This window comes from Nyctereutes procyonoides, unplaced genomic scaffold (assembly GCF_905146905.1).
Source record: "Nyctereutes procyonoides isolate TBG_1078 unplaced genomic scaffold, NYPRO_anot_genome, whole genome shotgun sequence".
Classification (NCBI taxonomy): Eukaryota; Metazoa; Chordata; class Mammalia; order Carnivora; family Canidae; genus Nyctereutes; species Nyctereutes procyonoides.
Window position 1 is genome coordinate 60641928 of NW_026575020.1, and position 277173 is coordinate 60919100.

General features: G+C 58.1%; 6 protein-coding genes and 1 long non-coding RNA gene across 13 annotated transcripts in view; 3 read left to right on the forward strand and 4 right to left on the reverse strand.

Moving 5' to 3' along the window:
* Window positions 1-16486: 16486 nt before the first annotated feature.
* WDR45B (WD repeat domain 45B) lies at window positions 16487-40989 on the reverse strand. Its single transcript, XM_055322691.1, has 10 exons — window positions 40771-40989; window positions 34330-34404; window positions 28244-28345; window positions 24963-25050; window positions 23715-23809; window positions 20307-20497; window positions 19647-19732; window positions 18832-18933; window positions 18119-18240; window positions 16487-17765 (listed from the first exon to the last, which is right to left on the reverse strand). Exons 1-10 carry the CDS (start codon window positions 40835-40837, stop codon window positions 17659-17661), a joined length of 1035 nt encoding a protein of 344 aa, XP_055178666.1. The 5' UTR covers window positions 40838-40989; the 3' UTR covers window positions 16487-17658.
* A 5276-nt stretch (window positions 40990-46265) lies between these two features.
* Window positions 46266-66528, reverse strand: RAB40B (RAB40B, member RAS oncogene family). The gene is made up of 6 exons (XM_055315515.1): window positions 66307-66528; window positions 50935-50995; window positions 49724-49784; window positions 49131-49208; window positions 48417-48639; window positions 46266-47267 (listed from the first exon to the last, which is right to left on the reverse strand). The coding sequence occupies exons 1-6, from the start codon at window positions 66473-66475 to the stop codon at window positions 46996-46998; spliced, it is 864 nt and encodes a 287-aa protein (XP_055171490.1). The 5' UTR covers window positions 66476-66528; the 3' UTR covers window positions 46266-46995.
* A 9877-nt stretch (window positions 66529-76405) lies between these two features.
* FN3KRP (fructosamine 3 kinase related protein) lies at window positions 76406-82073 on the forward strand. Of its 2 annotated transcripts, none has more exons than XM_055337926.1 (6): window positions 76406-76586; window positions 78628-78779; window positions 79147-79238; window positions 79813-79895; window positions 80734-80856; window positions 81061-82073. In XM_055337926.1, exons 1-6 carry the CDS (start codon window positions 76446-76448, stop codon window positions 81397-81399), a joined length of 930 nt encoding a protein of 309 aa, XP_055193901.1. In that variant the 5' UTR covers window positions 76406-76445; the 3' UTR covers window positions 81400-82073. The 2 variants fall into 2 exon arrangements, with proteins under 2 accessions (XP_055193901.1, XP_055193911.1); XM_055337936.1 differs by having other exon boundaries at window positions 76477-76586; window positions 78633-78779.
* A 2467-nt stretch (window positions 82074-84540) lies between these two features.
* Window positions 84541-93293, forward strand: FN3K (fructosamine 3 kinase). The gene is made up of 6 exons (XM_055316294.1): window positions 84541-84828; window positions 86482-86633; window positions 87638-87729; window positions 88181-88257; window positions 91656-91778; window positions 92866-93293. Exons 1-6 carry the CDS (start codon window positions 84688-84690, stop codon window positions 93202-93204), a joined length of 924 nt encoding a protein of 307 aa, XP_055172269.1. The 5' UTR covers window positions 84541-84687; the 3' UTR covers window positions 93205-93293.
* A 1227-nt stretch (window positions 93294-94520) lies between these two features.
* Window positions 94521-206007, forward strand: TBCD (tubulin folding cofactor D). Of its 4 annotated transcripts, none has more exons than XM_055322159.1 (19): window positions 94522-94825; window positions 95201-95251; window positions 99753-99850; window positions 102959-103060; window positions 104643-104789; window positions 107966-108021; window positions 111521-111653; window positions 121339-121384; window positions 122026-122158; window positions 126624-126766; window positions 128003-128063; window positions 128919-128993; window positions 132148-132242; window positions 176290-176446; window positions 186101-186158; window positions 192496-192525; window positions 194853-194938; window positions 200665-200745; window positions 205938-206007. In XM_055322159.1, the coding sequence occupies exons 1-19, from the start codon at window positions 94642-94644 to the stop codon at window positions 205993-205995; spliced, it is 1794 nt and encodes a 597-aa protein (XP_055178134.1). In that variant the 5' UTR covers window positions 94522-94641; the 3' UTR covers window positions 205996-206007. The 4 variants fall into 4 exon arrangements, with proteins under 4 accessions (XP_055178160.1, XP_055178134.1, XP_055178141.1 ...); XM_055322166.1 differs by lacking the exon at window positions 205938-206007 and adding an exon at window positions 203818-203845; XM_055322174.1 differs by lacking the exons at window positions 200665-200745; window positions 205938-206007 and adding an exon at window positions 199257-200629.
* ZNF750 (zinc finger protein 750) lies at window positions 138761-147531 on the reverse strand. The gene is made up of 3 exons (XM_055322148.1): window positions 147475-147531; window positions 140387-142005; window positions 138761-140241 (listed from the first exon to the last, which is right to left on the reverse strand). Exons 2-3 carry the CDS (start codon window positions 141823-141825, stop codon window positions 139521-139523), a joined length of 2160 nt encoding a protein of 719 aa, XP_055178123.1. The 5' UTR covers window positions 141826-142005; window positions 147475-147531; the 3' UTR covers window positions 138761-139520.
* A 70065-nt stretch (window positions 206008-276072) lies between the features above and the next one.
* LOC129510444 (uncharacterized) overlaps window positions 276073-277173 on the reverse strand; it is a 2270-nt gene continuing 1169 nt past the window's right edge. For all 3 annotated transcript variants that reach the window (XR_008664597.1, XR_008664598.1, XR_008664596.1), the window contains one exon: window positions 276073-276543. This is a non-coding gene — a long non-coding RNA (uncharacterized LOC129510444). The remainder of the gene's footprint in view (window positions 276544-277173) is intronic.

Below are 277173 nucleotides of genomic sequence, written 5' to 3' on the forward strand. Positions count from 1 at the left end.
GCAGAGGCATCGTATGTCCTCCTGGAGATGTGTCTACACGGCTGTGTACCTGTCACCATCCAGAGAGACGGGTAGATTCTCCCGAAGTAAGCCCGCTCTGTCAGTTGGTTATTTCTGAGCCTAAAACACAGACACTTTGTGAGTCTGGAGGGATTTCTTCTGGGATTGTAGATTAACAAAAGCATCCAGTTCTCAACATTTAAAGGAGAGAGGAGGCTGTTTTTTTGCTGTAAGGTAGCTGGTGTGGGCCTTTTTCAGAGGGCCTGGGGGCCTTTTCTTGTTGCCTTGTTCAGCTGGCTGATTGATTGGCACGTGGAAAGGTAAGAATATCGAGGAGAAGGTAGAAAAAAACCTTGGATTTGCAAACAGCCATATCTCAGAGGCACTTAAAAAATGTTCAGTTTAGTGCTGAATTTCCAAGAGCCCTCAAAACTCCCAGGGTCGCTGAGCTTGTGTCCCTTCCACCCTGCTTGATGCCTGGGGCCCGCCCCATCAGCAGACATGTGGCACTGAACTCTCAGCTGTTCACTGGCAGTTCCCAAATGTCTGATTTCAGGAGGTTTCTGCTTTGATCTTTGCCAAACTTCTGAGTCCCCCAAGGGACTAGAAACTCCGTTTGAATAGTTTTGCCCTGAACCAAACAAAAACAGGAGAGAAACTCACATGTTAGCCACAGAACAGGTGTGTTCTCAGGAGTCTGGGCATGATTTTGGATCCATCTTACTCTGGCATCGTTAGTCTCCACGTGAACAGTTGAGCTCCTTAAAGACCCCACCCCCTTTGCCATCCTCCCTAGAACAGCACAGACCTTGAGTCATGGTCAGAAGGGGTGGGTGGGGCGGGGCCAGGACTTGGGATCTCTGTGCTGTGTGACACAAGGAGATAAGTGACAATCTTTAAGTCCTAACTTCCACAACCCTAGAAAGTATAGTGGTGATTTGTGTGCAAAGATTTGAAATTTTAAAATTACCAAGTTCCTGAAATTCAATAAAATATTTTTACTAATTTTAATTGAATACAGAGTATCATTGTCATTGTTATTTTGATAAACTAAAGCAAGCATTTTTTAAAAAAAAATTTTGTAGCTCATCTTCTGAGCATACCAAAGGCCTAGGGCACTGGAGCAAATGTGTAAAGGAGCCGCTCACACTGACCATGGTGTCGGCTCAGCCACTAGGAAGGGGTGTTACGTGACTGCATGAGGAACAGGCAAGGGGTCACAGGCAGTAGTTAACGGGGTTTGCTGATGTTTATCTGCAACACTGCAGTTTTAAAACCTATTTGAGGTTGTTTCTATCTTCTCTTCTAAGTCTTGCCCTTCAACCTAAGAAGATCACTGCAAACAACTTGAGATTTATCCTCCCACGAGATGCAAGTCTCACCTGAAGAGGCACGTGGCTGTGCAAGCTCCACACTCAGCTCCCAGAAAGCCCGTGATGTGGGCTGGTGTCCGGGAGCGTGCTGGTAGCCCTGGGCCACAGTGGCAGCGGGTACCGAGCATGGCGCCGAGCCCCCGTGGGAGCGCAGCGAAGCAGCGCTGCAAGACTCCTGGGGGCACTTCATTCCTCCACCGACAGAAGGAAGCCTCATTGTTGGCTTGCTTAGATCTGCCCACGTTGTACCGATAGCTGCTCTCAGAGGCTTGCAGCCTCATCCCCCTTCTCTCAGGAAGCATCACTCCAGTAATTAAGTTCACCCTGAAGTTACACTGTGGAAGCAGAGGTGACAGCTGTCCTAGAGGATAAGCTACTTCATCCAAGAAAAAAACGTTGAAGAAAAGAGCCTTTGGAGAAAGGAAACCATTCACTAACTGATAGATCTTTCCAGGTAGCAAAAAGCACTGCTAATTACAGGTAGGCCTGGCCCCTGTGTAGGGCCATGTCCCGTCTGCAGTGAAGACACCAGGGCACACTGTGCACCTACCTGCAGTCGCCAGATAATACGTTCTGGCGTAAACAGGGAGGCGTGAGATCCACGGTTCCAGGTGACTAATGCCGTGGGCCCCTGGCCAGCACTCTGGTTCCTGTGAAATGCTGCACCACCTCCGCATTATGAACCCAGCAACAGCAAGCTGGGTAAACCTGTGAGCACAAATTCCCCAAGCCTGGAAAAGCCTCTTGGGTCCCCGTGATGTAAGCACGCTCTACCCTGTGTCTTCCCAGTGGTTACAACTAGCAACCCTTAACAGGATAAAGTGATCATCCTGGGTCTCTGGAAAATAAATTGTAGCAGGGAGATGGGGGCTGAGGGATTGAAAGTGCAGGTGCGTCTGATATGCTGCTATTTTCCCAGCTCTTCCCCTCTCGTATCTCCTGGGCAGCCCGGATGCCAGAACTGCACATCAGAAGCAGATAGTACCCAAGGGACATGTCCCTGTCCACTGGGAAGGGCCTGTGGACACGGGAAACGATGAAGCTATACACCTGTCGGCAGCACCCCTGACAGTGCTTGGGCAGGACGGACCAGGAGAGGGGTCCCCGTGTGCCACGGGGGGGTGTGGAGCGGACAAGCCCTGTGATGGTGGTCTTCCCTCGCTGGGGCCTCCACGTCGGCCCCATGCTGGACCCAGTCAGTGTGCAGCACCACAGGGAGGCAAAACCTGAACTTCTTTAGCCAAAGGATGAAGAGGAGGGGTATCTGAGATGGAACTATGAGAAGATCCTCTAAAGTCCCTCTGACACCCTGGGTTCCCTGAGCTGCATGCATGTGCCTGGACCTGCGCCAAGGAAGTAGGAGCTGTTATTACCTGAACTGCTACATAACTGACTCCCGGTTCACGCAGGTGCAGACCCAAGTGGGACCACCTGGGCCTGAAAACCAGTCGGCACCAGAACCAAAGCCCACCCCGGGCAGATCAGCACGTCTGAACATAGATGGATTGCTTGCTCCAAGAAAAAAAAAATCAGTATTGTCTACAGGATTTTAATAAGATTCAGAGTGTCTCAGTCAAAGTGTCCACAATACAATCCAAAATTACTCACCATATGGAGAGCCAGGAAAATCTTTTAAGGGGAAAAGAAGGTTAACATATGTCAACTTAAATGTGTTGGAATACTCAGAAAAAGAGCTTTTATATAAATATCTTTTATTGTAACCATACTCCACGAAAGAAGGGTACATGCTCTTGAAATAAGTCATAAACTTTAAAGTGAAAAATACAGTGGATAAAAACATTTGGAAGCAAACGAACTCTTGGGGACTTGTGGGAAAATATAAAATGATCTACGGTGTATGGTAATTGAATTTCCAGCAAAAGGAGACAGACATTGGTGTAAAAAAATTTTTTTACAAAATGGTTGAAAATATTCCATATTTGACAGAAGACAAATATAAGATTCACAAAGCTCAGTAAACCCCAAAAGTTAAACTCCAGGAAAACCATGTTAAAATACCAGTGACTAGTGAAACTTAAGATTTAGTCTTGAGGGATGCCCAGGGGACTCAGTGATTGAGCACCTGCCTTCAGCCCAGGGTGTGACCCCAGGGTCCTGGGATCGAGTCCCACGTCGGGCTCCCCCCAGGGAGCCTGCTCCCCCCCTCTGTCTGGGTCTCTGCCTCTCTCTGTGTCTCTCAGGAATAAATAAAATCTTAAAAAAAAAAAACTTTGAATATTGTAATAACTAACACAAAGTTAAAAGGTAAATTAAAATGGAATGCTAAAAATGTTTCAAATACAAAAGGAAGCAGGGAACATAAAACAAGGGAAAACCATGAACTAAGCAAACAATAACGAAATCAACAGTTACGTTCAATATAAACAGTCTCAGCGTAAAAAAGCTTGTCAGAAGTTCAAACAGTCCCGTTTTCAAATGCATCAGAGAGCAGACTACGTGGGCACCTGCATAGCTCACTCAGGTAAGCATCTGCCTTCGGCTCAGGTCGTGACTGCAGGCTCCTGGGCTCGAGCCCCACGTGGGGCCCCCCAGCAGGGACCCTCCTGCCCTCCCACTCGTGCTCTCACAAATAAAAATCATTAAAAAAACCACCCACCTAGGACTAAATGTAACCAAGGAGGTAAAAGACCTGTACTCTGGAAACTAAAACATTGATGGAGAAGATTGAGGATGATAAATTAAGTCGAAAGACATTCCATGGTCGTGGATTGGAAGAACCAATGTTGTGGAAATGTTTGCTTTGCTGCCTAAAGCCGCCTACAGATTTATTGCGGTCCCTATCAAAACACAAACAGCATTTTTCACAGAACCAGAACAAAATCCTAAAATTTGTACTACCAGAGACCACAATAGCCAAAGCAACCTCAAGAAAAAACGAAACTGGAGGTATCACAATCCCAGATCTCAAGATCTTCTATAAAGCTATAATAAAATAGTATGGAACTGGCACAAAAAGAGACACAGAGATCAATGGAACAGAACAGAGAGCCCAGAAATAAACCCAGTTAATCCATGACAAAGGCAAAAGTATACAGTGGGGAAAGGACAAATGGTGCTGGGGAAACTGGACCACTTTCTTGTACCATCCACAGAAATAAACTCAAAATAGATTTAAGACCTAAATGTGAAATCCTAAAACTCCTAGAAGAATAAAGGCAGTAATATCTTGGATGTCAGCCACAGCAACATATTTATGAGTATGTCTCCTCAGACAAGAAAAACTAAACTCTTGGGACCGCACCCAAAGGAAAGCTCCGCAAAGGAAACCATCAACAGAACAAAAAGGAACCTACGACCCCAGAGAGCTCATTTGCAAATGATTTATCTGATAGAGATACACAACCTAACACCAAAAAATAACCCGATTAAACTATGGCCCAAGAACCCAAATAGACATTCCTCCAAAGAGGACCTACAGATAGATGGCCAGCGGCGGCCGGCGGATGGCCAACGTACAGGACTTCTTTGCCTTTAGTGCCCACGGTTCTTGGTCACGCTGCGTGGAAGAATAAGAGTCGTGGGCAGCAGTGGTTACTGAGCGATAGTACAGAGCTCCGAAGAGGGGGGGCTCGGAGAACACGCCCACCAGAGTTTCTGAGTCGGGTTTTTTTTTTTAATTTTAACTTATTTATTCCTAAGAGACACACACACACAGAGAGAGAGAGAGAGAGACAAAGAGAGGAGGAGGGAGGCGGGCAGAGACCCAGGCAGAGGGAGAAGCAGGCTCCTTGTGGGGAACCCGAGGCAGGACCCGATCCCCGGACTCAAGGATCACGTCCCAGGCCGAAGGCAGCTCGACCGCTGAGCCCCGGTACTCAGGGCGTCCCTGAGTCTGGGGTTTTTTTATCTGATTAAACCTTCGTGGCCTGTAACCCAGTCAGGTTTTTGTCCATTCACGGGGGGAAAGGGTAGAGGGCTCCTTCCGGGGGGGGGGTTTGCAGTCCTTTCCACAGTGCTTTCCTTCCAAACACTGCTCCTCGTCACCAGTCATCAGGGAAGTGCAAGTCAGAACTCTGACGGAGATGGCCTCACACCTGTCAGAATGGCTATTATCAAAGACCAGGGGGATCCCTGGGTGGCGCAGCAGTTTGGCGCCTGCCTTTGGCCCAGGGTGCGATCCTGGAGACCCGGGATCGAATCCCACGTCGGGCTCCCGGTGCATGGAGCCTGCTTCTCCCTCTGCCTGTGTCTCTGCCCCTCTCTCTCTCTCTCTCTCTGTGTGACTATCATAAATAAATAAAAATTAAAAAAAAAAAAAAGACAAGGACTGACCAGTGCTGGTGAGGACGTGGAAAACAGGGAACTTTCTGCACTGTTGCTGGGAGTATGAAGTGGTGCAACCGCTGTGGAAAACAGTATGGAGGTTCCTCAAAAAATTAAAAATAGAACTACCCTGTGGTCCAGTAATTCCACTAACGGGTATTTACCCAAAGAAAATAAAAATACTGACTTGAAAAGGTACACACACCCTTAGTTTACTGCGGCACTATTACAGCAGCCAAGTGTCCATGGATCAATGCATGGATGAAGATGGGGGGGGTGCACACCCCCACATGCACTGCAGGTACTACCCAGCCATGAAAAGGGATGAGATCTTGCCATTTGCGACACAGATGGGCCTGGACGGTGTCCTATCAAATGAAGCAAGACAGACATACCATGTGACCTCACTCATACGTGGAATCTAAAAAAGAAAACAAATGAACAAAGCAGAAACAGACCCATAAATACAGAGAACTGGTGGCTGCCAGAGGGTTGGGGTCAGGGACGGGGATGAAGAGGTACAAACTTCCAGGTAGGACGTCCGGCACGAGGGTGACGGAGCACAGCGAACAGTCGCTGATACCGTACGGACGTCGGGGACAGTGGGGCCTATGCTTGAGGTGCGGAGCGCCAGGCGACGTGCAGAACTGCCGATCGCTGTGCTGTTCGCCTGAACGACCAGACGTCGTGTATCCGCTATACTTCAAAACTAAATTTTTCAAATAAAAAAGAGATTGTCAGACTGGATCAAAAATAAGGCCCAACTTAACTGTAAGTGATGAGGACAGGTGAAAAGTAAAAGGCCGGGAAAGACGTATTGTGCAAACATCAAAAAAACAACAGGAGCGGCTGTGCTGACGTCAAAGGTCGCAGGGGGGAGTTACTGGGAGGGAACGAGGACGTCCCATAGGGCCTACGCCCCTCCTCGCAGGGACGTGAAGGAAGCCAGGGCCCTGGTTTTACTTTCTGAGTGTAAGGTGCTTGGAAGTGGCCCTGGGTCCCGACTCCCCGCCAAGCTCCACAAGAGCGAGCACCTTCCTTGGGTGCGCGGGCGGGGAGGCCCAGGCAGGAAGCACCTCGGGGACCCGGCGGGAGGGGGGAAACTGTACCTGGGGTTGACAGACCTCCGGGGGCTCCACCGAGGGAGCCGGAAAGACGACAGCTGTTCCGGACTCCCCCAGGGACCCCCTCGGGACACCAGCGGGAGGCCCGAGCTGAGCCCGCGTGCAGCCCTTCCTCACGCACAGCGGCTCTGCGGGCCGGAAGACACCACCGGTCGTAACTCAAGGGAAAAAGACAATCTGGAGAGAGCCTCCGACCCAGCAGGGCAGGGATGGCGTGACCAGGCCGCGGAGGTACAGCAACCGTGATGACCTAGTGGGGCACCGACGGCACGTGGGCGACGTACGGACACACGGAATCCTAACAACTTAAAAGGAAGGTTGGGGGTTAAAAACACAACACTAACCAAAACGAGGGTCTCCGATGGGCTTAGCACGCTGGGCATAGGGAAGCCGGCTCTGCGCTTCAGGAAACGTCAACAGGAACCTCCAAAGTGAAATGAGAACAAGGGTGGAAATCACGTCAAGCAGAGCAGACTCTGGGCTGGGGGGCGGGCCGCGCCCATGGGCTTACAGGGGCAGCAGGGGGAAACCGGGCTCTTCAGGGACGCAGGTGATGTTTGAAGCAACGCTGATGGATAATTTCCCCCAAATCAGTGTCAGACATGAAACCACAGGTCCAGGAGTTCAGGGAACAAGATTAATGCCCAAAAGACACTATTACTAAACAGATCATCCCTTAAAATATCTTATTTATTTGAGACAGAGTGAGAGCGAGCAAGCATGAGCAGGGTGAGGGGCAGAGGGAGAAACAGACTCTTGCTGAGCAGGGAGCCCAATGTGGGGCTTGATCACGGGACCCTGGGATCATAACCTGAGCCACCCAGGCACCCCCAGGATTATCATTTTCAAAGTAGGAGGGCAACAGAGAAAACAGCAACGACTGTGGTGGCCAGTAGTCCAACTGTACCAGTAATCACTTTGAACATCCGTGGTTTAAATGCACCAAGTATGGGATCCCTGGTGGCGCAGCGGTTTGGCACCTGCCTTTGGCCCACGGCGCAATCCTGGAGACCCGGGATCGAGTCCCATGTCAGGCTCCCAGTGCATGGAACCTGCTTCTCCCTCTGCCTGTGTCTCTGCCTCTTTCTCTCTCTTTTTTTTGGGGGGGGGGGGACTCTTTCTCTGTGACTATCATAAATAAAATTTTAAAAAAAATTAAAAAAAATAAATGCACCAAGTAAAAGATTGTCAAAGTGAATCCAAAACCAAGATCCTGGGGGCAGCCCCGTTGGCTCAGCGGTTTAGCACCGCCTTTGGCCCAGGGCGTGATCCTGAAGACCTGGGATTGAGTCCCACTTCGGGTCCCTGCATGGGGCCTGCTCCTCCCTATGCCTGTGTCTCTGCCCTCCCTCCCTCCCTCTCTTCCTCCCTCCCTCCTCCCTCCCTCCCTCCCTCCCTCCCTCCCTCCCTCTCTCTCTCCCCCTGTGTGTGTCGCTCATGAATAAATAAATAAAATCAATAAAATCTTAAGAAAAACCCACCAAGACCCTACTACATGTTGTCAACAAGAAACCACTGTAAATATGAAGACACGAGGATTAAAAGGAATGGCTGGAAAAAAAAAAAAAAAAAAGGAATGGCTGGAGAAAAAGATGTCGTGCCAAGGCTGATCAAAAGAGAGGAAGAGGAGTTCCAGTCTTTCCAGACAGAGCTGGCTTGAAACCAGGAAAGTTAGCACAGATCAGGGCAACAAGTAACGATAAAGGGGTCACTTCTCACACTAAATAAATGAAGCAAAACCCAAGAGAACTAAACAAAACAGACAAGTCCACATTACATGTAGATACATCAGCACTGGGGCTGCCCGGCCGCTCCATTAGAGCTTGCAACTCTAGATCTCAGGGTTGTGTGAGCCCCACGTTGGGTGTAGAGATGACTTAAAAATAGAACTAAACAGGGAAGCCTGGGGGCTCAGTCAGTTAAGGATCCAACTCTTAATTCAGCTCAGGTCATGATGTCAGGGTCATGAGATTGACTCTCACATCAGGCTCTGCAATGAGTGTGGAGCCTGATTAAATTCTCTCTCTCCCTCTGCCTACCCACCCCCATCACGCTCATGCACTCTCTCTCTCTCGGGGGAAAAAAAAGATACATCAACACTTATCTCTGGAAAATCAATAAAAACAAGCAGAAAGTCAGCAAGGACGCAGAATCTCTGAGCAGCAGCATCAACAAACTTGGCCTCATGGTTAGTGAAGGGCTCTCCTGGCAGCAGGACACGTTCCTTCCGTGTGCGTGGAACAGTCACCAGTACAGACACATCCTGGGTCGCAAACACTATGAACTTGAAAGAATTAAAATCAGGGGCAGTATGTTCTCGGATGGGTAAATAAACTACAAATCAATAGCAAATGCAAGTTTTAAAACCTCACATGTTTGGAAAGGAGACAATGTATTTTGGAATAACCCATGCTGTAAAGAGGAAGTCTCAAGAGGAAGTAGAAAATTAAAAAACCTAAGAACTTGTAACAATGAACGTGAAAATATATCAAATTTGTGAGATGCAAGGCACCCGGGTGGCTCAATGATTGAGTGTCTGCCTTCAGCTTAGGGCATGATTCTGAAGTTCTGGGATCTAATCCTGTATCGGGCTCCCTACAGGGAGCCTGCTTCTCCCTCTCTCTGTGTGTGTCTCATGAATGAATAAATAAAATCTTTTTTAAAAATTGTGAAAATGCAGGGCAGCCCGGGGGGCTCAGCAGTTTAGCGCCACTTTCAGCCCAGGGCCTGATCCTGGGGACCTGGGATCGAGTCCCATGTCGGGCTCCCTGCATGGAGCCTGCTTCTCCCTCTGCCTCTGTCTCCGTCTGTCTCTCATGAATAAATAAATATTTTTTTTAAAATTGTGAAATGCAGCTGAAATAGCGTTTCTGTGTTTTAAGGAGGCTCCCACCCAGTGTGGTGTAGGCCCAATGTGGGGCTTCTGATCTCATGACCCTGAGATCAAGATCTGAGCTGAGGTCAAGACTTGGACGTTTAACCAACTAAGCACCCCAGGTGCCCCCGAAATAGTATTAGGTTGTGATTTTGGGGTCATGAGATCAAACCCCACATCAGTGCTTAGGGTGGAGTCTGCTTGAGGTCTTCTCTCTCTCTCTCCCTCTTCCCCCTCACTATGTGCACACTCTCTCTCTCAAGTAAATGAATATATCTTTTAAAACAATTTTTTTGAAGTTTTTATTCATAAGAGACACAGAGAGAGGCAGAGACCCAGGCAGAGGGAGAAGCAGGCTCCCCGTGGGGAGCCCCATGCGGGACTCAATCCCGGGCCCCCGGGGTCACACCCTGGGCTGAAGGCAGACGCTCAAGCACTGAGCCACCCAGGTGTCCCTGCTTTATAGAAATCTTATTGGATCCCGGAACTTAAGGAAACCTCGGACATAACATCAGGTGAACACAAGCTAAAGGAGCAGACCTCAGTGCCCAAACAAGACAAGAGATACAGTCTTTGTGAAAGCAGCTGGAGAAGTGACCGAGCCTATGGACCCCTACAGCCTTCATCGAGCAGCAGCGGTCCCGTGGGGCCGGCGGGAGAGGATCCGATTTCCAGGGCGACCGTGCCGCAACAGCCAGGATGTGCAGTCGTCCACAAAAAATTACAAAGCACAAAAAGGAACGGGAAGCGGTGGGCCATTCACAGGAGAAAAAATGGACAAACCATCTGTGAGGAAGCCCAGAAAGTAGACTTACTAGACCAGAGACTTTACTGAGTTGTCTTAATATGCTCCAGGAGCTGGTGGAAACCAGCTAAGTCGGAACAGTGTAGGAACAGGTAGGGAAATCAGAAAAGACAAATTATAAAAATAGAAATTCTGGAGCTGAAAAGTACAATAGCTGGAATAAAAATTCCGTGTTAGGTGTTTAAAAGCAGATTTGGGCAGGCAGCAGCAAGAATCTGTGAACTTGAAGAAGGGCAGTTAAAACGACCTGGGGGTGGGGAAGGCAGCCGCGGGACACGGTCCAGCACACGCGTCCGTACTGTTAGGATCCTGGAGGAGAACTAAAGAGGAAAGGGCAGGAAAGTAGATGAAGAAACGGAGGTTGAACACTCCCGTCTGATGGACAATGAGCGAGAAGCCGGCGAAGTTCAAGCAGGAAAATCTCAGAGATCCGCAGCCTACATCAGACTCCATGGGAGCAGACTGAAAGCTTTTCCTATAGGATCAGGGAGACAGAACACCTGCTGTCGCCTCTGCTGTTCCGCAGTGCTCTGGAGGGCCTGGCCGGGTAAGTTAGGCGAGAAAAAGAAAAGGTATCTAAATTGGAAAGGGGGGGCACCCGGGTGGCTCAGCAGTTGGGCGTCTGCCTTCAGCTCAGGGCGTGACCCCACGGTCCCAGGATCAAGTCCCACATCGGGGTCCCGGCAGGGAGCCTGCTTCTCCCTCTGCTTGGGTCTCTGCCTGCCTTTCTCTCTGTCTCTCATGAATAAATAAAATGTTTTAAGAAAATAAATATAAATTGGAAAGGAAGAAGGGACACTATCTCTATTGGCAGATGATGTGATCGTACAGATGGAAAATCCCACAGAATCCACACACAAGAAGCTACTGGAGCAAAGATGCAAATGCCGGCAGGAGGCAGTGCACAAGGCCAAGGCACAAAGGCCGGTTGTATTTCTCTGCACCAGCAACGAACAATCCAAAAAGAAATGAAAACAATGCCATTTATCAGAGCATTAAAAGAATAAAACCCCCAGGAGTAAATTTAACCAACGTGGAAGATTTGTAGATTCAGGATGACAAACCACTGCTGAAGGCAATTACAAAGGCCTGAACAATGGAAAGTTCCTCCTGTGTTGCCAGGAAGGATGATGGCCATCCTCCCCAAGCAACACATAGATTCAGCACTGTCCCTCCCGTACGCCCAGTGGCCTTGTGCAGAAATAGAAAAGCCAATCCTTTTTTGTTTTTTTTAAAGATTTTATTTATTCATGAGACACAGAGAGAGAGAGAGGCAGAGACACAGGCAGAGGGAGAAGCAGGCCCCATGCAGGAAGCCTGACTTGGGACTTGATGCCGGGACTCCAGGATCACGCCCTGGGCCGAAGGCAGACGCTCAACCACTGAGCTGCCCGGGCGTCCCAGAAAAGCCGATCCTTAAATCCATGAGGCTATCAGGGGCTTTAAGTAGCTAAAGAGCCTTCAAGAAGCTGGAGGACTGACACTTCTTAGTTTCAAAATTTCCTACAAAGGTACAGGAATCAAAACTGTGGTTTTAGCTTGAAGAGTAAACACATGGGCCAATGGGATACAACAGAGTCCAGAAATCAGCCCAAGCATCAATGGCCAATGGATTTCCAACAAGGGAGCCAAGAACATTCAAGAAGAGAGAATAGTTGGGATCCCTGGGTGACGCAGCGGTTTGGCGCCTGCCTTTGGCCCAGGGCGCGATCCTGGAGACCCGGGATCGAATCCCACGTCGGGCTCCCGGTGCATGGAGCCTGCTTCTCCCTCTGCCTGTGTCTCTGCCTCTCTCTCTCTCTCTCTCTGTGACTATCATAAGTTAAAAAAAAATAAAAAAAAAAGAAGAGAGAATAGCATCTTCAACAGATGAATAACCACATGCAAAACAAGGAAGCTGGAACCTAACCCCATTTCATATACAAAAGTTAATTCAAAATAGATCAATGAGGGGCGCTTGGGTGGCTCAGGCGGTTAAGGGACCGACTCTTGGTTTCAGCTCAGGTCATGATCTCCTGGTGGTGGGATCAGTGTGGAGTCTGCTTCAGATCCTCCCTCCCCCCTACACACTCTCTCTCTCTCTCTCAAATAAGTAAAATTTTCTTAAAAAAAAATGAATCAATGACCTAAACTATCAGAACTATAACTGTAAAGAGAAAATATAGAAATAAACATTCATGACCTCAGAATTGGCAACAGATTCTTAGGTTTGACACCAGAAGTATGAGCAACAAAAGAAAATGTCAATTAAAATTGACCCATAAAAAACTGAAATTCATACATCAAAGGATATTATCAAGAACGAAGAGGCAGCCTACAGAATGGGAGGAAATATTTATAAATCGTGGATCCCATAGAGGTCTAGAACTCAGAATACATTTAGAGCCCTTAACGACTCCACAAAAAGTCAACCCAATTTAAAACCACACAGATGCAGCCCGGGCACCTCTCCACGTGGACGGACCCGGACACGAAAGGACGGAGAGCGGGTGACTCCGCACGGAGGTCCGGGGCGGGGGGGAGAAGAGCCCCCGAGGCGGCAGGTGACACAAGCTCCGGGGGCCCAGGGGGCGGAGAAACGGGAACGTCTTGCTTAATGGGCACAGTTCTCGTTTGTGACAATGAAAAGTTTAACCCAAAGGTGGTTAAAGTGGTGAATCTTGCGTGTGTTTTACCAGAAAAAAAAAGCGCGAAGGACTAGGACAGACGTTTCTTCAAGGCTACAAACGCCCGGCACGCGGCGGGCAGCTGCTGCTCAGGGACCGGCTCGGAGCCGCCGACCCACCGCACGGCGCCCACTGGCACGGCTCCCGGGAGGGGCTCCGAGCCTCGGGAACACGGAAGGCCGCGCGGGGTCCCGGCGTGGGAACAAGGCCCATGTGCCGGGGGTGAACGGACCAGCGGACACGGTCCCTCATGGGCCGTGGCCTCACAAACCCCAAACAGGTGCGGACGCCATCGGGTTAGGGGGAGGCCAGGGGTCCTCGGGACGGAGCGGGGGCAGAGGGGACGGGGGACCGGGGACGCATCTCCCGGTGGCAACCCACCAGTGGGCCCGGCTGAGCAGGGCCGGCCCCGGGGGACGCAGGGGGACCGCGGCGCACGGGCCAGGGCCGAGGGAGCAGCCTGCGGGCACCGATTCCGACTCGCGGCCCTCGATACTGTAGCAGAGTAACTTCCGCGGTCTTGTCACTCTGCTTGTGGCCATTTGTCCCCGCGGCCACAGGAAATCCTGTCGTAAGGTTTCTGAAAAAGCCAGAAGTCCGCGGTGGCCGGAGCTGGCGTGGAGGTGGTGGGAAGGGACGCCGGGGCCTCTGTCCAAACCCACGCACGCCGCGCACCCCCGGCGAGGACTGGGCCAACTGGTAACTAGATGGAAAAGCTAAAACCTTGAGTTACTGGTTAGTGAAGGCGCGTGTCCTGGTGGCAGTGCCTGCGCGGCTCCACCCGAGCCTGGACCTGGTGCCGCAGAGGCTGCGGTCGGCCTGGAGGGCGACGGGCACGGGGACGGGGACGGGCTCCCTCGTCCCACTGCCCCTCCTTCCCTTGCAGGTCCTGCGGGACAACAAAGGGCAAGGCTTACAACGTGGATGAACCAGAAACACTCCGCTGGGGGCCCCCGGGGGGCTCCGTGGCTGAGCATCTGCCTTTGGCTCAGGGCGTGACACCAGGGTCCTGGGATCGAGTCCCGCGCCGGGTCCCTGCAGGGAGCCTGCTTCTCTCTCTGCCCGTCTCTGCCTCTCTGTGGGTCTCCCATGAATAAATAAATTTTTTTTAATTTATTTATTTATGATAGTCACAGAGAGAGAGAGAGAGAGGCAGAGACACAGGCAGAGGGAGAAGCAGGCTCCTTGCAGGGAGCCCGACGTGAGATTCGATCCCGGGTCTCCAGGATCGTGCCCTGAGCCAAAGGCAGGCGCCAAACCGCTGCGCCACCCAGGGATCCCTCCCATGAATAAATAAATAAAATCTTAAAAAAAAAAAAAAATCCCACCCCACGCGCTGTTGCCTCCTGCCCGTCAGGCGCACTCTGGCTTTGGCTGGTACCGGTGCACGTGTGTGTTTCCGTGGCTGTTGCATAAAGCAAATGGTTTTAAAATTAATGCCCAAACCACAAAATTTCTAACCTGAAACCCACAGTATCAGCACGGGGGAGGGACAATGTAATGAAAACTGCAGGTACAAGGAGCTCTCGGACACGCGGTCGGTTTTTACCACGAGCAAGCAGCGTTCAGCAGCGCCACGGAGTAACAGGGGTGGCGGGATCACACGCCTCGGCCGAGTCGAGGTTGGCCTCCCGACCGCGCACTCGGCCGACCCGTCAGAAACCAACGTGAGGCACATGAGCAGAATAAAGGACAACGTGAGCACTTGAACAGATGCAGAAAAACTACACGACAAAATCGTGCCCCCAGCCCCACAGCTGTGAACCCGGTGAGAGCCCAGGGCGCCCCGCGGCCCTCCACCCGCCACCTGCCATGGGGGGCGGAGCGAGAACAGCTTCAGCGGGATTAGATGCTTAAAACAAAACAAAAAAATATCTGTGATCCTCAGAGACACAGAACACACGGTATCTGCCGGGTGGGTATGCGACGCCCAGGTCACGACCAGAAAGTGCTGCACGCGAGTGCGACTGCTGCTCAGAAGAAAGACAAACAGATGTTAGAATTGCAGATGTCCACAGCTGCGCCCTGAACATGCACGACGACGTAACAAAGACTGCTCAAAGGACCGGGAACATTTGCTAAGGATCGGATACTAATTTTAGAACAAATAGTATCTGAAATAAGAAAGACGTGGTTAAAAGAAAAAAATACGTGGTCACAGGCTTTAAAGCAGAATGGGCAGTGATAGGGCATCAGTGGTGAGTCAGTGCTGGATGAAAATTAACCTATTTTTCTTAAAAAAAAAAGGGGGGGGAAAATATTTAAAAATCATATAAACAGGCGCAGTGACCGGTGACCAGGACAGACTGGCTCCCAGGAGACGAGAGCAGAACTGGATGAGGAGATAATGGCCCAAAGTTCAACAAATTCGATCAAAGTCCTAAATTTACAGATTCAAGAAGTCCAACAGGCCCCATGATGATAGATGTATAAGGCACACAGAGAAACACCCATTTCCCAAGTCTAAGTTTGTGAAAGAGTCTTCACTTTGAAACCAAACGGGACCCACGAAACACCAGAGAAAAGCTCAGAGCTTCCTCCCGCGCAAGTCAGTTTGCCGCCACTTACAGACGAGCGGGTCTGAGGCCGCTGAGACGCTAGCACCTGCGTGTCGGGGACACGGTGACAGGGTCCCGACACGCTTGGTCCCTCGGCATGGGACATTTTTGTATTTCGGTAATTGCACCGAGATGCTCTTCTCTGAGACTATTACCCCAGATACTTTCAAGCCCGTTTGGAAGGAAAAGCGGCAGATGCAGCCGGACAGACGGACCGACGGCGTGCCACGGCTCCGGGTCCCTAAGGGGCCAGCAACAAACACATTAGCACCTGGGGGCAACTCGAGGTCGTCGGGCAGGCCCGTGAGTCCAGGCGCACCTCCCCGCCCCGACCCCGCGCGCCTCCTCCGGGCCCTTGTGAGGGTCGAGATTCCAGGCCCAGCTCCCGAGGTGCCAAGGTCGACCCGAGGCCGTGCAGAGGGTGACGCCGCCGGGGCGGGGGGCCCCCGGGAGGGACACAGCCTGCCGGGCGGCCTTCCCCCGGGGTCAGCAGTTGGGGCAGCTGCGCTCCGCCCCGTGGGAGCCGCTCGGGTCACGGCCATGGCACGCATCTGCCTCAGCCTCCCAGGCCCCACGCGGGCCCGCGGCGACAGCTGTGCCGTGTCCACGCGCGGGACGTGTTTGGGGACACACAAACCAGGACCGTGTGAACGAGGAGCCCTGGGCCGCAGCACCCGCCCCAGCCCCGACCGGCGCCGACGGAGCCCCGCTCCCCGCGCAGTGCCGCGGCCCAGGGCGGCCGATCCCAAAACTAGGGTTTGGTTTTGTGAGACACAATTGTTTCCCTCGACAGATACGGACTACAACAAAATTAGTCACTTTTATTTAAAAGGGACATTACAAATAAGTGCAAAATTAAATTTCATGATTAAATACACACGAAAGGAACATGCAGACTTTACACTGAAATCCACGTACAAAGTGAGTTGGTTACATGACAGTAAAAGAACTGGCAGGACGACAGCTGCGGCCCCAGACTTTCAACGTTCACAACCGGAAACCAGAACCGTGAAACTAGGTTTCTTTAAAAGGAATTTAAGAAAATCAAATACATACCTCCGGGAGCACTAACACCACAGAGCCCACGACCGGCCTCAGCCCCAAATGCCAGGAAGGGTCCTGGCGGGCCTCGCGCCCCAGCACTGCCCGCGGCCGAGGCCTGTGCGCCCGATGCCCGGCCGCCCTCCGTCCCGGCCAGGTGCCGCCCTCCTGGGGGCTGGTCTGAGAGCTACGCGCTGCTCTGCTCCCCACGCACGACGGAAACCCGGGCCCGGGGGCGAGCCCACAGAGCGCCGGGCCTCTGCCCCGATTCCAGCAGCTCCGACAGGACGGTGCCCCGTGGACACGCAGCTGCTGCGAGGCTGGCGACAGGCTCGGGGACGGCGGGGTCGCGGCGCAGGGAGCGCCACCCCGGGCTCCCCAGCACGGCGGGGTTGTTGCTCACGTCCAGATGGAGAAGGAACCCCTCCCTCCTGTCCTAAGGCTGCTGGTACCGTGGCCCCGCGTGGAGACCCAGGGCCGTCAGGACGAACACGGACACGCGTGCTCACCCCCCGTGACAGACTCAGGGAAAATGATGGAATCTGCGGCCAAAACAAAATTTAATGCGTCCATCGCTGTGTCAGCGCAGTCCGCGTGCGGAGCGCCCAGGGCACGGGGCGCAGGCGGGGGCGGCGGAAGCACGGAAGCGAGCGTCACAGCTGGACTACGGGTGACAGGCCAGCAGTCGGGCCCGGCTGCTCAGAGCCTCGGGAGCGTCTACACTGCCGGGAGGATGATCCTTCTTTAATACTGGAAACGGGAAGCCCTGCTCGGGAAAACAGACAACCGCAGGATGGCTTCAGGAGCGCGGTCCCGGGGGGTCCTCCGGCCGTGAGCACGAGGCCCGCGGGCACCGCAGCGCCACAGAGTCTGACGGGCACACTCAGCGCCTTGGGGTGGCCGGCCGTGGGCGCTGCTCGCACCCGGCGGAGTCACAGCTTGTCATCGGTCATTTCTAGAAACTGCGCGTAGACGTCCCGGATGCACTCCCCCTTGGGGTTGAATAGGAACTTGTAGTAGCTGCCGTCTGCGCAAATGGCTGAGACAGAAGGACACCGTTTCACTCCCGTTTCTCCGCGCGAGGTCAACGGCAGACCGCGCCGCGCTCACCCGGAAATGGCCTTGCCCCAGGTGGCCACCCAGAGTGAGTGTGGCTGATGGGGGACCCCCGCCCCGCCCTGCGCCCACGGCGGCCGGGAGCCCCGACCGTTCTGGGGGTGCCCATGTTCGACTGACACGTGGGGAAGCCCCGTGGGGTCATCAGTCCAAGCACCCACAAGCTGCTGGGGCGCCCCGGGCCAGGGCTGGTGTCTCCCCTGCGGCTGCACAGGCCCCACGCGGGACCCCGCCCGGGAGCGCGAGCACGCGGCGGCCACCGTGGGCCCCACTTACCGATGACGGCATTTGGCTCCGTTCCAAAGGCACAGATGCACGGAGAGCCTGAGGGCACCTGAAACTTGGAGAAACTCCACTTGGAGCTGAAGTACTTTGGAAGGAAGCTGGCGGAGGCCAGACTAGGGGAGGGAGAGAAGGCGGTTACGGCCGAGTCTCGGGGAGGGCCCGGTCCCTCGCAGCCCGAGCCGGGCCGCAGTCTGTCCTTTTAATTGGTCTCGTCACGTGGAAAACCAAAGTGCTCACGCGGGCTCATGGGAACCGGGCAAGTGCGGCACGAGGGGTGCGGCCCCGGCCCAGGTCCGCGATTGGGGCGGGGACCGGACCCTCGTCAGGCGGCAAGGAGGCCCAGCGTGCCCGTTCCCGCGCCGCGCACTGTGGCCGCTGACCAGGAGCGGCTGAGGGACACCCACGCGTGCAGCTGAAATTCCCTGCGTCACTACCGACTCCCCACATTTCCCTCAGACCCTCCTGTCGGCCAGTAACAAACGGTCAACTCCCGTCTCTTCTGCACGTAACACGGACCACGCGTCCGTGTCCTTGTAATAAAGCTACAGGTAGCACGTACCGTGGCCCGCGGCCTCCGCAGCTGGGCTGCCCGAGGGTCGCCGCCCTCGCTGTCACACAGCCAAGCGTGCACTGAGACCCGACTGTGACTCCACGCCCAGTGTGCCCGAAGGAGGGGCGAGCCCTGTTAACTCCGGGAAACCCACCTAGACTGTTTATTCCTTTTTGGATCTTCGGCAGCAAAAATGTGCACGGTGCCGTGGTCACTGGACACGCAGATGAGGGAAGCGTCCGGATTGAAGTTGATGCTGCGGGGACACGAGACGGAGCTGTGCTTCCGTGCGGACAGAGGAGCCGCCCACCCGCAGCAGCGGCCTGCGAGCCGGCCCCTGACCTTGGCCTCCTCGCATTCCTAGGACCCCGAGCACCACCGCCCCCATTCGCCAGCCCACGCAGGCCCCCCTCCAGTAGACTGGGTGCCAGGGAGAGGGAGGGGCTCCCTGCGGACCCCCCCGGAGGCCCCGGGGCCCTGAGGGCAGACACCGGAGACCCCACAGGGCTCCACAGGCACAGTCCCTACAGTCACGTATTAATCACGTTTATCACGCGGACCCAAATGCTGCTCAGCACCGGCCAAGGCCACGGGTGCGAAGGACGAAACCCCACGGGCCGCGGTGTCTCACAGGGCACCCAACTGATTACAGATGAGCTAACGAGTTCTGTGGTGTCTGCCTGATTCTCCTGTCTTCCCAGGAGAATCAGGTGGAGGCCAGTGGAGGAGGAGGAAGACGGCAAGTACGGACAAGCACGAGGCAGGGCGATGGGTCAACGGCAGGTAATCATATTCCTTCTCCTTGTGGACATAGTCCCACAGTAACAATTTAAAATTAGTCCTAATAAAACAAGCTCACACCTGACCCCCCACAGCAGGTGGGGACCTGGACGCGCCCTCCGTCGCATGCGCCCTGCCCACGCGGCCCACCCAAAGCCATGGCCCCGGGGGTACGGTGGGCTCTCTTACCAATAGATGTTGGCGGCTTGAGACCCTCTTCGTAATTCCTGGATTAAATGCCCTGATGAAGTATCAAATATTCTTATAAGGGTCCCCTTTGAAAAACAGTGAAGTGTTTTATTATCATTCACAATTTTTTAGTTTTTTTAAATGAATATCACACTCACAAACCCATTAGCCCGTACAACCCCTTCCCAAACTCACCCACATCATCTAACGCTCAACTTTTCCCTCCGCTGTCCCCGAGAAGCAGGTAGGTGGCTCTTCAGCCCAACAGCACCCGGCAGGAGCCAGAGCGCTGGGCGCCAGCCCCCCACTGACCCCACGCCTCTACGGCCGGGCAGATGCCGAGGAGGACCCCGCAGCCCGGGGGGACGTTCCTGCGGGGCTGTCAGCCCTGTCTAGAGAAATGCCATCTTTGCTCTAACTCCCACGGCCGGTTACAAAAAGAACAGTGATTCTGCTGCCAAAAACAGGAGCTTTCACCAAGTAACGGGACTTTTCCACAGTCTAGTCAACTCTGACTTGATCCCAAGAGAAGGTGGGAACCCGTAAGAGTCAGAACCCACAAGGAAGGGCTGCCTTTCTGCGGGGCCCACACGGTACGTCCCCGGGAGCAAGGGCGGCGGGGGCAGGTGCACGGCTCTGTCAACGGAGGGACACGCTCACTTTCTCAGATGCGGTTGCGATTCTTGTTCCCTGCAGGTTAAGAGCAATGCAGCTGAGGACGCCCTCGTGGGCTGGAATGTCCACGGGCGGCTTCTCGGTGCTGGCCAGGTCCACGAGCTGCACGTGGCCCGTGTGCGTGCCCGGGAAGGCCAGGAGGGAGTTGTTACTGTTGGGGCACAGGACGCAGAGGCCTGCTCGGAGACAGAGAAAAAAACCCATCAAGGACTCACGACTGTGTACAAGCCTCTGCCCTCTACCTCACAAAAGAATAAAATAAAAAAATAAGACTTACGCATGGGTTTTCCTTTTTTTTTTAAAAAGATTTTATTTTTCCTAGAGAGAGAGCATGTGCACACGTGCCCAAGCAGACAGGGGGCAGAGGAGAGGAGGAGAGAGAGAAGCTAGAGAGACTCCCTGCTGAGGGTGGAGCCCGATGTGGGGCTCGATGCCCTGACCCTGAGACCACAACCTTAGCCAAAACCAAGAGTTGGACGCGTAACTGACTGAGCCACCCAGGCGCCCCCAAGGGTTTTCATTTATATCGGACGCACACAATTTTTTCATTGTAAAAGGCACGAGAGGGCCAACCCAAGCTAACTCCAGGGGTGCCCGGGGGGCTCAGTGGTTTAGCGCCACCTTTGGCCCAGGGGGTGATCCTGGAGACCCGGGATCGAGTCCTGCATCGGGCTCTCTGCCTGGAGCCTGCTTCTCTCTCTGCCTGTGTCCCTCCTGAATAAATAAATAAAATCTTAAAAAAACAAAACAACAAAAAAAGAAACAAAGCTAACTCCAGTGAGACAGCCTCATAGTTGGAAACATCTGCTGAACTTATTTTTCTAAGATTTTATTTCTTTATTCCTGAGAGACACAGAGAGAGGCAGAGACACAGGCGGAGGGATAAACAAGCTCCCTGCAGGGAGCCCGACGTGGGACTGGATTCCGGGATCCCGGGGTCACACCCTGGGCTGAAGGCAACGCTGAACCGCTAAGCCCCCCGGGCTGCCCTGCTGAACTTATCCTATTTTTTTTTCTTTTTTTTAAAGATTTTACCATTCATTCATGAGAGACACAGAGAGAGGCAGAGACACAGGCGGAGGGAGAAGCAGGGTCCACGCAGCGAGCCCGACGTGGGACTCGATCCCGGGACTCCAGGATCACGCCCTGAGCCAAAGGCAGGTGCTCAACCACTGAGGCACCCAGGCGTCCCTGAACTTATTCTTGAATGAATTTTGTCAAATGTCTGTCTTCCACAGTGCCAGCCAGTGAGAATACAGAATTGTGAAATCTAAAAACTCCGTTAACAATTACATAAAAAGTCAAAATACTTAGGAATAAATATAACAGCATCTGTATAAGACACTGTAACACAATGTACAAAAAGGAAACCAAAGATCTGACAGATGGAGGAGTGACCCGATCGGATCTACTACGGTCACGGCTAGAATCTTCATCCGCCCGCAGGGTCTGTGTGGTCACGATTCAAGTCTCTGCAGCCTTTCTGAAGAAACAGACGAGTTGACACTAGAAGTTATAAGGAAAGGTGAAGTCCTAGAATGGCTAAAATTTTTTTGTGAAATAAAAAGATCGGAAGACTTACACAGCCTAATGTTAAGAATTATTTTAAAGCTCCAGATACCAAAGCAATATGGTACTGGCATAAGGACATACCACTGGAACAGAATAAAAAGTCCAGAAAAATCTTATATTCACCTGATCAGAAAAAAAGGTACCAAGATAATTCAATGCAGAAAAAGTAGTCTTAACAAATGGCACTAGAAACTGGATATTTATAAAGAAAAATACAAATCTGGGCCTTTGCTCATGCCACACACACACACACACACACACACACACACACACAGGATTAAACACCTAAGTGAAGATCTAAAGCTTCTAGAAGAAAATATCTTTTTTGCAAAAAACCACAGACCAACTGAAAATCTCTGCAAAACTAATAAGACCAGGGCCTTATCTAGAACATACACAGAAGTCTCACAACTGAGAAGATAAACAATGTTAAAATGGGAGAAGATGTGAAAACACCTCGTAAGAGACGTTTGAATGGCAACAAGCACATGACCAGACGCTCGTCGGTGCCAGTCCTCAGAGACATACGCAAACTCAAGCCCAGCCGCGTACTATTCCCGCGGCCACGGCAGCGGCCACGGCAACAGAGTGACACCAAGTGCTGGGCAGGGACCTGCCGCGATCCAGCTCTCCTAGATCCCCGAGGGGGGTTCAAGAAGACACGGCCCCTTCAGAAAACATTTTGTAGGTATTTTATAAACGTGGACACGTCATCACAGTATGACCCAGCACACGAACGATCTCGTCAGCACTCACCCCAGAGAAATCAAACGGCACCTCCACGCACAGGCGTGTCTGTGAACACTCGCGGCAACTTCTGTTCCTAAGAGTCAAGCCACCGCAGTGGATGAACAGTCCGCTCTCTCCATACCACGCACGATTACTTCGCAATAAAAACGAGGAAAAGAATAATACACGACAGGATCCCTGGGTGGCGCAGCGGTTTGGCGCCTGCCTTTGGCCCAGGGCGCGATCCTGGAGACCCGGGATCGAATCCCACGTCGGGCTCCCGGTGCATGGAGCTTGCTTCTCCCTCTGCCTATGTCTTTGCCTCTCTCTCTCTCTCTCTCTCTCTCTCTCTGTGACTATCATAAATAAATAAAAAATTTAAAAAAAAAAAAGAATAATACACGACACACGGAGGAATCTAAGAAATAGTCAGCTAGGAGAAAGGCCCTGAACAGAACCGAAAAGGCCAAACTTGAGGGCCAGCTGCGGAAGGGGCCGCCTGGACTCGGCTCCACCGAGGCGGAGGTTACACAGCTGCTTACAGCATTTACCAGGACTTCGGGTTATCAATCCGTAAACTTAAAATGAGTGAGTTTTATGCATATTACAGCTCAATAAAGCTAGAAGAAAAACACTAAAAATCTTAAAAAGAAATTAAGATGCTACAATGGGGAACAGTGTCACATACAATCCTGGCTCCGGAAGAAAAAGGAAAGGAAACCCCTAAAGAACTCAGTGAAAACACCCAACCGTAAGGTCCCCCAAGGGGCTCCTGAATAGCCGCCGCCCGGGGTGGGGGACGGGGACGTCCCTACACCCGGCCCCCGAAGGTGGTGGGAGGGGAGGGCGCAGCCCCTGCCTGGCAGGCCAGGTGCCGGCGGGCCGAGCTCCCCAGGAGGTGGCGGCGGGCACCGAGGGAAGCGCGTGCGCGGGAAACGTAGAAGCCGGTCTCCGTCAGGGGCCCCACGCGCCTCAGGACCCGTGTCACCACCGTCTCACCACCGCAGGCCACTCGCAGACCCGCCGCAGCAGAGGGCACCCCGCACACGTCCCCACGAGCCAGTCCCGTCGTTCCTCCTCTGAGTGTCTTACCTTTAGGATTATAGCAGGTTTCGAACACATGCAATTGATGGGGGTTATGTGTGAATGTAAACACCTTAATCATTGAGTCCAAAACAACCACAATTCTGGAAAGAAAAAAAAAAACACAATCAGAATTCCTATTCCCCAAAGCGAAACTCTAGACTTTTGTGATTTTTGTTCTTGTTCTTATAATTTTGAAACTTAGAGAGTCCAAACAGCACAGACAGGATCATTCTCGAACCAGAGCCCTGTGCCGGCGACGTCTCTGGAGCAGGTCACCCGTGAGCCCCGGGGTGTGGCGGGCGCTGGTGGACGAGGGCCTCTCCCCTGGGCCCCTGGGCGCAGGCTGCCTAACAGATCTCTCTGAGGTTTAAGGACATTTTCATCAAATATTTCACCCAGACTAAGAACCAAACAGAATATACGGGGCAGGAGTTATTTATCCACCGGAGGCACGTCTGGATACTTTAGAAACGCTGGGAATGGGCACCGCCTGAACTCCTTGGACATGGCCCCCGCCTCCGCATTGTTGGGAGCCCTACCAAGGACATTACTGCAAGTCACAAGCTACCCAAGAAGGCAGGTGTGACAGTCCCCTGTTCACAGGCACCCTGTTCGGCTCCGCCCCTCCCGCAGCAGAGTGTCGATATGCATCACACCAAACTAAAATCCAATTTAATGAAACTATCTTGCTCCACCTACTAGGAAAAACTTCTGTGTCCTCCTCAACACCATGACGGTGGTGGCTGCAAGAGGCCTGTACTCTCAGCAGGTGACAGCAAAGCCACCGTCTCCGCGAGGAGTCTCCAAATCTTCATCTTCCAACTTGTAACAGTTTGGGGTTTTTTTGGTGCAAAATGGTGGTTTTATTAAAGTGTTGGGACAGGACCCGTGAGCAGAAAGAGCTGCTGCCCCACAGGTAACAGTTTTTGAGGCAGCGTGTGGAAACGCTGGACCGAGGGGCGGCTCAGCCCTGCGTCCTCAGTGGGAGCCTGTGGGACGGGGACCGTCCTGGGAAGGACTGAGCACCCCCGGGCCGCGGCCAGGCACAGCCACTGCTTCCCAGCCATCCGTGGAAGCCCCTAGAATTCAGGCCTCCTCTGCAGCAACACAGAGAACCCCACGCCCTTTGGCTCATTACTACAATCATCACATTTGAAGACATGATTTTCCCAAACATGTTTTTTCCTCAAGTATTTCAGCCGTCTTGAGAGAAAGAGACTACTCCCACTTTCAAAACGGAGACAGCAAACCTACCGATCTCGCCGCAGCTTGACTGCCTTGACTTCCGTAGAAAACTCTATTTCAATAACAGTCTTCTTCTTCAGGTCATCCCAGATCATCACTGAAATTTCAGAGAGAACTCATGGGCGGGGTGGCCTTGCGGAACGGCCCGACCTCCGTGGAGCTGTGGCTCTCCCGGCGCCCAGGCTCAGAGTGGGGGGGGGGGGGGGAGGGGCACTGCACCCCGCCCAACGCGGTGGCTGGCAGCGGGGTGCTCACCTGCTCCCTCCCACCACCCCGACCCGGTCCACACCACCCCGGCTGACGCTCTCCCCTCCCCCCACCCCGCAACCCACACGCACACGCACCTCCTCGCTGCCCACCTTGCCTAGTTTCCAGGCGAACTTCTCCCCAGCCCCCTTTCCTGGCTTCCACCCGCCTGAACCCAAAGCAAGCTGGAGACACCCCTGGACCCAGAGAAGAGAGGCTTCAGTTTCCGTGGATAAAAAACCAGGGCTGGGGGTTTCTCTCGACCCCCGCCCGGCGGTCCTCACTCTTCTCAGTCGCATTCTGCTGCGCACACTCATGTGGTCCACGAAGCATCAGTAGTTTGCATCCCAAGGGCTGAGAACATTACAGATGACCCCCGAGGATGAGGAGGGCAGGAGCGCGCAGGGGGAAGAGGCACGGGCCGTCTGGACCCCGACCCTTGCCACTCTCCGCAGCCTCGTCTCGCAGAGCTGTCCGGGAAGAGCGTGAGGGAGGGACACTGCCTCCGTCGTGGGCCAGGCAGCACACGGTCCCCAGGGGTCCCGGCCCCATGACCAACAGGAGTCCTGGCGGTGGGATTCGGGGCAAGTTCTGCCAGAATGGACTCCGGGACCTCAATTTTAAATCAAGAGATCACAGTACCTAGGAGAACTACCAAACTTTTATAAAATTTACTACTGAGAAGGTAAACATTTATAACCATTCAAATATGGAGCAGAGGCTTCTGTTCTTACCCCTTCAAAACACCGTCCCTGTTTGCTAAGTCTCTTCATTCACAAATCCCCAAAGTGGGCTCCCCTGGGGGTGGGGGCGCAGGGGGTGGGGGGGCAGTCCGCCCGCAGCCCCCTCGCTGAGATCACCACCTCGCAGGCAGAGGATTCGCACACAGCTCCCAAGTACACTGCCCCGGCCCCACAACCTAACGCCAAGTCTGCAATTCAAGCAAAGGTAAACTGGCCCAATCCAGCCAGGGTCCCAAAGATGAGCCACGTAGAGTGTCACAAATACGAGTAAACTCTTTTTAGAAACTTCTGGAAACAGCATGATGGATCCCCAGAGCCAGCAGCACAAAATTTCACTCACAAAAGGAAAGTGACCAGATGCAATGCCCCAGGCAGTGAGAAAAATCCACGGACCTGGGGTCACCGTCGGCCTCCCGCGGCCCCCGTGGCTGGAGGTTCTGTGTACTGCCCGGGATTTGGCAGGTCTGCCTTTTAACAGTTCCTGACAGCAGGTGCATCCCCTAGTTCTGGAACTCTCCGTCCTGTGCCCTCTAAGCTCCTGCCTGAATCAGGAGGCCTCTCGGCTCTGAGCAGCCGGTCTGCTCGCCTGCTCGCACGGCGACCACCCATCTCCCGTCTCATTTTAACTCTTCCATAAACCAAACACCAGCTTCTTCACGTGTCAACAATGTGGATCTTATTATCTACAATTACTAAAGTATTCAACAATTTTGATATTGAAAAAAACCTTAATCTCATAAAAGCTTAAACAAACCAAGCCGATTTTTAAAACTGCCTTTAGTACTCTTTTACAAGAAATAAATTTAGGTTTTACTCAAAATTTGTTAGAAAACGGCTTTCATCTAAGTCTGTAAATTTTCTGAGACGTTAACTTCTTGGGTTTTTTTGTAACAGAGAACAAAGGTGACAGGTGAAGGAGACCCCAGGGTGGCCCACCCCCCGGTGCCACGGGAGGGCCGGGCTCCGCGCTCTCGTTCCTCCTCCGTGAGCAGTAACACGCTTCACAGCAAGGCAAGGTCGGTGTTTGACCCAGCAGGTGCCAGGGGGAGGAATTCTGAGGCGGCTCCATGCCGGGCTTGAACCCACAACTCTGAGGTCAAGAGCTGAACGTCCAGCCCCCCAGATGCCCCTAAAGTAACCTTTATTCCACAGTGACCCCTCCATGCACCCCGAGTACACTGGCTTCCATGTCACGTCGGGATGGCCTTTCTCAGGACTCCCAAGCCACAGGCTCTGCTCTCCCGGGCTCACCCGTGAGCAGCTCTGCTCCCCGACCCCACTCACGCCCTCCACGGGGCTCCCCTGACAGCTCTGAGCCGGGGCCGCAGAGCCTGCCACGGTCGTGCACCCCACGGGGTCTCCAGGAGACCTCCAGCTCACGCTCACACCCACGGCACCTCCCGGAACCTTCTCCTCCTGCCGAAGCTGGAAAGAGAGCACTCCACCCCCTCCCACCTGCTCAGGAACCATCAGCAGTGGGCTCGACCCCACAGTCCTCCAGGGCCACCAGGTCACCAGCACTTGCCACTCACTTCTCTCCCTACCCCTTCCTGTGAGTTAGGGCGGCCGTGTCCACCACACTGCTTCTAGATGGGAACATTCCTAAGCCAGGACGGGGCTGCTTTCCTGATTCCACCTCCTCTGTACCCGAGGTCCTCACCCACCGCCCCAATCCCCCTGCCACCCCTTCCGCTGTCCTGCCCTCCTCTCTTTCTCTTCCCCCGAGAGATTCCTGGGTCTACAGGCAGGAAGGACACAACTATGGTGGGTAAAGTTTCTGTTTCTCCCCTACTTTAAAAGCCAGACCTCTTATATCGCAATCTCTGAACACACACAGACCTACACGCACATACCAAAGTACTCTTAAACCTAGAGCCAATGTGGTTTTGTTCTATGTGGCAATCAAAGCGATGCTCCTGCAACTCAGCGCCTCTTTGTAGGAAGAACCACCTTCCCATACCTCGCTTTAAAACGAACCCCTTAACATTTATGATACCAACCCACAGTTGAATACTCAGAACAAAACCAGGTCCACAGGCACGGCATGCCCCCTATTTGGCCAACATTCACCGAAAAGCACGTGCTTTACGTCAATAGAAGCAAGTGACCCTTGCCATACATACTCCCGGGAACAGCAGAATCAAGCCTCTCTCTCCAGATGCCTCCAGTTGGTGACTAGTCCTTCACACTCCACAGGGCTACCAGGGAAGAGCAAATGGAGCCACAAACCCCAAGATGCTCTAAAAAGTTCCAGACATTACAACACATGAGGCATGATCATTAAGCACACTGTCACTTTACCTTTGTTGGGGGGGTATTTCGGCTTTTTCCCACCACCGACTAAAGCTAAATAGTTGCAGCGAAATAACATTTCAACATGGCCAACTCCTCCTTCCAGAAATTCTGAAATGATATTGAAAAAAAAAGTTAGCATGTATATTTTACAATTCAAATACAGGAAAAAATGGGAAACGTAACACTCAGCATTTGACTTTATCAGCCATCTATACCTGACTACCATCAGCAAGGACACTGCTGGGTGGCCGGGCAAGAGAAAGAGCTGTGGGCTTGCACTTCCCTTAGCAGCCCATCCTCATGAGCCGTGTTTCCAGGTATAAATGCGAAGCCCACAGCACCCTAAGAAGCCAATGGACCAGGGCAGCCCGGGTGGCTCAGCGGTTTAGCGCCGCCTGCACCCCGGGGTGTGATCCTGTAGTCCCGGGATCAAGTACCGCGTCGGGCTCCCTGCATGGAGCCTGCTTCTCCCTCTGCCTGTGTCTCTGCCTCTCTGTCTCTCTCATAAATAAATAAATAAATTATTTTTTAAAAAATGCTTCAATGTAAAAGTGGGGTTTATAACTTTTTTTTTTTTTTAGTTTATCATTTAAAACACCTTTCACTGGTCTGAAATGCTCAAAAAGTATTCATGAATTACGTTAAGAAGAAAACATCGGCAGATTTTCAGATGTCCTCCACGACAAAAGGAAGACCAACAACCCTTGCTCAGGGAAGGCAACAGGAACCTGGTGAGAAGTTTAGGGTTCAGAGAGACAAACCCCACTCTGGAAGGTTTCTGTGGCAGAGGAGGACCAGCCCACCCTGCTCTCCCCAGCTCTGGGGAGAAATGACCAGAGCTCCTGGCACAGGGAGGGCACGGCAAAGGGCAAGAGAGGAAGCAAAACCTCTGAAAGTCAGAAATTAACAGATCAGTCACGATTATTCGAGATGATTCCAAAGTTCATCAGCTCACTCAGTGAGAAATGCAAAATTCACGGCCTAGTAGAAACGCTAGAAAGGACTGATAATCCACTTGACCCTGAGTGACACGGGAGTGAACTGCACAGGTCAAATTATATGCAGATTTTTTTTGAATAAACACAGTTTGATACTGTAAATGTGTTTTCTCTTATGATTTTAATACTGTTTCCTTCTCCTGAGCTTACTTCATTGTATGAATATGGTATATAATACGTATAAAAAACAAAACACATGTTAACTGACTGCTACTGATAAAAAGCTTCTGGTCGACAGTATACCATAAGCAGTTAAGTTTTGGGGGACCCAAAAGTCATACATGGGGGCGCCTGGGGGGCTCAGTAGTTGGGCATCTGGCTTCGGCTCAGGTCATGATCTTGGGGTCCTGGGATCAAGTCCCATGTCAGGCTCCCTGCTTAGCAGAGTCTGCTTCTCTGGCTCCATCTCTCCCGCCCCCTGCTCATGCATGTGCTCTCTCTCCAGCTCTCTCTCTCTCAGAAATAAATCTTTAAAAAAAAAAAAAAAAAGTCACACATGGATTTTCTTTCTTTTTTTTTTTTTTAAAGATTTTATTTAGGGATCCCTGGGTGGCGCAGCAGTTTGGCGCCTGCCTTTGGCCCGGGGCGCGATCCTGGAGACCCGGGATCGAATCCCACATCGGGCTCCCGGTGCATGGAGCCTGCTTCTCCCTCTGCCTGTGTTTCTGCCTCTCTCTCTCTCACTGTGTGCCTGTCATAAATAAAGTAAAAAAAAAAAATAAAAATAAATAAAGATTTTATTTATTTATCTCTGAGAATACACAGAGAGGAGAGAGAAACAGAGACACAAGCAGAGGGAGAAGCAGGCGCCATGCAAGGAGCCTGACGTGGGACTCGATTCCGGGTCTCCAGGATCAGGCCCTGGGCCGAAGGCAGCGCTAAACTGCTTGAGCCACCCGGGCTCCCCCATACATGGATTTTCGACTGTAGAGTGGGGAGAGCGGAGTATGACTGCCCCTAATTCCTGTGTTGTTCGGGATCAACAATAATATCTTTATTTATTTTTTTTTGAAATTTTATTTATTTATGATAGTCACACACAGAGAGAGAGAGGCAGAGACACAGGCAGAGGGAGAAGCAGGCTCCATGCACCGGGAGCCCGATGTGGGATTCGATCCTGGGTCTCCAGGAAAGCGCCCTGGGCCAAAGGCAGGCGCCAAACCGCTGCGCCACCCAGGGATCCCAACAATAATATCTTTATGCAAACATCTAGTAACTTCCAATTTTTTCTCTCAGATAAAATCCTTTGGGTATAATTGATGAATCCAACAGTACGTGTGTCTGTAGTGAAACACATTTTGCCAAATCACCCTACAAAAAGATTCTACCAACTTGAACTGTACCACTGAGGCCACGAAACACGGGGTGCCCGGGGACTCAACGCTGGAGTGGCCGCCTTGGGCCCAGGTCGTGACCCCGGGGCCCGGGACGAGTCCCGCATCGGGCTCCGTGCAGGGAACCTGCCTCTCCCTCTGCCTGGGTCCCTGACTCTGTCTCTCATAAATAAATAAAATCTTTAAAAAATTAAAAATAAAAAAGGCCGTGAAACAGGCCATGCCATGGTCTGCTTCTCTGCAGCCTCCGCACGGCTGCACGCTGACGCGCTACCGCCACCCTTCACGACAGCTCACGCCCCACCCCCACCCCACCAGGCTTCTCTCACGCCCACCCCCACCAGAAGCAGGCTTCTCTCATCGCTCTCTGGTCCCTTCATCTCGGACACGCCGGGTGAGCGCACGAGCACGAAGTCCAGGTGAACCTCTGGGACGTCAGACAAATGAGGCTTAAGGCCCCAGCACATGGTCACCTCAGGTAGGCTGCTGGACTGGATGACGTCAGGAATTGTGCACGACAGGTCACCTCTTATTTCTAGATACTTGGGTGTGTCACCAAGGACCCTGCCCATCTTATTCGTCACTGTCCTCTGCCCCAGGGCAGCACTCGACATGGGAAGGCACAGGAACGCGGGCTCAGGAACAGGCGGGCCTCACCTGCGCACCGCCTGTCACATGCTGTGCTTTCTAGCGGTGTCCTCGCTACTTCCCCACATATGGCTGCCAACAGCCCATGGTGAGCACGGGTCACATGGAGGGACAAGTGAGGGACTCCGAAAACGGGAGCCCCTCCGAACCCCTCTGCCCGCCTTGCAGGCTGTGTACGCTGAGCGTAGGCTACGCAGGCTCTAATCACCTGTGCACCACAAAAGAGCTGTTTCTAAATGAAAAAGTGAAATTAACTTTTAACGAGTACTCCTTATTGGGGATCCCTGGGTGGCTCAGCGGTTCAGCGCCTGCCTTTGGCCCAGGGCGTGATCCTGTAGTCCCGGGATCGAGTCCCACGTCGGGCTCCCTGCATGGAGCCTGCTTCTCCCTCTGCCTGTGTCTCTGCCTTGCTGTCTCTCTAACATGAATGAATAAATGAAATCTTTAAAAAAAAAAAAAAAAAAATACTCCTTAACTTCTATAATCACTGGGTATTATTCTATCCAAATGCATCATTCCTGAACCTTCCGTCTTGTGTATGCTCAGATGTGAATCCGAGTCCTACACTCGGGGCCCACAGCATCACCGTGAACACCAGGCAGTCCTCCCTGGGCCTCCACGGCTTTCCTGGAGCGGAGCAGAGCTGCAACCGCTTCAGGTGTGAATAAGACCCAGGACCCTCAATGCTTAGGAGGGTCCAACAGCTCCAACAGCTCCCAGTCCCTGCCAGCGGCGGGCACAACTGCAAGAGGCAGTTCACGGCCAATCACATCTACTCAGTGCCACAGTCACACTGGAGATAACAGGGCCGACAGCCCAGATCTGGGGGTGACTGCTGAAATGCAGGCACACTTCCTTCCTCCTCATTTAGGAAACACAAAGCGCCGAGATAAAACAGGAACAAGGTCCAGGTCCAGCCTGTTTTGCGTCTAGTTGTAACTTGCCAGAAATGTAACAGCAGACCAAGTACAGTGCATAGGCATGGACTTCTCCAAATACACCATCAAAAAGCACAGCGTGGCCCCACCAGGATCCTTTTCAAACTCACTCCAAGCTAAGCTGAGGGAAAGCCTGCTCCAGACACAGACACAGTTCAGCTGAGCAGCAGGAGGACAGTACTTGCCCTCAGGGTGACAATGGCAAACCTTTCTGGAACTCTTTTTTTTTTTTTTATGATTTTTTAAATTTATTCATGAGAAAGGCAGAGACACAGGCAGAGGGAGAAGCAGGCTCCATGCACCGGGAGCCCGACGTGGGACTCCATCCCGGGTCTCCAGCATCACGCCCTGGGCTGAAGGTGGCGCTAAACCGCTGAGCCACCTGGGCTGCCCTGGAACTCAGACTTTTAAAGCTTCTTAACTAATATATTTTCAGAAAAAATCCTGAATTTGTTAGAAACATTTCAGTAATTAGGAAATAGCTGTCAATATACTGCTAATGATTCAACCTAAAACTAAGCCTGTAACTCCTAAACTTCTAGAGCACTTTAAGTAAAAAGTATCCTGGAATTTACAAGTCAAATTGTTTCAAAGTATTTTGTAACTATTTATCTATATAAAGCAGAGTTGTCTTAATTCACTAAGCAACCAAAAAATGAAAGTCAGATACTTAGAAGACTGATAGGAGACTCCCACCATGACCCGTGCCCTGTAAGAGTGCAGGGCCGCTGACAGAGCAGGAAGGCACGAGCTTACACAGCACCTAAGAGCGTGCCAGGCACCAATCTACGTGTTTTGAGCATCCTAATTCATTGATCGTCACACTAATCTTGGGAGGTAGACAGTTATCGCCTTCATTTCCCACAAGGCGGGGCCCAGGGGAGGTGAGGAACTGGCCTCCCCAGGTCACACAGCAGCCTGGTGAGGGATAGAGCCAGATTCCGCTCAACACTGTGGGCCTAGAACCTGAGCCCTGAACTAGTCCCTGCGCCGTCTTTCTCTGATAATGGAAGTCGTACAGCTGAGCCCACAAAGTCAAGTCCTAGGTGGAAAGCACCACTGTTTTACAAGCCACGGCCACGGCCAGAAAGATTTCTGAAAATCCCTGAAGCTGGATTATTAGTTGTGATAATGAAAGGGGGCTGTTTAGTGGATGCAGTGACTACCTCCTACAGACAAGAGACAGTTCCACTCAGAAAATATAACTTGTGCACTGAATTAAAACGAAAACCACAACTGTAGGAAGAAAAAGGATGTTTCTCATTTTCTTTGATTGATCTGAGATTTGTTCATCTGTTGACAGAGCTTGATTCTCCAATCAAGTAAAGCGTAGGAGACACCAAAAGCTTAAGAAAAATATATTAGGAGAAAAATGAATTGGAAAAATTCTACCTGTAAAATTTACCACTTTTTGCTGTCAAATGGCAAAAAAGTCCACCATTATATTAGTATACAGAAGTCCTGACTCCACCTAAGAAGCTTTTGAAAACTTGTATTCCACAAAAACATAACTTAAAACACTGAAATATGTAAACAGAAGCCACTATAATTTATGGCTACAGGGCAGCCCGGGTGGCTCAGCGGTTGAGCATCTGCCTTCGGCACAGGGCGTGACCCCAGGGTCCTGGGATCAAGTCCTGTATCGGGCTTCCTGCAAGGAGCCTGCTTCTCCCTCTGCCTGTGTCTCTGCCTCTCTGTGTGTGTGTGTGTGTCTCATGAATAAACAAATAAAATATTTAAAAGAAAATTTAAAAACACTTACGGTTACAAATAATATTTTCTAAGCAGTCATTTATCAAGGGTCAAGAGTCCCATATACTCTATTAAACCCATTACTTGAGTTCTCTACGCCCTCCTGTTCAGCAGGGAGAGAGAGAATGGCCCGCAACAACTACACCGTGTTCTCCCACTGCAACCAGCGAGACCTGAAGACGGGGCAAACACACACGACGCTTCAAAGTTCACACCCACCAGAGCAATCAGAGTTGGGCCGTGCCATCTGGACCACCCCTGCACCCCCACCCCGTCCAGGGGGGCAGAGGGCCATGAACCTCCTATTTAATTCTCAAAACCAGCACCCCACCCACCCCTCCGCTCTGCCAAACATGAGATAAAATGCAGATTCTCTGAGGGCTGCAAAAAGGGAGAGACCATGAAATGTCACCTACTCTTACCTTGTTTCTCTTTTTCTTTAAGCGGATCGGTGTTATAGACTCGGAATCCGTTTTCCATCCCACATGCAAAGCATCCTAAAGTGAGGGAGAGACACGTTAATCACTGCAGTGAGATCTCAGCTAAGGACCCCAGGCCCGAAATGTCAAAAACAAGGGGACTGGAGAAAGCTGCCTTTCCTAAGCCCCTTGCAGATGCTCTGACCACACGGACGTGGTCTGCTCTCGCCACAACTAGCCTCCCAGGGCTGCTATCACATGACGTGCATAACCTAGCACAACACTTTCGGTCATCTAACTTGAAAAAGAGCCTTTGGAATCACTCCAGCTTCCTCCTGCAGGGTCGTTCTCTGGCATTGCTGAAGACCAGCTCTGCCCAAACCCTAATTCCAGGAGGGGCTCACCAGCTACCTCCACAAGCCCTTCCGCCGCCACACGCTTCCCTTAACACCTGCCTCCAGCTAACACTCACCACTGGCTTTCCCACTCCGAACATGTCTCTCCAGTGCTGTGTGTCATACACCAAGATCTGGAAAGGCAATGACAGAACAGGAAAGCCCAGGCCTCCCAGAGGACAGCTGCGAGCCAGCAATCCCAGCACGTGTGGACACAGCAAACCGGGGCAGGGGAGGAAAGGGCTGCTGCAGTACGGCCTTTCAGAGGTGGCCTGAGGCCTCCCACGACCTCCTCCCACCTGTCAACAAGCCTAAGCTTTAAATCCGTCACAGTCACACACCAGGTTGTTAATGGTCCAATTAACGTCCACCCACAAGGCCAAGATGGTGAACATGACAAATATACAGCACATTTAGAGGCCTGGGACCTCTCAACCCGCTGGTGGACTGCAAACCACTACCACCGCTCTGGGACACTGTGTGCGCGAGGTACTACAGCGGTCAGCTCCACCCCTACGTGCATATGCCCTGCAGAAGTGACGAGGCACGTTCGTCCAAGGCGTGCATAAGAATGTTCACAGCTGCACTAGTACGTCCTAATAGCCAAAAACTGGGAACCCACCCAAATGCCCCCTCACCCTACAACGGTAGATTGATCTACAATGATCCTCAGCAGTATGGAAAATGTGTCGCAGATGTGATGTTGAAGAAAAGTCAGAAACAAGAACAGAGACAAGCAAAACTAACGCACACCACTGTGAGACGGCGGCGGGGCGGTGACTGGACGGAGCACAGGATGGCCAGGTGGGTTCGGTTCCTTAACCTGACTGCCGCTGGAAGGTGATTTCAGGTTGGCAGACTCGCCAAGCTCAACACTTAGGGCATGTGTGCTGTCAAGAATGGCCTACTCCCATAAAAGGTAGAAGGAAAGGTATCACAAACACCCAAGGTTGGCGACCGCCCTCTAGAGAGGCTCGGCATCATCCTTGCTGTCTTCACCCAACTTTTTCCCACAGAGGAAGCCCCGCCCAAAGCTGGGGACCCCACGGAGCCCTGGGTTAGCCGGAATCACGGCAGCGCTTGCCCCACAGACAGGCACACCTTGTGTCATTCTGCTTCCCAGATCCCTGGCGTCTTCCTAACTGAAGGTTTGGCAGCGCTGCCTCCCCTACGTCTATCAGCACCCTCGCCCACAGCAGCTGCTCGCTCAGGTCTCTGTGTCGCGTTCTGGTAACTCTAGTAAGATGGCAAACTTTTCCGTTATTAGCTCTGTTACGATGACTGGTGATCAGTGATTACGATGGAGACGCAGATGATGGCTAGTATTCTTCTAGCGATGAAATAGTTTTAAGACCCTACCTGCTCATCTGACAGAGGGAGAGACAGAGCACAGCAGGGGGAGCAGCAGGGAGAGGGAGGGAGGAGCAGGCTCCCCGAGCAGGGCGCCCGATGCAGGGCTCGATCCCAGGACCCTGAGACCATGACCTGAGCCCAAGGCAGGTGCTCAACTGGCTGAGCCACCAGGTGCGCCAGCAATGAAGTATTTTTAATTAAGTTATGTGCAGGGGTTGGGTCACCCAGCATCTGCAACCCCCAGCATCTGCCTTCAGCTCAGATCATGATCCTGGCATCCCAGTATCAGGGTCCTGGGATAGAGCCAGAGCCCCAGCCCCACATCGAGTCAAGCTTCTTGCTCAGGGGGGATCGGCTTCTCCCTCTCCTTCTGCCGCTCCCCCTGCTTGTGATCTCTCCTTCAAACAAATAAAATCTTTCTTATTTTTAAAGATTTATTCATCCGTGAGAGACACGGAGAGGCAGAGACACAGGCAGAGGAAGAAGCAGGCTCCATGCAGGCTCCCTCCAATGTGGGACTCGATCCTGGGACCCCAGGGTCACGCCCTGAACCAAAGGCAGATGCTCCACCACTGAGCCCCCCAGGTGTCCCAAATAAATAAAATCTTTAAAAACTAAGGTATAGGGATCCCTGGGTGGTGCAGCGGTTTGGCGCCTGCCTTTGGCCTAGGGCACGATCCTGGAGACCCGGGATCGAGTCCCACGTCGGGCTCCCGGTGCATGGAGCCTGCTTCTCCCTCTGCCTGTGTCTCTGCCTCTATCTCTCTCTCTCTGTGGCTATCATAAGTAAATAAAAAAAAAAAAACTAAGGTATATATACATTTTTCTTTTACTTTTTTAAGATTTTATTTATTTATCCATGAGAGACACAGAGAGAGAGAGAGGCAGAGACACAGGCAGAGGGAGAAGCAGGCTCCCTGCAGGGAGCCAGACGTGGGACCCGATCCCAGGTCTCCAGGATCCCGCCCTGGGCTGAAGGCGGTGCTAAACCGCTGAGCCACCCGGGCTGCCCTACATTTTTCTCTACACGTAATGCCACTGCCCACTTAACAGACTATGGCATAGTGTAAACGTAACTTGTACATGCACTGGGAAATCAAGATATTCATCTGACTTTCCTGTGATAGCCCCTTACTGCAGTGGTCTGGAAGCAAACCTGCAGTATCTCTGAGGTGTGCCTGTCGGGCTCCTCACATAGAGCCCACATGCAAATACACCACGAGTACAGCACCCCCTGCCCCAGCCCCCACCGCCCCCTCCCAGGAACTACAGTGAAGCAGGCCAAGGATAGCAATCCGTGGCCTCAGGTCTTGATCCAGGGACGATAAGCAAGTATATGGAGAAAGGGTACACACTCAAATTTGAGTTTCCCAAGGGACTAGAAAGAACATTGGGAGCCAAATTATAGAAATGTACGTGTCAATACTTATGAGAGTCTTGAAGACCATCACGCAAATTTTCTCTAGAAGATAAAAGTTTAAATGTTAAAAATTATGAGCCAGTTTTTTCAAAAATGAAATCCTGTATGCCTGAAATGAATGTAATGCTATGTGTCAACTATATCCCAACTAAAAAACTCTTAAAAAGCAGTAACTTCAAGCCAAAAGTTGCAATGAGCATTAAAAATGCTGAGTAGAGGGGTGCCTGGGTGGCTCAGTCGGTTAAGCATCTGACTCCTGGTTTCAGCTTAGGTCATGGTCTCAAGGTTATGAGATCAAGCTCCCTGTCCACAGGGATCCCTGCTCAGCAGGGAGTTGGCTTGGGGTTCTCCCTCGCCCGCCCTCTGTGGCCCCCTCCTGGTGTGCACACGCACACACTCTCTCACACACACTTTCTCAAATCTAAAAAATGCGGAGTAGAAATTAAAAGTCGTATGTATAAAAACAAAATAGAATAAATTCAACTGTCTAGCATAAATCGAATAGAGAATTGACCCAAGGGTAACCAGAAGGTTAAGTATAAAAGCATATTTTTTTCCTTCAAAAACATTAACTTTACAATTTGTTACAATGAAAGGAGCTAGGCTTACAGAAAGGTATTTTTCAGACCATGGAAATATAGCCTTTTAAGAGCCACAGCTGTATTTTATTTATTTTCTGAGAGAGAAGGAGAATTCCAAGCAGGCCTCAGTGGATCTCACGACCCAAGACCCCTACATGAGCCCAAGCCAAGAGTCACAGGCCGGACCGACCAAGCCGCCCAGGCGCCCCACACAGCTGTATTTTAAAAACAACCTTTGATGAACCTTTGTAGAAATACTGTAAACTTCACTGGTTTCTTAATCCACATCATTACAAGCCTTCAGTACTATACTGAAATTTAATTTGAAGATTCCCCCTCAGGATCAAGGCAGGTCTAAGAATGATTGTCTTGCATTCAATGACTTCAAGTCACTGAACTTTTTTTTTTTTTTTTAGATTTTATTTATTTATTCCTGAGAGAGGGAGAGACGCAGGCAGAGGGAGAAGCAGGCTCCCTGCGGGGAGCCCGACGCGGGACTCGATCCCGGGTCCCCGGGGTCACGCCTGAGCTGGAGGCAGACGCTCCACCCACCCGAGCCCCCCCCCCCCCGGGGGCCCAGGTGTTCACTTTTGTAAACACAAAAGGTACCACCAGCTTTTATAGTCACTTCTCTCCTTTGCTACTTGGCTGCCGTCTCTTTCCCTTTCTTTTTTTTTTTAAGATGTCATTCATCCACGAGAGGTGTGGGGCGGAGGCAGAGGCAGACTCCCCACCGAGCAGGGCGCCAGGTGCCTGACTCAATCCCAGGGCCGTGGGGTCGTGCCCTGAGCTGGAGCTGGAGGCAGACACTTGACCGACTGGGCCCCCGGCCCCTGCACACCTACTTTTTAGGGATCTGTTCCGCCGCCGCCGTGGACTCCCTGAAGGGATCTCTTACTGCGCGGCCCTTACAGGACCCACCGGGCCTCCTCTGCGGATCAGACCCCGACGCGTGCAGCCACGTCACTGCCCGACGGCCGGCATCTGGCCCCAACCCCTACTGCCCTGGTAAGGACGAGTCCCCGCGGTCCCCGCGGTCCCCGCGGCCCGCCCCGGCCCCGCCAGAACTGCCGACGTGGTGCGGTGAGGTCCGCCCCGCCCCGCCCCGCCCGCCCGCCCGCCCGCCACCTCCCCACCCCCAGCCCCGCGCGGCCCCGCGATCAGCGCCCGGAGGCAGGTCTGGCCGCCCCCGCAGCAGCCCGCGACGCCGTTCGCCGTCAGCTCCGCAAACGCCCCGCGGGCCTTCCGCGTACATCGCCCGGGGAGCTCGGCGGCTGCGAGCCCTTCCCCGAGGAGCCCTCGACGGGGCGGCCCTTGGCGCCGCCGACTCCGCGGAGCGAGAGAAGCAACGCAGGCGGGCTCGGGGCGCTCAGGACGCCGCCAGCGCCGGGGCTACCGCGGCCGGGCCGCCTCGGGCCGTGTCCGACGCGGTGGAGCCGAGCCCGCGAGAGCGCAGCCTCCCGGCCGACCCGGCACACGCGGCGGGGGGCGAGCCGAGGGCCGGGCTGCCCCCGAGGGTGCGGCTCCCGGAAGGAGCGCGGGCCCGCCCGGGGTGGGGGCGGCGCCGGGGGGCCGGGAGGAGGGACGGCCGGGTCGGGGGCGTCGGGGGAGGGGGTGTCTGGGTCGGGGGCGTCCGAGGAGCTGCCGGAGCGGTTCGGGGGCGTCGGGGGCGGGCCCGGCCGGGGTCGGGGGAGGACTCGGGTCGGGTCGGGTCGGGGGGGCGTCGGGGGAGGACTCGGGCCGGGGTCGGGGGCGTCCGGGTCGGGTTGGGGGCGGGCCCGGCCGGGGTCGGGGGCGCCCGGGGTGCGGCCGGGTCGGGTCGGGGGCGTCGGGGGAGGACTCGGGTCGGGTCGGGGGCGTCGGGGGAGGACTCGGGTCGGGTCGGGGTGGTCGGGGGAGGGGCCGGTCGGGGGAGGACTCCGGTCGGGTCGGGGGGCGTCGGGGGAGGACTCGGGCCGGGGTCGGGGGGCGTCGGGGGAGGACTCGGGTCGGGTCGGGGGCGTCGGGGGAGGACTCGGGCCGGGGTCGGGGGGCGTCGGGGGAGGACTCGGGTCGGGTCGGGGGCGTCGGGGGAGGACTCGGGCCGGGGTCGGGGGGCGTCGGGGGAGGACTCGGGTCGGGTCGGGGGCGTCGGGGGAGGACTCGGGCCGGGGTCGGGGGCGTCGGGGGAGGACTCGGGTCGGGTCGGGGGCGTCGGGGGAGGACTCGGGCCGGGTCGGGCGTCGGGGGAGGACTCGGGCCGGGGTCGGGGGCGTCGGGGGAGGACTCGGGTCGGGTCGGGGGGCGTCGGGGGAGGACTCGGGCGGGTCGGGGGAGGACTCGGCGGGTCGGGGCGTCGGGGAGGACTCGGGCGGGTCGGGGGCGTCGGGGAGGACTCGGGCCGGGGTCGGGGGAGGACTCGGGCCGGGGTCGGGGGCGTCGGGGGACTCGGGCGGGTCGGGGGGATCGGGGTCGGGGGCGTCGGGGGAGGACTCGGGCCGGGGTCGGGGGAGGACTCGGGCCGGGGTCGGGGGCGTCGGGGGAGGACTCGGGCCGGGGTCGGGGGCGTCCGGGGAGCGGCCGGGTCGGGGTCCGGGGCGTCGGGGGCGGGCCCGGCCGGGGTCGGGGGGCACCGAGGGAGCGGCCGGGCCGGGCGGGGGCTGAGGCTCCGGAAGAGCCCGGGTCGGGGCTCGGGCGCGCGCAGGGGCGCCCTCACCGTGGTCCTGGTTGAAGCCGGCGTAGAGCAGCCCGTTGCCGTGCGGGTTACACGGCAGGAGGTTCATGGCGCCGCCGCGGAGGGTCCGCCGCCCCTCAGCGCCGCATGCCCTCGGGGAGGCCGGGCGCCCGGTCCCGTCTGTCCGGCGGAGGCCGCCGCGCCGGAAGCGAGGGGCGGACGTGCGTGCGCGCGCAGCCAGGAAGCCGCGGAGCGCCGAGCGCATCCACCTGGGCCCGGCCAGGGCGGCGGGGGAGCGCCGAGAATGTCACGTGCGCGGGGCGGGGCCTGCGCGGAGGGGCGGGGCCTGGGGCGGCGGGGGGGGGGGTCCCGAGGGCAGCCCACGCGGGACGGCGGTGCGGCTCCCAGCGGCGCCCGCGCCCCACCGCGCCCCTCGCGAGCAGCCGGGCCCAGAGCCCCAAACGCAGGGAGAGGCTCCTCCCCGGGAACTTGTAAATTAAGTGTAAGAGACTAATTATTGGTTGAAAACAGTGAAAATGATAACAATACAGGGCAGCCCGGGTGGCGCAGCGGTTCAGCGCCGCCTGCAGCCCAGGGCGTGACCCCGGGGTCCCGGGATCGAGTCCCGCGTCGGGCTCCCGGTGCATGGAGCCTGCTGCTCCCTCTGCCTGTGTCTCTGCCTCTCTCTCTTTCTCTCTCTGGGTCTCTTATGGGTGAATAAACAAAACTTTAAAAATAACGATAATACATTATACAGTTTTGCGATAAACAGCAGTAAAACGTACCCAAAGATAGAGACGGGGGGGGGGGGGAGTGGAAGTAGGTGGAAGATAGAGGCCCCTACAGAAACCCCGCGGACCGAGCCCCTGGCCACAGCCCCTCCCGGAGCACAGACGCCCCTCAAGGGACCCTGTGGGCCTGCAGGGAGCAGGGGACCCTCCGCTGCCCCCACGGTCAGTGCCTCATTCCCTGGGAGTGGGGCCTGTCATTAGGGCCCCGGGCAGGGTCTCACTCACCTCGCTCGGCCCGGCCCGCAGCCCCAGACTCAACCCTGCTGCCAGAGGCCGCCCGGCTGGCTGTGGCTGCTCCAGGCAGGCACTCGCAGAGACCCTGCCCTTCCCTTGGGCTGGGGCCCCCTGCGGTCCACACCTCCCTCCGTGTCCTTCTGTGACCGGCAGCAGGCGGCTGGGCAGGGGGCTGGTGGCCGTGCCCCTCACCGCAGCCTCTGTGACTTAACCCCGGGCGCTCAAAGCTGTACCTCCCTCTGGCATAGGTTGAATGGTGGCCCCCAGACACACTCCCGCCCAGAACCTGTAACTGTGACCCTGTTTGGAGATTCTTTGCAGGTGTAATTAAGGATCCCAAGATGAGATCACCCTGGATTTAGGGTGGGCCTGAAGTCCATGACGAGTGTTGTCCTTGGTGGAGAAGAAAAGGCGAGATGGTAGAGGGGATGGCCACCTGAGGGGAAGGCTGACGCTGCTGCCCTGCAGCCACAGCCAGCACATGCTGAGCACGGCCGTCGCCCCCAGGAGCTGGAGGGGGTTCCCCTCGGGGCCCCCAGGCTGTGGGGACACGGGTGTCCCTTGTTGAGCCATCTGCTTGCGGCAACCCCAGGACACCAGCACGGCCCACTGGTAGCTCACAAGCCTTCAGGCCAAGATGGGAGCAGCGGCTCGAAATGAGGGCCAGGCTCCTCACTGACTCCCTCTCCTAATGGGGCGGGGGAACGTTCTTACCTCTGGGACGCACACCGGGGCTGGACGGAGATGGAGGACATAGGGAAGAGGTGTGTTGCTTCCCAAAGCCCAGCTCTCTGTCTCTGGGAGGAAAATGACATCTAATGTTTTAACAACACAGGCCACAGAAATGCTTCACGGAGCCTCAGGATACCCTGTGTGTCCCTGTGAGCCGAGGAGGGTCTCCATGGTGGGGGGGAGGGTACTCTGCGAGGTGTCTGGGGCTATGATGGGTTATCAAGGGTTTTCCAAAATGGGTGGAAATGCTGCGCAAAGCCGCCTGTGGGGAAGCAAGCGCGTGCCACCCACAGCACGCGGTGGTGCAGGGGCACGAATGGGACCGACTGAGCCACTAGTGTCTGGGTGATGAGTCTCCAAACAACGTTGAGCATCAGACCCAGGTTGCAGAAGCGCACCTCTGGTGTGAAGCGGTTTACACGAAGCTCAAAACGGCGAACGGGGCACGGCTGTTCGGGGGCAGGTATGCACGGGGATGGTCGCAGAAAGAGGGCAAAGGGTGTGGTGTACACAGAATCGGGGATGGCGGCGCTCCTGGGGGCAAGACCCGGATCGGCCGCAGCCGGGGGCACATGCGGTCGGCTGAGTGATGACGATGTCCGCATCCCCACCCCTGTACCCTGTAAATGTGGCTCCTTCCGGGGCAGAAGAGACTGTCCTGGATTGTCCAGGTGGGCCCTGAAGGTAACGACATTTTAAGGAGTGTCACGGTCACCGCAGAGGCAGAGATTGGGGACAGCCAGGAGCCAGGGAGCTGGAGCAGCCCTGAACTGTCCCCAGGAGCTTCCAGAAGGAACCAGGCCTGGCTGGCGGGCAGCACAGGTGCCTCAGCAGAGCAGCCGTGGGAGACACGCAGCGTGCGGACGGCTTCGGAGGCAAGGTTCTAAGGCGGCTTCACATGATTTATCTCGCGAGTAAAATGGTTAGAGAGCCTCCCAAAAAGCCGCCACGCATCATCCCCATTTCGGAAGCGGAGTGTGAAGCAGTGGCCCAATTTCGGGGCGGCATCAAGCCCGCAGAGCACGCGGCGGGCGGCCCCGTGAGGCGCTCCCCACAGAGTCGGAGCGGGAAGGCTGCCCGAGAGGCTGGCACTCGGGCCCACACCCACGCCTGACCGCGGCCCCGGAGGGGAGAGCCCGTGGGCCGGGAAGCGGGCAGTGCCCGGGTCGGCCCGTCCTGCGCCGATGCCACCTTGACCTGGGCCCGTTCTCCCACCTTCCAAACACGCGCTCGTCCACAGGCTGCTCATAATCGCCCGGGGTCTGGGGAGCTGAGGGCGCCCCTGCTCCCGGGCTCGGCTCCCTTCCCGCCTTCCCCCTCCTGCCCCAGACACTCGGGTGGCGCGCCGGGCCGCTGCTCGGGTGGGATGGGGCGGGAGGGAGCCGCAGCGAGGAGCACGGTGGGAAGCCGGCCTCGCACGCTCAGCTCAGCGGCCCAGCAGAGCGGGAGCGCCTGAGCAGACCCAGCAGACCCCGCCGCGGGTCGGGCCCCGGAGGAGGGTCGGGGGCGAGGACGCGAGCCCTGCCTAGGACGCGGCTCAGCCCCCGCTCCAGCCGCCCTGGTGCCACCGCGGGTCCGTCCCTGGCAGCCGTGTGCCGCCGTCCCCACCATGTCCCTCCATCTGGCCAACAGCCTCCGGTAGCTCAGGGCAGCGAGCACACCCCCGGCCGGGCGCCAGCCCTCCTGGCTGGGCCCTCCTGTGTCTGCCTCCTGTGTCTGTCCATCTGTCTGTCCATGGGGATCTCCTGCGGCTGGACCGCCTCCCTTGCCCCCCAGCACTTGCCTCGATGAGGAGGCTCTCCGGAGAGGGCAGCTGCTCCACCTGTCACTCCTGGGCAGGCCGATGCCACGGAGCCTCACGTGACCCTTTCCCCCGGGTCAGCGTCCGCTTGCGCAGCCCCTCACCGACCTGAGTTCTCTGTCCCGGAGGCTGCTGCGTGGGGCCGTGACCTTCACAGGGCGACGGAAGATGCACTTGTCCGTGATGTTTTGAATCTAGATGCTTAAAAAGAGAATTACAAACATCTGGGGCACAATCAGATATTCCTGATTCCACTCTGGGTGGGTTTGCCAGCGGGGTGGGCCGGGGAAGACACAGTGTGGGGGGTGGTTTTTCCAGGGTTCACTTTACATATTTCAGTACATTCACCACCAAAACACGCTCGCTTTACTTCCATACCTTCCGTTTGCTAAGAGCACTTTATACTGTGAAGTATGACTTGCAGGAGCATCCTCGGGCCATCCTGGGGCCATCCCGGGCCATCTTGGGGCCATCCTGGCCCATCCCGGGCCATCCTCAGGCCATCCCGGGGCCATCCTGGGGCCATCCTTGGGGCCATCCTGGCCCATCCTGGGCCATCCCGGGGCCATCCTCAGGCCATCCCAGGGCCATCCCGGGGCCATCCTCAGGCCATCCGGGGCCATCCTGGGGCCATCCTCTGGGCCATCCTGTGGGCCATCCTGGACCATCCTGGGGCCATCCTCTGGGCCATCCCGGACTATCCCAGGGCCTTCCTGGGGCCATCCTTGGAGCCATCCCGGGGCCATCCTTGGGGCCATCCCGGGGCCATCCTTGGGGCCATCCTGGGGCCATCCTTGGGGCCATCCCGGGGCCATTCTCAGGGCCATCCCGGGGCCATCCTCAGGCCATCCTCGGGCCATCCTCAGGGCTATCCCAGGGCCATCCCAGGGCCATCCTGGACCATCCCAGGGCCATCCTGGACCATCCCAGGGCCATCCTCGGGCCATCCCACAGCCATCCCGGGGCCATCCTCGGGGCCATCCTCAGGGCTATCCTGGGGCTATCCCAGGCCATCCCGGGGCCATCCTGGGGCCATCCCGGACCATCCCGGGGCCATCCTGGGCCATCCCGGCCCATCCCAGGGCCATCCCGGGGCCAACCTGGGCCATCTTGGGGCCATCCTGGGCCATCCCGGGGCCACGATTACAAAGTGCCCCACCTTGGGAGTGCCGAGCATGGTAGAAATGTACCCTTATCCCTGGGGGCAGGAGCCTGAGATCCAGGTGTGGGCAGAGCCCTGGAGGCTCCTCACTGGCTCGGCCAGCTTCTGGTGTCCCCCTGGGGACCAGTGTGCTCCAGAAACACCGGAAGAGCTCCAGGTCACAGGGGCTTGGGGAACTATAGGATATTCCTTCTAGAACATTACCAGTCATCTTAAGGAGTGGCCTGGAGCCTGGCCCTAGGCCCTCAGCGGCAACCAGCGCTGGCCGGGCTCATTTCTCCTCTCTGGGCCTCACCTGCCCATCTCCAGATAGAGCTGTTGCTTCCAATTCTCAGGCCCCTTAAATATCTAAAAATCTGTATATTGTGTATAGAAACTGAGAACACCTGGGCATCTTCTCATTGATAGTTTTTCTTTTTTTCTTTTTTCTTTTTTTTTTTTTTTTTTTTTTTGATTCCCTGTAGTAACCTCCCGCTGCTGCAGGGAGATAGGGAGATGTCGGGCAGGTACCCCCAGGAAGCTGAGACCCTGCCCGGGTGATCAGTAATATGATCAGAATCAGAAAGGACCAGCTGAGGGATCCCTGGGTGGCGCAGCAGTTTGGCGCCTGCCTTTGGCTCAGGGCGCGATCCTGGAGACCCGGGATCGAATCCCATATCAGGCTCCCGGTGCATGGAGCCTGCTTCTCCTCTGCCTATGTCTCTGCCTCTCTCTCTCTCTCTCTCTGTGACTATCATAAATAAATAAATTTAAAAAAAATTTAAAAAAAAAAAGAAAGGACCAGCTGACGGCCCTACCAAGAAACAGGTACGCATTTTATTGTCGAGAAACATTTTCTTCACTAACAGGGCGCACTGCATTCCTTACCGAAACGGCCCAAACGGTAGTTTCCTTGCCGATCTGGATGCATTGTGACTACGTGTGGCTGCTCGACGCAACTAGAGATATCTTTGGCATTTTCTTCCCTTAGCTTCATAACCTATGGAACGTCTTGTACAAAAAAATGTAGATTTACAGAAAAATATGCATATAAATCACTTATTGATCCCCAAACATGGTAAATAACATAGCAAAAACTGTATCAAATCCGTGTCAGACCCAAGCTGGACAGAACGGCCGAGCGTGATCTCCGACTCCCACCTCGCCCGTCAACAAGCACGTGGGTGCGAACTGCAGGTTCATAAAGGGCCCTCGTGAGGTCGTTGGGTCGAGGGTCATCTCTCTCTCCCGCTGCTTTCCACAGTCGCTGCACCTCACAGTCACTGCGTGAGCCGCCGCACCCCCAAAGCAGGTCTACGAGGGAGGCCACGCCGGTGTCGTCGAGAGCCAAGCCCCCGGACAAACACGCGTGGCAAACGAGAGCTTCGTGCTCGTCCGCGGAGAAGCATCGGAGTCAAGCTGTGTCCTCAGCGCTCGGAGCGGCTGGGTCGCAGGAGCGATCGGCAGGTGCGTTCCCGGCCCTGGAGCGGGCTCCCGCCACCCTGTCCCTGTCCCTGTCCCTCGCGGGACTGCCCAGCCTCTCCTGGAGGCCCGTCCGTGCTCCTGCTTCAGGAGACCTTACAGCTGTTCCTGGGGCAGCGCTTGGGCGGGCTCTGCGGCGGCCGGGCGGCCTTCACCTTGCGGAGGCCGTTCCTCTTGTGCGTGGAGCTGGCGGTGAGGGAGTAGGAGCGGCCGTGCATCATCCTGGCGTTGAGGCCGCTGGCCATGGAGAAGGATTTGAGGTGGCCCCTCAGGGCCATGGGCAGTGGGAGCTTGTCTACCAGGTGCACAGGTGTGCAGGACACCACCGCTCGGCAGCACAGGTCCTGCAGGCTCAGCACTTGGGGAAGGAAAGGAAACCGAGTTTAGTTCACGTGCCCGACACAGAGTGACGCCAGGGCGGACCCACCACCTCACGGCCTCCCTGCTGCACGCCTCGGGCCAGACTCTCTGCTCGCTGTGCCCGCTCCTGGCCCTCGGGACACGGCCACCGGCCACACGGCCACCGGGCCTCAGTCGCCTTGGACTGGAGACCCGGCTGCCCTCCCTCCAGGCCCCAAGGTGGGCAGACCCGGAGGGGAGACGGCGGCCGCTGAGGTCCTCCCCCAGGACTCGCCTGACCGCGGCGTGGGGTGAGAGATCCAGGGTGTCAGGGGTGACCGCCCTCCCACGTGTGACCAGCTGTACAGGGGCGGGTTTGAGAGCACGCCTTGGAGCCAATGCTTGGCTCTCATCTCCACCATTCCTCGTGGGTCAGGCCCCCCGGGATGGGGATGGGGGGCCTCCTGGCACAGCCGCCACCTCCTAGACCCGAAGGTCAGGCCCGGGGGGCCCAGCAGGAGCTCTCTCGGCACCGTGGCTCTCAGCTGGGGGTGGTTTCGACTCCGCGGGACACTGGGTGTCCATCCACAGCTGGAGGCGAGGTGCACATACTGACGCCCCGGGAAACCTCCCGTCCAAGCTGGAGGCAGGGCTGCGGCCGAGAATCCCTGATTAAAAGAATCGGATTTTGCTCCCTCAACCCCGTGCTGCCCCACTCCACGACTAGATTGTCTTTCCTTCCTGTGACAGCCGCCTGCTGACGGGGGCGTCAGAGGAAATCCGCGGCGGCTGTCCCAGCGGGGTCCCCGCAAGGTGGACGGAGTCGGCACAGGCGTTCGGGTGGATTGACACCGAGGCTCTGAGCAGTTTCCGGCCTCAGGTTAGAGACTGCCAACAGCGCTCGATGCTCCTCTCAAGCTCCCTCCCCTCTTTGCAAACAAAATGAGTTAAAGTGAGTCATTCCCGACGCGGTGCTCTTCCCAGAACCGTGGGCGCAGGGCGCCTGCCCAGCGCCTGTGCACACGCGCCTCTGCCTCTGCACCCACACAGAAATGCCTCTCCTGAACTTTCCGACAGAAACGTTCTAGTGATTTCTCTCAGATTAAATGCATTTACTCCGAGGGTGGATGCGGGTGGGAGGCGGCCCGGGGCGGGAGGAGGTGCCTACCCTTGCTGGGCCTCCAGAGCCGGTCCATCCCGTGCCGCAGCAGCACGGTCCTGGCCAGCTCCGTAAACGACTCCGTGATGTTGAAGTTGCACAGGGGGCTGACCTCGAAGAACGTGACGCCCAGGCGCTCCGCATAGGCCTGGGCCTGCTCCGTGGGGACCTGCCGCTTGAAGGCCAGGTGCAGCCGGTTCCCCACCAGGATTTTAGGGACCCCGGGGGCATGCTGCAGGGCGAGAGAGAGGCAAGCGGGTTACCTGCACCAGATCTGGTGCTGGCTGGCACCGCTGGGCGCACAGGCAAATGCACAGTCCCGGACTCGTGCCCACCCAGAACCGTGGACCGTGTCCTAGCAGAGGCTGCAGGGGGCGGGAAGGACCCTCCCCTGGGGCCTTGGGAGGGAGCCGGCCCTGCCGACGCTGGATTTTGGACTTCTGGCCTCCAAACTGCGAGACAATAGATTCCTGTTGTTTCCGGCAATGTGTGTGGGCAGGCGGCGGGACAGCCGTGCCACGAGGCGGTTCTGACCCCTCCGTGTCCACACTGGCCATCCGGCGGTCCGGGGAGCGTCCGCACTGTGGGCCGGGTGGGTCCCCACATGAGGGCCCATGCTGTTCTGGGAGGTGACTGCCTGCATGCTGCCGGAGCCTCGTGTCTGGGCCACGTACCCGCCCCCCACGCGCCCATGCGGACGGCACCTGCCACACCGGGTCCTACCTCGTCGATCTCCTTGATCCACCGGTCGATGCCGTCAAAGGACCAGCGGTTGGCGATGTCATAGACCAGGATCACACCCTGCAGGGAGAGGCACCGGGCTCACCTGTGGGACAGGCGGGCACAGCTCGGGGCCGCGCCAGCCGGGCAGCAGGCAACTCGGTCACGGGCTCACAACCAGCTCAACTACCAGTTATTTTAACAGAAAACCTATTATTCTTACTTATCTACCAAGTAGAGCAGCTAAATAGTTATTCCTGGTGGTATTTCAGGAGCTCATCAATGAACCCCCAAATGTCCAGGTGAGGTGGGCACGGGCACCGCATCCCCCACATCCAGCAGCCGCTCTAGGGACGCGGCATGTGGGGGACTGCAGGGCCACCCCCTGGACGGAGCGCTCCCCTGAGCGTGCACACGCGCCCACGCACGGCCGCAGGACACGCAGGCACCACCGCGCGCCTCTGGGCTGAAGAAGGGCCTCTTGCAGCCCTTGCACCTGTCCCCAGGCCAGCGCCGCCCTGCCCTCCAGGCGCCCACTAGAGAGCCGCGCGGGGTCATTACACGGTGAGGCCGACCTCCCAGCTCGGGGGTGTTACCTGTGCGCCCCGGGAGTAGGAGCGGAATATGGTACAAAATCTTCCTTGCCCGGAGGTGTCCCTGCAAAAGACGGTGGAGGCCAGTGAGAGGAAATCACGGCTGCCCCGGAGCCGAGCAAACGTGCTGCACGGGGACGCGGGGACGAGGGTGGGCTGCGGCTCCAGGCGTATCCTCAGTATGAACGGCTCCCCCCACCCCCGCCCCGGCAGTGGTGACCCGGGCCTGCCTTCTGAGTCCTCGAGGAACCGAGGGAGGGGGGGCTGGGCCCGGGGTTCTGCAGGGCCCGCACCGGAGGAGCTCCGGGGGTGAGGAGCCATCGAGGGCAAGGAGGCAGGCCTGGGACGCCAACCACTGGCTTTGCAGGGAGACCGGGGCTCTCGCCAGGTGGGAACACCCACCGCACATGAGGGTGAACCCGGGGGGCCGGAGCAGCCGAGGGGGCGCACATGCCGCCGTTGACCGAGAGGGTGGGCCCTGCTAGGACACGCCGCTCACGCGAGACAGGGAGTCTGTAGGAAGGTCTAGTGGGCGCTTGGGGGTGGCGTGCGGGAGGGACGGGCTGAGAGTGGGGCCTGATGGTCTCCCGGGAGAGAGAAGCCCTGGCCCCGCAGGCCTCAGGCCTGGACGGGGGTGGCGGGTGGCGGACACAGCAGGCAGGGGTCGGGCGACAAGAGGCGAGGGCAGGACACCTGGACCTTGTAGACCCACGGCAGCGGGGAGCCCAGAGGACACCAGGCAGGGCTGTACCCACAACCCCGAACATCCTGGGGGACTGGGCAGCAGGAAGGGGCCGGGTGCTGATCCCCCCAGGCAGGGGCACCTGCAGATGGCAGCAGAGGGGCGTCCAGCTCATGGGGCTTGGGCATGTCCAGGCACAGAAAGCCATGCAGGTGGGCAAGGGGCAGGGGTAACATGGGGACAGTCGTCAGGCAGGTTGCAGGGGGTTGGCCAACCCAGTGGTCCGTCAAAGCAGGAAAGCCCGATTCTCCCCCCAACCCGGAGCTGGAGGGGCAGAGGCCGGGGGTGACCCAGACCTCAGAGCCGGGGCTGCCAGGGGGGCGGGGGGTGGAGATAGAGGCCAGTCCAGACCCGGGCGAGGGCGACTTACTCCCAACCTCCTACACCTGCCGAGGTCTGTCCCTGTCACATGCATGGCCCCTCCTGGTACCGGGGAGGCCTGGGTCTGCCGGGACCGGGGGCCTCGACTCACCAGAGCTGCAGCTTCACCCTCCGGCCGTCCAGCAGGATGGTGGTGGTCTTGTAGTCGATGCCTGTGGGGGGGCGGGGCAGCTTAGTGCAGCTGGCCTCGAGGTCACTCTCAAGCCCATGCACCGGAGAAGAGAACCCTCCTGGGGGACAGAAAGGACTTCCCACCCGGCACAGTCAGTTTTCGAGGTGGATCAGTTTTCTTGGGTCTCCTGGACTCGCTCGGCCCTGCCCCCCCGCCCCCTCTGTGGGGCCTCCGGCCTTCCCGTCCCTCGCGGCCCGACCCGCTGCCCGATGCATGCGCAGCACAGCCAGGGGACCGGGTCGGGGACTCTGGTCCAGAACCGATCGGCCCCGGGTGGGGGGGGTGCTGACTCGCCCCTGGCCTCCGTGACCCCACCTCCCGTCCTGGGGCTACTCCCCTAAGCTGCACTCCCAGGCTAAACCCAGATCGCGTCCCCAGGTTATAACGTGTCGTGTGGGAAATGAGATACGAAGAGTTACTGCAACTGTGTAAAGAGAAACCCCACGTGTATTTGTGCGTGTGCGTGCAGGGGGGCGGGGGGGGGGCGGGAGGCGGGCGACACCAAGGAGCAGCCCACGTCCACCCGGAAGTTTCTGGCGTGTGTTTATGTTTGTTTACCCCAATCTTTCCCTGTTGCCAAGTTTCTTCAAGGAGCATGTGTTTTTCTTCTAAAATGAGAAAAAGCAGGATGCCTGGCCCAGGGCGTGATCCTCGACACGCTTCGGCGCCCCCACAAAGCCCCAAGAAAGAACAGCACATCCATGAACCGTCCTGTGTTTCAAGTAGGTTGAGCGCAGGACACGGGGTGGGGGTCTCAGCCTCCGGCCCAGGGCGAGACCCCGGGGTCCCGGGATCGAGTCCTGAGTCCGGCTCCCCACAGGGAGCCTGCTGCTCCCTCTGCCTGTGTCTCTGCCTCTCTCTGTGTCTCTCAGGAATAAATAAATAAAATATTTTTTTAAAATAACAAAGGCTGAGCACATCCCTGGGTGTGCATGGTGGAAGGTGACACGGGGCTGGCTTTGCATCCTGAGGGGGCAGTGCCCAGAGTCGGGGCGGAGCACGGACATCCCGGGCTGGCAGCTTCAGGCTCCGAGAGATGACCCTTTGGAGCGACACCAAGGTCCACAGCCCCTCAAGGTCCCGCCGAGGCATCCGAGGGGCAACCGCCAACGCCCGCCGTCTTGCTTTCGCAGTGTTGGCGCTGTGCACACGTGACGGACGTGCGGCACACATGTAAGCGAGCACGAGGCGCTCGCCTGTCATAGGGTCCGCGCACACGCAGGCATTAAGCAGACCGTGTGCTAAAGAGAGGGTACGGCCGCATGATACACACACAGGAAGCGCCCATCGAACGTGTAGAAGCAGTCAAAAACCCACCCGGAGACCAACTTCAGAGTGAATTTTGGAAATGTTTCCTTCCCGCCCCGGAATGCCCACGGCCGTGCCCCCGCGTGCAGCAGCGAGCAGGCGCCCACGGAGCCGGGCTTTGGCGGGGGGCTCTTGGCGCTCACGGGCTGCAGAGCCGCTCCGTCTTTGACCTGGGAGGTGCACCCACTGTTTGGATTGGGTTGGCTCCTTTGACTCACAAAACGTCCTCATGTACTTATTTTTTAGGTCCACAATAAAAAAAATAAGTTTTCAAAAATTTAAAAGAATTTTAAAGGGTTAGGCTTTTTTCCCCCATTTTGTTTTGTTTTATGTTAAGTAATCTCTCCACCCAACATGGAGCTTGAACTCACCACCCTTAGATCAAGAGTTGCATGCACAACCAACCGAGCCAGCCAGGCCGTCCCAAGCACCCTTGTGTTTTTAAAACTGTTCCTTTTTTTTAAATATTTTATTTATTTATTCATGAGAGACACTGAGAGAGGCAGAGACACAGGCAGAGGGAGGAGCAGGCTCTGTGCAGGGAGCCCGCCACGGGACTCGATCCCGGGTCTCCGGGATCATGCCCTGGGCTGAAGGCGGCGCTAAACCACCGAGCCACCCAGGGATCCCCCTGTGCTTGGTTTTTGGTTACAGCCGTCATAGATGCACATGGGATCAAGTGTCAGAGACTTAACGTGGAAAACGACAGGTCCCGGTCCACAGTCCACCACTTTTCTGTATTTCTTCTGCTATGTATCTCCAAATTTGCAAACAACATACTTGCATTCCTACTTCCTGACTTTTCAGGTTTAGGCGTTAATCCAATTCCCACGGTGGAAGGTGAAGATGTAGGTCTCTTTCATTGACTTACTCCACATACTTCTCTCTCCCTTACACACACACACACACATGCAGTATAGTTATTTGCATTTTAGCTAGATCAATGTCCAATTTTACATCAATATGACCAAGTAAACAGTATCTGTGGCTGGACCACGTGGTATCCTGTGTTCATATGTCCTTCACATACAACTTTTTGTTTTTACTAGAATTATAAATTGCCTTTTTGTTTACTTGCTTAGTTTTCTCTGCATTTAGCACTAATGCATCCCTAAAAGTTCTTCCAGTTTTCTTTAAAAAAAAAAAAAAGATTTTACTTATTCGTGAGAGACACACACACAGAGAGAGGCAGAGACACAGGCAGAGGAAGAAGCAGGCTCCATGCAGGGAGCCCAATGTGGGACTCGATCCCCGGTCTCCAGGATCACATCCTGAGCTGAAGGTAGATGCTTAACCACTGAGCCACCCAGGTGTCCCGCTGGGGTTTTGTTAATAAGATGTTGGGCCGGGATCCCTGGGTGGCGCAGCGGTTTGGCGCCTGCCTTTGGCCCGGGGTGCAATCCTGGAGACCCGGGATCGAATCCCACGTCGGGCTCCCGGTGCATGGAGCCTGCTTCTCCCTCTGCCTGTGTCTCTGCATCTCTCTCTCTCTCTCTGTAACTATCATAAATAAATAAAAAAAAATAAAAAAAAAAATAAAAAAAATAAGATGTTGGGCCTCCTGAACCTACTCCACGATTTTCTTAGTTGTCTCTTATTTTGCTTCTCTCTCTTTTTTTCAACATTCTGGAAAATGGTCTCAATGTTCTCTTTTATCCTTCCTCTGAAATTTTTATTCCTTCCATTACATTTTCAATTTCCAAGATCTTTATTGTTTTTGGATTGCTCCCTTTTGAGGTTCTGCTTCTGGCCATGGCTGCACAGCTCCTACCAGACTGCCTTCTGCAGACAACAACTCTCAATGATAGGACGATATATAGAAACCAGTGACTGACCCTAGAACACCAAAGAGGGACCGGCTTTCACCACTTTCCCCACTTTGGTGTCATATCTTGCAGCAATCATACAGTTCAGGGCTCACCAGGTGGAAGATGAGCCGGGAAGTAAGATAACACAGATGGGGAGAGAGCAGTAGAGCATCCTGAAAGGCTCAGGCACCAGGACCCAGCCTAGCCTCAAAGGAGGCCTGCCCTTCAGCTACCAGGCAGGCCAGGCCATAAACTCCTCTTCACTTAAGCTGCTTGGAGCTGACTTTTTTTTTTTTTTAATTCAAGTTAGTACATACAGCATAGTATTGGTTTCAGAAATAGAATTCAGTGATTCCACAAGTGACTCCACCCAGTGACCCCATCCTCCCACCGCCCCCCCTCTAGCAACCCTCCGTTTGTTCTCTATAGTTAAGAATCTCTTATGGTTTGCCTCTCTCTCTGTTTTTATCTTTTTTTTTTTTCCTTCCCTTCCCTGATGTTTATCTGTTTTGTTTCTTAAATTCCACATGAGTGAGATCATAGGAATTTGTCTTTCTCTGACTTACTCAGTCAGCATAATACCCTTCAGTTCCATCCACGTTGTTGCAAATGACAAGATTTCATTCTTTTGATGGCTGAGTAATACTCCATTGTATACACACCAATCTTCTTTATCCATTCATCTGTGGATGAACATCTGGGCTCTTTCCATAATTTAGCTATTGTTGATAATGCTGCCATAAACATTGGGGTGCGTGTGCCCCTTCAAATAACTATTTTTGTATCTTTTGGGATAAATCCCCAGTAGTGCAATCACTGGGTCGTAGGGTAGCCCTATTTTTTAACTTCCTGAACCTTCCACACTGTTTTCCAGAGCGGCTGCACCAGTTCACGTTCCCACCAACAGGGCAAGAGGGCTCCCCCTTCTCCGCATCCTCGCCAACATCTCTGGTTTCCTGACTTGTTCATTTTTGCCATTCTGACTGCTGTGAGGTGGGATCTCGTTGTGGTTTTGATTTGTACTTCCCCGATGCCGAGTGACGCTGAGCATTTTTTCAAGTGTCCGTTGGCCGTTTGTATGGACGTTTCTTTGGAGAAATATCTGTTCATGTTTTCTGCCCATTTTTAACTGGATTATTTATTTTGGGGTGTTAATTTTGATGAATTCTTTTTTTTAATTTTTTTGAATTATTTATTTATTTATGATAGTCACACAGAGAGAGAGAGAGAGAGAGAGAAGAGAGAGGCAGAGACACAGGCAGAGGGAGAAGCAGGCTCCATGCACCGGGAGCCCGACGTGGGATTCGATCCCGGGTCTCCAGGATCGCGCCCTGGGCCAAAGGCAGGCGCCAAACCGCTGCGCCACCCAGGGATCCCTGATGAATTCTTTATAGATTCTGGATACTAGTCCTTTATCCGATATGTTGCAAACATCTTCTCCCATTCTGTAGGGTATCTTTTAGTTTTGTTGATTGTTTCCTTCACTGTGCAGAAGCTTTTTATTTTGATGAAGTCCTAATAGTTCATGTTTGCTTTTGCTTCCCTTGCCCCTGGAGACGCGTCTAGCAAGTTGTTGTGGCCGAGGTCAGGGAGGCGGCTGCCTGTGTTCTCCTCTAGGATTTGGATGGTTTCCTGCCTCACATTTAGGTCTTTAATTATCATTTTGAATTTGTTTTTGTGTCTGGTGCAAGAAAGTGGCCAGTTTTGTTCTCCTGCATATGATTATCCAATTTTCCCAACACCATCTGTTGCAGAGACTGTCTTTTTTCCAGTGAATATTCTTTCCTTTGTCGAAGATGAGTTGACTGTAGAGTTGAGGGTCCTTTTCTGGGTTCTCTGCCCTGTTCCATCGATCGGGGTGTCTGTTTTTGTGCCAGGACCGTACTGTCTTGTGGAGCTGACTTTTTGTTTGCACCAAAAATGTCCAGTCCGATAGAAAACCCACAAAGCACAGTGAGTGGAGAGAGGAACAGAAAATGTCCGACATACAAATCCTGGAAAAAGCTATAAAAGATAATGGGTTGGGATCCCTGGGTGGTGCAGCAGTTTGGCGCCTGCCTTTGGCCCAGGGCGCGATCCTGGAGACCCGGGATCGAATCCCATGTTGGGCTCCCGGTGCATGGGGCCTGCTTCTCCCTCTGCCTGTGTCTCTGCCTCTCTCTCTCTCTCTCTCTGTGACTATCATGAATAAATAAATAAAATCTTAAAAAAAAAAAGATAATGGGTTAACATCTTCCCAGAACAACGTACGCTGACCCGTGTCTCAGACTTTCACTAGCAGTGAACAAGAACTTAAAAGGGAACCCAGCTCCACATTAGCCCATGTGACTGACCCTGAACTCAGTGACTCAGGTGCCAGCTCCCAACAGAACGGCCCTGCTGAATAACCTGCCCCTCTGCTAGGCTCACCCTCACCCCTGACCCCGGCCCCTGACCCCAGGAACACTGACCTAGTGGTTTTCTCTGGAGCCACGAGTCCCCACCTTCTCCAGGTCTCTCTGCCAGGCTGCACGGCGCGCCCCACAGGCAGCACCTCCCAGAGTGGAGACTTGGGGATGGGGTGGGTGGCACAAGAGGGGTGGGAGATACAGCTTGAGAAAGCGCTGCTTCCCCCTGTGATGTGTGCCTTGGTTTCTCCCGATGGGGAAGGTGGGAGTGGAGACGGCCACGGCTGCTGGGCCACGTAGGTTCCCAGCTGCAAACGCCCCACACGGAGGAGCTCAGTGGGGCCGGGGATCAAATCCCAGTCCTGACAGGCAGCGGTTTGCTGGTGCTCCCCCGTGCCTCAGTTTCCCCTACCACCTGCTAGAGCGCACGTGCCACGGCTACATTACAGCCTGCGTGCCTACCCCGGCAGCGGCCTCACCTCAGCCAAAGCTTCACCCTTCCCGAAGGTCCGGGTCTCCGCCGCCAACCCCCCTCCGTGGCCAGAGTCTCCTGCCCCCACAAGCTCGCATCCTGGACCTTTCCCTTTCATCCCTGCCCTGGGTCCTGTTCTCTCTGACTTCCGTGTTCGCTCTCCTCCTACTTCTCCTAGCTCCCCCTCCCCGACTGTGGCTGCCTCCACACCTGGACATTGGCATTGTCACGGAGGGGATCGGGACTCATGTTCGCCGCACTCCACGGGTTCCCTGAAAACTCTGTCCATCAGAATGAAATAAAAACACGCAAAACCTTCTAGAACAAAGCCTGTTGGAACGCTCATTGAGTGAGTCAGAATAACGCAGAGGAGAGATATAATTTTAGCCTTCTTTAAAAAAAAAAAAAAAAAAGGAAGCGTCAAATGCCAAGCCATTCACTCCACTTTTAGCTCCGCATGATGAATAAATAATTTAGTTCAGCTCATGCACCACCTGCTTACTTCTATTTTAGTGAGTGAGCAGGCGTTAAATGTGTGCCGTCACGTAGCAGAATTCTCTTCTGGTGTAAATATTGGTTAAATATCACTTACAAACATGTTCATCTTTGAGTAGCTGACTCTGGAGACGTGTGTCTGATGCTGAATGAAAACATCAGAAAGCAGAGCAGGGCCTGCCGGAGGCGGGGAGGGGGCTTCCCTGGGGGGGGGGCACGCACTCTGGGGCGGGGGTGGCTGCGCCAGGCTGTGGGCGAGCCAAGCGCCACTTGCTCGCTCACTTTAAGATCGTTCCCTTTGGGGCCCGGCCTGGCTCAGCCAGAGGAGCGGCCGACCCTTGATCTCGGGGTCGTGAGTTTGAGCCCCGCTTTGGTCGTAGACGTCACTTAAAAATCTTGAAACAGGGGATCCCTGGGTGGCGCAGCGGTTTAGCACCTCCTTTGGCCCAGGGCGCGATCCTGGGGACCCGGGATCGAATCCCACGTCGGGCTCCCGGTGCATGGAGCCTGCTTCTCCCTCTGCCTGTGTCTCTGCCTCTCTCTCTCTCTCTCTCTCTGTGTGTGTGTGTGTGTGACTATCATACATAAATAAAAATTTTAAAAAAATTAAAAAAATTCTTGAAACACTGAAAATAAATAAAAATACAATTATATGATGTGACCCCCGCCTCAAAGAAGACAAATGCTCACGGTCCTTCCCTGAGCTGGCCGCGCTTGGCTCTTGGGGTCGGAGGGACCTTCTGGAGGGGAAGCCGAGGGCGGGGAGGGTGCGGGGCGGCCCCGAGCACCCGGATGGCTCTGAGAGCAAGTCACATTCTAGTCGGGGACTCGAGGTGCGATCATCGCGTTCACGCAGCAGCAGAGACTGGAGCGAAGGGCCGTCATCTCTCCGCAGATCTCCTTGGGGAAGTACATTCCCTGAATGTTTCTCCTTCCTCGTTTTCCTCTTTGACACAACAAAGCGGTGGCTTCAGCTGCTCCCGGAAGAGGGACGGTCCAGGGGCCTCCGGTCACTCGTCCACACATCTCCCGCCCCTCACGGCCCGGAGCCACTCGCTCCCCACTCGGGAGCTAGGTTTTCCCGCGTGCCCGGCCGGGGTCAGATGCCCGTCACGCTACCGTGGCCCCGGGCGTCCGGTGCTCGGCGCTGGCCAGCTGCATTGGGAGCCCCGGATTCTCACAGCGTGGGGCCCGGCACCCCACGCGCCCCACCACCAGCGACACCCGGAGTAGCCAAGAACGCCTCTGAACCTTTCCTCGGGTGTGGCCAGGAAACAGCCTCTGTCTCCAGAGTCGCAACACGTCCAATTCACAGGGCTGCCCTCACTGTGGCTCGGGGCCGCCCCTCAGCTTGGGGTCCCGGGGGACCTGCACTCAGACCACCGACGGGGCGTGGCAGGCCAGCCCTGCCGGGCCATCCTCCCTGTTCCCTCCCTACTTTGCACGGCCGGGAAGTCTTCACCATCGTCCAGGAAAGAAATGAGGGCAGCAGCATCTTTGATGTTAAAGTGCCCGGTTCTTGACGGTATTGGCCCGTTTGCAGAAAGCCCACGTCAGCCAGGGGCTGCCCTCCCGGCCCGGGGGGCACTGTGCGCCCAGGGCCCCAACGCCTCCTGTCCGGGGCAGTCGGGCCACTTGGTCAGCCGGCAGTGCTGTGCCCTGGCCTGTTCCCACGCACGGGGGCTGCACATGTCTTCAGAAGGAGCCCCGACCTCTGGAGTTGCAGAAGCTGGGGTGACATGACACCTGGGGGGAGATGCCCTCGTCCCTGGGCATGGCCATGCCCGCAGAGTGAGTGGCCCAAAGGCGGACAGTAAACCCGCTCACCTGCCTGCGCTCCTGAGGACGGTTTAGGATGAACCACCCCGCACTCCCCTTCCTCGCTCATGGGGAAGACGTGGGGCCTTACTTCATGGTCAGTCACTGTGGTCCCAGGCACTAAGCATCAGAGGGCGAGGGGCGCCTGTTTGTCACCATGGATAGAGGGAGGGGGTGAGGCGCCCGCCAGGGAGGTGCTGGGCAGTCAACACCGCAGACGACCAGGCACAAGCACACGGGCTGCCCGGGAAAGCCCACCGGAGACGTCTGCGTGGGCGGCGGCAGGGGCCCCTGTCGGGGCGGAGGCTGGCGGAGGCCGGTGGGTCTGCTGAGCAGAGCGCCCAGGGCCCGGAGCAGCCTCCCAGGCTCATGCGGCCGGGTCCTCACAGCCCAGGGGAGCGCTGGGCGCCACAGCAAGCCCCGGTCGCCCCCAGGCTCTCCACACCCACGGGCACATCCTTTGGGCCACGTGTGCCGAAGCCAGGTCGGCGTGGGAAGGAAGGAGGGAGTCCCCGTGCCAGCTCCCGGCAGGCCCCAGCCCGCTGGCCCACCTGCCAGGGGAGGGCCGAGGCGGGGCGCGCGTGGCAGGACACGGAGGCCTTGCAAGGCCTTCCCTCCCTCGTTCAAAGTGCAGGGCGGCAGGCAAGCAGCAGCCGCCGAGGGTTCCAGGAGGGATTCTATTCTCCCTGCAGCCTTGGGGCGGGGGGGCTGCCCACGCCGTGACGTCAGAGGCCTGGCCTCCGGAGGGGATAAGCACCCTCTGCCGTCAGGCCCCCGCCTGTGGTCGTTGGCAGCGGTGGCCCCGGGAGATGGACAGGCGTCCAGCCTGGCCCCACACAGGCGCTCAGGGCCCGGCGCAGACGCCCAGGCTCACGGGGCGGATCCCAGGCCTGGGGGCTCGGGCTTTGCGTCTCCCGACGTCAGGCCAGCACGACGCTACTTAGACCCACACGGCAATGGTCCACCTTCCGGACCGCGCTTCACTCTAGACCTGAAGAAACAGACTTTGCTTCCAAACGAATTTTCTTAGCCGGGAGGTGAATTCAACGTTCTCCACACTCACCACTTTCTTTTCCTCGTTAGGGTTACACCTTTCGGCCTTCTGGATTGGGGTCCACTCGAATTTAATACAGATATTTACGATTCTGGCTCCGTAGATTTTTGTGAGAAACAGAGAAGAGAGAGAGAGAGAGAGAGAGAGAGGCAGAGACCCAGGCAGAGAAGCCTCCCCTGCAGGGAGGTCGATGTGGGATTCGATCCCGGGACCCGGGGTCACGCCCTTGGCTGGAGGCAGACGCTCCACCACTGAGCCTCCCAGGGATCCCTAAATAAATAAAATCTGAAAAAAAAAATCTCTTAGTGGGAGGTAAGTGCACAGCGTGCAATGCCAACGGTGGGCTCCGTGGCCTCCGACACAGCTCGCTGCTTCTCTTCGCCCCAAGGGGCCGGGCGAGGGGTTCGCGGGTGTGAGCAGCAGGCCCAAGGCAGGAGCACGTGGCTGTCACCACACAGCCCCCGTGGCGCCGCAGCCGGGCCACTCCCCGTCCTCCGGAGTCGGTGTCACCCTGGTCTGAGCACAGTCCCCGCTGCAGGGAGGAGGCGCCGCAGGACGCGGGGAGGCGGGGCTGGATGACGGCTTCTAAGGAGCAAATCTGACCCAATGCAGCTTCAACAGCTTCGGACACGCGTTGGCAATCGCGACAGGCGTCAAAGGGCGGCCACGCGGAGGCCATGCCGGTGCGGGTGGCCCGCGGGAGGCAGAGGCAGGAGCTGGCCCGTCCTGAGGAGCGCGCCACACACCACAGAGGATGAGGAATAGAGGCTTCGAGTGTCCTCAGACTCGGAAGTGAAGGCCTTATACATCGTGTTTCGAATCTGGAAGGGGCCGCCCAGGGAAACCGGCAGAGTCGCCGTGAGGTCTGCACACCTGCGTGCGTGCGTCTCCGGGCAGAGCCTGGGCAAAGGCCAAGAGAAGGGCGAAGGCCCCGTGACGAGGTTGCCGAGTGAAAGCAGCCGCGGTCCTCACGGGAGAGAAGCCACTTCTCTGGGCCGCTTCTGAACCACAGGGCCCAGCCTCAGCAGCCACCGCCCGCGCTCACGGCGCTGTGCGATCTGGGCCCGTGACTCGCCCTCTCGGGGCCTAACGCCGTGACCTACCTCGGGATGATCCCTGTCCCGTCTGGGCCAGGGGAGGGCGCGCGGCAGTATTATTAGCTGTTAGCAGGAACCGAACAGAGACAGAAAGATGGGATTTTCCTGCTGGCAGAAGGAAGCTGGCGGAGCGGCGGGAGAAAGTCGTCAGAAAACACCCAGTTTCCATGGGAAAAAGGCTGGGAGGAAAGAGGGTGTAGAATTTACTGTCCGTTCCAGCTCCTTCCTTCTCCCAACGTAGAGACTCGGCAGTCAGAGAAGGGAAGGCAACGCGGTGCTGGAAGCAGGGCCGGCTGGAGCCCAGGGGCCTCACTGCCCGTGAGACCAGCCCGGTGGGGCCGCGACCTCACGGTGACTTCACTGTCCCCACGGGGCTGGGCCGTGCAGGCCTCTCCCCCAGCACCTCCACCCAGAGAAGGCGCTGGCCGGGCACCCATCCTGCGGGCCCCCGCGCAGGGGCTCGGGCCTCGGCTACTCTGGGGGTACCACACTGCAGCAGGTCTTCACAGGAAAGACAGACCCGGAGGGCCCAGCGTAGAAGGAGACGGACCCAAGGAACAAAGGACAGTCACCCCGATTACTTCATGCGGTGGAACAATGCAGCAGAAACCGTAAGCCGGTAAAATAAGAGATTTTTAAATGAAATTAATCATTTAAATAAAAACAATTTATTTAAAGATTTTATTTATTTATTCATGAGAGACACAGGGAGAGAGGCAGAGTCACAGGCAGAGGGAGAAGCAGGCTCCCTGTGGGGAGCCCGAAGCGGGACTCGATCCCGGAACCCTGAGGTCACGCCCCGGGCTGAAGGCGGCGCTAAACCACTGAGCCACCCGGGCTGCCCAAAAAATTTAAATGAAAATTGTGCAAGTAAGGAAAAAAAACTGCAGACCGAAACGACCGCACCACTAAACTAATAAAAAAAAAAGTTAGAAACGTCTAGAAACAGTTTACTAAAGTGAAAGTTACCAACCAATAGGAAAGGCTTGAGATGCCCACAGAGATCCAGAAGGGAGAGGCAGAAGGTCCGGGCCTCAGAGGGAAGCGGAGGCATGTGGAACGCGACTGAAACCCAGCCGGAGGGTAGCGGGTGGAGCAGGTGGCCTCACCGCCCGGGGGGTACCCACGCTGTGACCCTCACAAGCCGCGGGTCCCCGGGGCTACACGGCCAAGGAGGAACCATGTGTGCTGACCCGGTGACCGTCACCCACGGAGGTCGTCCTGCACTGTCACGAGGGCGCCTAACAGCAGAGGAGGGAGACCGAGGCAGGTTGGATGGTACAGCGCGGGCACACACTGCCGCTGCAGCAGTGGGAAGGGGCCCAGAGCCGGGGAGTGCAGGAAGGTTCTAGAAGCTGGGCAAGCAAGCAGACTCACGGCTGGCACCTCCAGGAAGGACACAGCCCCAGGCCAGGGACACTCAGATAGTAAATCTGTGTGGGGGCCATTCAGCAGCCTTAAGAGACCTGAAGCACGAACACCAGTCAATGTAACAGTGTTTTAGGGCCACAAAGTCCACTTCCCTGGAGTTAAATATGAAATCCGCAAATTCAGAGAGTGCACAGCGTGCCAGAGGCCCAACACCCAGCGTCCGCCGCTGACACACGCTGACCTCGCCGCTGCGGCTCACCTGGGGCCGAGGGTGGGGAAAGACAGCGAAGGACAGACACGGTGGCCTGAGGACACCTTCCACCCTCTGACCCCACCCGCATACTCTCCACGGACCAACACAGCAGACGGATCTCCTCAAACATGACAATGCTCAGGAAATACGCCCCTTTCCTGGAAAATGGCTGGAAATGAAATGTAGCTAATTAGAGGGAGAGCAAAACGCAGAGGTCCCAGACCCCGCGGCGGGAAAGGATTCCTATCGCTCGCTCGGAAGCCCCCGAAACACCTGATGCCCAGGGCCTGCGGCAGGTAGGCCCAGAATGGGACCAGGGGGAGTGAGAGCCATGGGGGTGGGCGGGGGCGGGCGGGGGATGGAAGCGCAGGGTGCAAACGTCCTCCCCCTCCCCAAGCCCTCAGCACTGATGCAAAGTAGAACGTGTCCATAATAATAATAATAATAATACTGGGAAAGATTCCAACTTCTTAAAATTTCCTGGAAAGTGTCTTTTTTAACCTAAGTCCTCCCTCAGGGTGGAAGAAAGACCTTTGGGGGAAAGTGCTAATTCGTTGCTTTTACAAACGCTCAGTCTGCAAATAACAAGAAAGAAGGTAATGCAGCAGAGCCACCCAAGCTCTGTTCAAACCACCAGGACACCCACTCTGTCCACACTCCTCCCACCGGCCCACATCGCTCACCCACTAGGGCTCGTGCCCCCAGCCACGCAGTTTTAGGAGCGCCGAGCTCTATGTGCCCGATGTGTCTTCCTTCACCTCTACGAGCTCCTGCACCCACTGAGCCCCAGGCCCTGCGGAGGAAACTGCAGACACAACCCGCTGCCCTCCTGGCCAGCAGGGCCCTGCCACACGGTCACAGGCCAGGGGCCGCTGTTGAGCACTTGACCCGCGATTCATAGGAACCTTTACTTGTGTTTCATTGTAACTACTTTATTTTTTTTTTAAGATTTATTTATGATAGACACACAGAGAGAGAGAGAGGCAGAGACACAGGAGGAGGGAGAAGCAGGCTCCATGCACCGGGAGCCCGACGCGGGACTCGATCCCAGGACTCCAGGATCGCGCCCTGGGCCAAAGGCAGGCGCCAAACCGCTGAGCCACCCAGGGATCCCCCTACTTTAAATTTAAAAATCACATGTGGCTGATGGCACCACCTTGGATGACACAGATCTGGAATTAGAGACGGAATCTGTATTTTCACAAGTGCCCAGGTTGACTCTCACACCCTCAGCCTCAGGAATAGTCCAGGTTCTTGGCATCGGTTCTCCAGAACCTTCCCAACCTCATCCCAACTTTCTCCCCGGCCCAACACCTCCAATCCCACAGGCCCGCCCCAGGCCATTCCACCCGAGCCTCTCCTCCCTGCTCAGAAGCCCCAGGCTCCCCTCTCTGCCAGCTCTGCTGACCACTGTTTCCCTTCATGTCCCTCACCACGCAAGCTTTGCCCTGCACCCCTGCCCCTCTTGCCTCAACTCAAGTTCATTTGCTGCTGAGGTCCTCTGGACCCAGGACGTCCTCCTCTGGACCGTCGCCTCAATTCTACCCTGGTCAGGGCAGGAAGCACACCTCCTGGCTTGAACATCAACAGACCCCTTGCTGGGCCGCCCTCCTCTGCTCCTGGAGACCCCGACTGCAAGCCCAGGAGACAGAGGGTGCAAGACCCATGTTGGAGGTGCGCCTGGAGCCTCTGACACAAGGGCTGACAGGTGATGGAAGGCAGGTGCCCTCTGCAGCCACCCACACCGTCACAGCGGCCTGCCCGGGTGAAGACCTGACTCGGCCCCTGCCCGCTGGTCCAGCTGGATGCCCACCTCACCGGCCTCCCCTCGCCGTCTCTCCCTCCTAAGCCGCACACCGCCTTGGGGCCTCTGACCCTCAGACCCCCAGACCCCAGCTTTGAGGATCCTGCGCCCCCTGTCCTCCCTGAGCCCCGTGGCTTCTCCTCCGCCTGAACCCTCACTCCTTCCCTTTCCGTGGTGCTTCCCTTCCCGCCCTCAGGCCGCATTCCCCAGGGTCATTTGGGCTTCTTGCCCTCCGGGGCCTGTTTGCAGAGGAGGAGCCTCTCCAGGCTGGTTAGTTCTCTTGCTTCCTCTCCCCTGGGCTTCCATCCCTCCCACGCGCAGAGCCTCCACCTGGGAGCCTCGGCCCCGTCCCCTCCCGCCGGCTCCGTTACCCCCACGCATCCTCTGCAAACGGGCTCGCGGCCTCCCGGCGGGGCGCACGCAGCAGCCCCGCTACCTCCTCCCCAAAGCCCACCTGCGTGGTCCGCCCGCCTCCGCCGGGGCGAGGTACCCCAGAGCCCTGCCCGGCCGCTGGCTGCGCGGGGAAGCGGACCTTGGGGAGACGGTAGACCGACGTGCCGCGCTCCCCACGCGCGGACCTGGGGTGCAGCCCGGCCTCCTGCGGAGCGCGCGCCCGACTCAGGCCGAGGGCCGAGAGCCCCGCGCGCCTGGATCCCGGCCCTTCGCGCGCTCCACCGCCTGGCTCTGCGCCCCTGCGCGAGGGCCTCCCCCCGCCGCTGCGCCCCCAGCTCCTCGGCGCGCTCCCCCGTGCCCGGCCCGGCTCCCCGCGCCCGCCGCGCGCTGCCCCGGCCCCTTGCGCTCCGCGGCTCCACGCCCCCCGGCCCCCCGCGCGCTCTCTGGGCCCCGCGGGCTCCCCGCCCGGCCCCGCCCGGCCCCTCCCAGCCCCTCCCAGCCCCTCCCAGCCCGCCGCCAGGACCCCAGCCCCCCCCCCCCGTGCGCTCCCGGTCCCCCCCGTGCGCTCCCGGCAACCCCACCGCGAGCTCCCGGCCCCCCTCGCCCCACCCCGTGCGCTCCCGGCCCCCCTCCGTGCGCTCCCGGCCCCCCTCGCCCCCCCGTGCGCTCCCGGACCCCTCCCTCCCGGCCCCCTCGCCCCCCGGTGCGCTCCCGGACCCTCTCGCCCCCCCCCCCCGTGCGCTGCCGGCCCCCCTCCCTCCCGGCCCCCCCTCCGTGCACTCCCGGCCCCTCTCGCCCCCCTCCGTGCGCTCCCGGCCCCCCCCCCCGTGCGCTCCCGGACCCCCTCCCTCCCGGCCCCCCGGCCGTGCGCTCCCGGCCCTCTCGCCCCCCGGTGCGCTCCCGGACCCCTCCCTCCCGGCCCCCCACGTGCCCTCCCGCCCCGTGCGCTCCCGGTCCCCCATCGCGAGCTCCCCGCCCCCCCCACCGCGATCCCCCCGGGCTCTGCTCCCGGGTCCCGGCCCCGCGCTCACCCGCCGGGTGGCCGTAGGGGGACTCGGCCGCGCCATCCTGCAGGCTCGCCAGGATCTCGCCTTTGCCCACGTCGCTGTCGCCCACCAGCAAGAACTTGAGCAGGAAGTCGTAGGCGCGGACCGGGCTGCCCAGGGCGTTCATCGTGCGGCCGCCGCCGCCTGCGCCCATGCCCGGCCCGCGGGAGGCACCGAGGCCCCGCGGCCCCGCCGTCCGCCGCTGACAGCCCGGAGCCCCGCCCCGCCCGCCCCGCCCGCCCCGCCATTGGCCAGCCGCAGTTGCTAGGGCGGCTGCGCAAGCTCATTGGCTGCGCTGCCCGTCCATCTCCCCTCGTCTCCGCCCTTCCCGGGAGGCTCTGGTCTTCACCGCCTCTGCCGGCCGGGGGCGGGGCCGGGGCGAAGCGGGGCGGGGCGAGACGCCGGCTGTGACGGCCCCAGCCAATGAGGTCCGGAGGTGGGCGGGGCCGGGGCGGGGCCTGGCCGCCGGGCTGCCGCGCGCGCCCTCCAGGCGCGGCCACCTGCAGACTTGGCGGGGCCGGTTGGGTTGGCGGACGTGCAGCCGGGAGGCCAGGACCAGGTCGCCCGGCGTCCGGGGTCCCTGTCCCGCGTGGGCCTGGGCCCGCGGTGTCCCCCAGGACTTCCCGGGGCCTCGTCTTTGTCCCCGAGCGCGTGGGCGCGAGTGCCCGTGTGTGTGCGTGCGCCTGTGCACGTGTGCACGTGTTCGTGTTTGTGCATCGCTGCGCCCTGCTTGTGCATGGGTGTGCGCACGTGAGCCTGTGCGCGTGTTTGTGGGGGAGCTGAGGGACCCGCAAGGTGGGGACCCTCCAGGCCTCAGACTTCTCCCCGCATCTAGGGAGTCATGGGCGCTGGACTGAGATTGGTCCGCTTTGCTCTCAGATCCAATCCCCAGATTCCCTGCGGGGATCACCCTGATGGGAATCCATGCCCCCTTCTGGACCAATAGACGGGTCCTGTAGCAGAGCCTCTGGCAGCACCCCACGGGGAAGATCTCCACATCCTTGGCAGCCCTGTGTCCATCTTAGAATGTCCTCTGAATATGCATAATCAAGGTCCCCGGCAGACGACCTCGGGGCTCTAATTACCTTCCAAAGGCCACATCTCCAGGTATTATCACACTGGGATTTAGGGGTTCAATATATGGATGGGAGCATATTCAGTCCACAGCAGGCATCATGGTGGGGACCGGGGCAGGCCTACCCCGAGCAGGAATGAGCTCTGGGGTGAGGAGCTTTGCCCGCTGAGAGCCAGGGCTGGGAGGTTTGTGCTCACCAATCCCTCAGTCGGCCTTTCCCGGGGCCCTCGGACAGTCTCGAGGTCCAGTGTGGGATGTTTGAACCAGCCCCAGGGGTCTGGATTGTTCTTTGTGGTGGTTGTTCTGCATTGCTGGACAGAGCAGCATCCCTGACCCCTGTCCGTTAGATACCAGGGCACTCCTCTCCCAGCTGTAACCACTAAAAACGTCTCCAGAAAAAAAAAAATAAAAAATAAAAAAAAATAGAACGTCTCCAGAATTGCACATCGCCATTCCTCACCTTGAGATGAAAACAGGTCGCTCCCAGCAGTGCCTGTGAACACCTCTTGGCTGACGGTGGCATTAGGTGGTAAGGGCAGGTCACGTGTGACCCCGGGGAAGGGGGAGGAGAATCTTCCCACACTGTCCTTGGGGCTAGGGGCAGGGGTGTACAGTACTCCAGGCCTGTGGTGAGAGCCCCAGGACGTCTGTGCTGACCCTCTCATGGCAACCCTGGGGGGTGGGCTTGTGATCCCTCCTGCACTGAGGAAAGGAGGGCCCAGAGAAACCAGGACGACCAGAGGCCCTGACCACAGCTCCCAACATTGGAGCTGGTCGGTACAGCAACACAGCCCCAGTTTTACTTTCTTTTGATTTTTAAATTCTGGTAAAATATATATAACAATTTACCATTTTACCCATGTTTGAGTGTGCAGCTCAGTGGCATTAAGCACAGTTGCACTGTTGTGCAACCAACACCACCATCCCTCTGCAGAGCGTTTTCATCTTCCTCAAGCTGAAACCTTGTCCCCATTCTACACGAACTCCCCACCCGCCGCTCCAGCCCCTGGAAACCACCATTCTACTTTCTAGGAATGTGACGGCTCCAGGAACCTCGTATAAAAAGAATCAGGCAATATTCATCCTTTTGTGACTGGGTTATTTCCCTGCGCATGTCTGCACTGTTCACCCACGTTGCGGCAGGTGTCAGAATTTCCTTCCTTTTTAAAGCTGAACAATACTCCATTGTGTGGAGGGACCACATTTTGCTTATTAATCTGTGGATGGACATTTGGGTTGTTTCCACGCTTTGGCTCTGAGAATGGAGTTGCTTTGAACATATGTGTACAGGTTTCTGCGTGGATGTATAAGCTTTTCTGTCTCTGGTGTCGGCCTGGAGTCACAGGGTCCTGTGGGGACTGTTTAATCGTGGGCCGGCCATGCACCTGTCCTGTGTCTGCAGCACAGAGCTCGTCCCACACAGTGGGCGGCCGCGTCACACTGCGCAGAGCTCCATCCAGGGGCCTTACGACGGGAGGTGGAGGAGAGAACGGATACCTGCCATCTCTGGATGAGATGCAGAATCTCTACATATTTTTATCCCACTTGACAATGGAAACGCGTTTCTTAGGTTTCTTTCTCTGATGCTTAGGTAAAAATAGACCGAGGACCTAAAAAGGGACTGACCGTATTTTCTCCAGAGCCAGGCACTTGCACACACCAATTAACTCTTCTCATTTCTCTCCCCTGCTGACAAGAAGTAAATAGCAACCAGCAGCTGAGCAGAGCTTCACACCGACTGCGTGCTTGCTGGTGACTCACCAAGAATTCACAGCCAAGGTGCCAGTTGTTCTTCCGCCATAGAAAGAAAACCTATTTTAGGCAAAACCGTAACCTCATGGATGCTCCAGAAAGTGCAAGAGTCGCTCGACAGAATCCATCCATTTGATGCAGGTGTCCAGGTGCATTTGCTCCGCCGAGACCCCGCCCACCTCCAAACCCCGCCCACAGGCCCCGTTCAGACTCCGCCCGCTCACCGCCCCACCCTCCTCCCAGACCCCGCCCACTGCCCCGCCCACCTCCAAACCCCGCCCATAAGCCCCGTTCAGACTCCGCCCCTCATTGCCCCACCCCTCTCCCCAGACCCCGCCCACTGCCCCACCCGCCGCCAAACCCCGCCCACGGATCCCGTTCAGACCCCGCCCAGTGCCCACCCCCTCCTCCCAGACCCCGCCCACCCGCGACCCAGACTCCGCCCACTGCCCCGCCCACCCCCAAACCCCGCCCGGGCCCCGTTCCTATTCCGCCCGCCCACTGCCCCACCCCCTCCTCCCAGACCCCGCCCAGTGCCCCGCCCGCTCTCAAACCCCGCCCCCCGCGGGCAGCCCTGCTCCCCACCCCCCGCCCGCCCTCCCGACCCACGAGAGCCCCCCACCAGGTCCTGCTCAGCTGGGAGCCTGCTTTGCTCTCGCTGTCTCTATTGCGCTCTCTTCCTCTCAGATAAATAAATACAGTCCTAAAAAAAACAATAACCCTAAAGTGAACAGTCAGGTTATAACTCACCCCAGGTCAGGAAATGCAACACGTCCAGGCGCCTCCCCAGTGCGACAGCGTCCCTACTACGTGGCCAACCACTGCCCTGGGGTGGCCTCCCCCAGAAGCAGGTGTAAGGCCCTTACCCGGGCATGACCCGGGGAGCCCCACAGGGTGGGGAGGTGACGGGAGTGCACCCCCCCGGGGGGACCCCTCAGGGTCCCAGGAGCTGGAGAAGCTCAGGCTGGCCGCGGGGGTCCGTGGCGGCTGAGGTCACAGTCAAGGCACCAACGGCATCTGGCTCCGCCACCACCTCTGGGAACTGTGTCCACCGCTCCCCATCCACGGTCCCAGCCTAATCCGCCCTGTGCCGCCTTTGGAGCTGGGCTTCCGGTGGGCAATGCGGTCACCCAGGGGGCAGTCACCCCAGGGGTGGCCCCCCGGGGGCAGCCCGGGCCAGAGAGGCCACAGCGCTTGGCAGGTGACAGGTGCGCAGTACGCGGGTCACACAGGGGGGTCCGCGAGCCCCGAGGCCAGGCCCACCAGGAGCCAACCCCGACGACAGCTCGACCTCAGGCTTCTGGCTCAGAACTGGACGAAACTAACTTTGTTGTTAACCCGGTGCAGGGCACTGCTAAACGGCAGCGCTGGAAACCGGGTAGGACCCCTGGCTGGCTTCACTTTATCTTACCACCCAGATGTGAATTCCTAAATTACAGAGTTGTGACTTTATAAAAAATGGAATCTGTGTCTGTTATTTCATGTTTTTCCTTTTTGGTAAAGGGCGTGTGCAGCTGCCGAATACAACTGCAGGTTTTGTAGGTTATTGCTGGGTTGTATTCCGTTGATGAACAAACTGAATTTTATTCATCCCTTCTTCGGTTAATGAGATCAACATGAACGTGCCTAGAGATCTAGCAGGGTAAGCCATGCCCACCTACGTCACGGTTTCCACGGCTCACGGCGTGACCGGGTCTCCTGCTCGGGGATTTGCACACCTGCCAAGTGTTGGGAGAGCTGGATTCTCACCTGGAGGCTCGATGGGAAGAATCTGCTTCCCAGGACACTGTTGGCTTCAGAATTTGTTCTCTTCTGGCTGTCAGCCCGGGACCCCCGGCCTTTTACCAACTGCTGACTGGACCCACGTTCACGTCCCAGAAGCTAGGTGCCTGCTCCACATTTCAGACCCAGCCTTTTCCTTCTGCAAGGACACCAGGAAAATCTCTCGCTCGGGTCTGCTCATACAGAGTCACATAATATAACGTGATCACAAGAGTGACATCCCACGACCTTAGCCATATTCCCCTGGTCAGAAGCACGTCACAGGCTCTGTCTGCGCTCAGGGGAGGGGAGTAAACAGGTCATGACTCCCGAGGGTCCTTGTAGATGTGTTCACCCCAGGCGATTTATGTTTTGCGCTATTATAAGTCATTCTACTCTAAACATCCTTTTGGTGCACATATCCAGGAATTTCTTTCTTTAAAAAAAAAAAAAAAAGATTTTAGGGATCCCTGGGTGGCGCAGCGGTTTGGCGCCTGCCTTTGGCCCAGGGCGCGATCCTGGAGATCCGGGATCGAATCCCACGTCGGGCTCCCTGCATGGAGCCTGCTTCTCCCTCTGCCTCTGTCTCTGCGCCTCTCTCTCTCTTTCTGTGACTATCATAAATAAATAAATTAAAAAATTAAAAAAAAAAGATTTTATTTGTTTATTCATGAGAGAGGCAGAGACACAGGCAGAGGGAGAAGCAGGCTCCCTGCGGGGAGCCCGACATGGGACTGGATCCCCAGGACCCCAGGGTCACACCGTAAGCTGAAGGCAGATACTCTACTGCTGAACTACCCAGGCACCCCATATCCAGGAATTTCTATTGGGTTTATCCTGAGACACCCAGGCATCCCCGTAGAAGGTTTTTACATTTTAGGGATTAAAAAATAGAGATTCTAATTCTTTGTGAGTATGTGTATTGAAAGTACCCTTTCCTACTTTGTGGTTTGTGTTTTCATTCTCTTATCTTTTGGTGAGAAAATAGTCTTCATTCTAATGACTTTGATGTAGTTTATGGCTAAGGCTTTGTGTCTTGCTTAAGACATCCTTCTCTTAGTTTTTTTTTTTTCTTTTTTCCTGAAAGAGTTATAGTTTTGTCTTTCATTTTAGGGAGAGGCACCAAACATTGTTATGCAGATTGTGCGCTGCCCAGCTCACAGGGTGAGGCTATATCCGTATTTAAAATGTTTTTCTTTTTTTTTTTTAATCTTTTTTTTAAATTTTTATTTATTTATGATAGTCACAGAGAGAGAGAGAGAGGCAGAGACATAGGCAGAGGGAGAAGCAGGCTCCATGCACCGGGAGCCCGACATGGGATTTGATCCTGGGTCTCCAGGATTGTGCCCTGGGCCAAAGGCAGGCGCCAAACCGCTGCGCCACCCAGGGATCCCTTAAAATGTTTTTCTGGGCAGCCCCGGTGGCACAGCGGTTTGGCGCCACCTGCAGCCCGGGGTGTGATCCTGGAGACCCAGGATCGAGTCCTGTGTTGGGCTTCCTGCATGGAGCCTGTTTCTCCCTCTGCCTGTGTCTCTGCCTCTCTCTCGCTCTCTCTAAATAAATAAATAAATCTTTAAAAAAATGTTTTTCCTTCTCTGTGTTAAACCTTCCATCATTATGAAATGACCACCTTTGTCACTAATAATGCATTTTCCCAGTCCAGCGAGTTGCACCCCTGCAGGGAGTTTATATCATGGTCCATGAAGCTGACACCCCTGGAACTGTGTGATGTGGAGCTGTGCTTGCCTTAAAATCTATGTGTCTGATATCAATGTAGTTATATTTATAACTTTCGCTTACCTAGTATGGTACTTCATCTGACTTTTCTTGTTTTTAATAAGTTTATTATCATTATTTTTAGTAATCTCTACAACCAATGTGGGGCTTGAACTTATGATCCTGAGATCAAGGGTCAGGTGCTCCTCCAACTGAACCAGCCAGGTGGTGGTTTGACTCTTTTTAAAATTTTTAAAAAGATTTTATTTATTTATTCACGAGAGACATAGAGAGAGAGAAAGGCAGAGAGAGAAGCAGGCTCCATGCAGGGAGCCCGATGTGGGACTCAGTCCTGGGTCTCCAGGATCATGCCCTGGGCTGAAAGCAGCGCTAAACCGCTGAGCCACCTGGGCTGCCCATTTACTTTTCACTCTTACACAGAACATATAACCAGTTGTGTTTTACTTTTTTCAAGTGTCATATTTTTAGTTTCTCAACTGGGTTATTTTGTTCACTTATACTTAATGTAATTGTCAATATATTTGGCTTAAATCTACCCTCTTGGGGCACCTGGGCTTCTCAGTCAGTTAAGTGTTTGTCTTCAGCTCAGGTCATGATCCCAGGGTCCTGAGATCAAGACCCACATCAGGCTCCCTGCTCAGCGGGAAGACTGCTTGTCCCTTCCCCACTGCTTGTTCTCTCTCTCTCTCTCTCTCTCTCTCTCTCTCTGTCTCAAATAAATAAATAAAATCTTTAAAAAATTAAAAGTCAATTGCTTTTCAAATTCTCTTTTTATCGTACATGGCTCACTGCTATTTTGTATGATCTATTTAATTAGAGTTTCTCATTTATGTACAACTCTCTTTGTTCTTTGCTCCTTCTTGCGTTACAGCTTTACAACCTGTGATTACTTTTCTTTTGGCTGAAAAGCATCTTTTTTTTTTTTTAACTTTCCTTTGGCAGCGTCTGCTGGTAGAAAATTGCACCACTAGAAATAAAAGCAAATGGCCTTCAGTCTGAGTAATGTCTTAAAGTTTCAAGTGTTAAGCCCTACAGACTGTATGAACTTGTGCAATTATGTCCCTCTGGTTTCCATGCAGGCTTCCCGTGCCCAGGGTGACTGGCGTGAGGTTCTGGCCCTCTCCCTTCCCAGCACCTGCATCCCTCCCTGCCCAGGACGGTCCCTCCATCTGCTCGGCTGCCTACCGCATCTCTGCTCTTCCTACCCTCGGCTCTGTGGCCTCTTCCCTCCGTGTAGCTGTGGAGAGTCTGCTCTGCCAGTCTTGAGGTCATTTTCTAGGTTGTTTACACTGATGTGGGTGTCCTACTGCACCATCTTCCTGAAGAATGTCTTTATTTCATTTTCACTCTTGAAAAGGTATTTCTCCGGGGCAGTCATATTCCTTCGGTGACAATCATTCCACTACCTTTGGCCTCCAGTATTAACGTCGGGAAACTTACTTTAGATCTTTTCAAGCAATCTGACTTTCCTTGCTGGTACATTAGGGATTTCCTGTGCCCTTGGTGGCTTGCAATTTCACTGTTATTGCCTACATATAAAATTTTAGTCTATGTAGCTTAAGATTTGGGGGGAACTTGCATCTGAGGGTTGGTGTATTTTGTCAGTTCTAGAACATTCTCAGTCATTTTCTGTTCAAGTGTAGCCTCTTCCTTTCCCCTTTTCTGGAACTGCAGCTAGATATCTACTGTTTTCCATGTTTCCTAGCTTGCTTGCAATTTCCCTCTTTGTCTCCTTGTGCCACATTCTTAATTACTTCTTAAAAATTAAAAAAAAAAGATTTTATTTATTCCTTTTAGATAGAGGGCACGAACAAGGGGCAGAGGGAGAGGGAGAAGCAGACCCCGCGCTGAGCTGGGAGCCCCACGAAGGCTCGACCCCAGGACCCCGGGATCATGACCTGAGCTGAAGGCAGACGTTTCACCAATTCAGCCAGCCAGGCGCCGCTCTTCGTGACTTCTGACATCTTCCGACATCTTCTCTCATCCAAGCTGTTAAATCCGCCCAGTAGGCTCTACATTTTAATTTTAATGTAGGTGATGTAATTACTTAATTAGTGTTTTTAATTTGTAAAACCTCTTTTGGTTCTTTATAGAATCTGCTTAGTTGGGATCCCTGGGTGGCGCAGCGGTTTGGCGCCTGCCTTTGGCCCAGGGCGCGATTCTGGAGACCCCGGATCGAATCCCACGTCGGGCTCCAGGTGCATGGAGCCTGCTTCTCCCTCTGCCTGTGTCTCTGCCTCTCTCTCTCTCTCATAAATAAATAAAAATTTAAAAAAAAAAAAGAATCTGCTTAGTTAACCTTTCATAGTGAGCTGTGAAAAATAATCAAGGCAAGTCTCACCAAAATGGAGTCAGGCGACCGGCAGGGGCCGCTGGGTGCCCAGCACCGTTACCACTTACAGACCCACGGGGAGATGCAGAGAGACTCCTCGCAGGTGGTACTACTTTAGCAACCAGGTGCGGGACGGAAGGTTAGCCTGCTGCCCTGGCAACAGCCCAGCTAATAGGAGACAGCCGTGGCTCAGCCAATGGAAGGCGGCCACAGCCCAGCCAATGGGAGGTGGCCACAGCCCAGCCAATGGGAGGCGGCAATAGCTCAGCCAATGGGAGACAGCCAGTCCCCACTCTCCACTAATTGTTTTATTACGGGCGCGAACTCTGAATGCACGAGTCACAGATACTATTGTTCGTGTACATCAACTGAATTGATCCGCATCAATTGAATTGAGCTGATCAACGCACAACCCTCCCCCTGAAATGCTTAGCGTGCCCGTCTGCAGCGGAAGGGGGCGCGCAGCTGACAGCCCCGTGACCCCGGCGAACCCCCGGGTCCCGCTGTCCGCGCGGCCTGCACGAGGCTCTCCGCGATGTGGATCGTCGGGCTCTCCGGGCGCCCCCGGGCGTGGACCGGCCGCCCTCCCCGTGCTCCGGTCCTGCCTCGGGCCCTGGGCTGGTCCTCCGCTCTCCCAGAATATCCCAATTCCCGGTCCCTGCCCTGCCATCCCCTCCGTGGGACGACCCCATGCCGGGAGCAAAGGGCTCAAGTCACCGGTGTAGTCGCGAGACGGAAGCCAGTTGAGAATCACGTGCATAAAAACCAAAGCAGGGATCCCCGGGTGGCGCAGCGGTTTGGCGCCTGCCTTTGGCCCAGGGCGCGATCCTGGGGACCCGGGATCGAGTCCCACGTCGGGCTCCTGGTGCATGGAGCCTGCTTCTCCCTCTGCCTGTGTCTCTGCCTCTCTCTCTCTCTCTCTCTGTGACTATCATAAATAAATAAAAATTAAAAAAAAAACAACAAAAAAAAAAACCGAAGCAAACCTCCCTTAAGATGCGGCAGAGGCCAGAAGGGGGCGCTCTGTCACCCGGGCCCAGGGTGCGACAGCCAGGACCCGGCCCGGCACCTGCGGCGCCTCACCCAATCCCGGGGCGTCCTGGCGGCCCCTCAGCGTCTCAGCCAATTCTAGGGCGTCCTGGCTGTCAACGTCTCACCCAGTCTCAGGGTGTTTTGGCGGGTCGGTCCCGCCTCTCAGCGTCTCAGCCAATCCCAGGGCGTCCTGGCTCGGTCCCGCCTCTCAGCGCCCCATCCAATCCCAGGGCGACTTGGAGACCCGGCCTCTTAATCCTCGGCACCTCGCCCAATCCCAGGCTGCTCTAGCGGGCCGGTCCCGCCTCTCAGCGTCTCAGCCAATCCCAGGGCGTCCTGGCTCGGTCCCGCCCCTCAGCGCCTCACCCAATCACGGTGCGCCCCCGCTGGCGGCGTCTCCCGGGCCCGGCGGTCGGCGGCCGCTCCCCGCGCACCATGGAGGCTCTGCTGAGGCGGGAGCTGGGCTGCGACTTCGTCAGGGCGACGGGTCACTCGGGGGGCGGGTGCATCAGCCAGGGCCAGAGTTACGACACGGACAGGGGACGCGTGTTTGTGAAAGTGAACTCCAAGGCGGAGGTCAGGGCGGCCGTAGGCGGGGCGTGGGGGGTCCGGGGTCGGGACCTGGGGTCAAGGTCAGGGCCCGGGGTCGCGGCCGCGGTGTGGCCGGGGTGGGGGTGAAGCCGCCGCCATCCTCGTGGCCGGGACCCCGCGCGCAGTCCTGCCCGGTGGGCCGTGCCCCAGGCCGCCCTCCCTCCGGCAGCGCCCTGGCCCTTGTCCCGCCTGTTGCCCCCGACGGTCCCCCAACCTGCTCAGCACCCCCCCTTGGTCCCGGTCACGTGGCCGCGCCCTGGTCTGACTCCCACCGGCCGGGGTCGGGGGCCTCGGGCGACCGCCGCGCTGGCGCTTGCTTGTCCTTTTGTCAGCAGAATCCATTGTCTTTTTCTCTTTTACTGGGATTTGGTCTTTGAGTCACTCCCCACGCGGGGGCTGGAGCACAGGACCCCAAGGCCACCCCCACCCCCCACCCCCGCCCTTGGCGCCCCTCAGAGCCGGTCCCTGGCAGAAAATGTCGCCCACGAGGGGACCTCGACCCCCCAGCGAGGCCCTCTGGCCCTGCCCTCCCCTCCCCTGCCCTCGCCCAAGCTGCTTGCATCTCCCGCCCCCCCCCCCAGCAGTGGTTTCTGAGGCTTCACCTGTGCTGGGCTCCCGGGTCCTCCCCCCTGTCCCGGGAGCTACCCCTGACTCTCCTTCCCGACCCTGCTCTGGGACGAGGTGTGGCCGCGTCGCTGTCTTCCCCCATCCCGGACCCTGGAGTCTTCAGGGCGCGGCCCTTATCTCGGCCCTGGGGAGGGTAGCGCCGGGGCTGCTGAGCGCCCGGTAGGAGGTAGGAGGTAGGAGGTAGGAGGTAGGAGGTAGGAGGTAGCAGGCCCACGGTGTCAACTGCGGCTCAGTTGCTCGTGAGGCGAGCCCATGAGGTCGGTGCTGTCACCCCCTGTGCTGGCGCAGGGCCTGGGTGACTTGCTGCAGGCCCTGGAGTCCGTCCTGACAGCAGGCGGGCAGCTGGAGGGGCAGCTGGAGGGGCAGCTGGAGGGGCAGCTGGAGGGGCAGCTGGAGGGGCAGCTGGAGGAGCAGCTGGAGGGGCAGCTGGAGGGGCAGCTGGAGGGGCAGCTGGAGGAGCAGCTGGAGGGGCAGCTGGAGGAGCAGCTGGAGGGGCAGCTGGAGGGGCAGCTGGAGGAGCAGCTGGAGGGGCAGCTGGAGGGGCAGCTGGAGGAGCAGCTGGAGGAGCAGCTGGAGGGGCAGCTGGAGGGGCAGCTGGACGTTGCAGGGGAGGGGGCAGCAGGTCCGCGAAGCTGGGCTGCGGCCCCTGTGCTCGGCCGAGGTCCGCGGGGACCCAGGTGCAGCCCACGGCCTGTGCCGATTCCGCTCACGTTCCGGTAGCGTTTTGAGTGAAAAACAAAAAGCAAAAAACCTCCTTTGGCGGGAGCAGGTGCTTGGGGGTGGGGAGGTGGGGGGCACTTGAGAAGTCGGAATGAATTTCGTTGAAATTTCAAGCACAAGGAGGAAGGACCTGACTTGGCAAAGGTGGGGTCGGGGCTGCAGGCAGGGGTGCCCCCCCAGGAGCAGGGCGGGGCTGCAGGCGGCGGGGCTGCAGGCAGGGGGCCTCTGCGCCCGCAGGCGTGTGCACACTGAGGCAGCCGTTGCAGTGACCGGGTAGGGGCCGTCACACAGGTTGCGAGCTCAGGGTGTGTTCCAGGCTGGGACTTGCCCTGGGGAAGTGTCCTGCGGGGTGGGCACAGCGACAAGGGGAAGGCCGGTCGCTGCGGCCTGGGGGAGCCAGGACTGGGGAGAGGACGGGGTGGGCCACTGGACCGCTCTCCCCTGCGAGGGAGGAGTGGTGGCGGCGGGCACCGGACGTAGGGTGGCACGTTCGAGGCCTTGGACTGCCCCCGAGTGCAGAGCAGGGTCCCGGACAGCGTGCCACCCTCTGGCTCCCACCCTGCTGGGAAGCGGGCAGGGCGGCCTTGGTTTGACGTCGCCGCGCTTGAGAGGACACCGCAGACCGTTTCCAGGAGTGACCTTGCTCCCCTCGCCTTCCCCTCCGTTGTTTTTCGGAAAGGCCAGAAGAATGTTTGAAGGTGAGATGGCAAGTCTGACCGCCATCCTGAGGACGGACACGGTCCGGGTGCCCAAGCCCATCAAGGTCCTTGATGTCCCGGGCGGCGGCAGCGCGCTGGTGATGGAGCACGTGGACATGCGGGCTCTGGACAGGTCTGTGCGCCCCCCCCCCCCGGGTTGGCTTTGCTCCTCCTCTGGGTGGTCCCTTCACCCTGAACACCTGCACCGGGGGTGTCGTTTCAAGGAGCTCGAGCTCGTGGCCCCACGTGTTGTGGGTGCTGCGGGCTGAGGGACATGTGCTCAGCAGCCCAGGGCAGATGCGGTCCCCGAGGTCGGTTGCCGACAAGGGGACCCGGCTGCCGGCAGAGGCCGGGACGGAGCATCAGAGCCCCGGGGCCCGTGTCCCCCCGCCCGCCGACGCCCACTCTGTGTCCCCGGACCTGCCGCACGAGCCCGAGAGCGAGCAGGAGGTGTGAGCATGGTCACGTCCATGCGCCTGGCGACGCTGTTTGCTTCACAGCCACGCCGCCAGGCTGGGAACCCAGCTCGCCGACCTGCATCTGGAGAACAAGAGGCTTGGGGAGACGCTCCGGAAGGAGGCCAGCACCGTGGGTACGTGGCCGTGTCGGGGCGAGGCCAGGTCTGCGCTCGGGACCCGGGCTGGGGCTCGGGGACACCCCGTGCAGTGATGCTGCGTTAGGAAGGCGAGTGTTTCCAAGACTCGACCCCCGACCCCCGTCCTGATGTGGCCCCTGTACCCCTCCTTCCCCGGAGTTGCCTGGCTGCCCCCACGGCTCCTTCTCCCTGAGAATGGCCCGCGCGGGGCTGGGCCTCAGCCTCGGGCCTTAGCCTGCCGTTGGCATCCACAGAACCTTCCAGGCTCTTCCTCTTGGACGTTTGCTAACCCGTGTGTGGCCCCGGGGCCAGTGTGTGGGCGGACAGCTGACCCACCAGGGACAGATGGCCGCGGATCCGCTGCCCCGTCCGGCCTCACGTCGTGCAGGCCTCGGCACGTGCTCGGGTGCGGGGGAGCCACAGGGGATGCAGAGGAGGCTCCGTACCTCGTACCTCCGGGCGCGGACGTGGGTGAAGGGCGCAGCAGGCACAGACCTGGAGCCCTCCGAGCCCGGGGCCGCCTGGGCAGCGTGGGCGCCAGTTGTCTCTCTTTGTTGCTTTTGCCCCCAAGGGAAAGGAGGCGGGCAGGTGGACCGGGCCTTCGTGGACAAGTTCGGGTTTGACGTGGTGACGTGCTGTGGATACCTCCCCCAGGTGAGTGGCACCAGCGCTGGCCTCCCTCCCACCGCCTGCCAGGTGGGCCGCTGGGGCCCGGACAAGCCCGGCCTCTACGGAACTTAGCTCAGGTCTTTGCCCCCTTCGTCTTTCCTAATTTCTGAGAGTCTGACGCGAGGCCTGCCCACATCACCCATGGGTGAGCTCAGAGACGTGGGACCAGGTCAGGATGCAGGTTCTCCAGGTGGCGGGGTGCGAGGAACTTGCACGTTCCAGTGGTAGGATTTTGTGGCTGGCTGCCCGCGAGCATCCCCCCACTCTTCCCAGTGCCTAGCACACGCTGAGCGGGGGGCCAGGTGGCTTCACGAGGGGCTCCCTGGGTGAGCTGGGAGCCTCCTGGGGTCCGCAGGGGGACGCCAGCAGGTTGGCAGTGAGAAGGTGCGCGGTGGGGGCAGGGCTCCCAGGGGCCCTCGGCCAGTCCTGCCCCCTCCCCCCCTGCCTGCAGCTCGCCCCGCGTGCGTGCGGACACCTGGCTGGCAGGTGGGCCCTCCTGCCGGTCAGCGTCTCCAGCGTCTCCTCGGAGCGTCTCCTCCCACGACTCCTCGTGCTGGTGCTCGGGTGGGCAGTCCTGGGGGGCTGCGAGGGGCCGGGGCTGTGCTCCACCTGAGCGTGGGCTGCCCGGAGCACCTGGAGCTCCTCCAACCGGCCTCTGTGCTCTGCCCCGGGAGGGTCCCGCTCCTGGGACGGGGTCTGGGTCCCAGCCTGGCCCAAGACACCCCACCTGCTGGCCGCACACCCCCGCGGCCCAGCCCTGCAGCGGTGCCCCTCCGCTCTGGGCCCGCTCCTTCGGCCCTGGCATTGCCCTCTGTCCACGCAGGTGAACGACTGGCAGGACGACTGGGTGACCTTCTATGCCCGGCAGCGCATTCAGCCCCAGATGGACATGGTGGAGAAGGGGTCTGGGGACAGGGAGGCCCGGGAGCTCTGGTCTGCTCTGCAGGTGAGGGGAGGCCTGAGGCAGGGCCTGCGGGCGGGTCTGCACAGGAGGAGGCCTGGGCCGGCGGTGGGGGCGGTGGGGGCTCGGTGGGGGCTCGTGGTCCCTGCGCCCCGCCTGGGCGTCTGCGTGCCACGCCCTGCAGAAAAGCATCCGTGTCCCTCCCACACGTGTCGCTCACTTTGCTGAGGACGCCCGTCGTCCCTGCAGCTGAAGATCCCTGACCTGTTTCGTGACCTGGACATCGTCCCGGCCCTGCTCCACGGGGACCTCTGGGCCGGAAACGTCGCAGAGGACTCCTCCGGGCCCGTCATCTTCGATCCGGCTTCCTTCTACGGCCACGCGGAGTACGAGCTGGCGATAGCCGGCATGTTCGGAGGCTTCGGCCGTTCCTTCTACTCCGCCTACCACGGCGCCATCCCCAAGGCCCCGGGCTTCGAGGCTCGCCTGCAGCTCTATCAGCTCTTCCACTACTTGAACCACTGGAATCACTTTGGATCGGGGTACAGAGGGTCGTCCCTGAACATCATGAGGAACCTCGTCAGATGAGCTCCCTGGCCCGGAGGTGCAGGTGCACCAGGTCTGCACCTCCCGCCCCCGGCTCCCCCCAGCTCCCCCAATTCTTCACACTGACTTCCCAGCCCTGTAAGTACCAGGAGGAGAGGCTCCGTCCTCCCGAGGCCGCACGTTTTGTTAGACCCATAGCTGGATCGAGCCTCACTGGAAGTGCAGTGCCCGCAGGGACCAGGGCGTGTGGGTCCCACTGAAGCAGCTGCCCGAGGCTGAGGGGGACGCGGCCCGCGAGCCAGGTGCTGGGCACTCGCGCCTCGGCTCCTCCCGTCTCATCTCCAGGAGCGACTCCAATGTCCGGGGTTAGACGTGGTGTAGACATGAATCCAGAGCCGATGGTGGCTCCGAATCACCAATTTCAACCGAGCACATTCCCTTTCCTTCTGTGCCGCAGGCCGACGGGTCTGGACGCTGATTCTGGGAGCGACCAAACTGCTAGTCTTGGGTAAATTTAGGAGCCGCTGAATCCCCTGTTAGCACCCGTCCCGATGCTGTTTTAAAGCTTGCGAGTTACTTACTCCCTTGCATAAACAATGGTGAACCAGTGGCCCTCCCTTCGTCCTGGTCCTCGCAGCGATGTGCCCCTCAATGGCATTGATGCTGAGAAAGTCTTTTGCATAAAAATTTGAATAAACTTTGAGTGATTTGAGTGATGACAAGACTGTGTATTTCCTTCATTTGCGTTGTAATTCAACATTTATCTTTCCTGTTCGCAAAACCTTTGTGACCATAAACAGATACGGCCTCGTTTCTTTTTTCTTTTTTTAAAAAAATTTTATTTATTCATGAGAGGCACACAGAGAGGCAGAGACACAGGCAGAGGGAGAAGCAGGCTCCGTGCCGGGAGCCCGGTGCAGGATTCAATCCCTGGACCCCGGGGTCACGCCCTGGGCCAAAGGCAGACACTCCACTGCCGGGTCCCCCAGGCCCCACGACTGTTTCTTTTTCTTTTTTTTTTTTTTTTTCCCGTGACTGTTTCTTAAGAGCAGTTTTTTTTCTTGAGTGTTCAGTAAGAGAAGAGCACAGACCCCGGGTCAGGACGGGGCAGCCTGAGGCCTGTGAGCGTGGCCAGGAGAGCGGTCCCGGGAGGCAGGGTGTGTGTGCAGGGCGCACACGCAGGACGCCCCATCGCCCAGATGCCGCGTCTCCTGGCTTTGGTGCTGCTGCGGGACTTGTCAGCTTTTGAAACTTGGCAGTGTGTCCCCGTCGCTCATTCTAAAGTATCTACGTATGTACCCAATTTTGTACCCATTATTTTTTATGCGTGTACGTATTCTTATATAAAGAGTTGTCAGGGGATCCCTGGGTGGCGCAGCGGTTTGGCGCCTGCCTTTGGCCCGGGGCGCGATCCTGGAGACCCGGGATCGAGTCCCACGTCGGGCTCCCGGTGCATGGAGCCTGCTTCTCCCTCTGCCTGTGTCTCTGCCTCTCTCTCTCTCTCTCTCTCTCTCTCTCTCTCTCTGTGACTATCATAAATAAATAAATAAATAAAAAAGAGTTGTCAGCATTGTGTGACCCGCAGGCCGGCACACCCAGGAGCCCGCCCAGGGGACCAGCTGTGGGGGAGGGGGACTCAGCCCAGGGGCCGCTTGGAGGTACCCGAGTCACATCTCCCAGTTGAGCTTGTGGCCACACCCAGACTCAGATGCAAAGTCACAGTGCTCTCTTCGGCTCGCACCTTCACGCACCTTCACGCCGAGGACTGGGGAGCTGGGAGGCCTAGGAGGGGACCCCAAGGGCCTGGGTTTCGGGACCAGTAAGACGGTGTGCCACCTGCCACGTTCAGACTCCACTGGGCCAGCCCTTGCCCGGGGCCCAGAACGAGGCTCAGCGAGGGCCAGGGTGTCCCGCAGGCCGCGCAGGGGCTCAGGGTGCCTAATCTCGCCGCTCCGGACCCACCTTGGAGCACATATTTGTAATTCTGAAGGAGGGAACAGAGAAAGCAGGAAGGAATTCCTAGAGAGCTGAAGACAAGTTCCCTGGTAGAAGGACCAAGTTCCCTCCTGAACCAGCTCCCCGACCTGCCGGGTGGCAGGAAAGTCGCCGCAGCCCCCTGCCCAGGGAATTGTCAGGCACCCATGGCACAGGAGGCCCTACAAGCCTCCCGAGAGAGGACAGTTTCCACACAAAGAGGAAGAGTCAGCGCAGCTTCAAACGTCTCAACACCAAATGACCTGGGAAGTCACGGAGCAGGACCCTCTGTTTGTGAGAGAACAGGACCTCATATCCACCCCGGGAGGCCGACCCCCCGCAGCGTCAACAGAGCAGCGACCTCCGCGGACAGACTGCAAGAGCCCGAGCCTACCTTCAGGGGTCCCTCCTCCGGGCTTCACCAGGCTGGGGGGCTGGTCTAGGAGGAGGAAGGCACGGACGGGCGGACGGCCTCTCCACGGATGCCAGTCTCCTCTGTCCCACCTGCCTTGCTGCCGTGAGCTTGTGCAAGCGTGTGCACAGGGGTGTGCGTGTCTGCACGCCTGTGTGCACATGGGCTTGTGTGCTCTAAGATTCTATTTATCTGACACCCATACACGGGGGGGGGAGGGGCAGAGGGAGAAGCAGGCTCCCTTCTGAGCAGGGAGCCCGATGGGGGCTCGGTCCCAGGCCCCGGGATCAGGCCCTGAGCCAAGGCAGGCGCTCACTGACTGAGCCCGCGGGTGCCCTGGCAGGTGTGGCTTGAAGTTCCCGTTGTGGGCAGCAGGTCTCTTATCGGGGGCCCCGTTCTGGGCGCCGTTGGCCACGTGCTCTCAGAAGCGCCCCGGCAGCCCGTTATCTCTGGAGGCCACCGAGTGGCCTGAGGAACAAGCCCAACAGCAGCCGCGGGGGTCCCCGGGCCGAGCCAGGGCCTCCAGCCTTGTGCGACCCTGTGGGACCCAGCTAGGCCGCAACCGAGGTCGACGGGCTCCACCCCGGATTGTGCGCGCGGAGTCCCGTGGGGCCCTGGGCCGGGGTCCAGCAAGGCTGTGGGCGCCCTGACCCTGCGGGCACCGGCGGAGGCGCCGCCCGACTCTGTCCCCCAATGGAAAGCCTTGGCCCGCCCCGCCCCTGTCGCCGTCCCTGTCCCCGCCCTCCAGCTGGTGCCAGCGGTGGCGGCGGGCGGCGCAGGAGGCGGACCGCGGCATCAGGACCCATCAGTGGGGGGACAGCCTGCGGGCGCGCTTCCCTGCGGACCAGGCCTGGACCTCGGCCCGGACAGCGCCCCCGTGCACCCCCCGGCCTGGACAGCGCCACCCCACCCCCCCCACCCCCCCCCGACCCCGCGAGCCCCCCATGGAGCACCTGCTGCGCGCTGAGCTGCGCACCGCGACCCTGCGGCCCTTCGGGAGCCCCGGGGCGGGCTGCATCAGCGAGGGGCGCGCCTACGACACGGACGCGGGCCCCGTGTTCGTCAAGGTCAACCGCAGGACACAGGTGCGGTCCCCGCCCCCAGGCCCCTCCACAGGAGCCGCAGGCCCGAGGCTGCAGAGGGGGTGACAGCTCCGGGCAGGCGGGGACGGGCCTGAGCGTTCCCTGCGGGCGGCCTCCTGTTCCCCGCGAGGGTCCGTGTCCGTGGGAAGAGGCGGGAGGGGCCGGGACAGGCTTGGGCTGGGACCTGGTCTCTCTGCCCCATGGGGCCCACGACTGAGCTGTGCGTGGAGGACACGGAGGCTCCGCGGATGCGGCCTGGGGGCCCCAGGGAGTTGCCTCCTTCCCCCAGCACCTGCCACCTGGCGCAGGGAATTGTCCGGAACCTCAGGTCCGAGCCAGAACCCCTCAACATGAGCCACACTCCGGGCAGGCAGTGGGGCGGGCTCGTGCAGGCCCTGGAACCCTCCCCTGAGCCCCCCCTGGGCCCCCACCTTCCCTCGAGGCCCTGGGCGCTGGCTCAGGCTGTCTGCAGCCCGTGTGTTGGGGACCCGCCTGCCCCGGAGCATGGGGGGGGGTGCTGGGGTTTAGGGCCGGCCCCCACTGATGCTAACCACCCCGGCCTCGCAGCTGCACGGTGTGTTGCCAGTCCGGAGGACCCCTCGCCTCGTTTTCCCCTTGGGTGCTTTGGGTTAAGGCACGGGGTTCCTTGCCCGCGGGGAAGCAGATGCTTCGGCCTCGTGAGGGTAGTTCCACGGCTGGAGGTGCTCGCAAGGCTACGCGCAGGCTCGCTGGGAACCCACTGACCTGTACCTGGGCCGGGGGGCCACCTGGGTCAAATCGGGGTATCTGCGGGAAGTGTTTTAGAAATAGGACGGCTCCTGGGTCCTGGTCCTGGTGGGGGCTGTGGTCTTCCTGGGTGGGGTGTGTGCCCCCCCCCCCGCCCGGGCCAGGCCCTGCTGACCTCCCCCTGCTTTCCCTTGGCCCAGATGTGTGTCCCGGTCACTCTGGCATGCCCCCCTGTCGCCCCTGCCACCCCAGCTCCCCCAGCACCCCCTGCTGCCCCCAGCCCCCCCTGCCACCCCCCTGCCGCCCCCTGCCTCCCCCTACCACCCCCTGCCTCCCTATGCTGCTGCTGCTCTTTCACTATCATTGCTTGAGGCCGTGAGGTGGGCAGGTAACCGGACGCAGGGGTCCAGCACAGACCCTCCACTAACCCACGTTCTGAGCACCGCACAGTACTTCCTGGCACCCCTGGCACTCCCACAGCCCCAGAGCACCATCCAGAACCCCTGCAGCACCCTAAGATACCTCCAGGACCCCCACAGCCCCCCGAGGAACTTCACAACCTCTATGGCACCCCATGGGCACCCCTGGGATCTCCACCAGCACCCCCTGGCACCCTGCAGTACCTCCATTGTACCCCCAGCACCCTCCCGGAACTATGGCACTTCCAGCGCCCCAATGTACCCCCAGCACCCCCTGAAGCTCCCCTGCACCGGCGCTTCCTCACCTCTCAGAGCAAGCACCCCAAGTCCCAGGCACAGCCCCATCCTGGCCGCCCCTTCCTGTCTGAAAGCAGCCACTTTGCACCCCAGCCTCTGAGGAGCCAGTGGCCTACTCTCCAGCTAGTTTTCGGGACCTGGAGGTTCTGGGTGCTCCTGGGCAATCCCGGGTGGTGGCTCCTGTCCGTGAGCTCACGGCTTACTCTGGATGCAGGCCCGGCAGATGTTTGAGGGAGAGCTGGCCAGCCTGGAGGCTCTCCGGGCCACCGGCCTGGTGCGGGTGCCTCGGCCCGTCAAGGTGATTGACCTGCCCGGAGGGGGGGCCGCCTTTGTGATGGAGCATCTGAAGATGAGGAGCTTGAGCAGGTGAGTGTGCCGGAGTGTGTATGGGGGGGAGGGAATGAGGGGGGAGGGGGAGAAAGGGGGAGAGAGGGAGGGTGTGGGGAGGGAGGGGGAGGGAGGGGAGGGAGGGAGGGAATGAGGGGGGAGGGGGAGAAAGGGGGAGAGAGGGAGGGTGTGGGGAGGGAGGGGGAGGGAGGGGAGGGAGGGGGAGGCCCAGAGAGGAGGGAGCAGGCTCTCTCCCATTGCCTGGGACCCTCCCGTCCCATGGTCCCCCGCCCCCCCATTGTCGGATTGTCCACCGAGCAGGTGGTCTTGCTTCCCCGTGGTTCTGGGCTAGTTTGGCTCCCAGGACGCGGTGTCCAGGAAGCGTGTTAGGCCCCGCGGCCTCGGCCTTGTGCTTTGCGATGAACTGGCCCAGTGAGGTCCCCCTAGGGGGTAGCTGCAGTCCTTAGGATTTTTTCTAACTGTTAAAGATATGTGTGTAATATTCAAGGCCTTAAAAGGTGGAAACCACAGATTGACGTGCAGCGGCCACCTGTGGTTCCCTCACCAAAGGCCACACTGACCTCTTGGTGCCTGAAGATCATCACAGTTTTTTTAAATATGTGATTTACATTTGTGGTTACAGAACTTTGGGGCTGGTTTTTCTTTCTTTCTTTTTTTTTAAGATTTTTATTTCTTTATTCCTGAGAGACACAGAGAGAGGCAGAGACCCAGGCCTAGGAAGAAGCAGTCTCTCTGCAGGGAGCCTCACGCAGGACTTGATCCTGGGGGTCACGCCCTGAGCTGGGGGGGGCCTGCTTTTTCTTCCCGTGACGTTTTAAGCCTGTGCCAAGGCTTCCGCTGAGGCCACCAGCCGGTCGCCGCTTGGTGATTCTGTTTTTCAGAAAGGGTCATGGTCTGCAGTTCACTTTTCACTTTTTCAAGGAACGGAGAGTAGTTTTTAAGGGATTTGGAGCACCTGCCGCGGCGGAGCGTTGGCGCTGGGCGCTGGGGTTTCCCGCGTGAAGGGCCGTCCTCTTCCCCAGTCAGGCGTCCAGGCTCGGAGAGCAGATGGCAGAGCTGCACCTCCACAACCAGAGGCTGAGGGACAGGTGCCGGGAGGAGGAGAGCACGCTGGGTACGTACCTGGGGTTCCTGCCGCCCGCGGGCTGCCCTCCTGGAGGCGGCGTCCACGTCCGCTGTCCTCCTCATCGGGTGGGGAGGGCCGGCTCACGCCCCGCTTATGCTCAGCCCCACTGGTGCCCGAGGCCGCAGGAGCACGCCTGGGTGCTCGGGTGCTTGGGTGCCCGGCTGCTCAGGTCCCCGGGTGCTCCAGTGCTTGGGTCTCTGGGTGCTCGGGTGCTCAGGTCCCCAGGTGCTCGGGTCCCTGGGTGGTCACGTGCTCAGGTCCCCAGGTGCCCAGGTGCTTGGGTCCCCGGGTGCTCGGGTCCCTGGGTGGTCGTGTGCTCAGGTGCCTGGGTGCTCGGGTGCTCAGGTCCCCGGGTGCCTGGGTGCTTGGGTGCCCGGGTGGCCGGGTGCTTGGCCGGGCACCGCGTTTACAGCAAGACAGCAGCCCTCTCCGTCCACAGGCCGCAGGGCTGAGGGGGCCACGTACGTGAGCAGGTTTGGCTTCCACACAGTGATCTGCTGTGGCTTCATCCCTCAGGTGAGTGCCGGGCGCCCATGTCCTCCCCGGGGCCCCAGAGCAGGTCGCCTCGCCCCTTGGAGGACCCCCTGCGCCCCAGGAAGGCGCTTGCAGCTGTGACACGGGGACGGGGGTAGGCGCAGGGGGTCGCTGAGCTGAGCCCGGGCTGTGGGGCGTGTGGAAGGGCAGCCAGGCAGAGGGAACAGCAGGTGCAGGGCCCGGTGATGACTGCCGGGGCTCCAGGCGGGTGGAGGGGCAGGGGCAAGTCCTGGTCACCCGCCCCGGGGCTTTGTAATCCTGTGGCACAAACCCCATTACTTCGGAGTGTACAGGGGCGCCTGGCTGGCTCAGTGGCTTAGACACCTGCCTCCTGGTCGTGAGTGAGGCCTCGATCGCAGGGTCGTGCGTCCAAGCACCGAATCGGGCTCCCCGCTGGGCACGGAGCCTCCTTACAAACCCCCGGTGTCTGCCCCTTGGTTCTCCACACGTCCGTGCTGTGCAGCCGTCAGTGCTGCCTCGTCGCGGGACATTGTCATCACCTCCAAGAGAAATCCCCTATCAGTTCGCGGGCGGCCCTCATTCCCTGGCCCGCGGGCGCCTAACCACTCGCCGTGGGCGGAGGGCGAGTGTCCCCCGTGGACAGCACCGGCGAGGGCCTGATGAAGCCCGAGCCAGGCTTAGGGCCCAACCCCGGGGCAGCCCTCCCGTCCGGGGTCCCTCGACGCTACCCGCACAGCGGGCTCCCGGCCCGTTAGGACCGGCAATGCCTGCGGAAGCTGCCCCCCGGGCTGCGCCGCCCGGAGCCGGGGCTCGGCTGAATGCGGCCCCGAGAGGTTGGGTTTAAGCGCAGCGGGCTCTCCAAGGACTCGGTGGGCCTCGGACCGGGACTCCCCAAGAACAGGGAAGTGAAATCGTACACGGAGCCCCACTGTGTGACGTCGGTGAGAGTGGGGCTGGACCATTAGGGACACAGGCAGCCCCTCTGCCCCTTTAGACTCCACGATCAGGGAACCCATTCAACTCAGCGGCAACTGGCCGGGAAGGGGAGAGGGGCCCGGCAGGCAGGACGCTCAGTCTACCCCGAGCTGGGACAGATGGTCCCGGGTGGGGTGCCCTGCACCAGCCCGGAGCTGCGGGAGGGTCTGCTCCCCGGGCAGGATGAGTGGGGCGACCCTGAGTGGTGGCAGCGGGCTTCTCTCGGACACCTCGTGCACCAAGCCCCCTGGGACCACTGGCTTGGTCGCCCAGCTGGTGTGTTTTGTACGCGGCCACTCCCCGGGCACGTGCCTAAGTGCTTGATCCCACACCGGTCACCGGCTGCCCTAGCGACCTGAGGAGGCTGGTGATGTCATGTGAGTCCTCTTACAGATGAGGAACGGGTGTGCCGAGAGCCCAGCGGTGCCCTGAGGCCCTGGGCCGGTGAGCGGAGGGCCAGGAGGGGACCCACGCCTGCTTCAGAGCGTGGGCCCGAAGCCCCGTGGCCTTGGGCCTCTGTCACAGAGAGAGTCCCGCCAGCCAGTGGTGTGCTCAGGTGGCCGGCCTCCGGCAGCTCAGGGTAAAGCCCTGTCTCTTCATGGCGGGGGGGGGGGGATCACCATCCCTCTGTCCAGGAGGGGGGACTGGACCAGCCAGTGCTGGTGTCCAGCTCTCGATACTCCATCTGTGCCTTTCACGACGTGGTCGCCCAGAAGGAAGACGGAGCCTTGGGCCCTGGGAGCCTGTGCAGGCAGATGGGGAAGGAGGGCGGCCACCCACGTGCCCCAGGCTGTTTGGGGACAGGGCCTCCCACCAGCACCAAGGGGGTGACCCCGGGCTGAGCGGCCACAGCACCCGGCACAGGGCGCGTCCACGCTGACAGCACCGGCCGGGGACATGTGTCTGCAGGTCAGCATGACGATGCAGGCTCTCTGGAGAGTCCCTCCCCTGGGGGGCTTCCCAAAGTAACCCTTTGTATGATGTAAACTTTGCATCTTTTTTTTAAAAAAAACCTCTATTAAGGTTTAATTGACATAAAAAATACTTCACATCGAAGTGTACAATTTGGTAAGTTTTGACACGTGTAGATACTCGTGAACCGGTCACCGTGGTTGGGACGAGTATATCCATCGCCCCCAAGGGTCCTCCTGCCCTTCGTTGCCCCTGGCAACCACCGTCAGTACAGATAATTTGTATTTCATAGCATTTAACGTAAATGGCATCACACGATACGTGCCTTTCTCTGGGTTTTTCCACCCAGCTTCATCACTTCATGATACTCGTGTATGTTGTTGCATGTGCGCAAAGTCTGTTCCTTTGTAGGATGAGCCACAGTCTGTCATTCACCTGCTGACCGGCACCTATTTCCAGGTTTTGCTTTCGCAAATAAAGCTGCTCTGAATCTTTGTGTACAAGGGCGTGTAGACAAGTGCTTCCACTTGTCTTGAGTAAATACCTAGGAGGGAAACGGCCGGGTCACATAGTAGGTTTGTATTTAACTTAAAAATAAAAAAGGAAGAGAGATTTATTTATTTATTTATTCATTTTTAAGGACTTTATTTATTCGTGAGAGACACACAGAGAGAGGCAGAGTTGCAGGCAGAGGGAGAAGCAGGCTCCCTGCAGGGAGACCAGTGCAGGACTCGATCCCAGGGCCCCGGGGTCACACCCCGAGCCGAAGGCAGACTCTCAACTGCTGAGCCCCCCGGGTGTCCCTATTAGAGTGAGAGAGAGCAGGTGGGAGCAGGGGCACAGAATCCCAAGCTGACTCCCCGCTGAGCGCGGAACCCAACGGGGGACTCAATCCCGTGACCCTGAGATATGACCTGAGCCGAAACCAAGGGTCGGACGCTCCACCGACTGAGCCACCCAGTCACCCCTAACTTCTAAGAAACCGCGGAAATGTTTCCCCAGGTGTTCGTCCGTCTGGCATCCCCCACAGCAGTGGAGGAGGGCGCGGGTACCTTAGAGTTCCCGCGTCCGGGTGGGCGAGCGGTGGTGGGTATCCCAGTGGGGCCCCATTTCCGCTGCTGGCCAGCGATGGGCCCTGTGCCGAGGATCAGTGGCGCAGATATTTAGGATCATTCCGTCCTATTCATCAGCCGGCCCGGCCCGCCTTCCTCTGAGACGACTGTGTCCGTGATATTCTGGCCCCTGAAATCTGCTGCCAGCGCAGCCACTGCAGCTTCCTTCTGGCAGGTGTCGGCAGGCGCGTCTTCTCCGTCCCCGTGGCCTGCTTCTGCCTTCCGATGCGCGCAGCTTGGACTCGAGGCTTTTCACTGGGGTCCTTGGCCCCTTTGCACGTAACGTGCTTATGGACGTGGCTGGGGCCGAATCTGTCATCCTGCTGTCTGTTTTCTGTCCTGTTGTCTCCCTTTGTCCTGCCCGTCGGCCCTCTTCTGGGCTGTCTTTAATGGCTTCAGCCTCGTCCCTCCGTTGCCCAGGTGAACGAGTGGCAGGATGACTGGCCCACCTTCTTTGCCCGGCACCGTCTCCAAGCGCAGCTGGACCTCATTGAAAAGGACTATGCTGATCGAGAGGCCCGAGAACTCTGGTCACAGCTACAGGTGGGTGCAGAGGTCACTTCCTGGGATGGGGGCTGTCCTATTAGGAGCCCACCACACCTGGGCGGGGGGCCTCCGGTACACGGAGCCCCCGAGCAGAGGTGGTCAAGTGCGGACACAGAAGTGCCTGGCTATTGGCTGACGGGGAACCTGGGAAGGGGATGGTGTCTGGGGACGTACTTGGCCCCGGTGCCATCTCACCGGCTAGGTCACCAAGTACTCGACCTCGAGCGCGGCTCTCGTGACACGTGCGCCCCTGTCTCATCAATGGTGGCATTTACCATTGCTTCCTCATGCTCTCTTGCCCTGTTCCTCTTCCTTTTCCAAGGCATGAACGTCTGATGTGGGCAGCAGATGCCCTAGAGTGACTAGTTTGGAACTAGAACTCTCAAAATGTTAAAAGCAGAACTTGTGTGTCCATCCAGGGTGATCCTGCAGAAGAAACTTTATTTAACTCACTGATGAAGTAGCCAGGAATATATGGAAGAGGCGCAGGGATGTATGTGCTGAAAAATAACAGAATAGTGGAGAAGGGATCCCTGGTGGCGCAGCGGTTTAGCGCCTGCCTTTGGCCCAGGGCACGATCCTGGAGACCCGGGATCAAATCCCACGTCGGGCTCCCGGTGTATGGAGCCTGCTTCTCCCTCTGCCTGTGTCTCTGCCCCTCTCTCTCTCTCTCTCTCACTGTGTGCCTATCATAAATAAATAAAACAAAAAAATTAATAAAAATTCAAAAAAAATTTTTAAAAGAACGGTGGAGAAGATTTGCCAAGTTACTTAAAAAAAAAAAAACAAGCCCTTCCACTCATGTTATTTGGTTCCTATTCTACGGGACCACCTCCACTGAGGTCTCTACTGTGTGGAGGTCATTAGTGCCATGGGGGGTGCAGACTAAATTGGTGATAGTAAGACAGTGTTGCCTCCTCCTGGACCCCAGGATCCTCCTCTCTGGGCTTCACAGACCAGGTTGTCGTTGGGCCCTGAACAAACGCGAGGTCATCGTTGCCTTATTTCCAAGTGTCGGATGAGGCGGCGGTGGCTCAGAGTCCCCACGGTAACTCCGTGTGCAATAAATTATTTTTTCTTTTAGGTGAAGATCCCGGATCTGTTTTGTGGCCTAGAGATCGTCCCTGCCCTGCTTCATGGGGATCTCTGGTCCGGGAACGTCGCCGAGGACGACGTGGGACCCATTATTTACGACCCAGCTTCCTTCTACGGACATTCTGAGTTTGAGCTGGCCATTGCGTTGATGTTTGGGGGGTTCCCCAGATCCTTCTTCACTGCCTACCACCGCAAGATCCCCAAGGCTCCGGGGTTCGACAAGCGGCTGCTGCTGTACCAGCTCTTTAACTACCTGAACCACTGGAACCACTTCGGGCAGGGGTACAGGAGCCCCTCCCTGGGCACCATGAGGAAGCTTCTCAAGTAGCAGCTGCCCTGCATCGGCCACCCCCTGCTTCACCAACAGGCCGGGCGAGCAGCGCCAGTGATCAATAAAGTCGGGGGCTCCCGGACCCAATGGCCGTCAGCTGCCTGTGTCTCCACGCTCCTGTGGTTGGGCCCGGGGCACCCGGCAGGTTCCAGCAGGCTCATTACGTATCGTGGTCTGGGGGGGGGGGGATCTGGATGTTTTCAGGATAATTGGCATAGAGATCACACAGACCTGGGATTTGCGTGGATGGGGGTGGGAATCACACCTGTCCCCTGGACCCAGGCAGAGGTGGGGACCGGGAGGTGGGTCTCCCCTGTCCCGCGGCATCTCCGGGGAGTGGGGCTCGGAGTCCGCCCCTGCCCAGGTGGGACACACGGAAGGAAAGGTCTTGGGGCCGCAGCCACCGCCAGCCGGCCCCGCACTGCAGGTCTCAGGGGATGACAAGAGGGCGGGGTCGGGCCCTGCCCACGGGGGTGTCTGGGCGTCCACTGTGGTCGGGCGGCCGGGGTCGGGTCGCGTGTCCTCCCTGAAGGCCAGGCCTCTGCTCCTCCTGGCAAAATCACCAGCCTCGGGGCGCAGGCGCGCCCGCCTTTCTCTTTCCTGGGTCTGGCCTCGCGGTCAGGAGGCTGTTCCCGCCCGACCCACCGGGACGCCTCCTTCCGGACCTGCGACATCTCAACCCAGCACCTGCGTCGCGCAGGACCCGCGCTGGCGGGACTTCGGTGCGAGCCGCGCCCCCAGCGTGCAGGGCGGCGGGGCGGCGGGGCGGCGGGGCGGCGGGGCTCGGCCTGGGTCTCCTCCCCTGCTTCTCTCCGCCCCCCGCCCCTGCTCCGGTCCTCCCCCCGCAGGCTCCGCTCCGTGCCGCACCCTCCGGGCTGCACCCGCGAGCTCAGGCCCCGCCCCCGCCCCCGCCCCGCCCCGCCCCACCCCGCGCACCAGGCTCCCCCCCGCGGGCTCCCCTCCCCGGCCCCGCCCCTCCCCGGCCCCGCCCCATCCCGCAAGCAGGCTCCCCTCCCCTGGCCCCGCCCTACCCCGCGCAGCAGGCCCCGCCCCCCGCATTCCAGTCCCGCCCGCCGCTGGCTCCTCTCCGCGGGCCCCGCCCGTGGCCCCGCCCCATCTCGCACTGCAGGCTCCGCCCCCCGCAGGCTCCCCTGCCCGGGCCCCGCCCTCCCTCTTGCCCCGCCCCCGCAGCAGGCCCCGCCCCCCTCCCCGCCTCAGGCTCCCCTCCCCGGGCCCGCCCCTCGGGGCTCCGCGCCGCCTCCGTGCACCTCTTTTGGCGGCCGGCGCGCTCCGTAGCGGCCCGAGGCGCGAGGTCGGAGGTCGCGGGGCGGGGCCGGCGTCGGTGGCGACCGCCTGTGCCTCAGCCGTCGCCCTCGGCCCGCGTCAGCCCGCGTTCGCCTTCCCGGAGCTCGGGCGCGGCCGCGGACGCCGAGCATGGCCCTGGGCGAGGAGCGGGCGGCGGGCGCGCCGGAGGACGGGGCGGAGGACGAGGTGCTGGCGCGCGGCAGCGCCCTCGAGGCGTTCGGCGAGAGCGCGGAGACCCGGGCGCTGCTCGGCCGCCTGCGGGAGGTGCTCGGCGACCGTGCGGCCCGGGAGGGCGCCCTGGAGCGGTTCCGAGGTGCGGGCGGGGGCGGGCGGGGGGCTGGGGGGGCGGGGGCGGCCGGGGGGATGGGGCCTGGGGGATGGGGGCGGGGGGCCCGCGGGGGCGGGCGGGGGATGGGGGGCGGGGGCCTGGGGGGCGGGGGCGGGGGGCCCGCGGGGGCGGGCGGGGGCATGGGGGGGCGGGGGCAGCCGGGGGGATGGGGGCGGGGGGCCTGGGGGGATGGGGGCGGGGGGCCTGCGGGGGCGGGCGGGGGGATGGGGGGGCGGGGGCCTGGGGGGCCCGCGGGGGGCGGGGGCGAGCCGCAGACAAAGGCGGGGGGGGGGGCGGGGGCCTGCGGGCGCGGAGGGGGCACCGCCCTCCCTGACGCTGATTCTCGCGCTTTCTTTTTAGTGATAATGGACAAATACCAGGAGCAGCCTCATCTGCTGGACCCGCACCTCGGTGAGGACGGAGGCAGGCGCCGCGGGTCCCATCCTGCCCCAGCTCCAGCCCGAGTCGAGCTCTTCCTCTTCTTCTTTTCTGAGATCTCATTTATTTATTTATGAGATTGAGAGAGAGAGAGAGAGGCAGAGACGCAGGCAGAGGGAGGAGCAGGCCCCACGCAGGAGCCCGACGCGGGACTCGATGCCGGGACCCCGCGGTCACGCCCTGGGCTGCAGGCGGCGCTAACCGCTGAGCCACCCGGGGATTCCTCTTTTCATTTATTTCGTCCGTTGTCTTTGCTATCCGAGTGTGCTTGTCTGTGGCTTGGTGCTCTTCACAGTCGCCGTAGGGGCTGGGTGTTGCGGTCTGGGGAGCAGGGGCCGCAGCTGGGTGCTGGGTGCTGCAGCCGGGTCGGCCGGTCCCGGAATGCCTGCTCCGGCCTGGGACTGCGGCGCTGACCGCGTGGCTGTCGTCCGCCCCTTCCTGGCTTCCTCTTGGACCCGCTCTCCCCAGAGCACCTCGGTCCCGTGTGTGATGACGGAATGTTCTAGATCGGCACCGTCTGGCAAGGTCACCACTAGCCACACGGGATTGCAGAGCACCGGAAGCTTGGCTAGGATGACCGAAGAACTGCATTTAAAATTTTATTGGACTCCAATTAAGAAAGGCTCCAAATGTGGCTAATGGCTGCGGTGTTCACTTTAGAGACGTAAGCCTCTGGCTCTCTGCCCAGCAGGGGCGGTGGCTGCGGGACCCCGGAGCACTCCCGTTGTCCCCCTCTCTGCCCTGCCCGGGGCCCTCCCGGCGCCTGAGCGCGGACTGCTTGCTGGGCTGCTCCAGGTCCCCCGGCTTTCCCTGCTGCTGCTGTCCGGTTTCCAAGGCACAGATGACATCTCTTGGCTGTTGTTTTTTCCTCTCTTCTTCTTTGTGGATTTGTATCACTCTATTTCCCTTTTTACTGCAGCTGGAGGCGGGTGGTGAGGATTCCTGAGATGAGCGTGTGGAATAATCTGCTTTTCTGGTCTCTGTTGTCGTGACGGTCTCTGCTCTGTTTCTGAGTCCCTCGGTCCAGGTCTGGCTGTGCTCCGCTCTTCCCCAGGTTCACCTCTCTCCTCTGGCATCAGCTTTTCCGTGTAATTCGGTCTTTCCGTGTTACTGGTTCTGTCCGCATTTAAGACCTAAGGGATGGAGATGAGGGCTCCTCTGCTTCTGTTTCATAAGTTGGAGTGTTTCCTGCCAGGCCTCTCCTGCCCGCGTTCTGTTGGGCACCTGCATCTGGCCAGTGTGCCAGGCGGATGGCAGGTTTTCCCTGGAGCAGGTGAGTTGGTTGAGTTTTCCATCACACTGAGGCTGTCCCGGATGCCAGAAGGACGCCCGTCCTTTATGTGGGGTGTTCACGTCTCCTCTGGGGAAGCTCCTCTTGTCCTAAGTGGCCCGTTGAGAGTCTTGCTCTGGGACGAAAGCTGCTTGTGCTGAGGTGAGGGGGGACTTACACGCCACGGGTTTCACCATTTCAGGTGTGTACTTCCCTGGTGTTTAGTGTGTCACAGACTTGGGCAGCCCTCACCACTAATTCCTGAACGTTTCATCATCCCCAGAAGAAGCCCCTACCCGTCGACAGTCACCCCCACGCCCCCTCCAGTCCCTGGCAACCACTAATCTGCTTTCTGTGTCTGCACGTGTGTGGCAGGAACGTTTTTGTTAATAGAGTCAGACAATACGTGGACTATTGTGACTGGCTGGCTTCTTTAACTGGGTGTAACGTTTAAAGTTCATTGTGTAATTAGATACTTTGCTAGCTTTTCTGTTTCTTTTGGGTTTCCTTTTTTTTTTTGTTTTTTTTTTGTTTTTAGATTTTATTTATTTATTCATGAGACACAGAGGCAGAGACACAGGTAGAGGGAGACGCAGGCTCCACACAGGGAGCCCGATGTGGGACTTGATCCCGGGACCCCAGGATCACACCCCGGGCTGAAGCGGCGCTAAACCACTGAGCCCCCCACCCGGCTGCCCTCCTTTCAGCATTTAAAAAGAGATGGTCCTACTGCCTTGGCTTGTGTTGGTTCAGACAAGAGATCTGTCTTTATACTTCTCTTTGTTCCTCCATGTAACTTGGGCTTTTTTCTCTGGCAGTTGGTAGGATTTTCTTTTTTTTTGGTGATCTTCAGCAATTTGAAACATGACATGCCATGGTGTAATTTTCTTCCCATTTATCCTGCTCGGAATTTGTTGAAGCTTTTAGATTAATAGGTGTACAGTGGTCATCAAATTTGGAATGATTTTGGCTGTTATTTCTTTGGATATTTCCTCTGCCCTTAGAACTCAGGTTAACTGTGTGTTGATGCACTTGACACTGTTGCACGTGGTGCTGAGGCTGCTCTGTGTTTTCCCTTCCTTCCCCCTGTAGTGTAGAAGTTTACTTACTGTGCCTCTAAGTTCTCTCATCTTCTGCAGGATCTAATCCGCTGTTAATCTCATTTAGTTTTTCCTTTCAGATCTTGTTTTTTCCAGCTCTTGACGTTACTGTGTTAATATCTTCATTTCTTGCCTCATGGCGTTCAGATTTTCCATTACATCCTTGAGCATGTTTTAGTATTTATAGTATTTATGATACTCGCTTTAAAGTTTATATCTTCGGGGCACCTGAGTGGTTCAGCGGTTGAGCATGTGTCTGCCTTCAGCCCAGGGCATGATCCTGGAGTCCTGGGATCGAGTCCCACGTCAGGCTCCCCACATGGAGCCTGCTTCTCCCTCTGCCTGTGTCTCTGCCTCTCTCTCTGTGTCTCTCATGAGTGAATACATAAAATCTGAAAAAAAAAAAAATAAAGTTTATATCTTTGGGGAATTTCTGTTGACTGATTTCCTCCATTAGGAGTCACAGTAACTTTTTAGACAGCCACATGTCTTAAAATTTTTGAGTGGATTAAGGGTATTGTATTATGATGATGGTGGTTTTACATTTTTTGTCTTTAGAGAGTGCTCAAATTTGCCAGGCAGTTTAGTTAATTGTAAACCATTTATAGCTTTGTTAGGGCAGTTCTCACTTTTTCTCTAATTTAGCCTCACTACTAAGAAAAGACTTCTCTGGAGCGTCTCCTGTTTGCTCTGGGTGCTCAATGACTTTACTCTGACTTGATGGAATTTGAATGTTGGCCCCATGTCAGCTGGGAACTCTTCACCTTACTGCTTTTTTTTTAAAGATTTTATTTATTCACGAGAGACAGAGAGAGAGAGAGGGGCAGCTACACAGAGACACAGGCAGAGGGACAAACGGGCTCCACGCAGGGAGCCCAATGCAGGAATCGATCCCGGGTCTCCAGGATCATGCCCCAGGCCAAAGACGGTGCTAAACCGCTGAGCCCCCCGGGCTGCCCACCTTACTGCTTTTTGATGGTTGTTCTTAACCCGGGCTTGTGGGCTCCCCCCGTGCTTGTGAAAATGCATACCTTCCTCTTCATTGCTCTGTCCTACAGATTTCAGCTGACTTAGCCTCCTTGAACCCTAGTCTCTGCTCTGTTTGAGTCCTCCCCTCCATGTACTGAATTCTAAAAATCACCTCCTGGCAGACACCCTGGGCAGCTGTTCATCCCTGTTGGTTTGTTACCTTGCACTGTCTGTTGTTCCAGTGTCTGAAAATTTGTCACATACTTGTCTAGTTTTCTAATTTTTGGTGGTGAAACAATTCCATATAATCTATTCCTTTATAACTAGGAGTGGAAATCCTTTTTTTCTGCCTTATTTACATTGGTTAGAATGTGCTTATCACTAAATCTTAGTAGTTGTAGGAAGTATCTTTTATAAGGCATGGTATTAGATATTTGAGATCGTGTAATTTTTAAAAATAAGAACATTTCTCCTGCATTTTACTTTATTTTATTTTATTATCTTTTTTGGAGAGAGAAAGAGAATGCACATGTGTAAGTAGTGGGGGGGAGGGGGAGAGGGAGAGTATAGTGTTAGTATATGTGCTGCCGAAGCGAGCACAGAGAGAATCTGTTTTTAAAGATTTCACCTATATATTCATGAGAGACACAAAGAGAAAGAGGCAGAGACACAGGCAGAGGGAGAAGCAGGCTCCATGCAGGGAGCCCGATGCAGGACTCGATCCCGGGACTCCAGGATCACACCCTGGGCCGAAGGCGGTGCTAAACCACTGAGCCACCCAGGGATACCCGAGAGAGAGAATCTTAAGCAGACTCCCTGCCCAGGGCTGAGGCCGCTTGGGGCTGGATCGCACAACCATGATCTGGGCTGCCATCAGGAGTTGCATGCTTTACCGACTCAGCCACCCAGGAGCCCCTCTCCTGCATTTTAAGAGCAAGAATGAATGGTGTATTCTATGTTCTAGAATCTGTTAAGATGAAAATGTTTTTCTTCTTTTTCTCTGTTGATACTTAGATCGAATAGGTTTACTGATACTTAACCAGTCATATATATGAAGCCTTTTTTTGGCATCTTGTTTTAATATCATAGTTATGTTTAATTTTGTAGTAAATGTTTTGTGTATGTTTTTCTCTAGAATGGATGATGAACTTGTTGTTGGATATAGTGCAAGATAAGACATCTCCAGCTGACCTCATGCACCTGGCTTTTAAATTTCTTTACATCATCACCAAGGTAACATTTACACACAGCACTTTATAGTTGACAGAACACTGCCTTTTTTTTTTTTTTTTTAAAGATTTTTATTTATTGGGACGCCTGGGTGGCTCAGTGGTTGAGCGTCTGCCTTTGGCTCAGGCCATGACCCCAGGGTCCCGGGATCGAGTTCCACATCAGGCTCCCGGCATGGAGCCTGCTTCTCCCCCTGCCTGTGTCTCTGCCTCTGCCTCTTTCCCTCTATGTCTCTCATGAATAAGTAAATCAAATCTTTAAAAAAAAAAGGTTTTTATTTATTTATTTGACATAGAACATAATCAGGGGGAGGGGCAGAGGGACAAGTATACTGCCCTCTGAGGAGGGAGCCTGACACTCCATTCCAGGACCCCGGGATCATGACCTGAGCCAAAGGCAGATGCCTAACCGACTGAGCCACCCAGGCACCCCAACAGGACACTTTTTTATATACTTGGTCCAGAACTTAGCTTCCAAATATTATTTTTCAGGAAAGATGGTTCTCACACATAATTTGTGGGCTTCATTCTTTTTTTTTTTTTTTTACCACATTTTAGGGATCGGATGTTAGTGATAGTGATCGGGGGTCCTTTGGCTGAAACCACGTCTGAGATATTTAGCATCTTCCGTTGAAATACATCAGGTAGCACCTAGCTAGAAAGGCAGTGGGGGAGGGGAAGAGAGGAGGGAGACGGGGAGAGAGAGATGACTAATTAGGAGTTTCTTACAAGGAAAAAGTGGGCAAGTTTGGTGAAAATGGAAGTGCTTATCAAACTTTAATGTGTAGGTGAATTTCCTGGGGATCTTGTTAACAAGGCAGATTCTGAGTAAGCAGGTCTGGAGTGGAGTGTGGTAATCTGCATTCTTAGAGACTCCCAGGTGATAGGCCAGTGCTGACCTGCAGACATCACCAATTGCAATTTTTTTTTTTTAAGATTTTATTCATGAGAGACACAGATAGAAAGGCAGAGACAGGCAGTGGGAGAAGCAGGGTCCATGCAGGGAGCCCGATGTGGGACTCGATCCGGGACCCTGGGGTCATGCCCTGAGCCAAAGGCAGACGCCTAACCGCTGAGCCACCCAGGCGCCCCAGCCAATTGCAGTTTTTTTTTTTTTTAATTTTTTTTGTTTTTTTTTTATTTATTTATGATAGTCACAGAGAGAAAGAGAGAGAGAGGCAGAGACATAGGCAGAGGGAGAAGCAGGCTCCATGCACCGGGAGCCTGACGTGGGATTCGATCCTGGGTCTCCAGGATCGCGCCCTGGGCCAAAGGCAGGCGCTAAACCGCTGCGCCACCCAGGGATCCCCCTTTTTTTTTTTTTTTCAATTGCAGTTTTAACCATGGGAGTGACTCAGAACCATCTCGGGTGGGTTTTGATGGGCTGCGCGGTATAGTAGTGCCTGCTGTGTGGTGAGGAGAGGTCCTTGGCCAGTGAGAGGGCTTCGTGGTGGGCTGCCGTGGGCTTACTTCTCTGTGGCTCAGGTGGTTTGAGTGCAGGGTCCCTTCTGGTGGTGTAGCACTGCGTTTATGGAAGCCATAGTGACTTTGGGGACCTTTGAGTTTTTGAGGACTTAGTCTCCTGAGTGTCAGAGGGCACTTGTATAAACAAGGTGAAAGCAAAACTTTCTAGTTTGTAACATATCTATATGTGTGTATATATATATTTTGAAATTTTAAGTCTTTTTTTTTTTATAAATTTATTTTTTATTGGTGTTCAATTTGCCAACATACAGAATAACACCCAGTGCTCATCCCATCAAGCGCCCCCCTCAGTGCCCGCCACCCGGTCACTCCCACCCCCCGCCCTCCTCCCCTTCCACCACCCCTAGTTCGTTTCCCAGAGTTAGGAGTCTTCATGTTCTGTCTCCCTTTCTGATATTTCCCACTCATTTTTTCTCCTTTCCCCTTTATTCCCTTTCACTATTTTTTATTTTACCCAAATGAATGACACCATATAATGTTTGTCCTTCTCCGATTGACTTACTTCACTCAGCATCATGCCCTCCAGGTCCATCCACGTCGAAGCAAATGGTGGGTATTTGTCGTTTCTAACAGCTGAGGAATATTCCATTGTACACATAGACCACAGCTTCTCTATCCATCTTTTTTTTTTTTTTTTTTTCTATCCATGGACACCGAGGCTCCTCCCACAGTTTGGCTATTGTGGACATTGCTGCTAGAGACATCCGGGTGCAGGTGTCCCGGCGTTTTACTGCATCTGTATCTTTGGGGTAAATCCCCAGCAGTGCAATTGCTGGGTCGTAGGGCAGGTCTAGTTTTAACTCTTTGAGGAACCTCCACACAGTTTTCCAGAGTGGCTGCACCAGTTCACATTCCCACCAACAGTGCAAGAGGACTCACCTTTCTCCACATCCTCTCCAACATCTGTTGTTTCCTGCCTTGTTAATTTTCCCCATTCTCACTGGGGTGAGGTGGGATCTCATTGTGGTTTTGTATAGATTTTTAAATATTTTATTTATTTATTCACAAGAGACACAGAGAGAGGCAGAGACACAGGCAGAGGGAGAAGCAGGCTCCCTGCGGGGAGACCAGTGCAGGACTCGATCCTGGGACCCTGGGGTCACGCCCTGGGCCAAAGGCAGATGCTCAACTGCTGAGCCACCCAGGTGTCCCATGTATCTCTATTTTTGATGAAGCACATATAAAAGGTGTTAAGTCAGAACAAACGTTTATGAAATGATATAAGAAGCAAAATGGCTTTCTTGTTTTTTTTTTTTTAATTTATGATAGTCACACACAGAGAGAGAGAGAGAGAGAGAGAGAGGCAGAGACACAGGCAGAGGGAGAAGCAGGCTCCACGCACCGGGAGCCCGACGTGGGATTCGATCCCGGGTCTCCAGGATCGCGCCCTGGGCCAAAGGCAGGCGCCAAACCGCTGAGCCACCCGGGATCTCTTATTTAATTTTTTTAATTTTTTTTTTATTTAGGCTTTCCTGTTTATTCTTAACAAGTTATATCGCTGTAATGTGATATAATTCTCTTTGATCACCGCGTGGAATAGGTGGTGATCTTTGATGATAGAGAAAAATATAATTTTGCTGTTTTCTGTGTTTTCTAATTATGTAATAATGTTTTTTTAACCTGGTAGGTTCGAGGATATAAAACATTTCTTCGTTTATTTCCTCATGAAGTAGCCAACGTACAGCCTGTTTTAGATATGTTTACAAATCAGAATCCCAGAGACCATGAGGTGAGTGTCTTTATTCTCCTTTTCATTCCCAGTCACGTCCTTCCTTCCTTCCCTTGTTTGCTCCACTCCTGACTGGCAGGTTCATCTTCCTGTTTCCTTCAATTTGAACTTCTGCTGCTTTGTATCACTCTCTTTTTTATTCTTTTGCCTTTTTCTTTTTGTTACTTTAAATTAATTCCTTTTAAAATATACTCTTTATGAAGAAAAACAATATGCCTACATACAGTGTAGTGATAACTATGTCAACCCTTCTTTTTTTTCTTTAACTTTTCACATTTTTAAAAATTGAAATAAAACTACTTCAGGGGTTTCCAGGACCATCCCCGGTTTGATGATTCCCTGGGACCACTGTAGGACTCTACGTGGAGTTCTTTTTTTTTTTTTTTTTTAAGTATTTTACTTATTCAAAAAAAAATATTTTACTCATTCATGAGAGACACAGAGAGAGAGAGCGAGAGAGGCAGAGACACAGGCAGAGGGAGAATTAGGCTCCATGCAAGGAGCTTGACGTAGGACTCGATCCTGGGTCTCCAGGATCACGCCCTGGGCTGAAGTGGCGCTAAACCGCTGAGCCACCGAGGGCTGCCCCCGCGTGGAGTTGTTCTTAATGGTTGTGACTGATTAGTAGCAAAATCAGCACAGGGAAAGGTATATGGGGGGAAGTTTGGAGAAACCCAGAAGGAAGCTTCTAGGGTTTTATCCCAGTTAGGTCACTTGTAAGTTCTCCTGGCACCGAGTTGTGATGGCACCTATGAAGTGTCCACCAGGGAAGGTCATAGAGGCTGGCGTGCAGGATTTTTCTTGGGGGCTGGTCACGTGGGTACTCTGCCAAGCATGGACTGAAACGCCAGACTCCCAGAAGGACAGCAGGTTTTGACATAAGCCACGGGGTTTGTACAAGTGGCCCAGGCACAGGGCGTCCTCCTCCTCAGGGAATGGTGGGAAGCCTCCTGAGATCCAGGTTTCCAGAGGCCCACTGGTGGCCAGCCTTGTTAGCATTCTTTCACACAGCGTGCGTTCCGAGGAGCACACAGTTCGCAGTTGCACACCAGTGAGTTGTCTGTGAACGCGCCCGATCTCTGTTGAAGGCGCGGGTGAGCATTTCCCCAACTCTCCCCTGCTTCTCGTGCCCGGATGCGTGATCCCAGGGCCGAAGTGGAGTCTTGTTTTGCTGACCTCCTAAAATAAGGGCACTCCTCTTTGACTGGAAGTTGAGGATAGTTTTTATTCTGAAGTCTTTTGTTCTCCATCTTTTTTCACTTTCTCAATCTGCTGATTGTGCGCTGAAGGGTGCCAGCCAGGAGGAGCCATTAGACTGGCATGTTGTGCTTTTGCTTTGTTCGTTTTGCTGTTTGTTTCGTCTGCGGAGGTAACGGGCTGTCTGACGGCGGGTGTGGGCGGGGGGTACAGGGGAGACCGGGAGCAGCTCGTGAGGGTCTGTGCTCCAGGCTCTGAGTGGACCGCACCTGACGGGCCTGTGGTGGCATCGAGGGGCGGGGAGGGCGGGAGGACTGTGAGCGGGGCCTACGGGCTACCTCTGTCCTTCGTGCAGCAGCCGTTTTACTTTGATTTAACTTCTTAGACTTGGGAGACGCGCTACATGCTGTTACTGTGGCTCTCTGTGACCTGCTTGATCCCTTTTGATTTTTCACGCCTGGATGGGAACCTCCTTACGCAACCTGGACAGACGCGAATGTCCATAATGGATCGCATTCTCCAAATAGCAGAGGTAACTGTGATCAGGCACGTCATTAGCTGCTAGTTAGTGTTCTTTTTCATTCTCATGCTATCTTGATATTAGAGTTTAATTAGCCACACTTTTAACACTTATGTTTCTTTGACTGCTGTTACTGTTTTTTCAGTGAGGTAAAATTCCATTTCCTAACCTATTTTGAAAGTGTGATGATAATTCATATAGGGGAGAGGAGGAGTTACTTAGCAGATCTCAATTCTTCGTAGGTAGTGCAAATCGTCTGCTAATCGCAGTAATGACATATGAGAGATCTCGGGGCAGTTGTAAGAGAAAATAAAGGTCCATTTTATTTTTATTTTTTAAAAAAGATTATTTATTTATTCATGAGAGACACAGAGAGAGGCAGAGAGAGATACAGGCAGAGGGAGAAGCAGGCTCCATGCAGGGAGCCTGATGTGGGACTCGAACCCAGGACTCCAGGATCACACCCTGGGCCAAAGGCAGGTGCCAAACCGCTGAGCCACCAGGGATCCCCTAAAGGTCCGTTTAAAATTTGGTTTTTAATTTTATTATTTTTTTGGTTTTTAATTTTTAATGTTGTATAAATAATACATGATCTGCGTAGAAAAATGAGAAAATAAAGCAAAGCAAGAAAGATGCTAAATCAAAGTCCCTGGGGCAGCCTGGGTGGCTCAGCAGTTTAGTGCCTCCTTCAGCCCAGGGCCTGATCCTGGAGACCCAGGATCGAGTCCCACGTCGGGCTCCTTGCATGGAGCCTGCTTCTCCCTCTGCCTGTGTCTCTACCTCTCTCTCTGTGTTTCTCATGAATAAAATCTTAAAAAAAAAAAAGTCAAAGTCCCTCAAATTCTAGTGCTGAGGAATAATAACCCTTATATATTTTTTCATACTTTTTGTGAGGTAGTAATTTGTCTATGTGCATAGTATTTGTATTACCCCAAACTTCAGTGGTTTAACACAACACACACTTATTATCTCATAGTTTCTGCGGGTCAGGAATTTGGGCAGTCTGCATCCAGGTCTCTCCAGCTGAAGTCAAAACTCGTCCAGAGTAAGGCTTGCTTTCCCGTTGTCGGGGTAATTGGCATAAGCCAGACCCTTGAGGGTGTTGGACCAAGAGTTCTTTGCTGGCTGTTCCTTGCCATGTGGCCCCCTTAACATGGCAGCATATTCCCTTGAAGCTGGCAGAGGGCAGGGTCTGCTGGCAAGACAGAAGTCACCATGATGTGTTATCAAGTCACAGAAGTGGCGTCCTACCCCTTGCCACATTCTTGGTTAGAAGCATGTCACTGTGTCCAGCCCACACAGGACGGGTTCCACGAGGTGTGAACACTAGTGGTCGGGTGTCTGTTGAGTGTCTGCTATGTGCTAGACACTGTTCTAATCATCTTTTGTGTGATGACTCACATAATTCTACTGAATGGAGCAGTTTACTTTTTTTTTTGTTTTTAATTTTTTTAGTTTCCTTTTTTTTCTTTTAAAAAACAATGCTTTTTAAAAGATTTTATTTACTTATTTGAGACAGCGAGAGAGAGCATGAGGGGAGGGGAGGGGTCGGGGAGAACCCAACTCCCCGCCAAGCAGGGACCCTCATGTGGGCTCCGTCTCAGGACCCTGGGATCACGACCTGGGCCAACGGCAGATGCTCAGCCACTGAGCCCCCAGGTGTCCCAATGGCTAACTCTTTTTATCTTCATTTTACTGAGGGGGCGATAGTTTAAAAAAGTAACTTAGCTGGTTCACTTTATGGTCAGTGGTAGATCAGATTTGAAGCCAGGAAGTTTGCTTCTTGATCCTGAGCTGCTCACTCTGTGCACGTGCCCTCGGTGTCCTGCTGCTCTGCGAACTGCTTTTTCCCTGGCGTTTTGTCAGTGAGTAGATGTCTTCTCATAATCTTGAAGGGAAACGGTGCTCCACTGAACCCTAATTTTAAAGATATTCTCTTGGGGCGCCTGGGAGGCACAGTCGGTTGAGTGTCAGACTCTTGGTTTTGGCTCAGGCCGTGATCTCAGTCAGGGTCATTAGATGGAGCCCTGCGTCAGGTGCTGTGCTCAGTGTGGGGTCCACTGCAGATGCTCCCTCTCCTCTGCCCCTGTCCCCTCCCCCCACGCGTGGATGTGCATGCTCTCGCTCAGATCAGTCCATCAATAAGTCTTTATTTTCTTTTATTTTTTTTTAGGTTTTATTTATTTATTCATGAGACACACACACACACACACACACACACACACAGAGAGAGAGAGAGAGGCAGAGACACAGGCAGAGGGAGAAGCAGGCTCCCTGCAGGAAACCTGACACGGGACTGGATCCCGGGACCCCAGGATCAGGCTCTGGGCTGAAGGCGGCGCTAAACTGCTGAGCCACCCCGGCTGTCCCATCGATAAATCTTTAAACAAAATTCTCTTGTAGATGGACATTTAGTTTGTTTCTAATTCTGTGAGAAGTAGTATGGTGATGAAGCACCTTTACATACACCCTTTGTGTATTTGTCGTGTAAATGGGACAGTCAGGTGAGTGGCTGTATGTTCCTAAGGGTTTGGCACTGGGTATGTGATTGTCCCCCAGAAAAAAGATATTTTGTGGATCATTTGGAAAAAAGTGGAGGTGAGAATTGGAGACTTAAGGCAGGCTTCTGAATAAAAAATAGTTATTTTGTTTTGACCCTGGGTGGTCCTCTGTTTGAGTGGGGCCTCCCAACTGCATACTCATGTATTGGCAGGTCCCACGTGTGCTTCATGGATGCTAGGATTTTTTTTTTTTTTTTTTTTAGGATTTTTTTTTAAAGATTTATTTGAGAGAGACACACACACACACACAGAATATGAGCAGGAGGAGGAGCAGAGGGAGAGGGAAGAGAACCTCAAGCGGTCTCCCTGCTGAGTCGGGCACTCGACCGCCCGAGCCACCCAGGTGCCCCTGTGATTCCCTGTGATAGCCGCGTGACAGGTGTTTCAAGGGGTCTGGCCACATGCCGTGTGCAGCTGGGCACCTGCCCTGTGGTGAGCACAGCACTCGGCAGCTGCTGGTGACTGTGGTTCCAGTTTAGGGGTGGTTTGTGCAGCTTTGGAAAGTGGCCTCTGCCTAGAAGCTTCATTCTGGGTTCTCTGGGGGCTGCCGCGTGTGGGACTGGCTGGTGAGCAGGTCCCCGAGATTTACATGGTGTGTGTAACGGGGCCTGTCCTTTATCCTTGTAGGCCTACCTGGTTGTCAGTGACAAGGCCCGAGATGCAGCCGCTGTCCTCGTGTCCAAGTGAGTACCTCTCGGCCGCTGCCAGCTGCGTTGCTTGATATGTGACTAGTGTGCTCTGAGAGGGTTTGTCTTCCGTCCTCTTCCGTGTTCCCTGTGTTTCTGTGTTACCTTGGAGGAGGACACTGGCTGACGGGCCTGTGGCCTGGGAAGTCTTTGCTACTGCCCGTTGCTCGTCTCTCTCTTTTGAGGAAGCTGCAGAGACGTCCGAACCCGACAGTGTGGTCTGGGGCTTTGGAGGTCAGCCGACAGGCCCATCAACAGTGCACGTTCAGAACAGGTGTAGCGGTTATACGTGGGCAGGGCCTCAGCTTTGGGGTGGTGGCGCTTAGATGAGTCTCTAAAGGTCACTTAGAAAGCAGTTAACGCTGTGGTTTATGGAGATCATGAGCTTGATTGGATCACTGTGGCTTGGGATAGAAACCCGCACACATTCTCTGTTGACTAAAAAACAGACTGTGCCTCAAACAGGTGAACATGGCTTTGTCTGATGAGCTGGGTAAGCTGACCCAGTGGCCTTGGCGTCTCTGCAGAACATCAAAGCTGTACGTGAGAGCTGTGTAAACTTGTTCCAGAAAATGTGAGAATGGAAGGAAGCTGTTTTTTTTTTTTTTAAAGATTTTATTAATTTGAGAAACAGAGAGAGAGAGAACACATAAGCAGGGCAGGGGCAGAGGGAGAAGCAGACTCCTCACTGAGCAGGGAGCCCAGGCTCCATCCCAGGACCCTGGGATCATGACCTGAGCTGAAGGTGGACGCTTCACTCATTGAGCCACCAGGCATCCCAGAAAGCAGTTTTCCTAAATTAATCTTTTGTAGAATGGGTGACTTAAAATAAGCATATAGAGTAAATAAATTAGAAAATTTGGCTTTTCCCCACTCTATATTTGTGAAAGTTGAAATGGACTGTGAAAACTTTTGGATATTTTGATTGGGAAAGTGGGTAACATCTCATTCAGGGTCCCCTTGTACCTAGGTGTAGCCGTGACCTTACACAAAGTGGTAAGAGAAACCCTTGGGGGCAGCTCGGGTGGCTCCGCGGTTTAGTGCCTGCCTTTGGCCCAGGGTGTGATCCTGGGATCCCGGGATCGAGTCCCCCCTCGGGCTCCTGGCATGGAGCCTGCTTCTCCCTCTGCCTGCGTCTCTGCCTCTCTCTGTGTCTCTCATGAATAAATAAGTAAATTAAAAAAATTTTTTTTAAATAAAATCTTAAAAAAAGAGAGAAACCCTTTGTTTGTAGGGCGGTGGGGCCCTGGCTGAGGTGTTTGTGCAAGCACTTCCTGTGCCACAGGGCAGAGCTTGTGTAGAACTGATTTTGGGGGGGGGGGGAACACGTGAGCCCACCTGCATTGCTTCACCTGAGGGGAGGGAGGTGCTCACTGGACCGAGGTTCCTTGTGATTAAAAAAATGAGTTTCTTTTTAATTGTAAGAGTAATCACGTGTTTTGGAAAATAAAATATAAAGTACAAACTCCACGTGTACTGTCGTCTCCCAGAGACGTAACTGCTTCTGTTTTTTGTCCTTCTGTCCGTGGGCACGTTGGGGAACATTATTGTTGTACCAGGTGCCAACAGATGGGCCTGGAGCTTCATTCAGTCTTTTTCCAAAACACGATCATGGTGTGAATCTGTTACTGTTTCTCCAGTCCCCTACGGGACGTGCGACTGCTGCTCTGCAGATTGTTAGCAAAGTCAATGTCATCGTGAACGTTTTACGTAAAACTTTGGACCATTCTGATTGATTCTTAGGGGTGAATTCCTGGAAGGGGAACGGACATTTTAGGTTTTTTTTTTTTTTTTTAAGATTTATTTATTTATTCATGAGAGACAGAGAGAGAGAGAGAGAGAGAGAGAGAGAGAGAGGGAGAGGCAGAGATCCAGGCAGAGGGAGAAGCAGGCTCCATGCAGGGAGTCCGACGCAGGACTCGAACCGGGCACTCCAGGATCATGCCCTGGGCTGAAGGCGGCGCTAAACCGCTGAGCCACCCAGGGATTCCCATTTTAGGGGTTTTAAGTGCAATTAACTGGCAAGGTTATCTCTTCCCCATACTTTTATCAGTACTATGTGTGATTCTAACACATTTGCCAAATTTGTTAAACGGAAAAAACAATGTTTTTATTATTTATTATTACCAGCAGTCCTGAGGGTTTGGTACAGCGATGCTGAGTTTGACTCTGTGGACCATGGCATCTGGGGCCTGGGTTGCTGAGGCCCTGCCCTGTGGTCCTGCCCTGATGTCCTCCGGGAAAGGTGACCTGGGGACACACGGAACCACTCGGCAGGACTCTCCGGCACCACCTAGTGGTCGGGACGAGTACGCAGTTCGTGTGGTTGAGGCTGGTTTTCAATGCATTAAAAATGCTCCTGCCGGTTTGCCAGGTGCTGGGCAGGCAGCTTCTCCGAGTGTTCCAGAATGGGCTGCATGGAACTGCACTGGCTGAGCATCGTCTGATACACTGGGCCGTGGCCGTTCTGAGGGAAGAGAGGGCCCTGAGGTGGGAGGGCTTGTGGTTGGATGAGAGCTTCCCGCAAGGATGCTGAGGCAGGTGCCAGAACCACGGCTCTGGAGCGGGCCGTGATGTATGTGGTGCCAACACGGGGGAGAAGCGGACCAGCGTGTCGTAAAACGGGTTTGCACGGCATTAAGTGCAGGGTCCCGCCAAGCGTGTTCTGTGGGGGGGCAGGTGAAGGGAGTGAGGTCCTCTCTCCTGATGCTCTCCGGTCCCATGTGTCCTTGGGACGGTGTCTCTGGGCCCTCTGGGAGGCTGCACGTCTCCCCCCGTCTGTCTCTTCATGTTCTTTGCCTGTTTCCCGTGTTTCTGTCTCGAGAGTGGAAGCTTCCCAAGGAGAGCATGGGCTCAACCTGAGCCCCCGAGTCAGCTGAGGCCGGTTTGGTGTGGGGGATGGGGGGTGGCTGCTGGCCTAGACCAGGAGTGTGAGAGAGCGCGCAGGATCTAGCACGTACCATCTGAACGTCCAGAGAGTGCCGAGCTGAGCGGGTGTGGGCTCTGCAAGGGGCTGTGCAGCCTAGGGTGGAGGGAATGGGGAAGGGAGACCCAGGGCAGGCGCAGGGAGAGGGGCCTGGGGCCTGGGGCCAGGCTTTGCTGTACGAGGCGGTCCAGTGTCCTGAGGCGAAGGGAAGGGCTGAGTCGTAGGTGTTGGTGGGGTTCGGGGTTCCTGGTAGTGTTGGGGCCAGGTAAACGTGGTCCTGCGGCGTAGGGGGCCTCAGGAGGAGTGCGAGCCCAGCAGGGAGGAGACGGGGGTGGGGGACCGGCACATGACCTCAGAGAGGGCCGTGGTCTGGGTGTCTGGTATTTTAGATCGGAGAGCGCCCCGGAGAGCGTGTCCTGAAAGGAGGATGTAATCCACCGTGCGGAGAACAGACGTCCTGGTGCGAAGACTCCTCTCGGTGGGAGGACACGGTGGGCCGCAGAGGGGGAGCTCTCCTCATTTGGGGCCGTGGTTGAGCGCTCACCCTGCCTGTTTGCGTCCTTCTGGCAGGTTTGTCACACGGCCTGATGTCAAGCAGAAGAAGATGGCCGGCTTCCTGGACTGGAGCCTGCACACCTTGGCCCGCTCCTCCTTCCAGACCATCGAGGGGGTCATTGCCATGGACGGGACGCTGCAGGCCCTGGTAAACACTGCCCGGGCGGGGCGGGGGGCAAGTTGTGCTCACCTTGGAGTCCATTCTGAAATAGGCCGAGCATAGGGAGACCATTAACCCCAGCAGCGCGGTCCGTCACCTGGCGCGTCGCCACCAGGGGGCGGCAGTGTCCACAGAGCGGGCGGGCGGGCGGGGCACACCCTCCGGGGGTTCCTGCTGTGTAATCGTGTTAGAGTGTAATTATTGGAACCAGCTCTGATGAAGTAAGGCAGGTGATTTGAAATTTGCTTTTGTTCAGCTGCTCGGGTTAGGATGTTAGTAAAAGTGTGTTAAATACACAACGGCACCCGCCCAGAGCGCGCTGCTTGGTGCCCACCTCCTGCTCCTTCTGTCTGTTGTGTCGTCTTTTTAGTGCTGATGAGGAGGACGTTCCCAGCAGAGGGGCAGCTGCCCAGGCCCTCGTGGTCTGGGTGTCGTGGGCACGGTGCCTCCTCTTTGCTCTTTAAGTGCAGCGGGTGAAACTTGGTTCTTGGCCTTGTTTCTGGAGCTGTAGAGGCCCATGGCCTACTTTCTGGAGGGCAAGGCATTTTGGACTGCCTTTAAATGGAGGCGTTTGGACCCATGACTCAGCGTGACATTTTCTTGGGTGTTGTCCTGTGTGTCGGCTGTTGCCGGGTGGGACGAGGTGTAGGAAGCCGTGAGGGCCAGCGGAAAGTTATCACCCGGGGCAGTGGGCCCAGCTGTGGGAGGGGAGGTGAGCGCCGGGTCGGCCACGGGGCCTGGGGAAAGCCCTCTCCCTGCGCTCCCTGTCCCGGGCGCTTAGGGCACAAACTGCCTGGCCTCTCTCGGGAATGTTCTCGGCGTCTGTTTCTTTCCACCCCTGCTGCTGTTGTCTTTGGGAAGGCCAGCCTTTTCAGTTGATGGGAGTATTTTAGGACATTTTATAAAGAAACTTGGAAAAATAGAACATATGCTGAATTCCTGTGGTCCGTTGAGGTGCTGCTTTTTTCACGCTTTGTTCCATTCTGTGTATGAACGTGATAGGTTGTGCACTAGGTTTTCAAAAATATTGAGAGATGGGTGCCAGGGTGCCTCAGCCAGTTGGGCGTCCAACTCTTGATTTTGGCTCAGATTGTGATCTCCTGGGTCATGGAGTTGAACCTGTGTTGGGAACCCGCGCTCACGGGGAGTCTGCATCTCTCCTCCTTGCTCTCTCTTTGCTTCTCTCCTCTCTTGGACGTGCATGTGTGCGTGCATGTACATGCTCATGCGTGCTCTCTCTCAAATCTTAAAAAAAAAAAAACCAAGATAATTCACATACCATAAGTAATCCCCTTTTTTAAAGTGTATAATTCAGTGATGATTTTGTTTATGGACAAGGTTGCACACCCATCACCACGATCTAATTCCAGAATATTCTCATCACCGCTAAAGGAAACTGCACACCCATTAACAGTCACTCCCCATTCCCCCTCTGCAAACCTTAATCTAGTTTCCATCTCTGTGGATTTGCTCGTTTTGAACATTTTGCATAAATGGAATTGTACAACAAGTGACCTTCGTCACTTAGCATCATGTTTCCGGAGTTCAGCCATGTTGTGGCTTAGGTCAGTAATTCATTCCTTTTCACGCCCACTGGTAGTCCACTGTCTGGGTATTCCTAGCTGTTGGGAGTGGGGCTAACTTAAACTTCTGCGTGCAGCTTTTTTTTTTTGTTTTTTTTGTTTTTTTTTTGTTTTTAATTTTTATTTATTTATGATAGTCACAGAGAGAGAGAGAGGCAGAGACACAGGCAGAGGGAGAAGCAGGCTCCATGCACCGGGAGCCCGACGTGGGATTCGATCCCGGGTCTCCAGGATCGCGCCCTGGGCCAAAGGCAGGCGCCAAACCGCTGCGCCACCCAGGGATCCCTGCGTGCAGCTTTTTGTTGGAGCGTATATTCTAGTTCCCTTTGGGTATGAAACAATAGCTTTTTCTTTAACAGTTTAAGTATTTTCTGTTTTTGAGATCTTAATTTTTCTCATGGCTGCACCCCTGTTACATCGATGAGACATGGTGTATCAGCTTGTGTAGACGCGTGGCCTGTGCCCTCAGGTGGCTTTCCTTCTAGCTGTGTGTGGAGGTGGTGCTTACAGAGGGTTTTATTGGGATTGTCAGTGTAATTGCTGTAATGGGAGTCAGTGCGGGGCGAGGCTGGCCTGAGAGGGCGCTGAACGTGGATGTGGATGGGGGGGACATGCGAGACACAGGCTCTCGTCGCCTGAATCCTGGGGGAGCGCCTTTATGTTTTAGCTAATTCTGGTAAAGGATGGGCGAACAGCAGAGCTGTTTTATGTGAAGGTTTGGGTGTAAGTGGATTCTTCATTTTTTGCTGTGAGTCACATTGAGAAGTCTTAGGTCATGGAGAAACAATTGGAAGGTCTGACAAAATGTAGCTGGGGCCTGTCAGTCGGCTGTGGCCTGCAGGGCGGAATGCTAGACCCACCTGAGTGTGGGCGCAGGAGTAGGCACAGGCGACCTAGCTTCCTCTTGCGGGTATGGTCCTATTTTAGACTTTCTTTGCTCAGTTGGGAATTTGCATTTGGGACCGGCTCCCAGGGTCTCCTGTAGCCCTTGCCCAAAAGCCACCCCTCCAGGAGCCACGGCTGCGTGTGTGTGCACAGGGGCAGCTGGGCCAGCAGGGCGCCTAGCCTGGAGGGCCGGAGCCTTCCGTGACCGCCCCAGGGACCTGCAGGCAGGTGAGGCCTGTGTGGCTCCTGCCTGGGCTGGCGGCGAGGAGGCAGCTTTCCCAGAAGACACGGTGGTAGGCCTGGGCGCTCAAGCCACCTGCGAGAGCTCCCGATGGCTCACTTGGCCCCGGGTCAGGTCCTTGGGGCGCTGGTGCTCTTACTGAAGGCTTGAGAAGGACATGGGGACCCCTATTTGTCCAGTTCTGCAATTGCTCCGCCCTGGGTCTTTTTATTTTTTAAAAAAATTTTTGATGATTGTGTTGTTTGTCTCTAGATTGTTCCCAGGTTTTCTGTTTCTTGTTCCTAGGTGGGAGACGCATGCCTTTGGTGGCAAAACCCAGGGCTGGTGTGGGAAAGGCAGGCCCCGTGTGTTGTCCCGCCAGCTATGGGCCTGGGTCAGCATTCTCCTCAGTGGGGAGAGCCAGCCAGGAGTGGGGTAGTGCCCGGGACGTCTCCAGGCTCCACACTTAGGAGAAGTTCTCTTGTTCTCCTTCCTGAGGAACAGGGAGATTTTTCCCAAGAGCTCCCACCCCATCCGCCCAGCAGGGCAGTGAAGCAGCGTTGGCAGCTGCTCCTCACTGCCCGGAGAGGCGTGCCCTCAGCAAGGTGGGCGACGGCCTGACAGGGCAGCCCAGACCCCAGGGAGGAGAGTGAATGGGATTGCTGGGAAGCGGCCGCCCGCAGGGTCCAGCCTCCCGGAGCCTTCTGCAGCCCCTAGGTCTTTCTGGAATCACACGTCTTGTTTCCTTTTCTCTTTTTCCTTTTCAAAGGGGTGGTTTGGTGTAATTACTGCTGATGCCGCCTGGGCAGGAGGAAGTGGTGTGGGTGCTGGGCTCTCCCGAGCAGGGAGCAGGTTTCGCCATGAGCTCGTCAGACCTGCACAGCAGAGGCTGGGCGTCCGCTGTGCATGATGAAACTTGCAGGTGTATTGTGCTTTCGGATTTCATCTGTCTCCTTTGATGCACTTGGCTTCATTTCTATCCACCTGTTCATTAGTGTGTTAGGCAAAACAGGTGAACTCGTAACGAGCACCATCGAAACTAGGGTTTGACTTTATTTTCCTGGAAGCATGTTCCTCTTGCAGCGATGAATTTTAACTCTTGTAGGGGGATGGGGGGGACTGGAGTCTGGCAGTTTCCTATCCCTCGAAGGTCCTCGGGTTTAGTCGTACTTTAAGCAATTGGATTATTGCAAATTGAGAAAGTTCAGAGAAGGAAAACCAAGTATGAAAAGTTGAAAATACGCTATGTGTGCTTCCTTATTGATAGCCGGGCCATCCTGGCTTCCACTGCCCAGATCGAAGGGCCGAGGACTGACTGGTGCTGTGGGGTTTCCTTCCGTGCGTGCCCTGTATGGCTGCGAGGTGGGGGGAACACCGGGCAGGTGTGCTCAGTGGCAGTAAAACACTCTCCTCTTCGCCGGTTACGACCGTGTGCCCTCTTCACCACGAAGGTCCCTTCTCCTTGATGAAAGCACAGCTCTCGTTAAAGGAGAAGCCGTTTTGCTGGAAACCTTAAAAACCAAGTGATCCTGTCCCTGGCGCTGAGTGCGTGTGTGAGGCGAGACGCCGAGGCCTCTCTGGTTTTGCCTGAAGTCTAAGTCAATAAAGGGAGTGTCCAGGTAGAGCGGCTGTCGCTTCTCCAAGGGCAGGATGTACCAGAAACGCACGTCCTGGGCTGCAGGGTGTGTTGGCTGTGCCCTTGGGTGCTTCGCTGCCCTAAGGGAGGCCGATCTGCTGTGGGCCAGTCCCGAGCCTCGGGACAGCCTGTAGCGACACCCGTGACCCCAGGCGGAGGTGAAGGCCCTGCTCCGTGCTCCCCGCCTGTGGAAGGGAAATAACAAGCCTCTTACCTCACAGGGTGGTGTGGAGGCTAATTAGTGCGTGTCATGCTCTTTGAAGATGAAGAGAAGCCACTTGATTATCCAAAACACTTCTCACGTAGGCTTTGATTTCTCTCCGGGTTCTCCGGAGAACGGCACCCTGTGGTTTCATTTGGGGCGCAGCGTGGCCGGAGGACAGACGGTCCCCACGGGGCTGTGCGGCCCCGGCCCCAGCTGGGGCAGGGTTCGGGTGGGGGGAGGCACGGCAAGAACCATATGAACGGGGATCCCTGGGTGGCGCAGTGGTTTGGCGCCTGCCTTTGGCCCAGGGCGCAATCCTGGAGACCCGGGATCGAATCCCACGTCGGGCTCCTGGTGCGTGGAGCCTGCTTCTCCCTCTGCCTGTGTCTCTGCCTCTCTCTCTCTCTGTGACTATCATAAAAAAAAAAAAAAAAAAACCATACGAACGTGCGTGTCTTCCAGTACGCGTGTGCATGCGCGTAGTGTTTGTGCGCTCCTGTGGAATTCACGTGAGATGGGCACCTTCTGTTCCCGCGGGTTTAAGCCCACAGAGCCGCCAACTCTGATACTGTTTTAATTTCACGGGACTCAGCAATTTACATGGAGCGGGCAGCGCGGTGGCCGGAGTCTTGTTGAAACACGCTCGGTGTGTGGCCCGCCTTCCACCGCAGTGACGGGCCTGCTTTGTACGCTTGCCGTGTGCGGAGGCGACGTGTCCTGCTGGACAGGTGCATGCTTGCAGGGAGCCGGCCTTGTCGCTCACGGTCACGGCTCTGTCCGCCTCTTGGATGGCCGGGGCTGAGCTGCGAGGGCCGCGGGCCTGCCCTCGGGGGTCGGGCTCTCAGGAGAACGGGGCCTGGCCGCCCGCCTCGCGCCTCCCTGGAAGCAGGTGTTCCTCAGGCTTTTCCTTGCCGCTTGGGGGCAGCTGAGGTTTCTCCCGATCCCCCCTTGACCTCTGGCTCCTGCTCCCCCTCCTCCGTCCCAGGGCCCTAGCTCGGTGCACCGTTGTGCTTCACGCCCCGTGAGTCCCCCTCCGCAGCGTTCACGTGGGGCCCCGGTGCAGGCTCTGGCCGTGTGGACGAGGCTTCGGGGTGTGTCCCAGCCAGGCTGTCCTGTCCTGGTACGCGGGGCTCTGTGCCCGGGGCCTCTCTGGAGGGGAGCTGGCCAGCCCCAAGCCAGGCCCCCCCCCCTCCTCGCCACGGCTGGGCTCTGTCTGTACAACCCTCGTTGCTGTCGCTCTGGGGCCCGGAGGGGGTGGCGGGCAGGCGGGCCGTGTGGGCTCCCTGGGGTTTTGGGCCCTGCGCTGGCACCTGTCGCCGTGCCCGGGGTTAGGAGACCAGGCAGCGGGGAGTATCTCTCCGCGAGGCTGCCCCTTCTTCCTCCCGCCCTGCGTCTCCTCGTCCACATGGAGGGGCCGGGGCCTCGGGTGGGCTCAGAGCCCCTCCCTGGCTTGGTGCACGCGTGGTGTTGGGTTCTCTGTGGCAGGCGTGTCCTTGCACCTCACGTCCGTCCTGGGGCAGGCAAGTGGGGGACGTGCGATTAGGATTTCTGGTACTTCCTAATTGATTGAGAAAGTTATTTTTATCTAAAATTGTCAGCTGTTGAAGCCAGTGGGAAAAACAGAGGCCTCCCAGGGGCCTGAGGTCCTGCTCATCCTGGGTCTGTCCCGCGTGTCCTGCTGGCCCTCCCCCATCCGCTGTGGAGGCCGCAGCAGCCCCAGCTCTGTTGCTCACGGGTTGATTCTAACCCTCTTAAAGGGGAGCTTCCGCTTCTCTCAGCTTTGCAGTGTTTGGAACCTGCTGTTAAAGGTCCTTGAGGGTCTTTGTGTGGCGGGTCAGTGTGTGGCAGGTGACTGGCGCCCTGAGCTGGGCGGTTGGGGTCCGAGGGCCGCACCCAGCGTGGTCGTCCTCGAGAGGAGAGGAGAGGGTTTGCATCTTTGGGGCTGCAGGTGCCTCTGGTCCCCCCCGCTTGCCCCCTTTGCTGGCGGGGCTCCCCCTGGAGGGGGTGCAGCCCGGGTGGGCGCTGCCCTCAGGACCCCCCTGCTTCTGTGTTCTCAGTGCTCCTCCCGGCAGCCCCAGCTTCCCGCTGTCCCGGGGGGCGGGGGTGGGGGACATAGCAGGCTCCTTCACAGCCCGCGGGGGCAGTAGGTTCCAGCCGGAGGTGGGAGGAGGGTCATTTGCTCTGAACTGTGAAGTGTGTGTGTGAGGGTTCCTCTGCGAAGCGCTGTTGCGGCCGTCACCAGAGCTGTGGCCTTGGGTGGGCTTGCTGTGGGGCAGCAGAGGACGTGGCCCACCTCTCAATGCTGTCCCCCCGGGAGCTGGTGGGGTCGCTGCCGGCGGTGTTCACGGTTACCTGCGTCGCGTGTGGCCTGACTGCCGTGAGGGGCCCGGAGCTGCTCCGGGTCAGGGTGCAGAGGGGGGAGCACCTGGCCGAGCCCTGTCCGGCTGCTTGCCGGTGTTCGTGGTAGCACGCTTTCCTGGGGCGCCCGGGACAGGACCACACGTTGAGGGGCCCCGCAGGCTGGTTCAGAGCGTGCTCACCAGCTCCCAGAGCTCACGGGAGCCGCCGAGGGCCCCCGGAGCTGGCGTGCGTGGGGGGCCTTTTGCCCAGGTTGTGGGTGGAGCTGCTTTTCTTGGCCTTGACTTGGTGGTGCTTCGGGGAGCCTGAGACCAGCGTCTCCTGCTCGGCAGCCGGGCGGACTGGCTCCCGAGCCGCCGACGGCCTGTGATTCACCGCGCACAGAACATGCCCCGGGGAGGGGAAGCTGGTGTGCACGTTGCAGAAAAGCAGGCTTGGGTGGGTAGCGATGGAAAGGTGTGGCAGCGGAGAGTGATTACTAAGAAACTCCTTTTGTTTGCACCTTGCACTGTGCTGGTTTCTAGAACAACAGAAACAGACCCGACGGTCATTTCTCTCAGATCTCAAAGAGGCGTAATTGCTTGTGCAGCGTGTGCAGCTGCTTCATGTTGTGTGCTTCCGTGGAGAGAGGAGCGCACCTCCCGCTTGCCGCCCGGCTGGTGAATCCTTAAGACGGTCAGGAGACGAGAGCGGTTCAGCACCCTCCCCCCCCCCCCCCGGGCTCACTGCCCCGCGTGTGTCTGCGGAGCCACATGCTTGCAAGAGCCCACGGCAGCGCACGTGCCCCATTTGTACGTGTGAACACAGCCCCAGGCGACTGGGGGGCCCAGTTGGTAAAGCACCTGCCTTCGGCTCAGGTCCCGGGATCGCGTCCCGCGTTGGGCTCCCTGCTCAGCGGAGAGTCTGCTTCTCCCTCTGCCTCTACTCATGCTCACTCTTTCGTTCTCGGATAAATAAACGCAGTCTTAAAAAACTAACAAAAACAAAGCGCTTTTCTTCATTGGGGTGTGTGTGTCTGTGTGCGCGGTGTTGTTCCTTCTTTTCATCCCTTTGCCCTCTGGAGTCTGTTCATAGGTTGGTTCCCGGTGACCCTCCTCTCCAGGTGCACGGAGCGCTTGGGTGACCCTGTGGGATTCAAGGTTGGGAGGAGCAGAGGGACACAGTCCCGGTACCCTGAGGTCGGTCCAGACAGTGGCTGGGCCTCGCTGCGGGCCGCCTCGTGGGGTGGGGACAGGCTGGGGCCGTTGCCGTGTGCCCGTGCCCAGCGCTGGGCCCGTGTCAGCCAGTGTTTGCCACTTTTGTTCTGTTCTCTTACACTTTGTGAGGAGTTTGGCAAATAAAGAATGTTCACATGAGTGATCACTCCTGGCATGTCATAATATTTTAAATTCTTAATAGTTGGTGAATGAACCCAAGAAACACACAAAAAAAATTTGAGTGAGCAAGCAAGAGTGAGGGGGAGAGAGCAGGAGCAGGGGAGCAGACAGGGAGAAGCAGACGCCCTGATGTGCAGGGAGCCCGATGCGGGACTCAATCCCAGGACCCCCATGGTCTCGGGCTCATGACCCGAGCGAGGGCCGACTGAGCGCCCAGGGCCCCGCCGGGGAACGCTTTACCTGTCCGGTGCTGCTGGCTGTGCTCCTGGCTGCTCACCGTCCTCCCCTCCTTCCCTGCAGACCTTTGCACCGGCGTGGACTGTCTCTGTGACCCTGCCCCGCGTCCCCATCTTGCTGCTGGGCAGTGTCTGCCGTCCAGGCTGCGACGGTAGCGCTCTGGCCTACAGGGTGGATTTCCTAAGTTGGGGGTTTGTTCTCTGTTGGCTAACAGCCCACCCCGGAGCCTGTGGCTTGACGCCACAGCCATTGTGATGACTCTGTGGGTCCTGACAGGGCGGCACGGGGTAGCCCGTCTGCCCCTTGATGCCGGTGGGGCGGCTCGAAGGGCTGAGCTCGCCGTCTGGATCTGGTGTCGGGGGGCCGGGGAGGCTAGCGCACACGGCTCACGTACCTTCCCATCCGAAACAAGTAGTTCTCACTTTGCGGCTTAAATACCATTTTGGAAGGAGGGGAAATTCTCTAAGAAAGTCTTAGAAGTGCTCCGTGCTCGAGGCTTGCATGCTGGTGTGAATTAGCCCCATTTTCTTCCAGATCCAGGAGTGGAGGGTGGAATTCAATGGAGGGTGGAGCTTCCGAGCTTGTGAGGGCTGTGAGTCTGGGGGTGGCGCCTGGCTGAGGGAGCGGGCGTGGGATACAGCTCCCCGGGCACCACGGGACGAGCAAACGCGTGTCCGAAGCATGGGGAGCCCTTGCTCACTTGCTGACCAGCACGCCTGGCGCTGCGGGAGCGTGTGGTGCGCTTACTTCTGAGCCTGAGAGCTGCTGGGCCTGTAGCTTGTGCCCTTTGGCACCTTCACTTATACACGGGTCGTCAAGGAAAACCCCGTGAGGTCCTCCACTCTCCTCCTTTGGCTGATGCCCTTAATGGCAGTTTGGGCACGTGTCAGTGGTGACACCTTGCCCTCCCTAGGCGGACTGGGCCTTGCGGTTGCACCCCCAGATCACAGTGTCCTTTGGGGACGTGGCCTCTCCTGCCTCTTGTGATCCCTTTATCATGTATGGGAACTAGTCTTCTGTTATTCTGTGCTATTTAGAGTAAAAATCAGGAAAGATGCAGTGAACTGTTCTGATAATTTATGTTCTGGATTTGTGGATGTGTATATTTATATATATATATTTATATTAAATACGTTTTTTTTTGACACTTAACAGAATTTTTTTTCCTCTTAGGCGCAAATATTTAAGCATGGAAAGCGTGAGGACTGTTTACCCTACGGTAAGGTCTGTTTGTATCAGGATGTGTTGGCGATGTGAGTCGGCCTGTGTATGATCAACTGTCTCTTTCACGTTTTTTTTTTAAATTTTATTTATTTATTCATGACAGAGAGAGAGAGAGGCAGAGACACAGGCAGAGGGAGAAGCAGGCTCCAGGCAGGGAGCCCGATGTGGGACTTGATCCAGGGTCTCCAAGATCACACCCTGGGCCGAAGGTGGCGCTAAACCGCTGGGCACCGGGGCTGCCCTCTCATTCACATTTTATCCTGGACGCTCAACTGCTGAGCCTCCCAGGTGTCCCTCAACTGTGGTTTTAATGTGGGTGCCAGACACAGATTGTGCAATTTGGGAGATCATATAAGATCCTTCCCCCCCCAGGTGCCTGGGTGGCTCAGTGGTTGAATGTCTGCCTTCAGCCCAGGGCGTGACCCCGGGGTCCCGGGATCAAGTCCCACGTCGGGCTCCCTGCATGGAGCCTGCTGCTCCCTCTGCCTGTGTCTCTGCCCCCTCTCTCTCTCTCTCTCTCTCTCTCTCTCTCTCTCTCTCTTTGTGTCTCTCATGAATAAATAAATAAATAAAATCTTAAAAAAAAAAAAAAGATCCTTCCCCCCCAGTCTGAGCTGAATGTGCTGTTATTTGCAGCTGCCACCGTCCTCAAGTGCCTGGAGGGCTGCAACCTCCCCGACAGCAACCAGACCTTGCTCCGGAAACTTGGAGTGAAGCTCGTGCAGCGGCTGGGACTGACCTTCCTGAAGCCCAGGGTGGCAAAGTGGAGGTCAGTGGGCCAGGCCTGAGCGTCTGTTGGGAAGGCTGGTGTGGGATTGCCTGGGTGCGGGTGGCCATGGCAGAGGACGCTGGTTATCCTCTGCTTCCGCTTCATTTTCTGCGTCTCAGTAGTGTTTCTAATTCTGAAGGAAAGGTTTTCCTTTTAGTTTATTTTTCTCCTGTCCCTACATCTTAGGATAATTGAAGCTGGAGTGCTGGTAAGGAAAGTTTGCTTTTGCATTTTATGTGATGTTATTCAGGTGCAATATGACTACCAGTTGGGGCTCACGAAAGGGAAAGCTCCACTAGGGATCACGCTGAGTACAAGCTTCTTTCAAAGAGAGCAAGCTGTTGCTCCGTGAGGTTGATTCAGAAAGCCAGGCTGTCTCTGCCCGCGGACGGAAAGTGTTTTAACTAATGGTCTGAGGGTAGCCTGCGTTAATTAACAGTTTGCTGGGGCACTAGTGGCTCCCATAGACACAGACTTCTCTGCTGTGCTTGGAGTACTGTGTTTTTAACGGTCTTTGAAAATTTTTTTTTTTTAAGATTTTATTTATTTATCCATGAGAGACAGGGGGAGAGAGAGAGGCAGACACACAGGCAGAGGGAGGAGCAGGCTCCATGCAGGGAGCCCGATTTGGGACTCGATCCCAGGACCCTGGGGTCACACCCTGGGCTGAAGGCGGCACTAAACCGCTGAGCCACCCGGCCTGTCCACTCTTTGGGTTTTTTGTTTTGTTTTTTTTGTTTTTGTATTTTCATGAGGAACAGGAACCAAGTTCTGGATTGGTTCATTTCTTGTGTTTGAAGCATTCCTCGATGACATCCCTGGCCCGAGACTCCTTGTGATGGTCCTTAACCATCACACAACTGCAGCCAACCACTTAATCTTCCTTTTCTGTCAGTTTGACAGAGGCCCGTCCATTCCCCTCTTTTCTCGTTGTCATCAACCTTAATTAGGTTGACTTGACGCTCAGCACAAAGCGCCCACGCCAGCTCGACACACACCGGCTCCTCACAGTTGATGCAAGCGCACAGAGGTGGGTCGGGCACGTGTCTAAGGCTTTGGCAGCTTCGCAAATCCCCGTGCTAGGCCGTTGTGGATGAGGGTGGTCTTCAGCCTCTTGTGAATCCATATTAACGTCCATTGATTGTCCCCTAGCAGCAGTGCCTTCCTCACTCTTGAGAGCATCTGAACCTCTGCCTCCGTGTGACTCGGTGGTAGGGACAGAGCTGAGAGTCTTCCGTTTTATTTCAAGAATTGATATGGTGGCTTGGGAGGAATTGTTTGGTAAAGCTCGACTCAGCCTTTGGCTCAAATTCCAGCAAATTCCAGAGAAGTGTGTTAATGTTCTAGTGATGTTTTACTTAATTAGCCTTGGGGGTCACATAGCTCATTCTGTAAGAAGTTGTTTATGAGACTAAGTGTTAGTGGTTAGTTTCCAAAATGCCTTGGAAAATTAATGTTCGGTACTGTTACGAGGATTCTCCAGGGACACAGAGCCAGTAGGGTAAGTGGGCATGTGTGTGCGCTTGCACGACACTTGGGAAGAATTGGCTCGTGGTTGTGGAGGCTGGCAAGTCCCGAGATCTGCAGGGTGAGTCAGAAAGCTGGAGACCCAGGAGGGCTCACGGTGGCATTTGAGTCTAAAGGCAGGAGGAACTCCTTCCCCCGGCGGACGGTTGGCCTCTTTGCTCTGTTCAGGTCTTCCACTGATTGGGCAAGGCCCACCCACACTGGGGAGGACCATCTGATTTATTCAGTCTACCAGTTTAAATGTTCATCTCGCCCAAAAGCACTCAGGCACGCACAGAATAACATTTGGCTGAACATCTGAGTACTCCAGCTCAGTTGACACGTGGAATGAATGATCACAGGGACTGTAAACCTTTATGTGGGAAGGAAAAGAACTCAGCAGCCTAATTACTTTATTCGGTTTGCATTTCCGTGTACATTTAATGGAAATCTATCATCTTGCTATTTTTTTTCTGTCTCTTCCTTTTTCTTCCATTTTATCTCCTCTGTTACGTTTGTGTTTTATCTTCAGTGTCGGTCTTCTGTCGGCTGCCTTCTTGACCAGGAGCAGCAAGCCCGTCTGGCAGGCTGCTAACTTGCTGGGGCTGCTCCCTCCTCCTGGGGCCACGTTAGGGTGGTCTGTCTTCCGCTCCTCTTTGCCGGAACACAGCCCTTGCTCCTTCGTCACGCCCCGTCTTCTAGCGCGCGGCTGCCTGGTCTCCCTTGCTGGGCCCACGTGCGGGGACTCTCCAGCCTTACGTGACCTCTGGACTCCGCTCAGGTCTCAGCTTCCCACCTGCTCTCTCGCGGTGCTTCTGGTTCTCGTCCTGCCCTCACACGTCTTAGGGGTCGTCCAAGGGGACTCCGGTGCACAATCGTTGATTTCCTTCTCAGCAGTTAGTTTTTCTCCGGCGTCTCTCCCCAGATAGTCACCATCTCTGTGGTCGTGAATTCTTTTCCTCACCAGGCAAGACTGCTGCTCTGTGCTTGGGCTCTCTTTCCTGTGCTGCGGTTTAGAGAGGACCTTTGGGGAGGAAGCAGGTGAAGGTGGGGTGCTCCTGGCGCCTCCTGCCGTGAGGAATGGTAGCCTGGCCTTGATTGTCATCTCGTGTGTGCCACTGGCTGGTCTCAACTTCCATCCGGGTTTTGTAGTTGTTGATGGCAGAAGGGTAAGCCCGTGGCTGCCTAAGGTCTGTCATCTTTGTAGTTGTGGTTGCTGAGTGTTCGGGTGAGTATGTTCCTGCGAGATAATCAGCGTGCGTACTGATTTGAGAACAGGAGCAAGGGAACGGCCTCGTTGGGACCCGTGCCGGGCAGGTTATGATTCTGAGGACGCTCCTCTGGTGGCGGGGGATGCTCTACCTGAGTTAGTGATGTGCTGCTACTCCCGTTCTGACACCTGCTCTCAAGTGTGGTTTTTCTCCCCACACCAGCAGATTCCCTGGACGCCAGCTGGGTGTCTCCCTGTCTACCCAGAGGTAGTGTCTGATTCCTCAGGTTAAGGGCTCTGCTCCACGAGACTGTCCTGTTCGCCCACACCTGCATCACTCAGATGCCCGGAGCAGGTCCAGGTTGTCACCTGTGCCTTGACTAAGTATAAATTGGGATCCCCACACTTCCCTCCTCGGGCACATTTAACGTGCTAGAGCAGCTCATAGAACTCAGAGAAACATTTTGTTAAGTAGAGGACCAGTTTACTCTAAAGGGATACAGGTCAGGAACAGCCAGGTGGGAGAGAAGCGCAGGTGGGGCGTGGGGGCGGTGTGCCCTGTCCACACACCGCCCTCTCCCTGGGTCTCCACACGCTCACCACCCAGGAGCTCTCCAAACCCCGAACTTCGGGAGTTCTATGGTGGCTTCATTACGGAGGCACGATTGGCTAAACGATCGGCCATTGGCGGTTCCTTGAACCTCAGCCCCTGTCCTCTCTCTGGGGGTCAGGAGGTGAGAATCAGGTTCCAGCCCTCAGTCTCTGGTTGGTTCCCACGGTGACCAGTCTGCATCCTTAGGGGCCTGGGAGCTTCCAGGCCCCTTCATTAATGTCACAAAAGACCCTCCATCCAGAAGGGGACAAAGACCCGTCATGGATTTCTTGTGAAGGACAGAATCCCAGTCGTGTGGCGGTACCCCCGGATTGAGCAGCTTAAAATGGTGCGTGTTTGATGCCCTCATTTCCGTGGATTGGAATCTGGGTGCACCGTAGCTGAGGCCGTGGTCAGGGTGTGTCTCACGCTTCACCAGGGTGTCCAGTTGGGGGGTGGGGCCCCGCCCGCGGGCGCGCATGTCCTGGGGGGCCACATTCCCGCGGCTGTCTGCTGGAGGCCTCCCACAGGTCCCGGCGCATGGGGCACAGCGTGCGGTGCAGCGTGGCGACGGGCCTGTGTTGGCGAAGAGGGGTGGCGAGGCGGAAGCCCCGTCTCCCTGAGGCTCCCTGGGAGGGACAGCCCCTCACGGCCGCAGCCTCCTGGCCCGGAGCCGTGGGTCTGGCCGCACCAACGGCAGAGGATGGCACGACGTCACAGTGGGCAGCTGTGGGCGGCTGGTGATTGCTGGGCTGCGGGTGACCGAGCGGGTGGCGTCAGGTTCCGTGTCCCTGAAGCTGTGCTCGTGCGCGGCTGGGGGTCCGCCCCCGCCCCCGCCCCCAAGGCAGTGGTGTGGACAGCCGGGGCCAGGCCAGCCATGGACACGCCTGCGGCTCGGCGGCCGGAGGGCAGGGCTGCTGGGGCTCGGGCAGGAGCCCTCGTGACCACGTCCGCTGGGTGCGCTGACCCCGGCCTCCGGCGCCGCTGCAGGGGCTTGGGCGGGCGCGGTGCTCCGCGCTGGGGGTCCCTGTGGGCAGCCCCGTGGGTGCCTCCCGGGGCTGCGCGGCCGCCTGTCGCACACGGGGTCACGGCCCAGGCCCATGGCTCCCTGGAGGCTTGCTCCTGGCGGCCGCGGCTCAGGCAGTGTGTGTTTGCAGGTACCAGCGCGGCTGCCGCTCCCTGGCCGCCAACCTGCAGCCGCGCGCGCAGGGTCCGGAGGGGTCGCAGATGCCCGCGGAGACTGCCGACTGCGATAGCGACGGCGACTATGACGTGCCCGAGGATGTGGAGAGTGTGATAGGTGGGTGGGGCCCCCACGGGTCCGGGGGACGCTCCTCTGCGAGCACCGCATTGGCTGCGTGCCCTCCTCCCCTCTTGTGCCCTCGTCACGGCCTTCTGGGACCTTCTGCACCTTTCAAGGAGCTTGTGGCCGTTGGCCTGCAGTCCGGTGCCCCTGTCACTCTGTTCACCGAGCGCTTCCCCGGGGTGAGCCTGTCCCTCCCTTCTAGCTCGGGACCAGGTACCCCGCCCTCCACCATGCCTTCCCAGGTGCAGCCACTGCCCCCAGGTCGCCTCCTCGGGGGAAGGGAGTGGTGGCTTCCCTGCAGTGTCCCTCCTGCGGCAAACTCGAGCCCTGGGCCCAGGGACCCGAGGACCGTCCCCGTGCTCACACAGAGGGCAGAGCCTCATTGCAGGGGCTCCGACACCCTGCCAGCCTCCTGCCACTCGTCCTTGTCGGGTTCCCCCCACCCCCACTGTGGGGTCTCCCACCGTCGTCGAGCTGTACCCCAGCCTCCCTGTCCACGAGGGACAGCTTGCTCCTCCCCTGGTCCCTCTCACTGTTTCTCACGTCCATTCTCTTCCCCTTCACAGTGAGCTGCTTCTCAGACTTGTCTACACCTCCTGCTCCCCCCACCCCTGGGGTCCTACGCTGCCCCGGTCACAGTGAACTTGACCCCTGTCCTTCCTACGTGTTTGGTGACCTCGGTCAAGGTCTCCATTGACTGGGGCTTGCCATGCCCTTACTGAGAGGCCTCTCACATCTCCCACTTCCTTCGGGTCTCTGTGTGACTCCTCCTGGAGTCTGGCCTGTGCCCGAGACCTCAGGAGACCCTCTTTTCTACACCCTCTGGCAGACGCTGATCTCCGGGAAGTCTTCCTCAGCGGTGCTTTCTGCCCGGTTCTGTGCTTATGGAGGGGGGTCTACTTTGTAGCAACAATGGCAAGAGTTGGTTTTATTTATTTTATTTTTTAAAAGAGTTCATTAATTATTCATGAGAGACAGAGAGACAGAGGTAGCGGGAGAAGCAGGCTCCCTGCAGGGAGCCCGACGCGGGACTCGATCCCGGGACTCCAGGATCACGCCCTGGGCAGAAGGCGGTGCTAAACCGCTGAGCCACCCAGGCTGCCCCAGAATTAAGATTCTTAATGTAGTTTCCCTCATGGTGCTGTTGAGTGACCGGGGCAATGCAGGACCTCCCTAGGACGGCGGGGAGTGCGTGCGGCTCATGGTCTCGGCCTTCCTGTGTTCTTGCAGAGCAGCTGCTGGTTGGGCTGAAGGACCAGGACACGATCGTGCGGTGGTCTGCGGCCAAAGGGTAGGTGCCCGCCGTCCCGCTGCGGGAGCTGGGCCCAGGGCCGACAGCTTCTACTCGGGGCCCGTGGTCTGTGAGCGCCTCCGTCATTCAGCACTGCACAGCATTCATGTGCAGTTGAGAGCTGCGAATGCCTTAGAGGTTTTTCGAAGGTGGAATGGTTTTTTCCTAATAGATGCTTATTATTTTGTTCTAATTTTAAAGAATATAAGCTACTGGGGAATGAGGCTCCTTCATCATCTGGCCTTTCTGGCCGCGGTGGGCAGGACTATGGGCATGCCACGTTCGCCTTTTTGCCTTGCAGGGGTTCCTTTTCTTGCTCTTCCGTGTCCCGTCAGCAGCCCCTCCCGCCTTGCGCAGGCAGGCACGGCACCCACGCAGCGAGCAGACACTAGCACGGCCCCCCGAACCCGGAGCGGTGGGCGGGCAGTGCTGTTGGTCCTCTGGGAACCAGAGAGGGGCCCTGGCGGAGAAGGCGTTCACTCGGCAGCAGGCAGCCTCTGAGCCCAGAGTTCCATGTGGGCGGAGTGGGCTGGGCCCGGAGGGATGCTGACCCAGTCGGGGTGTCCAGTGTGGATGTGGGGGGCAGCCTCGACGCCGGCACGCTGCTGCCGTATGGGCGCACCTGCCCCGTGTCTCCCTCCCTCGGGACGTGCCTGTGTCCTTGTGTTTTTGTCGCTGGGATGGGGCTCCTGCAGGCAGCTGGCCTCGCGCCGAGCAGACCGTGTGCGAGGCTTGCCCTGGGCCTGCCCCTTGTCGCCCTTCCCTGGAGGGGGGGAGTTTCTGGGGACGGTTCCTCCTCGATTGTGCCCCTCACGGCGGGGGCGATGCTGACGGAGTGCTGCGTCTCGCTTGCAGGATTGGCAGGATGGCTGCGAGGCTTCCCAGAGAGCTGGCGGATGACGTGGTTGGGTCCGTGCTGGATTGTTTCAGGTACGTGAGACGATCGGATGGAGACATGCTTCCGGCTAAAAGCAGTGGCTCCTCTTTCCTTCTACTTTTTTACATCGTCTTTCAGCTGAGCTCGTCGTCAGAGCCTCCAGAGCCTTTTTGCTTTCCTTTTGAAGTTAAATTTGAGGACTTTAGTTATTTCTGTTACATTTCTGTTATCAGCTTTAGATCCCATTACATTTAATGTGGTGCGGCTTCTCGGAGTCTCTGTGACTTTGAGAAACCTTTGGTGGCCCTGCCGTGCGGCCCCAGGGAGCACTCCCCTTCCCCCGATGCACCACATGGCTCCTTTCGATTTTTTTTTTTTTAATATTTATTTATTTATTCATTCAGAGAGAAAGAGAGGCAGAGACACAGGCAGAGGGAGAAGCAGGCTCCATGCAGAGAGCCTGACGTGGGACTCGATCCGGGGTTTCCAGGGTCAGGCCCTGGGCTGCAGGTGACGCTAAACCACTGAGCCACCGGGGCTGCCCCTGCTTTCTATTCTTCTCTTAGTTTTATCTTTGCTTTTGGTTGGGTAATATTTTAGTTAAAAATTCAGAATGGAAGGAAAGATGCTGAAGTGCCTCTCTCTGACCTTCCCCTGCACACATCGTCCCCTCCTCCTGGTACCCCAGGGGCACCACTTTTCCTGTGTCCTCCAGGGATATTGGGTGCACAGGTGAGTACATCAACGAGAATGTCTTGGCCGTCCCTTCTACACTGACCGTTGCTTGTCCTCCACAAGCTCCACTCGGTCACCTCTGAGGTCCTCCTCCTCTGTGCTGCTTACTGCCCCTGGTGGTTTGGGGCTGGGGTCCCTGGGCCCTTCTGGGCCTTTCTCTCCTGAACCTACCCACTCACGGCTCTGCCTCTTGCTGGTCTCCATTCTCCCATGACCCTGTGCCCTCCCAGGATTGCCCTGCGCTTGGATCTGCGACAGAACTTGCCCTCTGCCACTTGGCAGCGCGCTAGCGTGCCCTGGCTCAGCCGATGCAGTGATACAGTGTTGTCACCTTGCATGTTTGTGTCCACGTCTGCTTGTGCAGTTCGGGCCTAGGAGAGAGTGAGTGGGCTGACGTCTGGCCGCAAGCCGGAGGCCGTGCGGGGGAGGCGCTGTTCCTGAGCCCCCCTGGAGGGCAGAGTAGGGGCCAGCAGGGCGTTGGTCTTCCTGGTTTCCCCTCGGGCCACAGGCCTGATGGAATGTTGTGCCCCTTTCCATAGCTGTTGACCAGCAGCAGTGCACACGTTTAGTTCGGAAACGGGCATTGGTGTAACTGGTGATTGTTGTGGTCATAAATGAGTCGTCATAATGCTGATTTTTTGCAAGTGTCTTTAAGACGTCAAATCTCGGGGCGCCTGAGTGGCTCAGGGAGTCTGCTTCTCCCTCTGCCTCCCTCTCTGCTTGTACTTGCTCTCTTGCTTGCTTGCTCGCTCTCAAATAAATAAATCTTTTTTTTTTAATTTTATTTATTTATGATAGGCACAGAGAGAGAGAGAGACAGAGAGAGAGAGAGAGAGAGAGAGAGGCAGAGACACAGGCAGAGGGAGAAGCAGGCTCCATGCACCGGGAGCCCGACGTGGGATTCGATCCCGGGTCTCCAGGATCGCGCCCTGGGCCAAAGGCAGGCGCCAAACCGCTGCGCCACCCAGGGATCCCTAAATCTTTTTTTTTTAATTTTATTTATTTATGATAGGCACAGAGAGAGAGAGAGACAGAGAGAGAGAGAGAGAGAGAGAGGCAGAGACACAGGCAGAGGGAGAAGCAGGCTCCATGCACCGGGAGCCCAACGTGGGATTCGATCCCGGGTCTCCAGGATCGTGCCCTGGGCCAAAGGCAGGCGCCAAACTGCTGCGCCACCAGGGATCCCTCAAATAAATAAATCTTAAAAAATATATCAAATCTTATGAAAAACATGAAGCATTTTTTTCCATTTAAAATCCTAAAGAACACAAGATGCAATATTAGATTTTGAAATGGTCAGATGGCCTTTGGGGCAGACATTTAAAAAACACTTGGAACTTAAACATATATAATTGGAAATAAAAATTGGCATGAGTTGGTGGTGACGCCCACGGGGCGGCACCTCCGTCTGTCCCAGGGAGTCCACGTCTGTAGGCCCTGGCACGCAGGAGTGAGCAGATAAGACTACGCTTTCTCCTTTCTGCACGTTCTTTTGCTTGTTGCTAGGAGGGATGCAGTTCAGTTACTTTTCTTAAACATTTCTTTGCCATCAGAATGATGGATTAATTGATTAATTAAAGATTTTTCTTCATTTATTTATGAGAGATACAGGTAGGGGGAGAGGCAGGGTCCCTGTGGGGAGCCCGATGCAGGACTCGATCCCAGGACCCTGAGCCAGAGGCAAATGCCCTACCACCGAGCCGCCCAGGCAGCCCAGAATGATGGATTTAGAACAGGAAAGGGCCCTATAATGCCTCCTGCTTTTTGGCGAAGCGTATTTCCATGTTTATATTGGCAGCCGAGTGTAGAACTTTCAGGACAGCCCTTAGCACTCTGAGAACGACTTCTCGCTATTCATGATCCCACGGGTGGACCTGTAAATGTGAGCTTCCAGACCACTTCAGGAAAAATTTTATTAGATATACAATTTTACTACGACTTGATTAATTGGCAGAATCATTTATTAAGAGTCTGTGTTTCAAATAGCGCAAAACCAGTTCTCTCACCGGCATTTCATTCTGACATTTTAATCTCTGCTTTAAGCCAGGGAAGGAGGTCTCCTGCCCTCTCTGCTGATGTAGTCTAGCCTTATTTTGATAGAACCCCTGTGCTGTGAGTCCCCGGGCTTTAGTGCCTGTGGCTAGGGTGAGTTGTTGGGTGTGTAGTCCGCTGGCACACGCTGCTGTGTCAGGAAACCTGTGTGGAGCCTGGGTGTCTCGCGGACGCACACCTGTGGCCTGCTTCCTCGGTTGGCAGCACGTGGGGCCCACCTAGGGCCCGTGCTTGTCAGTGGGAGACCTGAAGAGAAGTCCTGGACACAGTGCTTATTTATTTCTTCAGCCGTCCGACTCTGAAAACTCACGAGCAGCTTTCAGTGAGGCTCCCGGGTATAGGACGGGGACCTGCAGTGTGTGTGCACGGCGCGAGAAGCCGGCAGGAGCGCTGCGATCTCAGGCTTTCTGTGTGTCTCAGTTTTCAGGAGACGGACAATGCCTGGCACGGTGGCTGTCTGGCGTTGGCGGAACTGGGCAGAAGAGGCCTGTTGCTCCCTTCTCGACTCGAGGATGGTGAGTATTGCAGACATTCGCTTTGCATCATCAGGACGGTTTGTAGCACATCAGGTGCTTTACTTCACCCAGTGTCTGCAGCGTGGGCTGCCGTGAGCACACACCCGGCCTCTGCCCTCACTGCCTGGTGCATTTCTGTGCAGGAGAAAGCAAACTAGACCTGTGTCTTTCAACTTGCTTATATCAACCTTTCTGACTTTCCAGCTGTCTCTTCTCCCTGCTGTGAAATTCTAATACCACTGGTACAGTGTGTGTTTGCATTCGGGGAGCCATGAACCATTGTAATGTCTGAGATTTTCTTGTCTCTCAGGACTGGTTTTCACCCCTGTGGGGGTGCTGTTGCCTATTAAGAAGTTTTGTACTGCTGCTGTATTCGTCACGTGGAGTGACATCATGGTCCCCTGGGAACAAGAGGAGGGGACAGAGGGCCCGAGGAAGCTTGGTAGCGGGCCTGAGCAGGGGTACGGGGGCACAGTGTGGCAGACGCAGAGGGGCCACCGAGCTCCAAGCTGTGTGTGCCAGCTGTTGGGCCTCCGCACGTGGAGGGAGGGTGGGGCTGTGGCCCTGTGAAGCCCGGTCTGGCTGATGGGGATCCGCTCTGGGTGTGGACAGAAGTGAAGGATACCCGCAAAGGACGGAGAAGGCCCTATCCGGGGCTGTGTCGCCACAGATGCTCTATGCCCTGGGAGTTGGCGTCTGTCCAGGATGAAGATGTCTGTGCAGAGGCGGGTGGGGCTCTGCATAGTGCTCTTAGCGTCTGAGCTGTGGGGTATCAGGAGTAACGGCTTTGCCCTTGGCATCGTGAAGCATGAGGAGCCTCTGAGACTGTCAAGATTCTGTTTCCTACTTCTGCTTATTTTTGTGGCAGCTTTACCGAGATAAAGTTTATATACCGTGAAGTTCACCCATTTAGTGTGTACAGTTCAATGGTTCATGTTTACAGGGTTGTGCAACCATCATCATAATCTAATTTCAGAACATTTTTGTCGTCCCACAAAGAAACTCTGTGCTCGGGGCAGTCAACTCCCCCTTTCTCCTTGACACACCCACTGCAGACAACCACTGATCTGCTTTCAGTCTCTAAATATGCCTTTGCGGGTCGCTATACGTGGAATCTACGATAGTGTCTTGTGCCTGACTTCTTTGACTTAGTGTGATGTTTTCTTTCTTTTTTTTTTTTTTTAAATTAATTAATTAATTAATTTATTTATGATAGTCACAGAGAGAGAGAGAGAGAGAGAGAGAGAGGCAGAGACACAGGCAGAGGGAGAAGCAGGCTCCACGCACCGGGAGCCCGACGTGGGACTTGATCCCGGGTCTCCAGGATCGCGCCCTGGGCCAAAGGCAGGCGCCAAACCACTGCGCCACCCAGGGATCCAGTGTGATGTTTTCAAGGTTCATCCACGTTGTAGCACGCAACAGTAGTACCTTGTTCCTCTTTATGCCTTAATATTCCACTCACTGTCTGGATACACCAGGCCGTTTATCTGTTCGTCAGTTGATGGACATTTGGATTTGTCCCTTTTGGATTATGAATAACGCTGCTATGAATGTTCATGTGCAGGTTTCTGTGTGGACGTACGATTCTGGTTCTCTTGGGTATCTGTCTAGGAGTGGAGTTGTTGGGTCATGTGGTAACTCTGTCTTTAACTTTTTGAGGAGCTGCCAAATTGTCTTCCAAAATGGTAGTACCATTTAAATTTCCTCCAACAGCATATGAGGCTTCCACTTTCTCCACATCCTCCTCGACACTTGTTTTTCTCTTAATGGGTGTGAAGTGGCATCTCACTTTGGCTCTAATTTGCATTTCCATGGTTGGCCAATGATGCTGAGCATCTTTTCATGTGCTTTTTGGCCATTTGGATATTTTTGTTGGAGAATTGTCTGTTCGTATTCTTTGCTCATTTAAAAAACGGGGCTGTCGGGATGCCTGGGTGGCTCAACTGTTTAGCGTCTGCCTTCAGCTCAGGGAGTGATCCTGGGGTCCAGAATCGAGTCTCGCATCGAGCCCCTTGTGGGGAGCCTGCTTCTCCCTCTGCCTATGTTTCTGCCTCTGTCTCTCTCTGTCTCTCATAAACAAATAAATAAAAATAAAAAAAATCTTTAAAAAAAGATAAATAAGGCTTTTTGTTGTTGGCTGTGAGTTTTTCATATATCCTGGTAAGTCTTTCACTAGATATAGGATCTGGAGTTTTTTTTTCCCCATTCCATGGTGGTTTTTTCACTTTCTGGTTGGTGTCATTTGCACCAAAGTCCTGCATTTTGATTTAAGACCAGTCTTCTGTGTGAGTGTGTGACAGACAAGGTGAAATCCCTAAGTGGGTGGTTCTGACTCCTGTTTAACTGAAGGACATAGAGCCTTGCCTCTGCTTTCCATGCCTGAGACTGGCTGGTGTGCATGTGCCCATCGTATCTTATGATGTTGCAGTGTCCACCGGATCTAGCTGCCGGAGTGAGAGAACGTGGGCGTTGGTGTCATGAATGACAGGTGTCAAGCTGTTGGCTAAAATCTAGAAGATAAAATGTGTGTCTTTGCTTGATTGGCTGGCTGCCTGCGGCCTGGTGGCGTCTTCCATGTGTGCTGAATCCTCCTGCCAGGCCCTTGCTGTGCCTGGCGGGGTCGCAGGGAGCTGTGCCGTCTCTGGCCCGGGAAGGATGGCACCAGGCCTTGGGAACAGTGATTGTTGTCTTGGCACAGGCTCCGAAGCTGACACGGGCTAACATTTGTTCCTTTTTCTTCTTCTTTTCTTGCTCCTCAGACTGGATAACACCGGTTACGCTCTCTTCAGGTTCACTGATTCTTTCTTCTACTTGCTCAGATCTGCCATTGTACAGCTCACCTGAAGTTTTCAGATCTCTTACTGTGTTTTTCAGTTTCAGAATTTCTATATGGTCTCTTTCTATATGTTCTGTCTTTTTATTTACATTCTGTGTTTGTTTGGACATTGTTCTCTTGGTATCCCTTAGCTCTTTGAGCGTATCTGAAAATTGATTTAAAGTCTTTGTCTCATTTTAGTACAATGTCTGGGTTTCCTCTGGGACAATTTCTCTGCTTTTCTTTTTTTATTTTTTAAGATTGTATTTATTCATGAGAGACAGAGAGAAGCAGATACATAGGCAGAGGGAGAAGCAGGCTCTTTGTGGGGAGCCTGATGCAGGACTTGATCCCAGGACCCTGGGATCATGACTTGAGCCAAGACAGATGCTCAACCACTGAGCCACTGAGGTGCCCCAAAACTGGACATTTTGAATACTATAGTGTGGTAACTGTGGAAATCAGGTTCTCCCTGTTCCCAGGGGTTTGCTGCTGTTGCTTGTTGAAGGTGATCATTGTCCATTTAGTGACTTTTCTGTTTGTAACGACTGTATTCCTTGTTGTGTCTGGTCACTGAAGTCTCTGTTCCATTATGTTGGTAGACTGCCAGTGAGTGACCTAACAGAGATTTCCTTAAGTGGTGAAATTTTGTAGATTTTTTTTCTTCACTCAGCAGTCTCCTGGTTGCTGTAAGTTTTTGATGAGATTTCAGAGTTCTGAACAAGTTGAGTCTGTTTTTGCTGGCTTAATGGTTGTTGTGGTGGAGGGACAGATTTGTGGAATTCCCTCCTTTGCTATATTCTGTGACATTATCCAAAACTAGCATTTGACTAGCATTCCGGCATTAGTCTGGGTCCCCTGAGCAGAGACAGATGCTGAGACGGGATCAGATGTGCAGAGATTTTATTAGAGAAGTGCCTGTGAGAGAAGACTGGAAGGCTAGCAGTGCCACTGTCTGGCCCCAGTGGGGTGGGGTGGGGGTGGGGCTGGCGTCCGCAAGCCAAAGTCTGCCACGGAGGCAGTCCTGTGTCCCTGGAAGGGGCCGTGTTGGTGACACTGCCATACTGTCTCCTTGGCCCAGGTGCCATGGAGCCTGGAGTCAGCCTGCTTTGGGAGGTGGGGCCCGGCTGTGACCGCAGCTCTGTGGTTGCAGAACACGGACGTCTCCTGACCTCGTCGCTACCCACAGGCCTGTGTACATCAGTTCCCAAGGGAGCAGCCGGGCCTGAGAGGGGTTGCACTCTCCAGTGCTCCTCACAGTCCTCTCACCTTCCTGTTCTGAGGACCATGTGCCTCTCCGGTTTTTAACCTTTGTGTGTTTTCTACTGTTGGACATTCCCGTCTGTAAGGAAAGTGAATCAGGGGCACCCGGCTGGCTCAGTTGGAAGAGCCACGTGACTCTTGATCTCAGAGTTCGAGCCTCACAGGGTGTAGAGATTGCTTAAAAATAAACAAACAAAAAAAAAAACCTAGAAAGACGTGAATACCATAATGAGACCTCTTTGACTTAGTATGTGAAGTAGTCGTTCGGCCCTTCTGAATTAAAGTGCTTTTCTCCTTGATGAATGTGTGTGTGTGCTTTATTTCACACGCCCGTGCCCTCTTTCCCCACGGAGTGTGGCATCGTGGCGAAGGTTGAGCTGGTGGTGGGGCAGATTGCCACGGGCTGCTGGGAAGCCTCTTCAGAAGGCTTCTTGTCAGCATTTTGTTTCCCTCTTCACTCGCATTCAAGGTCCCTGTTAGCTGTATTGAGAGACAGTTCACCTGCCGGGCAGTTTACCTATTCAAGGTACACGATTCAAGGTTTTGGGTGTATTAAAAAAAATACGTAATAGAAACATTTGCCTTGCTGACTATTTTTACATGTACAATTCAGTGGTATCAGCCACATTTACAGTTTGTACAACCATTATCACCATTTCTGAAAACTTTTCATCATCCTGAACAGAAACCGTCCTCGTTAAGCTCCCCTCTCCCTTCCCCTGCGGCTCTTGGTAGCCACCCCTCTGTCTGCCTCTATGAATCTGCCCGCTGCAGGTGCTCCCACAGGTAGAGTTGTACAAGGTTTGTCCATTTGTGTTGGGCTTAATTCCCCAAGCAGGAGGTCTTCAAGGTTAATTCCTGCTGTAGCGTTTGTCAGAACGTCGTTCCTCTGGACGGTTGAATGATCTGCCGAATGGATATCCCGTTTTATCCGTTCATTGATCGGCTTGTGTTGCTTTCATCCTGTGACTCTTGTGAATAATGTTACTGTGAACTTTGGTGTACACGTATCTGTTTGGGTCCTTGTTTTTACTTCTTCGGGGTGTGTACCTAGGAGTGGAATTGCAGGGTCGTAGGGAAATCATTCTACATTTAACTTTGAGGGTTTATTATTTTTTACATGTAAAGGTTAAAAACTTAGAACTCTCAAGTTGGGTCACAAGTAAATACAGAAAGGTAGTATAGTTAAAAAACCAGCAAGACTTTTTGTTACAGAGATCTAGGAGTGCACTGTACTTTGAAATCATTATTATTTAGTGAGAGAGACAGGGAGAGAGAGAGTGTGGGGGGAGGAGGGGCAGAGGGGGAGAGAGAATCTCAAGCGGACTCCCCACTGAATGTGGAGCCCAACACGGGGCTCAGTCAGTCTTACTACCTGGAGATCGTGACCTGAGCCAAAATCAAGAGTCTGACACTGACCAACCGAGCCACCTAGGTGCCCTCCGTTGTGCTTTCAAGACAGATCTGAAGGGCCTGCCGGGGTCTCCGTGGCTGTGACGTGTGACCTCTGGGGGAATTGCATGAGAGGGGTCCGTCGTCCTGCTGCAGGCACACATGCTCCACAGTGAGAATCTACAGGTAGCGGCGGCCTCTGCCTCTCGAGAGCTCCGAGGCGTGCATCTCCTCCGATGCTGCGCTGTGGCAGGGGGGCTGCACGGTCGTTAACGGTCCTGCTTCCTCTTTTTATCACTTCGGATGATGCCTTACACTTTGGGTGAACTTTAAAACATCGTGGTCTCCGAATCTTTGGGCCCTTGACACGGAAGGTTTGTGTTCTTGTGCGTAAGGCCAGAGGGGAGGGCTTGTCTCTGGATGCCAGGCTTTGGGTCCTGAGCCTGGAACACAGCCCCTGATGTATGGTGTTGCTTCCTGCAGGGTGTTAATTGGCCGGAAAGCAGGGTTATCCTACTTTTGTTCTTTGTCAAACCATTTAGGTATAGGAACGAGAGAGCCCTGGCGTCATAGTGAAGGTAATGCACGTGCCCCTCACGTTTGTGTGGTTAACTCTGCGTTTTGGGTTAACCGCATGTGGTTGTCTGAAGGCACACCTCGGCACCCACTGCTGTGCGCCGTGGCCTTTGGTGCATAGCCCAGCTGGTGCGTCAGAGGGCAGGGGCCCTCCTGAAAAGTGGGAGGACGGGGTCTCCCGAAGGCCCGTGGGGTGGGGTGTGCCGGTGCTGACGGCCTTTTCTCAGGTGGCAGTTGTAGGACCTGAGGCCTCGGGAGCCCCGGGCAGGTGTGCAGGGCCAGACTTAGTGCCTCCTGTTTGTGGCACCACACATGCACGCGTGCCCACACGCACACACGCGCACACACGCGCACACACGCACACGCACACACGCAGGGGCAGGGGCTCTTTTTCTCAGTTTGTTGCCTCAGCTTGTTCCTTCCCTCACCGAGTTGGTTGTGCCAGACTAAAAAACATCACACAGAGTTCATGTGCTCTTAAAGTCACCTATGAGTTTATTGGAAAATTGGCAATATGTACATCATTTTAGAAAGTGGAAAACGAGGCAGAATGAGTCGGGAAATTCACTGTAGCATCATGAAGAAGTAGGAACGTATAGCCACTCCCGCGATACGTTTTTCCCTGGTGGAAATAAATTATGTGTATAAATAGCCTCTTGATGTTCGTGTGTCCTCGTAACAAATCACGTAGTTTTTACCTCGGGCACTTTAATGACAGGACTGGGAATGTTTTCTCCTGGCATTTTTTCCCCCCAGTAACTGTTACTTACTTGAAAACGTGCAGCAGAATTGTTAGCAAAACAGTTAAAGCAGTTTGTTTTAGTACTAAGGTATTTATAAGAAAAGTATTTTTAAAGCTTTCCTATAAGATGGTGTACACCTAAAAGCTGTCTTTTAGTCTGTGTATTCCATGTGACATTTTACAAAAATGAAAGGCAGTTTAACTCATCAGTCTTAAGTGTATGAGTCATTTAAATATTTTTACAACCAAAAAGTAAAAGCACCTTTGAATATTCATGCTTAATATTTACAGAAACTGAAGTTGCAGTTTTTTCTTTCTTTTGTTCGTTTTTTTATTTTTTTGTTTTTTTTGGGGGGGGTGTGTTTTTTTGAGAAGAAAAAAGAAACTGCATCGTAAAAAATTGACCAGATACAGTGAAGGCGCCAGTGGAGATTTGCTGCTGTTGCCACCTGCTTTGGGAGGCGTGTCTGCATCCCACGGGGCCCGGGCACTAGGACACCCGTGTTCTTTTCCGGAGAGTGAACACTCTGGCTGTGTCGCTCGGCTTCGTCTTCTTGGTCCCTTGCTGGGACTTCCCTGCATCCCTCGGACTTGTCCTCTTTTGCCCTCTGGGTCTGGGGTCGCACTGAGCCTCCTGGTTCTCCGTGGCGTGGACCGTGGGTGCATCCTGCTGGCAGGTGGACTCTGGGGCCGTGGGCTCCCCGTCGCCCACCCGGACGGTCCCCGGGCTGTAGGCTGCCAGCTGGCAGAGGGCCACGGCCGCCGTCTGCTTCTGCTCGTCGCTGCTGTCCACCGCTGCCGGCTCCTGGGCCCTCGCGGGGGGCGCTGTTGGGGGCCGCGCAGCAGCGTCAGGGCTGCTGGGGTCTGTCTGCGCCTGCTCGGGCCCATCCTCGGCTCTGGGCACGTTGGGGTTCGGGGCGGCCGCAGCGTCCGGGTCTGCGCCTCGCGGCGGGCGGTGGAACGGGGGCCTCGGGGGCAGGGCGTTGCAGGGGTCCTTCACCGACAGGTTCAGAGGCACGTCCTGCAGCTCCGCGAAGTCCTTGTACGCGGGGCTGTGCGTGGCTGGCGGAGCCTCTGGTTTCCTGGAGAGGTTCAGCGGGGCTGTCCGGGAGCTGTCCTCCGGGCCGGACAGTGTGGCCTCCGGGCCGGGGGAGGCACTTCCTGTCGCACCCGCACCCGCACCCGCAGCGTCTCCGCTCGTGGCGTCCAGGCTGGAGGAGAGAGGCAGAGAGAGGCTTAATGGGAACCTTGCCCGGGAAAGCGCCGCTCTAAGGCGCCGCGAGCCCGCACGCGCTTGGCTACTTGAGCACGACCCGGGACACACTCTGGAGATTTTGAAAATGAAACTTTTCTTACCTCTTTGGAGACTCGTCTGTGTTCTCCAGAACCTGCGATTGTGGGCACTCTGCGCTCTTCTTGACAGGCCTGAAGGCTGTGAGGCCGTGTTCAGGCGGATGGAGCCGTCCTGGGACGCCGGGGGCTGGCTTGTCCGAGAGGCCGCACGGCCCGGCACACGGCTGACTTGTCTGCGTGAAGTTGGTGGGACTCGGCCTTCCCGGGGAGCCCGTGGCCGCGCTGCCGGCTCGAGGGCTCATTTTGGTCCCCTCTGCGTCCCTCTGCTCATCTTTGGAGCGATCTTTAGCCTCGGGAGTTGGGCTCTCCTTCTCACACTCGGTGTGCTTTTTGTGGGTGCTGGAAGGACTTGACTTGGACGGACTCAGGGCCGGGTAGAGCAGGGCAGCTTCTTCCAGGAGGTGGGAGCTTTGATCTCTGGAAACACCTGCGACGGCCGGGAGTCTGAGACCGTAGGAGGAGAACGCAGACTCTGGTCTGTAAAACCCGTACGGAATGGGCAGGTTGGGATGGTACTGCTGGAAGAACCTGTAATGGTCGTAGGCCGAGGGGGGGTTCAGGTGCTTCGGGACCGGCCCCGGCGGAGGCAGCAGGTGCCTCTGGTCTTGGGCCCCGTAGACAGGCAGCAGGGGGGCATCGCACTCGGGTGAGTTCCCGGCGAGTAGGTAGGGCGAGTAGATGGTGGCCAGTCCGTGCTCAGTGTAGAAGTGCGGCGGGTACTCTGGGATCGCGGGGTGCACGTAAGGGGAAATGGCACTAAACCCCTTTGTAGAAGGGATTTTGTGTGGGAACTCGGGCGGGAGGAAAGGCGAGCCAGCCTTCCATGGGTAGCCGGGAGTGTGGAATGCAGACTTGGTGTGGAAGGCGGTGGCTTTGGCCGTGGGGTTGGGCAGCGCCAGCAGTTCGGGGGCCTCAGCGTGTTCTGGGCCCTTCAGCCTGTGCTCTCCCACTGGGACGAATGCCGAGGGCCGCACAATGCCTTCCAGGACAGGCTGGGTGCCCCGCGGGGCTTCTGGAGCTGGACTCGGGGGTGCAGCTTCCTCGTGGAGGGCAGGCTTCTGTCCTGGGCCCCTGTGGGGCCCCCGTGCATGCAGTTCTAGGTTTTCCTTCACGTCATCCTTGGTGAGGCTTTGCTGGAGCTTGGCATCAAAGTGTGGGAGCCCGTTGGAGACGGGTTTGGCGGAGGTGGGCTTTGCTGCCGAGTCTGCCTGATGGGTCTGCTTGGGGTCCAGAGAGTTGGATTTGGGGCACTTCGGGACTCGGTCCTGCTCTGACACTAAGGTGATGGAGTTTTTGCAGAGACCGTACTTCATGTGGTTGAAAAGGTGTGACTTTTCATTGCAAGTGAAGGGACACTGGAAACACTTATACTTGAAGGGCTTTCCTGGAGGCCTTGGGATGTAATGCGGCTTTTTTGGTTTTCGCTCTTTGAGGAGACTCATGTTCTCTCCTGTGCTGTAGGCGCTGGTGTCCCCCTGGTCCGAGCACTGCTGGCTTCTGGCGAATGAAGATCTCGCGGTTTCGCGGCTTCTCCTTTGTTTGCTTTCCAAGAGCTTCTATTTGCCGCCAGCTCCACGTGCCGTGGGTCTGATGGGGGGCGTCCTGCTCATTGGGGCTGGGTGCTGCAACAGAGGAGCAGAGCCTTAGGGTCTGGACACTAGCTTAACGGGTCTAGGAGGAACTAGCCCGGCTTCACAACAGGCCACCTGGGGTACAGGGGTCACCGCCCTCGTCGCTGCCCGGAGGTGGTGAGCGCCGACTGCCCCCGACTTACAACCTGGCCGCCAGCCCCCACAACGTTCCTGTTTTCTCAAGTCTGACCTGGAAGAGTCGCCTTGGGGCCAAGAAGCGTGTGGTGTGTCAGTGTCAGCTCTGAGGACACCTGTAGTCCTTTGAGTTTGGGGAACCTTTATCCTGTGACCTGAGGCCTTGGGTGCCAGGAGGTTGTGGCCTGAGGCCAGGTCACTGTTGAGACGCCCCATCCCCCGCTCGTGTCCCTGGAGTCTGTGGTGCCGACCTGACTGCGCTGACCGTGACTACCGGGGCCTGGCCTGTGTGGGACGCTCACATGGCTCCCTTAGAGCCGGGAAGGTCTGCGTGTGACACGTCGCCAGGGCTCCTTGACCATCCTGTCCTGTTTAGTCATGCTGTGTTCTACGCGTGGGCGCTTAGAAGAGAATATTTAAATACGCAGTCCCACCCTACCGCTTCCAAAGTCAAAAGAAAAAGTCAGCTCTATCGGTGAGTAGCATTTATGCTGTCTCAGATACAAACGTAAGTGCTGTGTTTATGTTGACTCAGGTGGTTTTGAGATGCTATCAAGGTGAGTTTCTTAGCCCTGTGAGGGACCGAACCTTCTCCTTCACGGCCGTGTTTCCGCTGCCCACCTCGTGGTTCTTACGCTCAGCCCGTGCCCGCCCGGCCGGCACACACAGGTGGGTGTGGACAGCTGAGAGCTAGTCCGGCCCAGGGCCCCTGCCTGCCCTTCCTGGCCTTCCCTCCCAAGTGGTGGTGCCTGTTGGACGGATGGTTGGACCGTGCTAGGCCACCATCCCAGCCTTTCTTTACCCCTTAGGAAGTGGGCCCCGGGCCGTCCTTGGCCAAGTGGCAGGCAGGGATGTGGGGGCCAGTGGGGCCCGTCACCTCCCCCAGGGCCCTGGGACCCCGCAGAGGCTGCAGGTGTCTCTGGCCTTCGATCCCTTCCCGCAGGGCCCTCCTGTCCCGGATCCCTGCCCCCTCCCAGGCTTAACCGGAGATCTCAGCCTGGTTTCCTTCAAGGCTGCTCCGCACACCCCTGGGGCACTCTCTCTGCCTCATAACCCGAAACCGAGAACAAAGACGTGAGGTCTGGGAGGATCTCTCAAGGCCCTGGTTGCGCGGCTGGGTGCCCCGGACCAGCCCATGGAGTGACTGTGTGGAGGAGCAAGCGTGTGGGTGGGGAGGCTGGAGGGCAGCGGGCGGAGTCGGGCCCGGAGCTTCGGAGGCGGCGGTTTTCAGACAGCTGAAGAATAAAGTTAAGAGGAAACGATTTAACAAGACTGTTTTCAGTTGTAGTTTGCTTTAAGGAATAGGCAAATGAGGTCAGTCCTGTGTCTCCCGAGCCTTCGTGGATAAAGCATCGCCTTCTAGACATCGGGGTGCTAAAACTCTCAGCTGGAAAGCAGCCTTTTAAAAATGGTGAAAAACGTATGGGAAATTGAAGAGACTTGTTTTTACAAAATAAAACGTTTCTCTGAAATGCCTTCCTTGCGATCCCACACACTGCGATGAGGTCATCGGTGGTGTGGGGGGGGGGCGGGGAAGCAGGTGGGGTGTGGGTGTTCACTGGGATGCCTTAGATTTCTGAGAGAGCTTTCTGATTTTATTCTTAGCAAACTGGTTTCTCTACTCATTTATTCATATTCCTTAAAAACATAAAGAAGCGCTCCCCCCACCCCCAGATGGACTGCCCCTGTTAACCGGCTTCGTCATCGTCCCTTGCTTCTAGAGATGCCTGCTTATTGAGAAGTACTGGGAAGTACTTTCTGCCCATGTCTGTGGCCCTTCTGTTGAGTTTCTGCAGAGCAGTAGTGGTGAGGCATGTATTTTGGGTGAGAAACGGGACTTTTGGCTGCCCTGTGACCGGCAGGGGGTGGGGGGGGGGTTGTCCCCAGAGCCCGGGGCGGGGGGTGCACATTGACTCACCTTGCCTGTTCCTGCCCTCCCGCTACACAGCTGCAGGAGCTGCAAGGCAGTGTCAGAGCCCAGCTTGTTACACCGGTAAGCAGAGCTCTGCGTCTTTCTAAACTTCCCCTCTTATTAGAGGGAAAAACGTGAAATAACTCTTTATGAGTTCAGCCCATACCTCGGGGGGGTAGGTATGCTCTGGGCTATAAAAGCACAATTTCCTTGCCGCCTGTCAGGAAGCGATTCCAGCCAACCTGGGCCAGCTAGATAAGTCAGCGGGCGTGTACCGGCACGTCTCACCATGCTCCCTGGTTCTGAAGGCGTGAGAACCTCTGCAAGTCAGGTTCCCATGATTGTATAGGATATGTTATGGCAAAGATCCGAAAAGTGATTTCATCACTAGCTAGAAGCATCATGATCAAAATGATGACAGTTGCAAAACTTTATCAAGTGTGAGCCCAGAGTATAGCACCGAGAGTGGACACAGATGCAGCGCCGCCAGCATCCCAAACCCCAGGCGGTGGATGAATGAAAAGTTCTCTCAGGATTTAAGAGAATGATTCAGATGCGTTCTACGACGATGCGTTGGTTTCAGGAGCAGTATTATTTAGCACCGCTGATACTTTTAGGCAAACGTGGAGATAAACCTATTATTATATTGATCGAACATCTGTAGGAGGTAGTTTATATACTTAAGTTACCTTAGTGTTACCTGGACGAAAAACTGGGGCGCTAATTGGTTTTATGTTAATATATACTTTTTTCAGTCTAATGATGTCATGTGTAAAGTTCCTGTCTGAATTTTTGTTCTTTGTTCGGTTAGCATACAGGACAGTAAATCGCTTCTCTGGGGATCGTGCCAGCGCCCTAGGGGGTGAGAGCGTCCAGGGCGCTGACCTGTGGGAAGGGAAGCCTGCGATGGACTCACAGGTGCAGTAGTGTTAGTAACTTTGGGTAAACTGACCTCTCAGGTTGCACAATTCACTAATTAAAACAAGGGAGCACAGCTGCTTCAGATGCCGATGGAGACGGGCGTATTCACTTGGTCGTAAAAATGCAATATCAGAGAAATAGGTGGGACAAAACTGAGGCTATTGTAAGCGCTCGAAGGGGACAGCCCATAGGGTGATGTCAGTGAGTTCTCCTGCCCCAGGGACGTTTACGAGGATGAGGGAACTCAGCCTGACTGCCCAGGACCTCGTCAGGCTCGCCCTCTGCAGGGACGCGGTGTGCGACCGTCTCTGCCAGGCCAGCTTGTATCTGCTGGACTTGATGCTGGCTGGCAGCTGCGGGTGTTAAATATTCTGAAAAAAGGGTATTGTTGCCAAAACAACACAGTGGAGAACTAATGGTAGTAAGTTTGGATTTGCATTGGGAGGTGAGGCTTTTCTAAGGGTGGCCGGAGGCGGTTCACATGGCCTGTTCCTGGGGGTGCGGGTCTTTCTCGTTGATCTGCATCTGGAGAGCTGCTCATGACGCAGGACCCCTTTAATTTGGCTTCTGTTAGAGAACTGCAGGGTTAGCACGTCTTAAAGTCCAGGTGTCAGTGTGGCCCTAAACAGAGGGCCGCATGTTTACTCTTGATCTGCGGGACGTGCTGGGAGCTGCCCTTCAGGCACCTTCCCTCCCTCCCTCAGGGTGGGGTCAGGGTGGCTGTCACTGAAATGCGGGGTCAGCTCTGCGCTCTGCCTGCCTCTGTGGCCTCCCTCGTGGAGTCTTGTCAGACTGAGTGGCCGTCTGAGGGGGAGAGACCGCGGGAGTGGTGACCTAAAGCCACACACACGGGGCCCGTGCGAGCTTCCAGAGGTTGTCCTGTTTTACCCAAAGATGCCCATTTGTGACATCAGGCATTTTAAACATCTGCCGGGGTTGAACTGATGTGCTTTTTTGCCTTGGAAAGCGCCGTGAGCCAGCTGCGGCCGCCGCATCTCTGCTGCGGGGCTCCTGCTCATAGGCCCGCGGCGTCTGGGCATAACTGCCCACACAGCACTTTGAGCAGCCTGTGGTTTCGGTTGGCCACAGGGTTTTGTTTGCTTGTTTTTGAAGTTCTAGATTGCCAGTGCGCTTTCGATAGGTTCCTAAGTGTGGACAGTTAATGCACTTGCCAGTTGTTAGGATAAAGCGAGTGGCTGGCATGTTTAAAAAGTTTCTAAGGAGTTTGAAATCCAAAAAACAGCCAAGAGAAAAAGATCTTTTTTTTTTTTTGAACTTTGATAGGACACAATAGAGGTAATTACAGCTTAGGTTTATAGGACACTGCTGGGACGGGCTGGCCGAGTACGCTTGTCATGCGTGTTGCCCTGTGAACTGAACTAATGCCGTAATGGTCCCTTCGGTGCTGTCCGGCTGCCTGGCAGGGAGCCTCGTCAGGTAGAGCGTTTTGAAGGGCATGCTATAATTACAATATTGTGATGTGGCGTTATTGCATAACCCAAGGACACGCCATTGTCGCCTACCCACTGGGGTGTCGCAAGAACGAGATTTGTGAGTTTTACTCCAATTGAGCTTTTCCAGTGATTAACCGCCACTCCCTCCCTGACTCTTGGTTCTTCATAGCGAAGGATAAACTTCAGGACAACCATGACCTCGGGAGAAAGACAGTTTTCTAGAATGTAGTTTGGAAGAATGGATGTGGGAATAAAACCAGGGCTCTTTCTAGTTTCAGCCAGAGATCCCAGGTTACAGACCCACGCTCTTCCTAGTAAGTGTGCACAGCCTGTCACCCAGCGGGGCCAGTGCCCCGCGGCGCCCTGCCTGCCTCCTTCACCCGAATAATACCAGTTCGAGGCTTTGGGAGGACTCAGTTAATGCAAAATAAAGATAATAAATGTAGACAGAGTTTGCTTAAATGAAGTCTGACTTTGGTCAGACTTGGCTGGTTGGCCAATAATTGTCATAACAGATTTACAAAGACTTTTGTAAGGGGAAAAAAAACCCTTTTTGTATATTTCAGAATCCTCTTTGGTTTTGTTCTTTTTGTCTTGGTAAGCACGTGTCAAGACAGTACTCATTTTAAACTCCAAGAAGTTTAACCGTAAATTCAGCAATTGTCTAAACACACCTACATAGGTGTTTACATGTGTCTCTACATATACGTGACTTTATGTTGAAATTTTCTAGAGCTTTAAGGAGCAGAGAAGCACTTAGATACATTTGAGTTTTAGTTTAGATTTTCTGTAGAAATGAGGACTTAATTTCCGAATAAACTTGTTCGTACTCTTAGAATAAAGCGTCAGCCTTATTCAAGTTCTGTGCTAATGGTTTCCCTTTCCAGCAGTGCACCTGCTGGGTCCTGAGTAATCTTCAGAGGACAGAGCAAGGCAGAGCAGATCCCGGGCAGGTGGTTCCCTGAGCCACATAGCTAATTCGAGATACATCGGAGAGCAGTTTTGAAAGAGAACTTGAATCCGAGAAGGAGTACTCACCGGAGACGGGCAGTGCCGGGCAGTGCTGGGAGCGGCTGGTCGGGAGCCGGGGCTGGCCCGAGAGCAGGACCTGTTCTCACGCTCGCTCGCCGGCTGAAACTGGAGCCGGCTGTTCCAGTGGGAGGGGTTTAAGTGTAGGAGTTGAGCCCTCGGGGCGTAGAGATGCACCTGATATTCCTCCCGCCCGCAGCTACGATTCATGTGTTTGCACCCACCGAGCTGCTTAGCAGCAGCGTCGCCAGCCACCCGCGGGCCGCGAGCCAGGCGCCCCCAGGCACCGCTTGTGTGCTTCACGGGGAAGCGCCCTGCGCGGGTCTGAGAGTGACTGCGGGGGCTGCCCCCGCCATCCTGCGGGTAGGGGAGAGAGGGACGGGTGTGGGTGGGATGCCACAGTGCTGGCTGTTGTCACACAGACACCGCGCGTGAGATCTTCAGAAGCTCCAGTGTGTGTGGCGGCGGCACACCCGAGAGTGGCTCCTCGGAGGCCACGCTCCACGGTGGCCTTGCCCTGGAGGGTCTGCGCCAGCCTTTTGTTGCTTTTCCCTCATCGCCCTGTGCCTGGGAATCTGCCTGCGTCCCCCTCGCGGGGGTGGGGGTGGGGGGGTGGGGGGACCTCAGCCACCCGGCTGCAGGGGCCTGCCGGCGCACGTCGGGGCCGTCACAGAGCACCCAGCTCGCCGCAGGGCTGCTGCGCCGCTGCCGGGAGGTGGCCGTGTGCCTCTCGCTGCCCTGTTCTTACGAATAACCGAGACGCCGAATCTTTGAGCGGGTTTATCTCCCTCCCCGCTTAAACTGCTTGCTGTTCAACCCGTGGCTGCTAGTGAGGCTGGAATGAGATGTGGGTTTGGGGACAGGGAAAAGAGGCGGTGGCAGCTGGGTTCAGCGGCCCCGTCACGCGTGGCGCATCTGGCACGGTGGTGCAGGGTCAGGCTTGCCAGACCAGATGCTGTGGGTTTTTAATTTTAATTCAAGGCTTAAGATTTCACTTTGTTTTATCTTTATATTCTTAAAAAAAACTTTTTAGTTAACTTTTGTTTATAGTTTCTTTTTTTTATTTTTATTTATGATAGTCACACAAACAGAGAGACAGAGACAGAGAGAGAGAGAGAGAGAGAGAGAGAGAGAGGCAGAGACACAGGCAGAGGGAGAAGCAGGCTCCACGCACCGGGAGCCCGACGTGGGATTTGATCCTGGGTCTCCAGGATCGCGCCCTGGGCCAAAGGCAGGCGCTAAACCGCTGTGCCACCCAGGGATCCCCTTAACTTTTGTTTAAATTAGGTGTTTGTATAACTTAAAGGGTGAAAAAATGCTTCTCTAAGTTTCATCACAAAACACTCTAGTTCATTGCTGTCCCTCTTACCTGTGGCTGGGTAACGAGCACCCCAAACCGTGGTGGCTTAAAGGACCTTTAGTTCCTCTCCGGACTCCGTGTGGGTCTGGAGTGTGGGCCGCCTCCGTGGGCACGTGCTGCGTCGGTGGGGCCCTTTGGTATGGAGCTGGCCTGGAGCGTCCTCCGTAGTGCCATCCGCCTTGTGCCCTGGAGGGGACGCTGAGTCCTCCTCCATGTGGTGTCGCATCCCGGGCCCCCCACAGTGCGGTTGGTGAGGCACCTCTTGTGTCCTGCTTGACCTGCCCAGACTGGAGGGGACGGCACAGGCCCCAGGTCTCCGTGGGACACTCGGACCACTGCCCCCCGCCCCCCGCCCTCCGTCTCTGCAGCATCGGGACTTGTTCTTAGCTGAGTGTTTTGGTGTTTACGTCCTTGATTCCAAATAACATTCCTGTTGCTACCTCGTCCCCTCCACCCACTTCCCCCAGCCAGTTTGGGTGCTGTCTGCTGACTTCTCCTGTGCCCTCTGTGTCCTCTGCCCCCGGGCTTGCCTCCCCATCATCCTGGGGTCGCCTTTCCTCTCTCCTGTATCGAGAGCCTGCTTCCTGGGTCTCATCTTCCCTCTTGCAGTGACCCTTTACGTTGACACGGAGCACACCCGTGTGTCGGCTCCTGGGAAAGCGTGCAGGAGAGGCGGATTTGCAGAGATGGGGGGGTGGTGGTGATGGCGTCTCTGTTGTGTCTGGCTGGGTATAGAGTCCTGGGTCAGAGCCTTCACCCTCGGTTTTCAAGGTGCTTTGCTCCGCGTGTAGCTGTCCGTGTTGCGGCTCACGAGTGCCTGCCCCACTCTGAGGTCCTGGTTCTTTCCCTCCAACATTTTAATATGAATGATTTTTAGAGGGAGAGTGCACGTGAGCGGGCGGTGTTGGGGCGAGGGGGGAGGAGAGCGGGGGGCTCGATCCCACGACCTTGACATCGTGACCTGAACCGGAACCAAGAGTCAGACGTTGAGCCGGCTGAGGCACCGGGGCGCCCTGGCACGAGTGGTGTCAGACGCACACGTGAGTGATGCGAACCCGACACGTGGATTCTGCGATGAATTGTTGCTGTATCTGCTCATCACGGAGGGCTCCCAGGGAGGCCTCGGTCCGGGGTGGCTGGTTCCAGGGCCCCACATCTTGGAATCCCCCACATCCCCTCTGCCGAGTGCAGTTCCTCCCTTTCGGAGAAGAACTATACGCAGATGGTCGGTGGCATGTCCGCTGTCGTGTCCGGAGCACCGCTGGTGTGGCGGGGTTTCTTCCCTCAGAGCCGAGTGTGTCCTCTTGTAGAATTTTATGCAGGCGGTGACTCCCGACCCTCCTCCTGACCCTCTTTTTCTGTTTCCGGAGTGTTCTCTGCTGGCCGTCCGGTAGGTGCTGCTTCTCTGCTGCCACACTTTTCGGTTTCTAAGAGTGTTCTAGCGCTGCCTCCGGAGTGTCTTACCCTTGAACGTTGTCGCAGTGGCTTGTGTCTCTGAGGGTTTTAACAACCGTTGGGGCAGGTGGGGCATCTCCGCCCCCGCACACAGCGTCTCCTTCATGTCTCGCACCTCCCGGGACGCAGCTACTGTCCCTGCTGGGGGGGGGGGGTGCTCCAGGGATCTGCTGCTTTGGCGGCCCCCTCGTGCTCCTCCCCCCCCCCCCCGCGTTACTGCGAGTCTCGCAGGGACTCTGCGTGTGGCTGGGGGGGAGGGGGGGTGTCCGGGTTGCCTCTCTTGTGCTGAGGCGGGGCCTCCAGCCTCCTAGGTGTCCCGTTCACCCCCCCACCCCTCCCCCGGCCTACCCCGTCCTCCTTGACCCTGCCGTTTCCACCTGATAAGGGAAGGCGCTCTCTGCCGTCGCTGGCGGGATTCCCCCGGCCGTTATCATGTGTGTTTGGTCTCCTCGCTGCCCAGGAACCCCATGACTAGGTTTCTGACCAAGGTTGAATCTTGGGGAAAGAGCACGGGCCCGGCAGCTGGCCCAGCAGGTGCCCCCCACCTGTGCTGCCCCGTGCTGGGCCCCCGACCTGCGTGCGTGCGGTTCATCACCGTGGCGGCTGTGCGCGCGGCCACGAGGCCGGTTTGCAGGGTCGGCGCGGAGAGGAAGAGCCACATGGCTGACGTGGCCCGGCCTGGAGGGCGCAGAGCAGGACAGAGCGGGCAGGGGCAGGCTGTGCAGGCCGAGGAGGCGCCTCCCCGTGAGGTGCACGGGGTCGGCTTGGGGACCCAGTGGCCTGGGACTTCAGTGGGGTGGCGGGCGGGCCCCGGACCTCCGGGTTCTGAGCGGGGGTGGGGCGGTACCAGGGCTGACGGGCCTCAGTTCCCCTGTGGTGTCAGACCTTGGCCCCTGCTCGAGCGGGGAGTGTGCTCGCCTGCCCTCTGCGCCCTGGGCAGCCGGGTCACCCTGTCCCCATCCCACCCCTCGTCCAGCAGCGCGGGCCTTGCCCGGCGGCTCCGCCGTTTGCTCCCTCCCGGCTTGGCGGTTACTTGGCGCGGCCTGCGTTCCCCTGCCGAGGGCCGCCCGAGGGCCCGTGACGGGCTCGTGTCCCTGTGCAGCCTCTGGGGAGGGAAACGCAGCGCTTCGGTTTTGGACCTTGTAAGTACGCAGGGGCCGTGTCCGCCTGGCACTCCTCGGGGCCGCGGGCGCTGTGCAGGCGGGATTCCGGGCGCCCTGGCCACGGCCACGATGGACCCTCGTTAGGTCTCCAGGCAGCAGATGCCCCGCGAGCAGTGGAGCCTCAGTGCCCAGGCTGCACCCGAGGGCCGAGCGGGACGTGATGGGGCTCAGGCCCACGGGGCACGGGTGCTGAGACCGGGGGCCCTTCCTGGCCGGCTCCCGGCTCCTGAGGGCAGGGCCTCGTCGTGTCGTCCACGCCAGCACACGGGCGTGTTTCTCGGGGTTTCTTGAGTGTAGTTTCCAGCGGGAGCCCCCTAGTGAGAATCCCGTCCAAGGGGCCTAGTGTGACCTCCTCGGGCTCCTGAAGCCTTGGCCCTGGGGCTGCTGCCAGGCACCGACGTTTGCTCCTCGCTGCAGAGTCTGGGTGCCGAGAGGGCTGTCCCTGCGCGGCTGAGCTCTGCTGCCAGCACCCACCTCCGGCCCGGGGTCTGTGCGGCCCTCGTTTGCAGACCCAGGGACAGGCTGTGTCTCCGCAGGTGCAGCGACCTCCAGGCTCTCTGGGGGGCTTGACGGCCCGTCAGCCTGGGATAGTCCGGGCCCTGCCCTCCTGCCCGGGAGCCACCAGCTGGGCCTGGGCCCTGTCTTCTGGGATCAGGAACCCAGCAAGGAGTTGCCGGCACCCTGGCCTGGGCCCCCGGGTGCCAGGCTGTGCCCCTGGGAGGCAGGCGGGTGGTGGGCTCTGGGGGCCTCAGGGGAGTGCAGCAGCCTTCGGGGTCCTCTCCTGCCCCGGTGTGAGCGCTCGGCCCCGCGAGGCTGAGCTCGGGAGCACGGAGTCCCCGGCGGGGTCTGCTGGGGTTCAGCTTCTCACGGTGACGGAACTGGGAACGCCGGGGAAGTTGCACTTTGGCAGAGTCAGGTTAGTTTGGCCGTCTCGTGAGGTAGGCCGGGGCAGGTGGAGCGTCGGGAAAGTTCTACTGTGAGACATTCATTCTCCTTTGATGAGTAAGCCTGAGATGTGTAGGGTGCTGCCCGAATTTTAATTTGCTGCTTATTCCAGTAATACCACCGCGTGGACTTTTGTGGAAATGGGCGACTTTGGTTTTGGAGGCGAGCACACGGCCCGTTTTCCGGCCAGGCTGCCTGGCGGATGGGGGCAGTGCCCTCCACCTGGGACAGGGGCTGCCGCAGGCCTCGGGGTCCCGGGCTCCTCCTTTTTGGGGCGCGGGCAGTGGCAGCGGGCTGTACGGTGGCCCCAAGCCTGCGGCGGAAACTCTGTGTTCGTTTTGTTTAGGTGCTGCTCCCCCCCCCCGGGTACCCCCCCCCAGCCTCCGTGTCTGAAGTGAAACCCGAAACCGTGAGCTCTGGCCTGTTTGTCTTGGGTTGAGATTCTGGGGTGTGAGCAGGGGCCGAGCTGGCCAAGCGGCGAGCGTGAGACTCCTGCAGTTTCCCCCCGTCCCGCCCTCTCCCCGCCCCGCAGTGGGGTGTGGAGGTGTCTCGCGTGCCCCTTGAGCTTCTCCAGGAGAGGGGAGGCCCCTTCCTCTGCCCTGGGCTGTGACCCCGCGGGCGGCGGATCCAGGAGGAGGAGCGAGAAGCCATCACAGGTTCCCTCTTCTCGTGTTTTCTCCTGCTGCGGGCCCGCGTGGGCCACGCCGGTGGGTGAGGGCTCCTCCTCTGCGCCGGCGCCCCCCGGGCCCCCATCGCCCGCTGCTCTCTGCCGGGTCCCGAGTCGGCGGGTCTCAGGTGTGGCAGGCAGGCGTACTCTGGTATTTCCAGACGTTGGTTTCTGTGACCGCCCGTGGCTTCCCCGGCTTCCGTCCCTGCTGCTCGTCTCTGCCCGACACACCTCTAGGTCCTGGGGCCTCGAGCTCCTGGGCTCCTGGTCCTTTGTCGCATCTGCAGACTGTCTCTTCCCTCACGGCTCTCCGGTGTGATGGAGGGTGAGTCCGTGGTGCTCGTTTTCAGCGGGCGTGAGCTGCTCCCACCGTGTGGGGCGTACGCGGCGTGCGTGTGCGCTGCTTCTCCAGGGCCGTGGTGGGCGGCCTGCAGGGGGCCTAAGGCCCGCCCCTCGGCCCGGGCCCCCCTACCACAGACCGTGTGCGTGGACAGCCCACCCCGGGGGCTTTGTCTTGTCCTGGGAGCCTCCTGCTTTTTCTAGGACCCCCTTCCCCCCAGGAACAAATGCCCTGTCAGCAGCCCTGGGGGTCCTGCCTGCGAGACCCTGGGGTTGTCAGGGTCTCGGGGCCCGAGGTCATCTGTCCTGAGTCTGCCAGTAGGGTTGGTGCTGTTCCCGGGCACACCGGAGGGCACGCTTGCTGGCAGTCCGACGGCGGTTCACGTGAGCCCTTACTGAGCCCCTGATGTGTTCCGAGCAGCTAGAGGAGTTCCGAGTCCTCCGTCACCCTGGGCTGCGGCATTCAGAGGTGAGCACAGGAGCCCGCCTCTGCTGCTTCCTCCCCGAGCCCGTGCAGAGCTTCCCTTGCGGGACGCCGCGCTTGCTGCTGTGGCTTCACATCGCGCTGGCTGAGCGAGGGGGGCCTCGCCGGAGTCCCCTGCCCGCTGGGTCTGTGAAAGGGACGCGCCGCCCGTGTGCCCAGGATGCTGGTCCTGGGGAGGCGGCCCTTCTCTCTGCACCCTGGCTGCCTGGTGGCACCTTGCCCCCCCCGCCAGGCTCCGCCTCTCCGGGCTCAGGGGGCCCCTCCCTTGCTGACACCAGGCCCCGCAGCAGAGGCGGAGGGGATGGGCAGATGCTCGCTGGTCACTTGGGCCGCGTTAGCGCTGAGCCTGGGTGCCTTGGTGTGTTGCCTGCGTGAGCCCTGGCTGACACGGGTAAATGGTACTTTAGGCCGTGAGCTGCAGGCCTGGACTTCGGGGGTGAATGAACAGATTATCTCCCGCCTGTCGAAGGTCAGGGAGGGAACAGCGGCGGGAAGCACGTGTTTAGACGACAGACATGACAGATTCGGTTCCCGGCTTTGGGCCATAAGACACGTCTCAGGACATTTCAGACTCTGCTGCGCAGACTGCATTCTTTGACCATAAAACAGTGAAATTAAAATTCAGATACAGAAGATAAAGGTAAGACATGAATTTTTAGTTTGAAAACACAGATTTCTAAGTAACACATGAATCAAATAAGAAATCCCCAGTAACTTTTGTTTTCTTCCTTGATTGGCTCCACACCCAGCCTGGAGCCCAATGTGGGTGGGCTTGAACTCATGGTCCTGAGATCAAGGGTCGGACACCCAACCGACTGAGCCGCTCAGGTGCCCCCCGGTAGTAACTTTGCACAAATTTAAAGATAGAAACGACCAGTAACAAAATTATTACCTATGACAACTTTAGGGATGTGGCTGCTGCGTATTTGAAGGGGAGGGTAAAACCTTGAGCAGGAGCTGTGGAACCGTGGCCCGCGGGCCTGCTCCGCCTTGGCCTGCTTTTGTATGGCCTTGGAGCCAACAGTAGCTTTTCCTTTTTTATACTTAAAAACAAAACAAAACTGCCTGTGGCCTGCGGAGCTCGAACACTCATGCTCTGGCTGATCCTGCCTTGAAAGTTGTAACCAGGGCAGCCCGGGGGCTCAGCAGCTTAGCGCCGCCTTCAGCCCGGGTGTGACCCCGGAGTCCTGGGATCGAGTGCCGCGTCGGGCTCCCGGCATGGAGCCTGCTTCTCCCTCTGCCTGCGTCTCTGTCTCTCTCTCTCTCTCTCTCTCTCTCGTGAATAAATAAATAAAATCTTTAAAAAAAAAAAGTTGTAGCAGCAAACCAGAAAGGGCCCCAGCTGAAGCAGAGGGGATGAGATGGGACGGGGTGGGAGCAGCCAGCCAGGCACTGCTGGGCACGCAGAGAGAGGGCAGCACCGGGAGATGGTGACCTTCCGGCTCGCTTAGGGGACGAGAGGCAGAGTGACCAGACCGTCGTCGGGCAGTGACGTGTGCACCGTGCGGACTAGAAGTGACGCGGTGGGAACGTCTTTGCAGGTAAGTTTGGCAGCTTAGACAGAGTAGACGTCCCTTCAGAAATACAATTTACCAAAACTGAACAAGTAGAAGTAGAAAGGTGACTTGTCTGTGCCTCAGTATCCTTATTTACGAATATAAATATACATACGATCGGGATAGTAGAGGCCCAGCTTCTCGGGGTCCTTTAGAAATGGTTCTGTTGAGATATAACCTACGTACTCTACGGGTGTACAGATCGGTGACATTTAGTGTGATCTGTGCAGCCATCACCACCATTAGCTCTAGAACTTTCTTCACCACAGAACGGCGTCCCACGCTTCTTCATAGTCCCTCTGACGCCCCATCCCCCCGCGCCCTACACAGCACCGACCTATCTCTTGTCTCGGGATCTGCCTCTTCTGGGTGTTTCTCGTACACAGGGCCGTACGCGTGGGCCCGCTCTCCAGGTTCCCCGTCTGTGGCGCGTGCCAGTGTTGTTTCCTCTAGCGCTGAAGAACATTCTGTCGTGTGGAGAGCTAGTTTGCTCGGGCTGCCATGACAAAATACTTGACTGGAGGCTTTTTTTTTTTTAAATATATTTTTTTGATTTTTATTTATTTATGATAGTCACACACAGAGAGAGAGAGAGAGAGAGAGAGAGAGAGAGGCAGAGACACAGGCAGAGGGAGAAGCAGGCTCCATGCACCGGGAGCCCGACGTGGGATTCGATCCCGGGTCTCCAGGATCGCGCCCTGGGCCAAAGGCAGGCGCCAAACCGCTGCGCCACCCAGGGATCCCTAGACTGGGGGCTTAACAGAAACTTACTCTCTCAAGGTTCTGGAGGCCGAAAATCTGGGCTCGGTGCTGGTGGGGCTGGTTGCTGCTGAGGCCTCTTGCTGGCTTGCGGCAGCCGCCACCTCCCCAGGTCCTCGCGGGGTCGCCCGTCCGTCTGTGCCCTCATCTCTTCCTAAGGACACCAGTCATGGTGGATTACGTTCCACCCATAGGGCTCGTTTCACCGTAATTACCTCCTTTTTTTAAAGATTTTATTTATTCACGAGAGACACAGAGACAGAGACCCAGGCAGAGGGAGGAGCAGGCTCCATGCAGGGAACCCGATGCGGGACTTGTCCCGGGTCTCCAGGATCACGCCCTGGGCTGAAGGCGGCGCTAAACCGCTGAGCCACCCGGGCTGCCTGATGGTGGATTCTATTTTGTTGTTCGTGACAACAATGGGACTCTTAGGGTCCAGTCTATTTCTGCCCCATTTTAATGTCACCCCTGCTTGCTTCTGGTGAGTGTGTTCTCAGTGTATTTTTTTTTTTTTTTAAGATTTTATCCATTTATTCATGAGACACACAGAGACAGAGACAGAGGCAGAGGGAGAAGCAGGCTCTGTGCAGGGAGCCCGATGGGGGACTCGATCCTGGGACTCTGCGATCATGCCCTGGGCTGAAGGCAGGTGCTAAGTCCTGAGTCACCTGGGTTGCCCTTTTTTTTTTTTCTCCCGGTATATCTTCTTTTATTCTTTAATCATTTTACATTCCTAGATTTTAGGTACATGTCAGACCCAAAACTCCACTCGTTGATTTTTAGTTGGTGAGTTTACTCTGTTAACATTTAATCTAAGTACCGAGATGTTTGGATTTGGGTCTATTGTCTTTTTTTTTTTTTTGTCTTACTTTTGTATCACTTTTTGTATACTTAAGATTCATTTTTTTGTGTGTCCTTTTCAGAATATGGTTTCTCTTAGATACTCCCCACCCCCGTCCTGTTCCACATCTTCCCTGCCTATGGTGTTAGAAGTTACATATTCTCTTGCTCTTCTTTCTTTTTTTTTAAAAAAGAAAAATTTGTTAGAGCATGAGCAGGGGGAGGGGCGGAGGCAGAGGGAGAAGCAGACTCCTTGATGAGCAGGGAGCCCGATGTTGGACTCAGTCCCAGGACCCCCGGCATCATGACCTGAGCCGACGCTTAACCGACCGAGCCGCCCAGGCGCCCCCCTGTTTCTCTTCTTTAATGATAGTCTTTAGATTTGTATCATGAATATTTAAAGTCAAAAGAATGCACCAGAGATGGCCACGTCTCAGCTGACGTGTTGTGATCGTCAGGTTTTGGATTCTGTCCTTTTGTTGAACATTACACGTTACTATCTTACAGGCGGTCCTTGTTTAGATGTTCCTGCTTCTGACTCCTTGCACCTCAGACCTCTCCGCTCATGGATAATGGCACTTCTTTTAGGTTTTTTAGAAGTTCCTCCGCACAGGTGTCTTAGTAGCAATTACATCTCAGGTATTGTTTGTCTTAAATGTCTTCTGAACCCTCATTCTCGACGACGGTTGTGTTATGTGCCAGCCCAGCTTCCTGCAGCCGCCTCCTCTGGCACCGGTGCCCTCGGTCGCCTGGGACCAGTCGAGTGGTGGATCCTTCAGGGGAGCCCCCTCTTCTCTGTGGCTACTTTTTGGAGCTTCCTCTGTTTTTCACGCTTTGTAGTTTCATCATGGTGTGTTAGGTGTGGACTTGTTTCTGTTGATCTTGTTTTATGTAGCCTTGTTTTCTAGATCTCTTTTCTGTTGATTCTGGAAAAATCTCATTCTTTGCAATTCTCTTTTCCTAGTTTTTCCTTCCAGACTCTGATTAGACCCTTGTCAACCTCATTCTGTCTTCGTACTTTCTTTTCTCTCTTCAGGTTTTCACTTGATCAGACCCTCCCGTCTCTGTCAGAGGCAGACGTCTGTCTTTGATTCTAGCGAGCACGGGTCTGTTACGTACCTTGGGGTATAAACACTGCTGCCCTTCCCTGCCTGTTGGCTCCAGGACTGAATTTTCAGGGAAGGAAGGCAAAGGTATTTATTCTTTAAAAAAACATTCGTGTTGTGTTGTTGTTTTAATTGAGGTAAAACTCACATCATAAAATTAACTCCATTTTGGAGTCAACGGCATGGTAGTGTTTGGTAATGTACTCTGTTGAACAGCTGTCATTCTGTCTAGTTCCAAGACCTTTCCTTTTTTTTTTTTTTTTTAAGATTTGTTTATTTTAGAGCGAGTGAGTGGAGGGAGGGACAGAAGGGGAGGGAGGGGGAGACTCTCAGGTAGACTCCCCATCGAGCTCAGAGTCTGATGGGAGGCAGGATCCCGCAACCCGTGAGGTCATGATCCAAGCCAAAATCACAGGTAGGACGCTTACCTGACTGAGCCGCCCAGGTGCCCCTGGTTCCAGGACCTTTCCTCACCCTAAGAAGAATCTGGTGCCCATTTCCTGTCACTGTCATTGTGCCTCCACAGCCCCTAGCAAGTGCTCATCTGCGGTCCATGTTTGCAGACGTACTTATTCTGGAAATCTCACATCAGTGGGATCCTAATGACATGTGACCTTTTTTCTCTTAATCTTTAAGTTTGTATTTACTTATTTATTTATTTTTGGGCACGTGGCCTTTTTGTGCCTGGTTCTCTCATGGAGCAGGTCTTTGAGGTCCACCTGCGTTGGAGTGTGGGTCACATCGTTCCTTTTTATGACTGAATTTTATGACTCCATCGTGTGGACCGGCCACTCAGCTTTTCATTCACGAGTCCATAGGCACGTTGTTCCTACCTCCTGGCCAGCGTGGTTACAGCTGTTGTGAACAACTGGCGTATAAATGTTTGTTTTCATGTGTTTGGGTGTGTATCTTGGAGTGGAACTGCTGGCTCATAAGGCAGTTCCATACATAGCCTCCTGCAGACTGTCTCCCCTGCGGCCGCTGCATTTTCTTTTCCCACCAGCAGCACTCCCTCACCAGCACCCGACCTTTCCTGTTTTCTTTGATTATAGCCCATCCACTGGGGGTCTCGTCATAGCTTTGATTTCTGTGTCCCTAATGTCTGATAACGTTGAGCATCTTTTCACGTACTTGTCGGCCTTCTGTGTATCTCTGTTGGAAAAGTACCTCTGTAAGTTCTTTGCCCATTCTGTCTATCATCTATCTATTTATTTATTAAATATTTTACTTATTTATTCGTGAGAGACACACACAGAGAGAGAGAGAGAGAGAGAGGCAGAGACACAGGCAGAGGGAGAAGCAGGCTCCATGCAGGGAGCCCGACGTGGGATTCGATCCCGAGTCTCCAGGATCACGCCCTGGGCCGAAGGCAGGCAGTAAACCGCTGCGCCACCCAGGGATCCCCTCGTTGCCCATTTTATTTTATTTTATTTTTAATTTTTATTTATTTATGATAGTCACAGAGAGAGAGAGAGAGAGAGAGAGAGAGGCAGAGACACAGGCAGAGGGAGAAGCAGGCTCCATGCACCGGGAGCCTGACGTGGGATTCGATCCCGGGTCTCCAGGATCGCGCCCTGGGCCAAAGGCAGGCGCCAAACCGCTGCGCCACCCAGGGATCCCTCGTTGCCCATTTTAAAATCAAGTTGTCTCTTTGTTGTTGAGTTGTAAGAGTTCTGTGTATATTTTGGATTGTAGATCCTTTTTTTTTTAATTTTTATTTATTTATGATAGTCACACACAGAGAGAGGCAGAGACACAGGCAGAGGGAGAAGCAGGCTCCATGCAGGGAACCCGATGTGGGATTCGATCCCGGGTCTCCAGGGTCGCGCCCTGGGCCAAAGGCAGGCGCCAAACCGCTGCGCCACCCAGGGATCCCTGTAGATCCTTTTAAGATAAACAATTTTTCCAAATATTTTTCCCGTTCTGTGCGTTGTCTTTTTACTCTCTTGATGGTGTCTTTGTATCATGTGTTTCTACTGTAAAAGTTTCACCATTGTCTTCATTTTTTCAGTTTTTTCTTGTATATGTCTAGCTTTTGGGGTGTGTGTGTGTATGTACACACAGACATGTGCATTTATGCCTTTAAAGGGTATCTTTAGGGGGTTAAGTGTCTGACTCATAATTTTGGCTCAGGTTCTGGTCTCAGGAGCCCCCGTGGTGGGCTCTGTGCTCAGTGGGGAGTCTGCTTGGGATTCTCTCTGTCTCTCTGCTTTTGCCCCTCCCCCCCCAAATAAATAAAAACTAAAAGGTATCTTTAATGTTTTTGTTTTTAAATATTTGATATTTCTTTCATTACAAGTAAGACTCTTTATGAGAGAGTTTATGGTTTAGTGAGGGGAAGTTGAGAGTGCATCAAATTCATACATATTAGAATTTATACTTGGCATATGTGCTGGAGCCACATAAATCATAAAATTTCTGTGTCACATGGTTGTGCCTGTTACTTTTAAGAATTGAAATTATAGTTTAGGTCAAAACTAAGATTGTGACGTTAGCGAACATGAAATGGTGTGGCTGTGTGTGTGTTGCTTACGCACGGTGTGCTCAGGAAGTAAGACTGTACTTTAGATGTTTTGTCAGCGTTTGCTATTTTACTGGAAAATATTTTCATGAATCCTCTAATGGAAAGTCTTGCTACCTGGGAAAAACGCCTTCCCTTGGTAGATTGTGCATCTTCCGGATTTGTTGTCTGTCTGCTGGCTGTGACCCGTGTGCTGTTGAAAACACGGCGCAGGCTGGCTGGCTTTATTGAGGGCTGCGCAGTAAGGCATCTGGACGGTCCCAGTTCACTCGACTTCAGATTTGCTTGTGGAAGGAGCGCGTCAGCCCTGCTCCTGTGACCCTGCCCTGAGGACTGCCTGCTTCCTTCCGTGCACTGTGTGGATGCGGGACATGATTTCGGTTGGGTTTACTGTGCCTGGGTGGAGGGTGCCGAGCTTTCTCTGTGCGTGCTGTCACACTTCCTGCTCCCTCTGTACCATGACTGTCCAGCATGCGAGGCTCCTGCTCTGTTAGGAGCCTGTTCAGGGCTGGGTGGGTGGCTTGGTATGTGGCTGCCTGTGGCCACCCCATGCCTGGGCCTCCCAGGGGTCTTGCAGGCGTCCCTGCTTACATCCTGAGGAAGCCGTGGGTGGCCAGGGGTCACTTGGGGCCTTGAAGCTGGTGGTGGCCGTGTGGCCTTTTGCTTTTGGCAACGACTGACCGGCAGGTGCTATAGGTTGTGGGGAGTGTTTTTCCTGCAGGCCCCCAGCGCCGGCTCGCTGGCTCTCCAGGGAACTGCATCTTGGGGCAGTGTCCCGAGAAGTGGCCCCAGTGGTCGGCAGTGTAGGAAAATGCAAAGGCCTTGCTTTTTCTTCCCCACGGGCAAGGCTGCGGGGTCCGAGTTAGCAGAGCTGTCCTGTGGTCTGAGTGTGGAGTCAGCGTGGGCCCTGAAATGGGTGCACATAGCGGGGATCTGATGAGAGTCCACAGAAACGAGGGTCTTGTGGGGATTCGGTGGCAGCGGGGAGGTGCTTTGGGGCTGATCTTGTGAATGGGCTTTGTGGGGATGAAATGAGTTTGCAGCCCTCCTCACCACAGTTGCTGTCTCTGTGTTACGTGGGGGGAGGTCCCAGCGAGGAGCGGTCTGGGGGGGGGGGGCTAGAGGTCAGTGGGACAGGCCAGTGGGGAGGGGAGGCCAGACAGTGGCTGAGGCTTGACCTCCGGGTGGTGTGATTGGAGGAGTGCTGCGCATGCCCGTCGGGCCAGTGCCCATGGTGGGTGGTGAGACGGGAAATGAGAACTCTTGGGGGAACTTGCTTCAGGACAGCGGCCGGCTTGCCGTGAACCGAAACTCTAAAGGCCTTCACACCGATCCTTTTCTCCCCTGGTGGCCTTCTGACCCTGGGCAGTGTGTCCCCTCGGCTTCGTGCGTCCCGTATGGCAGGGCCAAGGCCCCTCGGCCTGTGGGGCAGGGTCGCCCCCCAGACGCTCCTCCAGGCCCCCCGGGTCTGCAGTGTCCTGCCCCAGACTTGGTGGGGCCAGTGGAGGACCAGGCTCTGGGGCTGGGAATGTAGGTCCGTGACTCAGCGGCAGAACTGGTCTCCGACTTCCGGGTTAAGCCTTTAATTCTCCTGAACGCTTGTTTTTGCTGCTTTCAAGTTGATGTACTTGGGCCACTCTGTCATCAGCTGTGGGCGTTTCATCTGCTGGTGTGGCGCTCGCTCCCCTCCCCCGTGCCCTGGGGGCCTTTGGCAGAGGGACAGATGGACAGGCGGTTGGCCCTGTGCTGATCCCCGGGCGGCAGAGGGAGGAGGATCGCTCATAGGTCACAACAGTGTCTGATTTGCAGAGAACAATCACTTAGATTGCTTGGAAAGAAAGTTTTTTTTTAATTAATTAATTAATTAATTAATTTTTATTTATTTATTTATTTATTTATTTATTTATTTATTTATTTATTTATGAGAGAGAGAGAGAGAGAGAGAGAGAGAGAGAGAGAGAGAGGCAGAGACCCAGGCAGAGGGAGGAGCAGGCTCCCTGTGGGGAGCCCGACCGGGACTCGATCCCGGGACCCAGGGTCACGGCCTGAGCCCAAGGCAGATGCCCAACCACGGAGCCGCCCAGGGGTCCCCAAAAGAAGTAGTTTTATTTTATTTTATTTTACTTTATTTTTTAAGAAGTAGTTTTACCACAGAGTGTGGATTCAGGCTGGGCCAGCGTCGCGGGGAAGCGGCAGCCGAGGGCCCGGAGCAGCGCCGCGGGCCGGCCTCCTTCCTCAGGGTTTGGTTTGCTTCCCATGGGAGTCCCTTTTCCTCCTCCGGGACCTTGTTTTGTGGTGTGTCCACGCGCTGGGGGTCCGTGTGGTGGGCTCCCACGCGGGACGCAGGCGTGTCTGTGACGCGGGGACCAGCACGGGGTGTCGGGGCCGCGGGCGGGGGCAGCTCCCACGCAGGGGCTTCATGCCCGTGACTTCATATGTGGCGGCTTCCCCTGGGTACCCTTGGCGTTCTCTGTGGGGACTTAATAAACCAGGGCTGGGTAGGGAGAGCCCGGCTGGTCGGCGGCGTCGCTCCAGGCGGTGTGGCGCTGCCCGTCACCCGTTGTTGACGGGGTGACAGCTGCTCACGCACAGCCCTGACTCAGCAGGAACGTGTGCCGCGGGGCTGCGGGAGCTCAGTGCACCGGCCTGGTCCCCGGTCGTCAGGGCTCCTGCGCTGTCCTTCTGGAAGGCTGGCGGCAGGTGCAGCTGTCACTCCCCATTGCCGCCTGCATGAGGCCCGAGAGGACGCTCGCGAAGAGTGGGGTGTTGGATCCTGGAGGGGGAATGTCTGGAACTATGGGAGCTCGTAACGGAAAAAATTAGGAGTGTAGGGCGAGAGGTTGTGTCTTCTATCGGAGGATTATATATATAGATATTTTAAAGATTTTATTCACTTATTCATGAGAGGCACAGAGAGAAGCAGAGACCCAGGCAGAGGGAGAAGCAGGCCCCACGCAGGGAGCCTGACGTGGGACTCGAGCCCGGGCCTCCAGGATCAGGCCCTGGCCAAAGGCAGCGCCAAACCGCTGCGCCACCTGGGCTGCCCCTATCGGGGGATTATTTCTAAGCCAACAATTTACTTTTACTGTTAACTGCAGTTGGGCGAGCCGAGGGTCGGACTGACATCGCGCGTGTGCCATTTAGAGGCAGTTCCTTCACGCTGTGGCAGAGGAGTCCGTCCCTTCTTCGGGGGGGGGGGTCTGGGGTGTCTGGTGATGCTCCTTCTGCTCCTCTGTGGCTGGGGGCCGGAGGGGAGGTCACCTGCATGGAAAACGCCCCCCGTCCCTCCTCGGGAGCCCTGACGACGTGGTGACTTGAAGATTTGAGGGTTATACTTAGTTTCCTTATGTGAGCTTCTCGTAGCCCGGGATCTAGTGGTGAGAGAGCCAGGCTGGGGTCACGCTTGTCCCTTTCCTTCTTGTGGTGTCCACCCCCTGTTCAGGGCACCGCCTGGGTCGAGACCGGGTGTTTGGTCACATTTACCTTATGCTGAATAGACAGGCGAGGGAGGGAGAAGGTTTTCCTCCAAAGCTTTATTTTTTAAATTTTAGTTTTTTAAAAGATGATTTGTTTGAGAGAGAGAGCATGAGCCGGGGTTGGGGGGTGGAGAGGGAGAAGCAGGCTCCCTGCCCAGCTGACACGGGGCTCGATCCTGGGAACGGAGGGCAGATGCTCGCCCACCGAGCAGCCCGGGCTCCGTCCTCCAGAGCTGTGAACTCTGTTGTCTGCGTACGTTAACGTGGAGAAGCTTTGCGGAGGTTAAGTGTACTTTAAAGGGAGGTAGAGAGGTGTCTCTGTTCTCCTCAGTTACACAGAAACGTGTAAGAAACTCACTCTTCAGTGAAACGTTAGGGAAATGTTTCCAAGAGGAATGGCTTACCCGGTGTTAGAAAACTGCAAAGGACGTGCATTTGTGGAGAAAGAACGGGAGAGAAGCGCTCAAAACAGTATTGTACCTACTGTGTGCAGGTACCGTGCTGCACGGTGGGGTGCGGCTGTCAGCTGCAGCAGGGGTCCCCTCCGTCACCCCCACGTCACGTGGTCAGGTCGCCGTCGGGGGCTCTACTGGGCTCGCATTCTGTGAGGCAACACGGCCAGCAAACGAGCCGACCTCAGGTCCTGTCTTTAGAGCAGGGCTGATGCCCGCAGTGGGTGGTGGAGGAGGACACGGACAGCAGGTCACCCCGTCTGCCTTCCATGCCACGGCACCTGCAGAGGTGCGGTCCCCGAGCCTTCTAAATGCCACAGAAAGTGCACCGCCTGATGCGGGCTCCGTGACAGCTTGCACACAAATTCACTGTAACACTGTCAGGACGTGTGCATCGTGGACATTTTTTTTTAAACATTTTATTTATTTATTTACTTATTCCTGAAGGACACAGAGAGAGAGGCAGAGACACAGGCAGAGGGAGAAGCAGGCTCCATGCAGGGAGCCCGATGCGGGACTCGATCCCGGGCCTCCAGGATCAGGCCCTGAACCGAAGGCAGAGCCCAACCACTGAGCCATCCAGGTGTCCCTGGTTCTGTGCTTCTGTGCGGGCCTCCCCGTCATGTGCACGATGTGCAAGGGGACCCTGTTGACTCTCCCCTTGGGGGTCCCATTATTGGTTCCTGTTCTGGCCTGACCGACGTCGCCTTAAGCAGGGTTGCAGGCCACATGGTCGTCTTCCAGCTCCAGAACCTAATGGTCCCAGCAGGTTGCCACTGGGACATTTGTCTGCTTGCTTGCTTGTTCTCAGTGGGTGGTGATACAGGGTTCACGTCATCGTGTCCCCGAAACACGATGACGGGTAGGGGTTGGGGCAGGTGGAGTGGGCTCTGCGGGAAAAGCACTGCCCTGTTCCCTGGAGGCCGTCCGTCAGCTCCCGAGGCTCAGTTGCCGACCTTGTGTTCGGGGGTCTGCAGAGTGCTCAGAGATTGCATTTCTCCTCGTTTTCCCTACCGCCAAGTAACTAGGACTCTGGGAGTAATTTCTTTATCCTGAACTGACCTCATCACTTTGCCAAGAGGCCAGCCAGTGGGTAACCCCGGTCTTCATGGTGTGCAAGTCTGTCCTGCTGTCCCCTTGGGGGTGGCCGTGGTCAGCGTCGGGCCAGTGGGATCCAGGGGGATCTGGAGGCACCAATGAAATGGCAGGGACCCCCGGCCTTGTGGCCCCCGCCCCAGAACTTTCCCACCGGCAGACCGCCCGAGGACACGGCACAGGGTGCCTGGACCTCTGCAGGGACCCTGAGCCGTACTTACCCGGAACCCATATGAGGCCTTGGGCAGTTACCTCCCCAGGCCGACTTCACCAGCAATGTGCCTAATAGCTGTCACACTGTACAGACACCCAGCCCCTTGCCCCTCCCCCCCTTAAAAAGCCTGCCTGCCTGCCCCTGGGCCGACTCCTGCGCTCTCCCTCCCCCGCAGGCCGCGGAACCTGGCCCCAGAGCACGGCCCATTAAAAGCCTGTTTCCACCAACTTCTGCCTGGCCTCTGTTCCACTTCACTACCGATCAGATTAAGCCTGACAGTCCACCTTGAAGGGGGTGAGGCTTGGTGTGGGACGTGGGCGTGCTTGCAGGGCCCTGAAAGTGGCCTAGACCCTGGACGGAGGGAGGCACCTGTCAGGAAGGATGGACAGAGTGCTGACGGCAGTGTGCGTGGAGGGCCCGGACCCAGAGCACGAGGCCCAGGTCTGCAGGCGGAGGTGGGGGGTCGCCTGTCATCCTTGAGGCACTTGAGAATCGGGCTCCCGGGCAGGTGCAGCTCGTCTAAGTGCTGACCAGAGATGTGAAGCCTTAGAGGGCGGCTACACGTGGGCCCCGAGTGACGAGGTGGGAAGAGCCCCTCGGTGGGCTCGGAGGCCCAGGGTGCCTGGAGGCTGGCGCTCGGCCACCACGCAGGGGGTCCCAGCCGCAGCCCCGTGGGACGGCAGTGTGCTTGTGGGGCGCACACAGGGATGCAGAGTGACCCAGTGACTCGACTGGCCTTAGCACCTCCTCCACTCTCAGATTGGACTTGTATGTGTTTAATTAAATTAATTTATTTAAAAATGTACTTATTATTATTTTTTTAACGTGGAGCCCCGTGAGGGGCTTGAACTCCTGATCAAGACCTGAGCTGAGATCAAATGTGGTCGTTTCCTTAACTGACTGAGCCGCCCAGGCATTTCACGTATTTTGGAAAGATCTTTTCACTATAAAGAGTAATGCTCATTCCTGGTTTTTATCTATTTTGTTAATAATCTGAGCGTAGATCTCTTCTGTATATTTTACATTACGGGGTTTAGCTTCTCAAGTTGTGGGTGTTAGACCTCTGGGGCAGTTTCTGCTGGTGGAGGATCCGAGCCTGATGCTGGGAGGTGGGGGGCTGCCTGCGACCCAGACTTCGTGCTGTAACCGCGGCTTGTCCTGTACCGGTGTCTCTGGGGAGGTGATCGGGTGCTCCAGGGGTCGTCGTCCCGGCAGCCAGGGCTGACACCACCACCTGGGAACCTCCCGGCAGTGTTGATTTGAAAGAACGACAGGACGTGTTTGTAGGGAGAGAGGAGCGCAGACTCCGCGGTCTTCGCAAGCTGTGCTCCTGGGGCGCCTGGGTGGGTGCTTGGGTAGGTATCCTCTGTGGTTCCAGCTCAGGTTGTGGCCTTGGGATCATGAGATGGAGCCCCGCCTCAGGCTCCACACTCAGCGCGGAGTCTGCTTGAGATTCCTTCTCCCTCGGCCCCTCCTGCTGTGCTCTTTCTCTCTCTCTGTCAAATAAATCTCAAAAAAAAAAAAAAAAAAAGCTGTGCTCCTAATGGTGATGTTTTTTCAGCCCGAGGGTATGGACCGAGCAGTGCCCTGCTCTGCAGTTGTGCACGATGTGGGGAGAAGGCTAGGCCCCCCTGGGAACTCCGGACCCTCTAGGGCTCGGGTGGCAGAGACTCACACAGCCTGCAGCACGTCCTTCCAGTGCCGACCTCAGAGGGCAGGTGGGAGGTGGCCGTGGAGGAAGGTGGGCGGACGTGTGCAGGGGCACAGCCTGGCACAGGAGGGGTGCTGGGAGCCTCTCCGTGTTCTGGGTCCTGGGCAGCCAGGCTCTGGGTGTGTCCGTGGGCAGCCCTGGTCCCCTCCTGCAGCTCATCGCGGGGTGAGATGGCCGGGCAGTGCTGCCGGCAGGGCCAGACTGGCAGGGAGCGACGGTCGTGCACTCCAAGGGGTTAGTGAGCAGAAGCAAGGAGGGGCTTTTGCTCATGTCCTGTCTCTGCGTGTGGGTGTATTTCGGTTGATTTTATTTTATTAATTAGAGACTGAGCATGAGCTGGGGGAGGGGCAGGGGCAGAGGGAGAAGCAGACCCCCCCGAGCAGGAGCCTGACGTGGGGCTCGGCCCCAGGACCGGGATCATGAGCTGAGCTGCGGGCAGGTGCTGCACGACGGAGCCACCCAGGCGCCCCGGGATCATCTCTTAAAATAGGATAAAGATCCTCCGGTTGTTCCACAGTTGAGTCCGCAAAAAGTGACATTTAAACATTCTCTTTTAACAAAGAGCCCTTCTGGTGTCTGAGCGTCTGAGGCTTGTGCTTTCAGCGTCGGGGACGTAGAGCGGTGGGGCGCACCGAGGCCGAGGCTCCGCGTGGGGTCACTTGGAGCCACACAGGCCGGGCAGCTGCCCGTGGAAGGGTGCCCTGCCGCCCTGCCGAGAGCCCGCAGCGATCGGGGCGGCCCTGCTTTGACGTTTGGCCCTTCCTTACGTCTGGTGGCCAGGGCACTGGGGGGCAAGGAGGTGCCGGGGCTTACCCGGGGGCTGCCCCGTAGCACCGCCGGCCAGGAGCCCTTGGCCTTGAACGAGGTCAGCGTCTGAGCTCCGTGCTGTGCTGCGTGTCGTTGCTGCAGCGCCCTGTGCCCGCGTCTCCTGGGTGGCCGGGCAGCTCTCTAGGGGCTGCCGCGGGGGCTCTGGGCGGGTGTCCCGGGGGCCTCTGTGCGGAGCCGCAGCTCTCACCGCCTGGAGGTCCGCGCTGCCACCGTCCTGGCTCACGGGGCTGGCGCCAGCCGCCGCCCCTCGGGGGAGCCCTGTCCCCGCGTCCTGCGGTGGATGCAGGGCCTGGCGCCGCGGGTGCTGACCGTCCTCAGGACTCAGTACGTGGGTCACAGGACGCGTTTCTTGAGGTGATGCGTGCTCCGCTGTCGTGCGGCGCGGTCTCGGGTGGCACGTGACCTGGGTCGAGGGCTCCGGTTCAGTTGACTCCTCCGTTCTCGGCAGCAGGGGCGCGTTGCCGCCGGTAAAGGCCGAGGCCGCCACCCAGGAAGCGCGGTGCCAGGTGGGGTCTGGGACCACCGAGGCCGCGTGATGCGCTGGTGCCCGCTGCTTGTTCACGCTCCTGACCCTGAGTGAGAGTCTGCGTGTGGACTGGTGCCCCCTGCCACGTGCCGGGGTTCACGGGCCCAGCGGCCAAGTGGCTGGTGGGGCTCCGCCTGTGGCCCCTCACCCGCTCCATGGTGTCCTGGCTGGGATCGCTGCTGGCCGGCCCGGGCGCTCAGCCTCCCTGGCAGCTTCGTCTGGTCTTCCTGAGCTGGGTACTCAGAGTTTTGGGGTGCGCGGGCTTTTACAGGCCACTGCCTTCGTGGCACGGGCACGTACTCGCTTCGGTGTGTTGCCTGCCGAGGCCACGGCACTCCTCACAGGAGCATCGCTCAGCCGCTTCCGTGGGACGGGATGTCTCCCACCGTGAGAGATGCGTTCCTCATCCTGACAACGGACGACGTTTGTCTGCCTTTTTCTCCTTGCTATTTTAGGGGTGTCGTTTTAGAAACATTGTGAGCTCTCTGGTCATTTGGGCTCCGTCAGTGACTTGTGCTCACGAGCAAGTCCCGCATGTCCCGTGTGTCTGGGTAACGCCAGCCGACCTGCGTTCACTGTGCAGTTGGCACGGGGGGGCGTGCGGGGGCCGATGGGGGCTTGCGGCTCCCCATCCCCCCCCCGACCTCGCACTGTTTGGTTTGCACTGCAGCTTGACCTTACTTGAGCCACACACCTGCCCCGCTTTGCCTTGTGTCCTCGATTTCAGGTGGTGGCAGCAGTGGCGACGTAGGCCCCTGACGCCCAGCTGGTGTGCCATCCCGGCTGTGCCATCCTGGCTGTGCCCACCGCTGGCCCAGTGCTGCCGGGCGGCCCCTTCTGCAGCTGGGTCGCCTGCGGGGAGCTTGCAGTCGCCTCGTCTGACGTCGGCCTTCTCAGCAAGGCTTCTCGAGGCTGTCGTGTGGTCGGGTGTGTCTCGTTTGCTCCCTTTCCGCTGGTGGACGGTCCTCCCCAGCAGGACGTGCTGTGCGTTCCAGCATCCACCCACCGCAGGGCAGGGCGCGTGTATGGTTTGTGTCCGGGGATTGTGACCAGGGCTGCTGTGAGCATTCGTGTGCAGGCGAGTCTGCGTTTCTCCGGAGTAAGTGCTGAAGAGCGGACTCGCTGGGCCGGGCGAGAAGTCTGTTTTTGCCATTTATTTTTGCGATTGTGGAAATAGAGTTGACATACAGGGTCACATTACGGTGGCCTCGGAGCGACGGGACTGATGAACAGGTGTTCAGGGAGTTGAGACAGTGTTTTGTTTTAATGTTTTCAGACAAGTCGTTTTGAAAGATCGAATCTGGAAGCCTTGCTCCTTCCTCCTGGGCACCGGTTCTGTGGGCCGTTTGGACGGTGTGGGGGCCGCGTGGACCTGGGCTGGCAGCCCCGGGGGCCCGCATTCCTCACAGCCTGGGACGTGGGTTTAGTCCGAGCCCCTAGCTGTGGGACGTACTGAGTGGTCTTCGCTCACTTGCCGTCAGCACCGTCAGGCCCTGTCCCGGCACGGGCTCGGGTGTGTTTGACCAGGTGGGGCAGCAGGTGGCGGGCACCGTTCCCTGGGGGCGGCGCTGCTTGTGCTTCGCCTGTGGCCGTGGCTTCAGAGGTCCTTGCCCCAGGAGAGCGTGTGGCTCCTGCCCTGACAGCGCCGGCCTGCCCCGTGGCGTTTCTCTAGGGCTCACGTGCGTCGTACAGACCACGGCCGGCCGGACCCATGCTGCCCCTGCTGCCCCCGGAGGAGCATCTGTTCGAGGCCTCGTGACAGGTGCACGTTGGCCTCCCACCGGGCCCCGATGGCAGCCGGGGCCTCGTCCGCCGGGACACTGCATGGGAGGGCTGCGTGGTCCCCCACGTCGGCTCCGGGGCCGGGACCCCCAGCGGCCTGGCGGAGTGGCCGCTGCTGCCTGCAGGCCCGTCCGGGGCCGGGCTCCAGAAACGTCTGTGGGAACTGAAGCCGAGTGGCTCTGGAACCAGCTGCTCTGTCCGCCGTTTCCTGTTGCCCCCAGCACGTTCGGCGCAGGCTTTGTTCCCAAGCAAGTCGGGCTGCATTTCTGAGGCGGTGGCTGAGGGTGTCTGCGGGTGTGCACCGTCCGGGAGGCCGGAGCTCTCGTGGGTCTGCAGCCCTGGCGTGCGACACCCTGGGGGGGCGTCCCAGGGCCTCCTGGGGCCCGGCTCCAGCTGCGAACGGCCCACTGCGGGGTGTAGCTCGTGACTTCCCCGAGGCCTGGCCTCCCGTGCTGGCTCTTGGGGACGTCTTTTTCGGGGGCCGTCCCGCGGGGCTGCGGCACTCTGGGGGTTAAGGCGGTTCTCACCTGGAGGCTGCTTTGTCCTTAGGCGGTTGGCGTTAGACGACACGCTGTCTAGAGAGAAGGGTGTTTAAATTACACTGCGGGGCCCCGGGTTGCCAAAAGGAAGCCCTCTGGGGAGTCTTATATATTTGACACGCATCTGCAGTGTGTAATTGGAACCATGAGAAAGGGTTTTGTTCAAAGCTATTGCAGAGTTTCCTTATTTTAAACCTGTTGAATCTGGAGAAAGTGGTTAGGTTTTGAACTTTTTCTCTGATAATGACTTCTTCCCAATGTCCCCCGGGCTCTGGGAGCTTGCGTGCGTGGCCTGCGTGGCCCCTGGGGTTGGAGTCTCTGGGCCTCCAGGGCTCCTCCTGCATGGAAGAGGCGGGAGGGCGCGTGGGGTCTGGAGGCCGCGCACGACCCCGCCCACAGCCGGGCACCCTGGGCCGCGGCTCCTGCCGCCACCTCGGGATAAATCAGAGCCAACAAGCTCAAGGTTCCATTTTCTTGTTCTAGAAATTCACCATCTCACTTTTCTCCTCAGAGCTGTTTCACTTTCTGCAGAGCAGGTTCCCTTCCGGTGACCGTGGGGGGAGCGTCCCCGCTGCCCTCTGCGTGGACCCTGTCCAGTGAGGCCCTTGCCGGTTGCCAGCCGCCCCTGTCACCTGCACCGCGGATGCCTGTGGCCGGCGTCCGGGTGGGGCTGTCAGGCTCCTGAGTAGGACAGAGCAGGACTTCAGGGGCATCTGTGCTGCGGGACTTGGGCGGAGCAGGGCCGTGCGGCCACGTGGGTGGCGCGGCTGGTGGGAGGCCCCTCGGAGCCCGGGCAGCGTGGGCCTCTGCTCCTCTGACCCGTTTCTGGGGAGGACGTCGTCAGACCCGGCACGCGGGCACGTGCGGGCGCCGGGGATAGCCAGGCAGCCCCGTGTGTGGGGGAGGCCACCGTGGCCCGCTGCTGTCACCCCTGCCGTGTGGGGCTGAGCCTTACCGCCCCTGGAGGCAGAGCGGGCCGGGTGGGCCAACGTTGGACCTGCTGCCCAGGCTGGCGATCTATCTGCCCAGCGCCGTTGGTCAGAGCGCGACGAGGTCTGTGTGCAAGTTCTGGTGGAGACGGCGAGTGGAGCGCAGACCAGCACGACCGGCTGACCTCACGGGCCCGCAAAGTGACACTTTGGGAGACAGACTGCTGGGCTCCCCGACGCGGCGTGAGGCCCCGGGGTGTGGCGGGGCCAGCCTCCAGGCCGAGCGGGCCTGGGGTGGGGGCCGTGTCCGTGTGGAGGCGGGCTGCTGGCAGGTGGCACCGAGCGGTCCTGAGCGTGGCAGAGGCTGTGGCGCCTCCGTGAATCCACATCCACAGCACTGGCCACTGTCACTCTTACTCGTCTGTCCTGAAATTGATTTTGTCCAGCGAACCGGTAAATTGGGACTCGGTGCTTAGCATCCAGATGCCCCTCGGGCTATAGAATCGCTGAACGGTCTTACCCAGAGCTGTCCGGGTGGCTGAGTTGCAGTGACGGTCTCAGGGACCTGGTGTGGCAGCGGAACCGCGTTCATATGCTGCTTTCCTCCTGAAGGTGCCACAGCCTATTAGTTTTGACGTCCATCGGGCCGACTGGGCTGTCCTGTCAGCGTGGACAGTGCCTGTGAGCGACGCAGGGCACTAGCAGCAGCTCAGGTGACCCGGCCTTCCTCCAGGTAGAACTGCTGAACACCAGTTTTAAGCCTTAAGAGTTGGTCTAGTTCAAGTTGAGATCATGATTTAAAACTCACTAATTGGCTGTAGCTGCTTTGTCTGCAGCAGCCTCGTTGGCGTCCTCGCGTTGGTTTGGCACTCGTGCGTGCTCCGTGGGTCATCATGGTGACCCTCGTCAGGCTTCCCGAGGACCGACGGCTGTTCCTTCAGAAAACTGAGCTTAGTTCCTGGTGTCCTGACTGGTGGAAGCAGAGCCTGCTCCGCAGACTGCGTGGCATGGAGAAGGCTCCAGGGCCTTTGCAGGAAGGAGAGGCGGCGCTCGGGGCGGCCTAGAGACGCAGGCTTGGGGTGCTGGGGCCTCTCTGGAGGGAGCCCGGGAGCCTCGTGGGCAGGCTGCTCTGCCAAGTACGTCGCCTGAGAGGGGCGGTGGTGCAGCCTTAAGGGAGGGGCTGGGTAAGAACGCGGCTCGGCGGGGCTGCTGGGCAGCTGGCCTCAGCTCCTCGGGGAGGCGAGGAAGGCTCCTTGGGATGGCCGCCGGGCCCTCACCCGGGCTCCAGAAAACACGTGTGGGGCTCTGGCTGTAGTGGGACACCGGGGGAGGGGGACTGGCCCAGTTTCGGTGGTTGAGGAATTTGAGGGGCTCGTCTCATATGGGCTGTCCTGCTGTCGCTCAGCTGAGGAAACGAGAACTTGGCAAGAGAGTGGACCCCAGGTTTGGGGTCCCTGGTGGCCTGTGCTCCTGGGGCGGTGGGTGCAGGTGCCCTGGGCTGGTCCCATCCTCTCTCCTGGCTGAGATAGACATAAGTGGTAATGCCGTGTCTTTTTTTTTTTTTTAAGGTTTTATTTATTTATTCATGAGAGAGACACACACAGAGAGACAGAGAGACTGAGGCAGAGGGAGGAGCAGGCTCCATGCAGGGAGTCTGACGTGGGACTCGATCCCGGGACCCCAGGATCATGCCCTGGGCCAAAGGCAGGCGCCAAACCGCTGAGCCACCCAGGGATCCCAACACCGTGTCTTTGAGCTTTTTACTTGTCAGTAATTTATTTTGGAGTATACTTACATAATTTTAAGTAAACTTATGTTAATGTTTTATAATTGAATTAAAAATGATCACTAGTCTATATAAAAAGTGCACAGAATCAAATCTATTTCTTGTTATTTATATAGAATCAGACATCCTGGGCAGCCCCAGTGGCTCAGCAGTTTAGCACCGCCTTCAGCCCAGGACGTGATCCTGGGTCCTGGGATCGAGTCCCACGTCGGGCTCCCTGCATGGGGCCTGCTTCTCCCTCTGCCTGTGTCTCTCCTTCTCTTTCTCTCTCATGAATAAATAAAATCTTTATTTTTTATTTTTATTTTTTTTTGAGAAACACAGAGAGAAAGAGAAAGACAGACACAGGCAGACGGGGAAGCAGCTCCCTGCAGGGAGCCCGACGTGGGACTCGATCCTGGACTGGACTGAAGGCAGCGCTAAACCGCTGAGCCACCGGGGCTGCCCTAAATAAAAATCTTAAAAAAAAAAAAAGAAAAAAGAAAAGAAAAAAAGAATCAAACATCCTTAGATACAGAAAAGCAGAGATGAAATATGTCTGATAGTCACAGTCCTACTGTTGTTTCTTTTGATTTTTTTTGCCCAAGGCTCTTTCTAGGTACATTTTTCTGGAAGATAATTTCTGGGATGATAGTTGCATGTTCAGATAATTGCTTCATTTTTCTTTTTCTTTTCTTTGTTTTTTTTTTTTTTTTTTTTTTTTTCTGCTTCATTTTTCTTAAACTCCTACCTGGAGCATTGTGTACATGTAACCTCGTTGGTCTTGTCAAACAGGATGGCGTGAGGTGCACCGCGAGGTGCTCTTGACAGTGCCGGGGTCCTGGGCAGGCCCGGGCACACACGTGCGCGAGGGGCTGAGGCTGGTCCCTTCTGTCCTGCCTTTTGGATCACACGGGGCGCTGCCTTTTAGCTTCTATCCTGTGCTGTCAGTGATCGTGTCCCACACTGGTTGACGGGACGATGCGTGATGGTCGTCTGCAGCGAGCACCTGCCCCGGCACCGGAGGCTTCTGTGTCAACGACGTGTGGCCTGGGATGTGAGGCCGCCGGAACAGGAGGCTCTGACCGTGTACAGACAGTGATGTGGTCGTCAGGGCCTCCGCAGCTGATGACCCCTCAGGGCGTGGGCTGGGGTCTGACCTGCACTGGACGTGGTTATGACAAGCGCCACCAGGGCCTCGGAGCAGGGATGCGAGCTCACTCACCTCGGAGAGCAGATACTCTCTGGTTTCTACTTGTAATGCTGTCTAAACACGGGGTGAGCTGTCAGTGGGCTTTACGGCAGCATCGTTGTTGATTTTGGATCAGTAAATTGGGATTTACAGCAGGATCTTTCAGAAAATCCTATTTAGGGCTCAGCAGTAGAGCGTCTGCCTCCAGCCCAGGGCATGATCCAGGGTCCTGGGATCAAGTCCCACATCAACCTCCCCGCAGGGAGCCTGCTTCTCCCTCTGCCTGTGGCTCTGCCTCTTTCTGTGTCTCTCATGAATAAATAAATAAAATTAAAAAAATAAAATAAAGCCTATTATCTTTAAAAAAACTTACAACATTTAATTCTCGTATTTTTAAGTGCTACACACAAATGCAACATATTTTATGTATCTTTGAAGTAGTGTACATGTCTTAATAAGGAAATTCTTCCCAAGTACTCGAAATACATGAATCTAACGAACTTAACAGATAAATACACTAACATTTTAGCTCCTTGAAACGTTCCAGTATCCTTACCATGGATCTTAAAATTCTCTGATATCTTTAAATCAGAAATCACATGTCCAGTATTAAATTACATTTGCAAATGGAACCAGCAGGATAATCTGTTATGGACTTAAATTCATATATTACAGGTATTCTAGGTAATTAAATGTATCTTGGTTATTTCTAAAGTTAACATAGAAGTAGCCTTGGGCTTGATTTGCTTCATTATCCGGGTCCTCGATTCTGAAACTGAGCGCTGGAAGGCCCCTGCACCTCGGGGTCCTCCTCAAGGTTGCTCATCGGCGGCTGGCTTCTGGCCAGAAGGAGAAGTGGGCTCCCTTCTGCGGTCCCCGTGGCCAGCAGAACCCAGGCATCTCCAGGCCATTCTGAACCCATTTTCTCTTGTTTATGTGATTTGGGGGCAGCTTCTTAAAAAAGTCTCCACCTGATTCGAGCCGGCCGACTCCTCTTTTCCTTCCAGGTGCTTGCTTTCTGACCGGGTGGCTTTGGGGTGGACTGCACCTGCCTCTGGCGCCAGGGAGGCGGCAGGCGTGCTGCTGCCCCGTACTCACAGTCTTTGTCTCTTGTGCCCAGTTGTTCCCGTGATCCTGAAGGCGCTGACCTATGAGGAGAAGCGGGGCTCCTGCAGCGTGGGCACCAACGTTAGAGACGCCGCCTGCTATGTGTGCTGGGCCTTTGCACGTGCCTACGAGCCCCGGGAGCTGCAGCCCTTCGTGGCCGCCATTTCCAGGTAAAGTCCACCAGAGTTGTGGCGGGATCAGGTGCGTCCCTGCGGATGTCCCTGAGGTCACGTCCTCCTGACGACAGTGTGCATCGGAAGCAGCTAGTGTGGTGCCTTTCCCATAAGTAGGAGGTATTAATGTGCTAATAATATAATTTTAAGGGTGAGCTCTAGAAATGAAGCAGCTCGGGATCCCTGGGTGGCGCAGCGGTTTGGCGCCTGCCTTTGGCCCAGGGCGCGATCCTGGAGACCCGGGATTGAATCCCACGTCGGGCTCCCGGTGCATGGAGCCTGCTTCTCCCTCTGCCTGTGTCTCTGCCTCTCTCTCTCTCTCTGTGTGACTATCGTAAAAAAAAAAAAAAAAAAAAAAAAAAAAAAAAAAAATTAGAAATGAAGCAGCTCAAGAATGGAGTTCTTCTTTTGTGGGTAAGCAGTTCAAGCCAGAGTGTCTAGGAGGAATGTTCTGGAGGCTGTGGGTGGCCTGTGGCTCGCAGATCCGCAGATGAAGGTCGGCGTTTGGGGTGGTGTGGAGGGAGCACAGGCGGGGAGCTCGTGACTCAGGTGAGGTGTGCTTCTGAGTGTGCGTGTGTGTTGGGCTGAGAGAGAACCTGGGGCTTCACGGTCACGGCCTCCACCGTGGAAGGAGCTCCTGGGGACGGCTCGGGGGTGCAGGAGAACGAAGCTGCTTTTGTTGAGGGGGCTGCATTTTGTCCAGCCTTAATGTTCTAATTGTCATGGGCATGCCCCCGGAATTTACTCGAGGCCACGTTTCTTACCGTGCTTCATCATCAGAGCCCTTGAAACCAAAGTCCACACTGGGGAACAGGTTTGTGAGGCAGGAACAATAGAATATCTCTGGTTTTCTGGTCTAAGAACTGAAACCGGCAGGCTCGTGACCCCATCAGGACCCTGTGTGGACTGCAGCCCGCTGGGCTCCTACTGCACGTCCAGGCCCCTGGCCCTTGGGCGTCTGCTGTGTGTGTCCAGCCGAACCTCCCGAAGGCGCCTGCACCCCTGTGACGTCATGCCCCACTTTTAGGATCTGATAGTTTTTTGCTTGAGAAAAGTGCAAGAGAGACATGTTCCCAGTAGACTGGATTTTTGAGTTAATTTTTGTCCCGTGATTTGTTGCTCTGTCTTTGAACTAAAGTAAGTTTCCTTGATTTGAAGAATGTCGGGTCTCTACTTCTTGTGGTTTAAGTCACCAGGGGCGGGGCCCTGAGCACGCTGTCTGGTTAGTCATACTTACCTGACAACTTTTACTAGGGAGCGGATTTCAGAATGGTGTTCAGGCCGTGGCAGCTGCCTCCCACGGCTCTGAGGACCTGCCACCCTGTGGTCTGCGGGAGACCCTGCCCGTGTCACGCCTGGAAGCTGGGCCCTCTGCCTCCGGTGTCCTCGACGCCTGCAGGAGCTCCTGGCCCGGCACAGCCAGGGTGTCGGCTGCCGTGCCCCTCCCTGTGGGCGCAGGGCTTGGGGACTGGAGCATCGCTCTGTTGTCCCAGGTGCCCCACATCCCCAGGATTTGAGGGCCGGGAGAGGGGCCTCGGGCCTGGTTACGGCCTGTGACGTGTGGCCAGGGCCCGTATCGCTCCATCTTGACTCCCACATCAAAGGAAAGCTTCCAGAGGAGCCTGAGGATTCTGATCCCCGTGGAAGGAGATAGAGTGCTTCGGAGGAAGTCATAAAGAGGCCTGGCTCCTCCCGGCCGCCCGCCCCACCCGAGGAGGTGCGGGCGGAGCAGGAGGGCGGTGGTCTGGGGAGGCACAGTGCTGTGCGGGGTGGCCCGGGGCCACGCAGGCCCAGGGGGCGGAGGAGGGCTGCAGCCTCCCTTGCCCGGAGCCGAGGCTCCTGAGCGCCCTCCCCCGGCTCCCTGGTCCTGCCGTGTCTTGTCCCTGCTGCACCGTCAGTCAGCTTGAGGCGGGGCACTGCTGGCTGCTTTTCTGTCCTGCCCCTCAACTTTTTGGAAGTTGCTTCTGTAACTAGAGAGTAAAAGCAGAAGACGTACTTACTGTTGACATCAGTCCCAGGACAGTCAGACTCGTTGGGTTGGTGTGTCTCGCGCCGTGAGCTGTGGGTAGGGGCTGTGGCTAGGGGCTGTGGCTCTCCCCGTTCCCTTGAGGACGAGCAAGGGACGGTGCTCGGGACGCTTGCCCAAGTGTGCGGCAGGTGGGCGCCAGGTCAGGCCCGTGCCGCAGGCAGACACCCAGGCCCTGCTCGGCAGCCGGCGCGGCCTGCCTCTGCTGGGAGGTCCCGGCGGCCTGTAGCCCGCACCCACCGACCGCTTCTGGGCTCTGGCTCCTTCTGGGCGCGCTCCTCCCGCCTCGGAGCGAGGGTCCTGACACATTCGTTTTGCAGTTTAACGCGTCTGAGAGCTGTAAGCTTCATAGGAATCCGTGTCCCTCCTTTCTCCAGATGGGAGAAGCAGGGCCCAGGGTTGAATGGTTGCCAAGGAAGAGGGACCGGAGTGGGGGGGGGTGCTCCCCCGGAGGGCAGGAGCCTGCGCGTCCAGAGCCACACAGAAGGGCGGGGGCCGTCACGCACACTGTTCTGTTCCTGGGGAAAGCTGCTTCCAGCACCACGGGGCCCTAACCCTGACGCTCCCGCTGATGTGTGCGGGCCCAGGGCTCTGGCTCTGGGAAGGGGGTTCGTTTAGCCACAGGCAGGTCTGCTTTCTGCGACTTCAGAGCTTATTGTTGCTCACTGGTCCCTGGTTTTATAAAGCGAAGTATCAGTGAACAGAAAGATGTCGATGAACGTTAAGCCTGGCCTCCCGTGTGGCGTGGGTGTGGGGGTCGGGGGTCGGCTGAGTCTGTGGGTCCCAGGCCTGGGCAGGTTGCAGGCCCCTGGACGCTTGGACCGGCCTGCTGGCGGCCTGCGCAGCCGTCGTGAGCTCTTCTCTGCAGCGTGTGTGTCCCACACGAAGGGGAGCCGAGCTTTGGGGGCTGAGGGGCACCGGCACATCTGACGCCAGGGTCACCATCTGTTACTCAGGAAAGGAAAGAGTGGCTTGGGGCCCGGTGAGCTGGCTCTGCACCCGAGAGGGTCCCAGTCTCTCGACTCCCCTCCTGGTCGGTGGCGCTTGGCGGGAGGGCTTGGAAGGGACCAGTGGGCGCACCGCGCAGTCTGCCTGGACCCGACTGCCCGCGGTGGACCGAACTTGTCTTTGCAGCGGTTGTTGCAGAGGAGGTACAGCCGAGCCCGTTCTGTGGGGGTCCTGGGGGGTCTTGCAGGCCCCACGGTGTGTCTGGGACGTGTTGGGAGGGCATCAAGGGGGTGTTGGAACCCCGGCCTTCCTGAGCTGGGACTGGTTGTGAGCGAGTGACCGAGCATGAGGGACCAGACGGCAGTGACGGGCAGAGTCCAGTGTCCGCAGAAACTCCCCGGCTCCCTGGCTCCCTTCCATCTCTGGGAGGGTGGGTTCTCTCGTCCCTGGGATCGCACACATGGGGGCCAGTAGCTAGCAGGGGGTCTGGAGACTCCGGATTTCTCCTGAGTTACCTGGGAGTCTGTGTGGAAAGGCCCCTCTTGTCCCCTGTCCGGCGCCCGTCCCAGGGTGGGATCACCCAGTGCCCTTGGGAGCCGTGCCCAGCAGGTTTCGGGCCAGTTTGGCAGGTTCTGAGGGAACCTGTGCTCCAGCTCTTCCCGTCCATCTGGGCTGCGGGCATCCGGGGGCGGGCGGGCGGGCGGGCTGGGAGGTGAGTCACGAAGCCAGGGAGCCTGGCGGACGCTGCGGGCGCGCGCCTCCCTGCCCCAGGAGTATCGGTTGGGGTGTGTGCTTCGAGACCTGCCTCCCTCGGCATGTAATAAGTGACCACATTTTAATTGTCGGCTTTTAAACCCATTAATCCTGGCTCACGATAAAACCGTGCTATCGTTAATTGTACTTTCACAAACTCTCCAGTGGATCCTGCAGAAGTGGACGAGAGGAGAATGTCATTGTGGCGTGAAGTAGAGACGCCCGGTGAGGGGAACAGGGTGGTGGTCACAGTGAGGGGGGCCTGGCAGGTGCCCGGGAGAGGGACCCCGGGGAGGGCGGAGGAGCTGAGCCTCCTGGTGGGCGTGCACTCACCCTCCGTGTCTCACAAATGCCAGAAACCAGGGGTCTAGCTGGATTCAATCGTGCTTTGAAATTGGTTAGCTTTAAAAACTCCTATTAAGCATTACACACTGATTAAGAGACCAAATAATTATTTTGTGGAAAAGTAAACAGGCCTACCTGGAAGGCCGCTTGTAATTTAGGAACACTGAAGCACAAGGTTAAAATGGCCCCGGATGGCCCTGCGCCGGCCATGGGATACCTTCTCACCGGTAATCAAAAGCTAATTTGCAAGAAGAAAAAGAAAAAGGAGCCGGCTGTTGCCAGCCTGCGTGTTGTTGTCACCTTGCGGTGATTTCCTCACCTGAAACTCTTTTGTAAGCCAAGCCCCTGTTGACATCAGCGCCGCAGGGCCCTCCCGCGCCGGGCAGCGCCCACTCAGCCCGCGGAGCCAGCCCAGCCGGCAGCTTGCAGCGTGGGCAGGGCCTGGGGATGGAGAGTCCCAGATCTCTTCCTCGAGGGCAAGATTGTCCTGAAAAATCAGGAAATGGCAAGCATTGCTCAAAGCTACGTCTTGTTCTCACTCAGCGTTTCTTAATGGCAGACTTCCAGAGGGAAGATAACCCTTTTGTTCTTCAAGAAGTAGTTAAATGGTGGTTGGCGACCAGAGCGCTCCCCTGTCGCTCGCTCCCCTGTCCCCGCCTGGTAACCTCGCTCTGCCGCTCGGCCGCTCGGCCGCTCGGCCTCCGCTCCGGCTCTGCTGGGACATGAAGGCGCCTGAGAAGTCTCGGGTGTTTTGCCACCGTGTTAAACGGGGGGAGCTTTGCTTCTTAGGACGCGGGGGACGAAGTCACGGGCAGGTCCTGTGTTTCACTCAAAAACGGCGATGTGGTTTGCCCTTTAAAACCGCGTGGATGGATAGCAGACGATCGCCTGCTGCTTCTCTAAGAAGTTCCTTTACTTCACGACGGGGTGAATGCTACTTAGGGTAAAACCAGTGTATTTTGCCCATTGTGTGTGTGTGTGTGTGTGTGCGTGTGTGTGAGAGTGTGAGTGTGAGAGTGAGGTAAACCTTCTACAGGCGAGCAGAATTGAGTTTGGGATGAGATCTGCTCCTTGCTGTGCCTGCTGGAAACCAGGTGCCTGGGGCTCAGGGCAGGTAGAGGCGTGCAGCTTCCCCCTGGTGCGGACGAGAAAGAAAGTCCCTTTCTGTTTGACACGGACCATTTCTCTGTGTTGGGAAATCCTGGTGAAGTATCGCATAAGCTCCTCCAGCGAAAGCAAACAGGTGAAGACGCCAGAGACGCGTTCCAGCCCGACCGGGGCCCGCGGGCAGCGTGTGCGGCTGGCCTGGGGCCACCTTCTCCCCTCTCCGCGTGGATGGAGGTCTGGTGACTCAGGCGCTCGGCCGCGTCCCGCTCGGGAGAAGGGGCCTCGGGCCTGCGGGAGCTTCCATCACTGTGTTGGGCCGCTGTTATCAGACCTGTGTTTGCTTGAAACACGCTAGTATTTCAGATAAGCCAGTTTCATTCTGAAAACGTGAAATTAGAGCAGTTTAGAAATTTAATCTGAACAGATTAAGGAACCGGTTACATACACAGGTACCCACACAGTTGACTTCTTGAACTCACCCCGGAGTCTGTACTTGGCTAAACGCTGTGTTTTCAAGGGGGTGTTGTCGTGCGTGTTCTATTTTGTTAAGTTTGGTAAAATATTGATGAAACAGTATTTTCAGCCATTTACCTGTGAGTGCAGAAGGCCTGGGGCCGAGGCCGTGCGCGAGGCCCTGCGGTCAGGGTCCCGGGCTGCAGCCAACACAGCCTCGCGGAGGCCGGCTTGGGGGAGGCCCCCTCCCTCCCCCCTCCTTCCCTCCCCCTTCTCTCCCTTCCTTTCATCCATCCTTCTTCCTTCCTCCCTCCTGGACACGGGGGACCTCATGCCTCAAGCTGGGCACCATGTGCCACACACAGTTCTGCCTGGGGTCCCGGGGTTACTTAGGGATAGAACCTTCTGGGCTCCTGTGAGGCAAGGGGCCCTCAGTAACTGTGTGGGACCCCCGCCCCCCGAGCGGCTCCCCGCTGTGCTTTTAGGGGGTGGCTGGGAGGAAAGGAAGCAGCTGACACACGTGGCAAAGTAGAAGCACCTTCGCTCACTGTGAGTACTTGGGCTCGGTCGCAGCAGGAGCTCGAAGACTCGAAGCTAAGCCGTCCTCGCGTGGGCCCTTGCCCGCCGGCCCCGTAGAGCAGGTTCTCCACCGGGCTGGCCTTGGGAGGACGCTCACCGCTTGGCGGCCGCTCTGGGCGGCCACGAAGAGAAACCGCGAGGTGTCTTAGTGGCCTCGGCCGCACCAGGGTGCCTGGCTGGAAGTGGACTCAGCCCGCCACAGCCAGCACGCCCGCACCCGGTGGCAGCCCGAGTGGGTGAGATGGACCCAGGACGTGTAGCCCCTCCCAGGGCGTCCCGGGCAGCTCCTGGGCGGTTTCCTGCATCTTCTCTACATTTGTTCGTTTCTCTGCTCAGTCTTCCAGAACTTAAAAGTTATGGTTTAGGACAAATACATTGACAGGAAATTTCAAGAACTCAATATAAAATACAGACTTTTGATGGTGTCGGCTGGACCCAGAGCCGGTGCAGTTGGAAGTCTGCATTTTTCTTGGGTCAGATTTTAAAGCGGAAATTCTTGGTCAATATCTTTTCCTAGAATGGTTACGATCTTACGGATTACGACAAGCAGCTCTTGTTGAACATACACGTGGTGGCGAAATTTCCGTTAATTCTGAGAATATGTTGACACATACCGCACGTGTTTTCATTAAGAACAGTGGTCATGTAGGGCGGCCCGGGGGGCTCAGCGGCTGGGGCTCAGCGGCTGGGCGCCGCCTTCGGCCCAGGGCGTGACCCGGGGTCCGAGATCGAGTCCCGCGTCGGGCTCCCTGCATGGAGCCTGCTTCTCCCTCTGCCTGTGTCTCTGCTTCTCTCTCTGTCTCTGTGTCTCTCATGAATAAATAAAATCTTAAACCAAAGAATGGCAGTCGTGTAATTTTTAGTTACTGAGACATGACATGAACACATCGCCATCACCTTTATATTTCTAATATTAACAGAAGCCAGTAGGTGAAGGAGGAGGTGACTTTTCTTCACTTTTAAGCTGAGTATTCTTTAAATCTCATTTTGGGTGTAGTTTGTGGGCAGGAGTATAGAGGAGAAAGGGAATAAGCTCTGGTAAGAGTTTTGGCAAATTTATTTTTAGCTTCACCGGTGAAAGGACCCCAGACGCTGCAATCTTCGGAGGTGTAGTTACTTTTCACAATTTTAATTCTGAAGCAACTTGAGACTTAGAGTTTTTAGAAGAGTAGGAGAGGCTCCCGTGGGCCCTTCCCCAGCCGCCCGCCGCAGGAAAGGGCCACAGGGCCCACCCCAGACCCCGCGTCGGGGAGGCTGCCCTCGGTCCCTGGCCTCCCTCTGTGCTGCTGCGTGTCCCTGTCTGTCCCCGCTCTGGCCGCCGCCGAGGGCACCCGTCTGCCCGTCTGTGGGTCTTGCCTGCGGAGGCGCGCGGTGGCCGGCAGCGGCTCTCTCAGCTCTCCTCCCGTAAGGAAAGGGGGTTCCCTGTCCCCTTTCTACCCACGCGTCGTCTGCTGATGTCTGGACGCGGGCAGGATCATTTACGCTCGGGCCCGTCGTCTGACGCTTGCTGGTTGTGCCGCTCAGATGGCTCTGCCTTTGGCCGTGGCAGTGGTTTCATGTTGGCTGCTGTGTCCTTTCAGCGGGATTCAGAATTTTATGTCTTTAGATATTTTTCCGTTTTCTAGGGTGACGAGATTCTCCAGACTGGTATTTTGTTCCTTTGCCCCAGCCCTGAGGTCAGCTGCTTCCGGGGTTCGTGCTGAGATCAGAGCCCTGGACCCTGCTCAGTCCATCCAGTACAGAGGCACCAGCCCGGGCGCCTCCGGCCGAAGTGCCCGTGTCCGTGTGGACGCTGCGATGCCGGCCGGCCCCCCGCCCACCTGGCTGCCCCCTGGCTCTCGGGCTCCCTGCGCGAGTCCTCCGCTGTGTGCGGGGCCACGAGCCGCTAGACCCCAGCCTGGGAGGAGCACTGCCCTGTCCAGGGCCCCGGCTGGCCCTCTGCATGCTGCTGCGTAAGGCAGGCGCGTTCCCGTGGCCGTCGGGATCCCCCTTCTAGTGGCTCGTTTCCGTGGCGGCACTCAGGTTCCCTCCCGCCGTGTACCGTTCGGGGTTTGGCAGACTCCGAGTTGGCTGCGACAGGTACAGTTCCAAACCGTGGCTGCGTCTTCCCGAGTCCCCCATCCTGCCTTTGGTCGTCAGCCGCCCCGACCCCTGGCCACCACCAGACTGGTTCCGGGCCCTGGTGTTGCCGATTCTGGAAGGTCTGTAGAGACACACCCGACGCGCTTCTTCCGTGTGGCGGACTGCGCGTAGCTTCGCCTGGTCCCCGTGATTGGCGCTGCCCGCTGGGCCCTCCTAGTGGGGGGGTTTCTCGGAGCGGGGCGGGGGTCGCTCGTCGGATGTGGGCCTCCGTGGGCTAGGACCGGGGAGTGGGCCGGGCGGGTCCCCCGGAGGCTCCAGGAGAACGCGGCCCCCGCCGGCTTCCGGAGGCTGCCCGGGCCTGCGGCCGTCCCTCGGGCCCCTGTGATGAGGGGCAGCCCCCCCGGCGGCACCTGCCTCCCGCACTGCTTGCTGCCGGCCGGGGGGGCAGGTGCACGGTGCGGGGCCCAGCACCCCGACAGCTGCGCGGGGGGCACCAACGGACGTAGGGCAGCCGGAGGGATTGTCGGGCCCACGGGTCGCTGTCTAGGCTGGCGAGCGGGAACTGTGGATGTGCCGATGGGACGACCCACGTATTTGGAGGAGGAAGAGGACTGAGATGTAGAAATAGGAGTGGGTCGTGTCAGGCCCCAGCTGACGGGCCGTGTTGCTGGGAAGTGGCCTCCGTGTGTCCGAAATACCCCTTTCTAAGGGCATTTTCTCCGGGCCGATGGGAGCTGCAGGTTCTCGAGTCATCCTTAGAAACAGCGCCGTCTCCCCTCTGCCCAAATCCCTTGTTTTCTGTTAATAAAGCCACACAGAGTCAAATGAGTGCTTTCTGCTTTATCAGTGATAATTAAGTGCGATGATCTCACGCAGAGGGGCTTAAGCGAAGTCTGATGAATGTTATGAGCCGGGAGAGGCTTCCTTTTCGCCGAGGTGGTTGTGGTTGGTGGGGTGGGCATGGCATCTGGAGGACTTGGCGTCCCCCCGATAGCTGTGTTTTGCACTTGGTTGGGTTTCCGAGAAGGCGGAGGGCCTAGGTGTCCCCGGCTGCCCGCGCACGCCCCGTGTCACCGTGCATCTTGGGGTCTGGGGGCTGAGGTCTGTGTCCGTGTCCATGCCAGCCCTGCCTGTTGCCCCCCCCCCCCCCCGGGCTGAGCACGTTCTCTCCGAGGCCCCTGTGTACGGCGGGTGTCCTCCCTGTGACCTCGCTGGCACTCAGGTGACCGGGGGCAGGCCCCGGGGTGCTGGGAGCTCGCTGCGCGGGGACGCTGAGCAGACGCTGGCTCCCCAGTCATGCGGCAGGGTCTGTGTCCTTTTACAGACTTCCTTTTAAATATTTTCCTCTCTTTTTACAGCGCCCTGGTGATTGCCACAGTGTTTGACCGAAACATAAACTGCAGGAGAGCAGCCTCTGTGAGTTTTCCTGTTTTGTTCCTTTGCTTGACGGTGTGGGCGGGTCCGGACCGTGCCCTTCTCTGCTCAGCAGGCCGCGCACTCCTGCTCGCTGCCGGGTGCGGTGCCCGGGCAGCCACGGGCGCAGCGCCAGTGCACGCCTCCTCCCAGTTTCCGGGAGAAGGGGCTGCCCTTTAACCTGTGAGGCGGGTCGGGATTACATGCGGCACCGCCAGCCGAGAAGTGCCACCATCTGAGTGTCGTGGGTGACGGGACAGTGCCTGACGACCAGGCTCAAGGAGAAGACCGCGGGTTCCGGCTGTGTGACCCGAACGTGACAGCGGGGCAGGTGCCTCGGAGCTTCAGGAAGCGTGTTGCCAAGCAGAGGTCCGCTCAGCCCCACGCGGGCGTGCTGGGCCTGGGGCCTCGCCGACGTGCCTGGAGGCCCCAGCGGGCCTTCCTGCGTTCAAACACCAGTGTCTCCCCCGGGCCTGGTCATGCTCGGGCGGATTCTGTGTGCGAAGAGCTCTCAGGAGGCTGCGCCGTTGCTTCGAGGGGCACTGACCGGGAGTCTGCACGACGTCCCGCTGCTCCTCCCCAGAGCTGGGCTGTGGCCCCGAGCTCTGCTTCGGGGGTTCCTGCAGATGCTGGCAGACACGACCGACGGCTGCCAGGTCGTGTCCGTGGCACACTTGCTGGTGGTGTCCATGGCTGTGTCCCGGCCGCACACAGGGCTGTGTTGCTGTTGGTCAGTCGCATAGGTCAGGCTCACACGTGGGCTGCTGTGGGACCAGGCGTACCTTCAGCTGCCGAGCCTGGTGGTGGAGGGGCCTCCGTGTCAGGAAGGGGGGGATGGACATGGGCAGAAAGGCCGTGCTCTGAGGACTATGGGGGAGACCAGGGGGTGAAGCCAGGAGGGCCCTGGTCCTGGATGAGCTCCGGTCTTTGCAGGAGGAGGGTCTGGCCTGAGAGGCGCGGGGGCCTGGGAGGGATTCAGTGAGCCCTGTGTCATAGGGGACCTGAGTGTGTCCTCTGGGTGGATTGGCGGCCCTGAGCTGGGGCGTGGGGAGAGCTGCCCGCCTTGCCCTGGGGGCCCCTTCCACACCACGGGGAGCCAGGTCTTCCCGGCCCAGAGGTGGGACAGAGAACAGGATGGTGAGCCTAGGAGGGCCTTGCTCCAGATGGCTCTGCCCACACACTTGGGGGCTGAAGCTGATTCTAGGTCCCCCACGGGCAGCAGCCATGCTTCCAGGTGCTGGAGGGAGGGCGGACGAGGCATCTGTGCCCCTCGACCTGGTCCAGCTGGAGCCCGTGGGAGTTGGTGAGACAGAGGAGGAGCAGGGGGTGTCTGCTAGAAGGACTGAGAGCAAGCACCCAGTGTGGCCGCGGAGGAGACTGACTGGTGAGAGAGGGCGCAGGCCAGCAGCTCCCCTTGGGTCAGGCTGGGTCAGAGGTGACAGCTACCACTCGATGCCAGGACACCTAGGTGCGCTCAGACGGCCTTCGGCAGGTGAGGGTCTGCTGGGAATGTGGGATTTGGAGGATCCGTGTCGTGCTGGGCCTGCTCCCACCTGCTCTGGGGACACGTTTGGGGATTGTTCGTGTCACACTCAAGCTGGGACGGTGCAGGCTGGAGTGGCTGGGAGCCAGGGAAGTACCTGGCGCAGGTGGGGCAGGGGTGGGACCACCCAGGTGAGGGACCCATGTGCCCAGTCCCTGAGAGGGGAACTCGGCCGTGGCTGTGTCTTCTGTTCCCACGCCCGGGGGTCTGTTTTCAAGGCCGTGCTTCCTAGGGCCCCTGGCACCACCTGCGGGCCTGGGGGACCCAGTTCCTGGGTGTTTCCTTGCGGTTCCTGTGGGGCTGGCGGCTCCACGGTGGGGTGGTCAGTGGGGCACGGCAGGGCCTTCACCTCACTCCTGGTGCGTGTGGGCTCCTTACGGCTCTGCGTGCAGGATCTTGTCATCTGTGAGGAAAAGAAAAGTTGAAGAAGAGTTTACCGTTTCCTTTCCAGTCTTGATGCCTTTTATTTCTTTTTCTTGCCTAAGTGTGCTGGTGCAGGGGGGCAGGCACCGTGCTGAGCCGACGTGGGGGCCGCGGGGGCCGCCTTGGCGTCCGTCCGGGGATGTGCCGGCTTTCGCTGTCAACTGGAAAAGCCTTTGTAAACAGGCTCTAGCAGGTCGAGAGGTTCTGCTGGCTTGTTGTGAAGGGTTTTGTGTTGTTTGATTACATCCCGAGTGGATGTTTGATTGTGAGATGCTCGTGTGATTTTGTGCTTTTTTTCTGTCAATGTGTTGTGTCCTGCTCATCGGTTTTGCAGGTATTGAGCCAACCTTGCATTCCCAGGAGAAATCCCACTTGTCCTGTCCTCTTTCACGTGCTGCTGCACACAGTTTGCCGGAGTTTTGAGTCTGTTTGTAAGGGACGTTTCTGTGTGGCTTTGGAATCAGGGTAATGTGGCCCCACGGAGGGAATTGTGTTTCTACCTCTTGTATTTTGTAGAAGTCTTAAAAGATTGCTCTGAGTGGCTCAGGTCATGACCCTGGGGTCCTGGGATGGAGCTCACTTGCTCTCGCTCACTTGCTCTTGCTTGCTCTCTCTTTTTTAATTTAATTTAATTTTATTTATTTCTTCATGAGAGACACAGAGAGAGGCAGAGACACAGGCAGAGGGAGAAGCAGGCTCCATGCAGGGAGCCCGACGTGGGACTCGATCCCAGGACCCTAGGATCACGCCCCGGGCTGAAGGCGGCGCTGAACCGCTGAGCCCCCCGGGCTGCCCTACTTGCTCTCTTAAATGAATAAAGTCTCTAAAAATAAAGCTGGCTCTTAGTTTGTTTCTACTTTAAATGTTTGCTGGGAATCACCGGTGAACCCATCCGGGCCTGTTTTGTTTCTTCGCAAGCACGTTCCTAACTCACTTCCCTCAGCCCGTGTGTTTTTCTAGTGAAGGGACTTCTCCGTCGGGAGTCGTCAGGTGCAGCCGCTTGTGCTCCCCCCGTGCGCTGTCCCGTGTCCCCGGCAGCACAGGTGCCTGGCCGTGGGCCCTGCCTCGCGTGCGGGAGCTCGGGCGGAGCGTCCGCTGCCCCTGGACGTGCCTGCCTGCCCTCTGCACCCTGAGACAGTGTGACACAGGAGGTCCTGGGCTCTGGCCCTTCAGAATTTTCTCTCCAGGGGAAGTTTGCCAGCAGAGCTAGTTTCCTCTGTGTTGATGCAGTTCTGTTTCTGGAGCGTCAGTAGGAGTCCCGTGACTCCATGAGGGGCCTTCACGTCTCTGCCCTGATGGTCACCCAGGAACATATTCACGCTTTCAAACACGATGATGATTTTTGTGAAATCTGAGGTTAGAAAGTAGCTTTTACGTTTTCTTTTTTTGTTTACCGTAAAGCCAGCATTTTAATGGGAAGCAGTGGTAAAATTAAAGCAGTGATGCCTTTATAAACCCCGAGAAAGAGGTGAGAAAACCCAGAAGTCCTCTTGTTTTTCAAGTTAGGACTATAATCCTTCAAAATTTGCAGGGGATTCTCTGTGTTGGGCGTCATCCCGGTACGCCGGCCGACCCAGCAGGTTCCGAATGAAAGCTGAGGGTCAGAGAGGCACGTGTTGGAAGCGCGCTTGGACACCTGGGACCGAGGAGGTGACAACGTGGAGTTCTCTTACTGTGGAGCTCAGACCAAGGCTTGCTGTGCTCCCTCCGGCGCCTGTTTGTGCTCAGGTTTCACGCCCTCGGTGCCGGGGTAAGGGGCGCTCCTGGCCGAGGTCAGGAGGGCCTGGGCCTGTGCGCTGCCAGCCCCCCGGGGCCCCCTGCCCCCGCCGGGCCTCGAGCTGCGGTCCTCACGCAGGCCGGGAGGGGGCCTACGGGGTAACTGGCATGTTAGCGAATCCGCAACCGCTCACCCTTACGGAGCTGTTCAGTGCTCGCCGCTCTGTTGGAGCGGAGCCAGCGGCACGGGCGCTGGGGGCTGGGGGTCGGGGGCTGGGCGGCCAGTGGGCTGGGGGGGCCGGAGGCCGGGGCGGGGGGGCCGGGGGCCGGGGGCCTGGTTCATCGCAGTTACACGGAATCTCCTTGAAGCCCAGTTAGCTGAACGGTGTGCGGCCCTTCAGCCCCTGTGGTCCTACCGCCTGCCTTTCCGCTCCGTGTTGCAAGGAGGAAGTCCTGCCACAAGTGACCCTTCGGGCTGGCGGTTCCCCGCGGGTCCACCCAGGCTCTGGCTGGGCCGGGAGCTCAGGGCGTGACCCTGGGGTCCCAGGATCGAGTCCCTCGTCGGGCTCCCAGGGTGGAGCCTGCTTCTCCCTCTGCCTGTGTCTCTGCCTCTCTCTGTGTCTCTCGTGAGTAAATAAATAAAATCTTAAAAAAAAAAATTTAAGCTGCCGTGAACAGTCATGTCCGGGCTTTTGCGTGGACATAACTTCTTTTTCTTGGCCAAACGCTGGGAGTGGCGTGGCAGGTGGACGGTGGGTGCCCGTGTAGCCCCGTGTGGAGGCTCGCTGCCGCACCTTCCCCCCACCTGTCGGGGATCCCATCCCCCGCGGCCCTGCCAGCCTCTGTGGGGTTGCCACGTGGTCCGATCAGGGTGCGGTGATGCCTCCTGCGCCGTCCTGTTGCCTTCCTCTGGTGGCGAGCACCTCGCTGTGGTTCTGTGCCTCACTTCCTCGCACCATCTCTTGGAGCCTTTGGCCTGTTTCCTCACTGGCTGGCGTGTGCAGGGCCGAGTGTGGGTGGTTCTGCTCCCGAAGCGAGGTGCTGCCCTCGCTGGCGCGTGGCCTGCGGGCCCTGCTCCCGGGCTGTGGCTTCTGTCCCCAGGACACGGTGCTGCACAGAGCAGGAGTCTTTTTTTTTTTTTAGATTTTATTTATTTATTCATGATAGTCACAGAGAGAGTGAGAGAGGCAGAGACATAGGCAGAGGGAGAAGCAGGCTCCATGCAGGGAGCTCGACGTGGGACTCGATCCCGGGTCTCCAGGATCGCGCCCTGGGCCAAAGGCGGGCGCCAAACCGCTGAGCCACCGGGGATCCCCAGAGCAGGAGTCTTAACGTTTGGTGTGACCCGTTTGTCAGTTCTTTCTTACGCGGGCTGTGGTTTGGTGCCCCCTCTCAGAATTCAGGGCCTGGCCTCCGTCCTAGAGGTGAGGTTCTCTGCTTTTCTGTCGTGCTGCACCCTGCGGTGCCTGTCTTCGCCCACGTGCTGACCTCACCCGTGCTGGGGCCTGCGGTCCTTCCCCTCTTCTTCAAGCCTGCTGCATCTGTTCCAGGGCTCTGTGTTTCCACATAAATCTTGTATTATTTTTTGCTTTTTTAATTTTTTAAAATTTTTTTATTTTTTGCCTTTTTGATGTCATCAGACTGGTAAATATGTTCCTAAATTTTGCTTGTTACGTAAATCGACATTATATCTTATTTCCGTTGCCTTTTGGTTGGTTTCTTAATTTCTTTAATAAATTTGTTGCATAAGGCTCAATATGCTACCAAGTGAAAATCGGGTCTCTTTCCTGGTTTGAAAGCCGCGGGAGGGCCCGTCTGCTGGTTCCTGGGGACGACCCCGGTTCTGATCCTCTGTGGGACCTGCCCGCGATCTCTGGTTCTCCAGTCCCTTCCACACCCCTGCGTGTGCTCCCTGGCGGCGCCCTGCGTGTGCAGCGGGAACCGGCCCCAGAGGCTCGGCTCCAGGGAAGGGGCCGCCTCGCCGGCAGGGTGCTCCCCCGGGGCCGCCCTGGTTTCTGAGCCCTGCTGCTCTGGGCACCGGCTGGGTGGCGGACGGGAAGGAGGTGCTGCCTGTTGTCACCGCTCAGACGGCCTGGCCTGGCTGTCACACGTCCCAGGGCAGGTGGAGACATGGGATGGGAACTACTGGGGAAGTCAACGGGCTTTGTCCAGTAAGCGCCTAAAGACACTTTATTGGGTTTAAGTGAATATTTGGAGCTCTGGGCCTGTGTCGGCGGGGCTTGTCCGTGACGGCCCTGGGGCAGGCCCCGGGGGTGGGGTGGGGTGGGGTTGCGAGCTGCTGCCCCCGAGTTCCCAGGACAAGGGTTCCATGTTGGACTCCGTTCTCACGCCTCTGTCTGGAGCCTTGGATTCGGCTTCTGCGAGCAGCTCAGCGTCCACTTCCAAAGGGCACTTTTCAGGATGTGTCTGATTTTATAAACTAATCAACTAATCAAGTGGTTTGAAAAAGCACCAGGACCTAGAGACAGAATGACAGCTACCCTTGGCGCTCTGATCGGCTAACAATGCAGACTTTTATCTAAAAAAATAAAGCCATGGGTCGTTTGTGCTGCATGGCATTTGTTTTGAATTTCTCTCCTGATGTTTAGCAAAGTGCAAACCTAACTCACCTGCTCTGTTTGTTCTTCTTCTCCTTAGGCCGCTTTCCAGGAGAATGTGGGAAGACAGGTATGGCCACTTCTTGAAATCTTCATTCCTAAAACTTCCTGTCGCTTTAGCAGTAGAAATACTGAAAGCTACAGACGTGGTATCTCCTCGCACTGTCGGATGTGGGTACGGAATTTACCTAGGATGAGCTTGTGTTGACTCGGTGCCGTCTGGTCACAGACCCACTCGGGATGTTATCCAGGGGAGAGTCGGCACAAGTTTTAAACAGTGCTCTGTTTTATGGGAAACCCAAACGTGTAAGTGATTTCACGCACACCCACGTCAGGTCAGCACCTTATGCGTTGCCACCCGATTTTAGCAGTTGCCTGTGGGGCGGGAGGGATGTGGGGGGAGGAGCCCGGCTCCTGAGGGACGGAGGCATGATCCTGCCCATGCTGTGTTGTGTCGGAGCCAGCTTCCGGAAGCCGCTGATCCTGTGGCCTCTCCGTGTGCTCCCCAGCACCGTCGTGCCCCCAGGCCCCAGCCTCTCCTGGCTGGTCAGCCTTGGCTGGGTGGTGTGGCCCTTGTCACCGGGTCATTCACACCGTGTATGCCGGTGGCCACGCTGGGACGTGTGGCTGGCCTGGGGAAGAGTAGACGGGAGCAGGTCATGTTGGGCGAACACTGAGCTGAGCTCTGGTCAAAGCCCCTGCAGGAAGCACTGTGCTGGAGGGATGTGCACTGTGGGCAAGGCTATCAGCAGACGGGGCTGGGTGGGGGACAAGGGGAGACGGTGACGGGCGTCTGGGACTTGGGGGGTCAGTAGTCAGGCTGCAGGCCCCGAGGGGGGCCCCTTGAGGAAGGGCAGGCCTCCGCGAGGGAAGACTTGACGTTGGGGTGTTTGGGAGGAGAATGCCTGCAGGCGCCCCCTGTGCCCACCGTGAGGGTCCTTCTGCACGCGGGGTCCACGGTCTCCTGGTTCCATTGTCGTGCTCCCAGGGGCCAGGGTGAGGGCTGACCTGCTTCTGCAGGGGAGACATGTGGTTCTTGGTGGGAGGTGCTCCCAGAATGGGTCCCGGGCGGCCGTCCAGGCTGGCTTCCCCAGCTCCCTGCAGGGCGGCGGTGGTTTCATCGTCCTCTAGCACCTGTCTCCTCAGGGTCTCTCCCTTTCTTCCCTGGCTTGAAGGTGGCTGAGACCAGTGTCCTTGGTGCCACCTGGGGGGGCCCTGGACACATAGATGATAGAGGCTCCCTAGGAAGAGACGGCCCACCTCCGAAGAGAACAAGCTTTGGGGTGTCGGGGCCGCCAGTGTGGAGAGCTCCCGAAGGAGTGCTGCTCGGGCCAAGGAGGGGGCTGGACGGGAAGGAACTTGGAAGCATAGGGGGTAGGTGGGCAGGCGTCGTAGCCAGGGAACCCGCTGGAAGCTGAGCCGAGGGGCTCCGGACACCCCAGCGTCAGAGCCCAGAGCCCAGGGGAAGGAGGCGTCTCCCCACCCCTGGCTTCCAGCCACTGGGGGAGAGCCAGGCCTGTCCCAGGCGCAGGGTGCTCGGGGCTCTGGGCTGTTCCCGTGTCCCATTTGGTGGGGGGACACTCAGTTTGGATGGACCGTCGGGGAGGAAAGGCCTCTAACCACGGTCTAGGTTTGGAGGACCAGCCAGGAGCCAGTCTTCCAGGGGGTGTCCCCTCAGCCTCCCCACCCCCCTGCACGATGTTACGCATGAGCAGCGTGCACGCAGCACGGGCGTCGGGGAGCCGGGCAGCTGGCTAAGAGACACGGACTTTGAAGGAGGTGGAGCCTGGTGGGGGCCAGGGCACCAGCCCTGCCCGCGGCAGTGTCCTGCGGCTCGGGGGGAACGTTGCAGAGGAAGGATGGGAACCCGCCGAAGCAAAGAGGGACACTCGGGGGAGGGCACGCAAGCTCCCCGACAGGATGGGTGGTGGTGGCGTGTTGGCGAGAATTCCCAGAATGTCACACGCAGACGTGAAGTGCACACGCGGCGCCGACACACCCCTGTGCAGGGTCCTGCAAGCCTGTTTGAAAGACACGCGGTGTCTGGGACGCCCATCGAACGAGATGGGACTCACTGTTGAAACCTGATTTTTTATTTTTATTTTTTACGGTGTGGGTGTAAAGAAAGTCTCTTAAAACATTTTAAAGTTGAAAACGTTTGAGTTGCTTGAAAAAAAAAATTAAATATTTTTGAGTGGTTCATGTCATAGTAGTGCAGTGTCCAGCATGAGATGGGCGGCCAGGGAGCCGTGTGCTGTTGGTCCCCAGCGTGCCTGGCGTGGGCGTGGGCGTGAGCGGGTGTGGGTGTGGGTGTGGGTGTGGCGGCGCTTCCCCTAGAAAGGCCTCCCCTCATTTGTGTCATTTCTGTGCTCTTCTTCCTCTTGACTCTGTGATTAGGGCACTTTCCCCCATGGAATCGACATTTTGACCGCAGCGGACTACTTTGCTGTTGGCAACAGAGCTAACTGTTTCCTGGTTATAAGGTAAGTCTCTAATGTTTGTCAAAAAATGTAATATTTCCCTGTGATGCCGATGTCAGAAAAGCCTCCGCAATTTTCTCTCTTCCCCCTGGAAAGTCCCCTAAGAGTAAATGTAATCTATGTGACCGAAATTTGTGTTTCCTGCTGATGAGGCCCGGTGCCTAGTGCGGGATTCTTTTTATGTAAAACCCTAGAAAATGCAAACTAATCCAAAGGGACAAGGGGCGTGGGCAGGTCTGGGCGGCCCTTGGGGGGGGGGGTACGTGTCTAGGCCGCAGCTCTGTGTCTGCTCCTCGCCTCCTCCCAGCCCGTCCTGCTGTGTGGGCGCCGCCTCCGCGCTCCCTACTTCCTGCGGCCGCCAGCCAGGCCGACGCGGCTTAGAAGGGACCGTGTGTCTGTCCTGTTTTTTTTTTTTTCCAGTAAAATCATGTTTCCCAAGTTGAAGGTCTCTGGGTTGTTTCTGAGACGCGAGTAAGAAGAGTTAGAGAAACCAGGTCCTGGGTTAATACGTAGCATCGCCCCCAGCGCCGCGGGCCCCGCGTCACACTGGTCCTGTGGGCTTCGTGGCCTCGCTGCCTGAGTCCTCGCGGCGGCGCCCACGCGGGAATGGCGTGCTGCTCTGCTTTGTCACCTCGGACACGCGTGAACCACTCTCCGTCCTCGGGAGAGATTCTCTGCGCACCCGGGCAGACCGTGCAGGAATTACGTTTCTCCATGACCAGCACGCACAGTCTTTTAAAAATGTAGCGTTTGCCCTCTTTCTCAAAGACGCTTTGACTAAACACCCTGTTTTTAGCGTCCTCTCCGTCTCGTCTGGACGTCTACTGGCCTCCTGGGCCTTAACCAGTTCTTTCCTGCCATCATCCCGTTTTCTTTGTTGGTAGTTGAACATATAGTTTAAATTTTTTTTTAAATTTTTATTTATTTATGATAGTCACAGAGAGAGAGAGAGAGAGAGGCAGAGACACAGGCAGAGGGAGAAGCAGGCTCCATGCACCAGGAGCCCGACGTGGGATTCGATCCCGGGTCTCCAGGATCGCGCCCTGGGCCAAAGGCAGGCGCTAAACCGCTGCGCCACCCAGGGATCCCTGAACATATATTTTAATGTGGAGAATTTACCCCTTTTCCTGGAGCTTCTTGGGTAACATTAATGCCCAGTTTTTAGCCTTGCTGTGTTTTCCCTGTCGCTAGGGTTTCTAAGCTGATCTAAGACTTATCGATGTCACAGCTGTGTGCGTGGCATAGAGATGTTTGGCAAAACTTGATCCTGCGCCGGGCGTGTTCTGACGGCGCCTTTGGCGTCTTAGTGTGGACAAGGGGTGGTCGGTGAGGACACAGTCCGGTGGTCGTGGGACGGGGCTCCTGGGGCCAGGGCAGGGCGCACACCCAGGGTCCTGCTGTCCGCCTGGACTGGGGAAGGGGTCCAGGGGGAGGGGAGGGGACTGTGCTGAGGGGGGCAGCCCGGGAGACAATCCAGGGCCAGAAGGGCCCAGCTTGGGCGTCGTGCGGGGCCTCGGAGCCAACGCGAGGGTTTGCATCGTCCTGTGTCGTGGGACGTGGTTGGAGGGGCCTGCACTTCGGCAGCTGGAAGGGGGGGGTCAGGTCCCCCGGGGGCGGGGGGCGGCCGGGGTTCCTCTGGAGATGAGAGCTCTGCACAGGCTGGACCGGCGGCCCGCGGAGGCTGTTGGTGGTCGTGCCCGCAGGCCCGCCGCCTTCGCGTTCACTTGGGCAGCTTGGTTACCGTCCTGGGCGCGGGGACCCCGCCCGTGTCACGTTCTGATGTGTCAGCACGCCGGGGCGGGGCACCCAGGTCCCGGCCTCCCCCAGTGGCCCCGGCCTGCCGGCCGCTGGGGTGCTTTGCCTTCCTAGGTGGTGCGTGGGCCCCACGGAACGCGCTCTGTGCTGCTCCCGTCACTTGCTGCGTGTTGAGGATTTGTTCTGCAGCCCAGTGCTCCGCTGCGGATCCGGCTCATCGGCCCGTCCGCCTGGGCAGGGGCCGCTGGGTGCCTCCGGGTCTGGCTGCTCCACAGTGCGCAGCGCTGACGCCACGCGCACGCCTGCCTGCGGACAAGTGCTCCGCTTGCTGGGCGCCTGGGCCTGGAACAGCCAGAGCCCAGCTGTTAGGAGCCTGCGGGCAGATTTCCAGGACGGCGCTCCTGTTCCCCGTGCTCCCGTTCCCCGTGCTCCTGTTCCCCGTGCTCCCGGCGGCCCGTGCTCCCGTTCCCCGTGCTCCCGTCACAGCCGTTCTGGCGGGCGGGCAGGAGGCTTGCTGCTGTTTTCCTCACGACTGAGGACTTGGAGCGTCTTTCAGGGGCTCCTTTGATAAATTTTTTGCCTGTTTATTGGGTTAGTTTTCTTCCTATTGAGAATTTCAGAATTCTTTACCTGTTGTGGATATGAGCCCCTTTTCAGATAAACGGTCTGCAAATGTTTTCTTTCTGTCTCTTGTCTTTTGCTTACAGTCACCTGTGTATTCCTGAGAGTAAACCTTTAAAAAAGTCACGTTTATTTTTGTCCGATTGTTATTTTATACGACTATTTTACACATAATTTCTATATAGGAAGAGTCCCCAACTTAAAATGTGAGTTTTGGCCATGAGTGGGCAGCACCATATGGTCATGCAGGACGCGCCCCCTGGCCCCGACGGCCCCACGTGCCCCGGCCCTGGCACCTGGACTCGCCTCCCAGGCCCGGAGTCTGCCTTTTCTGGAACCGGTGTGGACAGAGTCACGTGGAGCCTTTGCTTGCGTCCTGGCGTCCCGCGTTCCTGAGTTCTGCTGTCGCCCGGCCTGTCCCTCGTCCGCCGGTGGCTGGTTGCTGAAGCCCCTTTGACGTCAGCGCGTGAACACGGGGCTGCTCCTGTTGGGACATGACCCATGGTCGCTGGCTCTGTTGGCCTGTCTTGCTGCTGGAAGTTTCCTCGGTGGGTTTCTGACATCTGCGATCCCGTGCACCCTTCTCGAAACCCCATTTGTCGTATTTTGCTTTCCAGTAATTTGCCGATTCCTGTCATAGGACCTCTTCTAACTTAGGAGCCCTCAGAGCAAACTGCCTCCTCACTGCCTCCTAGCTCCGCGAACGGCTGCCGCCCACACAGTCAGCTCCGTTTTGCTTCTCCTCCTGCCTCCTTGTCTGCATCTGCTTGGTGACCTAGTTCTGTCACTCGTGTCCCTAATAGCCCTCAAGGGCTCCTCCTGCTGCCGATCCCCTCAGCTGCCGCGTGGCCCGGCTCCCACTGGCCTGCCGCCGTCTGCTGACCCCCCCCCCCCCCCCGCCGGGGGCTCTGCACGTGGCCTCTGTGCAGACTCTGCAGCTCGGGGAGCGCTGTGCACCGGGTGCTGGTTCCGGGCGTGTGTCTCCCCCTTGGTCAGCTGTCGCCGGGTCCCGAGCTCAACGAGAGCTCAGGTGGCTGGCGTCTGTCTGTCTCCTCCTGTGCGGCCATCGGTCGTGGATGCTGGCAGTCCCAGGGGCCCTTCGGTGATGGGGTCCTCCCAGGGGTCACATCTGGGTTCCTCTCTGACCGCTTATCCACTGTCCTGGTTCTTCTGTTTTTCCTTCTGACTTTACGTCTTTTGTCACCGTTGGAGGGTCTCTCCGTCTCCCTCACCTCTGGAGAAGTCTCTGCTTTCTTTCACATCCAGAACACACACTTTTGTGCCCGTCCCCCCAGTCCAGCACCTTGTAGCGCACACATGTTCACACAGCACCGCATTCACCCCGTGCACATGCACACACGTGCCCACCCAGGATCCGGGTAATTCCAAGTGTTTCCCCCTTCTCGGCCCTCCGTGCCGCCCACTGTGTCTCTCAGCCTCCAGGTAGCACACGTGGCCGATGGCTGAGCCCGTGATGGGGGCTGTGGATGGCGCGCAGGCTTGGGCAATATGTGGGAGCAGCTGGGCGTTCTCGAGCAATGACGCGTACGAGTGTGTGTTTTTGGAGGAGGTGACATAAGGGTGTGGTGTACGGTTCCCAAGGTGCAGCTGATGCTCTGGTGGCCCAGTTCCCTCCCGGGGGTCCTCGGCTCTTCTGGAGAGGCCGGGTTCGTGTCACGCAGGCCGCGGTGCTGACTTCCTCCCGTGCTCGCCGAGCGTTGGCAGCAGGTGCACAGGTGGGCACGGCTTGCGTGCTCATCCGCGGGGGACGGCGGGTCGGCAGGCGGCTCGGGTGTGGTGCCCGCGCTGCAGAACCAGCCGAACGTGCACGCGGCGCCTCCCTCCTCCTGTCCTCCGGGTGGACGTACCATGCACCCTGCATCCTTCCCCTCCGGCCTAGTCTCGGCTGCTTGATGTGATGCGATGTCAATGTGTTTGCACGCAGGATTTCCCACCTGTGGCGTTTTATCTGAATGAATTGACTGCGGTGGGATGGCTGGATCTTTACGTTTTACATTCCTTGGGCGATGCCATTCACCGTCCACGGAGGCTGCTCCACAGAGGTGCTCCCAGCGGTGTTTCTAGATGCCTCTAGGTCCTTCCAACGATGGCTGCACCCGCACCCCCAGGTTTGGCTGTCTGGTGGGTGGACGGAGGCTTCCTGTCTGTCTCCTCCTCCGAGGAGGAGGCTGGACGCCAGCTGTGTCCATTTCCTTCTCTGTAAACTGAGGCTTTTCCTCTGAGGTGATAGTGTTTTCTTACAGATTTGGAACAATTTTATTTTAAAGAGGTTTCTTATTAATAGTGGTAACAGTTGCTGGTATTTTTTCTGAGTTTGTTTTTATCTTTTGACTTCACGATGTGTTTTTCCTGGCAGACGTTTTTCTTTTTGGTCACGTGTTTGAATGTACCGACTGATCTTCCTTGATGGCCTCTGAGTTTTGGCGAGATCGGGTGCACTCAGGGTGGTATGGCCGTACGGCCTCTGGGTTTTGAGTCGTAGGTAGAGTGCGCCTGTCCTACTTGGAGATTTTTTTTCTTAATCCTCCTACAGTATTTTTACTAGATGTGACTTCTATTTTTATTTATCTTTAAAGATTTACTTATTTGACAGAGCGAGCGACCACGCAGCAGGGGGAGGGGCAGAGGGAGAGGGGGAAGCAGACGCCCCGCTGAGCAGGGAGCCTGATGCGGGGCTCGGTCCCAGGACCCCGGGGTCACGACCTGAGCCGACACTTCAGCGACTGAGCCCCCCAGGCGCCCTGTACCTTTCATCTCTGAGGCAGGATTTACATTCCATCAGCTGTCCTTGAGTGAAGCGCACGGTTGAGCAAGAGCGGACACCTGGTGTCACCTGGTGTCAGCAAGGTCTCCCCTGGGTGACCGGCACCTGCATGACACGCGGCGGCGAGCAGCCTCAGCCCGTCGCTGTGGACCGCTGGTGCCTTTTGTAGAACATCTCGTGGTGGAATCAGGAAGGATGTACTCCTGCGTCCGGCTTCTCAGCTCAGCACGTTGTTCCGAGCGTTACGCCTGCAGCGTGTGCGCCCGGAGCTCGCTCCTGTCTGTTGCTGGTGGCTGGTGGCGTGCCACAGCGTCCCTCTGAGCTCACCCGTCCCAGACGGTCAGGCTGTTTGGAGGGTGTGGCTCGGAGGAGTACCCTGCTCTGAGCCGTACGTCTTCATGTGGGTGCTTAGCTGTGGTTGTTTCTGGGTAAATACTTCCAGGGGGACTTCTGTGTCCTTAACTTTATAAGGAACTGCCAAACCGAAGGTGGCTGTACGCGCCACAGGCATCGGCGGGAGTTCCTGCTCCTTCACGTCCTCACCGCCTCTCAATACGGTCTTTTTCAGCATGTTTATCGCCGGCTTTCCTGAGTACACACAGCCCATGATAGACCACCTGGTGGCCATGAAGATCAACCACTGGGATGGGTAAGTTTTGTGTTTGTCTCATTACTAATGTGTTTTATTAGAATACCTGTCAGAGGGCAGCCCGGGGGCTCAGCGGTTTGGCACCTGCCTTCAGCCCAGGGCGTGACCCCGGAGTCCTGGGATCGAGTCCCACGTCGGGCTCCCTGCATGGAGCCTGCTTCTCCCTCTGCCTGCGTCTCTCTCTCTCCTCTCTCTCTCTCTGTTTCTCTCTGTGTCTCTCAGGAGTAAAGAAATAAAATCTTTAAAAAAAAAAATGTAGCTGTCAAATAACAATTCTTATTTTTTTTTCCAGAGGAGCAGTTAAATAGAGCGAAGCCTTGAGTGTGTCTTCTTGTAGATTTTGTCTGTTAAGATGACTTTTGAGAAGTGATAGGTGTTCCAGTCTCCGTGCCTGATGTGCTGGTTAAGGGTCTGACTCCAGTTTTACCTCTGGAGACCTAAGGTGTGCCAGGTGTGCGGTGTTGCCGCGTGGATGCGGTCGTGTTGGGGTGTGCCGGAGCGCAGGAGCAGCCCCCCACGCGCTCCCTCAGGGGCCCCGTCCCCCGTGCTGTCCCGCGTGGCCGCCCTGGCTGGCGGTCTTCTCCGTTGGCTCCTAGAAGGCGGCAGCTTTTCCTCGTTCTGTAGCAGCCCCAGGGCCCTGAGTGTTGGGCGAGTTAGCTGGGGGCCCCTGTGATCCAGAACCCAGAGGGGTGTCCGCGCTGCCGGCCGCCGTGACCGCCCCTGGGAAGGCGAGACCGCCTCGTCTAGGAGGGCTTGGCGTGGCTGCTGGTGCAGGCAGCAGGGCTGGAGGAGAGGACTGCCTGAAGGTAGAGGCCGCTCACGGCCCTACGTCGAGGGCCCGGCTGTAGGGGCGTCACCTGCGGGGCGTTCCTTCTGACCTGCCAGGACCAGCACCCTGCACGGTGGGGCGTCGGCGGGGCTGCCGTGTGCGCAGGAGGGCAGGGCTCTCCTGGGAGTGGGGCGCCTCTGTGCCCCCTGTGTGGGTGCGGCCCACCCGCCAGCAGACCTCTTCCTCGGTTTCCTTGCCGGGGATCTTCTGAGAATTGTGCTGGTTTCTGACACTTGAGGCGTAACTGCACAATCTCACATAATTGGGGCAAAGATCCCTTGCACCGACCCTGCGAGAAACTAGTGAGTCAGTAGGACACTTAAGACCAGAACGGCGCGTGTGTCACCCGTGGTGCTGGGCTAAGCTCTGAAGCCGTCGAAGTCTCCAGCTGACGTCAGAGCCTTCCCTTCTCCATCTCCATCTTCCGTGCGTTTGGGGTCAGCCTGTGTGTTAGGTGCGTTCACGGTTATAATTTGTGTGTCTTCCCATTGGATTGACCCTTTCTCATTATGACGTTTCCCTCTGTTTTATGCTATGTTTTATTCCTGGTCTTGGGGTGTGATGTGAGAGGTCGTGGTGTCGGGGCTCCTGTGCTTTCTTTGAAGGGCCAGGCAGTAAATACTTCAGGTCACTGTTCCGTGTATTTTGTAGTTTTTTCTTTATCTGACCTTTTACGACGACGTAGAAACCGTCCTTGGCTTGGGGACCTGCAGAGAGGCCCGGCTGGAGCCCTCGTAGCCGCTGCGGCCTGTGCCCTTTGCCCTCAGCCGGGGTGAGTCTTGTAGGGTCTTGCTTTTCTGTCCCTTCTCACGGAGTCTGCCCTTTGTGTGAGGCCTTTGGTCTGCACACAGCTCACGACATCGTCAGCAGGGTTCGCTTTCTGCCCGTCTCTGGCTATTTGTTTTCTGTTTTTTTTCTCATGACTTTGGTCTTGTTATCAATTTCATTAAGAAGATACTTATAGAATAAGCTCTGAAAACCTGGAAGTGTTCAGGGTGTGTGAGCCGGGCCGTGGAGGGAATGTTGTCTGGTCCTAGTTCTTTCAGTTTTGAAGATGCTGAGAACCACATCGGCTAACACTTTCCAGAACATTGGGCTTTTTTTAAAAAAAAAAAAATTATTTTTTTAAAGTTTTTATTTATTCATGAGAGACACAGAGAGAGAGAGAGGCAGAGACACAGGCAGAGGGAGAAGCAGGCTCCATGCAGGGAGCCCGACGCGGGACTCGATCCCGGGACCCCGATGCCACGCCCTGGGCTGAAGACAGACACTCAACCCCCGAAGGCAGACGCTCAACGATCCCCCCCCCCCCCGGATCCCCCGAGCATTGGGCTTTATAAGGCATCACGTCGCCTCGTTACTCTGTGATTGTTCAGAGGTGGAGCCGTTTCTGCGTCTGTCTTCGGCTGGGTTATGCCAGTGAGGAGACGGCAGCTGGAAGCTCGCTAACGGACTTCGGCTCACGGCTTGCCCTGGAACATGCGGCGCCCCTTGCAGAATTCTTCACGGACGCTGACGCGCGGCGCCCTTGACTGGTGCAGCTGTTCTGTTTTACCTTAAGTAGTACCACTTTTATGAGGTGCTGCTCCCCTGTCTTGGGTTTCTTTTGGAAAGTTTTCTGACGCCTGGTTAAGCATCTGCCTTCAGCTCAGCGTGTGATCCCGGTGTCCTGGACCGGAGCCGGCATCGAGGGTGCTTCTCCCCCCGCCCCCTGCCCCTCCCCGCACTCGTGCACGTGTATGCGTTCTCTCTCTCTCTCTCTCTCTCTCTGGTCTCTCTCTGTCACATAAATAAAATATTTTATTATTTACTTATTTTAAAGATTTTATTTATTTATTCATGAGAGACACAGAGGAGAGAGGCAGACACACAGGCAGAGGGAGAAGCAGGCCCCATGCAGGGAGCCTGACGCAGAACTCGATCCCGGGTCTCCAGGATCAGGCCCTGGGCTGAAGGTGGCGCTAAACCGCTGAGCCACTCGGGCTGCCCAAAGAAAATATTTTAAAAAGATGAATATAACTTAATTTTTTGGATTGTGGTAGGATGTACATAATGTAATATTACCTTAACCACTTTTCGTGTACAGTGCAACAGCGTTGCGTATGTTCCCCATCCACCTCTAGAACTTTTTATCTTCCAAAGTGAAACCCTGTCACCATTGACAGGGACTCTGTCCTCACCCCTCCCGTGGCCCCTGGCACCCACCATCCTGCTTTTTGTCCCTAAAAATTCGATTCCTCCAGGGTCCTGATGTAAGTGGAATCATACAGTACTTTGGGACCGGTTGAGTCCACCGAGCTTGCTGTCCTTCATGTGCACCACGTCGTAGCAGCGACAGGATTTCCTTCTGTTGTCAGGCCAACACTCCACTGTGTGTGCAGAGCACATTTTCTTCGCCCTCTCGTCTGTCAGGGGCCGTGGGGTTGCTCCCATCTCCTGGCTGTCGTGAAAAATGCTGCATTCACATGTAGGTGTGCAAATCTCTCTTCTGGACCCCGGATTCAGCTCCTTTGCGTGAAATACCCAGAAGTGGAATTACTGGATCATATGGCGTAACTCTATTTTTAATGTTTTAGGGAGCCCCTAGAACCATACTGGTTTCCGTAACGGCTGCACTTCCTTACGTTCCCACCCGCCCTGCGCAGGGATTCCAGCTTCTCTGTGTCCTCGTCACTCCTTGCCTTGTGTTTTCCTGACGGCGAGACACAGGCAGAGGGAGAAGCAGGCTCCATGCACCGGGAGCCCGACGTGGGATTCGATCCCGGGTCTCCAGGATCGCGCCCTGGGCCCAAGGCAGGCGCCGAACCGCTGCGCCACCCAGGGATCTCCTTTGCCTGTTTTTAAATCCGGTTGCTTGTTTTTTGTTGTTGAGTTGTAGAGGTTTTTCATATACTCTGATATTAATCAGCTGTTTTCTCCCGTCTTGTAGCTGGCCTTATCACTCTCGTGACTATTTCCTTCGATTAACAAAAGTCATGAATTTTAAAACAGGGACACCCTGGTGGCTCAGCAGCTGAGCACCTGCCTTCAGCCCGGGGTGTGATCCTGGAGACCCGGGATCGAGTCCCACGTCGGGCTCCCGGCATGGAGCCTGCTTCTCCCTCTGCCTGTGTCTCTGCGTCTCTCTCTCTCTCTCAGGAATAAGTAAATAAAATATTTAAACATTTTTGTAGTGTAGACTTTACCCATTTTTACTTTTTTTGCCCGTGCTTTTGGTGTCAGATTCAAGAAGTCCTCACCGGATCTAACATCATGAAGCTTTTCTCCTCTCTTTTCTTCTAGGAGTTTTATAGTTTTAGGTCTTACGTTAACACGGTAAATGTAACTGTTTTAAGTAGAGAAGTAGCTTATACTCAACCTGGCACCAATCGGGGAAGATGCGTGTGACGGGTGTCGGCGTGGCCGCCCCCTTTGCCTCCTCGGGACCTTTGGCTGCTGAAATAAACGGTTCTCTGCTCTCAGACCCACTTCTCACTCGCGCTTCGGCTCCGGCTTCCTGAGCCCTGACTGTCCATCCAGAGGCTGCGGGGTGCAGCGCTGGGTGTGGCTGGCGCGTCACCGAGTGGTTGGCGTTGGGCGTGGTGGGCGTGGGTGCGTGGTGCTGAGCTGCTTGGTGCCCGAGACACTCCGGCCTTGAAGCACTCACGTTTGCTGTTGGAAGTGGACCCCTAAGCGGGACCTGGGGGCCAGGAGGGGTGGGACATGGACCTGCCGGGGTACGGGGCTCATCCTGCTTTCAGGCGCTCGCTCCGAGCGGACGTGTGTCAGATGTTCGGTCGTCCACATGCACGGAGCCCTCGTTTGCCCTCGTATGCATGGGTGTTTCCACCTTAATGTTTTCATCGTGTTTCTGTGTTGCCCTGTTGCTCCTGCGGGGACACTGTTCGGTCCTGGCGTCTGGTGCCTGGGGGTGGGAGGGGGCGGGGAAGCTGGTGGGGGGCTTCTCAGAGTCTGGTCTGACGCCGTCTGGGCCCCGCGGACGCAGGAGGCCTCGGTCACCAGCTCTGGGGGCTTCCTCTGTCGCTCGACGCGTTGAGAGCGCCTGGATGTGTTTGGTTGGAAATATCTGTGCTGACGTGACACCCGCCTCCCAGGTCGCAGCCTGAGCCGGACGACATCCGCCCCTGAGCCTCTGGTCCTCACAGCGAGGAGGTCACGTGCCTCTGCCCGCTGCCCCTACTCCGGACCCCTCGGGTGTGGGAGGCTGGGGACACGCTGCCCGTGGCGCCCGGAGAGGGCGGCGGTGACCACCGCAGGCCTGGCTCCTGCCCGTCGCTTGGTGAATGTGTCCCCATTTGTGACCATCACAGGTTCCGACCCGCTTGCTCCTCCGTGTTCGTTTTCATTGGTGGCTCTGAGTAAGTGGCCGGTCGACCCTGCGTCTGTCCTCTGCCTGCGAGCTGGAGCAGCCGGAGTCGTGAGGAGGAAGGAGCCACCCTTCCCTGCGTCCCTCCGCCAGGTCCGCAGGGAGCTGTCCGCGAAGGCTCTGCACAGCCTGGCCCAGCGAGCGCCGGGGTTCAGCGCCACGCATGGCAGGTGTGCCGGGCCGAGCCGTGCCGCGCACCCACGTGTGCGCCCGTGTGTGCCGGGCGGGCACCGTGCTGGCGTCCAGGCCTGAGGGCCGGGAGCCCTGCCGTGTTCCCCCCTCCCCGGGACGTGTGTGCACGAAGAGCTGCTCTGCGCCCGGGCGGGGGACGGATCCAGCCGGGGCCTCTCCGCGGACAGACGCCCTGACCTGGGGCCAGCGAGCCCGGGGCGCACGGACCTGAGGGACCGTGTTCTGCATCTTGCGTGTCTCGGAAGGAGCTTCGTCATTACCTTTCTAAGCGAAGTGATTCACAATGTGCTGAATTAAAGCGCAAGCGCCTTCCCGGCCGCCCCGGGCTGGGGGAAAGGCCTGCTGTCCCGTTGGCCTACGTCGGTGGGAGAGGAGAGCGGCCAGGCCCAGAGCGTTGACACCTTATGACGGGAAGGACCCGTATTCCAGGACAAGTAAGCACCTGGCTTCAGGTGGGGAGCCCTCGTCAGGCCCGCGTGGATCGCGCCTTGATTGTCAGAGTAGCTGGTGGTCGCGTCGCGGCTCCTCATCTGGCGTCCGCGATGATGTTACTCCCGGGAGCCTCTCGGGGAGGCCTCGGGGCCCGCTCGTTGCCGCAGCCCCAGAGCGGTGACGCCAGGACGTCTTCACGGCCTGGAGGACGGGGGCCCAGCCCTGTCCTTTCCTCCCGTCGAAGAGCGTGAATAGGATAAGGAGCCTCCCCGGTCCCCGAGCACGGACCGCTGCCGGCTGCCGGCGGCCTGCATGGGCGAGCGCCTGTGCGGGTGCTTCTGCGTGGACGCCGTGTGCCCTGACAGCCGCCGCAGCAGTGCGTGTGCGCGCTTGGGGACGCGGAGGCTCCGAGGGCCGTGGTGCCCAGGTCGGTGGGCAGAGGGGGGTGGCGAGGCTCTCGTCTGCCCTCCGCCCGCTCCCGGGCTGTCCCCAGGGCACCAGCGTCCTGCAGCTCCCTTTGCTCCGAGCCGGGGAGGTGGGCTGCAGCCCCTCCGCCCACGTCGCCCCAGCAGAGCCCTGGGTCCCTGCCCCGTGTCCGGGGGACCCGGGATCGAGGAGCTCTGCGCCCCCACCCGCCATCCTGCTCACGCCTCTGGGCGCCGAGGAGAGCCTGGCATGTTGACTGCGTTAACTCTGGGCGTTGCACTAGCGGCCCTCGTGCAGGGGGCTCTCCCCGTAGGCCTCCTGCTGCTCCCGAGTCTGACGCACGGTCCCCGCGCTCGCTCACGCGTCCCGTGGCCCCTGCCGCTCGCAGTTCTCCCCGGCCTGCTGTCGAAGACGCAGAGCCTGGACCTGCACCCGCCGCACGGGGCTGTGCTCGCCTGTGCGGAGCTCGCCCGCGGCCTGTACCGACTCGCCGTGCAAGAGGACAGGTGGGAGACGTGCCCGCGGGCGGTGTGACCCCTGTGGCCGCCAGCCGGGGTCCCTGTGCCTATCGGGTTCTCCCTCCCTGGTGGCCGTGTCCGCGGGCTACTGGCCGCCGGGGCCCCGAGGGCCCGAGGCGCCGAGTAGCTGTTTCCCGACCTCTTGTCTTGTCCTTCTGGGGATCGACTTAGCTCAGAGAAGCAGGAAGTGTCTTCAGAGGGGCGCCGAGCGGGCCCTGTGCTCCGCGTGCTGGGCGGAGCGTTGCTCTTCCTGATTTAAAGCATCAGAGGCCCGAAGTGGTGACATTGCCAGTAAGGACCCTCTACGGGCAGAGTCCTGACAGCGCGGGAGCGCGGCGGGGGTCGCGGAGCAGCTCCCCTGAGAGTCTGTGAGTTTGTGGGACCCCTTAGATTCCTACTTTTCTTTCCCACCAGCTTTCAACACGCTGCAGGGTCTGTAACCTGGGCCCTGCACTGAGTCTGAGGGCCACGGTCTTGATCGCCGCCCGTCCCTCTGGGGGACTCCCTGGGGCCACGTGAGGCAGGGCCCTGGCCACAGCCCGGGGCTTTGGACCCGTTCAGCCCCTTGCCTCCCCCGGGCTGGACGCACGCCGTCAGGCAGCTTTGAGGACGTCTGCACGGGGTGACGTGGCACCTGGGGCGGCCGAGGGCTTGGCGTCAGCCACAGTGTGCCCAGCGCAGCTGCCCAAGGCGGGCCCGGGCGCGACAGCCCGGCGAGGTGGCCACCAGCCCGGGGCTGGGGTGTGAGCGGCCCCTGCCTGGCGTGGACGCGTATCCCAGGCCCCCAGAAGGAAAGGTTTCAGCGTCGGGCACTTGGTCGGTACCGAGAGGTGGGCACAGGGAGCCCCCGAGGCAGCGGGGGCAGGCGGGAAGCCTCCCGGGATCCAGGAGCCGCAGCGTCTGGCCGCAGGGCCCTCGGGTGCCGGGGGAGCTGGAGGCCCCTGAGCGCTCCCCTCCGCTCGTCCCCAGGGTCTGAGCCGCTGTGCTGGCCCCACGCAGGCCCGTCGCGGACAACCCGGATGACGCGGCGGTGCCCGGCCTGAAGCAGATCCACCAGCAGGTCGGTGTGCGGCCGCCACGGGCCCCTGCCCTTGCACGCTCCCCCTCAGCCCCGGTCCGGGCCGCGGAGCCTGATGGCCCCGCAGGCCCCGCCGAGCTTCATCGGGGCCCAGCGCCCACGGGGAGGCCTGTCCTCCGCCCCCCGGGTGGCCGGCGGCTGCGGCCCCGAGCGGCCTGCCCCTCCCGCCGACTGGGCGTCTCCTGCGTGCTGCTCGCTCCTCCGCGCTGCCCGGGCGCCCAGGACCCGGCTGCGTTCCCACCGTGGTCCGGACGTGGGCCTGTTCCTGCAGAGGCTTGGATTCCCGCCTGTGCCTCCACGGCGGGACCAGGGTCTGAACTGACCCCCGGGGTCTGGGTCTGCACATCTTGGGGGGAGAAGCTGTGTCCATTTCGGTGGGTTCCTGAGCTTCCCCCGAGCTCGTGGTTCCGGAGAGGTGCCGGGCGAACCACTCACGTTACCAGGTGACGTCAGAGTCTCGGGGGGACGTGGGTGGGTTGGGGTTGGTTGTGTCCCGCGAGATTCATCTCTCACACACGATGCAGCATTTTGACACCAGGTCCTCATCTGGCCTGTGCCATCCAGTGGGTGCTGCGGTGCCGGCGCGGTGCTGGGGTCGGGGCATGCCGGGGGGCGCAGCGCGGAGGCGCGGGGCGGCCGGGGGGCACCCTAGGCCTATGGGGGGAGGGAAGCCGCAGAGCCGCCCCTGGGGTGTCTGTGGGGCGCGGGGAAGGCCGTGCCCTGCTCACTGCCCACTTGGGGTCAGGGGTGTGGTCCCGGCCGCCCGAGAGGCTGCCTGGCGGCCCTGGAACTAGGACGCAGGTCGGTCCTGGCTCCACTCTCTGTGCCTTGGTTTCCCCTCCACGCGAGGGCACAGGGGCTTCCTGGGAGTCGAGTGGGCTCCGTCGCGGGGACCCCCAGCCTGAGAAGCGCTTGTCGTGTCCTCGTGACCCACTGACGTCACGTACCCGCTGTGTCACTTAAAACCAATCATAACTAAATAACTTCCCCTTCTTCGTTTCAGCTCTATGGCCGCCAGTTACACAGGTGAGTGTCCCAGCCCCACGGCCCTGTGTTCGGGGGTCACCCGCTCGGACGCCGCCACGCGCACGGGCACCCCGGCCCGGCTACTTGTTTGAAGGGGTGTGTGTCCCGGCCAGAGGGTGTGAAGGTCCATGAGCATCACGGGTGTCCTAAGCTTCACCGAGGTCTCCGTGTCCCGCGGCAGAGTCGGCTTGTGCAGGGCTGTGGCCTGGCGGGCGTGAGGCCTGGCGGCTGCTGGCACCCACCCCATGGCCCCACCCCGCGCCCGCCCCCCAGCCCGCCGGCCCTGCCGTGCTCCTGGGGAGAGCTGCCTTTCCCGACTTCGTGCCGGTGAAGCCGCAGAGTCGTGCACGTCATGTGGGGACCCCAGAGTCCCCTTTGTGTCGCCGTGGGGTTGGTGCTCAAGTCCTGGTGTGGACGTGCGTCTGCACGTTGCTTGGGTGAACACCTGGGGGTGTTTAAGGCCCCAGCGGCCCGTCCAAAGGGCCGTGCCGCTCGGCGTCCACCCGTGGTGGCTGGGAGCGCTCCCCGGGCTCCGCGCACGGCGGGACGTCTCCGCGGGGAGCCGCCCGGCACGGCCCGGGCACTGGTGCCCTTGGCGTCTTCTGCGTGTGACTGGCCGTCTTCTGCCGTCGGTGAGTGAGGTGACTCTTCAAATCTTTGGCTTTTTCGTAAGACTTTGTGGCCGTCTGGTCATGGAGTGGCCGGGGCTCAGATGTCCTCCGCTCCCCTGTGCTGAGAGGCCCGGGAGAGGGGCCGAGTGGCCGTGCTCCCGGCCGGGCCTGGCCGGCTGGCACTGCCCAGTGCCAACGCGGCAGCTGATCCACGCGGATGTACGTTGATCCCTGGTGTGTGTCCTGCCTTATTTCAGAATCCCTCTTCCGGACACCTTTGGCTCGAAGGCACAGGCACACCTCTGTTCCCCTTAGCAGACCCCCCCCCAGGCCTTGTGCTGGAGCCAGAGCGTGAGGGTGAGGGGGGCTGCCCCCAGCCCGTGAGCCCCGTGGGGCGCGGCGGGTCTGTGTCGGGGCCGCGTGGTCACTGCAGGGGTGTGTCTGCGGTCTCAGGACGCCCCCCTAGTGCTGTCCCCCCTCCCCACGCCCCACCCCGTGCGCCCCGTAGACGATGCACACCCCCGGGGCTCTCACGGCGTGCTCTCCTCCCCGCTGTGGGTCATGGGCAGCGCGGCTGGACCCCGGCAGGAGGGTGGCGGGGCTGTGCCTTCTGGCACGGACGTCGGCGCTCCGGCCTCACACGCCGTCCCTGATGGCCGCTGACGGAGGCGCAGCACCCGGGCAGCTCCCCTGGGCCTTCCCGCGGCTCTGCTGCTGCTGCTGCAGCTGCTCCAACGGCAGAGGAGAGACTCCCCCTCGAGTAGGGAACGTGCTCGTTGCTTTATGCCGAGACGCCTCACCCCCGGACTGGTCCCGTGGCCCAGAGGGATCTGTGGGGGGAGCCACAGGGCACCCACGTCGCGTGGCTTTGTCGGCTGCCCGACGGCTTCGGCCGCTGTGCACTGGCGTTCACAGAGTCTGCACGTACGTCTCTGCTGCTTTTATTTTTATTTTTATTTTTATTTTTATTTTTATTTATTTTATTTTATTTTTTATTTATTTTATTTTTTATTTTATTTATTTATTTATTTATTTATTTATTTATTTATTTTATTTTACTTGCTTTGTTTTATTTTATTTTATTTTATTTTGTTTTGTTTTGTTTTGTTTATCTTATTATTTCTTTTTCTCTCCGCTGTTTTTAAATTTGTTCTAAATCTCTCCTGGGCTTGGCTGCCCACACTGAGCCTGGAAGGGCCCTTGGCTCGCCGGGTCCTCCCCTGCCAGAGCCCCCCACCCCCCACCAGACCCCTTTCCGAAACTTCATCCAGTTTCCAAACTGGCTTTTTTTTTTTTTTTAAAGATTTTATTTATTCATTTACTCATTCCTGAAGGGCACAGAGCGAGGCAGAGACGCAGAGGCAGAGGGAGGAGCAGGCTCCGCGCAGGGAGCCTGACGCAGGACTCGATCCCGGGACCCTGGGGTCACGCCCTGAAGCCGGTGCCAAACCGCTGAGCCCCCCGGGGGCCCCAGTCTCCAAACTGGTTCAGGCAGGAGGGGGAGCGACGCGTCACTGTCCGGGCCTCGTAGCCGCACCTCGGCGATCTGTGCAGGGCGCTTGTGTGCCGGCTGCTGCGCGGCGTCAGGGGTCCGGGGCCGGTGTCCGGAGCGGCAGCGCCTCCTCCCTGACGCACGCTGCTGGGCTGCGTCCTCGGGCTGGACGGTGGTCGCTTCTGGTGTCCGTCCCTCCGCGGCAGGAGCTGAGCAGCACCTGGAGTCTGCGCTGTGTGGCTGCGGCGGGGTGGATGCCCGGCGGGTCGTCGTGCCCGTCAAACCCGGGGACCAGGGCGGCCTCCTCTGGAGGAGGGTCCCGGCAGTCGGGCTGGACCTAAGCAGCGTCTCCCTGTTTGGAACCCGAAGCTGCGTGTGTCCCTTGGGATGGTTCAGGTCGTCACAAATAAAAGTCTTAACTCTGAATGTTTCCGTTCACTTTCAGGGGTCTGGGAGGAGAGCTCACGAGACAAGCAGGTAGGTCCGGGCCACGGGGCGTCGGGGGCGTCTTGCCTGTGAGCGTCGGGGGCCTGCTCCCGTCTCCCTTACTCTGCGGTCCTCGTGGCGGCCGCGGCCCTCGGGCTCCGCGCGGCTGTTCACCGTGGCTCCTGGGCCGCTGGTCCCCCGCCCCGTCGGCTCCGTGCGTTCACTGCAAGCCTTCAGCTCCCTGGGGTCTCACGGGCCCGGGTGGCGGTCGCAGCTGTGGTTGCCGTCCCCGGAGCCCGCCCGGCTGACCCGCTGGGAGCCCCAGCCCCCCTCCACGTGTCCCGCGGCTCGTTTGTCAGGCGCCTGGCTGTGCGCGGGCCACGGGGCGGGACGCGGCGGTGGAGAGGCCGGGGAGGGCCCGCGGGCTCCGAGGCAGGACCCCGCGGGGTGAGCGCCAGGTGGGGGCAGGTCAGGGGCGACCAGGTCCCCCCCTCGGTGTGCGTGGCGGTTCCTTCCCTTCCTGGCAGTCTGTCCTCTAGGTTCTGGGGCAGCCGCTGCCCTGGTTCTCACGGCTCCTCCCGCGCGCCCGGCCGCCTGCTTGACGCCCCGGACCGTCCCTGTCCGTCCCGGCCCTGCACGGGGCTGGCACGTGCCTTTTGCTCTCGTTGGCCCCAAGGCCTCCGCTTCACGGAGAACTGCCGGCTTCCTACCTGGGTCCCGTGTGGGGTCTGGCGTATGAGGCGGCCGCGGTCACGAGCACATCCCTGAGCGGCTGCACGGAGGGTCTCGAGCTTCCCGCACGCCCCGTACTCCGACCCGCGGCGCTGCGCGTGGCGTCTGTGCTGCTCTGACCTCCGGGGCAGCCCCCGGTGGCAGCAGGGACGTGAGGCGGGACAGACGTGCCTCCCTGTGTCGCAGGAGCAGCCGCGTGGCGAGCGCTGCCCCCGAGCAGGGGCGCCGGGGCTCGGGGGTCGGCAGGACGAGGCAGCCCCTCTGGGCGGTGAGCAGGGAGTGCGTGGGGTCGGGCCCGGGGGTCCCGAGGAGGGACGGCGCGGCCACAGCTGGTCTCGCCAGAGGCCTTGACCCGCTCGGCCCCCGGGATCACCCCCGCTCCTCCGAGGCAGACCGGACGCGCCTGCACTTGCCTGGCAGTGAGGGGGTCGCAGGCCCAGGGGGCCGTCTGAAGGGACTCGGTGTCACCCCGTGCATCCTGGGGCGGCACCCACCCACCCACGCCGGCCAGCACGCCGGGCGGGGGCTGCGTCACCGCGAGGGGGTGGCAGTGGCCGAGGGGAGCAGAGTAAACCGTGGCCGCACGTTGGGGAGATCTGTGTCTGGAGTCTCTCCTCCGGGGACACTAGTTGCCCCCCGGGAACGTGGGAGCTGAGGGGACGGGCCCCCGCAGGCCGCGCAGGAAGCACGGACAGAAACCCGGAAGGGTCTCAGGCCGTCCCCGCGTGCACCACACAGGCCTCGGCAGCCCTGCCCGCGACCCACTCCGCGCTCCGGGAGCTCCGTCACCCACCAGCAGCCCACGTGGCAGGCGGGCGAGGCTCCGGCGACATGGGGGGGGGGAGCAGGCGTCCGGGTCCTCGGGACCGAGTGGTGGCCCCTGATGAGGCCTCGGTCGCTGCCCTGCACACCACCTGGCCCGCTCCTGGGCTTCGAGGCCCGGCTTGCGCGGGTGGCTGCAGGCTCCGCAGTCAGTCAGTCGTCGCTGGCCCCTGGTGTCTGGTCTCCCAGCTCACGCGGCGCCCGGGGCGGGAGGGGGTGACGGGCCCCGAGGTCGTGGGTCGGCGGGTGGTTGGGTCCCTGGGGGAGCCAAACCGCTCAGCCACCGTCTCTGCAGATCCCCGTCTTCTGTGCATCTTTCTGCCACCACGTCGGGGGCCCCAGGCTGCACAGCGTGGGCCTCGTCTGCACCCGCCGCACCCCTGCCCCCTCATCCTCCCCCGTTTCGGGTGGTTGGGTCCCTGGGGGAGCCGCTCAGCCACCGTCTCTGCAGATCCCCGTCTTCTGTGCATCTTTCTGCCACCGCATCGGGGGCCCCAGGCTGCACAGCGTGGGCCTCGTCTGCACCCGCCGCACCCCTGCCCCCTCGTCCTCCCCCGTTTCGGGGGTGCGGGTCCCTGTCCTGGGGGTCCCTCTCTCCTCAGCTGTGTCTTGTCGTTAAGCCCATCCGCGGAGCCCCTGACTCTCGTGATTGTCCTTTTACCTATTTTTGAGTGGGCTCCGTGCCCGGCGCAGGGCTGGCGTCCGATCCTAGATCGAGCGGAGCCTGAGATCCAGAGGTGGACGCTCAACCGGCGGAACCCCTCGGGCTCCCCTCGATTCTTGGGGTTTTGTGTTTCAGAATCTATTTTTTAATAGTCTCTGTATCGCTGCCATAGTTTTTAATGATTTCATTCACCTTTTTGAACAAAAAACGTGCTAAAAATGTGTGTCTGATGCCATTGTCCGGCGCCTGTGCGGTCGTGCCTGTGTCGGCCTGGACCCAGGCGTGAAGGGTCAGAGAAGGACCTGGAGGCTCCGGCCTGCTTCCCCCCGGGCGTCTGTGTCGGCCTCTGGCTGGAGCCGGGGGCGCCGCATCCCTGTCGGGGCTCTCGGACGTGCACGTGTCGAGCACGGGCTCCCTTGGGTGCGAGGCCCACGTGGGTGTCCTGGTTCCCCTTAGGCGCCGCGGGCTCCACGCTCTGTCCCAGTGGCCCCGAGAGGCTCCGAGAGGCCCGTGGCCGCCCCAGCCCTCCTGGGTTCTGGCGTGTGCACCGGCCCTGGAGCCGCTGCTCCGCTGGGGGTGGCCCAGCTCAGGGCTGTGGCCGCTTCCAGGGACTTAAACGCAGTTGACTTTCCTCCAGCTTTTTAAAAATGTCATCTCAGCCGGTGGGTGGATCTGGATGACCTCGTCTGTGACTTTTTTTGACTTTGTATTTTTTAAAGATTTTTATGTATTTATTCGTGAGAGGCAGAGACCCAGGCAGAGGGAGAAGCAGGCTCCGTGCAGGGAGCCCGACGCGGGACTCGATCCCAGGACCCCGGGGTCACGCCCTGGGCTGAAGGCGGCGCTGAACCGCTGAGCCCCCGGGGCTGCCCAGACTTTTTATTTTGAAATGATCGTAGACTCACTGGGAATCATAAAACCTCGGTCTTTTTTGTTTTTTAAGGATTTTATTCTTAGATAATCGCTACGCCCAACATGGGGCTCGAACTCACAACCCTGAGATCGAGTCTCACGTCCCTCCCACTGTGCCCGCATCGTGGGGTGGGTCCAGGCCCTGGAGGCGTCGTTCCTCCCGGGAGGACCACGGTTCTGGGCGGTTTGGGTTTTGTGCCTGGCACGTGACCACCCGGCAGGGCGAGCGGAAGCTGCCAACCCGAAACAGCAGGAGAAAGCAGTGAGTGTCTAAGTACTGGGAACGCCGGAAGTGAGAACAGCCACGTGTGACGTCAGCAGCCCACGCGGAGGTGGCAGTGCCTGACCGGGGCCAGAGCAGATCCCGGGCGCCCCACGGGAGGGCGCGGCCTCCCCCGAGACCTCGGGGAACGCGCAGCGCTCGCCCAGGTGGGCTGCGGTCAGCTCAGCGGCCCCGGCGCCGGCCCCAGGGCGGAGCTGTCACGGGTCTTCCAGTGCACCCGCTGTCCTGGGTGCCGTCCTGGGTGCATCCGGGTGCCGTCCTGGGTGCATCCGGGTGCCGTCCTGGGTGCATCCGGGTGCCATCCTGGGTGCATCCGGGTGCCGTCCTGGGTGCATCCAGGTGCCGTCCTGAGTGCTGCCAGGTGCTGTCCTGAGTGCCGCCTGGTGCAAGGGCAGGCAGACGCGTGTGGCCGCCGTCGCTGCGGTGACCGCTGGAAGGAACATCCAGCCCAGCAGGACAACAGAATGGGTCGTTTTGTGGCCGCAGTGCGTGGCATGAGGTCTCCCGCCATCACTTCCGCTGCTGGAAGGGCAGGGTGGTGGCCGGAGCCGCTGCCGGCGTCAGCAGGGCCTCGTTCCTGGCCACGGCTAATGGGACTCAGGAGTCGGGAGCTGCGAGGGGGGACCACCCCCCAGGCGTGCGGGTGGCACAGAGGTGCTGTCGCTCAGCACGGCCGTCGGGCTGGGGTCCCTGTGCGATGGCCACCAGCGCCCGCGGCCACGACCTCCAGGCGAGGGACCGCTGTCCTGCGTGCAGCAGGGTGACCGCGCTCACACTGCAGCCAGGCCTGGTTTCTGGGGTCAGGGCAGGGAGGGGGGGAGGGGAGTCGCCCTAACAAGGGCGTGTCTGTGGGGAAGCACCGTCGTGCCAGGCGCCCAGGGGCAGCCTCCAAAATGCCAGCGGCAGCTTCTTCTGCTGTGTTAGTGTTTTCAGCAAATACAGATTGTTTACACCGTCAAGAAAAGACCCACTCGGGCCGTGCAGAAGTGGCGGGGGCGCCCCGCTGCGGGGGCGACGGGGGCAGAGGCCCCCACGGGGCCGTGCTGAGCAGGTGGCGAGCCGGCGGTGGGCCCGTCCCAGGCGTCCCAGGCGGGCGGGCAGTGCGTGGAGAAGGGCCCGCGGGCGCGCACAGCTCGGGGCCCCATCCCGCGGTGGGCGTCTCGGACCCCGTTCACCAGGTTGGACCAGACCTGCCCGCGGGGGTGGTAGTCGTGCCTTTATTTAGAAAACTGACGCTGATGGGGATCCCTGGGTGGCGCAGCGGGTTGGCGCCTGCCTTTGGCCCAGGGCGCGATCCTGGAGACCCGGGATCGAATCCCACGTCGGGCTCCCGGTGCATGGAGCCTGCTTCTCCCTCTGCCTGTGTCTCTGCCTCTCTCTCTCTCTCTCTCTCTCTCTCTGTGACTATCATAAATAAAAATCAAAAAAAAAATATTTAGAAAACTGACGCTGATTACTCGGGGTCAGGAACGGACCCAGGATCTCAACCCCGCGGCTTCTCCAGGCGCCGTCCTGTCAGTAGCTGCAGCCCAGGGAAGCGGTGGGGACCCCCGGCCGCCTCCCCCCTCGGGGCTCTGGGCGCTCACCTGTGAGTGACAGGACTGTTTCCCGTCTTCGGAGACCCCCTCGTCCCGGTCCTCCGGCAGGCGGCTGTCCCAGCTCCTGGACACCCGTAGGCGCCGTCCCCGGGGACGGTGTGGGGTCGCCCGAGCTGGGGGCGGGCTCTGGAGTGCGTGTGGCCCCGGGGCTGCCCCGCCGAGAGCTGCCCCGGCGGGCCTCACCCCACACCGAGGTGCCCCGCGCGGCGGGCGGGCTTGGCGCGGCAGCGGAGCCCGCGGACCGGGCCCTTCTGGAGAAATGACCTGCAATTATCCTTTTTCTTCCCAGTGTGCGTCTTAATAGAAAGCTTTGCCCCTTTCCAAAATGCCCTTTAGAGGTGCCGTCGTCATTGGCAAGTGCTCTTCTTCTTTGTTGTAGACTCGCTGTGGCATCTCGTCCCAGAGCTGTTTCAGACTTAAGAGTAAAGGTGAACCGGCTAGGACGGGCGGTAGAGTCCGTGAATCAGGGCACCCGGTTGCGAAGTTGCTCCAAGGACCTGTTGTAGGTAAGCAGCAGCGCCCCGCCGCCCTCAGAGGACCGAGAGCCCGTCCATCGCCTGCCGAGAGGAGAGGTCAGCCTCCTCCCCGCGGGCTCCTGGCTGCGACGCCGCCCAGGGCGCCTGCCCCCAGCGCCGGGCAGTCCGGGCCGTCCCCGCCCAGACGGGCGCACGGTGCGGGCCCGGAGCCCGGCACGGTCTGGGGCACTTGGCCTCGGAGTCACCGCCCTCCCCCGGCTGACCTTACGCTTTCCTGCGCAGCCTCAGGAGTTCTGTGACCAGGAGGGAAACGGAGGAAATTGGATGAATGTAGCGTCCCTTGCCCAGCTGGGATCTAATTGAGTTGGATGCTGAGGGTTTCACTGGTGGGGCCCTGGGGGCATTGCTGGGGGGAGCGGCCCCCTGAAGCCTCCCCTGCTAGGAGAGCACGTTGCTCAGCATCTCAGCGGCTGAGAGACTGGGGGGGCCCTGGGACCTCTGTGCAACCTCGAGACGCTCAGATTTCCTCCAGGTCATCTCGAAGGTTTGCCCCCTTCAAGGCGCAGAGGATCTGTTGCCTCTGAGCTCACCTGCGTGTTCTTAGCCGGGTCCGTGCATGTCTTTTGTTCCTTGGGCAGATGGTGGCGGTGGCCGATAGACGACACGTTGAGGGAAATCCACCTTCTTTCGAGTCACTCCCGACAACAGGTCAAGGTACGGCCTCGGCAGGCCTTCCCGGCTGTTGCCTTGTGCGGGGAGGGACGGCCGGGAGCGCCCGGGCGGCCCCGTCGGCTCAGCGTCTGACTCCTGATTTGGGCTCAGTCGTGGTGTCAGGGCCCTGGGGTCAGTCCTCACGGCGGGTCTGTGCTCAGCACGGACTCTGCTCGGGATTCTGCCCCTTCCCCTCTCATGCACCTGCTTGCACGCGCTCTCTCTGGAATAAGCAAATGATCTAACAAAAGGCCATAATCCTTTTTTTTTTTTTTGGTGTTTGTTTTAAAGGAGTATGTGCATTAGGAGTCCCTTTTACAGATGCATGTAACCATTGATAAGTGCTGTCATGATTCTTTTTGTATTTTATTTATTTATTCACGAGACACACACAGGGAGAGAGGCAGAGACCCAGGCAGAGGGAGAAGCGGGCTCCGTGCGGGGAGCCCGACGCGAGACTCGATCCCGGGACCCCGGGGTCGCACCCTGGGCCGAAGGCAGATGCTCGAACCGCTGAGCCCCCGGGAGCCCCGAAGGCCATAATTCTATTTGGAGTCCCAGTTGCTGTTCTCCATACGACTTATAACCAGGAAGACTAAAGCAGCCAACGACGACCAGAGCATCTGTTTCTCTGACGCTTTCCGGCGTACGTAGGTACGGCTTGTGGGCGCCTCCTCTGTGTGTCCGCGGGGACGATTCAGTTGGGCCTGGGCCGTGCGGAGCCACGCAGGCGGGGCTTGGCGACCGCTGCGGCGCTGCCGTGCAGGCGGGAGCCACGGCCCAGGGTCCTGGCCTGTGGGCTGGCTGCGTGGGGCGAGGACAGTGTGCGCGTCTGGCGGCCCACGTGCTGCTGCCTTGTCCTGGGAGGGCCCTGGGGCCTCGTGGAGCCGGGGCGGAGGTCCTGCTGCGGGTCTCGGGCGCTGGTATCCACGGCAGACAGGTGAAGTCTGTGTTGGTTTCCCGTGTGTTAATTTTCCAGCCTCCTGCGTTTGCTTTTTTTTTTTTTTCTCCTTTTTAAAAGTCACGTTATTGGGGATCCCTGGGAGACTCCGCGGTTTGGCGCCTGCCTTGGGCCCAGGGCGCGATCCTGGAGACCCGGGATCGAATCCCACGTCGGGCTCCCTGCATAGAGCCTGCTTCTCCCTCTGCCTGTGTCTCTGCCTCTCTCTCTCTCTCTGTGACTATCATAAATAAAAAAAAAAAATTAAAAAAAACTATTAAAAAAAAAGTCACGTTATTCTCCTGTTGCATCCATGTACTTTTACTAGTTGAACCTGCACGTCTCATGGTCAGGGCCTCAAGGTGTCTTTGAGCAGCATTCCCGTAGTCGGTTCAGCAGGGACCGGGGCGGTCTGTCCAGGGTGCGAGGCGGCCCTGGGGGGCCCGTCTCCGGGGCTGCTCGGTGGGGTGCCTGGGGGAAGCGGTGGGAAGAACCTCGGAACCCAGCGTTTGCCCTCTGCCGTCTGTCCGACCCGAGGGGCTTCCCTGGAGCTCGGGCTCCTCCTCTCGGCGCCTGGGGTGTCCTCCTGCCCCTGCGCTCCCGCCCGCCGCCCCTGCACCCGGGCCCCAGCCCCTCTCCGAACTCCACCGTGTCACACCGTGTCCTTCGCCTCGTTCTGCTGGGAAGGAAAAAACGCCTCATTTTATCATTATTTTGTTTGTTTGTTTTTCATTTTATTATTAACCGTATTAGATGGGGTCTGCACAGAACGGTAGGAACCTCGTTACCCACTCAGGTTGTTATTTGCAGAGAACATCGAAGTGATGACCGTGTGACGGTGGTCGGCGCACCTGCTGGGACGGACTGTGCGACTCGGGTCCTGCTGGTCGCCCGTGGGACCCTGACCTGACCGCGGGAGCGCCCGGCGTGGGGCGCCCGGCCCGGCTGCGCACTCACGGCCGCTCTGTGTCAGGAGGCGGCGGCCTGGGCCCTGGCTGCGCTCTGCCGCGAGTACTGCGTCCTGGACGGCGGCCAGGCCGATCCGCCAGGCTGGGTGAGTGGGCGCGGGGGAGGGCCGGGAGCTGGGCCTGGGGCGGGGGGGTTGGGCAGGGGCAGGGGGGAGGAGGAGTGGGGGAGGGGGAGCAGCTGGGCTTGCAGGGGGCCGGGGGGGGCGCGGGCCGGGCCACGGGGCCTGCTGCTCTGGGCCCCCCAGGTGTGCGCAGCCGCCGCCGGCTGGTCACCCTTGGGCTGTGGACCGTGCGTCCCGGCGGCGGGAGCAGCATCGTGCTCACCACGCAGGCCCACGCCCGCCCCCCGCGCAGCCCTGCCCCAGGTGGGTTTTCCAGAAGCCGCTCGGGGAGGTGCGTCCGGCCCAGGACGGGTCTGCGTGGAGAAGCTCCGTGTTGGGCCCTGAGGTGCCCGTCGCCTTCAGGCGTGCATGACGCAGACTTAAATCATTGTAAACGTAAAAAAAATCACACGTGCGATGGCTCCAACCTACTTTTAATTGTTTTTTTTTTTCAGAAATAAGAAAACATTCTGTGATGTCATCTTCCGACGGACTTTCCCAGGTGATGACGTTTCCGCCCCCGTCGGGCGGCGTCACCCAGGGAGGCAGTGACATTACTGTGTGTTCGGTCCGTCCTCAGACCTTGGGAGGACGCGGTCACCCTTCCCTTTGAGAAGACCGTGGCGTCCGTGCTCGCGGGCAGACTGGGCGCCGCCCTGCAGCGACGGCCTTCGGGCGCGGAGACCCCGGCCAGTGCCGGGGAGGCGGCGCTCCAGGGTGCGCAGGCCTCGCCGCGTCCCCTCGCTGTCCTTGCGGTTCCCGTGCATGTGACGCCACGGTCACGCTCCGTCGAGACCGAAGCAGAGACGACGAGGGGTCGCGGCAGTCGGGTCGCCGTGTGTCGCCTCCCGGCCCCTCCCGAGCTGCGCCGCCTGGGGACCACCTGCCGCCCGGGCCCCTTCCATGCCTGACGACGGGACGGCCGGTGTGCTCTCGGCCCGGGAGGGCCCTGCGGCCGCCGCGAGCCGGCGTTGGGGTGGAGGGGCTGCATAGCGTGTGCTCAGCCCCTCCTGGAGGGTGACATCCTGCCGGGATGGCCGGGACCACCTGAGGACGGCCCCGTCGAGACCCTTGCGTGTGTTGCACCGAGCCGCTCCCGAGATACGCCTGCCCCGGCGCGGCGAGCGGCGTGTGGCCTCCGTCCCGCCAGCAGCTCGCGCGCCCTAGGTGTCCGGGTGCGTGCCATGTGGGGGAAGCCAGCGGCCTCTCCGCTTCCCTTCAGAGGAGCTGCTGCGGCAGTACCTGGCCGACCCGCAGGGCCCCGAGGAGATGGCTCGCGGCGGCTTCTCGCTGGCCCTGGGCGCCCTGCCGCGCGTCCCCCTCCAGGGCCGGCTGCGGCAGGTGAGGGCCCCGGGTCGCGGGGCGTGTGGCCGCGGGGAGGGGAACCGCGTGCTCTCCGGGGCGCCCAGCGCACGCTCTTGGGACGGGAGGCTCTGCGGGGGCTGCGTCCAGGGACGCGGCTGTGCCGTCGGGTGGCCGTGCTGTGGCCCCTTCCCCTGCCTGGACGGCTGGGGTCAGAGGCACTGGACAGACTGACGAAGACCACTCCGGGGCCCCGGGCCTACCCGGGAACACGCGGACACGCTGCGCCGTCGCGTCGGGGGCCGGCCCGTCACTGCTCATGGTTTCCGGCTCTGGGCCGCAGGACGGAAAGGGGGCAGCTGGCGTTGGGGTGCCTCGCGGAGACGACCCGGGGCAGCGGGCGACCCGGCCACCTGTCCTCCCGGCGCAGCAGGTGGCCTGGCAGGTGCTCGGCCTGTGGACCGCACGTTCCTGCCTCCCGGGTGCTGGCCGGCCTGGGCGCGTGACCACCATCTGTCCCGAGGACGTGAGCTTTGCCGAGTCCAGGCGGGACGCCTCGAAGGCGATCTCGAGCTGGGTCCCCGGGCCGTCCCCGTCCTCGCTGTCCCGGGGCGGCCGCACGCAGAGGGTGGTCCCTGCCGTGTGGCCGGAGCCCAGCTCTAGCCTGAAGCGACGCTGTGACTTCCTGATTCCTCGTTTCTTCTCTTTTCGGACGGTCGTCAGCGTACGTCCCACCCAGAGGCTCACTGACTCTGGGCACGGTCGCTGCAGCGGGTATGAGGTCTCCTTGCTCTAGGAACTGACCCGGACGCGGGGGCGCGAGCCTCGGCTCGTGTGCGGGTGCCGTGTGGGGCGGCCCCCGGCGTGTGTGCTCCCCCCCCCCCCGGCGCACACGCCAGGACTTGCTCTCCCGTCCCGACCCCCACCTGCGCCCCTCTGCTGGGCGGCGGGGGCGGGAGGGGCCGGCACGGGTGGCCCCTTGACACCTCTGCTGCCGCCGCCACCAGGAGACGTGATTTTGGGGAAGGGCTCGGTGTTCTGGACCGCGAGCGTGTCCCGTCAGGCCGGGAGGACAGGGCGGACGGGGCCCACGGGCACCCGCCGCAGCTCACACGCTTTTCATGATTTCAGGGTTTGCCAGACGGTCGGCGTGAGAGCAGGAGGGGCCCCAGACGAGGTTGTGCGTGAAGACGACGTCTCCCAGACTTAGCGCACGCGGCTGGGCTGTCCGCGCGGCTACACCCCCGACAGCCGCGGGGACGTGGGCGCCTGGTAAGGCGGCGGCGGCCTCCGCGTCTCTGTCTCCGTGCCCTCGGGCAGCGGCGCACCCGCAGGCCTGGCTCACGGCGGCCGGCGGGGCCGGGGCCCAGAAGGCCTGTGGGTTTTCTGCGGTCCCTCGGCAGCGGACGCCGAGGCTGTGAGGAGAGGCCGGGCGGGGGGGGGGTGCTGCCGGGGTCCATCCCAAGGGCCCGCCGCTGCGGGTGTGGAGCCCGGCGACGTGCGGTCCCTTCTCAGAGGTTCTCACGCGGCACAAGGTCTCCGGGTATTTCCTTTTGTACCTGTTTTCTGTCGGCACGTTTCTCACGGTTGTTACCCGACTTGGCCTGTCCATTCTGGGGTCTGTGGCTGCTGACCCCCACCCCCATACTTTTAATATTTGGTTTTTTGTTTTTTTTATGAGATCTTATTGGAAAGGGAGAGCACCTGAGTGAGAGCGTGGGCGGGGGGGGCGGGGGAGGGAGAAGCAAGCTTCCCCCGAGCCGAGCAGGGAGCCCGACACGGGACTCGATCCCAGGCCCCCGGGCCTCGCACCCCCAGCAGGGGCCCTGCCGCCTGCGGTGTGGGGCAGCCGGGGCACGACTCTGGTACCCGTCGGGCGTCCAGGGCGCCGAGGCTGTGAGCCCCGGAGGGTCCGTGTGGCCCTTCTCCGAGGCGGCGTGTCCCCAGCCGGCGCCCGGACGCGCCCACGGTGTGGTCACGGTCTCTGCAGGCAGGGCCGGAACGTCGCGGTGAGGAGCAGCACTTGTCCTCCGAGGCATCTTGGCTGCACCGTCTTCGCCCAACGGCGTCTCCACGACGGCGGCGTGTGGACCCCGCGGGTCTCGAGCTCGGGATTCGGGGTGTTCCCCAGAGTCCTCCAAGAGTCGATCCTGGACTCTGCCGCCCGCTGTCCTGGGCAGGCGGGCCCTGGTGCCGCAGCACAGACGCAGGCCCCGCGGGCGCACCGTGTCCGGGGGAGGTAGCAGAGCTCGGCCGGCGCCTGCTCCGCCTGAATAGCACCGAGCGTGACTGAGGTCTCCGGGCGCGAGCACGACGGCTGCCGTCCGGTAGGTGTTGACTCCGTGGCATCCCCAGCACCGTCCCCGCGGGCAGGACACGGGCCACACCGTCAGCCCGGAGGCTTCCCGCCCCCAGCCCGAGGCAACCGCTGGTCTGACACGGAGGCTCCGGCGGCGTCTCCTACGAGCCTATTTCCCCGGAATCCGCGGCGTGTCCGGCCTCCCTTGCGCGGTCACACCGCGTCCGGTTCCTGTCGACGGTCGCCAGGGTTGCTTGCGGCCGGAGTCCAGGCGGCGGGAACGTCTGCGCCCGTCTGTGTGGACCGCTGCCCGCCTTGCCCCTGGGGCCGGGCTGCGAGCAGGCTTGCCGGGGCACGGGGCAGCTGGATGCTCAACGCTTAAGAAACTGCCACGTTTTCCAAGGCGGTCGCACGTGTTGCACCCCGCGGGGCGTCTCCGTCCGGGCGCCGGTCCTGCCCTGTGACCCCCGGGGAGGGGTGTCCGGCCTCCCGCCTGCGTCTCACTGGGGGGGGTGGCCTCCTCCCCTCCCGCTGGGCTTCGGGGGTGCGGGGAGCGGTGCAAGCCCTGGTCGCACAGCGGCCCGGGGCACCCCCGTCCAGGCGGCCCTTGGCCTTCACAGCCCGGGGCCTGGGCAGGTGCCGCCGCCCCGCACGCTCGGCTGCCACCTTGGCTCTCACGGGCGTGTGCGCTCTTGGCCTGACCCAAGTCACGAAGGTTTCCTCTTCACGTTTCCTAGCAGGTGCGTGGCTCTAGGTCTTCTGTGGAGACCCGAGGTCCGTTCTGGGTGACGGCCCGCGTGCGACGCGAGCGGCAGGCCGTGCTTCTGCGTGCGCGTGGCCGGGGCTTGAGGGACTGACCCTTCCACGGGGTGGCTCTTCCGCTGGATCCGTCGTGCACACGGAGGCCCGTTTCCGGAGTGTCCTCTCCTCAGTCTGGGCTGTCGTCTCCCGCGAGCTCTGCGGCTGACACGGCTGCTGCCGGCCCTCTGGCCGCGCTCCCCCGGGCGTTAGGGCTTTTCTCGATCCCAGCGTCTCCGTGGGAGTCTCGCAGGAAGATCCTCGTTCTCGGCAGAAGGTGTTGCCCGGGTCCGGATCGGGACGGTGCGGCCCCGGGGAGCGCCCCACGTTAGCAGGTCCGGGGTGGGCGCCCGGGGCCTCAGCACTCGCCCTCTCCCCTCAGGGTGCCTGAGCCGCTGCTGAGGACGCTGGACCAGATGCTGGCCAACGGGCGCTTCGACCTCTTCACCGCGGAGCAGGAGTCAGTGCCCCGCTTGCCGCCCCCTCGCGCCGACCGAGCCAGGGGAGGCCGAGCCACGACTCCGGGAGGCGGTTTCTGGCACGTTCAGGGCGGCCCGTGCCGTCAGGACGCTTCGGCTGCCCCGGTGAGGCTGGGCTGTGCCTCTGGCCAGGCTCCTCCTGTGGCACCTGCTGCCCAGGTGGGAAAAGACCCCAGCGGCTGAGGTGCCCCCCGAGCCCCCGACCCCACCTGGGCCGGGGCCTGGCAGTCAGGGCGGTCGTGGGCCGCGTGGAGCGTCTTGGCTGTCACGGTGGCGGGGCTGGAGCTCGCATGCGGGGCTGGGCGTGGGCCCCAGCACCCGAGAGCGGGGGCAGCTCCGCACTGAGCTCCGGCCTGCCTCGTTAGGAGCCTCACGACCTTCCCCGCGTCCCGGGCTCGAGGGCTCTGCCTCTGGCGCCTTGTGTCCCGCGCGTGGGCACATCTCAGGGCCTGGGAAGGAGCTGCGCCGGGGGGGGGGGGGGCCCGGAGGTGTGTGCTCGCACCTGGCGTCCTCTCTGTGGGTGGGGTCTTTCCGCCGTGTCTGGGGGCGCTCACCCCCGCCCACCCGAGTCCCCCCCGTGGCCTCCTGTCCTGTGGGTTTTGTTTGGTGTCGGGTGGAGCGGAGTCCAGGGCCTCTGCTGCGTCGCCGACCCTCGCGTCGGGCGCCGTCCGCACCCCCGGGCACGGCCACCCGCCGCGGGTGGTGTCCGCACGCAGATTGCGTCTCCCGGCTCGCCGACCTACCGTTTGGAGCCTAAACGCGTTTTCCTCCTTTGAAAATTTCAACGTAAGACGGCGGGACAGAGTGTCCTGCTGCAAACGGCTCTTTGTATTTCTCTTTGATTTTGCCAGTTCCTGTTGACGGGCCGTGAGGTCTCCTGCTTTGGCGCACGCACGTCCGGGGCAGAGTCTGTTTCCCGCCCGACGCGCTTTATTGCCGTTTGCTCCCTGCGGGTCAGGCTGCGGCCCCCTCGTGGGACCCGGACCCCGCCCCGGGGCCGCGCGAGCTGCTGGCCCGGTGGGTCGCTCACGGGGCCGCGGCCCCCGACGGCCTCCGACCGCTCACGGGCGCGTTCGTCTCATTTGCAAGCAGCCCGCTCGGCCCCCCGCCTGCGTCTCTCTGTCCGTCGGTCCGGCTGCCGTGTCCCCTCTGTCCTGCTCTCTCTGATGGATTCAGGGACGTCGGCTCTCCCAGCGGGACGTCCCACTCTCCTGCTCTTTCACTGGCCGCCCAGAGGCCAATTTCCTGCCCTCTCCCTCTTCCTGGAGAACCAGGGGTGTTGACGTGTCCGTGTCTTCCCTCGGGGGACGTGAGCTCGCTGCGTCGACTTACACGCACGTGTTCGCTTACTGCGGTTTTGTGCAGTTGATGCTGAGCTTGTCCACGTTTGCGTCTGCCTCCTGCCCGCCTCGCTGGGCCCGGCCCGCCCCGGCCTGCGTCCCGTGTTTCTGCCTCAAGAACCCGCGTCCGCAGCCCCTCTCGTGACGGCCGCCGCCAGTGCACGTGCTCTGCTTTTGTTTGCAAGTTACTTTCGAGGACGTGGGGTTCTAGGCAGACGTTTTACTGCGGGACTAAGCACCTTCCGGCCTGTGAATCTGGAGTCCGAGGCGGTCGGGCTTTCACCGCCTCCTTCGAGGATCCGCTCCGAGCAGTCTCGACATTTCTACCCGTCGAGTGGGTCCAGTGGGTCACGTACTCCTTTGTCCCACCAGGAACTTGTTAAACTTGAAGAAGCGGCTTCGTTTTCGTTTGTCCCGAGAAATCCTTGGCCGCCCTCCCCGAAGGCCGGCCGCATCCCACGTTTCTCCGTGCCTCGGTGGTTCTGGCTTGTCCTGCACTTGCCGGCTCCCTCCTAGCGTGTTTCTGCCAAATTCGCGGCTGCGGTTCTGGTTTTCAGTTTTCGTATTTTTTCAGATGCGGCTTTCTGTTTGGCCTGTCGTGCAGCTGCCAGCCCCCTGCCCTCCTGGGTACGGCGCTGCGGTCTTCCCGCACGCGTCTGGGCTCCTCGTGGGGTGTCTGGCTTCTAAGCCCGCGGGTGGGCCTTCTCGTTTGCTTATTCGTTGTCTGGACGCTGCATTTGAGACGCTGCGTGTGCAGGTGACCGCGGCGGCTGATGAGCTTGGCTGCAGGGCTCTGCGGGCGGGTGGTAGCGACCCGGAGCCGCCCTGACCCACATCCGCCCGGGGGCTCTGGCCTGCCCGCAGCAGGTGCACCCTCCCCCTGGGGGAGCCTTCCGGGCTTGTCAGGCGCAAGCCCTCGTCGGGACCAAGCTCCGGGTCTTGTGGCGGCTGGATTCTGGGGACAGCGTGTGCAGGATCGGGACCGCGGCTTGGGCGCCTGCTGAAGGGAGAGGGGCGCTGGGTGCGGGCCTGCGCCGACGGCCCCCAGCTCCCAGGGGCCCGGGGTCACCCCTGCTGGGCAGGGTCCATCCCGGGGCGGGGGCTCTGGGCGACCCCATGGGGCCGAGGACACCGGGCGGGCGCACACCTCGGAGTCCTCGTAGCAGTAGAAGCCCTTCCTGATCTTGATCTCGTCCACGTCACAGAAGGCCACCACCTGGGGGAGGAGCGGAGGGCGGGAGCTGGGGGGGGCAGGGGAGAGGGCGGGGGGAACGGGGTAGGGGGTGGGGAGAGGGGGCAGGGGGGACGGGGTAGGGGGGAGGGGGGGGAGGGGGGAGGTGGGGGTGGGGGGCGGGGGGGGGGGAGGGGAGGGACAGGGTGGGGGGTGGGGGGGAGGGCGGGTGTGACGGGGTAGGGTGGGGGCGGGGGGGGAGGGGCGAGGGGGATGGGATGGGGGGCGAGGGCAGGAGGGCAGGGGGGGATGCGGGTGGGGGGCAGGGGCAGGAGGGCGGGGGACATTGGGGGGAGGCAGGGGCAGGAGGGCAGGGGGGATGGGGTGGGGGGCAGGCAGGGCGGGACTGGGGGCAGGGGAGGGCATGGGGTGGGTGGGGGGCAGGGCAGAGGGCGGGGGGACGGGGGGGGGACCCACCTTGCACTGCACCCCCGCCGAGAGGCCGCGGTACAGCCGGCGCCCCTGGGGGCCCGCGTTCCAGATGGTGAAGGCGGCCCAGTGCGGCAGGACGCGCTCCTCCAGGAACCGGACTCGGTGCGTCCAGGTGGTTGTCCTGGGGGAGCAGCGGGGGTGGGGGCCTCTGGCGGCTGCACACGGAGCCCCCCCCAGCCCCGGGCACCGCGGGGCACGACCCGGCCGGGTCACGCGGCCTCACCCGCCCTGGGGACGTTCCCACGCCCGACGCAGACCCGGGGACCTGGGGGGACGCAGCCGCTGGTGTCGGGGCTCTCTGAGCTGCCTCGGGGCCCCGCTCCCGCGCACACGGGGTGGGAGTCGGGCCCGCGTGGCTGCGTGGAACCTGTCAGGGTGGCGCCATCATCCCCGCTCCCAGCCACTGCCGGGCGGGCCCTTCGCAGGGTGTCGGGGAGCCTCCGGGGCTCAGGCCTGGCAGGGCACCCGGGCTCCGCGGATGCAGGGCGCAGGCGGTCTGAGCATGTCGGGGCTGCCGAGGAGCGATGCCCGGTGGGGGGCCCTGCGCTTCCAGTCCTCGCGGCCAGGCCCACGCAGCCGGGCAACGTCCACGACGGGGGACAAGGCAGGGGACGCGGGAGGGTGCGCGGGAGGGCACGGGGCACTGGAGGGCCCGCGAAGGGCGCAAGGGCCTTGAGTGTGCGCGGGGCCGTGGCTGACGGGGCACAGGTGCTCCCGCCGCGGCCTCCCGTCCCCCTGCAGCTCCGCCAGCGCGTCCCCCCTCCTCCAGCAGCCGGGGCTCCTCGCGGTGAGACGCAGACCCGAGGGCGCGGCTGCCACCAGCTCGTGGACGGCCCGACCCCAGGAGCCCAGGGTGCCGCTGGGCCCACGCAGGCTGCACCCGAGTCGCTGACGTGGCCTCGGCTCTGGACACCCCTACAGTTTAGAAGCGGCCCCAGGGCGCTCCCGCCGTCCTCCCCCGTCCTGCCCGCGCCCCCTGCGCTCCTCCGGCGGGAGGCGTCCCCCCACATCTCCTCACGTGCGGGGCAGCAGCGGCCTCCACGGGGGCTCCCAGGCCAGGACGGGGGTGGCCGTGGCGACGCTCCAGAGATGCGCCACCTGAGGTCGCACGGGCAGGGCCACCGCGAGGCGCAGGTCCAGGGAGGAGGCGCTGCCCTCGGCCCCGACACCAGGCCCCCAGGACACGACCTGGGCCGAGGGGCCCTTGTGAGCCTCCCAGGCGGTCCCCTTCCGGAAGCTTCCGGACCAAGGAGCAGAGTAGTCGCCTCTCAAGACGCAGCTGAGGGCCCGATCTTATCGGACTTATTTTATCTCAAGGACACGCTTCCGTGAAAACGTGTAACGTTCAGCAGCCCAAGTGGCTGCGGTTCAGGGCCCTGGGCCTTTGGGTCCCCGAGGGCAGACCCGGGGCGCGTGCGGGCAGCGGCCGCCGAGGATGCAGCGGAAAGTCGGTGTTCCAGGCCCACCCTGACTCCAGGAGCGGCGCCGAGCCCGCCGTCCGCAGGGTCCCACGCTCCCTGCAAATCGTGCCCCGCGCACGTCGGCCTCCCCGGAGCAGCTCTCCCAAGGGCTGGGGTCACCTGCCGAGCCCGCCCCGGCCCAGGACACGCTGGGGGCGGCCTGGGGAACGCGGGGACCGTGTGGGGACGCGGTGGGGACGGGGTGGGGACGGGCGCGGGACTCACGCTTGTCGGGTGCCGGGTAGCAGCGTCCAGTTGCAGCCTCACCCTCTGGGGCATCATCACGTCGTCCTGCAGCAAAGGACACAATTTAAACTCATAAAGAGCAAATCCCACAAATGAGAAAGAAAAAGACAGAAAACCCGACAGTGAAGTGGGCAGAGACGCGACAGGAGCCGTCGGTGGCCGGGGAGACGCTGGCCGTCCCCACGAGGGCTCGTGCTCTGCCATCGGCTCCAGCAGGGCGCTCGGCCGAGGACACGTGTCCCGAGACGCGGCACCTTCACCCGTTGGGGCAAAGGGTCGGGCGCGGGTTGTCCGGAGACGCCGGAAACGCTCACGGCAGCCGCATCCCGGGGGAGCCAGCTGACGTCCACGGACGCCAGGACGCCGCCTGCGCCTCACGGTCGGCGCCGGTCACCAGTGCGACCCAGCTGTGGCGCCCGGACCGTCTCAGCAGCACGCGCGATGCCAACGCCGGGGGAGCCGGAAACCACATTCCTGAGGTGGAGCAAGGTCAGCCGGACGGGGCTGCGGACTGCGGGGAGCCCCCCCCACGGGCAGGGGGGAAACGCACGGGAGGGGACGAAGGTGTGGGAACGGGAGCTGACGTCAAGCACGGGGCTTCGGGGGCCCCGAGCTCAGGGCCTGGTCGGCCAGCCTGGGGCCCTGAGGGGGACGCAGGGCAGCTGGGGGCTGCGGCAGAGCGGGGGGCACAGAGGTCACACCCCAGGTCAGCCCGGTCCCCCTGCAGAACGGGAAGGGCAAGGCAGCGGGGCGGGGACACGGGGCCAATCTCCCTGGAAGGGAAGTGTGGCTCCTGTGTCCAGGGCCTCACAGAGACGTCCACGCGGGTGCCGACCTCCTCCAGCCGTCTGCGCCGGGCTCCACGTGGGGAGCGGAAGCTGCCAGCACCCGGCCAAGCGGCGTTTCCAGCAAGGACAGCTGGTCTCCCCGCGGCTGCACAGGCCCGGACCCCGCGAGGCCTATGCCCCGGGCGCCCGACCCCGTCCCCAGCCTCCCCACTGAGCGCCGGCCCCGCGGCGTGGGAAGGGGCACCGTGCGCGTTGTGCAGGAGCGGGGCCGGCTCAGGCCCGTGTGCTTGGCCCCAGGAAGACGCATGGGACGACGACGTGTCCACTCCAGGCCGTTTTCGATGACTCCATTCACAGACGTCACATGCTCGTCCTTGGATGCTCATCGGGACCTTCTGCCCCTGGACACACGGAGCCAACGCCACCGCCCCTGTCGTGCAGCCGAAGGAACGGGGTGCGCTTCCCCACGATCCCGCAGCAGTTAGCTCCGGGTCCGCCTGAGCACGGGTTAAGACCATCAAGGCCAACAGCAAAGCTGCCCAGAACCCCGAGCTCCCGGAACATTCCAGGGCGAGCGCCCACCACCTCCTGAGGCAGAACCGCTGCAGCGTCGGAGGCCCACAGCATGAGCCCACACCTGCACCCACGCTGGCACCCACGCCTGGGCCCGCACCTGCACCCGCACCTGCGCCCACACCCGCACCCGCAGCAGTCGAGTCCCCGGAGGCGCCCGCAGAGCAAACACTCAGGCCCCAGCCCGGCGCGCAGCCAAGTACAGCGACAGGTGGCAATAAACTCGATTCTCCGGCCTGAAGTCAGGCCGCACGTCAGTAACACAAGCAGGCCGAGCCTCAGACGCAGGCTGGGGGGGGCAGGCCCGGGCGACAGGCGACCCCGGGACGGGAGTGCCCGGGACGCAGCAACAGGAGGGGCACCCGTGGGGGGACGTGCACATCCACCAGCCTCAGGCGGACACGAGCGACGGGGCTGGACGGTGGCGGGGAGAAGGCGCGGTCAGGGCAGACCCGGAGCCGCACAGACGCAGCCACACCTGTGCTGCCAACCACGGGTTTCTCAGGAAACAACGAAAAAGAACAAACTAAACCAAAGGTAAACAGAAGAAAATAATAAAGATTTGAGCAGAAAGAGAAAGAAGGAAAACTCCAGAGCAAATCAGGGGAGACAATGATCGGTACTTCGAAAACCACAGGAAATTCAACCTTTAGCTACACTGGAGCTAAAAGGGCGAACTTGCACAAAGGGCCAGACGCTAAATATTTCCGTCTTTGTGGCCACATGTGCTTTCTGCCAATATCCTTGTGTTTTTATTCTTTTATTTTGTTTTTACAACACTTAAAAAAAAAAAAGACCATTTTTAGCTCAGAGACCATAAAAAAAAAAAGCTGCCTGTGGGTTTGGCCCGTGAGCTGTCATCTGTTGACTCTTGAGCTTGACAGAGAAGAGGAGACACAAGCAAGTAAAGGCCGAATGAAAAGGAAGACAGCAGGGAAGGTGGGGGGCTCCCGGGGAAGGTGGGGGGGCTCCCAGGGAAGGTGGGGGGCTCCCGGGGAAGGTGGGGGATCCCAGGAAGGTGGGGGCTCCCGGGAAGGTGGGGGGCTCCCAGGGAAGGTGGGGGGGCTCCCAGGGAAGGTGGGGGGCTCCCGGGGAAGGTGGGGGGGCTCCCGGGGAAGGTGGGGGGCTCCCAGGGAAGGGGGGGCTCCCGGGGAAGGTGGGGGGCTCCCGGGGAAGGTGGGTGGCTCCCAGGGAGGGCGGGGGGCTCTCGGGGAAGGTGGGGGGCTCCCGGGGAAGGGGGGCTCCCGGGGAAGGGGGGGGCTCCCGGGGAAGGGGAGGCTCCCAGGGAAGGTGGGGGGCTCCCAGGGAAGGGGGGGCTCCTGGGGGGCTCCCGGGGAAGGTGGGGGGCTCCCGGGGAAGGGGGGGCTCCTGGGGGGCTCCCGGGGAAGGTGGGGGACTCCCAGGGAAGGTGGGGGGCTCCCGGGAAAGGTGGGGGGCTCCCAGGGAAGGGGGGGCTCCTGGGGGGCTCCCGGGGAAGGTGGGGGGCTCCCGGGAAGAGTGGGGGGCTCCCAGGGAAGGGGGGCTCCTGGGGGGCTCCCGGGGAAGGTGGGGGGCTCCCAGGGAAGGGGGAGCTCCCGGGGAAGGTGGGGGGCTCCCGGGGAAGGTGGGGGGCTCCCAGGGAAGGTGGGGGGGGCTCCCAGGGAAGGGGGGGGCTCCCGGGGAAGGTGGGGGATCCCAGGGAAGGTGGGGGGCTCCCGGGGAGAGTGGGGGGCTCCCTGGGAGAGTGGGGGGCTCCCAGGGAAGGTGGGGGGGCTCCCAGGGAAGGGGGGGCTCCCAGGGAAGGGGGAGCTCCCGGGGAAGGGGGGGCTCCCGGGGAAAGTGGGGGGCTCCCGGGGAGAGTGGGGGGCTCCCAGGGAAGGTGGGGGGGCTCCCAGGGAAGGGGGGCTCCCGGGGAAGGGGGGGCTCCCGGGGAAGAGGGGGCTCCCGGGGAAGGTGGGGGGCTCCCAGGGAAGGGGGGGCTCCCGGGGAAGGTGGGGGGATCCCAGGGAAGGTGGGGGGCTCCCGGGGAGAGTGGGGGGCTCCCTGGGAGAGTGGAGGGCTCCCAGGGAAGGTGGGGGGGCTCCCAGGGAAGGGGGGGCTCCCGGGGAAGGGGGGGCTCCTGGGGAAAGTGGGGGGCTCCCTGGGAGAGTGGGGGGCTCCCAGGGAAGGTGGGGGGGCTCCCAGGGAAGGGGGGCTCCCGGGGAAGGGGGGGCTCCCGGGGAAGGTGGGGGGCTCCCGGGGAAGGGGGGGCTCCCAGGGAAGGTGGGGGGCTCCCGGGGAAGGGTGGGCTCCCGGGGAAGGTGGGGGGCTCCCAGGGAAGGGGGGGCTCCCAGGGAAGGTGGGGGGCTCCCAGGGAAGGGGGGGCTCCCAGGGAAGGTGGGGGACTCCCAGGGAAGGTGGGGGGGCTCCCGGGGAAGGTGGGGGGCTTCCAGGGAAGGGGGGGCTCCCGGGGAAGGTGGGGGGCTTCCAGGGAAGGGGGGGCTCCCGGGGAAGGTGGGGGGCTTCCAGGGAAGGGGGGGCTCCCGGGGAAGGTGGGGGGCTCCCAGGGAAGGGGGGGCTCCTGGGTGGCTCCCAGGGAAGGTGGGGGACTCCCAGGGAAGGTGGGGGGCTCTCGGGGAAGGTGGGGGGCTCCCGGGGAAGGTGGGGGGCTCCCCGGAAGGGGGGGCTCCCGGGGAAGGTGGGGGGGCTCCCGGGGAAGGTGGGGCTCCCGGGGAAGGTGGGGCTCCCGGGGAAGGTGGGGGGCTCCCAGGGAAGGGGGGGCTCCTGGGTGGCTCCCGGGGAAGGTGGGGGGATCCCGGGGAAGGTGGGGGTTCCAGGGAAGGGGGGGCTCCCAGGGAGCCCACATCAACTGCACGCCACCAACCAGACACTTGGGGTGATGCAATCCCTAAAAAGACGTGGGTTTCTGTAATTGAAGAAGAAACAAAATCTCAAAGGACCCATGAAAGTATAAAATTACATATATTTAATTAGTAACCCAAACTCTATCTCCACAAGAAAGCCCAAGTTCAGATGGCACGAGGAGCGAGTGCTGCCAACGTTTAAAGAAGAAAAGAGCCTGGCAGCAGCCTCCGTTGGTGGCACATGCGACTCTTGATCTCAGGCTGGTGAGCTCGAGCCCCACCTTGGGTGTAGAGAGCATTAAAAATAAAATCTTAAAGAAAAAGAAGAAATGGTATGCTGATGCCTCCGCAGTCTCCGGAGAGGGAGGTGGCCAGCATCCGCCGGTACCCAAACTAGACAAGGACGCCGAGCGGAAGCTACGGGGCGACACCGCACCGCACACGGGCCGGGCGCCGGACCAGAAGACGTGAATAAGACATTCTTCTACAGAGACATCCCGATGGCGAACAGACACATGAAAAAGTGCGTGACATCACTGGGGTCAGGGAAATACAAATCAAAACTACGATGACAGGGAATCCCTGCGGGGCTCAGTGGTTTGGCGCCTGCCTTCGGCCCAGGGTATGATCCTGGAGACCCGGGATTGGGTCCCACGTCGGGCTCCCTGCATGGGGCCTGCTTCTCCCTCTGCCTGTGTCTCTGCCTCTCTCTCTCTGTCTCTCATGAATAAATAAAATATTTAAAAAATAATAAAATTAATTTCTTTAAACCTACAAAATTGTTTACGTGACGTCACCATCATATCAAAACACATCAGGTTATTCTCCTGTATCATTGGTGAGAATATAAAGTGGTTCAGCTACTTTGGGAAACGGTCTGGCAATTCCCGCAGATGCTAAACACAGCATAACCCTGTGGCCCGGCAATGCCACTCCTGGGTCGACACCCACGAGCACTGAGCACGTCTGTCCACACAGGAACTTGCACAGGGACGTTCGTGGCCGCCTTCTGCGTCACAGCCAAAGGCAGAAACCACCCAAGAGCTCATCAAACGGTAACTGGATACACAAAATGTGGTCCATGCACACAGTGGACCGTGTCGCCACAACAGGAAGAAACTAAGCTCTGACACAGGCTACAACATGACGGGAAAGGAAAGGACACGGGTCAGTCACAGAGACCAAACCACGTCGGTGCCACTCACAGGAGGGTCCAGAACGAACAAGCCCCAGAGACGGAAAGGGGGCCCGTGGGCCTGGCTGGGAGCTGCGGGGTCAGGAACGAGAGCTCATCACCTTGTGGCGATGGCAACGTCCCCGAATTAGACGGTGGTGGTGACTGCACAATAGTGTGAACGTACTAAAAACCACTGAGTTGTACACCTTAAGTAGGTGGATTTTTTTTTAATGGGTGGATTTTATGTGAATTATATCTTAGTAAAGCTGATAAAAAGATGCCTTTTGGAAACCAAATGCCAAGGTACTAATTTACTGAAGGATTGCAAGCCCCCTAGTATGAAAACCATGCGTGGCTACTGAGATAAAGAAACGAATGGACCTTTGTTCACTGTTAGGAAAACTGAATACCATAAAAAAGTCAGTCTTCCTGTAACTGACCTGTGGATTCAACATGATTCCAGTCAAAAGCCTCACTGGAGGGATCCCTGGGTGGCGCAGCGGTTTGGGGCCTGCCTTTGGCCCAGGGCGCGATCCTGGGGATCCGGGATCGAATCCCACGTCGGGCTCCCGGTGCATGGAGCCTGCTTCTCCATCTGCCTGTGTCTCTGCCTCTCTCTCTCTCTCTCTCTCTGTGTGTGACTATCATAAAAAAAAATAAATAAATAACAAACCCAGTGCTCATCCTAAATACTTGTTAAAGGAATTAAATGAACGACTTTAAGAAAGCTCACTGTGCCTGTTGGAGTTTTGTATCACCAGCATCAGTTTCCTGGTTACAGTGAGGTAGCACTTGAGATACAGCAGCAGAGGTTTGCTCCTGAGTGAGACAAACATTTGTCATCCCCTTCGTGTCTGGGACCTGGGGCTCAGAGCAGAGTCTCAGGTGACCTCCGCACATCTCGCTGTCTACTTGGGGGAATATTTGGCCACGGGCTGATTTGAAGCCAGTAACTTCCTTTTTTATTGAATTAAAAACTTTTTTAAAAAAATTTTATTTATTTATGATAGTCACAGAGAGAGAGAGAGAGAGAGAGAGGCAGAGGCACAGGCAGAGGGAGAAGCAGGCTCCATGCACCGGGAGCCCGACGTGGGATTCGATCCCGAGTCTCCAGGATCGCGCCCTGGGCCAAAGGCAGGCGCCAAACCGCTGTGCCACCCAGGGATCCCTCTGCCTGTGTCTCTGCCACTCTCTCTCTCTCTCTGTATGACTATCATAAATAAATAAAAATAAAAATAAAAAATTAAAAAAAAAAAAGCCTCACTGGAAATTCTGTGAAAACTAACAAATGTCTCTGACATCCTTTTTTAAATGTAGGCTCCATGCCCAGTGCGCAGCCCAATGCAGGGCCTGAACTCATGACCCTGAGCTCAAGGCCTGAGCTGAAAAACACCAAAACAAATCTTTATGTTGCCCACAAGAGACTCATTTTAGACCTAAAGATACCTTCATATTCAAAGTGAGGGCATGGAGAACCCTCTATCCTGCTAATGGACATCAAAAGAGAGCTGGGGTAGCCATCCTTTTATCAGACAAACTAGATTTAAAACCACAGATTATAACAAGAGATGAAAGAAGACATTATCTCACATCAAGGGGCCTATCCATCAAGAAGATCTAACAATTGTAAATATTTATGCCCCTACACATAAGAGTAGGAGATTTAACACCCAACGCACATCAGTGGACCGATCATCTAAGCAGAAGATCCACAAGGAAACAATGACTTTGATTGACTCACTGGACCAGAGGGACTTAACACATATTTTATGACATTTTATCCTAAAGCAGCAGAATACATATCCTTCTCGAGTGCGCATGGACCATTCTCCAGAGGAGACCACATACTGGGTCACACATCAGCCCTCGATAAGTACAAAAAGACTGAGATCGTACCAGGCATATTTTTCAGACCACAATACTATGAAACTTGAAGTCAACCACAAGAAAAAATTTGGGAAGACCACAAAGACATGGAGGTTAAAGAACATCCTACAAAAGAATGAATGGGTCAACCAAGAAATAAAAGAAGAAATTAAAAAGTACATGGAAGCAAAGAAAAATGAAAGCTTGAAGGTTCAAAACCTCTGGGATGCAGCCAAGGCAGCCCTAAGAGGAAACATACAGCAATACAAGCCCCTCTCAAGAAGCAAGGACAATCTCAAACACACAACCTAACTTTATACCTAAAGGAGCTGGAAAATAAACAGCAAATAAAGCCTAAGGCAGGCAGAAGAAGGGAAATAATAATGATGAGAGCTCAAACGATATTGAAATAAAATAGAACTGGAGAACAGATCATCGAAACTAAGGGCTGGTTCTTTGAAAGAATTAACGAAATTGATAAACCCCAGGCCAGACTCATCAAAAAGAAAAGAGAAAGGCCTCGAATAAATGAAATCATGAACGAAAGAGGAGAGATCACAATCCACGTTGCAGAGATGAAATTATAAGAGAATATTGTAAGCAGGCATATCCCAACAAAATGGGCAAGCTGGAAGAAACGGATGCATCCCTAGAAACATATAAACGACCTAAACCGAAACAGTAAGAAATCGAGGATTTGAACAGACTCATAACCAGCAAAGCAACTGAAACAATAATAAAAAAAAAAAAAGCTCCCAACAAACAAAAATCCAGGCCAGATGGCTTCCCAGTGGAATTCTGCTAGACATTTAATACCTGTTCTTCTCAAACTGTTCCAAATAGAAATGGAAAGAAAACACCCAAACTCTATGAGGCCAGCATTGCCCCGGTACAAAAACCAGACAAAGATTCCACTAAAAAGACTTATGCACCAATATCCTTGATGAACATGGATGCAGAAATTCTCAATAAAATCCTAGCAAATCGGGATCCCTGGTGGCGCAGCGGTTTAGCGCCTGCCTTTGGCCCAGGGCGCAATCCTGGAGACCCGGGATCGAATCCCACGTCGGGCTCCCGGTGCATGGAGCCTGCTTCTCCCTCTCCCTCTCTCTCTCTCTCTCTCTCTCTCTCTCTCTCTCTCTCTCTCTCTCTCCCTCTGTGTGTGTGTGTGACTATCATAAATAAATAAAAATTTAAAAAAAGAAAAAATAAATAAAATTATTAAAAAATAAATAAATAAAAAAATAAAATCCTAGCAAATCAAATTCAACAGTACATTAAAAGAATTATCCACTATGACCAAGTGGGATTTATTCCTGGGCTACCGGGGTGGTACAACATCTGCAAATCGATGTGATGCACTACATTAAAAAAGAAAGGATAAGAACCATATGATCCTCTCAACAGATACAGAAAAAAGCATTTGACAAAATACAGCCTCCATTCTTGATAAAAACCCTCAAGAATTAGGGACAGAGGCAACACAGCTCGGCATCATAAAAGCTACATAGGAAAGACCCACAGCTAATTATCATCCTCAATGGGGAAAAACAGGGCTTTTCTCCAATGGTCAGGAACACGACAGGGATGTCCCCACTCTCACTGTTACTATTTAACGTAGTACTCGAAGTCCTAGCCTCAGCAATCCGACAACAAAAAGAAATAAAAGGCAACCAAATCAGCAAGGAAGAAGTCAAACTTTCACTATTTATAGATGATGTGGTACTCTATGTAGAAAACCCAAAAGAATCTACTAAAAATTTGCCAGAACTAATACATGCAGGATATAAAAATCAACGAACAGAAATCCGTTGCATTTCTATACACCAATAACAAAGCAAGAGACAAAGACTTGATCCCATTTGCAAATTGCACCAAAAGCCATAAGATACCTAAGAACAAACCTAACCAAAGAGGTAAAAGATCTTTACTCTAAAAACTATCTCATACTTATGAAAGAAATCGAAGAGGACATGGAGAAATGGAAAAATATTCCATGCTTATGGATTAGAAGAGAAAACATTGTCAAAATGTCCATATTACCCAAAGCAATCTACACATTGAATGCAATCCCTATCAAAATAACACCAGTTAGAGCTAGAACAAAAACTCCTAAAATTTGTATGAAACCACAAAAGACCCCAAATAGCCAAAGCAATCCTGGGGAAAAAAAAAAAAAAAGCAAAGCTGGAGACATCCTGATTCTAGACTTCAGGCCGAACTACAAAGCTGGGATCATCAAGACGGTGACCCCGGCACAGAAACAGACACACAGATCAACGGAACAGAACCCAGAACCTAGAACCCAGAAATGGGCCCTCAACTCTGTGGGCAGCTCGTCTCTGACAAAGGAGAGACTATCCCCTGGAAAAAAGACAGTCTCTTCAACAAATGGTGCTGGGGAAACTGGGCAGCCCCGCGCGGGAGAATGAAACTGGGCCATTCTCTTACACCAAACACAAAGATAAACTCAAAACGGATGAAAGATCTAAATGTGAGACAGGAATCCGCCAGATCCTAGAGAACACAGGCAGCCACTTCCGTGATGTCAGCCACAGCAGCGCTCACTCGACGCGGGGCCGGGGGCAAGGGGAACAACAGCAAAAATGAACTACTAGGACCTCACCCAGATGAAAAGCTGCACAGCGAAGGAAACGATCAACAAAATCAAAAGGCAGCTACAGAATGGGAGAAGGTGTTCGCAAATGGCAAATCTGAAAAAGGGTTAGGATCCACGATCTATTCAACTCAACACCCAAAAGCCAAATAATCCAGTTAAGGGCAGCCCCGGTGGCTCAGCGGTTTAGCGCCGCCTGCAGCCCGGGGTGTGATCCTGGAGACCGGGATCGAGTCCCACATCAGGCTCCCTGCATGGAGCCTGCTTCTCCCTCTGCCTGTGTCTCTGCCTCTCTCTCTCTGTGTGTGTCTCTCATGAATAAATAAATAAAATCTTAAAAAAAAAACACATAATCCAGTTAAGAAATGGGCAGAAGACATGAGTAGACATTTTTCCAAAGAAGACATTCAGGTGCCAACAGATACATGAAGAGCTGCTCCACATCACTCCTCATCGGGGAAATACAAATCAAAACTCTGATATCACCTCACACCTGTCACAATATCTAAAATCAACAACTCGGGAAATAACAGGTATCGGCGAGACTACGGAGAAAGGGGAACCCTCTTGTCTATAGGTAGGATGCAAGGGGCGCAGCCGCTGTGCAGAACAGTATGGGGGAGCCTCAAAACGCTAAAAATAGAACTACCCTAAAATCCAGCGACTGCACTACCAGGTATTTACTCAAAAGATACAAAAATACACATTTGAAGGGGCACATGCGCCCCAGGGTTTACAGCAGCAGTATCGACAGTAGCCAAAGTAGGGAAAGAGACCAAAGGGCCACCAACTGACGAATGGATAAAGAAGATGTGGTCTCTATGTGGGGGAGTCCTACGCAGCCAGCAGCAGCATAAAATCTTGCCATTTGCAATGACGTGCATGGAGCTAGAGCGTATTGGGCTAAGGGACATCAGTCAGTCAGACAAAGACAATTATCACACGATCTCACTCACGTGTGGAATTTAAGAAGCAAAACAGATGAACAAACCGGAGGGGGGAAAAGAGAGAGAGAAGGAAACAAGTCATGAGACACTCTTAACTATAACGAACAAACTGACGGCCAAGGGGGGGAGGTGAGGGGCAGGTGGGATGGAGGGTGACGGGCCTTAGAGGCACTTGCTGTGATGAGCACTGGGAGTTTTACTTAAGGGATAAACCACTGAATTCTACTGGGGAAAAAAACCAATATTTAACTGTATGTCAACTACCTAGAATTTAAATAAAAAAGACCTGGGGATCCCTGGGTGGCTCAGTGGTTTAGTGCCTGCCTTTGGCCCAGGGCGTGACCCTGGGGTCCCGGGATCGAGTCCCGCATCGGGCTCCCCACACGGAGCCTGCTTCTCTCTCTGCCTGTGTCTCTGCCTCTCACACTCTCTCTGTGTCTCTCATGAATAAATAAATAAAATCTTAATAAATAAATAAATAAGACCTGAGTTTGGATACTTTGACTGAGCCACCCAGATGCCTCAATACAAAAAGGATTTAAAAAAAAATAGCCAAAAATATTGTAACAGATGAAGAAGGGGACTTACAGAATCAAACTACACCGTGTTTGTAAAGCTACAACGTGGTGAATGAGGGACAGACCAACAGCCTGTATGGACAGGACGCAGAGAAAGAAACAGAAACAGGCCCTGTCCACGTCAACACTGGACTAAAGTGGCGAGCAAGGGCCTTCCTTTCAATCAACGATGCTACGCCCCCTGGAGATCCCTATGAGGAGTCCTTCGGGACCTCTCCCCCACGGGCGATGGAAGTGACTCCCAGACTCATCATAGATCTGGATGTGAAAAGTAACAACAAAGCTTCCCGAGAATGACCCAGAAAGACATCTTCCTAAGAGTGAGGTAAACAAATTTCACAACCAGAGAAAAAGGGCACTAACAGTAAGGAAAAGATAGAGAAATTAGACTATTATATATTTATAAATTAGAAACTTCTGCTCATCCAAAATTCTATTAAAAGAATAAAAAAGAACATGCGACTCCTGATCTCAGGGGCCTGAGCCTGAGCCCCACATCGGTGTAGAGATTATCAGATAAATAAATAAGAAATAATAAACAAATTTTTAAAAGAGAATAAAAACCAAAGCCACAGTGGGAGGAGCTCTTCGTAATTCATACATCCAACGAAGGACTCGTATCTAACACATCGGATTAACTCCCTACTGAAGAAAAAGAGGCAACGGTACTAAAAATGGGCAAGAGACATGAGCAGGCGGTACGGAAAGAAAATACCCCACCGTCCCCCTGCAGTCTCAGCAGACGTCACGGAAATGACCAGATGAGTCACGCGAAGACCAGACACAGGAGGGGCCGGGAGGAGACAGCGGCCAGCTCCCCTCCACTGTGCTGGACGAGCACCTGCTGCGGTGAGCACGGCACTGCGGGGACACCAGTCCCTCCTCACGTACGTGACAAGCAGACCCACGGCTGCATGTGTGCGGAGAGAGATGTTCAAGCACCTCCTGGCACCGATGCTCAAACACCCGATGTGTAAGCACCGCAGGGTGGAGCTGGGCGTCTCTGTTCACTGGACCCTCACACAGAGAGAAAGTAAGTGAGACGCTGCTACACGAAAATCAGCACCAACCTCCAAAACGTAATGTTGGGCGAGATAAGGATGTGTGAGGAATTACATCAAGGTCAAAATAAGACAAAACTGGGGCACCTGGATGGCTCAGTGGTGGAGCGGCTGCCCCCAGCTCAGGGCGTGACCCCAGGGTCCTGGGATCGAGTCCTGCATTGGGATCCCCGCAGGGAGTCTGCTTCTCCCTCTGCCCGTGTCTCTGCCTCGCTCTGTGTCTCTCGTGAATAAATAAAATCTTTTAAAATGAAAAAGCTGAAAGACTTGAAAGACATTTCACACAAGAACACCCGCACATGAGCAGCGAGGGCCCAAGGAAACACTTGGGGTCCTTAGTCCCCAGGGAAACACGACCCCAGCCCACAGGGGGCAGGACCCAGGCAGGCCGCGGGCTCAGCTCTCCGTGGGACCCCAGAACGACCGAGCTCTCAGTCGCCAGGCCCGGAAAGTGGCTCGTCCTCGTGGACAGCAGCTCCCAAGCCCCTGCGGAGGCGAAGGCGCGGGTCGGTGCCACCACTCAGCTCTGTCCCTGCGGCCCCTTCCCTGCGGCCCCTTCCCTGCGGACCATCCCTGCGGCCCCGCCCCTGCAGCCGACCAGGAGCAAGGCCACTGGCCAGTGGCACCTGTGCCCGCTTCTCGACCCAGCCTGCGGCCCAGCGCCCGAGGCCCCGTTACGGGGACGCTGAGGTCCCGCAGGTGGATTCTTTTTTTTTTTTTATAAATATATTTTTTTATTTTTATTTATTTATGATAGTCACACAGAGAGAGAGAGAGAGAGAGAGGCAGAGACACAGGCAGAGGGAGAAGCAGGCTCCATGCACCGGGAGCCCGACGTGGGATTCGACCCCGGGTCTCCAGGATCGCGCCCTGGGCCAAAGGCAGGCGCCAAACCGCTGCGCCACCCAGGGATCCCCGGCAGGTGGATTCTTAATGTGCCTCCAGGAAAGCCGAGAGTCCGGCCAGAGTCTAACCTGACTTCAGCCCGTGATGCCGCCTAAGAACACCACCAGGTCGGGTGGCGGTAGGGCCCGGGCCACGGAGTTCCCGGGGCCACAGTTACAGCACAGCTCGGCCGCCTCCCGGCCCACCGTGGGCCCCACGGAACACTCCCCGCGGACTGCCCGGCGCCGGCTCCCGGCTCCTCAGGAAGGGAAACCCTCCACCACGGAGAAGAGAGCGCCCCGGGCGCGGGGTCCCTGGGCGGGGTCACAGGGGAGGGGTGCAGGGAGCAGGTGCCCGCGGGGTCCTCAGGGGGTCACGGGGCAGCAGGTGCTGGCGCGGAGCAGGTGCCAGGGGTCCCCAGGCGGGTCACGGGGGAGGGGGCGGGGAGCAGGTGCCCGCAGGGTCCCCAGGGTTCACGGAGGGTGGGGCGCAGCCGGCCTGGGCCCGGGGGTGCGTCTGCACCGGCGGCGGGGCGCAGGATCGGGGACCAGCCCTCACCCCAGCCGGGCCCGAGGCCGCTGCACGCCCAGGTCACCCCCGAAGGCTCGGCGCCCCCTGGGCCTTCACCCTCCAGAAACAAAGGTCAGCGGCATCCGGGGCGGCCCAGCGCCTCTGGGGACACAGGCCCTGCCCCTCCACCCGGCCCCCCCGCCCCTGATTAGGGGTGGCCCACCTCCCCCTCCCTGAACCTGGAAGACCCACTCGGCCTCGTAGGGAGCAGCAGCCGCTGAGCTCCTGGGGCCTCCCTCCCTCCTGGCCTGAGCAAACACGGCCCCTGGTTTACTCCCCGGGAGAGGCGGAGCCCAGAGGCCCGGGCGGGGTGTCTGCAGAGCAGAGGGGGGGTGCCCCAACCCCGCCCGCCCCCAGCGCAGCCCCGCCCCTCACCCCCCCAGGGAAGCCCCCCAGCGTGGACCCCCGCCCCCCGGGGCCCCCCCAGACAGCACGGCGGGCGGTGACCCGGGTCCCTGCGGGCTCCCCGGCGCTGTGCCACAGGGGCGACGACACACAGGGTTCAGAACGTCTGCGAAAAGATCTCTAAACAAAACTTGGGGTTTCTGTCCGTTGTTTATTTTAACAGACCGGGTGTTTATTTACCAGGACACGCTGCTGAGGACGCGGGAGCAGGGCCCAGCGCAGGCTCCAGGCCCTCTGGCTGCCAGCGGCTGCGGCTCTTCCGGGTGCAGGCCCACAGGAACCTGGGTGGGCTCCCCGGGGCTGCCCCCCACCCGGACTGCCCCTGAGCTGCCCCCCTACCCCCCACCTGTGCCCCCAGTTTCTAGCTGATGTTCAAGCGGGAAGCCGCCACAGCCATGCTCCCAGCGGCCCCGCCTGCTGCAGACCTGAACCCAGGCCTTTGCTCGGCTATGTCCTAGAGTCGCAGTGATTCCAGACGACCCCACGCTCCACCCACAGGTCACAGGTCAAAACCAGCAGGCATGTGACACAGAGACAAAAACCCAAACCTTCCTTACCTGCAACTACAGGTGCGTTTAAACAGCTCTGGCCACAGGCCATGGCCGTGCAGCGTCTGCACCACCCACGACCTCAGCGACCCCACACCCTGCTCGGGGCTTCGCTCTCCAGACCCTCGAGTCCACTCCCGGGAGGCGTATAGGGCCTGTTGCATCCTTGCAACTCTTCTCTAAGTTTGAAGAAGAAAAACGGGCCAAACAGTGAGCTGGTTCACAATTCACAATCAGCAAGCGCAGGTCGACACTCCAAGAGGCGTCAGCACAAAGGAGGAGGCCGTCGGCGCCAAGGGTGGGGAGGCTCTGGAGGCCACGGCCGGCTCCAGGGCTGCAGCCACGGGCGGCATGGCGTCCCTCCCTCTGATGGCCACACACCCCTGGGCCAGGATCCCACCCAAGAGGAGCTTTCGCTCCTGTGACGCCACATAGCACAGGGTGTAGCAAAGCAGCATCATGCACCAGAGCAGAAGCTGGAGCCAGCGGGGGCCCAGGCGAGACACTCGGTCACGCGCGATGCCTGCGGGTCCGGGGCCACACAGCTGGCAAAACCAGCACAGACCGCAGAGAAACGGGACAGACCGGGGCCTCGGACGGACCCTCGCGGACCTGCCAACTGACTCTCACCAGGGGCATCGCGGCGCCTCAACGGAGACAAGACGGGTCCTCAACACAGGGTGCGGGGACTGAGCCACACAGACCCAGGCCGCCGAGCCCTGCCTCAGCCAGAGTCCATACAAGATGGATAACGGTCTGAATATGAAAGTAAAAACCCTAAACCACTAGAAGAAAATATGAGAACAGCTTCTCGTTTGGGGCAAGTGGAGATTCCTCGGGGAAAAAAAGTCAACTATAAAAAGACAAAAATACACTGGAGTTCAACAAAATTCAGAACTTCTGTTCACTGAAACACAGCATTAAGTATGAAGGCAAGTCACAGGTGGGAGAAAGTATTCACAGTATCTGACAACGGACGTGCACCCCAGACACAGAACTCTCGTAACTCAGTAACAACAACACAAACAACCCCCCAAAAAACAGGCAGACGATCCGAACAGACATCTCACAGAAGGAAACAGCAAGTGAGCATCAGAAGTGAACCGAACCCACAAAGATCAGAAACTAAACAAACTAAAGGAAGGTGCGTAGAGAAAAGGCGCCGCGGGCAGTGGTCGGACACCCGACGTCTCTGCCCGTCCCTAGGGACGCCAACCCACCTCCTGGAAGCGGCGTGTCCTCCTGGCCGCCCCCCTGGCCATCCCCGCATGGCTGTAGGCCCCGTCTCCCTCCAGGCCGTTCCCTTGGGCCTTGCAGCCCCTGCCGGCGCTGTGGCCCATCAGGACAGACTGTTCCGTGGTGGCTAACGTGGCTCCCCACATGGAGGCCATGCTGACAGGGTCCCGACAGGCAGACAGAGGTTCTGTGCTGTGGCAGCAAGTGACGGCGGGTGGGGGTGCCCCTCGGAAGGAAGCGACGCTCTCAGAAGAGCAGGGCCCGCGGACCAGGCCCGTCTGTGCCGCGCTCCCGCAGACGCCGCGGCTGCTCAGCTCACGGGGCCAGGAGCTCGGGCCCCAACCTGACGCACAGAGTAAGGACCCCTGTTTAGAGGCCAGACTTCTTGTTCGCTTCTCCTACTCCACCCACGCCCAGGAATGGCTGCGTCCTCAGTGAGCCAGACGCACCTGCCCGTCGGTGCGCCCAGCCCCTCGCAGGCAGGCAGATGGTGGCGCCACCCCGCCCTGGTTAGTACGGCCAGGTGGTCGTGCAAACCCCACGCCTCGCTCACCTCGCTGACTTATTTCAACGAAACCCCAAGAGTAATCCACGTTTCTCGAGCGGGGGCAAGTCCTCCTGTCCAGACTTCGGCAACGCCATCTGTGTCCGACGCCCGGGCCCAGAGTGGAGACGCAGGGGGCCAACCCGGCAGCACCGACCCTGTGGCTCTGAGCCCACCCACCTCCCTGCCCACCTGCCAGGACGGAGTGTGCCAGGTGTCCGCCCCACTCCTCCCCTTGCCACCACCACCACGGAAGGACACCTCGGGGCTTGATGCCCCCCCTGCCCCCTGCGGCCCGCTGGAGGCTGTGCTGACGCCAGCGGCGGCCTTACCGGGGCCTCCCTGGGTGCGGTGCTCGCCCCCCAACCCGGCTCCCGGTGCTGCATCTTGTCTCTTGCCCCCCCCCCCCCGTGAACACGGAGAGAGGCGCGGAGGACGGCAGCCAGCGAGGAGCGGGTACCTGCAGCCCTCCCCTCTCCCCCACCCCTGCGGCGGCCCGGGTCCACCTGCGAGGAGCACACGCGCGGTCCAGAGAGAGGGCCCTAAAGCAGGAACAGAGAATCGCCTTCTCCCTCCCCCGGGCTACCACGCGGGCGTGGCTGTGTCTGCTGCAAACACGTCTTTGCTTAGGGAAATGTTGGAAGGACCTTGTGAGAGTGAAAACAGGCCCCAGAGCCGGGTCTGCAAGGAGATGAGGGACAGGACGGAGTTTTCATCTAAGGAAAAGCGCAGAAGAGGAGGCAGGAGGCAGCGAAGCCGCAGGACGGAGCTGAGGCCCCAGGGCTTGTCCTCAGGGGCAGGGCTGGCCGATGGGCAGTTCCTCGCTGCCGGCTGGCACGGCCCATGAGGTTGTCAGACCTCCCCGTGGACCTGGCCCTTGCATGGAAGCTCCTGGTAATCGAGGAAAAGGCTGAGCCCAACGAGACGACATGAAGGGTGGTAGGTGCATCCATGCAGCACAAGCAGCAACTGTGAGCCACGGTGACTTCGTGAAGGCCAAGAGCAGCCGCCAAGGAGCGTCCAGAAGATGTAGTGCCCGGCCCCCCAGACCCAGAGGGGCCCACGCGGAGCCTGAGCGCAGACAGCCCGTCTTAAAGCGTGTTTTAGGGGCACCTGGGGGGCTCAGTGGTTGAGCATCTGCCTTGGGCTCATGGTGTGACCCCGGGGTCCCAGGATCGAGTCCTGCATCGGGCTCCCCGCAGGGAGCCTGCCTCTCTGTCTCTCATGAATAAATAAATAAGAATCTTTAAAAAAAAAAAAACAACACGTTTTAAAGTGAGAAGGTCCACACATGCTTTCCATGTAGTTATGCCTCTCTGTCACCTGTCACGATGCTTCATCATGTGACTCTGCTTTATAAACAGCAGTTCCCGTAAACACACTGCACATAGGTCGTGGTCAGAGTTTCCGAGGTCCCTACAAGCGACGGCTCAGAGTCGAGGGCGGGAGCATTTTCTCGTTCTTGGTACAAAATGCACGCTTACGCTGCCAACACCCTCACTTCACACCTTCCAAAGATGCAGCATCTGCACTTGGGGAAACGCTGCTGACGTGGATTTTAAAAACTCGTATCTCAACGGTGAACATTAACAAGACAGGAAACAACACATGTTGGAGAGGATGCGGAGAAAGGGGAACCCTCTGCACTGATGGTGGGAATGTGAACTGGTGCAGCCGCTCTGGAAAACTGTGTGGAGGTTCCTCAAAGAGTTAAAAATAGACCTGCCCTACGACCCAGCAATTGCACTGTTGGGATTTACCCCAAAGATACAGATGCAGGGAAACAGCAGGACACCTGCACCCCGATGTTTCTAGCAGCAATGTCCATAATAGCCAAACTGTGGGAGGAGCCTCGGTGCCCATCGACAGATGATGGATAGAGAAGCTGTGGTCTGTGTGTACAGTGGGATATTCCTCAGCCATTAGAAACGACAAATACCCACCATGTGCTTCGACGTGGATGGACCTGGAGGGCATGATGCTGAGTGAAATAAGTCAATCGGAGAAGGACAAACATTATATGGTCTCATTCATTTGGGTAAAATAAAAAATAGTGAAAGGGAATAAAGGGGAAAGGAGAAAAAATGAGTGAAAATATCAGGGAGGGAGACAGAACATGAAGACTCCTAACTCTGGGAAATGAACAAGGGGTGGTAGAGGGGGAGGTGGGTGGGGGGTTGGGGTGACCGGGTGGCGGGCACTGAGGGGGGCACTTGGCGGGATGAGCACTGGGTGTTATGCTATATGTTGGCAAATTGAACTCCAATAATAAAATAAATAAAAACTCGTCTCGTGTCACTTCAGTTTCCTTGGTCACAGCGACCAGGTGTGTGGGAGCCCACCTGCCGTTCGGGGGCCCCCCCGTCCTTCCCGATGGGACCACCACCGACCCTCCTCTACGTTTCTCAGCACGTGCGTGGATCCGTTCTACCCGAGGCTGCCTTCCCAGTTTATGTGATTCTGCTGTGCAATTCAGCATTTCTAGGTAATTCCATTTATTAAAAATTAACTCATTAAGTGCTATGGCGAGAGCCCATGAACCTTAGGTCTCATCGTTACATACGAGAACGATGATTTTCAAGAATCACGCTGAAACGTCAGGTCACGTGATCATTCAGCCACTGCACAAACACGCATCTTAAATGAAACAAGAGTTACTTACCGCATCCAAAAAGCAAAGGTAAGACCCCGAGCTCTGTGCTATTGCTTGATTTTTAGAATATCCAACTGTTTAAAAAAAGAGAGAGAGAGAAAAGTTCTTTTATAATTCACTTCTCCGTGGCCTCCTCCTTCCTGGACCTTGGGGTATGTGTGCTACACGGGACCCGTGAGGGACAAAGCCAGCTCCGCTGTGGCCGAGTGAGAGGGAAGCGAAAGGACAGCAGCGCCGAGGGCAGCGCCGAGGGAGGGGTGCCCGCTGCGGGGACCCAGCAGCCACTGTGACGCTACGCTACGCCGCGGGCGGGGTTGGAAAAATAAAAAATAACAAAATCCCCGAATGGAAGAGCCCAAGCAGACGCTGGCGGGAACGCTCTTTGCAAAGTGTGCGCGGCTCCAAGCCGAGATGCAGCCGCCAGTGGCACCTGCACGCGTGTCCCGGGGCCGCCACACCTGCACACGGCCCGTGACCTGCGGCCCTGCGAGCAGCAGGCCCCCCACGCCCACCGAGGTGTGACCGGCCCGGCGCCGCTGCAGAGGGGACGGATGCGCCTGAACACTCTGGCCTGTGCACACGCGGGTGCCGTTTGCGTGGCTCCACGCAGCGCCTTCACCCGGAGCCGGGCGGCCGCCTCGGGAGGGGCCAGGCCACGGGCAGGGGCCTCAGGTGGGCGACGGCCCTCGCGGGTGCCGTGTACTCAGCTTGAGAAAACACCCGGGACGGTGGGCGAGTGCACTTGCCATGTGGGCCTCATGTTGCAACAAACGTCTAGAACCCTCTCCGCCTTCCAAGAGGGTACAATTGAGTCGGAAAACGTTAAATGACGACCTCTGGCTACGCGCCCGACGGAAGGGGCTGGAAAAAGCCAGGAGGCCTGTGGGGACGGGGGCGAGCGGCCCGGGCATGCCGAGGGGCTTCCAGGCTCAGGGCCTGCGGGGCGCACACCCGCCCGGAACGTGGCCAGTGTCACCCCGTCACCCATCCGCAGCCACGGCCACAAGGCACACGCGGCCCCCTGGGCTCGCGCTCCACTCCCCGAAGGACGTCCCGCGGGGGCCACGGCCACAGCCAGCACCCCGGTTTTCCAGCCCTGGGGCAGCGAGGGAAGGCAGTGCCACAGCCGGCAGCTCCGAGCAGACTCGGGCACCAGCCGGTCCCACGGGCCAGAGCAGGAGGGACACGCCAGTGCCAGGTCGCCCAGGCCGCCCAGGCCATGACCCAGCGCCGCAGCCACGCAGGATGTCTTCACTCAAGGTAGCGGCTCAGCGGAGTGGCCCAGATCTCCAGGACCCGCAGGTGTAACATGCAGGGAAGGTGCGGGGGGCCGGGGGGTGATTAGCAGCCGCCAGACACAGCTGTGGTGAAGCCTCACAGGACCTCACAGGACGTCGCCCGAAGAGCTGCATGCGGGCGACACAACGGGAAGAGACGGTCCACAGTCACATTTAAATTAGCAGAGGTTAGGGGCCCCCGGGGGCTCAGTGGTGGAGCGTCTGCCTTCGGCCCAGGACGTGACCCCGGGGTCCCGGGATCGAGTCCTGCATCAGGGCCCCCGCAGGGGCCTGCCTCTCCCTCTGCCTGGGTCTCTGCCTCTCTCTCTCTCTCTCTCTCATGAACAAATAAAACCTTTATAAAAAATAAAATCAACTGGTGGGAGTTCTGTTTAAAAAGCTGCTTAGTGGAGTCACGTTTCAGAACAGGAAAGATGGAAGCAGAACTTGGATGATGAGGGAAAACGTGTCCCACTAAGAAGCTGGAAGGTCCTCACGACGAGGTATCTTGGGCAAAGACAAGGAATTTGCTTTAATATCACTGCCTCGGAGAAAGTCAAATGTTTGCACCAGGGCCTGATGTCTGGGAGGCCGTCCCTTCGTGACGGAGCCAGTTGTCATGGTCACAGCGGGAGACACGCCGCCGTCCTCACTCTTGGAGAGAAGGGGGCGGAACTGCGTGTTTCATTTAGCAACTCACCGCGTCTTTAAGAAACTTTTTGCTCTGTTATTTCGTATCCTAAAATAACAGTAAATGAGTCTTAATCCAATTTAAATAACTCAGCACTCCTAAAAAAGGAAGCACCGGGGATTTCTGTTATCCACTAGTTGACATAACTTCTACTTCAGAAAATACCAGTGTAGGGAGATATGCTCGTTCAGATGTCCTCACGTCAACCCCGTTCCATAATCATGACGCGGGGCCCCCCTGAATTCACCTTGCTGCCTTCAAAACGACAACACGGGGATCCCTGGGTGGCGCAGTGGTTTGGCGCCTGCCTTTGGCCCAGGGTGCGATCCTGGAGACCCGGGATCGAATCCCACATCGGGCTCCCGGTGCATGGAGCCTGCTTATCCCTCTGCCTGTGTCTCTGCCTCTCTCTCTCTCTCTCTCTCTCTCTCTCTGTGTGTGTGACTATCATAAATAAATAAAAATTAAAAAAAAAAAGACGACAACACGATGGCTTCATTGCTTCACGCTATGACAACTCATTCTTCTCGTCATTGACAAAATACACATGAACGTGACACGAGTTACATCTAATCTATGGCAAGTATTTTATGGGGCCCCTGCGTGGCTCAGGTCATGATCCTGGGGTCCTGGGGTCAAGCCCCAAGCTGGGGGCTTCCTGCTCAGCGGGGCATCTGCTTCTCCCTCTGCCCCTGCCTCCCCCACTCAGGCACATGTGCACACACGCGCTCTCTAATAAACAATAAAATAGGGAGTGCCTGGGTGGCTCAGCGGTTGAGCGCCTGCCTGCAGCCCAGGATGTGATCCCGGGATTCTGGGATCGAGTCCTGCATCGGGCTCCCTGCAAGGAGCCTGCTTCTCCCTCTGCCTGTGTCTCTGCCTCTCTCTGTGTGTCTCTCATGAATAAACAAACAAAATATTAAAAAAAGACAAACAATAAAATAAAAAAAAATAAAATGGAGGTTAGATAAGCAAAGACACACCAGTCACCAAAATGCCTTCAACTTCCTTCATCAACTATGGAAGAGGCAAAATATCTTAATTAAACAATATTTTAAAACAATCTTCAAGCTAGTTTCAGAAACCATGATTTGTTGGCACATATCTCAGAAACAAGTTGAAATAGATGTTCTACAATAACTGATTTCTTTAAAGTTTTCTATTTCAAACAATGAAAACAAAAAATAACTTGGGGAAAAAAAGTCTTCCAGATGCATGAGATAATGGTGCAGATGAGGATGACAGGAATAGGGCAGCTCCTGAGTGGCTCCAGCAGCTAAGCCTTCTCAACAAAGGCCATGGGCACCTGCTGCCCGCAAAGGAAACAGGCCCAGAGAGGTGGGGAGGGGGTTGGTTGGAAGTGACACCAGGAGAGCCACCCGACCACCGAAACTGGCAGACAAGTGCAGAGAGAAAACAGGATGGGAAGGGGCTTTGAGGGCAAGCAGCGTCTGAGAAGTGAACGTCTCTCCCACTCACACCTCTCCCAACCCTACCCCATACCCTGACCCACCCCCTGCCCACCCTTGAAATGAGGAGACCTACAGGATTCCCTGAAGTCCAAAGCCACAAGGGTGTGAGGCTGACACCACACCACTCCTGAGGTCATTTTACTTTATTTTATTTTTTTCTGAGGTAATTTTAAAGCAGATTCTCAGCTGCAAATGCACCCCAGCATCTCTTAGAAAGCATCCACAATCCCAGTGCAGACGCTGCTCGCAAACCAGTTACTCGAGACTATCTTAGAGGGGACTCACGCTCTGGCACCAGGGCTCCCAAAGCTTCGCAGGCACTGCTAACGTGCAACCGAAGTTGAGGCCTGCAATTTAGGGGACAGACTCGACCACCAGCTCCAGCCTCGTCATCTAGCCTACCTCCTCCTCCAACCCAGCAGTATATGCACAAGTGCTAATTTCAAGTCTTACACAAAAACTTAAAAGTAAAGCTAAAGGAAGCCCAACATATCACAATTAAAGCTAAGAATACAAAGGTAATCATTCAGGATAAAAACAGAGGGTGCATGAAAGCACCTACACCTTGACCCAGCATTACAAAATTTTAAAACACAAAGAGAAAAATCTGAAACACGTTCAGAAAAGAAAACTTTGAAGAGCCAGACTCCAGAGGACACCAGAAGATAATGAGGCAACCCTTCAAAAGTCTAAGGGAAATTGCTTTGAACCTAGAATTTTATACCCAGCCAAACTGTCGACTGAACCTAAGTACAAAATGAAGACATTTTCAGACACTTAAAAACCCCAAATATTTTACCATCAACAGACCAGATACAGAAAATGTGCTTTAAGGAGTAGTCCAGCAACACAACGAAAGAACACATAAAGTAAAGACTAAATAAAAGAAAAAGAAAAGGGGAAAACCCCAAAAAGTGGCAGGTGCGTAGACAGTAAAAGAGAATAAGGCATAGGTGTTTACAGGCCCCACAGATCCAGACGCTTGGGAGCCCCCAAGCACAGCACGAGCCTCACCCACCACCACGTGGTTGGCAGCGAGCAGTCACTCACTGGTGATGCTGCAAGTGCTGTTTCTACGAGATTTCAATTGCCAGAATCAATTTATTAGTAAAGCACATAAAACAAGTTACAGAACAGAGCTGAAGATCATGCACCCTGACAACATGATTCTATCATAACAAACCAAACCCTTAAGGGGGGAAACGAGAAGAGCAGCATGGGGCACTCCAGTGGCTAACCGCGTCCTCTTTCGCAGTGAGTACTGACTGACACTGTGTGAATGAAGTCAAGTGAGAACCAAAACACGCCGGTGCTTCTAAGGTGTGGGGCTTCTGAGTGTCACTGTAGACCCTTCTGTATGCGTGAATTTATTTTTATCACATGCTGGTATTCAAATATTTGTGATTACCCAAAGCAGACATTTCTGAGAACAAGGTAAGTGCTTTTTTTTCCCTATCATGTACACAGGCTATAGGGCTAGTTTGTACAGGAGGTTGAGACAAAGGTTGCTGAGCTGCTACACGCAATTACTGCTTGCAAAAAATGCTCTATCAGCAAGCCCAAGGCCATCTGCTCTTATTTCTAAGCCAGACACCAAAACAAGCACCAAAAAGCAACAGATCAATTTTCCATATGTCCATAGACACAAAAATCCTAAAGGAAACTCAATAATTGTACAAAAATACCATCAAGTCATTGCTGATAATTCTAACACTGTTCATTGTTACCAAAAATACTAACATAATTGCTAAACGAAGCGTTAGGAGAAAAAAATATGCAATCACCTTAACAGATACCTAAGAGATATTTAATAAAAGTCTATACTGACCTCTCATTTTCTGAAGGCTAAGTTAGGAATCCTAAGTTAACTCAAGAAAAGTATCGTCAGAAAGCAACAGTAAACAAACTTAACAATGAAACCCCAGGAACCTTCCCTAAGTCAGGAACAGTACAAGGATTCAGTAATATGAATTAAAAGTGAAAGGATGGAAAAATATATTCCACTCAACTAATAACCCAAGAATACTGGATTGTCTGCCTAACAGATGCTCTATATGACAGTGGAATATCCTTAGACATATTCCTAGGAGATGCTTAGATATTCTTGGAGACATATCCCTAGAGATATGTGGAAATGAAAGCCCAATACACCAAAATTTATGGGGTGCAATAAGAGCAGTACTCAGAGAGAAATTTACAGTTATAAATGCCTATGTAACAGGGATCTCAAATCACTAATCTAACTTTATATGTTAAGAAGATAAAAAAAGAGCTAAATGCACAGCTAGCAAAAGAAGAAATTAATAAAGATCAGAGCAGACATAAAAGAAATTGAAAGTGGAAAAAAAACAAATGAGAGAAATCAATGAAACCAAATGTTGGTCCTTTGAAAAGATCAATAAAATTGGCAACTTTCAGCTGGAAAAGAGAAAACTCAAAATTACTGAAATCCAAAGTGAAAGTGGGTGCCTTACTACTGGCTTTAGCAGAAATTTAAGAGGATTCTAAGAAAATACTACAAACTGTGTGCCAATCAATTAGATAACTTACAAAGGTTTTTGTCCTAAGGGACAAATTTGTATAAATATACAAACTACCAAACCTGATTCAAGAAGAAATAAAAAAAATGAACAGACCTGTAACAAACAAATAGACTGAATCAGTAATAAAAGGCTTCCAACAAAAGGGGCGCCTGCGTGGCTCAGTTGGTGAAGCATCTGCCTTCAGCTCAGGTCATGATCTTGGGGTCCTGGGGTTGAGCCCCATGTCGGGCTCCCCACTCAGGGGGGAGCCTGCCTCTCCCTCTCCCTTTGCTGCTCCTCCTACTCATGCTCTCTCTCCCTTCCCTCAAATAAATAAGACTTTTAAAACAAAACAAAACAAAAACCTTCCAATAAAGAAAAGGCCGGGACCAGATGATTTCACTGATGAATTCTACCAAACATATAGAGAATAACACCAATCCCTTCCACTCTTAAAAACAAACAAACAAACAAACAAACAAAAAACACTTGTTCTATGAGGCTAGTATCACTCTGATACCACAGCCAAAGACATCACAGGAAAGGAAAACCATACACCAACATCTCTTACAAATATATATGCAGAAATCTCCACAACAGGCAAATCTGTACAGGAAACGTAGATTAGTGGTGGTGCAGGGCTGGCGGGAGCAGGGTATGGGGATCAGTGATGGCTACAGGACAGCAGGTCCCTGTCTGAAGTGATGAAGACATCCTCTGACTGACTGGGGGTGCGCAGTTCTGTGAATGCACTAAAAACCATCTGACTGTGTACTTTAGGTGAACTGTGTGGCATATGAATCAACCCGTTATAAAAAATATTTGATTAATTCAAAGGAAGGCAGAAAAGGAAGAAAACGGGAAACAAAGAAATGGAAGTAATATAGAACCAATAGCAAGAAGATAGACTCAAACCTAAGATATCAATAATCACATTAAGTGTAACTAATGTAAATAAACAGTTAAAAGGTGAAGATCGTCAGATTGGATTTGCTGTATGAGAATCTACAGGGAGGTGCACTTCAACAAATGGGTTGCAAGTTCAAAGAGAAGGAAAACCTATATTATGTTAATACTAGTCAAAAGCAAGGCAATTAAATTAATATCTAAATGTAGATTTCAGAGCAAAGAAAATTAGCAAGATCAAGAGGCGTATTTCATGATGATGAAGGGTCAATTCTTCATAACAACCCTAAAAGTTAACAGTTTCAAAATACTGTTAACCCAAATTGACAAAACTCCGGAGATGGACAGCAAAGTGTACAGAGTTGGAGACTTCAATGCCCCTTCTCAGTAACTGACAGGACACCTCAGCAAGACTCCAGTAGATTTAAATGACCGACCTCAGCTTGACCTGATTCAATTTACAACACCTTCAGCTACACAACCTTCTCAAGTGCACACAGAACATCTGCAAGGACAGCCACACGGTCACGCCAAAGCATGCTCTCTTACCACGGAGGAGTTCCATGAGAAATCAGTAACAAAAAATTTCTGGAAAACCTCTCAAATATTTGGAAACCAAGTAACATACTTCTAAATAACCCATAAATCAAATAACTCAAAAGAAAATTAGATGTTTTGAAACTGAACAAAAATGAAAAGAACCTATCAATGTTGCTAAAGAATTAAGAGGAGAATTTATATCATAAAATGCCTATAGAAGGTGTCAAATCAATTACCTCAATTCCACTTTAAAAATTAGGAAAAAAAAAAGGGGGTGCCTGGCTGGCTCAGTCCCCTGAGGCTGGGCAGATTCACTTGGTTTTAGCTCAGGTCCTGAGCTCAGGTGCTTGGGGCTCTGCTGGGGTGGGGAGTCCCCCTGACTCTCTATCCTCCGCCCCTCCCCCCTGCCCCTGCCCCACCCCCACTCCAGGGCACTCACTCAAGTCTGCTCTCCCTCCCTCTAAAAGAAATAAATAGGGATCCCTGGGTGGCGCAGCGGTTTGGCGCCTGCCTTTGGCCCAGGGCGCGATCCTGGAGACCCGGGATCGAATCCCACATCGGGCTCCTGGTGCATGGAGCCTGCTTCTCCCTCTGCCTGTGTCTCTGCCTCTCTCTCTCTCTCTCTCTCTGTGACTATCATAAATAACTAAAAATTTAAAAAAAAGAGGCTCCTGCTTGCTGCCCTGCCTGTGGTTGGGGCGGAGCCTGCGCGTCCCTGCGGGGAGGGGGGTCCTCCGCTGACCCCGAGCCCCCTTCCCAGGTGGCGGAATGGCTGGCAGGGCTCAGTGTGTGTAAGGACACGACTCCTAAGAAGCCACCCCACAGGGCCAGACAGTAAAGCAAACAGGGTCACTGACCTCCGCGCGGATAAGGAGACTCGTGCCCACCAATGACCACGGGGATGCCAGAACCTTCCAGCTTCGCCTTCCACTCCTCCAGGATCCTCAGAGACTGGTCCTGAAAGCAGGAGGACACGGGCGGCTCGGGAGCCTTCCCTGCGCACAGAGGGGGCTCCCGCGGGCCCAGTCCGCACCTACCTTACTGGCATCGTTGAAAACCGACAGCTCCATGGGGCCTGCGAAGTCCTGCTGCAGAACCGACCTCAGGCACTCGTGCAGCCAGCGCTCGGCGTTGTGCACCGGGAGGATGATGGACTGCAACCCCGAGCGAGCCGGTCGGCGCAGCACGGGCCGGAGCTCGTGCCGGTGCCGGTGCCCGGACTTTCTCACCCGTCTCCAGCACGCACCAGCACCGTGCATCAGCACCGAGCACCGAGCACCCCGCACCAGCACCCACCCTGTGCACTAGTACCAGCATGCACACCAGCACCGAGCACAGCGCACCAGCACTGCACACCAGTACCTTGCACCAGCAAGCACACAAGTACCTCTCACGAGTACCAGCATGCACACCAGCACCGACACCACGCATCAACACATGCACCAGCACCAAGCACTGCGCACCAACAAGCCCACAAATACCACTCACCAGCACCAGCACCGAGCACAGCACACCAGCACCAGCACCAGCACTGACACTGCACCAGCACTCGCACCACACTGTGCACCAACACCATGCACCAGCACTGTGAACCAGCACCCGCCCCGTGCAATGGGCACCCGCACCAGCATCCGCACCGTTCACCGGGACCACGCACCAGCACCGAGCACCAGCACCAGCACCGAGCGCGGAAGCCAGGGTCATGGGCGGCCCAGAGTAAGGCTTCCAGGGAAACAACGCTCCCCAGACAGAAGGTGCCCGTTCCTTCCGGCCAGGCTCTTAGCATTGTTTTACTCCGTAAGATTTATGCTGTCTTAGATTGCCCTGAGCTGGTCTTTTGGATGTTTTTGAAAAGGAAACAAAAATCTGAAAGTCACCCAAGACTTTCTCAGTTCAATGGCAAAATCATGTGTTTTCCAATCACTGGTCGGAAACATCATTTTGGTTGAAACAAGCATCTCTTCTCCAGCCCACTCGTGAAAAGAACCTGTTGGCCTTTTCTCAGTGGAGTAAGCGTTTTCCGAAGCCATGATGCTAGAGAAGCTGCAACAAAGAAGTCTTGAGGTCCGTGGACACCCGCTTTAACAGAAATGGGTGGGTGCTGGGAACATGGGGGCCTCTGTCCTTCTGCTCTACTTAGCTTAGGACAGTTTGGCACGTCCTCTCCTACAGCAGATGAAACAAAAACGCCCAAAGTGTATGGAGGAAAACCAGAGGAACCGACTGCCACCAAAGAACAGAAGACAGGAGCCGCCTTATAGCTTTGCATGTTAGCACGTGAAGCGAGTACAGGGTGCCCAGAGTTAGAGACTCGTGTCCCCCAGCCTGGAGTGTGGAACCCCCTGAGAAGGGAGCCGTTCCTGAATGGGACACAGAGACTCGGGCCGTCCAGGCGTGCAGAGCTCACGGGCACGCACCTACGGACGTGTGCACACGGTGTTCGACATCCACACAGCAAACAGCTCGAAAAAAACCCAGCTCCGAAGATGGCTTAGAAAAGCCTGTGGACTGAGCACAGTCCCGTCAAGTTCTTTACTCTGAGGATCTGACTGAACAGTGATAACCCTTCTGGAATTCATCTTTCCAAAAAAGTGGTCACCTAATTTACTTACAGACCTATTTTTAGAGGAAACATGACTCCTTAAAGAAAACAGGAAAGAACATTTTTACTGTTCTCAAGATCTACAACACAAAACCAAATGTGAATTCCCGTCCAGGGTGGACACTGATTAAATTCCTGGGCTGCAGGTTGCTTGGGGGCAAAGATCCTCCCAGGTGAGCCCCAGGGGAGTGCACCCCGGGGAGTGCAGCCCTGAGGGGAGAGGGAGGAGGGCAGAGGAAGGATGGAAGAAGGGGGGCTGAAGGAAGGAGGGCTGGAGGGTGGAGGGAGGAGGGCTGGAGGAAGGAGGGAGGAAGAACAGGGAGGAGGGCTGGAGGGAAGAGGGCTAGAGGGAGGAGGGCTGGGGGAAGAGGATTGTAGGGAAGAGGGCTGGAGGGTGGAGGAAGAAGAATGGAGGGTTGGGGGAAGGAGGACTGGAAGGAGGAGGGTTAAGGGAAGTGGCCTGGAGGGAGGAAGGAAGGAGAGAGGAGGGCTGGAGGGAGGAGGACAGAGGGTGGAGGGAGGAGGATGGAGGGTGGAGGGAGGAGGATGGAGGGTTGGAGGAAGGAGGGCTGGAGGGAGAAGGGCTGAAGGGAGGAAGGAAGGAGCGAGGAGGGCTGGAGGGAGGAGGGCAGAGGGAGGAGGATGGAGGCTTGGAGGAAGGAGGGCTGGAGGGTGGAGGGAGGAGGATGGAGGCTTGGAGGAAGGAGGGCTGGAGGGAGGACGGCTGGAGGGAGGAGGGCTGGAGGGAGGAGGATGGAAGGTTGGAGGAAGGAGGGCTGGAGGAAGGAGGGCTGGAAGGAGGAGGGGTGGAGGGAAGAGGCCTGGAGGGAGGAGGGAAGGAGCGAGGAGGGCTGGAGGGAGGAGGGCAGAGGGAGGAGGATGGAGGGCTGGAGGGTGGAGGGAGAGGGCGAAGGGAGTTGGACTAGAGAGAGGGGGCAGGGGTAGGAGGGAGGAAGTCTAGAGGGCAGAGGGAGGGGCGGAAGGAGGGGGAAGAAGGGCCGGAGGGCTGGAGGGAGGAGAGAGGAGGGGGAGGGGGGAGAGGAGGAGAGCCGGAGGGAGGACGGCAGGAGGATGGAGGGGAGGGGGAGGGGGAGGGAGGGGGCGGCCGGGAGGGGGCGGCCCTGCGCCCTCGGCCCGGCACCTACCACGTGGGGCGCGGCGGCGGGGTCCCCCCGGGGCTGCATGACCGCTCGCTCCTCCGGCCGCCGCGTCCCCGTCCCCCGGGGCTACTGCGCGTGCGGCTCGCGGGGGCGGCCCGAGGCCGGCGCGTCCCATTGGCTCGCGGAGACGTGGGGGGCGGGGGGAGGGGCGCGGCCGGAGCGGCCGGAGGCCCGGGGAGGGGGAGGGGGAGGGGGAGGGGGAGGGGCGTCCCGGGAGGGCAGGGCGGCGGGAGGGGCAGGGCGAGGGCGGCGCCCTCCGGCCTCCGGGGCGTGACCTGCGGCCCTGACCCCGCGGTCCTCCCGACACGCGAGCCCCTGACCCGCTTTGCAGCTGTCGCTGAAGAGTAAATGCAAACCGGTGGATACATTGTATCTGCTTTAGATTTTTCTTTTCTTTTTTTTTAACGATTGTATTTATTTATTCCTGAGGGACCCAGAGAGGGAGGGAGGGAGCCAGGCCGAGGGAGAAGCAGGCCCCACGCAGGGAGCCCGACGCGGGACTCGATCCCGGACCCCGGGTCACGCCCTGCCCCCCCCTGCCCCGGGCGCCCCTTGGGTTTTGAAGCATCACTTCAAGTGTGACCTCTGCGACCCCGCGTCAGCACTTGCCAAGCCTGTCCCCCGGGAAGCTCCTGGGCCACATGAGCGGGGCCGCGCTCCGGCCGGGATCGGGCAGCCTGGGGGGTCACTGCCGCCCCGGTGCTCCCCAGCTCGGCCCTTGGACGCAGTTTGCTCTCCGCCAGCTGAGCACCCTGAGCCGCCAGCGCCCCTGCAGCCTTGGGGCCCCGCACCTCCTCGCAAGCGGCGGGAGCCAGAGGCGAGGGGCCCACGCGGTGCCTGCGCCCCCACGCCCGCGGGGTCAGAACGGGCCTTGGCTGCCCTGCCTCGCTTCCTGTTCGCGTCTTGCTGCCAGAAATTTGCTTTTCACCGCCTTTTCCCTGATAACAGTTGGCTGTCGCCTGCCCTTTTCCAAACATGCCGAGCGCCAAGCGGCACTGGAGGAAGGCCGCGCGGAGGCTGCGTGAGCCCCAGCCGAGGCCGGGGACCAGGGGGCACTGGGGGCACTGGAGCGGGGCCGAGGGAAGCTGGCTCTCTGGGTGACCCCCTCCACGCAGCCGCCGCGTGTACGGACAAGCCGGTGCTGGCTGCGTTCCCAGGCCTGGTGCCGGTTCACATGCAGACACGGCCCGGCAGCCCCGAGGCCTGCCGTGGGGACAGATGCGGAGAGGCCTGGGCGCTGGGCCGCAGCTCGCAGGGAGCCTGCCCCGAGGGTGGCGGGTGCAGCTGGGAGCCCCAGGTGTCCGGCCGGATGGGGGGCCTGCGCTCAGCCTGCGGGACACGGCGGCCACGCGGCCCAGGGCCCGACCGTGGGACGTGTTCGTGGGAGCAGCCAGCCGCTGGCCCAAGCATGGCGAGGGCTGTATGGGCTCTTCTGCCTTGTTCGCACCCGGGGCCTCACCGGGCCGGCCTGACGGCTCATCCACGGGTGGCGGCCAGGTGACGTCTTAAGGTCCTGCAGGACCTAGACCTGGTGGGACGTGATCACGTCAACTCCACGGCAGCAGCCTCAGTCCCTGGAAGTCAGACCCGCTGGCTTCCGTGGCCACAGCAGCGACTCTGAGTCATTCTCTCATCCCCTCCACCGGGTCCGCCACTGCGCACGGGGGAAGGGAGCCCCAGGCCCGTCGCTGAGCCCCACAGCCCGGGTGGGGGTCGGCTGGTGGGTGTGTGAAATCCGGAGCAGCGCCCACGGGCGGCCCGGGAGCACCACCTTTGTCTTCTCCCCGGGGGCTCTCAGCCATCGAGGGGCACAGACCCCGGCTCAGCTCCTCTCTGGGCCGACCCCGCCCCTGCTGGGCCCAGGGTTTGCCAAGTGCTGTCACAGGAGGATGGCCGGTGGAACTGGGCTGGACTCCGTGGGCCAGACACCTGAAGTCACGTCCCGTGGAGGAGGGGCTGGGCAGCCCTCTGCGGCCCACGCAGCCCCCTGCCCACCCAGGACATGACGAGTGTCTCCTGACGAGCGCCTGATGGGCAGAAGCCGTGGTGCTAGCCCGCACGTCGTGCTCTCCGGCCCGGGCTAACCCCGCGTGGGGAGGAGAGGCCCCTCGCTGAGCGTTTCCCAAGTACCAGGTTGGGGAGGCTTCGAATAGGGCCTCCGCCTGCCACAGCCGAGGCTGAGTGATCCCAGCCGTGTGCCGTCCAGGCTCTGGATACCTCGAGCAGGTGGCCGGTGCCCCCGGGGTGCGTGCACAGCGGGTGGCCGTGCTTGAGCACCGAGGCGCCCGGCAACTGGCCGGGAGAGGCCAGTTGGGCGTCTTCCTCCTGCGTCTCCATAGGAAGGTGCCATCTGTGGAGACAGGGTTCCGGTACCTTCGCAGAACTCCGGGAGGCGGGGAAGCCAGAGGTTTCGGGGTGACTGCAGCCCTTCGCGCGAGGCCTGTGGAAAGCTGCCGACCCACTGACAGGGCGGGGCCTGGCCCTCCGCCTGCCTCAGCTCCCGGGTCCCCCATCGTTCACGGGGTCGGGGGGGCTGTGTGGTCCGTCAGGTCCTCCCCACGTCCTTTTATCTGCAGCCACGTGGGCGGAGGGAGAGGACATGGTCACAGGGTAGCCGGGCACGTGGGGTGAGGCCCCGCCGGGACTGGTTCTGGCTTTGCTGCCTCCTGGCCCGGTGGCCCTGGCGCATCTCAGCCCCTGTGCCCGTGCGAGCGTCCGCCTCTCGTGCCTTCTTCCAGTCAGGCTGCGGTCTCAGGCTCCGCGTGACTAACGGCCAGTGGCTGCCCGCACCTGCCACGGGGACTCCCGGGGACTCCCAGCTCCACCTGCGAGCCTCCACCTGTGGGCCTCCTCCTGCGGGCTTCTGCCTGTGGGCCCCCACCTATGGGCCCCCACCTGCGAGCCTCCACCTGCGGGCCCCCACCTGTGGGTCTCTTCCTGTGGGCCTCCACCTGCCAGCCTCCACCTGCGGGTCTCTACCTGCGGCCTCCTACCTGTGGGCCTCCACCTGCAGGCCCCCATCAGCCAGCCTCCACCTGCCAGCTTCCACCTGCAGGGGCCCACCTGCTGGCCTCAGCCTGCTGGCCTCCACCCATGGGCCCCTGCCTCCTGGCCTCCACCTCCCAGCCTCCACCTGTGGGCCTCCACCTGCGGGCCTCCACCTGCCCCCCGCAGCACCTCCTACCAGGCAGTGTGCCTACCGCACACCCGCTGCTGCCCGCCCTCACCCTCCTCCAGTCCAGCTCTCTGGGCTGTGGGGCACAGCCTCCGGGGGTCTCCTCTTCCTGCCCCTCCCCACGGGCCCCCTCCTGCACCGCATGAGCTGGGTGTCACCCGCCAGGCACCCTCAGGCCCCCGAGCGGAACACGTCCAGAGCCCTCCTCCGGCTCCTGGCGAAGGGGACGTGGTGCGTCCTGTGCCCGCGGCCGGCAGACGCCCCTAAATACTGGAGGACCCACGTTCCCCGGGACGCCCGAGGGCGAGGACGGGCCTTCACACAGGGTCTCCTCAACTTTTAACCTTGAGGGCTGCTCTGCCGCAGAAAAGTATGAAAAGACACATTTCAAAGGAGGAAAACCATGACCCGTCCAAACAGAAATGAACCCGCGTCACAGATTTTACCGCATCAGTTCACGGGGAACCAGTGAGACCTGACGTCTGGGTGACAGGCCACGGGGCAGAGGCGATGAGGAAGGGGGACGGGGAGGCGCCTGCAGCCCGGGCTGGGTTTGCCGCGAGCTGCCCCTGCGTGGGGCCCACGCGCGGCTCTGTGGACAGGGTCCCGTTCTTTCTCGGCACAGGGAGTTGTTAGGTCGCCCCCCCCCCAGTGAGGTCGCGCGCTGACCCCATGGAGCCAGCTGTCCCCCCGAGGGCTCTGCACAGACACGTGCGACCTCAGCGGCCCCGCACGATGCTCTTCCCTCTCGGCCTAGGAGGGAGCCTCTCTGTCCACGCCCCCCGCATCCAGCCCTCAGGCCACGCCACTGAGGGTCACGGCTGTCACCTGGCCCCCAGGGCCGCGCGGAGACGGCCCTGGGCGCTGCTCCCCGGGTGAGACTGAGGGGATGTCGCTGCGGGGAGGGAGAGCCGAGCGCCTGCGGCTGCTGTGGGGTAGGTGGCAGCTGGCCCGGACCCCTGCCGCCGGCGTGTCCCCCGCCTCCCCACGTGGCCCCGGGACATGCACTGACCTGCTGCCCAAGGCTGCTGCTGCAAAAAACCGACTCCCTTGTCTCCACCCAGGAGCCCCTGGACGGCCGCACCCCTGGGTGTCCCGCAGTGTCTCACCAGAGTCCCGCACAGCGTCCCGCACACCCTGCGGGTCGGGCCTGCGCTCAGCGCCACTGGCCTGGCCCCACTGACACCTCCCTCCGGGACCGCGAGCTTGAGGAGGCGCAGGCTCCTGACGCCTTCGCCCCACCCGGCCCCGCCGCTCTGCCCCCAGCACCGCCTCCCCCGACGTTGCCGCGTCCGTGGGGCAGGGACACGGTCCTCTGTCCACTGCCAACTCCCTGCAGCCGGCAGAGTCCACGCGCCTGTGAGCCAGCGCTGAGCCCGGCCCGGGGGTGCAGGGCGGCCTGGGGCCCCCGGCCCGACACCCTCTTTCGTTCGATCATTACGTGCATCCCACGGGGATCCCGTTAGGGACCCAGCGGTGACCGAGCTCACACCGCGCCCTCCGGGGACCCTGTGGGCGGCCAGCCCAGCCCCGCCGTCCCCTCCACAACGAGCGCCGTCGGACTGAAGCTGCAGCTTGGCCGGCTCCTCCGAGGGGCCCCCGAGCCTGCGCCCACACGCGGCCACCGCCATTGTCACCAGCACTTGCCCACACTGCGACGCCCGCTGTGGGCAGAGCTCCCCCGCCGTCTTGCCGTGAGGAGCTTGGCCGCACTTGTGAACGTATTTCTATTAAAGTGGATGCAGCCCTGAGCAAGTGGGAACGAGTTTAATTTTTCTTAACAGCAAACACTCAAAATAATGAGTATCTTATGTCTCTAAGATTTATGTGTTTGTTGGGGTGCAGGTGGTTGAGGTGCCCGTGGCCTTGTGGGTGTTGTGGGGGAACAGGGCCCCGTCTCCGCCCTGCAGACCCGACCGTGGGGCCAGCGGCAGGGCCAAGGCCCGGGCCTCCTCCGTCCAGCCCAAGGGAAACTGGAACCTGCTCACCCCATTCCCCGAGCTGCACCCAGAACGTTCCCGGTCTCAGCCCTGGCGGCCTGGAGACCTGAAACCTGCAACCACTGGTCACTGAGCCCCTGCAAGGACCGGTGGCCAGGGCTTGGGGGGGCGGATGTGTGACTGTCTGATGGCCCCGCGGGGAGGGAGGGGCCCGGGCTCCATGCAGGCGGGGAGGAGAACACCTGACACCCGGGGTGCAGGGGAGCCCTGGCCTCTCTGGTCGGCTCCCCTGGCCGTTTGCTGGCTCGGGCGCCTGCGGTGACTGTGGGGGTCATGAGGCTCCGCGTCCTGCCCGGGGCGCCCGTGGCCCCTGAGCACAGCGCCAGGGACGAAGGCCGTCTCCGTCCCGAAGGGCCCGGCTGCGCTGCTCAGGCCACGTCCTGGTCCAGGCACGACTGGGGCCCCCAGGGTCACGGCAGCCCCACAGCCTGGGGCGGACACGTGGGAGCTGTCACCGCGCTGCTCCTTCCTGTGGCTGCGGATTTCCTCCCGTGTTATCTGTGAATGTGGACCGAGAAGCGCTGTCCTCGAGCGCGGGCGTCACTGTCCGAGCGGGGCAGCTGTCACCGGGCCGCCCTCCTGCTGCCTCGGGAGACACAGGGACGGAAGCACCAGGGCCGTGGCCGGAGGCACTGGCGAGGGCACAGACCCGGGGCGGCCGAGGCCCAGCTGCGGGGCGGTCACCCGCCGTCCCTCCCCGGGCGACGCGCTGGAGAAAGGCTGTGCAGAGCGTGGCAGGCGCGTCATCCGCTGGGCTGGGACCGCGGGCGTCTGGGGGTCCCGACACGGGCCCTGGCAGGGGCGCCCTCGGCCGTGTCCCCCCGCGGACGTGGTGAGCGCGCCGGCCACACTGGCCGCTCCTGGAGCGGGCTCCTCAGAGCCCAGGCCCGCCCCCGCCCAGGCCCGGGTGCCGCACGGTCGTGGAAGGCTCCGTTCTCAGCGCGGGCGAGCGACAGCGAGGGGGCCCCGGGCGCGGGAACTCCAGGGCGCCGCTGCCCGAACTCAGCTCCCTGGGATCGGATCCGCCTGAGCCAGGAGCAAGCGTTGGGCGCCCGGGCGCCCGTTCCACGCACGTCGGCTCGTGTGTGTCCCGTGGCCCTGCAGGTGTTCACGCCCGGCTGGCTCCTCGCGGAAGGCGGCCTGGACGCGGGCCTCGAGCCCGCCCGGAAGAGCGTCTCTTCGGTCTTTCTGGGGTCGGGCGGGGTGAGGGTAGGTCGGCTTCGCTCAGATTTAAAACGACAAGGACCAGACCCAAGACCTGGGAGTGTGGGCGACACGGGCGGTGACCCGCGGCCCCCCGGGCCATCTGGGGGACAGTTATTTTTGCCGTTTGAGGTTTTGTGCTTCCTGCTTGGACCTTTTGGGAAGCACAGGAAACACATGGTTTTAAGTAAAGAAAGCCGAGTGCCTGCAGACCTCGTCCACGGGTGTGCCTGGGTGACGGGGGGCGGGGCCTCGTTGCCCGCGGTGAGGACCCGAGAAGGCTCTTCCTCGGAAGGTGCTGGAAACGGCCCGTGGTGGCTGTGCCGCGACTCCCTCCTGAACGACTACCGTGGGTGCTGACTCGCACCCGGGCCCCGGGACACGAGCGGGGCCCCGAAGGCCCATCCCCCATCCCGCCTCCCAGCCCTGACTTGCAGGTGTCCACGGCCAGGACAGTGGCTCCCCCTCCGGTCTGGGAACCCACGGGGGCTGGAGGCAGCTCTCCCGGACGGGTGACCTGTGGGATGTGGCCGGCGCGTGCTGTGAGGGGCACACGCCCAGCGGCCACGGGCACGGTGCACCCCCCGGGGCTCCCACGGAGCTGTCCGCCCCAGCTAACGCCCTGCTGGACGCCGACCACGTGCAGGTGTCGTAGGGGGTCCCGGGGCCCCAAGACGAGCAAGACGCCTGGGGCCCGTGCTCCCCGGCACCCCCGGCCCAGCCCGCCAGGGCCTCCCTGACCACCGGCTGGGGATGGCAGCGCAGCCTCCCTCGTGGGGTGCATGGGACGGAGGGGGGCCTCCGCAGGGGGAGGTGGGGGGCCCGGCAGGTCCTGCCCGCCCCGGGGCCGCTTCCGTCCCTGCTGCGCCCTGCACGGCGGCGGCACTCTGGGGGCCCGAGCCCTCACCAGGGTCAGGAAGGACCGTGGCTGGGCAGGCTGGGCGGTTGCCAGGCCGGGAGACTGTGGACATTCAGAGCTGGTCACCCAGGGAGATGGCAGCCGCTCGCCGCCCTCAGCTGGGCCTGAAAGGAGTGAGAACAGACGGAATTCAAAGATGCCCACAAAAGGGCTTCCTGGCGACAGCAGGACCTTGCCCCCTTCTCCTCTGCGCCCCCCATGCTGGCGTCTCAGGGCGCTGCACCCCGGCCCACAAGCGGGCCGCGGAAGCGAAGTGGACCCCCGGCCCCCACCCCGACCCCCACCCCCACCCCCACCCCGTGTTGTCTGAAAAAGTGGGTTTGAAATCCAGATCCTGCCTCACAGGCACCAGCGTCAGCCTAGAGGGCCCTGCAGGCACCTGCAGACTTGTGCGTGCCCTGCCTGGGGGCCCGGGTCCACGGAGAACTCCACGCACACGCTCGTGCCCAACGTGCACCGCGCACAGCGCTCCCCTGCACGCACGTGCAGTCATGCACGCTCACGCGCACACACAATGCTCACGCGCACACACACATGCATACACATACGTGCACATGCACACATTTTGCACCCTCACACACAAACACAGTCTCATGAGCATACGCACAGGCACACACTCACACACGTCCAATCGTGTACATTCACACACACAATGCTCACGTGCACAGACACACTCGCACACACGTGCATTCATGCCCATGCACAATGCTGATGCACATTCACATGCACACACTCATGCATGCTCACACGTAAGCACAATGCTCACGTGCACACACACATGCATACACATACGTGCACATGCACACATTTTGCACCCTCACACACAAACACAATCTCATGAGCATACGCACAGGCACACACTCACACACGTCCAATCGTGTACATTCACACACACAATGCTCACGTGCACAGACACACTCGCACACACGTGCATTCATGCCCACGCACAATGCTGATGCACATTCACATGCACACACTCATGCATGCTCACACGTAAGCACAATGCTCACGTGCACACACACATGCATACACATATGTGCACATGCACACATTTTGCACCCTCACACACAAACACAATCTCATGAGCATACGCACAGGCACACACTCACACACGTCCAATCGTGTACATTCACACACACAATGCTCATGTGCACAGACACACTCGCACACACGTGCATTCATGCCCATGCACAATGCTGATGCACATACACATGCACACACTCATGCATGCTCACATGTAAGCACACTGCTCACGTGCACACACACATGCATACACATATGTGCACATGCACACATTTTGCACCCTCACACACAAACACAATCTCATGAGCATACGCACAGGCACACACTCACACACGTCCAATCGTGTACATTCACACACACAATGCTCACGTGCACAGACACACTCGCACACACGTGCATTCATGCCCACGCACAATGCTGATGCACATTCACATGCACACACTCATGCATGCTCACACGTAAGCACAGTGCTCACGTGCATATGCACTTGCACACACACGTCCATTTGTGCACACACAGTGCTCATGCACATACACACGTGCGCACACTCGCACGCTCAAACGCTCACACACACGTGCACCTGCAACCCAGTGGGAGAATGGGGAGATGCGTCCTTGCACGGCAGCCGGAGAGTGAAGGGAAACCACTTTCTTCTCTCGGTTCCTCTGGCACAGTTGACTTCCTCCCAGCAAGTGTACTCACTCTCCTGTTCAAGGAATTTGACTGGCAACGTTTTCACGGGCTCCCGGGCGTTCCCACGTCACTTTCTCAACGACATTCCTCCGTGGCTGGCAGGCAGGTGGCTGCTCAGGTCAAGGGGGCGGGAGGAGGGTGACGCCCACAGGCACCTCCCCCACTCTGAACGCCTGTGGCTGCCACGGCCGCTTGTGGGGGGACAAGGCCAGGCCAGGGCCCCCGCGCCCCACGCGGTCCTCACCGTGACTTCCTCAAGTCCATTTACAGGTGGGAACAGGAGGATCGAAGCAGGGATGGTCGTCCTCAAACACCACACAGAGAACGCGCTGGGGGTCGCGGAGGACGCTGCATCTCCGTCTGGCCCTGGCGCTCCGGGCACCACGTGGCCCACGTGACAGCGCAGCTCACACCGCGGCCCGCACCCGTCCTAGCGCCTCCTCCTGTCCTGGGCCCCACTCACCCCACTCAAACCCCTGGCCCTTTAGGTCGTTCGGTAAAGTGGCCCAAGTACTACCCTCTGGGGAGGAACGGTCGCCTCCAGCAGCCGGAGAGACCCGGAGAGACCCGTGAGGTGGCGGCCTCTGCCTGGGTCGCGGGACGTCCGGCTAAGCGCTCACCCCCGAACACCTGGCTCCGCACTCCCCACGCCACGGGGCCCAGAAATGTTGCCGAGGACGGAAGCCTCTGAGCTACTGTTGGATTCACTCCTGCCTCTGACCGCAGATGTCTTGCCAGCAGGTCTCGAGGAGCCGCGAGCACCGTCGTCCGTGTGACGGACCAGCGTGCGATCCTGTGGGAGGGCTGGCGGTCAAGGTCCCCGAGGAGAGCGTCGGCGTCGCCCCGAGGTCGCACAGCCTGGCCGTGGGGCCCAGCAGGTGGGCGCAGAGGCAGGCCTCCTCCGGGCCAGAGGCTGCGCTCCAGGGGCCGCTCCAGCAGGGACGTCGCCGCGGGGCCGCTGGAGCCCCTGGTGACCACAACGTGGCCCGCGGCCACTCTCCACGGCCCGGCCGCCCCAGCCAAGCAGGCGAGCCCGACAGGAGGTGGCGGGAGCCCCACCGGGCGCCATCCAGGGGAGCTGATCCCACCGCCTCGCGCCTGCCGCTTTCCCAGGCGGGCGGTTCGGGCCTCCGTGCTGGGCCTCGCTGCCCAGGGAGCCCCCCGCCCCCGCAGCCCTGGCGCCGTGGGGTCCGCCAGCTGAGCCTGTGTCCACCCCCACCAAGCGTTCTGGAACTCGGGAGGGAGACAGGATGGGTCCGGGCCACGCGGGACCTGTGGAGACGAAGGCACGGGCCACCACCAAGGTTTGGGTCCCTCGGACTCGGCGTCTGTGCAAAACCAGTAACGGGTGCTCCCCGGAGGCTGCGATCGCACCTTCTCCCGGGGGCACAGGTACCCCGGGAAAGCCCACAGGAGCCTCTGGGGAAGCCGGGGACGGAGATGGACCGGTGTGTTCTCGGCGGTTGCCGCGGCCTTCCTGGGGGACGCTGCCCACCCCCCCACCCCCCTGCTTCAAGGCGTTCTGGGTCCATGATGTGCTTGGGTCTGGGAGCTGGTGGAGGGGTCGTGAGCCCGTTTCTATGATTCGGGCCAGACTTTTCCTCCCTTGGCCTCGAACATCCCTGCGGGTGCAGGTCAAGTGAGAGTCCCCGCGCTTCCTGGGGTTCCCGAGCAGCAAGGCGCCGCCAAGCGACCCACCGCGGGGGCCCCCCAGGCCTGTGAGTCAGAGGATTCTGACGTGGCTCCGCCCCACGTCCACCCGTGCGACCGTGCTCCCCTCCTTTCGGCAGGTGGGTGCCCCCACTTGGCCCCTGCCACCCTGGGACCTCAGCACTCCACTGAGTTTCGGTTTTCCAGTTGAGTTGCATGGTCCCTTCTAGGGAGGGGCCGCGGGCCTCTTCGGGGGTGCCGGGGTCCCCACTGTCTCGGTGGGAGGGGCCTCTGTTGGATCCTCTCCATGTAGATGAACGGCCTTAAATGGCAGAGTCACTTCCACATCCCCAACCCTTTGAATCCCTTTCTCTCCATTGGACATTTCTAACCCACTCACTGTGGGCCACCTTCTGGTCCATGTTTCAGCCACCCAGGCTCTCAGAGCTGACCCTGACCCTGACTCCGACCCTGACACCGATCCTGACCTTAACCCTGACCCCAACCCTGACCCTGAAGCTGACCCTAATCCTGGCCCTGACCCTGACCCTAACCCCGACCTGCTCCTGACCCTGACCTGACCCTGATGCTGACCTAACCCTGACCCCGACCCTGACCCTGACCCCGACCCAATGCCGATGCTGATGCCGACGCTGACCCTGACCCTCTCAGACCCTGACCCCGACTGCCCAACGCCGATGCTGATGCCGACGCTGACCCTGACCCTGACCCTAACCCTGACCCTGATCCCGACCCCAACACCGATGCTGATGCTGACACTGACCCTGACCTTCTCAGACCCTGACCCCGACGCTGACCCCAACCCCGACCCTGACACTGACCCTGATGCTGACCCTACCCCAACGCTGACCCTAACCCTGACCCCGACCCCGACCCTGATGCTGACCCTCACCCCAGGTTGTGACGTGAACACGGATGGCTGCTTGGTGAGCCCACGTCGGCTGTCTTGGGTCTGCCTGCTCCAGCGTTATCTTCCTGCCGCTCTTCTCCCACAGCCTCCACATCCATCCCCACACATTTCTGCGTATAAAGTAGAAAACTCGAGTAGCTCTTTAGGAACAGAGCCCACTTCCTCAGGGGTCACACTCTGCACCCACCTTCAGGCCCGAGGCTTCTGGTCACAGGTCTGGAAGCAGACGGCCAGTAGGCAGGGTCCCGAACGTCGTGCTGCAGGCCGGCTGCCGCTGAGGGGCCATGTGGCCCCCAGGCGGTGCAGGGATGGGACGCTCTGCGGGGTGGGAGCTGTGTGAGGGTCAGGACTCCTCCCCAGTGTCACCCTCCTCAAGCTGGCCCTGCTCCCAGAGCCCACCGCTAGGGGCTCTTGAATAAAGTCTCCTGGGTCATCGTGCACAAATCACACGATGACGTCTCAGCCCAGAAGAATGAGTCTGAAGGAACCAAGCCACCTGGTTGACCTTGCCGATGGCGTTTGCGACCTTGGGTGCGAAGGTCTGGAAGCTACCCCTATGCCCTGACCCTCCCCCACGTTCGCTGGCACAGGCCCCAGCACCCGCCCCGCCCCGGGGGACCCTCACCACCGTCTCTGTGGTTTCCCGAGCCCACGTGATCACCCGCTGCACCTCCCCAGCCCCCCAGGGCCCCCACTCCACATCCATCCCGTGTGGGGCTCTGGGCGTCCTTCCCTGTCCAGCCCGTGAACCTCAGGCCCAGGGAAGGTGAGGACGGCCGTCACGTCCGGATGAGGCGACAGGAGGACACCTGCCGTCCAGGGCCGGCTTTGCCTGCTTCTGGGTGGCACCGCCCGTCCGTATGGAGCCCCCACCGCGAGGGACGGTGGCCTGGGCCTGCTCTCAGCCCGCCAGCAGGCGGCAGCCCGGAGCCGCCCGGCCCACTGTGGCCTGCCCCCAGAGCCTGTGTGGGAGGCAGGCCACACCTGCCTGGCCCCGAACGGGTTTCCTGCAGGTGTCCCCGCCCGCACACCTGGGCTGAGTCACCGGGGCGTGGCTCAGCACTGACCCGGGAGGACCTGTCCCTGGGCTCCCAGCCGGGCAGTTCCGGGGCAGCGCCCACACTGTGCCCCGTCCGCCCATCTCCCCCCCCAGCCGTCCCTGGCGTGCGCAGCTCCCCGGGGCTGAGGGGCCTGTGAGGGGACAGCGTGGGCGGGCCTGGCCGCACAGTCCCCGGGGCCACAGCAGGACCCTTCTCTCCTGTCGGGGCAGGGAAGGGCTTTCACGCCTCATGCGCTCGCAGGCCGCGGTGTGTGGGCGCAGACGGGCCGGACAGCATCCTCCCACGGCCGCGCGGCGGGGACGCTGCTGGAAATGCAAGTGGGCGGCCAGCTGAGCGCCCTCCAGGCCCACCTGCCTGGGGGGGGCTGGGCACCACCAGGGCGGCCCCCGTGGGCCGTGTTCCCCATGCTGCGTGGTTTGGGGGCAGCGGAGGAAACAGACTCCGGCCAGCGAGCTGAGGGACGCCGTGTCCCTGTGAGTTCCCAGGCCGGTGTCTCATGGTGAGTGCGGTCCTGGCGGCTGGTGGCCCCTCGGGTGTGTAGGGCCAAAGGCTCATGACCTCGGCAACTTCTCACGGTGGGGTGGGAAAGGTCCGCATGTGGGCGCTGGGTGGCTCCCTTGGTTACGTGGCCAAATCTTGATTTCGGCTCAGGTCATGGTCTCAGGGTCGAGGCACTGAGCCCCGCGTGGGGTCTGATTCTCTCCCTCTGCCCACCCTCCCCACTTGTGTGTGCTCTCTCTCCAAAACAAATAATCTTTCGAAAAGTTATTTAACAAAAGACAATGTACAGATGTGGGCACGCGGGACGCGGGAAGGCGCGCCACATCACCAGCTGCTGAGTCGGGGGGTCTGCAGAGCCGGGTGCATGGCGGGAGGCACGCAGCCAAGACTTTCCACACGCACGCCAGGACACGGGACAGCGTGTGCGTCGGACACCTCCCTGCCCTGAACCCAGAGGCTGGTCCAAGCAGGTGCCTGAGCTGGGAGCAGCCCACGAGGAGCACCTGCTGGGGGCACGGGGAGCATGTGTCTGGGGCATGGGGAGCACCTGCTGGGGGCATGAGGAGCATCTGTTGGGGGCACAGGGAGGACGTACTTGGGGGGATGTGGAGCACGTCCTGGGGACACGGGGAGCACCTGCTGGGGCCAGGGGGAGAATGCACTGGGGCACGGGGAGCATGTACTGGGGCATGGGGAGCACCTGCTGGGGGCCCAGGGAGCACGTCCTGGCCAGGGCCCTAGGGAGCATCTGGGAGTATCCACTCGGAGCACGCGGGACCATGTCCTACAAGCAGGTGCAGGGTGAGGATGTGGAGGCTGAATGGGGCCTTTCTGCCTCTAAGCTGGGTCTGGGGTGAGGCGCCCCCCCCGGCCCCGGGCGGCAGGGCCCTGCACTCTGGCTGGTGACACCGTGGAGCCTGCAAGTGCGCAGACCGCCAACCGCAGCCCTGCCCGCGCTGGGGGCGCGAGGCCTCGGCTGAGCCAGCTGTGTGCGTGCTGACCGGCGTGCCCCGCGGTCGGAGCCCAGCCCGGAGCCCAGGGCTGCCCCTCCTCCTCCCCCGGGATCTGGCTCCGAGGAGGGTGGGGCTGCCCACGCAGGGCTGGGAGGGCGTGGCGGGCCTGGCACACAGCAGGTGCCCGGGGTCCCTCCCACCCTCCCACCCCCTCCGTCGGGGAGAGCCGGGAGCAGAGGCCGGTGACTGTGCCCAGGTCCCTGCTGGCTGGCCCCCTCCCCTCCTCCTGGCCCCCGGCTCCAGGGCCACCTGGGGGCCGCCCGGCCCGGCCTGGCTCTGCCCCGTCACTCCCGGGTCTAGCCGAGGCACACATCCGCCGGCCACCTAGGTGGGAGCGTCCCCGGGGATGTCAGGTCCTCGTGACATCGTGTCTCACACATGGTCCCTCCTGAGCCACCCTGTGGCGGTCAGGGGGCCCTCCTGCCCCGTGGGGTGCCGCCCTGAGGGAATGTGCCTGCGGGGCCTTCCCACTCGCGCGACGGCTGTGGGACACCCACAGGGGCCCATGGTCCGCTCAGGGCCAGCAGACTGAGGTGCTGCCAAGGTCTGACGGCCCAGAGTGGCTGCTGTCACCCCCAGCGGTGGGGGTGCAGGGACGATCACATGGGGCCGGCCCAGGGCGCGCACCCCCGCCGCCACACAGCCCGGGTCAGCCTGGACTCGAGGCCCGCGCCCAGAGCGTGGCCCCGGGGGCCAGGGTGGGGAGCCCCTCGGTTCCCAGCGGCCGCCCACGCCCCCTCCCCCCGGGAAGTTAGGGTAGGGAGGCGTTCAGGTGCCGGTTACCGGGTGGAGCTGGCTCGCTCGGTTCACGTCTAATTACATGTGGCTGCCGCAGTTGCTAAACATAAGTCACAAGCGTTTGACCACAATTACGGTAATTACGTCCCTATGAGAAGGTCAGCAAAAATGACCTCGGAGGGGAAGCAGTGTGACAGCAGGGACTCGGAGGCCAGGGCGCCAAGCGGGAAGGCACGGGCCCACGTGGGCGCCTCCCCGGGCAGGGGCGCCTGCACTTCTCACCGGGGGACGGGGGGCAAGGCGCGGAGGGGGATGGGCCGGGTCCTGACATTTTCCGGGAGTGTCCGGTTCCGGGGGCGGCTGACTCTTGGGTGAGCAGGTTCAGATGACAGGAGCGACCGCCAATGCGTGCCCCATAACCTCAGGCCTGGGCGGGGAATAAAAGTACCTACACGGGCTCGGCCGTGGGGAGCACGCTGGGGAGACGGGCCCCACACGGCCTGAGTCGGGCCTGCAGGGCCAGGCTTCGGGCGCCCACCAGGGATGAGGCTTGAAGCTGAGGTCGCCCTGAGAATCGAGGCACCAGCCACTTTCCTAGTCACCCAGACTCAACCGAAACAGACCTTGCCCCGCGGCCCACGTGACCCCGAGCGGGCAGGGCTGTGTCCTGCGCCCGTCCCAGGACATGCGGGCGCCCCGACGGCCACCGCCCTGCTCCTGGGCCTGCCTCCCGAGGCCCGCCCTGCGCAGGGGCCGCAGCCCCGGAACACATCGTACGAACGAGCCCAGGTGGCACCTGGTAGACGTTTTTTGATGAAGACACGTGACCGGTGAAGCTTGATGCTGACCTGACCTTGGGCCACAGCCTTGTCCCTCCCCACACCCTCCGGCGTGGACCATGGGGTGGGGCGGGTGGCCCCCTGGGCGAGCATCCTGCCCTTCCCCACAGTGTCCACCTGCTGAGTTGTGCTGGGGCTGCTGGCACCGCTGAGTCCGTGACGGAGCCCGTGGAAGGCACCCAGCCCCTTGGCTGCTGTCACCTGGAGGGGGGGGCAGCGTCCCTCCGCAAAGTCCCTCCTCGCCTTTGTGACTCCGGCAGGTCCAGGTCTTGCACCTTCCGCGTCTCCTCTGCTGTTGGAGGACAGTGCGTGCGGGAAGTCCCCGAGTGTTGCTCCGGATGCCGGATGCCCAGCTCCTTCCCGCTGTGGCCTCCTGTTGGCTTTAACTGGAGAAATGCTCACTGGGACGTGACCCCAGCCATCTGTGGACGGGCACATTCCAAGATGCCTTTACTGCCAGGAAGACCCCACACGCCTGCTGGCAAGGACCCCTCTGGTTCAAAATCGATCCCATGGGGGTTGCTTTGCCCCTGACCAGGCCCTAGCAGGTGGCGTGCGGCAGCTGGTCACTGGGCAGCCTCAGACAGCCATGCCCACCCCAGGCCCAAACCTAACAAGCCCCCTCAGAGCCTGACACCACAGGCACCGAGGACCCATTTATGGGGACGTTTCACTGCCGGGTCAGGAGGGTCAGCAGCCCCACTGTGCCAGGCACACAGGTGCCCAGCAGGCCCTGAGCTTCGCTGAAGCACAGACCTCCCCAGGAGCTGGGCGAAGGCCCAGGAACCAGTTCTGCTGCTGTGGCCTCACCCCACCGCTGGCTGGTGGCTCATCAGGAGGAGGGAAATCTGGAAATTCCTGCTCCAGAGACCCTCAGGAATCTGGAGGTACCTGTGTCCCCAGGAGGGAGGGCCTGTCACAGCGCCTCAGGTCTGACAGCAGCAAGGCCAGGCCCTGCCCAGGATCCTGCTGGACTCGTCCAAGAGCACCGCCAGGTGAGCATGGGTCCCTCAGCCCTTGTTTTTTTTTTTAAATTTTTATTTATTTATGAT

Excerpts from the sequence above, each read along its gene's own strand:
- WDR45B (XM_055322691.1), bottom strand. The coding sequence starts at position 40,837 with ATGAACCTCCTGCCGTGTAACCCGCACGGCAACGGGCTGCTCTACGCC. Across the intron at positions 28,346-34,329 it reads TAAAGAAAAAGAGAAACAAG|AATTTCTGGAAGGAGGAGTT; the intron begins GTAAGAGTAGGT and ends ATATCATTTCAG. Across the intron at positions 25,051-28,243 it reads GAAATACCCCCCCAACAAAG|TGATGATCTGGGATGACCTG; the intron begins GTAAAGTGACAG and ends CTGAAATTTCAG.
- RAB40B (XM_055315515.1), bottom strand. The coding sequence starts at position 66,475 with ATGGGCGCAGGCGGCGGCGGCCGCACGATGAACGCCCTGGGCAGCCCG. Across the intron at positions 49,785-50,934 it reads AGGGTGAAGCTGCAGCTCTG|GGACACCTCCGGGCAAGGAA; the intron begins GTGAGTCGAGGC and ends CGTCTTTTGCAG. Across the intron at positions 47,268-48,416 it reads GCTCTGGAGGCCCAGCAAGG|TGCTGAGCCTGCAGGACCTG; the intron begins GTAGGCACCTCC and ends TCCTTCCCCAAG.
- FN3KRP (XM_055337926.1), top strand. The coding sequence starts at position 76,446 with ATGGAGGCTCTGCTGAGGCGGGAGCTGGGCTGCGACTTCGTCAGGGCG. Across the intron at positions 79,239-79,812 it reads GAAGGAGGCCAGCACCGTGG|GGAAAGGAGGCGGGCAGGTG; the intron begins GTACGTGGCCGT and ends TTTGCCCCCAAG. Across the intron at positions 79,896-80,733 it reads GCTGTGGATACCTCCCCCAG|GTGAACGACTGGCAGGACGA; the intron begins GTGAGTGGCACC and ends CTGTCCACGCAG.
- FN3K (XM_055316294.1), top strand. The coding sequence starts at position 84,688 with ATGGAGCACCTGCTGCGCGCTGAGCTGCGCACCGCGACCCTGCGGCCC. Across the intron at positions 86,634-87,637 it reads AAGATGAGGAGCTTGAGCAG|TCAGGCGTCCAGGCTCGGAG; the intron begins GTGAGTGTGCCG and ends CCTCTTCCCCAG. Across the intron at positions 87,730-88,180 it reads GGAGGAGGAGAGCACGCTGG|GCCGCAGGGCTGAGGGGGCC; the intron begins GTACGTACCTGG and ends CTCCGTCCACAG.
- TBCD (XM_055322159.1), top strand. The coding sequence starts at position 94,642 with ATGGCCCTGGGCGAGGAGCGGGCGGCGGGCGCGCCGGAGGACGGGGCG. Across the intron at positions 126,767-128,002 it reads GGATGTGGAGAGTGTGATAG|AGCAGCTGCTGGTTGGGCTG; the intron begins GTGGGTGGGGCC and ends GTGTTCTTGCAG. Across the intron at positions 128,994-132,147 it reads TCCGTGCTGGATTGTTTCAG|TTTTCAGGAGACGGACAATG; the intron begins GTACGTGAGACG and ends TGTGTGTCTCAG.
- ZNF750 (XM_055322148.1), bottom strand. The coding sequence starts at position 141,825 with ATGAGTCTCCTCAAAGAGCGAAAACCAAAAAAGCCGCATTACATCCCA. Across the intron at positions 140,242-140,386 it reads ACAGACGAGTCTCCAAAGAG|CCTGGACGCCACGAGCGGAG; the intron begins GTAAGAAAAGTT and ends TCTCTCCTCCAG.